The sequence below is a fragment of the Xenopus laevis genome, chromosome 4L (assembly GCF_017654675.1).
Source record: "Xenopus laevis strain J_2021 chromosome 4L, Xenopus_laevis_v10.1, whole genome shotgun sequence".
Lineage (NCBI taxonomy): Eukaryota > Metazoa > Chordata > Amphibia > Anura > Pipidae > Xenopus > Xenopus laevis.
This window is the reverse complement of record NC_054377.1, coordinates 83256956-83545313: the sequence shown is the minus strand read 5'-3', so window position 1 is coordinate 83545313 and position 288358 is coordinate 83256956. Positions and strand designations below refer to the sequence as shown.

The 288358-nt window shown below is 39.5% G+C and overlaps 5 protein-coding genes across 12 annotated transcripts; 3 read left to right on the top strand and 2 right to left on the bottom strand.

Moving 5' to 3' along the window:
• Nucleotides 1-89398: 89398 nt before the first annotated feature.
• Nucleotides 89399-103166, top strand: hyi.L (hydroxypyruvate isomerase (putative) L homeolog). Of its 2 annotated transcripts, none has more exons than XM_018256607.2 (8): nucleotides 89399-89783; nucleotides 91108-91219; nucleotides 92040-92154; nucleotides 92235-92313; nucleotides 94389-94453; nucleotides 94610-94679; nucleotides 98519-98653; nucleotides 102628-103166. In XM_018256607.2, exons 1-8 carry the CDS (start codon nucleotides 89594-89596, stop codon nucleotides 102702-102704), a joined length of 843 nt encoding a protein of 280 aa, XP_018112096.1. In that variant the 5' UTR covers nucleotides 89399-89593; the 3' UTR covers nucleotides 102705-103166.
• Nucleotides 103167-103507: 341 nt separating this feature from the next.
• Nucleotides 103508-216246, bottom strand: c1orf84.L (chromosome 1 open reading frame 84 L homeolog). Of its 6 annotated transcripts, none has more exons than XM_018258299.2 (73): nucleotides 216106-216246; nucleotides 202015-202140; nucleotides 198601-198774; nucleotides 197572-197742; nucleotides 195418-195549; nucleotides 194750-194885; nucleotides 194512-194618; nucleotides 193387-193597; nucleotides 192303-192473; nucleotides 188493-188718; nucleotides 187672-187801; nucleotides 187443-187585; nucleotides 186510-186662; nucleotides 181860-181974; nucleotides 181504-181709; nucleotides 179543-179773; nucleotides 178354-178432; nucleotides 178167-178258; nucleotides 177920-178088; nucleotides 177728-177842; nucleotides 177518-177631; nucleotides 177164-177355; nucleotides 176953-177050; nucleotides 168005-168140; nucleotides 167446-167577; nucleotides 167025-167208; nucleotides 164178-164234; nucleotides 162253-162365; nucleotides 159869-160139; nucleotides 159651-159795; nucleotides 159181-159273; nucleotides 158831-158912; nucleotides 150262-150531; nucleotides 149637-149775; nucleotides 149313-149429; nucleotides 149016-149079; nucleotides 148639-148824; nucleotides 147875-148126; nucleotides 146772-146982; nucleotides 146469-146540; nucleotides 145944-146082; nucleotides 144619-144721; nucleotides 142127-142253; nucleotides 141317-141472; nucleotides 135271-135373; nucleotides 132255-132369; nucleotides 132063-132174; nucleotides 131737-131855; nucleotides 131445-131609; nucleotides 130848-130926; nucleotides 130534-130719; nucleotides 129148-129333; nucleotides 128279-128442; nucleotides 127866-128026; nucleotides 127693-127790; nucleotides 126316-126448; nucleotides 124309-124436; nucleotides 124104-124166; nucleotides 122798-122928; nucleotides 122532-122714; nucleotides 122031-122292; nucleotides 120154-120233; nucleotides 119891-120013; nucleotides 119232-119434; nucleotides 117641-117719; nucleotides 115379-115459; nucleotides 115216-115290; nucleotides 112713-113110; nucleotides 111428-111550; nucleotides 110138-110582; nucleotides 107447-107563; nucleotides 107241-107309; nucleotides 103508-104092 (listed from the first exon to the last, which is right to left on the bottom strand). In XM_018258299.2, exons 1-73 carry the CDS (start codon nucleotides 216127-216129, stop codon nucleotides 103949-103951), a joined length of 10689 nt encoding a protein of 3562 aa, XP_018113788.1. In that variant the 5' UTR covers nucleotides 216130-216246; the 3' UTR covers nucleotides 103508-103948. The 6 variants fall into 6 exon arrangements, with proteins under 6 accessions (XP_018113788.1, XP_018113789.1, XP_018113790.1 ...); XM_018258300.2 differs by having other exon boundaries at nucleotides 141317-141469; XM_018258301.2 differs by having other exon boundaries at nucleotides 176953-177047.
• A 34-nt stretch (nucleotides 216247-216280) lies between these two features.
• On the top strand, nucleotides 216281-230641 carry med8.L (mediator complex subunit 8 L homeolog; the record flags this gene model as incomplete). Its single annotated transcript, NM_001095464.1, is given in 7 exon segments — nucleotides 216281-216323; nucleotides 220161-220279; nucleotides 222022-222166; nucleotides 222244-222384; nucleotides 222467-222548; nucleotides 229895-230143; nucleotides 230245-230641. Coding segments are annotated over 7 exon segments (807 nt in total). The 3' UTR covers nucleotides 230310-230641.
• An 8500-nt stretch (nucleotides 230642-239141) lies between these two features.
• On the top strand, nucleotides 239142-257421 carry elovl1.L (ELOVL fatty acid elongase 1 L homeolog). The gene is given in 8 exon segments (NM_001086351.2): nucleotides 239142-239337; nucleotides 248142-248218; nucleotides 249477-249667; nucleotides 253506-253586; nucleotides 254917-254973; nucleotides 255568-255673; nucleotides 255943-256079; nucleotides 256214-257421. Coding segments are annotated over 7 exon segments (873 nt in total). The 5' UTR covers nucleotides 239142-239337; nucleotides 248142-248160; the 3' UTR covers nucleotides 256457-257421.
• A 14206-nt stretch (nucleotides 257422-271627) lies between these two features.
• cdc20.L (cell division cycle 20 L homeolog) lies at nucleotides 271628-287393 on the bottom strand. Of its 2 annotated transcripts, none has more exon segments than NM_001088307.1 (11): nucleotides 271628-272392; nucleotides 272647-272764; nucleotides 272888-273013; nucleotides 274857-275088; nucleotides 280257-280351; nucleotides 280458-280654; nucleotides 280761-280889; nucleotides 281677-281773; nucleotides 281955-282100; nucleotides 283767-283986; nucleotides 287368-287393. In NM_001088307.1, coding segments are annotated over 10 exon segments (1524 nt in total). In that variant the 5' UTR covers nucleotides 283975-283986; nucleotides 287368-287393; the 3' UTR covers nucleotides 271628-272216.
• Between the last annotated feature and the right edge of the window lie 965 nt (nucleotides 287394-288358).

Here is a 288358-nt window from a genome sequence, read left to right as displayed (position 1 = left end):
ATTTTTTCCATGCAGCACTGAATTATGTGGCATACTCTCAAATGTATCCTTATAACAAGGGTTTAGCTCATGAAGGTGAGTGGAGTCACAATTTGGCACATAGAATCTTTCCCTCCTGCCCAGCTCTGAGTGCTGGCATGTCTAAACGGAAATGATTAATGTACCCTTTTCCCCGGCTCTCCCGTCAGCCTCTAGGAACAACAGCTTTGATCAAAGCATAAGAAATCTTTTAAAATATGGCTGTTTTACATTTCCAGGCCTGTATTTGAGCACAGAAGTAAAAATGTAATACAAATGACAGAGCTATACTAACTAGAAACCAAATATTTTTTTATAGTACAAGTGAGCTGCCAGGCACGACTGCATAGCAGCTTCCATGTTTCTGTATTTTTTTCCAGGGTAATGATACTTCAAAATTAGAAATAGAAATATAATCTAGGAATGTGTGTTGGTGCAAACAGATCTGCTAGATGGCATCCAGAATCTTAAAGGGATACCGTCATGGGAAAAAACATTTTTTTCAAAGTAAATCAGTTAATAGTGCTGCTCCAGCAGAATTCTGCACTGAAATCCATTTCTCAAAAGAGCAAACAGATTTTTTTATATTCGATTTTGAAATCTGACATGGGGCTAGACATTTTGTCAATTTCCCAGCTGCCCCTGGTCATGTGACTTGTGCCTGCACTTTAGGAGAGAAATGCTTTCTGGCAGGCTGCTGTTTTTCCTTCTCAATGTAACTGAATGTGTCTCAGTGAGACATGGGTTTTTACTATTGAGTGTTGTTCTTATCTGTTTGCTCTTTTGAGAAATGGATTTCAGTGCAGAATTCTGCTGGAGCAGCACTATTAACTGATTCATTTTGGAAAAAAAAAATTTCCCATGAAAGTATCCCTTTAATGCAGGAAGGTAGGTCCTCAGCTTTTTTTCCCCAAGCAAAAGCTCCAGATCAGGCCAATGTTATGCTTCGCAGCTCCAGAACAAAATACATATAAGTATGTGTTTTATCTCATATTAAACACATACACAGGAGAAGGGAGAGCTGGGCATCTCTCTTCAAATTGCTCCTGCCAGGCCTGCAGGGTACAATTAAAGGCAGTTGTATAGATGCCCTTTAGACTGCCTGCCGATACCGTGCATACTTGTGAAGGCGGCTCTCAGTGGTTAAAGTGCACAGGTCAATGAATACAGGAAATATAGCAAGCCCAAGTCAAGCTTATCCATTAAACAACCTCAACTCAATTAAGGATATTGATTAATCAATTAGAGAAAGCTTTGCTCAACTTCTCAGTAATAATAAAAAAAACCTAAGCTACTGACAGATGACTGCAGAAACTCTGCTGTTCAGAGGGTGACAACTATAGTGCTTGGCTCCATGATGATTTATGGGAAAAGAAATCTTTTATTAGTCAGGGGATGCAGAGGGATATAAAGCAGTTTACCTAGAGCAGTGTCCACAACTGCTTTTAACTCAGAGACCAAGAGGCAATTGAGGGAGACGCTTACAGAATAATATAACAATGTTGGGAGATTTTCTTTGCAATTCCCCAAACAACAGGCAGGCCTGCAGTAGATTTATATATAATACAGCATTGTCAAATGTTGCTGATGTCACTGTTGGTGAAATTGGTATATTATAGGAGAGCTCAGTATTTCTGTGCAACCTGATATAGACAACTACATGACTTTTACACTGAAATGATTTGAAAGGACATGCTGTCACATTCCATTCCATATCAATCTGGGACAAACTGGTATAATGTCAAGCAAATCCCCACATACAAGACATGGACAAACAGTTTGCAGAAGGATTTTTATGCAACAGTTTATGCAACTGGCCATTTCCAAAATGTGCAGGTTATGAAAGTTTGAACACATTTCTGTGAGTTTTAGTGCAATGTTTTATGTCATAACATTTTTTGTAATGAAAATGAATTGCCCTTTAAGCTGCTAGTTTGAGTTCTCCAAAGAGACTTGCTTAACTTAAATGGTAACAACTGTATCTTTGCTTATCTTAACTTGTTACAAAAGTATCCAAGTGCAGCTGCTGAGTGTTCTGGGCTCTTCTGAGCCAAAAAGCCTGTTATTTTTATTAAGTTTTAGAAACTTTTTCTTGTGTCAGTGCAGAAGATCAAAGAGAAAGTCAGGACATTTCACTAAGAAACCCGGCGCTGCAGCTGAGCTGTCAAAATCGGTACTGTCCCGCAGAAAACGGGACAGTTGGGAGGTATGTATTCACTTATACTAGAGTCGTTTGTGAGTTATTTCTTTTTAAAAAAGTGCAGAAGTGCCAATATTTTTGGCCACGACTGTATCTGCTGTATGTCCTAATTGGCTAATGTGTAACTTGTAACACAGCTCTGATTTTGGTTCGCATTATTTCTTGTTTCTTCGATATTTTAGGTTAAAAAAAAATTAGATAATGAAAAGAAAGTATAACGCTTTCATCATGACCATTTATTTAATTACCACCAGCAAGTTCTGCAGTCCTTCTCTCTACACAATCTCCTTTAACTGGCAAAACTGGTGTACAGGCACGTGGATACAAACTCTAATGCCATGTGTGCACTCTTCTCTGGCTATCACGGATATACAGGTTTTGTGGTATAAGACACTAATGCCCATTTTTATTTTTCACTTAGAAACACTGTGGGTGATTGAGAAAAAAATTGGTCATTTACAAAAACCCCAGACAGAAGTGCAAGATCATCATCATTTATTTATATAGTGCCAACAAGTTACGCAGTGCTTTACCTTAGTTAAAACAAACGGGGAATAAATGGTGAATAACAAACAAGGGGTTTACAGAGTACAATAGCATTAGAGGGCCCTACACATGAGAGTTTGCAAATTAAAGGTTAGGGTACGATTGAGAGATGAAGATTTTAGAAACATCAAAAGACCACCCCTTAGTGCTCATTTATGGAGCATTTATGTCTGGGATATGGTTGTGCATCTTCTGGTTCCTGATCTCTGGCCTGTTACCTGACTTTGATTGACTGCTGCCTGCCCTGAGCTTGGCCTGTTATTTGACTATGCCAGATTGCAGCCTGCAATGACATTAGCCTGTATCTGACTGTCTCAGCTTCTGTGAGAGTTCCTACATGCAGCACTCCTGCCACTCATCCACTGAGCCCAGATACCTCACATACCTCAGGAGCTGTCGCTTGTGGGATTTGTAGGGCAGGCTTACTGCATCATCTCTTCTGGCTCCACGTCCAGGTACATGACATGGTCAAACCTTGTCCTTACCATCGTAGGGTAGGTCTGCATTCACTGCCAATTTCTAACATACACTTCTGAATGACAAGCAAGTTAGCGGATGAGTAGTGATACAGGTAGTAGATGGGGGGGGTCAGACAGCACTGTATTCAAGGGGGTGCTCTGACCTGTGGCAATTCATCTAGTATGGATTGTCATAAATAATAATGCCTAAAGAAAATATTACACTGTAGAATTATTTTATTGAAATATAAAAATGCATTTCATATCTCAGTTACTCTGAAATTCACTTGAATATGCCCCCCCCCCTGAAAGGTTTCTCCCACCTATTTCTAGTTCACCACTACATCCAGTACAGTAAGCTCCAAGGGCATTGAATAACGATTCAAACTGCACAAATGTTCCTGGATGTGTGACATTAACATCAATACATGCGGTTATGACTCAACTTATTCCCCAAAGATATTATAGCACTAGCACAGGCCCCTGAAGAATGATTATATGCCCTGCATACGTCCACATTAAAACAATTTCTGTCAGTCTGCCACTGATCGCTACCATGCTTCCGGTTCTGAAAATATTCTAGATGAATGACACCAGATTAACCTAAAGGAATTACTATTCAATTTTAGATTGAGCAGTGTGTGTGTGCAGTAAGTGAAAGAGAAGCAGCTTGTTTTTATGAAGTCAACAGATTACAGTTTGAGAGAAATATATTTTAGACACATGCTTACTGTGCCCTAGGCTATAGTAGTGTGATGCGAAAGATGTATTTTTATTTCGTATTGTTCATATTTTATATTTCCACACATTTAATCACATGTTAATTTATCCAGTCTGGCACCACCAATCTGTTCATGCACAAAGCGAAACCACAGATCTCGTACCTTATGGATCTCTTGTTCCCCTTCGCTCTGTGGAATGTAAGCCATTCATACATGAACTATAATTACATAAAACATTATATATCATAAACTCTGAGTGTCAGGCCCAATCATATGTTCACTGTAGTGCATCTTCTTAAAGGGTGGTTAACCTTCAAGTTAACATTCAATATGTTATAAAATGGCCAATTCTAAGACACTTTTTAATTGGTCTTCATTGCGTATTTTTTTTACATTTTTTTTTTTATTTGCCTTTTTTCTTCTGACTCTTTCCAGCTTTTAAATGGGGTTCATTGACCCCATCTAAAAAACAAATGTTCTGTAAGGCTACAAATGTATTGTTATTGTTACTTTTTATTACTTCTATTCTATTCTTTCTATTCAGGCCCTCTCCTATTCATATTCCAGTCTGGTATTCAAATCAATGCATGGTTGCTAGTGCAATTTGAACCCTAGAAACCAGATTGCTGAAATTGCAAACTGTAGAGCTGCTGAATAAAAAGCTCAATAACAAAAACCACAAATAAAAAATGAAAACCAACGGCAAATTGTCTCAGAATATCACTCTCTACATCATACTGAGCACGTTTTCTAAAACTCTCATATTTTTATGAAAACACATCCGACCAAACTCCCTTCCATGATTTGAACTCATTTATCAATAATTTTTCTCATAAAAATCGGAGAGGCAAAACCGCAAGACAAAATCAAGCGTCAATTCATATCTTACAAATTGTTGAACGATCTTTCCAAGTTTCTGCCCGAAACCTTGACTTTTTCGGATTATCCAGTGCAGATCACAATGTCAAAAAACAGCTTCAGGGACATCTGTCATTGACTTCTACATGATCTTGGGACAGATTGAAGTATTTTCGGATTTTTAGCTGCTTTGGGGTATGATAAAACTTAGAGATTTATCATACCCCCAAAGCAGCTAAAAATCTGAAAATATAGTTTTTATTTTTCCAAAAAATACAAGTTTTCCCCTAAAAACCTTGACCAGCAAAAATCGAAGTTTAATAAATGGGCCCCTAAAATTTAACTCAAAGGTGAACAACCCCTTTAAAGTGGATCTGTCACCCAGACACAAAAATCTGTATAGTAAAAGTCCTTTTCAAATTAAACATGAAATCCAATTTCTATTTTTTGTAAACTCATATAAAAATCTCAGCTGTCAATCAAATATTGTCTGCCTCTCCTCTATGCCTTAGGTATAGAGGCAGGGCAGATAATTACTTTCACTTTTCATTCAGCACTTCCTAGATGTCACTGCTCTCGCCACATTCCCCCAGTTCTCTTCACTGTTTAATTCTGTAGCCAGGGCATGGGAATGGACATCAGCTCCCCCATTCTGGTGCACAAACAAGATTCTGAGATGATGCAAGGCTTGTCTTAATAACAGTGTCCACAAAATGGCTCCTGCCTGCCTGCTTGCTATAATTATGAATTCCCAGACTGAAGGAAACAAGATTCAAATGATTTATATAGTGTCATTAAAGTTCATTTTGCATGACTAATGTGATAAAATAGGATTTTGAATATCTTTTTGGGATGACGGGTCCCCATTAAAATCTAAAAAAAATTTAAAGATCTGCTTCCTGTTGAATATCATGTTTAATTAACACCAATATTCAAATACTGTAAAGTTTATGTCTTTCCTCTCCATTTATAACAAAAATAAAGTTGAACTTCAGTACCACAATCACAACAGTAACCTTAATTAGAGTACTCTTCTATATTTCTCTGGAATAGTAACAATTTCAATTGAAGTGATACTGATATATTTCTATGAAAATCCATAGGAGTATGGCAATATTACTAAGAAAAACTGGGCACTTTTAATAGAAGTGGTAAGACACCCCAGCCCAGTGTTAATTCTGGAAGCTTGTGTCATACTGGGTTGGATTTGGCATGATGCCTCAATCTGCTGGAGAACAAAAGAAAAGAATATCCTATAGGGAGCCTATTTATTAAACCACAAATTTTTCAGGTCAAGTTTTTAAAGGGGGAAAACTCACATTTTCAGAGGAAAAAAAACTCAAATTGCTAAAAATCCAAATCACAAAATATTCCAGCTAAAACCTAATGAAGTCACGCAGAAGTCACTGGCAGATTCCCTTTTACAATTCAAAGATGTTTATTGCCATCGTGAAAAAGGGGAGGTTATCGGGTGACAGTTAGAAAAAGTTGCATGTTTCAAATAGCCACAAAACATTATAGAGACTTTTCCCGCACTGACTTTTTCCAACCAGAATTATTGATAAATTAAGGCAATTCGTGGATGGGAGTTAGGTCGCATTTTAAAATGCAGGCAAGTTTGAACTGGAGAAAAGTAGAGCAAGGAATCCAAGGAAAATCTAAATTCAAGGTTAAGAACAATCAGAATCAACAGCAAACAAGAAAACTCTTGCTGCGCTGCATTATAATCAGCAAGTGTGGAAACCTGCTCACAGTTAGAATACCGAGAGAAACATTACACCATAGCCACATAAAAAGTGTATTTAGCAAAGTATTTATTTTATGCAGTTATATAACTCTTCCTAATTTTTGCCATAAAAAGCAGCAGCTTCTTGCAAAATGGTGTCTATTAGACTACATTCCAAACTAAATTCCCCATTTGCTTTTTTATGCGTTTTTTACACAGTGACCGACGTGATATAAAATAATGGCAGAAATATACACCTAAAATGCCACAACTTTTTTTAATGGAAGATTGGAGGGATCATCATTCACAACTTTATAAAAAAAAAAACCACCATTTATTTGATGCCCCCTTCTTATATTATTTTTGCAGTGGAAATCATTTTACACATCTTTATAAATAGGCCTCTAAGACTGGACACATAGGAATTGGTTTCTTGGGGGGATATTTATCAACGTCCGAATTTATCTCAATATTTTCTGAAAAAAACTCAGACCAAATCCGCATAGGTTTTTTCATCTTATTTTCCCAAAAATTTTGCTTGCAGGAAAGAAAATGTAAAAAACCTTGAAAAATAGGAATCTTACAATCTTTTCAGATTTTCCACCCTAAATTTTTTTTGGATTTTTCCAGAAATCTTCGGATTATTGCATAAAAACCCAGCGCAGATCAAAAAATCTTTGGGACTTCTCCCATTGATTTATATGCAACTTCAGCAGGTCAAAGATGCTGGATTTAGGATTGACTGACATTTTCCATCCTCGGGGTATAATAAATTCCGAAATTTTTTATTTATTTATTTTTTTGCTAAAAATTAGGATTTTATACTAAAAAAAAACATTTTTCAGATTTTTAGCATTTGGAGTTAAGTAAATAACCCCCTTAAAGGAGAACTAAACCCTAAAAATTAAAAAATTAATGTGGCTAAAAATGCCGTATTTTATATACTGAACTTATTGCACAAGCCTAAAGTTTCAGATTCTCAATAGCAGCAATGATAGAGGACTTCAAACTTGTCACAGGGGTTCATCGTCTTGTAAAGTGTTTGCTGAGCAGCTGTTGAGAAGCTAAGCTTAGGGGTTATCGCTAATTATCAAGCAGAGAATGAGGTTTGCCTATAATATGAGTTGATGCTACAGGACTGTTATAAAAAGTATGAAGGAAGACAAACGAAAAATGTGTACGACAATGATCTCCGAAAACCCCTAAAACCACGAAGGTAAGGCTGATCTTTGCAAGAAAAGAAAGGGAACTTCCATTGATTTCTACATGACCATGCCAGCTTTTACTATTGGTATTCATAGATTTTATGGATTAAGTAACTATATGAAATATTTGTGCATTTGAGATTTGTCGGACAAACAATTGTTCTGCGAAATTTCATAAACCGGCCGCCTACACTCATTTTTAAATGGATGTTTAAAAAAGTTTGGGAGCAGACTGGCCTGGGACCTTTATCCTGGCTGCAAAGGAGTCACCTGTACTGACCACACCCTTGTATATATGCTTTTGGAAACTTCTTAGGGCTCTTACTCATGAGCGTTTTTACCTGCGCTCCCCTGCGTTCCGTTTTTCGGCGTAGGCGCAGAACGCAGGAAAAATGCAGCATGTTGCGTCTCAACCTGCGTTCAGCGCCTACACGCGCCTGTGTGAGTACAGCCCCATTTGAAATAATGAAATGCGTCTATTCCTGCGCTCCCCTGCGGCTGAACGCCGAAAAACGGAACGCAGGGGAGCACAGGTAAAAACGCTCATGAGTAAGAGCCCTAAGTGTAACATATTTTAGATAGGATATTTGTTTTTCATCATTTTTATTTACAGATATACATATACTTTGATATAGCATCACCATATATAGACGGTATATACATATATATTCCATTGCCTTTGAGACCCTAGGGACAATTCTACATAGCTGAATCCCTTTGGCTCCCTGCTGTAATTGAATTTATGTCAACGATGATTAATAATCTTACAGATATGTCAACCGTCAGTTTTGTATGCCTGACGAAGGACATTTTAGTAACAGTTATTGTTGCTTATTTGTAATAAATCATACATTTATTTTCAGGTTTTTTTTTCATATTTCAAAATGGCATGTTTGAAATAAATAAGAGCAGTTACCTCTGCTCCAGAATATTTTGCTTATGCCATCTAATCTCTCCATATGCTTCAGTATGTTAAATTGTTCTGGTAAATTATTTAGCGATGATGGATCAAAGCTGCCATGGTGGATTGGAAACATTTTTTTTCTGTACGTTTTACAGATGTGCCTCCAAACTTCAATGGATCTAAACATCTAAGCAATATTCAGTGTCAGCATCATAAACACAAATCAAACATAGACCATGGACTACTTGATTAATATCCATACACACAGTACCTGTAAGGAATCCAATGTGTCCACTGAAACAACACAGATATAAGTACAGCTTCAGTAAACTGATAGTACAATAAAGGACATTCAGAAAATAATGAATAACTCTATCCATAATGATGTTCACACTGGGGTATGGAGGTGCTGACACATGAACCACCTGTGGAGCCCACTTTAGTGCTTTTTCTTTCTTATTTACAATGTCAGGAAAAATTATTCTTCTTTTCAAATTATAAGGGTAGTTCTTTTATATTCCTGGTTTACACCTGCTACCAATGGAGACAAAAATGAGTGGCTTTAAAACATTCTAAATTGTAAAATAAAAAAAACCCCACAAATGTTACTTTCCTTTTTTTCCATTAATGCTACTTACTACAGTACATCTTACTCTCTGTCTCCCCCACCCCACCCTAATTGCAAGTGATCAGATACACAACATTTTTAGAATTGCAATCAGGCCCGGATTTGTGGAAAGGCCACCTAGGCCCGGGCCTAGGGCAGCAGGATTTTAGGGGGGCGGCATGCTGTCCAACCACACCCACATTGGTTCAAAAACACTGGATATGCTCTGGAGATACAATCATTTTTTAAATTTCCTGTGCGCCAATTCCCCTTGATCCGGTCCAGATGATGAAAATTTGCACGAATAAAAGGGAGGGGACAGTTGCGATGAATGGCAGTGGGCCTAGGGGCGCCCACTATGTAAATCCGGCCCTGATTGCAATTATTTCACTAAGACTACTACCTTTTCATCTTCTGTCTCAGGAAAAGCATATAACATAAGACAATATATAATTGCAATTCTGAAAATGTTGTGTATCTGATCACTTGCAAAAAATGTCTTCAACAGTATGTCGGTCAAACCAGTCGACCCCCTTAAAGAAAGAATAAGGGAACTGTAATAATATCACCTGTGCGGCGGGGTCGCCCGCCGTGTGGTTCCGTGGCGCCGGATCCAGCGCCATCTTGATTTCTAGGGTGCGCGTGGCACGCCTGCGCGCCTCTTAAAGGTACAGCCATAGCATATGACTAAATGCCCACAAGCAACGAAACTGTTAAGGCCACCCCGTGAGATGTTCCTCTATGCATAATAAATTACTTTTATTTGCATCATATTTTGGAGTGAAGTCCAGTCTTTGTGCCAGCCTGCCACTGAATCGAGAATATACTTTTACCAAAACTCAGAAAACAGTGGCGTCAACACATTCGGGAGTCATCACATGAGAATTATCATTCTTATTTCAATTATACATTTCTCTATGTCAAATTGTTACTAGAAAATCTAAAAAAAAAAAAAAAAACATGAGGACAAATATTCATTAATGGGTAAGGGCTGGTACAGCTCACAGCCATGTTTGCACAATACAAAGTCCACACAGAATGCAAGAAAACAGCATTTTTCATGCATATGCCTCGATATATGTTTTTTTTATATATCCACAAAGGGCCCATTATAGAAATGAACTAAAAAGAACTAGGGGTCATTTACCATTGCTGCAGGTGCAAGTGTAAGACCACTAAGGGCAACAAAATCTCATAGGACCCATGCACTATTGCACCTGCGTGACTCTTTTGTCCAAATGCATTAAAGTCAATGGGTGACACAACAAATGACACACTGCAAATTCATGCCTGCCAAATAAATTTGCCCCTATCACTAATTGCAGCTATTAACTAAACCGACATTGGGTTATTAAATCACGGGTTATTAAATCAACAGACTCCAATGATGAAATTTAAGACTTTAAGGACTGTATGGAATTCCTAATTACAATGAAATATCTGTGATGAAATAATGATGAATTCCTCCTTGATTAATGCTTAATGGTTTTTAGTATATGAAATATAGCTATTTATTGTTTTAATTGGTATTGTTTAATTAAAAGGGGAGGCCGGAAGGCCAGTTTTTATGTGATTTTTTAATGTTAAACAGCATGAATTCTTAATAACAATAAATTTATTTAAATTAAATTGCCATCTTTAGTGATTAAAGGTGTTGGGTGGATAAGGTCCCCACGGTATTCAGAATTGTTAAGAGCCCCAATCATGCTTTGTAAATAAGGCTTACTATATTAACAAGGTTTGATAATGATGGTTTAATATTATATAATATTGTTTGCAGTTACATTCCATTTATTACAAATTGTATAGTAATCATTTCACTTGATTTCCATTCCTTAAGACCTCCAGCAGCCATTCATCCCCAGAACAAAAGACAGAACTTCACAGACTCATATACTTACTGACCTTAATTAAATAGGGATGATTTGAAAAGCATACATGGAGAGGCGGATTTATCAAAAAAATTATTTTTGTGTTTTTTTTTATAAATTAAATAAATCAAAACCAGAAAAACTCAAATGTGAGCTTATTTATTAAAAACCATGAATTTCAAAACCTTAATTGTATAAAATCATATTTCACCTATAAATTTCCATGAGTCCAAATTTCAAATTAATCTTGAAATCTCAAATTGAAAAACAGCTTGAATCTTGCTAATAAAACTCCCATAGACTTCGACATGAACTTGCCAGCTTTGAGATGGTGAATTTTTATATTCGAGTATAAATTTTGAAAATTCAAGCTTCGGAAACTTAAATTTGAATTCATGATTTTTGGCAAAAAAAAACTTGAATTGTGGTGAAAACTCAAATTCTAATGTTAATAAATGACACCCCAGCTGACATCTAATAGTTTAACTCTAAGTGAACAGCAACATTGCTACCTGTGCTCTCCTCCTGCAAGTTGTGAATTACAAATAATTTGGAATTAATTGTAAAATCCAAGCCTAATTTTATGCAAATTTTATCAGAAAGCCTTATCACCATGTTTTACATATAGTCTTGTCCTTCGTAAAATACAAGGTCATAACAGGAGCAGGGGGAATCAGCATTACAGCATTCTATGGCTTGTAGTCACAGTTCAAATATAAGGATTTGGTTGCTTATGCTGATAGACAGTGGGATGTGTGTGCTTGCTGGTGAGAAATACAGTGGCTTGTAGCCAGAAGTCCCTACTTAAGCAGAATTTTTTGTAAACATGGGCAAATCAATGTTGTTGTTGGCAAACTAATGACACTAAGGCGCCTATTTACTAACATTTGAATTTCTATTTTTAACGAATCAAATATGTTTTCCAAAAACCTAATTTTTTATATTCAAATCTTTTGATAAATTACATGGTATTTGTGGTTTTAGAGAGAGAGTTTATTTGTGGTTTCAAAAACCTCTAAAATTAGTATGTTGATAAATGGGCCACCTAGTATCTGTTGATTCTTTAAGCACAAACAAAGTGGAACATTCAACTGCATCTAAGGTAGGTCAACAATATGTTGTGAGAAGGTTGTATGAGAAAATATATCACAGTTTTGTGACATGCCTGTGCTAATGCTACTGAAGATAAGGTCAAGTGTTCTTCTCTTACCTGTTCCTTATCATTAGAAAATCTTTAGGAAGCCACAGACTTTTAGGTACAGTATTTATCTTCCTCTTTAGCCTGTGATGTAACTGTTAATGGTTTCCCCTCTGGTACATCACATTCACTACTGTATAATTAATGGGACAGTTAAAGCTACAGATCTAGGGCCCTTTGCAAAAGGAGAATGCTTAAACACTGAGCAATGAAAAGTTTGAGCATGGGAGTATTATCAGTCCATTTACTCTCAAATCTTGTCAGCATTAGAACCATTAGGCATCACCTGTGTTATAAAGTCCAGAAGCTGGGATGGAGTTGGCCAAAGCAATTAATCAATCACATTTATGTAGGCAACAATCTTAACGGCAAATATGTCTTGGTTTGAATTTAATGATCCGAAGTAGGTTTTCAGTTTTATTTTTCATTTTTGTGACCATAAAACCAGTAAAATGTGACTGATGTGACAAAAAGAGCAGCAGTTAACATGAACAAAAGTCTCTGCAGACCAAGCTGTTAAAAGCCGAGGGATGTAAATTCTGCAACTTATATGTAAGTTAATTTGAAATTGGATGGCTTGCCCTTCTTAGAACCGATGCAGAAACATTAGGGGGCACATTTACTAAGGGTTGAATTTCAAAGTTCAAGAACTTTGAAATTCCACCATCGAATTGAAAAAATTATTATTATTTTTTTAAATTTAGCTGTTTTCAATCTAATTAAAATCGTTCGATCGATCGTAGAAAAAGTTCGAATTGAACGATTCAAACTATTTAATTGATCGAACAAACGATTTTAAAAAAAAAACCTTCGACTTCTAAAAACTTAGCCAAATGTTGGCTATAGGTTCTAGGAGGTCCCCATAGGCTAAAATAGCAATTCGGCAGGTTTTAGGTGGCAAAGTGTCAACGTTTTTTAAAGAGACAGTACTTCGATTTTCGAATGGTTGAATATTTTAAGTATTTTCAATTCGAATCGAAGTCGAAGTACCCAAAAATTACTTCGAAATTCGACGTTTTTAAATTTTAAAATTCACTTCAATTCACTTTGACCCTTAGTAAATGTGTCCCTGGGTAAAGACAGATTTTTTATTTACAGGACCATTTTAGAGCTATTTTGAGCATGAAGAAAACATAGACCTAGTCAGTGCCCAGTTTGAATGTTATTATAAGAACTTTAGGGTTAAAAACTATATCTACTTAATAATCTCCTTTGTGTGTTCATCATTTAATACATCCAGGCCGTGTGAGAGAATGTCGATGTGAGAAGTTAAGGGTCAGAGTCAAAGGTGCCCATAGTAAACTGTAAAAAGAAAATAAAGTGATTGTGATATAAGTGACTAAGAAACTGAGTCTGAAAGAAAGAACCAGATTGTTAGGCTTTATATTGTAGCCTTGTGAGATCCAAGACTGAAATTGAAAAGAAGAAAAATCAGAAAAGAGAAATGTATTGTGCTCAGAGTTCAGTGTACAGAACTTTACTCATTTGCATTAAAATAAGAATATGTTGTTGTAAGTATTAGTTCTGTGTGAAAATTGAGAGAGCTTCTATTAAATGGGAGTTTGGAGATGAAGAGGTCAACAATGTCCAATGAAAGTGTATATTTTAGGTATTCCTGTAAGTGAGGCTAGAAATTCAAGGGTGAAGCTCTAGTGAAGTCAAAGTGGAACAGGGTGCGGTTCTAGTGAAGTCTAGTATGCACGTACATGAACCAATAATGAGTTCTGGAGTGTTGAATGTGTGTGATTTAATAAATACTAGTGATTTTTTTTCACCAGGCATGGATTCGCTGTGAAATTCTGCATTTTGCCATCTGCAATTTTCAGCAAAAGGTAGGCGCAAAAAAAATAATTCTTGAGACAAAAAGGGCGCCGCAAGAAAAAAACACCCATTAAATTGAATGCATTTGGACAAAAAGTTTGTTTTGCAGACTTGTAAGACTTATCAAGTGCAGGATAGAAATATAAAACACACACAATGATCAATATTAAATGAGAATAATAAATTGTAAGAAAATGAATACATAACCGATTGATTATGCAATATAAACAACAGCACAGCAAACACTCAAAGCCAGACCAATTGGGAAAAGGCACTACACAAGTGTTCTTGTAGATGACGTTCCGAAGCCCCCCTAACTGAGCTCTCTTTTTATACTAGTACAATGATAAAATGATCAATCATAGCAGAATTTGGCCTTAATCCTAACTTTGGACATATAACAAAATAATGGCTGTACGCCCAGAAATGTGACCATGAGCTTTCTCTTGTATTGTCTCTGACTTCCTTTCCTTCTCCCTTGCCTTAACATTTCCCAGACAATATTTATAAAGTTTGAAAAAACAAGCTCAACTCCAGCTAATGTCAGTACATCCATTTTGTAGCTAAGGAGGCATATTGGATACATACACATTTTGCTGGTTTGCAAATTTTTCAGCAGTTTCGCAAATTTTTCAGTGAAGCGAAACAGGAAAGATTCAATAATCATAGTAAATAACAATAAGATTAATGATATAGGGTGGGGCAAAACTAGAACTGCTGTGAACATAATGGTTGGTAATTTGATTTCACAGTTGTGGAATCCAGAGTAGGAAATGGCGCAATGCAATGGCAGAGGAAAAGCAATTATTGATCTATATGAGCCTGGCAGCTGCATTTATTATACTTTGCAGGTGTGACATTCTATGGGGGTAGGATAGTAGTCAATAAATGACACAATGAGACAGTGTATTTTGGTGGCATCTTGCAAGATAAATGGTCATTTTTTAGAAATATTTCAAAGGTGATTGCGAAAGGGATGTTCTGCGTGTTGAAAGAGGACCATTTTTGTCTTACTTACTTTAATTGAAGTTAACACTGAGATATCTACTCTAAAATGACTGCCAAACAAGAGAAGACCCAAGTTGAAAGCTCAGGGCTGTGAAGAGAGATACATTTGAGTATTGTCAACATATAGGTCATTATGGAAACCATATCAATTGATTAGTTGGGCAGGGGAGGAAGTATATAAAGAGAATTATAAGGTGTCTAGGACAGAGCCACATGGCTAAAATATTGAAAAGACTAGTAAAGAAGAAGGTGATCTACTTTATTAAAATCTGCAGAGAGATCTGCTGAGAATATAAGTAAGAAGAAGTTGTTTTTGCAGCTAACAGGTCATTGCTTGGCTGTGATAGAGCAGATTCTGTGAAATGTTGAGGCCAGAACCAAATAGTAGGGGTCAATCAAGCCATGATTAGAGGAAAAACATTTGGTCTTCTAAGCACTCAAGTAAGTTATAGATGAACTGAGCTAAAGATGGGAGGGAAATTACTAATCCTAGAGAGGGCTAGATGGTATAGAGGTAATTAGTGCATGTTTTAATTGAGAGTGGTAGTTTCCAATTGGATTAAATAGATGGGTTAGGGCTGATTAAATGGGGGGGGTGAGATTGGCAGGCAGCTTGGAAGGAATATGAAAGAGAGGGCAGTTAGTAAGGTGTCAGAAAAGGAAATCAAAAGGAAGAAGAAGGAGCATGGAAAACACTAAGAAGTGTTAAGGGAGGAAGGTGTATGAAGAGGATGATGTTACTGAGTGATGTTAGCAATATTTAAGCAGATATTGCAGTATGTGGATGAGTTGGGGAAAGGGAGAGTAAGCATTTTAAAGTCAAGAGAAATTCTCTTAGATAGAGAATGAATTAAAAGATCACATAGGTCCTTTCTTTCTTGCAAATACCAAATACCTGCAGTAATGGCCACCGACTGAAGATTTCTTTAGCGTGGTTGTCATACAGTACTACTATAAAACTCACTGACTGATGGGTTGCTCAAAATAATTAGGTCCTCTAAGCAAATACTTAACTCTTCAGATGCTGCTTTTATACATTAAGTACCACAGCTACATGAAAGATAATGAGTCTTTGGCAAAAAGTGGGTCATATTCTATAGCAATCAACACAGCCATTAAAACATACCAACCACAAACATAAAATAGACAGCTTAACTAATGCATTTTTCAATTATGATTCATTTTGTTACAACTTATAAGTATGTATCCAATCAGTGTAGAGCTAGTGTGGACATAAATTCATCTTTAATGATTCCAAAACACCTTCTGTTCCTACTTTCGTTCTTTTGGCTGACATCCCCTAAGTATAAATTGTACAACTCTGGAGAATGCCTTGGTACATTAGCGATAAGTACTAACAATAATTTATCTTGTTATAACCACTGTTTCCCCTTCTAGTGCACGATGGTACTTCACACATAAGTGTAATAAATAAGATTGTGGCAATCATTTTTAAATGATACATATTCATGTAGTATTGTACTCCAGCTTCCAACTGGAATTGAGGATATATCAGCTCTGTCTGTTCTTGGGCATGTACATTGCACTCATATATTTTCCTTCACATTCTTCATATACAGTTAAATTTCAATAGACGTATCTGTTGCAGCAAATACATTACATTACACAAGGCCAGGGAACCTGAATAAAATTATATAGAGTTGTTATATTGCCCTACACTTGTGCCCACTGTATAGTTTATGTGCCATATGTAAGGAAATGTAGGGGGAAAGCCGGGTACCCTAAAAAAATGTACGCACTTTTGCAGGCTATCACCCTGAAAAAAGGAAAAGACGCCAGTGTTTTTTGGGACAAATTTTCAACACAATTTCAAGTCCTATCTACTCCATTGCACTTCGCCAGGTCTGAGGTGACGAAGGCAAGTCTGGCGATAGAGGTAATGGTCAGTAAAATCAAAAACTTAGTGAATCTGAGTAGTAACGCTCTTTCGCCAGAGGTGTTAGAGTGCGAAGTTGCGCCAGAGTCTAGCGAAATTACGCCAGCGACTGTTAGTAAAATGATGTCATGCTGGTGGATTTTCGCCATCGTTAGCCACTTCGCCCTTTAATAAATTTGCCCCTATGTCTTTCCAGCTTTCAAATGGGGGGGGGGTAAGTGTCGCCACTCAGATGCCCATGTTCACATCTTTTAGAGGGCTTTAAGTATTGCGATCCAAATTAGGGAAAGATCACTTATCTGTCATGGCTTCAAGTCCTAATCATTCCAGTTTTGCTGGGAATTACATGTATTGAACAGAATTATTAATTAAATCACTTTATATAACTGTTAATAATGGTAGAGACACTTAAAAGAATTGTCAATTACACTAATAATTGAAAGTTGTATATGTCCTTGTTCTGTAAATGATTAATCAATATGAAATAACGTCAATGCAATGAGAAAAGCAGCTTGTTTGTGATACATATATAATTTATTGTTGAAATGGGACCCCTCCCCTTAAACCAAAAATACCTATAAGCAGTGTCACAAGGGACTGTTTTGTTTTGTGCACCTCCCACAATGAAACAGCACCTATGGGTGATAACAGGACAGGCCATGTGGTGGAGTGGCAGAAGTGCTATAACAGCAGCAATGCACTTGCACAGTGAAGTATCTGAGCATAAGGGATACCGTATATACTCGCGTATAAGCCGAGATTTTCAGCACCCAAAATGTGCTTGAAAATCCTACCTCGGCTTATACGCGGGTCAGCTGCCTTACCGGTAAATTTGTAGAGATGAATCCCACATGATCACCCTCCCAGCCGCGAAGAAAGAGCAACAGCGCAAGGAGTGTGTGCGCACGCTGACGTCATCAGCTCAGCGACGTGACAACTCCGGCGCCGGCTGCAGGAAGCAGTATCCCCGGCTCTCCCCTTCTGCCTGCCAGCATCTCCGGGCTGCCCCTTCCCCAGCGATCGCTTAAACTTTGAAGGGGCCCAGCAGCAGAGAGCAGCTTCCCCTCCCACCCACTAACAACTCTGGGCAGCCTTTTTGAAGGCGATCAGCGCCTACTACAAGGAGCAGCTTCCTGACTCTCCCCTCCCATTGGAGCAAATTTACCGGTAAGGCAGCTGTCTTCTTTATATATCTATTTCATCTACCAGAGGTTTTTTTTTATCATTGTACGATGAATTAATGTTTTAAGCATCATGGCTTGATTTTTAACATTAAACCGACTGTTTGATATTTCTGAGACTTTTCTGAGTTGTGTCTAGGCTTATACGCGAGTCAATAAGTTTTTCTGGTTTTCATAGGTAAAATTAGGTACCTCGGCTTATACGCGGGTCGGCTTATACACGAGTATATACGGTAATCGGGAACAGGGCAGAGGCTGGAAGCAGAGATACAGAATCTGAACGGATGTTTCACAAAACTGGTGTTATCCCAACATTGGTAAAATATTTGTTTACACCAGAAAATCAATACATTTAGAAATGTCTAAAATCACTAAGCTTATTTTGTTAAAGTTATCTGTCTTTATATTTTTTAATGAAATGCTAGCAGACATTGCCCTTATGTTGACAGTATTTTGTAATATATAATACGGATGTGCAAAACAGAATTGAAATGTCAGATGTGATTGTCTGCAAATTGCTTGGTTGTCAATATCTTTCACCATTAGGTTCCCTTGAAGCGTTAAGATTTCCAATAACATGCATACCAAAGCAATGCTCTAATTAGAAGAAACCAAGACGTTAATAGTTCTGCTACCAACTGTAGGTTGCATTGGATTAGGCGAAGATTTTCTCTTGGGGGCAGAGGGAGAAAAGTAATTATTTTAGTTGTTGAAATTTACGTACCATGCATTATTAATGTGTAAACACAATACTTGTGTTATTTAAGTACTGTATTTATATAGGACTAGTGATGGGTGAATTTCCGTGATTCGCCACTGGCAAATAAATTCGTGAAACTGCAGGGAAAATTCGCCGGCATCTTTTTTTTTGGACACCGGTGCATTTTCGCTGGCGAATGTGCGTCGTCGTCCAAAGACGGACACCGGCATCAAAAACGAGACGCCAGCGCTGTTTGACTAATTTTTCGGCGAATCGAAACGGGACAAATTCGCCCATCACTATATAGGACTAGTTTTACTTAAAAGATATAGGGTCAGTTTACATCAAACTGCAGAACAAAACTTGTATTTGGACTGTTTGACATGGGAATAGTCAGCAACTCTGAATAATGACACTTGGGGGCAGATTCACTAAGGGTCGAATTTCGAAGTAAAAAATACTTCGAAATTCGACCCTCGAATTGAAATCCTTCGACTTCGAATATCGAAGTCGAAGGATTTAGCGCTAAACGTTCGTTCGATCGATCGAAGGATTTTTCGTTCGATCGAACGATTAAATCCTTCGAATCGAACGATACGAAGGATTTTAATCCAACGATCGAAGGAAAATCCTTCGATCAAAAAAAGGTTAGCAAACCTATGGGGACCTTCCCCATAGGCTAACATTGACTTCGGTAGGTTTTACCTGCCGAAGTAGGGGGTCGAAGTTTTTTTTAAAGGGAAAGTACTTTGACTATCGAATGGTCGAATAGTCGATTTTTCGTTCGATTCGTTCGATTTCGTTCGTATTCGAACGAATTTAACCAATTCGATGGTCGAAGTACCCAAAAAATACTTCGAAATTCGAATTTTTTTCATTCGAATCCTTCACTCGAGCTTAGTGAATCGGCCCCTTAGTCTGACTGAAGGCTCATTTTGCTTCCCTTTTGCTAAACAGCAGCCATCAGCAGTCATTTGGGTCTGTGAATCTGAAAATGACAACATGTAATGGGAGATACAACAGCAGTATAAGCTACAGTTGGAATAGTGTTCGCTGGTGGGCTGGTTAAATTGCAGGTGCTGGATACACACTCCTTTTTTTTCAGGGTTGGTACCTGTAAAATATCCACATGGCATCTTCAAACAGTCCTCCATTTATACATGGAAGCTCCTTTTATAACTTGAACTATACAGTAAGTTAATGTTTATATGTCAACAGTGATTCTAACATTCTAACATAAACACCAACCTTTGCTCAGGAGTGATGCAATTGATGCATATATTAAAGAGGTGTATACAAATCTGATATAGTAGTACATAAATGTGAAATAGAATAGTACAAGGAACCATGACATTCTATGACCCTATGAGATTTTAAAAATTAGTGGTGAGCACAACTTTCCCTTGTTTGTTATAGTTTATACAGGAGCAGCGGCCAGCTCCATGTTGTAGCTCCCACCCTTCCCAGCTATAGTCAGGTGATCCCACTGGTGTCTAATAAAAGGGCAGCCAAGATTGGGAGTTTTACTTTGAAAGCAGCTAGTAAGTTGCAGGTAAAACTTAGTCCCTTTGTAAAATGTATAAAATGTTAAGCAATTGAATTCTTAATGAATCAGATGAAAATTAAGCATAGGACTGGCCAGATATGGGATGACTTTGACGTAGTTGGCCAGCTTAAATATATTGCAATATATGGACAAACAATCCCTTTTTTGTTTAAATGATAAGGCATTTTTCAGTAGCAGTATGCACAAAATGTCTCTGTCTTAAATATATTGATAATGGGTTGAGTGCAGAGGACTTTTGTATTTGTCAATATATATATATATATATATATATATATATATATATATATATATATATATATATATATATATATATATATATATATATATATATACTAAGATTTTTTTCACTAGTAAAAGACATGTGAGTGTGGTTTATTGGTTCATTTGATATTTATCTATGTTTTAACCAGCACCCAGGCATTTGCTTCTATTTTTGGAGTGCATCAGCCCCTTGTGCCCTGCCCCTGGGCCCCACATACTCCCACATCACAATAAAAAGGCAACACAGACATGAGTGCTAAAACAGTGGGTAAAACCCCATTAGTGGTCAGGGACTCCCTTTACAAGTTAAAAAAAAAACATTGGTGGCCAGGTCCCCTAAAAGTTCTTTTAGAATGTTGCTAATTCTTAGCAACTTTTCAACTGATCTTCATTATTTATTTTTTATAGTTTTTTTATTTATTTGCCTTCTTCCTATGACTCTTTCCAGCTTTCAAATGGAAATCACTGAACCCATCGGAAAAACAAATGCTTTGTAAAGCTACAACGTTGTTACTTTTTATTAGTCATCTTTTCCATTCAGGCCCTCTCCTATTCATACTCCAGTCTCTTATTCAAATCAATGCTTGGTTGCCAGGGTTATTTGATCCCTTGCAACCAGATTGCTACAAATTGCTGGAAAGCTGCTGAATAAAAAGCTAAATACCTCAAAAAACACAATTAATAAAAAATGAAAAAACAAGTGCAATTATCACTCGCTACATCATACTAACAGTTAATTTAAATGTGAACAACCCCTTTTAAAAAAAAAACTATTGGCTGCTAGGCTCCCCCCTACCAGTTAAAAAAACACTGGTGGTGGGCCCCCAGGTCCCTGAAACAGCTTTGATTCCCTTTAGCGGCCTTATCTCGCTTTGGCTCCCATTGTCAGCTTCCTTGGCACACATAAAGTGGAACTAAACCCTAAAAATGAATAGACCTTAAAATGCCTGATTAATTACTAATCAGCTTTAAACTGTGACATTTATATTCTATGTGTGCTGTATATTTTGAGTCGGTCCCTAAGCTCAATAACTTACAGCAGCACAGAGCATCAGCAGAAATGAAGATGGGGAGCTACTGGGGCATCTTTGGAGACACAGAACTTTACTGCTAAAGGATTGTGGTTGCCTTCGGCTGGTACATAGACCCAAAACTTAATCTACAACATTTCGAGCCTACTCCTTTAGTTTAACTTTCCTTGTCCTTTAAAAACTTGAAATACAATCGAACTCCTGTGAAAGGAAACATTTATAACATGCAGACCAACACAATGCCTATACAATAAAATACAATACAGGTTTTCATATACCCGTCTTTCCTACCATTTCTCAATAGCTCCGTCATCCTGCCACCATGTAGCCTCCCTATTTTACATTTAGAAATTCAAAAAACTGGCAGACCAACCCCACTTACTCTGTGTCCTAGGCATGTTATACAATTGTGTGTTGGGCATTTCCTTAAATGAGAAGGATTTAGGGTTTTTTCTGGATAACAAGTTGTCTAATTCTGGGCAGTGTCATTCTGTGGCTACTAAAGCAAATAAAGTTCTGTCTTGCATAAAAAAGGGCATTAACTCAAGGGATGAAAACATAATTATGCCTCTTTATAGGTCCCTGGTGAGGCCTCATCTGGAATATGTAGTGCAGTTTTGGACTCCAGTTCTTAAGAGGGATATAAATGAGCTGGAGAGAGTGCAGAGATGTGCAACTAAATTGGTTAGAGGAATGGAAGACTTAAAGTGTTACTGACACAAAACATTTCCTTTTCAAAATATTACATCAAAAGTTACCTATAAGTCATATTGCTCGTACATTAGAGGAAATTATAGACAAATAGCAGGGGACCTTTATACCCATAAAGTGGATCAGAGGCCACCCCTTTAGACTAGAAGAAAAGAACTTTCATTTGAAGCAACGTAGGGGGTTCTTCGCAGTCAGGACAGTGAGGTTGTGGAATGCACTGCCGGGTGATGTTGTGATGGCTGATTCAGTTAATGCCTTTAAGAATGGCTTGGATGATTTTTTGGACAGACATAATATCAAAGGCTATTGTGATACTAAACTCTATAGTTAATAATATATTGATATGGGTATTGTAAGCTGTGGGATCCATAACAGACACTTTTCTCCCTTTGAAGACATTTTATTTACATACAGGGGTGACCATTTCAGGATACAAAACAAATCATACAAATAAATCCTGCCCACTGGGCGCTACCTTTACACATGAAGAGTTCCCTCACTACACTGGGCCCCTTGTGGACTGCCAGTAAGCAAACACATAAGTAGGGGTCACCCCTGTACTCACAATTCTTCTGGGGGATTGCTCAGCCTCCTGGCATTTCTAGGTCAGACAGATTCTCTGTCACTTGTCTCAGCTCTCTCCGCACCTTGCAGTGGAAAGTGGCACCCCCAGCCCCTCTGGGAGTGCCTTACATAGGCAGTATCCTTCCTGCTCTGTGCCCTGCTCTGAGAGATCTTCTTAACAGCCTCACTCAAACTAAATACCTTTCCTGTGGAAGGTGAGCTCTAATCCATGAGCTGGATTTCTGGATCAGAGTACCTGGCTTGCCTGTTCTTTCCAGTATACTCCAGATTCCAGGACCTGGCCGCCAAAGTCTTTAAAAAGAGAACCTATTCTCTCTTTATGACCACCCTTCCTGGTGCCTACCTCTCCCACTAAGGAGAACTTAAAGGGAAAACACACATTTTCCCACATTTTTTTGGTCACTCTACCACAGTATATATAATTTATGTGAGGGTATAGAGGGGTCAGTGTCAGTGGGTGTATGTATAGATGCTGGGTTTCATTTGGAGGGGTTGAACTTGATGGACATTGGTCTTTTTTCAACTAGTTAACTGCTGCAGTCTGATTCTATTGGAATAACCATCCCTGATGGGAAACTCTCCAGCCTTCTGGTATCTTACTTTCCCCTGTCAGGTAGCTTTATCTTGTTCCTTATTATAAATAAGTCTCTTTCACCTTTATTTTCTTGTTGGTCTTTATCATTTGCAGCTGATTTTGTCACAATTAGTTGCAGTGTCATCAGATGGTCTATTTGGATCTTATCATTTCAATGCAATTCTATGGAAATCACGTGAGTCCATAAACATTTTACAGGGAGTTCTTGAGGTGCAGAACACTGGAAATTTGTAGCCAACCTAGACCTAGAGTAATCTCATTTCACCTAGAAGGCAGGTGTATAAGCGCGCTGTTAATTCTACATACAGGATTACTCCATACACCATTCAGTACTAACGTTATGGTACAGCATTGGTCTTATTAGTGCATCTTGCATTATCATTAATTAATATTGTTTTAGATTTGAAGTCTGAACCCCTTTACCCACCGCTGAGGTGTCCCTATCGTGATTTATTGGTGTGCACAGCCACGTGCATATGCATGTATATATACAAACATGTATATAACATCTCAGTGCAGTGCTCAGATTAGTCTGAGGGTCCACGTAATGAATGCTCCAATATGAAGCAGCCATGGCATGTTGAAACCAGAAGTTAGGGTTTTGCTATAACACCTCTTTACCATGGTGGGAATTCTTAGCTTTTGAAAAGCTTGTTATTCCTACTGTATACTCATCAATGCATGTCAGATTTATGATTACTCCTGAAAATATTTATGCTGACGGCAAGTTCAGTTACCGTATTAACTGAAAGCTATGGGACTCTTTCCTCCTGTTGCAAGCAAGTTCTGCTGTTCAGATCCCTTATGTACACTTCTTGCTCTTCAGGTCTGAGTGAGTTTTACTTGCAAATTGGGCATTCTGGTTTCCCTGGTATCCAACCGCTGGTTGACTTAGCCTTCCTGTTGATTGAAAGATGTTTGGCTCAGTTTCTCCTGTATGCAATTTTGCTCTAAGCACAGTAAACTCTGCAGGTTAGATTTCTATTGATTGCAATATCTGTAGATCAGTTTCCGAGGTTTTGTAAGTCGTGCACTTGAGTTCCCATTTGAAATGAAAATTCTTCAAGGCTTTTATCTCTGATACTACCCTTTACATTTATGATATTCTGCACTGCTCTAAGGAGAGGCAGTAGAGCATTTATGGGAAACTATGGGGACCCATTTTATTAAAAGGCAGCATATGCAGGGCAGAATCAAAAACTGTTGATCACAGTACTGAACAGTATTCAAAGTTATGGACAGGAGGAAAGACAGTTCTGAATATCAATAAGCTTGCTGAGCATGTTCTGACATAATGGAGAAAAACTAGACAATAAATCACTCTGATATTATGGCAAGCTCTATGGAAAGGATTTGCGTGGTTGGAGCAATTCCAAAATCTATTTAAATAACATGAGTTTTCTTAATGGCTAACTTTTCAGCTTATACACCGTTATGCTCCAGCACATATAGGGGCCTATTTATCAAGCTGCGTAAAATAATTTACGTTAAAAAGTTATGAAAAATAAACATATAAAGCTGTGTATTTCTGCGAATGCTTGATTTTGCACTCTCAAACACAGTCCCTGATATTGTCCATTTTAAAGTACTAGTTCTAGTATTTATTACGGTTTATATTACCTTTTATGTCATAATTTACACCATTCTTTTACAGCACCTTATAAAAACAATATGATTTACGAAGCAGGGTAAAAAAAAACAAAGTATGAAGTTGCAATGGTGATTGTCTTTTTTACAAAGCATAATTTTGCAGTGGCCTACACGATTGCCTAAAATAAGTACAGGTATGGGACCTGTTATCCAGAATGCTCAGGACCTGTGGATCTTTCCGTAATTTGGATCTTCATACCTTAAATCTACTAGAAAGTCATGTAAACATTAAGGGGCCCATTTACTTAGACCTTCAACTTCGAATCGAACGATTCGAACTAAAAATCGCTCGACTATTCGACCATTCGATAGTCGAAGTACTGTCTCTTTAAAAAAAACTTCGACCCCCTAGTTCGCCACCTAAAAGCTACCGAAGTCCATGTTAACCTATGGGGAAGGTCCCCATAGGCTTAATAATCTTTTTTTGGTCGAACAAAAATCATTCGATCGATGGATTAAAATCATTCGATTTGATCATTCGATCGAACGAATATCGCTAAATCCATCGATTTCGATATTCAAAGTATTTAACTTCGACAGTCGAATATCGAGGGTTGATTAACCCTCGATATTCGGCCTTAAGTAAATTTGCCCCAAAATGAACCCAATACCTGGTTTTGCTTCCAATAAGGATTCATTATATCTTATTTAGGATCAAGTACAAGGTACTGTTTTAGAATTAAAGAGAAGAAGGAAATAATTTTTAAAGATTTGGATTGTTTGATTATAATGGAGTCTATGGGAGACAGCCTTGCCGTAATTTGGAACTTTCTGGATAACGGGTTACAGGATAACGGATCCCATACCTGTACACTGATTTCCAACAAATTGTAGACAACAAGTAATGTGGCAAGATGGAGAGGGGAAATAGCTAATAAGGGCCTGATTTACTAAAATACAAAGGTGCTGTTAATAAAATGTGTGTTGGCAATGCACATGAATGTATACCTTTCAAACAAATAATAAGCACAATATATGGAATAGTTGAGAATTTGTAAGACTTTAAATTACTGAAATTGGTATGTTCATATTTTAGTATTAAGCCTCATTAGTTTGTTACTTTGTCTCATCCACTAATTCACAAAGAAATGAAAAGGCTTGGGCTTCATTATTCTAAATGTGGTTGTTCAGCTGAGCAATTGCACAGTCACAGTTGCACAGATCTATTTGTGAATGACTTTTATAATGTACTGCATGCGTTGTTCTTACACTGGGCAGAAGGTACTTCTCTCATTTTAATGCTAGAAGCTGCTGCTGGAATCTAGCCCTCAGTAAAAAAAATCTCCCATTGTGCTCCCTAGCTCTATAATCATCAGTCACCTTACTGCATATAACATACTCGCATAGCTGTGCCTCCCTATATACCCTGTACAGAGTAATAAACAATGAGGAGGGAGGACAATAGGGCCTGAGCTAGAAAAGCATAAATCCTATTCATTGAACGTATGTTGAACTAGAGCATTTATTGCCCCTTTAACAGAATGCTTGTTCCTTTTTGGGGACTTATATCACTTAGCCACTGAACTATTATACATCAGAGGATACAAGTGAGTTTAATTCCTTTCCACAGTCAGACACTCTTAATCAGGAAAATCTTTTATTTGAATTTTAATAAAATTGACTGATAAACATACTGGCAACCACAAACTCTCTTCCAGGTATATATAATAACCACTAACATGAATCCTGCAAAATACAGCCCCATTCTCATTATAGAAGAACTCATAGCAGACTTCTCTTTCATCCCTACTCACAACTTGCTCTTCTTGACTCTAGGGGGCAAATTTAATAAAGGGCGAAGTGACAAATGCTGGCGAAAATTCGCCAGCGTGACGTCATTTCGGAACTTTGCCGATTTCCTAACGGGCGCTGGCGTAAATTGGCTAGCAAAGGAGACTCTAGCACTACTTTGCACTCTAACACCAGGCGAATTTTCGCTCTGGCGAATGGAAGTAACTGAACGTTTACTGAACGTTACCTCTTGCGTCAGACTTTCCTTCTCAAACATCAGACCAGGCGAAGTGCATTAGAGTAGATAGGAATTCCTCCGAAAAAAAGTTGAAGTCCCAAAAAACTCTGGCGTCTTTTTCTTTTTACAGGGTGATAGGCTGAAAAAGATTGTAAATTCTTTTTTAGGTTCCCTCCTTCCCCCCTACATTTCCTAACATATGGCACCTAAACTATACTGTGAGCACATGTGTAGGGCAATATAACAACTCTATTTTATTTTATTAAGGTTCCCTGGCATTGTGTAGTGTAATGTAGTTACTGCAACATATACTGTTGCTAAAATAAAAGAGCCAGCGCCAGAGGCACGGGAGACAGACAAACAGGCAAATAGGGTAATATAGTTTTGCAATGTTGCCACCTCTTCTGTAGGGAACAGATCGTTTGTTACACCATATATGTGTGACCTTCCTTTACTGTCAACCTCCACCAAAAAAGGGTTAAAAAGACTCTCCTCAAGAGCTTGTTTAGATGGGTACTCACAAACAGGTAATATCAACTTGCACGTAAATTCTGAAGCGCTTCCCTTCGTGTAGACTGTAAATCAACATGTAGCAGCAAATAGTGTAAAAATCTTTTTAATATTTATAAAACAAAGTTTAAAATGCACTCACATGGCAATGGTTAAAATAGAGCATATCTATGCACCGTCCAACTGGAGGCCCCTCTGATTGCACCAGTCCACAGCAACAAGTCCCAAGATGATCAGGCTTGGGAAAACGAATATAAGAATGTTTGTTCCTTGTGTGTGATGGTTGTTTGCGTTCGTTCCTCGTGTGCAATACTCGGCGCCTACCAGTGACGTCACCTGCCTAAAAAAAACCACAGGCAGGTGACGTCACTGGTAGGCGCCGAGTATTGCACACGAGGAACGAACGCAAACAACCATCACACACAAGGAACGAACGCAAACATTCTTATATTCGTTTTCCCAAGCCTGGACTGGTGCAATCAGAGGGGCCTCCAGTTGGACGGTGCATAGATATGCTCTATTTTAACCATTGCCATGTGAGTGCATTTTAAACTTTGTTTTATAAATATTAAAAAGATTTTTACACTATTTGCTGCTACATGTTGATTTACAGTCTACACGAAGGGAAGCGCTTCAGAATTTACGTGCAAGTTGATATTACCTGTTTGTGAGTACCCATCTAAACAAGCTCTTGAGGAGAGTCTTTTTAACCCTTTTTTGGTGGAGGTTGACAGTAAAGGAAGGTCACACATATATGGTGTAACAAACGATCTGTTCCCTACACAAGAGGTGGCAACATTGCAAAACTATATTACCCTATTTGCCTGTTTGTCTGTCTCCCGTGCCTCTGGCGCTGGCTCTTTTATTTTAGCAACAGAATTTTCGGACTTGAAGGGATACAAGTGGGAGCCGGCTGGGATCTGTGGACACAATCAAACCTTGGGCCTATCTTTCTGTTTAAGATACTGCAACATATACGTCCATTGTACTTTAACTTCACGCCGTATGCTAATTAAGCATTGCTAGTGTAACTTCAAACTGCTTATCGTATTATCGCTAGCGCAACTTCGCAAGCATTAGGAACCCTGGACACAACTTAGAATTTTCGTGAATTAGCATTGTCCTGGCGAATTTACGCTTACCGAAGTGTTGCGATGTCAGCAAAGCCGTCGCTGGCGCAATTTCGGAGGTAAGTAAATTTGCCCCTATGCCTTCATAAGGAATATTTGTTTTCCTAACCACTGGAGCAGCTCCGTATTCATGGAAAGCAGGAACAGGATATGAAGTATGGGAAGAACTGACATCACACTAATTTTTGTTTCCATGCAATACATGTTGTTATGTTGCCACCTAATGACCAACTTTTTATTACAAGGTGCTTCTTACCTTGACTGAAACCCCTCATATTTCCCTTCCTTAATGGAACAGTAATGATAAACAGATAAGCCCTATAGAATATAACGGTGTTTGGTCTGTTTTAAAAGAAACAGAAAATGTACTTGAATTAAAAGAAAGAACCGTTTCTCCTCTCCTAGTCTCTGGTTAAACAGATGACTAACCCTCACACCTCTGGGTCTATGTGGGTTTCTCCACCCAGAACACAGTATGGTATAGTACCTTGAAGGCAGCTTTCTATTTTTTGTTGCCTTCCAAAAAGACACCCTCTCTTATACACCACTGAGCACTCACTGTCATGCACCTGCTTTCCTGCAGATTGCCTCTTCTCAGGCCCCTTTGTGGCCTCTTGGCTCTCTTTCAGGCTCTAGTAGCCTTGGCCAGAACCTTCTCCCTCCTCCAGACACACATGAGAGAGCCCATAGGTTGGCAATAGCAGCTCTAACCGCAGCTGCCACTTAATTACCTGCCGGAGGGGGAATTTAACCATTTTCCCTATAACACCTCCCTCTGCAGCCCATATAATCCTCTAACCACCCTGTTACAAGATATAATATATATATATATATATATATATATCTCATAAGAAAATGATATGCCTGCCTAACTCTTCTGCACACGGCTACATTGAAACTTCCTTTGTGCCATGTAGAAACCTGGAAAGCTCCTTATTTCTCCTTAAGTGATTAAATGCATTTGCATAAAGCACAAAGAATTCGTTGTCACAGATAGGGATGTAGCGAACGTCGGAAAAAAAGTTCGCGAACATATTCGCGAACTTGCGCAAAAATGCGAGCGGTTCGCGAACGGTTCGCGAACCCCATAGACTTCAATGGGAAGGCGAACTTTAACATCTAGAAAAGACATTTCTGGCCAGAAAAATGATTTTAAAGTTGTTTAAAGGGTGCAACGACCTGGACAGTGGCATGCCAGAGGGGGATCATGGGCAAAAATGTTTCTAAAAAATCCATTGTTGACACAGCGCTGCGTTTTGTGCTGTAAAGGGCAGAAATCACACTACATTTCTAAACCTGTGTAATAAAATGCTTTAAAACGTCCGGCGTCTACATGCCAATCAAGTCGTGTAAAAGTTACAGCCTGTTCACACGCAAAGACGAAACGCGGTGCTTACTGCAACGCAAAAAGACGCAAAGAGCTTTAATGAATGATACCGTCAAGTGAGCAAATAATAGTTTTTAATTACTAGTTGCTTGTCACCTCCAGGATGTTCGTCCTGTTGGTGGCAATATTTCTGTAGTGGTGTGTTTAGCAGTCACCGTGCTTGTGCGCACGTGCACGGTCAGGCAGAGGTAATTCAATGTACAGTGAAGTGAACCAAAAAACACAGATTCTGCAGTGTGGGCCCAGTTTTGGTCTACTTTATTGATCACCTGCGGTGACCATAAAAGATGCGATTTTGCCACTGTTGCAGAACCCTGAAAAATTAGGCATGTGTACTTTCCTGAAAAATTATGTTTTTTTTGTCGCAGCCACTGAACCAGAAGTCCAGAAACAATATGCCATATAAATGCTGAAAATATTAATTTTTTTTGTGGCAGCCACTGCAGCACAGAGGCCAGAAAAAATATGCCATATAAATGCAAACAATATTAATTTTTTTTTGTCGCAGCCACTGCAGCACAGAGGCCAGAAAAAATATGCCATATAAATGCAAACAATATTATTTTTTTTTTGTCGCAGCCACTGCAGCACAGAGGCCAGGAAAAATATGCCATATAAATGCTAACAATATACATTTTTTTTGTCGCAGACACTGAAGCACAGAGGCCATAAAAAATATGCCATATAAATGCAGAAAATATGCATTTTTTTGGTCGCAGCCACTGAAGCACAGTTGACAGAAAAATTATGCCATATAAATGCAGAAAATATAAATTTTTTTGGTTGCAGCCACTGAAGCACAGAGGCCAGAAAAATTATGTCATATAAATGCAGAAAATATGCATTTTTTTGGTCGCAGCCACTGAAGCACAGTTGACAGAAAAATTATGCCATATAAATGCAGAAAATATAAATTTTTTTGGTTGCAGCCACTGAAGCACAGTTGCCAGAAAAAATATGCCATATAAATGCAGAAAATATAAATTTTTTTGGTTGCAGCCACTGAAGCACAGTTGACAGAAAAATTATGTCATATAAATGCAGAAAATATGCATTTTTTTGGTCGCAGCCACTGAAGCACAGTTGACAGAAAAATTATGCCATATAAATGCAGAAAATATAAATTTTTTTGGTTGCAGCCACTGAAGCACAGAGGCCAGAAAAATTATGCCATATAAATGCAGAAAATATGCATTTTTTTGGTTGCAGCCACTGAAGCACAGAGGCCAGAAAAATTATGCCATATAAATGCAGAAAATATGCATTTTTTTGGACGCAGCCACTGAAGCACAGTTGCCAGAAAAAATATGCCATATAAATGCTGAAAATAGTCATTTTTCGCCATACGTTGACCTTGTAGACATTGTTTGCCCAGTTTTTTTGGTTGCAGCCACTGAAGCACAGAGGCCAGAAAAAATTAAACCAGTAGGGTTTGCACCCTAGTTTGTAACGGTGGCGGAGGGAGGAGGACGCTAAAGGACAGCTGTGTGTGGAGTCATGAGGCTTGAAGAGAAGGACAGCTGCATAGAAGTCAGAACAAGTCTTCCGGCGTGCAGTAACCCTCCGAGATCCACCCCTCATTCATTTTAATAAAGGTCAGGTAATCGACACTTTTGTGACCTAGGCGAGTTCTCTTCTCAGTTACAATCCCTCCTGCTGCACTGAAGGTCCTTTCTGAGAGCACACTTGAGGCTGGGCAAGACAAGAGGTTCATGGCAAATTGTGACAGCTCTGGCCACAGATCAAGCCTGCGCACCCAGTAGTCCAGGGGTTCATCGCTCCTCAGAGTGTCGATATCTGCAGTTAATGCCAGGTAGTCCGCTACCTGCCGGTCGAGGCGTTCTTTGAGGGTGGATCCAGAAGGGTTGTGGCGCTGCCTTGGACAGAAAAACATTTGCATGTCTGACGTTACAGACTGGCCAAAGGGCTTTGTCCTTGCAGGTGTGCTCGTGGCAGGATTACTGGCACCTCTGCCCCTGGAATGTTGATGAGTTCCTGAAGTGACATCACCCTTAAAAGCATTGTACAACATGTTTTGCAGGCTGGTTTGTAAATGCCGCATCTTTTCGGACTTGTGGTATGTTGGTAACATTTCTGACACTTTATGCTTGTACCGAGGGTCTAGTAGCGTTGCGACCCAGTACAGGTCCTTCTCCTTAAGCCTCTTGATACGGGGGTCCTTCAACAGGCATGACAGCATGAAAGACCCCATTCTCACAAGGTTGGATGCAGAGCTATCCATCTCCGCTTCCTCATTATCAAGGACTGCATCATCCACGGTCTCCTCCCCCCAGCCACGTACAAGACCAGGGGTCCCCAAAAGGTCACCACTAGCCCCCTGGGAAGCCTGCTCCTGTTGGTCCTCCTCCTCCTCCTCCACAAAGCCACCTTCCTCCTCTGACTCCACTTCTGGCACCTCTCCCTGCGTTGCAGCAGGTGCCTGGGTTCGTTCTGGTGATTCCGACCAGAAATCGTGCGCTTCCAGCTCCTCGTCACGCTGGTCTACAGCCTCATCTGTCACTCGTCGCACGGCACGCTCCAGGAATAAAGCGAAGGGTATTAGGTCGCTGATGGTGCCTTCGGTGCGACTGACCATATTTGTCACCTCTTCAAAAGGTCGCATGAGCCTGCAGGCATCGCGCATAAGCACCCAGTAACGGGGGAAAAAAATCCCCAGCTGTGCAGATCCAGTCCTACCACCCAGTTCAAAAAGGTACTCGTTGACGGCCCTTTGTTGTTGCAGCAGACGTTCCAACATAAGGAGCGTTGAATTCCAGCGAGTCTGGCTGTCAGAAATCAAACGCCTGACTGGCATGTTGTAGCGCTGCTGAATGTCAGCAAGGCGTGCCATGGCTGTGTAGGAACGCCTGAAATGGGCCGACACCTTTCTGGACTGGGTGAGAACGTCCTGGAATCCTGGGTACTTGGAGACAAAACGTTGGACTATTAAATTTAACACATGTGCCATGCAGGGCACATGTGTTAAATTGCCTAGTCTCAACGCTGCCAACAGATTGCTTCCATTGTCACACACCACTTTTCCGATCTGCAGTTGGTGTGGGGTCAGCCACCGATCGGCCTGTGACTGCAGAGATGACAGGAGTACAGATCCGGTATGGTTTTTGCTTTCCAGGCACGTCATCCCCAAGACAGCGTGACAACGGCGTACCTGGCACGTCGAATAGCCTAGGGGGAGCTGGGGGTGCACAGGTGTGGAGGAGGAGAAGGAGGACCCAGCAGCAGAGTAAGAAGAAGAAGAAGAAGACGAGGTAGAGAGCGATGGAGGAGTAGAGGTGGTGGCAGAACCGCGTGCAATCCGTGGCGGTGACACCAACTCCACTGTTGTTGTTGAGCTACCCATTCCCTGCTTCCCAGCCATTACCAAGTTCACCCAGTGGGCAGTGTAGGTGACATACCTGCCCTGACCATGCTTGGAGGACCATGCGTCAGTAGTCATATGGACCTTTGGCCCAACACTAAGTGACAGAGATGCGGTAACTTGGCTCTGCACATGTTGGTACAGGTGTGGTATTCCCTTTTTAGAAAAAAAATTGCGGCTGGGTACCTTCCACTGCGGTGTCCCAATTGCTACAAATTTGCGGAAGGCCTCAGAGTCCACCAGCTGGTATGGTAAAAGCTGGCGGGCTAAGAGTGCAGACAAGCCAGCTGTCAGACGCCGCGCAAGGGGGTGACAGTCAGACATTGGCTTCTTACGCTCAAACATGGCCTTCACAGAAACTTGGCTGGTGGCAGATGACTGGGAATGGGAACAGGTGGTCAAGGTGGAAGGCGGAGTGGAGGGTGGTTCAGACGGGTCAAGGAGAGCAGAGGTAGAGCAGTAAGATGCTGGACCAGAAGGAGTGTGGCTTTTAGTTTGCCTGTTGCCTTTGAGGTGTTGCTCCCAAAGTGCTTTGTGCTTGCCGCTCATGTGCCTTCGCATAGAAGTTGTACCTATGTGGCTGTTGGGCTTACCAAGGCTCAGTTTCTGACTGCACTCATTGCAAATTACAATGCTTTTGTCAGAGGCACACACATTAAAAAAATCCCACACTGCTGACTTTTTGGAAGTGTGCGATCTGGCGGTAACAGTAGAAGTTGGCGGAGTTGGCGGTATTGGCGGCAATGGCGGGTGCGTTGGCCGGCTGAACACAGGTGCCGATACATGTTGTTGCCCTACTGATCCCTGCGGGCTGTCCTCCCTGCTTCTTCTAGGTCTTATTCTCCTACTGCCTCTCTGACTCTCCGTCTCTCCATCTGAACTACCCTCCTCTTGCTCTCTTCTACTAGGCACCCACAAAACATCAATCTCCTCATCATCATTCTCCTCAGATGCATCAATTTCTTCTGACACATCACAGAAGGAAGCAGCAGCGGGGACCTCCTCCTCATCACTCATTATGTCCATCTCTATCGTGTTCTCTGCCAGAATTAAATCTGGTGTAAGGTCCTCATCTCCTTCATCTTCTTCTGGCAATAATGGTTGCGCATTACTCAGTTCAAGAAACTCATGGGAAAATAACTCCTCTGACCCCAGTGAAGAAGGGGCACCGGTGGTGGAGGAAGTGTTACGTGGGGTGGCCATAGCAGTGGAGGATGAGGAGGATGTTGTGGTAAAGTTAGAAACGGTAGAGGATGGGGTGTGCTGTGTAAGCCAGTCAACTACCTCTTCAGCATTTTGGGAGTTCAGGGTCATTGGCTTTTTAAAACTGGGCAATTTGCTAGGGCCACAGGATTGCATAGCAGCACGGCCCCTAGCACGGCCTCTGCGTGGCGGCCTGCCTTTGCCTGGCATTATTTTTAAAAAAACAACAACAACAAAAACTCAGTTGGTTTTTCTGGAAACGATAATACACACAGCTAGATGGCAGTTTGAAGAAAACAGTGTGCAAATAATGCCTACAAGGTCAACGTATACACAGCGGTGGATACGGATTACGTAAAATATATGAATGCTGCTTGAAAAAAAGTAACTCAAGTGGTTTTTCTAGAGACGATAATATTATCAATATTTAGACAAAATGTGAACAAGCTCACACAGCTAGATGGCGGTTTGAAGAAAACACTGTGCAAATAATGCCTACAAGGTCAACGTATACACAGCGGTGGATACGGATTACGTAAAATATAAGAATGCTGCTTGAAAAAAAGTCACTCCGGTGTTTTTTCTGGAGACGGTAATATTATGGATATTTAGACAGAATGTGAACACGGGCACACAGCTAGATAGCAGTTGGTTGAATAACACACTGGGCAAAAAATGCCTACAGGGCAAATAATGCCTAAAAGGTCAACGTATACACAGCGGTGGATACGGATTACGTAAAATATAAGAATGCTGCTTGAAAAAAAGTCACTCCGGTGTTTTTTCTGGAGACGGTAATATTATGGATATTTAGACAGAATGTGAACACGGGCACACAGCTAGATAGCAGTTGGTTGAATAACACACTGGGCAAAAAATGCCTACAGGGCAAATAATGCCTAAAAGGTCAACGTATACACAGCGGTGGATACGGATTACGTAAAATATAAGAATGCTGCTTGAAAAAAAGTCACTCCGGTGTTTTTTCTGGAGACGGTAATATTATGGATATTTAGACAGAATGTGAACACGGTCACACAGCTAGATAGCAGTTGGTTGAATAACACACTGGGCAAAAAATGCCTACAGGGCAAATAATGCCTAAAAGGTCAACGTATACACAGCGGTGGATACGGATTACGTAAAATATAAGAATGCTGCTTGAAAAAAAGTCACTCCGGTGTTTTTCTGGAGACGGTAATATTATGGATATTTAGACAGAATGTGAACACGGTCACACAGCTAGATAGCAGTTGGTTGAATAACACACTGGGCAAAAAATGCCTACAGGGCAAATAATGCCTAAAAGGTCAACGTATACACAGCGGTGGATACGGATTACGTAAAATATAAGAATGCTGCTTGAAAAAAAGTCACTCCGGTGTTTTTTCTGGAGACGGTAATATTATGGATATTTAGACAGAATGTGAACACGGGCACACAGCTAGATAGCAGTTGGTTGAATAACACACTGGGCAAAAAATGCCTACAGGGCAAATAATGCCTACAAGGTCAACGTATACACAGCGGTGGATACGGATTACGTAAAATATAAGAATGCTGCTTGAAAAAAAGTCACTCCGGTGTTTTTTCTGGAGACGGTAATATTATGGATATTTAGACAGAATGTGAACACGGGCACACAGCTAGATAGCAGTTGGTTGAATAACACACTGGGCAAAAAATGCCTACAGGGCAAATAATGCCTACAAGGTCAACGTATACACAGCGGTGGATACGGATTACGTAAAATATAAGAATGCTGCTTGAAAAAAAGTCACTCCGGTGTTTTTTCTGGAGACGGTAATATTATGGATATTTAGACAGAATGTGAACACGGGCACACAGCTAGATAGCAGTTGGTTGAATAACACACTGGGCAAAAAATGCCTACAGGGCAAATAATGCCTACAAGGTCAACGTATACACAGCGGTGGATACGGATTACGTAAAATATAAGAATGCTGCTTGAAAAAAAGTCACTCCGGTGTTTTTTCTGGAGACGGTAATATTATGGATATTTAGACAGAATGTGAACACGGTCACACAGCTAGATAACAGTTGGTTGAATAACACACTGGGCAAAAAATGCCTACAGGGCAAATAATGCCTAAAAGGTCAACTTATACACTACTACAGCGATGGATACGGATTACGTAAAATTTATTATGGCTGCTTGAAAAAAGTCACTCCGGTGTTTTTTCTGGAGACGGTAATATTATGGATATTTAGACAGAATGTGAACACGGTCACACAGCTAGATAACAGTTGGTTGAATAACACACTGGGCAAAAAATGCCTACAGGGCAAATAATGCCTAAAAGGTCAACTTATACACTACTACAGCGATGGATACGGATTACGTAAAATTTATTATGGCTGCTTGAAAAAAGTCACTCCGGTGTTTTTTCTGGAGACGGTAATATTATGGATATTTAGACAGAATGTGAACACGGGCACACAGCTAGATAGCAGTTGGTTGAATAACACACTGGGCAAAAAATGCCTACAGGGCAAATAATGCCTAAAAGGTCAACTTATACACTACTACAGCGATGGATACGGATTACGTAAAATTTATTATGGCTGCTTGAAAAAAGTCACTCCGGTGTTTTTTCTGGAGACGGTAATATTATGGATATTTAGACAGAATGTGAACACGGGCACACAGCTAGATAGCAGTTGGTTGAATAACACACTGGGCAAAAAATGCCTACAGGGCAAATAATGCCTAAAAGGTCAACTTATACACTACTACAGCGATAGTAAAATAAAAAAAGTTAAATAAAAAAAGAATGAATATTAAAAAAAAAAATTAAAGTTGGTGCTGCTGAACTACTAGGAGCAGCAGATTAGCACACCAGTCCCACTCCCCAACACTGCTAGACTAATAGCACTGGGCTCTTATAGTAGTAGTAGTAGTAGTAGTAGTAGTAGTAGTAGTAAAACAACAAAAAAATAAATAAAAGCAGTCCTTACAAGGACTATTGCTATTGCAGCAGTCAGCAGATGAGATCAGAAGCAGGACAGCTGCCCACTGCAGCTACATACAGAGCACTGCAGTAGAAGGTAGATTACTAGCCAGCAAAGCTACCTAAGCTTAAATGTCCCTCAAACCCCTGCAGACTTCTGTCCCTCCAATAACAGAGCAGTATCAAAACGATTACTAGCCAGCAAACTTTCAACTGTCCCTGAAATCACTAACAGGCAGCAGCTCTCTCCCTACACTATCTCTTCAGCACACACAGGCAGAGTGAAAAAACGCTGCAGGGCTTCGGTTTTTATAGGGAAGGGGAGTGGTCCAGGGGAGAGCTTCCTGATTGGCTGCCATGTACCTGCTGGTCTGGGGTGAGAGGGCAAAAAAAAGCGCCAACAATGGCGAACCCAAAATGGCGAACGTCGCGCGACGTTCGCGAACTTCCGGCGAGCGCGAACACCCGATGTTCGCGCGAACAAGTTCGCCGGCGAACAGTTCGCGACATCTCTAGTCACAGACTCAGCAGGAGATGAAGGAAAGCATGGTGGAGGAAAAATGACTGCCGTAGGCTGGAGAAGAAGGAGAAAGATAAACAATCACTGGCAGAAAGCTGTGTGCGCTCAGAGTAGGTGGCTGCCCTAGTGCCTTGTGGGCAGGTTTCAGACCAGCAGTGCCTCCACTCTGCACTCCTCAGGCACATTTCTTTCTCTGATATCCTTATTCTCGCTCTGGAAATATCTCTTATACACTTTGCAATAACTATCACATAACCATGTAATGCTCTTTTACGAGCATTTTACTTTGAGTGCTTTTTAATTGCAGTTCTGCAGAAGTGCAATGCATGTAATGGTATATGTGTTACTTTGGCAAGATTGTCTCTCTGGCACAGAGGTGCGGCTGTTTCTTATCCATTTAGCTGGCTTCGTTAAAGTGCGCTATTTTGCTCTAGGACCAGAGAGACTGATGGGAAGCCTCAACAGGCTTGATCCATGTAAATAGATGATTGTTTGTTGACAGCTATCACTGCTAATGGAGCACATAGCTGCAGGCCTCTCTGTAAGGGTAGGTGTTAAATTAGATCTCTTCTGGGGAGCAAAAAGATAGCTGTGTTGAAGAGGCGGTTTGAAGATGATTCACAGCTGATTAAAGCTCTTAGAATCTGATCACTCATTACTCTCTAGTGATGTGTAGGGAAAAACAGCTACATGGTCTCACGTAATCAGTTCTTCCTCTAGCTCTGAGCAATAAAAATCCCACACCATTCAGGCTTCTGAAGTGTCCAATCATGGCTCCAGCTAAGGCTTCTGCCATATAAAATAATTACTGACAGCCCACCTCTGTAGAATGTAATGCAAGCAGTGAAGCATACTGAACTCTATAAATATAAAAGGCAACTGTGTTGTATCTGAGATTTGTTGCTTTTCACCAGAGTACACTGCGTAACAAAGCCTCCCTATGTGCTGTCTTTTTATCAGCTTTGTCCAAGCACCAAACTGTTCAGTGCCTTATATTAACCCAAGATAAACATTAGCTACTAATGCACATTAATATTGTCAAACACACTTACAACATTCTGAAGGAACCTCAAGTTTAGCCTAATTCCTTCCCCCCATATAAAATGTACAGTACACCTGCTAGCTCTATTAAACTCATCTATCTAATTATGTGTCATGATTTCATGGAAGAAAAATAAAAATAGAGTACTTAATATGATCAAATCTTTCCATGCAGAAAGGCTGAGTAGGAGTATGCCAGGAATGCTTCTTAATTTATGTGAAAACACCGCAGGCATTCTGCCACTGAAAGAATAACACAAGGATGGTCAGTGGTAAATAATTTTTGTAAGTAGAAATGTCAACAATGACTTTCCTGAAGAAGGAGATTTTTGCCTATGCTTCAATGGAGCACAATATGTGTTTGTATAAAGATTTCCCTCTGATGGCCGTAATGGATTCACTTTTTCCAGGATAAAATACCTGCCTACTAGAATATTGTCTATGCATAATTCAAATATAATTAATAACAAAACACATAATGGTTTAAAATATTAAAATAATAATAATATGTTTACAGTTTAGTTAGAAGCAAGAATTTGTCTAAGTCCATCCCATGTGTTCCATCTTACTGTGTTAAATGAAGTGGCTAATCGGATAAAAGAGAGTTGCGTATCCAATAGATCATCCCAGGAAATAAACTCCAAACTACTTAGAATTGTGTTAATGTGTTTACAGTTTATATAGTAGCATGAATGAATCTAAGTCCAGTCCATTCTAATAAATCTATGACATTAGCCAGAAACCAGTTATCCAGAAAGTTCGAATGACGGGAAGGCAATCTCCCATAGACTCCATTTTACTCAAACATTTTAGAATGTTAAATATTATTTCAATAAAACAGTACCTTGTACTTGATCACAACTAAGATATATATAATCTCTATTGGCGATAAAACCATCCTTTTGGGTTTATTTAATGTTTAAATTATTTTTAGTGGATTTAAAGTATGTAGATCAAAATTATGGAAAGAACCCTTATCCAGAAAACCCCAGGTCTCGAGCATTCTGGATAACAGGTCCCATACCTGTACTGGTTTTGGATGAAGTGGCCAATCGGATGAAAGAGATTAAAGAGAATGAGATGAAAGAGTATTCTTGGAAATAGATAACCCCAGGAAAAACATGTAGCCTTGCCCAAAAAAACTTAATAAATATGCCTTGAAACCTGCATTGCTACAAATAGAAACCATCAAAATCATCACAATGATATAGGCTAGGTTTGGGCTGTCCAGATTTTTCCATGTAGTATAATGATATAAAATATAACATCTAAATTATATTGTTTGGATTAAAGGAGAAGGAAAGTTAATGATGTATTTATAATAGATTAGCCACACTAAGACAAGCTTGAACACTATATTTATTCTGCTCATATCTGAGTAAACAGCCATAGAAGTTCTCTCAGTTTGCTTAAGTTTGCAGCTGTCAAATCAGTTCTGTGTGACAAAACTCCCCTGCCTGTGTCTGGAGCTGCTGGCTTCAATCTAGGCTCAAAGGAAAGGGAGGGGGAGCAAGGACAAATGGAGGGGGAGTAACGGAAGAATAGAGGTGAAGTGAGGAACTGCACAGGCATAGCTGCCAGTGGATTACTTTTCAAAAAGCTTAAGTTATGTTTTTGTGGAGTTCCCCTTTAAGAAGTCCACCATATATTTAGTAGATCATGGTACACACAAACGCTTGTTAAACCATGGAAGGCACAAGAGGGAAAACATGAATTGGCATACGAGTATTGTACAGTGATTAAATAGAGTACAAAGAACTCACAGTGTATAAAAATGAAACAATACCAGCATACGTAGAATAGGTAGTTAACAATATATATTTCTAACATTTCTACATTAGGCATTTTTAGTGGGTATATCTGCAACCATCTTTTCCATGTGTCAAATAATTCCTCAATACAACCACTGCTGGTGCACATTATTTTATCAAGTTAAAAAAATCTCTGGCATTATAGTAAACCATTCAGCTACAGCAGGGGAGGTTGTTAGTAATTGGCCCTGCAAGTTTGATAACCCAGAGGTGATACCTAGGAGCATTAGTTTTGGGCAGTGAGGGATATTTATACCTAGAAGTGTGATCATCTTATAAATAATAGTATCCAGTATGGTTCAAGCATGTTACAGGTGTTGGAAAACAACAGACAAAGATTGTTCCAATGCATGTTACTTAATGCAGGGAGGGTCTATTGTTGCTTGGCAATGTGATGTCCCTGTGTGATTTTCTTCTTCCTCTTCCTGTGTATGTTCTCTATGAAAAGATCCTGTTGCAGACATGTTATGCTGAGTTCTATAAAGCAACCAAGTGACTGTTCACACAGAAGTTGGTGTGTCTGTCCTCACTTACAGAGAAGCGGCACATGCAGTTCAGATCAGCTCTCTGCTAACAACAGGACCATAACATATGTATGTTCCATATTACTGAAAACTGCACCAGCCTGGTGTACTATTGAAGGTAGCATTCTAATTCTAATTTCTTCAATCAACACTGCTGCGCTAATTTATAGGCATGGACAACGACATCCTTCCGTTTCTAATTTGTGGTTGAGTAAGTGGCCGTAGTTAGGATGGCAGGATCAGGAAGCAAGATGGTGATTGAACACTTCGTACCATAGTAACTCAGGCCAGTGCAGTTTTCAAAGAAGACAAGCACTTAATAAATTGGCACCCCCAGTGATTTATCCTTTCCTAGTCCTTGAATATGGGAGTGATTCAAGTCTGCTTTTGCTGCTAAAATATCTACTTCTTTTCTAAATTATTATCTGGGGGGCTGCACTAATGAGGCGAGTTGGCAGCGCTGATCAGGATACCAGGGGAGGCAGAAAACTACTCCTGGTACCTTTGAGAGCTGAATTTCTGTTTTTTAAATGAAATAATACACCCTTAAATATGAATCCTCAGATTGCTTCAAGATGACATGAAGGAACCAAAATCGAACTCGCTTCATTTAATGTCTCTTCATTTGTTATAACTCAAACCTTCATATGGTAATGTATATTAACTTGTGTGAATTGCTATTTTTTGCTTTTGGGATATAAAGATGTATACAGTATATTGTGCCCCCTCTGGTTCAGGAACTTTGAGTGCAACTCCATTACTGTCATAAGTTTAACAGTTGCCCTACAACATTTAATTTTAAAGGGTTAGAAAAAAACATAAAACAATAAGTATTCGACTGTTCTGTAGAACTGTACCAAGCACAAACTCTATGCTCTCCGTTGCATAACTATCATAGGCATTACAGCAATTTACCTATTTTACAGACAGCAGATGTACAAAATGAATGCAAGTTGGGAAGATTTTCTCCTGATTCCATTCACTGGAGAGACTTTCAGTTCAAATTCTGTGCAATTATATAAATAAGTATCATAGCACTACAGGTTTCAGACTAATGTAGGTCCTTCCTTGGGTGCATGTTACTAACAGTTGCACACAGTGACTTTTTAAAGCTTTTTCACACCATCAGCTCCAGGGGCCAGAGGATGTATTACACTTTTCAAATATTTATGGGAATACCATTATTACATGTATTCATAAAACACCATAATACAATAGTAATGTTAAGTAAATTAAATAGTATGCGTATAACAAATCCTTGAGAGAGTCAGTCCATATTAGTTATAAAGTCCATTATTCAACGGATTGGTCCTTAGTTAAATCTGTAAGAAATGTATGCATTATTTGCAGTATTCCCATATTTTACAAGAAACATTTTAGGCTCCAGGCCACATTCATCCCTAGTGGTTATACTGAATTCATGTATTTTATCAATCCACTTTGCTTCATACTTCAGTAACATTTTGGTCCTATCTTCAGTTCTTAATGGTCTCTCTATGTGTTCCAGTACCATCCATCTCAAACTTGTCTACTAAAAATGTCTACCAACCGGGGTATGTGTCTTCTTTTCTATTGGATTATAGGCACTAATAGATCTATTGCTTTGCCCTATTCATATTCGCACATTACAGGATACTTGTGTTATGTAAACCATTCTGAAGGGACTCAAGGATTTCAAGGCATACACAACCCAGTCTAAACGACGGGTGAAATATTGGTTAACAAACATTTAAAGCTAATTTAGAGCCTGAGTTATGCACTGACCTCTAATGATAATTAGCATCTATCCCTTCAAGGGTAGGTATGGAAAGCAATTGCACTGGCATTGGCAGAATTATGGATATGATGCTTACTAAACATAATACTAGATGCAAGTTTTGTTATAGGGATTAAGTAGAAAGTGCTGCCACAATACATCAACCTGGGTAAGGTGTATAAATGGGCTCTGTGGCAAAATCTGCTTTAGGATCATTGGTAAAGCAGTAAGCAGTGATCCATGCATCTGTCAGATCTGTACTCAACATGAACCTCTGCTTCCCATGGCTGTTATTTGTCCTGGCAATACTGCTGTCACAATTTATCCTTCAAGCACACACTTCAGCCTTTAATCATATGAGATACTGAATTCAAGATACGGTTAGAAATTCCCAGTTAACTTACACTGCCTTGCAGGAAAAGAAAGAGCAGCCAGTTATCAAGGTCAGCTAATATGTAAGTTGGTGAGTCTGTGGGAGAGGAGAGGTATGATCAAGTGCAAGGTTGCCTACTGAGAAGAACTTGTAGGGCTAAACTGCAGCAAATGTAGGAGCGACTTCCATTGCCATATAGTGCTGATTTGTAGAAGTATACAAATGGGGGGATGTAATATGTTTAGTGCAAAAACGTTCACAAAGACCATTGCAACCGTTAGCGACCAAGATTTTCATGTTTGTGTCCTATTTGACTGGTTTCAGTGATTTCCTCCCAAACTCTGTGAACAAATGATTTTGTGGACATGCACAGTGTATGTAATAAAATGTCTCAATAGCAAAGCGTTTTTTTTTCGCAAAAAAATGAAAGAAACTCCAGAGCAGGTGTTAATGCTAACCTTTGCTTTGAACGATGTAATATTCGCCAATGAATGTTATACAGTGCAAGCAGCGCTAAACATTCGCAAAAATGCAATTTTTTTTAATATTGCTTGCAATTTTAATTACATTTACCATGAATTAGGCTGAATGCATTCTTTGTGTATTGCCATTGGTTGCCTGGATAAATAACTATCCATTATGTTTGTGCTTGGATTGAAATTGCTTATTTCAACCCGTGCAATAGAAATATCTTGACTAGGTGGATTACAGTAGACCATTACCCATTTCTATCCTGTGGCCAATACAGAATTGTTCATCTGTGTCGGTCTGAGGATTTTTAATGTGAGGCTGCGGAAACAGATTTGTCAAATGGAAGTAATCTCATTCTTATGCAGTTATATTATTTCATAATTAACCTCACAGCCGTATATGTGAGCTATGCCCATTACAATAGTGTTCTGTATTATTACCATTATTGTTGTTATTATTAAGAAGCATTTATAGAGCACGAACATATCCTACAGCCTGGTTGCTAGGGTAAACTGGACCGTAGCAAGTAGCTAGCTGCTTACATTTTAATCTGGAAAGATGCTGAAAAACAAGCTGAATACAGGTATGGAATCTTTTATCTGGAACCCATTATCGAGAAAGCTCTGAATTACAGAAACGCCAAATAAATGATGATGATGATGATCTTCCATTTTGTCCAAATAATCCAACATTTATTCTTTCTCTGTAATAACACAACAGTACCTTGTACTTGTTCCAAACTAAGATATAATGAATCCTTATTGGAGGCAAAACCAGCTTATTGGGTTTGTTTAATGTTTACATGATTTTCTAGTAGACTTTAAGGAGAAAGAAAGGTTAAAACTAGGTAAGCTTTATCAGACAGGTCTATATAAATACATGCAGATTGAAATTTGAACAAGTGCGATTCAAATTTCAGTGTACCACTGGTATTTTTCCTGCATGTAACTTTATGACCCCTGTAGCAGGCGTGGGTCCCCCAGTGTAGCACCTGGTACCGCAAAAGGTATAAGCTCAGAGGTGGAAGCACTCTACTATTGATTTTTAGGTCTATATAAATACACCAGTAAACCCTAAAAGTAGTGCTGCTCTGAGTCCTCTATCAAAAGAAACACAGTATTTATTTCCTTCTATTGTGTACACATGGGCTTCTGTATCAGACTTCCTTCTTTCTGCTCAAACTTCCATGGCACATGCTTGGGCATGCTCAGTTTGCTCCTCTCCCCCTCCCTCTGCACCTCCCTGCTGTAATCTGAGCCCAGAGCTTAGCGAGCAGAGACAGACTCAGGCAGGAAGTGATGTCAGTAAAGCTAATATGGCAGCTGCTATCCTAAACAAACAAACAAAGAGCTTCTAGAGAAGTTTGCTTGGGTATTTTAAAGCATTCTACAGAATAAATATAGTGTTCTAGCTTGCATTATTGTGGCTAATATATTGGCAATAAACTGCCTCAGTGGCTTTCCTTCTCTTTTAAGGTATGAAGATCCAAAGATCTGTATGCATTCTGTATAACAGGTCCTATGCCCTACACTTTCCAAAGTACATGTTCCTCTACTGTATCAGAAAGTTGCATATTTATGTAATAGAGTAGCCACACAAATAATCAGTGCAGAAGCACCTGCTAACAATCTGTTGGAGATGCAAAAGTAACTGATGAGGTTGCCTTAATAAGTTAAGGCACTTAAAAAAATAGATGCTCTAAAGACACATTCCAGTTATTGCTCCCCTGCACATTAGCTACTTTTTTTCCTTCAATAAAGTGAGTGATCTCTGATTTTAACTGCACGGTTTTGATCTATTTTATTCTCTTGTATGAAATACAAACTCTTTTGGCATGCACAGGAAATTGATTTTCAGATTGTTTTGCAGTGGTTATGGTGGGCATGGGAGCAGTTAACAGAGCATCTGTTTCCACCTGGCCATAAATTTGCACATTCTGATGTGAGTTCTGTACACTTTGTATATCATTCCATCATACAATGCAGCTCTGCTGTTAAGATGTTTAAGAAATATATAAGAAAAATAAAAGTATATGGTGCACATATAGTTTATGCGTGTTGTATTTACTTAGGGGCAGATTTATTAAAGATCTAACAGGGGAATTCAAAAGCAGTTAAATCTTATTTCCTAGTTAACAATACTTACCTGGCTGTAAGGAACATTTTCTTGACACTTAGGAAAGTGTTACTGAATTGACACATTTATCAAAGCTGATAGATGAGTCAGTTTATTAGAATGTGCTTGACTTCTTTGGTTGAATTTCCCCCGCATGCCTTGCATGTTGGCTAATATTGTTATGTCTTCTCTTTGCTTCTTTTGATACAGTATATTCGCACGTGGAAACTTTCATTGTTTTGTAGCAATGTAGTTGTCTATTGGGCTGATTCACTGGCAATATGGGATTGTACAGTATGTTTCATTTTTAACATTTACCTTCATGTTTTTATTACATGCACTTCATTGTGCCAGTCTCCGCAGCAGTCGGCACACATTTAAAATAACTGACATATTCATTGGGCAGTAGGTTCTTGTGAAACCCTGTCCCACAGCAGTGGAGTCTGAAAAGGTAACTAACAATGCAGATTTCCATTATCAGGCACCCAGCACTTATACACTGAACCCTACGGTGAACCCTATCGTATTAGTCCAAATAATAACTGTAGTCCTGCACCATGGGAAGCAGCTGCACTGGGTTTTATAGTATTCTTACTCATTTAGAGTTATAAGATATCAAAATATTCCAAAGAAAAATTTCTACTGCCTCCGGCTTGTATACACAAGTATACAAGCCGGATGAGCTTTAGCTGCATATGCTTACATTAGGCAAATGCACAGCAGAGGGTCTGAAGTGGTAAATGCAATGCACTCTATTGGTTTTAAGAGGCAGGTACAGCAAAGGAGGCAGTGTAGGGGGCGCCTAGTCATGCAGTTTTGAAGTAGGTAGGGAGGTCTCTGGGAGAGGGCAATATATTTAATTCTCTTAATGTGGAATACAGAGTTTATGGTGATTTAATTTCAATAACAGTACAAGAAAATGATCTAGGAATTATAAGGGTTCATTTACTTGAACTTGCAAGTGCACTAAAGTGTTCAATAGAACATCTCGAATGCTGGTTTGCATGGAATTTATCCAGCACGCAAGGTGCAGACTACAGCATCAGGGACTTATATTCACCATCTAATTTCTTTCTAATAGGGCTTTCTGCTGCTAAAAAGTATGGGGAGAACTCAAGTCAAGTCAAGTCAAGTGGATTTTATTGTCATTTCAGCCATATACAGTAAACACAGTACATAATAGAAACAAAATGATGTTCCTCGGGAGTTGAGATACCTGATGGCTTTTGGAAATAGACTGTTTTTGGAAGTTAGCGCTTGAATACTGCGGTATCTTTTACCGGATGGCAGGAGGGTAAAGAGATCATGTGCAGGGTGGGTGATATCCCTGACAATGCTGGTAGCCTTCTCGAGACAGTGGGTGTTGTAAATATCCATAATGGAAGGAAGCGAGACCCCAATGATCTTTTCCGCTGTACTCACCACCAGCTGCAGGATCTTGCGATCTGATACAGAGCAGTTTCCATACCAGGTAGTGATGCAGTTGCATAAAATGTTTCAATAGACCCTCTGTAGAAGATAGTGAACTCAACGTGCAATCCAAAGAAGAGCTACTAAGATGTGCATTGCCTATATAACAAAGCATATAAAAAATTTCTTGAAGACCTCAACAGGGACCACTGAGAAGAATAAAATAGGATAGGTATTTATTATAGAAATATCCAAATATGTGAATTAGAAGTCACTACAGAAGCAGTGAGGTGATTTGGAAAGAGGAAAAGGAAACAATTCTTCAAAGAATAGCCATCTAGTCAATAAAGTGTGGATTCATTCAATCTAAGACGTCAAACAAGCATTTAAAGGGCAGAGTAATGGGACACTGGTTCTTTTCTATGTTTAAAAGATTTGGCAGTAAATCTATCTGCAAAATTGATTTCAGTGCCCACATTTAGAAGCATAATTCAACCTTTGTGTTTGACCACTGTGTTGACTTCCAAGTTCAACAGCAACCAGTCAATGTGCAACCTAGTGTCTTTAGTAGGGTTAGGGTTGAAATACACATTAACAGGAGATAATTATCATAGTTATAGGATTTAATGTGTTACCCTTGATTCAAATAGCTTAACATTTGTTGATTAGAAATCCAGTTCTACACTAGTGCCATTCATACTTTTACAAGCCAGTGGGTGGACACTGGTTTTATAGGGTTTGCATAAAAATGGGCACTATATATTTATGGCAACCAATCAGCAGATGACATTTAATGGTCACCTGTTTGAAAGTAAACAGCTGATTGGTTGCAATTGAATACAACACCTGGGCAAACTGTGCACCCTTTATCATATACTCCCATTGACACCTATGGTATTTACTTCTACACAGAGAACTTAGCAGAGCAGAAAAATATGGTTAACTCATTGTTTTTTATGTACATTTTAAATAAAATCATACTGTGCAATATTACTCAGACTGAACTACCTTTTGTTTCACTGAATGTAGCATATATGGCGCAATGTGTTGGCGCTCTATAAATACATGTTAATAATAATAAAATAAGATTTGCATAGGAAAAAAAAAAGCTTTCTTTATGAACTTATTCCAGACACTGTCAGCTCTCAGTTATGCCAATCAATGACACATACTAACATCTCCATCTCCTTATACTTCTGCCAGTTTTCCTTCATTCCCTGTTACACTTCCGTGGTCACTCCCCTGTGAGACTCCTACCTCTGCAGGGTACCAGGCAGTAGAAGATATCAACAGCAGCTGTCTTCCTGGCATTAATTACAGTAATTAATTATACAGATGAGAGCTGTTAGCTGGTTTGTTTGCTCACAGGGTAAATATTTTGTGGGATAACGTGATTTAATTATGGCTTAACCTGGTAGGAATTGTGCCGATGATAATGTAGGGAACATTACCCTTATATTAAACTATTTAAAGGACCTCATCAGCATAATTATGTCAAATCAACATAATGCAATAGTATGGTGAATTCTGTGTCTCTAATAGTAATTGGTTGAAGTATGTGATTGAAGTCTTAGTTGTGAAAGCAGAATAGCTAGGACAAAGAAATGTAGTTTAAATAGAACAGAAACCCTTTCAAGAAATACTTTAGCTGTCTAAGAACAGAGGGACTTCTATTCACAACCCTCTTCCTCTGATTACTGCCCTTCCCCCCCCAATGTTTCATTGTAAGAGCATATAAAATGGAAGCAATAGCAATATCATTTGGGAAGTGTTACAGAGAAAGAAATAGTGGAATTTATTTCTAATAAGCTAAGAGTAGCTTATGTACTTTAGCCATTCATTGTGACAAAGAGAACACCTGGTGATAAGAGGATAGTCTGTAGCTGCATAAGAATTCCAAAAAATGTGATGGATCATTTATTCTAAAAAAATAAATCTTGAAAAACAAGCACGCAAATCCTCTGTGTTTTGCACAATTCAGCTCAGTTGGTGTAAAAAAGTTACAAAGCTAGCATAAACCTATTTCAAATTAGCATTATATTTCCAAAATGATTAATACATAACATATAGTAAACCTAAAAACTATGGGTCTGGTAGTTTAACATCAGTGGTAGGACAGCTTTTGGAGATGGTAATACAGGATAAGGTACTGGAAGACATTTCAAATCACAATAGTACAAGTTGGTACCATTCATGGTTTTATTCATAACAGGTCTTGCCAGGCTAATTTAATTGCCTTATATGAGAAATTGAGCAGAAGCCTAGACACTGGGGTGGCAGTGGATGTGATCTAGTTCGACTTTGCTAAACAGTGGATACACTACCTTACAGAAGGTTACTAATTAAATCAAGGAAAATTTGCCTGGAACATAATATTTGTACTTGGATAAAGAAGCGTGATGGTAAATGGAAGATTTTCTAATTGGATGTTGTTAATGAGGTACCACAAGAATCTGTCCTTGGTCCTTTGATTAATAATTTGTCTAATTAATGTTTAATTAACTTTGAGTTTTGCCATGTTCCATGTAGGATAATGCCACATTACAGAAAAGTTTGTCTAAATTAGCGAACTGGGCAGCAAACTAGTGAGGTTCAATGTGCATAAATGCAAGGCTATTCATTTTGGGGTGAATAATGTAAATACAAGTTATACACTAAATGGTTGTGTGTTGGTGGTTTCTTAATTGAGAAGAACTTGGGGATTTTTGTGGATAACACACTGTATAAAGGTAGGCAGTGTCACTAATTGGCTACTAAAGCCAACAAAGTATAGTATTGCATAAAACAGGGCATTTCACATCTTTAAAGATCTAAGTAGGGACCTTGAGTATAGAGTATAGTGAACTCCAGTCCGTAGAGGATAAGTTAACCTTTAAAATAAGTGAATATCAAATTAATGAGTGTGCTATTTTAAGCTCTTTTCAGTGTACATTCATTACAGTATTTGTTTTTAATTCTAGATATGAAAGGATACATGTACTGTTAACAAAAATAAGTTTTGTTACAACAGCACCAGCTGCGGGTCAGTTCCAAACTATTCTGACCTTGAAGTAGTCAAATAAGTTTTCATGAAAAAGAAAGAGGGCTGGTCTGAAAAAATTAGAAACCTTTCTAAAATATTTTCCTAACCAAAAGAACATCAGACCAACCCTCTTTCTTTCTCCTGACAACTTATTTGACAGAATGGTTGGCAACTGTCCAACAAAGAACCAGAGGCCACCCCTTAGAGAATCTCAGCTTTTATGTGAAGCAGCCAAAATGGTTCTTCACAGAGAGGGCAGTGAGGTTGTGGAATGCCCTAATGTTGTGATAGCAGATTCTATAAATGTCTTATATGATTTCTTGTATCTTATCCAAGGCTATAGATCTTACGATGTATAGTTAGTTCAGTATAGGCATGTATATATATTTATAGGTATGTATAGATATTTATATATGTGAATTTGTTGGTAGGTCTGTATATGTATGTCATTTGGAGGGGTTGTACTTGATGGACTATTGTCTCTTTTTTACCCAAATTAACTGTGTGATTTTAAGATTGCCTAGATCTATATTTATACTGTAGTTTGAAGAATCCAAACCAATTATCTACTATTTAATCATAATATGCTTACTAGGGGGAATATTTAGCACACTAACTGCAAGGTGATTACAGTATATGTTCTCCCCATGTATGTGGGGGTTTTATTCCAGGGTCCCCAGGTTTCTTTCCACACACAAAAACATGCAGAAAGGTTATTTGGATCCTGATAAAAGTGACTATAATATGTGTGTGAATGTGATAAGGACCTAGATTGTAAACTCCACAGGGGAAGGGGCTGATGAGAATGATGTATATGAATAATTTGAGAAAATATGTTTTCGACTTTTTAAATTAAGAACTTATTGAATCAATTGCTCAGAGCAGTCAGATAAGTTTTGATGAATTGGTACACTAGCAATTACTTGACAGACAGGAAAGTGTTACAAACTCTACTATATATTATAGGATTATACTATATACAGTGGAACCCCATTAAACTTTTTTCAGTGCATCAGAAAAAATGGTGTAAAATCCAGGAAAATGAAAAATCAGGGAAATGTATTATGCATAATATATAGGTGGGACCATAAAACAACAATGTAAAATGAGGGAAAACTTCAAATCAGGGGATGTAAAGTTGAGGTTTCACTGTATTGTGCATATGTTGTTTGGTTATTATAAGTTATATACATATGGTATATGATATGGGCAATTGCCAAATTGAATGGAAACCCCATAATAAATAAAATAACAATGCAAGCCCCGACATGCCTGTAGAATAAAGATAAGCGAAGGGGTGTGCTCCCATCATGTAAAATTGTATCAGCACCTTTAAATAGATAAATTGCACTTACAATTTAAGCAGAAAATGATTGTTCATCAGTAAAGTCTGTTAAATATGTTTCCCAACGTGTTTCGTCATGTCCCGACTTTTTCAAGGGTGATGGTGTGCTGTATAGAATAGTTTGGTGCTTCTGGCCATGGTTTTATGTACACTGCCCCTAGTCTCCCTGTTGGTCAGCCTGAATGACACCTGCCAAATAGGATATCTATAGCTTAAGGTTTCTATAATTTGTAAACGCATTAATTCAGAGATGGCTCTTACCAGTAAGATGTAGTATTCCATAGCTATCATATGAGATCATACAGAAAGGCTTTATATTTATCAGCTTTTCCACTCTATCATCTGAGTGTTCTCTGTGCTAGAAAAACGACTGAAATTAGTATACAAACACTCAAGTCTTCTTTTGTACACAACACATGTTGCTTGTTGAGAACAGGGTTAAGGCTGAAAAGGACGCCGTCTACTTTATATTCAGACAGCAGTGCTGCCCCACTTAGGAGAGGCCAGACCCTCCGTCAAAAGTGTAGTTCTTTTTTTAATGTCAGTTACAGCTTGCAATGTTCACAAAAACAACTTTTCCATTCTTTTATATTTTCTTACAGGGCCACAAAATTGCTTGTAGCTATTTTAGGACTACAGTGAATAATTCAATGAAAGGGCATATTTTTTCTTATTTAAACCATCCTAATAATAAATTCATGTGCTTCACAAGAACAGCTTTCTTTTTTTTTTTACTCTTTTATTTCAACTTAGGCCTTATAAGCTTTTTCTGATAAAGAGACAGCCTTTAATTATTTACAACTACTGAAATTATAGGTTAGGTTACATATATCAGTAAATACACTGTATTAATATACATGTATGTGTTTATGCTGTCTGCCGAGACCCTGGCAACCAAAACACATCACCGTGATACTGCAGTATTTTGTTATTCTTATTTTTATTGCTAATCGCTCTATTTAGGGCCTCTACTATTAATCTTTCATTCTGACTTCAAACCTGCTGCCTGGTTACTAGGGTGATTAAGCCTAAGAAATCAGATAGCAATAATATTTCCAAACATGACAGTTGCACAACAAAACAATAAGAACTCAAAAGCTAAAATAAATAACATTTAAAATTGTTCTGGAATATCACTGTCTGCCATACTAACAGTTAAAGGGGAACCTCCACACAAACCTAACTTAAGCTTTTTGAAAAGTAAACATAATTTCAAGCAACTTTGCAATATACGTCAATTAAAAATATGCAGACTTTTTTTTTTTTTTTTTTTTTTTTTTTTTGCTCAGAAAAGGTTTTTATTGATAAGTAAAGCATTCAAACATGGTGAAAGTCAACAGTTTTACAGACACTTATGCATAGAGGGAATGACAAGAATACAGTATATATAACCTTATTGCTTAGTGATAGACACACATCCTATAGAGTTTAATAACCCTCTACATCCAAGTTACCCTCCCACAGACGCCAGATTTGCATAAATTTAAGTAGCTGACCTTTCCTTTCTAGTGCAGCTCTTTCCATTGCAGCCACCTGATCCATAGCTTTTTGCCATTCACTAACAGTTGGTGGAGCGGGGTCTTTCCAGTGCAGGGTTATCACCTTTCGGGCCTGGAATAAGGCTTTTATTATAAAAGTTTTGGTAAATTTGTCCAAATTGTCATCCAAGTCTAAATTCAAAAGACAGGTTCTCATACCTAAGCCCCCCAACCGGGGATGGCTTTCGTTAACCAACCCGCCACCTCCTGCCAATAGTGTTGAAGTGCTGCACACTCCCAAATAGTGTGAATCAGGGTAGCCTCCTCTGTCCCACAACGAACACACAAAGGAGAAGGGACCAGCTTCATCTTAAACAACCTGCTTGTGGTATAGTAGGCCCTATGAATGAAGTACAATTGAACCATCCTGTGTCTTTGGGATAAGGAGACCATCAGTGGGGTCCTCAAAGTTTCAGCCCATTGCTCATCTGATATAGCCCCGGCCTCATCCTCCCATCTCACCCTGGCCGGTACCTCTGAGTCTTGGTATATTGGTTTGTGGAGTTTCTTATATAGAATAGATATCATGCCCTTTTGCTTAATAGTAAGTAGTGCATCTATTAGAGGTGAGTTGCCCATCGTAATGAGCTTTGTTGCACATTGTTTTTTTAGGGCCATCCTAAGTGTATGGTGGGTAAACCATTGCGATGAGGGCAGTTGCCTAGTATCTTGGAGGGTTCGTACTGGGATAATTCGGCCACCCTCCCACACATCCTCCAGAGAGGCAATGGACAGGGACTCCCATATTTTCGGGGGAGTATGGGGATACAGGTACGGAAATACCGCATTGCCCCATATAGGAGTCTGGGGGAGGAGGTCGGCAAAGCTTACAATCTTGTGTGCTTGCGAAAGCAGCCCAGAATGATGTAGGACCAACTCAGAGGCAGAGACCCCAGGCTTTTTAACCAGTAGTGCACGCCATGGCGAGCCCTTGGTTCCTGCCACCGCCTCCCATAAGTGAAACAAAGGGGGGGACAACTCCTCATGAATCATTGGGGCTATGTGGGATAATTGTGCAGCTAGGTAATAGAGGAACAGGTCGGGAAGAGCCATCCCTCCATCTTCCCTGCCCCTCATCAAAGTAGACAACTTGAGCCTGGCCCTAGAAGAACCCCACACAAACCTTCCCAGCAATGAGTTGACTTCAGCAAACCATTTTTTAGGAACACGCACTGGAGAGTGCCACAGAATGTATAGCAGTTTAGGGAGAATAAACATTTTGATCAGGTGGATCCTCCCGGCCGGGCCGAGTGGCAGGGCCCCCCAATTTTTACATTTGGTTTGCATCCAAGGAACCAGTGGGTCTAAGTTCAAAGTGATATAATGGGAAAGGGGCAAGGAGATCTGGACACCCAGGTAGGTGAAGCACTTAGTCAACTGAAGGGAGGGGCGCTGTGTGGGTTGACTCTGCCCCATATCATCTAATAGAAACAGGTTAGATTTAGAGGTGTTGGTTTGTAGGCCTGATATGGCCCCAAAGGAAGTAGTCAGGATTGTCAGTGCTTCAAGGGATGCACCACTGTCTCCCAAGTATACCAAGGTGTCATTGGCATAGAGCTGAATTTTCTCACAGTGGCCCGCCAGTTGCAGCCCCTTGATGTCTGGGTTAATTCTGACAGCTTGTGCAAAGGGTTCAATCGCTAGGGCAAATAACAAGGGAGACAGTGGGCACCCCTGCCTCGTGCCCCTTCCCAGGGCAAAGACTTTTGTACTAAGAGAGTTGATTCGCAACATTGCCTTGGGGTACCTGTAAAGCAGCTTGGCCATATTTATGAACCTGGTACCAAATCCCATCTTGGCCATGACATGCCACAGGTAAGGCCACTCCACCGTGTCGAAAGCTTTAGCTATATCGAGGGCCGCAATTGCCCTATTGCCTGTGTTTACATGTGGGGCTTGCAAATTTAGGAATAAACGACGTGTGTTTAAAGCAGTGGTCTTGTTGGGAATGAACCCTACCTGGTCAGGGTTGATTAGAGAAGTGATGACCCTCCCCAATCTCCTGGCTAGAACTTTGGCATAAATTTTGACATCCGCGGTTAACAGTGAAATAGGCCTAAAGGATTCACAGAGCTGGGGGTCTTTTCCCTGTTTAGGTAGGAGAATAATTGCTGCTTCATAAAGCGAGGGGGGGAAAAAGCCAGTAGTTAGCGCCTCTTCATATAGACGTAAAAGCAGGGGAGCTAGTGTGTCAGAGTGCCTCTTATACATCTCAATCGGAATGCCGTCTGACCCCGCTGCCTTACCCAGGGGAAAAGAAGCGATGGCTTCTTGAAGTTCCTGGATAGTGATCTCAGAGTCCAAAAAGTCTCTAAAGTCGTCCTGCAGCGTAGGAAGTCCCAAAGGATTGAGAAAATTATCGATATCTTGGGTTGAGCCCTGAGTTTTAGAGGCGTATAGGTCGCTATAAAAGTTCACTAGTAGCTCTTTAATTTTGTCAGGCTCTGTTTGGAGCACTCCTGCTGGGTCTTTTAGCGCAGGAATGGAGGGGGGAGAATTATGAGCTTTTGCAATTAGGGCTAACAGGCGGCCCGGTGCCTCCCCATGTTCAAAGATGTTCACTTTTGAGAAACTCTGTTTAAAAACATGCAGACTTTTCATGATTTTTAATGGTTTGGAACAGTTCCCTAAGCCTAGCCCTCTGCTCTCCTGCTGATCTTTCTGACTACTTTGCTGAGTTGGCTGACTACTGTACAGCCAGCTGTACAGAATGCATTTTAGAACATCGTCTGGGGAAATCGTTGTCCTGTATGCGCTGTCCTAAGCCAAAAGAATGAAACATGGCATGCTTTTTTCCTCACCCATCCTCCGAGGCTGACGTCACACCTTGCTCCTCCCTTCTCAGCCGTCAGCTCTTGCTCCTCACTCCTCAGGCATCTGTCCTGGGTCCTCGCTCCTTACTCCTGAGCCATCCATCCTGGGTCCTAGCTTTTTCCTCCTCAGCCATCAGGTCTTGCTTCTCATTCCTCAGGGTGCGCATATTCAGCCCTACGCCCTGATTATAGTTACTTGTTCTGCCAACTCTTTACGCAAATAGACGTTTTAGGTTTTTAGGGAGGAAGCAGGAGCTGACAGCTGAGGAGGGAGGAGTGAGGAGCGAGGACCAAGGATGGATGGCTAATGAGGAAGGCAGAGACGGAACTATGTGGGGGCGGGCCGTGCAGCCGGGCCCCGCCCCCCACCCTCTTCCGTGCGGCGCTGCAGCCGCTGCAGTGGGCACATGACTGCCAGGGGGCCCTGCAGGGTTGCGGGCCCTGGCCCAATTGCACCCCCTGCTCCCCCGGTAGTTACGCCACTGGAGGAAGGCATGAGGAGCAGGAGCTGACAGCTGAGGAGGGAGGAGCCAGGTGTAACGTCTGCTTTAAAGAGGGGTGAGTGGAAAAGCAGGTGACGTTGCATTCCTCTAGCATAGGAGATCGCATACAGGACATGGATTTACCCTGATAATGTCCTAAAATGCGTTCCGTACAGCTGTCCTCAGCCTGCATGCTCCAAACCCCACAGATCCCTGCACACATGAGTTCAATAAGGAAAGGAACATCACAGTGCAATGCATTGTGGGTTATGTAGTTCCTGCATGCTGTCTGTAAACTGTGGAGTAGATTCAGTGTTTAGTCCCTCCTTCCCTGCCAGGATTTCAAATGATGCAGAAAGAGAAGAACTGTTAAACAGCTGGATTTAAGCATAGAAAAGGACAGTTATTCATACTTTTTGAAGAAACAGGTAACTGTGATGGGTATATTAGGGGTTTCTGTGTTGTGTGGGCCTCTTTATCAAATTTTGGTTTGGAAGCCGAAGTTCCACTTTAAGGTGAATTTCTCCTATATGCACCTTTGCCTTAGCTAGTGAGAGAGAATACAATTCTGTGTATGCAGATTCCCCCATGAACCCCCCTGACTTGGATGGATTCTGTTCACAATATAGCCTAGGTCACTAATAACCTGGTCTTGAGGTAGAACCACTTTGTTGGCTCTAAGAGCAGTTCTTTTTCTGTGCTGGGAAGAGCTCTTGTCAAATAAACTAAAGGTGGAATGTAATCAAAACTCGCAGGTGATGTTTTTTGTGAATGTTTAGCTAATCTCGCAATGTAAAATTATTCGCTGGTGAATATTATATCTCTTAGCACAGGTTAGCGTTAACACCTGCTGGAGGTTCGATAAATATTTTGTCACAAAATATTCCTTGCGATTGAGAAATTGTATTACCTACACTGAGAATGTTCGCAAAAGCCATTTGGTCGCAAATTTAGCAAGGAAGTCGTTGAGGTCTGTAATCGGTCACAAAGGACCCAACATGGTCAGTAACATTCACAATGATCTTTGCAAATGTTTTTAGCGCTAAAGAAATTTATTACATTCCCCCATTTGTATTTTACCTCAAGTGGTCTCCAGTAACTGAATTTCCATGACACTAGTTAGTCATGATTAAAAATAATAATATACATACATAATGTATGGTATTTCCGTGTACCCCTTGTCACAATTACTGTAAATGCCTTCTGAAAGCTATATAACGCTTGGACCAAGAGGTGGGTCTTTGGTAAGTCCTTGGGTGACATTCCATGTGTTACTCCAACAGCTTACCCAGACAAAAACTGTTATGTTGTACTAAATAAATTGCCTGACTATTACTAAAGGTTTTCCTTTACTGAGTTTTGTCTTACACAAGGTCAAAATGGAATTACTAAAAATACCATCACTACTCCTGACTTAGTCCCAATTGGGAGTTTTAGTATGATCGGATTTCTGAACATACTTTTCCCCTATTGTTTTTTTCTTGTATTAAATAGGGTAAACAGGGAAATTGAAGCTACTCCATGGGGCAGATTTACTAAAGGGCAAAGTGATTAACGCTGGCGAAGATTCACCACAGCTACCGTTTTCAGGGACTTCGCCAGGCACAGGCGTCACTTTGCTAGCGGTGATGCTAGCAGTGATTCACACTCTTTCGCCAGGCGAATTTTCGCTCTTGCGAATGGACGTTACTCTGCAAATTCATTAAGATGTGGATTTTACTGAATGTTACCTCTTTCGCCAGACTTGCCTTTCGCCATCTCAGACCAGGCAAAGTGCATTGGAATGCATAAATCTTCCTATTTCTTCTGTTACTTACGTCATATTTTATAGTGGAAAAAGTTTCCAAAAAACGCTGGCGTCTTTTCCTTTTTTCAGTGATAGCCTGGAAAAGTCCTTAAAATTTTTTTTGGGTAACCAAATTCCCCCTTACATTTTCTAACATATGAAACATTAACTATACAGTGGGCTCATGTGTAGGGCATTATAACAACAATATTTTCTTTATTAAGGTTCCCTGGAATTGTGTAATGTAATTTATTTGCTGCAACATATACGTCCAATCAACTCTAAATTTCCTGCCATATGCAAATTTGCCTGAGCGGAGACCTCTAATGAAGTTGCACTAGGCAGAATTAAACGGTAGCAACATCTTCGCTTTGATTTGCTCGCATTGCTGAAGTAACACTAGAGAAAATTTGCCAGCGTTCGGCAGCCCTGGACACAACTTTGCATTTTAGTAAATTAGCGTTGTCTGAGCGAATTTTCGATGGCTGTGAAGCCGTCGCTGGCGAATTTTTGCCAGATTTACCCCCATGTCTTTACCTTTGTTATAATTGTTTTATTATACGGTCGGAGGAGGTGGGGATATTCACAGTATCTTATGTATAGCTCTGCTTATTTTATCAATGATCTGCTTTTTTGTTACACTGTTTCCAGTTGCTTAATGTCTCATTTTAACCTGAAATTGTTATGTATATGTGTATTACTGTCAAGGTGGCTAGGGTTAATTATTTTGTCACTGTACATTTATTCAAATAAAAAAAAAACCTCAAACACTGAGTGATGGCATCAATGTCTACCACAATCCCTTCATTACTGGAGACACAAATTGTATTTCCCATGCATAAGAAGAGGACTTGCTTTAATTTTCAGTAGTTCAGTAGTCTCAGCACATCTAGTAGGTGGCACATAATTGTGGAAGGATGACTGCCAATAATTAAAGCATGCATAAAAAAGGGAAGTGGCTGTTAGGTGCTTAAATTAATCAAATAGCTCCCTTTATTGTAATGAACAGCTAGACATGATCATATGCAGAGGAATAGGTGATAACTTTGTCAGAGTATTTAAAGCAACAGTAAAATAAAAAAAAATTAAAGTGTTTTAAAGTAATAAAAATATAATGCGGTGTTGCCCTGCACTGGTAAAACTGCTGTGTTTGCTTCAGAAACACTGCTATTGTTTATATAAATAAGCTGCTGTGTAGCAATGGGGGCAGCCATTCAAAGGAGAAAAGCCTCAGGTTACACAGTAGATAAGCTCTGTAGAACATAATGGTGTTATCTGTTATCCACTATTTAACCTGTACCATATAGCCTTTTTTCAATTTCCTACATTGCTTGTTTATATGAACTATAGTAGTGTTTCTGAAGCAAACACATCAGTTTTACCAGCGCACTTTCATGTTTGGTGTTACTGTTCCTTTAACAAGGTTTGGCATTAAGTTGATGGGCCGCTGCAGCACAAATAGAAAACATTTGTGACAGTGTAACTGAAGCAAGGATATGTAACAAAGCCAGCAGAGAAAGAATAGGGTTAAAGCTAATCCTCACTGCAGCAGATTTAAGCTCAGCGGTAGTGAATTAGCTATGTGGCCTTTTTCTCTACTTGTCATCCTGATTTCCCAAAACTGTATGTTCCAGACTGACCCTGGAGGGCTGAGCTATGTCAATAATACAGATGGTGACAGCTGAACTTTTTATTAGTCTACATTTACTGCAGGTGAAACTGTTCCACATCCCCATCACTGGTTTTCTATATAATCCCTCAGAAGTAAGGAAGGGATGAGGCATTCAGCCATACAAAAAGCATAGGGTTTTGGTAAAGATGTTGAAATACATGTAATCTTTTTACAAAATTAACCCCCAGAGACAATATCATATATATTATGTTCAGATACACAATATACATGATATATAATATCTGTGGAAACAGTTTAGTCTGAACTGTGAAGCTTTTAATCTCCATCACTCTACCAATGAATCGTGTCCTTCCACACCTGCAAGGAACTTGAAGGTACAATTCAGAGTAAAAATAAAAACTGGGTAAATAGACAGGCTGTGCAATATAAAAAATGTTTTCAACATAGTTAATTAGCCGTAAATGTAATGTATAAAGGCTGGAGTGACTGGATGTCTAACATAATAGCCAGAACACTGCTTCCTCCTCTGTAGCTCTTTAACCTGAAAATCAGTCAACGACTTGAAGGCATCACTTCCCTAGAGAAAGAGGTGACAATTCTCTCTGGCGAATGGACATTACTTAATGAAATGCGGATTTTACTGAACGTTACCTCTTTCACCAGACTTGCCTCCGCCAGCTCAGACTAGGGGAAGTGCAATGGAGTGCATAGATCTTCCTCAATCTTCTGTTACTTACATCATATTTTTAGTGGAAAAGGTTTCTAAGTCCAAAAAACGCTGGCGTTGTTTCCTTTTTTCAGAGGGATAGCCTGCTAGAGTCCTTAAAATTTTTTTTGTGTAACCAGGTTCCCCTATACATTTTCTAACATATGGAACATAATCTATACAGTGGGCTCATGTGTAGGGCAATATAACAACTCTTTTTCTTTATAAAGGTTCCCTGGACTTGTGTAATGTAATGTATTTGCTGCAACATATACGTCCATTTAACTTTAAATTTCCTGCCGTATGCAAATTAACCTGAGTGCAAGACCTCTAGCAAATTTGCGCTAGGCAGAAATGAACGCTAAACGAAACATCGCCAGCTTACAGTAGCCACAACGAAACTCTGCATACCAAGGAATTAGCATTGTCTGAGTAAATTTTCGCCAGGTGAAGCGTAGCGATTGGTGGGAAACGGTCGCTGGTGAATTCTCTGCCCCTAAGTGTGCAACTCAATGACCTGGTCTAAACAGTACAGCAATCTGAAGAGCTACATTAATATGAAGTTCACAAAGCAGAAAGAAATATTCCTACAGGCTGCAGGAGGTCCTCTACTTACATTTTCCCTCAATATTTTTCCAAACAAATGCTGAATGTAAGTTACCAAATTTTGCCATTCTTTATAGTGTTATTTTGGTGCAGGGATCTTTTAGATTGGTATCTAGGAATATTTTAGGCATTCCCTTGGTCGGGTAAATATACACATCCAAAGATCTGGTAATTAAAGGGTGACAGGTTATCTAGTACACTATATATACGTATTCTTAGGACACTGTCCTTGTACTTACATTTCAGGATGAGCTCATAGTACAGGTATGGGATCCTCTATCAAGAAACCCGAAAGCCAGAATGCTCTGAATTACCGGAAGGCCATCCTAGTGATGGGCGAATAAATTCATCTGGCACAAATTTGCGGCGAATTTCCGCGTTTCTCTGCTGGCAAATAATTCATGAATCTCGCGCTAAATTTAGCTTCAAAAAAAAATTCTGGATGCGCGTCCGAAAAGTTGCTCACATCAAAATCACCAGGTGTCAACACTATTCGGACACCCATTGACTTTAACTAACGACTTTTTCGTCAATTTATGATTTTCATGATTTTTTCTCGAAAATGTCAGATTCTCACGATTTTTTTGTGAAACTTTCTGTTTTTCACGATTTTTTCGCTGTTTCACGAATTTCGCAGGAGATTCACAAATTTATCGGCTAAGCGAAACGGGAGAAATTCGTTCATTACTAGCCTTCTCCCATACACTCCATTTTATCCAAATAATCCAAATTTTTTAAAATAATTTCCTTTTCCTCTGTAATATTAAAGGAGAAGGAAAGTAATTTAGCACTTGGGGTGCCAAATGTTAGGCACCCCCGAATGAGTGTACTTACTTACCTGAAACCTCGGGCCGGTGCTCCTATCAGGAGAAAACTGCACCGGCTGCAGGTTATACCAGTGAGCACCATGGAGCAATCCTCTTCCAGCTTCTTCTTTCTGCATGTGCATGCGCATTAGAGTGAAAAGCGGAACTTTAACTAAAAAGTTGGCTATTTCGTTCCACTGTGCATGCGTTTCCCCCGGGACATTTGAAGAAAGAAGAACCCGGAAGAGGATGGCTGTGCGGTGCTCACTGGTATAACCCCGGTCCGGTGCAGTTTCTGCTGAAAGGAGCACTGGCCCGGGGTTTCAGGTAAGTATATACAATCACTTGGGGGTGCCTAACATTTGGTACCCCCATGTGCTAAATGACTTTTTCTCCTTTAAAACAGTACCTTGTACTTGATCCCAACTAAGATATCATTAAAGGGGTTGTTCACCTTTGAGTTAACTTTTAGTATGATGTAAAGAGTGATATTCTGAGATAATATGCAATTGTTTTTCAGTTTTTAACATTTGTGGTTTTTGAGTTATTTAGCTTTTTATTCAGCAGCTCTCCAGTTTGCAGTGTCAGCAATCTGGTTGCTAAGGCCCAAATTACCCTAGCAACCATGCATTGATTTGAATGAGAATATGGAATATTAATAGAGGAGGGTCGGAACAGAAAGATTAGTAATAAAAGTAGCAATCACAATAAGGTGCAGACTTATCAAGGGTCGAATTTCGAATTTGAAAAACTTCCAAATTTGAATTCAAAAAGACCAATCAAAATTTGGTCGAATAGGTACATTTTCGATCGCATAGGTCCGTATTCGGCCAAATTCGAATCGTATGCATCAAAGTAATAGCTCATTCGATTGAATTCAAATCAAAGTTTTAACCAAAAAAAAACTTTGATTTTTCAAAGTCCACCAATCGACTCCAAGTAAGTTCTAGGAGGTCCCCCATAGGCTAAAACAGCAATTTGGCAGGTTTTAGATGGTGATTGGTCGATGTCGAATTTTTAAAGAGACAGTACATGATACATTTCGATATTCAAATTTTTTTAAAATTCGAATCGAATTAGGACTATTCCCTAGTCGAGGTACACAAAAAATAGCTTGAAATTTGAATTTTTTGAATTCGAAAATTCACCTTGATCTTTGAAAAATCTGTCCCTAAATGTGGAGCTTTAGAGCGGATTTGGTTTTAGAGGGGGTCAGTGACCCCCTTTTGAAAGCTAGAAAGAGTCAGGAGAAGAAGGTAAATAATTTAAAAACTATAATAAATAAATACTGTAACCTTCACAGTTCGTTCATCTTTCACTATTCCATCAGTTTCTGCTTCTCTGTACCAGTCTCACTTTTAATTTGCTGTTTGCGGTTCTTAATCTAATCCGATTTGAATATGTTTTCTTTTATGAGCCTTCTGGGCCTGATGGATTGGCTGCTACTGTACATCTTGCTGCCTCTCCCTACCTTCACAAGTAATGGCATGAGCAAATTCTACTGCCCGGTGAGGCCTGAATATTATGGTTGTCTTGAAAAGTCAGAACTTGCTTTGTGTTCGAGTTTGGATGTTGTAATTCCTATAAGTATATGGAAGTCCACCCCTTTAACCTCTATAAATCTAGTTCAGGGGATTTTCCACTATGGAAAATCCACAGCTCTTTTCCAGTTTGGAACTATTTGTTGGTAGAGCTTATAAATCAGATAGGATCAGTATTTCCTTACCATCATTACCACTGGCTAAAAATACCAGTCTACAATAAATCAGCCCCTAAATCAATGATGAGAACTGACAGCAACAATACTTCAGACAGAATATTTGATCATACACATCTGGGTTAATCGGAATGAACCACTCATCATTCCACAGATTTTTCTACATGGAGAGTTATTGACTCAGAACTATTTAGTATTGCAAAAAGAGTGAAAATACATAAAAAAATTACAACAAAGAACAATTAAAAGCATGCTTACAAATATATAAATAGCTTCTATAAACAAGGCCATGTATATCTCTGTATGCACAACTAGAAAAAATGTAAAACATAAATATGTAATTGTACCTTGAAATCATTTAGGATTGTTACTGGGCCATGACCCACCAACAGTGTTTTGCACAGATACTATCTGAGTAGAGTACAGAATTGTACAGAGGCATTCTTTCAATCTGAGGCCAAGAAGAAGTAATACAGGTATGGGATCTGATATCCAGAATGCTCAGAACCTGGGGCTTTCTGGATAACAGATCTTTCTGTAATTTGGATCTTCGTACCTTAATTCTACTATGTAAACATTAAATAAACTCAATGGTCTGGTTCAGCTACCAATAAGGATTAATTATATCTTAGTTCGGATCAAGTACAAAGTACGGTTTTATTATTACAGAGAAAAAGGAAATCATTTTTAGAAATGTGTATTATTTGGATAAAATAGAGTCTATGGGAGACGGCCTTTCCGTAATTTGAAGGTTTTCGGATAACGGGTTTCCGGATAATGGGTCCAGTACCTGTCTAAAAGTATTAATTCTGTTGATAATGAAGCCTAAATATTGTAACAGGCTGCAGCCATGGCTTTCTCACATGAAGTATAGATACTGAAGTATTGGTGATGTATGAACAGAATGTACTACTTAGTTCATACTTATTTAAATCATGATACCATTTAAATGGCTCAGTATATTTCTTTCAGGAGGGTGGCACTGTCTCTACAAGAAGTCAAGGCAGGATGAGCCAGTTCCTGGAAGGTAAATCAGACTTTTATACTCTGCGAATATTAGGATCACAGTACATAGAGATGCATATTTTTTTGCATACAGGGCATATACATTGCATTTCAGTGTGATTGCTTTCCATGTTTAATTTTTAAATTGTATTGTATTTCCACAGTGGGGGGTTGATTATACGTTTTTATGCTTCCTGGATTTCATATTCTCCTGTTTGTTAGCTTTTTTTTCAGTTAACTGCATTCACAACAGTTATTTCATATACATCACTGTTATTTTCTCAGAGTGCTGCTTTAACATTTGTTTTGTTCTAATGCTTTTAACTAAATGTGTGGAAATTACAATGTCATTTTAGGTATTATTTTGGAGAGGGGGGGGCTCTTTTTAAGTCTGTTGTGTTTGTAGTATAGTGGCACTTTGTGAGCAGTGATAACCACTGTGTGGGCTGTACTGGAAATACTTCTTTACACTTCTTGTTCAGACTCAACAGTCGTTTTTCAGTCCTTGAAACAATATGTAAAAGTGCAGTTCCTGCAATCAGCCAGCATGGGTCATTCTTGAATACCCTGATTAGCATTTTGAAGTTATTACAATTAGGAAAATGAGACAGTCATTAAGTGGAATCATGTTGCTTGCTGTATTAAACAGATAACCACAACAAACGCAAATAATATTCTCATTTGTATTCCTCGCTTTCTATATTGCCATATTACTACATATATATCACTTTGCTTTACATATACAGGTATGGGACCTGTTATCCGGAAAGCTCAGGATCTGGGGTTTTCCAGATAACTGATCTCTCCATAATTTGTATCTCCATACCTTAAGTCTACTAGAAAATCATTTAAACATTAAATAAACCCAAATAGGCTTGTTTTGTCTCAATAAAGGATTGAGTTTGGATCAAGTACAAGGAAATACTTTATTATTACACGGAAAAAGGAAATCATTTTTAAAAACTTGAATTATTTGGATAAAATAGAGTCTTTGGGAGATGACCTTCCCATACATTGGAGCTTTCTGGATAAGGGTTTCCAGATAATGGATCCCCTACCTGTAATAGACTTGAGTTCTTTTAGGCCAAATAATTCAAAGATCAATTTTTTATCATATAAATAATAGTTGTAGTCAATGTTCAGTTACATTTATATCTTTAAGTATTAACCCTTTAATACTTCTCTGCAACTTTTTAATTTGGCATAATTGTAGGATGATAGAGGGTCAATGTGTCAATCAACTTCATACATATTGGACCCCATGGTACCCCTAAAGTCCCAACAACACAATGACAGCCACAAGTGTCTGAATTCTTGTTTTGCAATAGATTTTGGCAGATCAGAATGACCAGAAATAAAATGAAAATATGGAACATGCTGGGGAGTCAGGGAGAATCTTTGAAAAGTACCAGGAAAAAAGCCCATAAAACTGCCCATGCCAACCCTGTCTGATATGACCAGTCATTGCCTTTTCTTTAAATAAAAAGGGATGTTGGGAAAGTATGAGCATTTTGACCGCTTTGGTTCTCTCTAGCAGCAACATGGCAATGTATTTAATTAGAGAAATTTGTTTTAAAGTCAGTCCTTTAGGTTTACTCTCTCCTGCCTATCTTTCCACAGTCTCTCGGCCGTTTCCAAAATATCCAGAAAAAAGTATGTAGATCAGCGCCTATGGCAACGACGAAAGCAGAAACCCAAAATGGTGCAGCAAGTTTAAATATTGCAAGGGCACCCGGTGTTGAAAATGTTCACTTAAGTGTACTTCCCCCTTTAAATTCTCTGTTAATAGTAGTGATATATGCAGTCAGTTCTTTACACCAATCAGTTTCCACCACCATATGGCCAAATTTCCTACTTACTAGACGACCACTTGGTATGCCCGTAAATTTAGCAGAACCCTCTGTTCTTCTAGGTCACCTAAAACCTACCGAGCACCAATGTTAGCCTATGGGGAAGGTCCCCATAGGCTTTCGTAGCAATTTGGGATCGAAGGAAAATCGTTCGATCGATGGATTAAAATCCTTCGAAACGTTTGATCGAAGGAATTGCGGTAAATCCTTCGACTTCGATATTCGAAGTCAAAGGATTTAACTTCGAGGGTCGAATATCGAGGGTTAATTAACCCTCGATATTCGACCAATAGTAAATGTGCCCCTATATGTTATCCCTAAAATAAATGAATGAATAGGCACTAGCACTTTATAGAATATAAATTAAAAAAATGTATACAATAATTAATTGGTGAGCATTATAAATAAATCAGTTTGATATTTGTTATTATTAATTAATCGATTTATTATGGTAATCCATTTGCTTGCCGACTCCCTCTAAATTCATACTTTTAATTAACTGTATAGAAAAAACACAATTAACACTCACTGTTAACTTTTATCACATCTTTAAAGAAAATGAAAGTTAAACATTTTCACTAAGCAGTGTCAGCTGCAGCCTGCTTGTTTGTTGGGTTAAAGGGGTGGCTCAGCTTTATGTTAACTTTTTGTATGTTATATAATTGATAATTCTAAGCAACTTTTCGATTGGTCTTAATTATTTATTTTTTATAGTTTTGGAATTATTTACCTTCCTTTTCTGGCTGTTTCCTGCTTTCAAATAGGGATCACTGACCCCATCTAAAAAAACAAATTCTCTGTAAAGCTACAAATGTATTGTTATTGCTACTTTGTATTACTCAACTTTCTATTCAGGGTCTCTACTATTCATAATCCAGTCTCTTATTCAAATCAATGCATGGTTGCTAGGGTAATTTGGACCCTAACTACCAGATTGCTGAAATTGCAAAATAGAGAGCTGCTCACTAAAAAGCTAAATAACTCAAAAACCACCAACAATAAAGAATAATTGCAAAATGTCTCAGAATATCACTCTCTGCATCATACTAAAAGTTAATTTAAAGGTGAACAACCCTTCAGGTTAACTTTTAGTACATTAAAGAATGTCCTGTTCTTGGCAAGTTTTCAACATTATTAATTTTTAATTTGTTTTTTTTTTAAATATTTGCTTTTCTGACCCTTTCCAGGTTTCAAATGGGTATCACTGACCCCAGCAGCCAAAAAATCTATCGGAGGCTACTTTTATTGTTGTTTTATAACTTATCTTTCTATTTAGAGCCTCCTCTATTCATTTTCCTGTCTCTCTTTCAAACCACTGCCAGGTTGCTAAGTTAAATTGGACCCAAGCAACCAGCTGTTAAAATTCCACCTGGAGAGCTGCTGAACAAAAAGTTAAATAATTCAAAAACTGCAAACAATACAATATAAAGACCAGTTGCAAACTGTCTCAGAATAGCACTTTCAACATCATAATAAAGGTTAATTTAAAGGTGAATAAACCCTTTAACAGAAGATAAGCAGTTGTACTGAAGGATAGTCAGGTAACAAACCAACGCTAAGTACAAGCAGGGTTAATGGGTGGCAATGCAGCTAATTGACATGCAGCCTAAAGGTGGGGGTACACAGAGAAATCGGCAAACGACCGTCTCTCTCCCCGATATGCCCACCTTGAGGTCGGCGATATCGGGCTGATTCCATCGTGGGCCCTAGGGCTCAACGATCGGATCATAATGAATGGTATATGTGTGGTCAACGAACATATGTGGTCCGCAATCCGATGGAATTTTTACCCCTGCACTCGGGGAAAAAAGGTTGCATTCTGTGTAAAAAAAATATGGCGCATTGTATCCAAAGTTGCAATTTACACATTGCATTTGCGTTCGGAAATGAGCCCAATACATTGTGAATTATGAGAGCCTTAGCTGTCATTTGATCAAGTTTTAAATCTAATTATTCTTTGACTGTAAACAATATCAGAATAATGAGAACATCAGTAGAGGTTTAAATGTATCATGTTTGGAAGGCAGAAAGTTCAAATACGAAAAAAGGTATATATAAATACCACAACTGTAATGAAGGGGTGTAATAATATCCATAAATGTTATCAATTAACATGAATAAAAATATTAATGAAAATGTTCAGTGTGCATGATTAAATATTCTGGTAAACTGTTAGTGAGCAATAACGGACACACATAATTATCAGAAATATTGAATTGATTTACTTTGTAAACACTGTAGATTTTAACTTTGTATTATGTGATTACAAAAATAGCCAGTTCAGCGTGAGTTCAGCACAATTAGGGGGCTCCACAAACATTGGTACCTGACCTTTAGGTTACCAATAACCAAGCTATGATCCACATTTCCTGGCTCATATATAGTTTATATATGTGAGTATAGTTAGGTCTTAATAAGTGTTTGTATATATGTGCACCATATATATATCATATCTATGTTTACTATAGAACGCACCACAATACATGTAGATCAGGGACAACTGACTCATTCTTCTGCTTTGATAGATATGTGTCTGACAGGAATCTTTTAGGATTCTCCAGAATCTTGGGAATCTTTCAGGATTCTTCACATAGAATTTGAGTAACTCTGTCCCATGAAGCATTGATTCTTGGCCTGAGAAAAGATCAGCCCCTCCACTGGCATCAGCCTTCTCCTGTAAATGCACGGCAGAACTCTGATACCAGCGAAGGGCATGCATTTTTCCACAGGCAGAGAATCAGCTCTGTGTGGCATTAGCCTTAAACTGGCCATAGACGTTCAGATTATAGCCTATGTCGGATGAACGATTGTCCGTGGCAATCTTCTGACCTGCAACGAACCATTCAAATTAATATTAAGTAGTAAAGAGAACAAATTACACAATGTTCTGGCCATTAATTCAAAGACAGCAATCGTATGAAAGGTATGTCTTATGAAAGTGATATCGTCTGATAGGCAATACATGCAGATATTATTAATAGCTGATATTAATCTTTTAACCTGTTTGAGCAACTGAACGTCCGATCGCTATGGTATGAAAAATGTCTGGACAATCCACACACGGTCCGAAAATCATACAAACCTTTTGTTTTGTAAAATAGTATCTTTGCGTCTATGGCCAGCTTTAGTCTGAGAAGTACTTTGAAGGATAGGGACATATTAGGTGAGCTGAACACTCATTGGGGGTTATGTGATTAAAGGCACTATGTTTGCTTAGGGCAGTAACATATAGAATCATCAGGTAGCATTTCCTGGTCACATGCTTTAAAGGGGACCCGTCACCAAAAAAAAATTATTCAAAATCCTATTTTATCACATTAGTCAAGCAAAATGAACTTTAATTACACTATATAAATTATTTGAATCTTGTTTCCTTCAGTCTGGGAATTCATAATTATAGCAAGCAGGCAGGAGCCATTTTGTGGACACTGTTATTAAGACAAGCCTTGTATCATCTCAGAATCTTTTTTGTGCGTCAGAGTGGGGGACCTGATGTCCATCCCCATGCCCTGGCTGCACAATTAAATGGTGAAGAGAACAGGGGAATGTGTAGAAAGCAGTGACATCTAGGAAGTGCTGAATGGAAAGTGAAAGCAATTGTCTGCACCACCTCTATGCCTAGGCATAGAGGAGGGGCAGACAATATTTGATTGACAGCTGAGATTTTTAAATGAGCTTACAACAGCTATGAATGCTTTAATAAAAAATAGAAATTGGATTTCATGTTTAATTTGAATAAGACTTTTATTATACAGCTTTGTGTGTCTGGGTGACAGGTCCACTTTAAAGCAATCATCTTATTGGTTGCTATAGGTTACTGCTCCTGGGCAAACTTAGTGCCTTTTATTACATATGGGGGTTTGTGGTGTGCAAATGTGCTGTTTCTGATGGCTTTAATGATCTGTATCCTTAATTCTGGTAGAATGGGTAAAACTAGCTGTAGCCAAGAACGAGTTATACGCCCATCTAGCAGTGGAATAGTAATCTAACAAATAATGCAGAGAACTATCCAGAGATCTAGATCAGACTGACAGACTCTGTACATTAAGAACTAATCCCCCAACTCCACTTAACTGCAGCATTTTATTAATATTTCATCTTGGTACAAAGCACATACAGAAAGAAAGAAAAAGTGCCGAGAGAGAGAGAGAGAGAGAGAGAGAGAGAGATGAATCAGTAGGCAGAGAGTATCCTGGATGGAAGAGGATAGTGGCTGGTAAATGCATTTATCCTTCTATTTCTACTTTACCTCATCTCTTGTCACAAGTTCAGAGCATCAGGGAAAATCTTAGCGATCACTGAACAGCATCACAGACTATTGCAGCATGAGAATGGATGAATGGATGTCAGCCCTTTTTTTAATAACATTCCCGGTCTCCCTCTATCCCTTATGGATAAATGAAGTGTTAAATGAGGGAAAAGAACAGGCGACCATCAGTGCTTGTATAACATTTTCATATATCTGCATTACTTTAAAAAATGTAACATTTCCAAAATAATTATTTTATAGGCCAAGTTTTCACATATAACACACTATGCCTTTTGTATTAAAGCACAATGTTTTTTGCACTGTGGATGTTTTTTTTATTGAAATCTTTGTGCTCAAAGAATGGCATGCAAAGTGGATGATTCCCTTGATGCAATTGTGTCCGATTTACCACAATGGACATAACTGCATGTATATTTCAACACAAATAAGGAGCAGTTATGGCAAAACATTTTAAAAGACTGCCCTGTGTCATTTTCAGTGTTCACTGGCATCATTTCTAGTGTTTGCGATTCTTTAATCACAAGAGTGCTGCTCCTATTGACGCAGGGCACTGAGGGAACCCTGGAGCTAATACCTGGTTAAGAGATCACTGTAGCTCCAGGGTTGCAGTAGCACGTAATTCAGAATGGAAGGCAAGAAGGACTGAGCAGCACCAAGCATAACTATTGGGAAGTTCAAAGAGAGCCATTTGACACAAGAACCTTAAATGGAAGTGGCTCACTGTGGGGGGAAACTGCAAGTTGCCCAATGTGCTTGTGAACTTAAATGAGCCTTAATGACTAATAGAGAATATACAATAAAATATATTATAAATCATGTATTTATTTTTATACATTATATCACAGGTAGTTGCAACTAGGCACTTCATTGTGGTTGCAATTCTTGCACATTTTGTGATTTTACAGTGATTTTGCATTTATTTTGGACAAATTACAAATAGGTACATCAGAATTGCATGAATAGGCAGGGAAAGTTGTGAATCTCATTATTTTCACGCAAATTTAAAAATCATGGTTGGTTCAAAACTGTGCTGTAGATATACCTCTGACTGAGTTCTAAGGCACTTGTAAATGTTTTAGTAAATTGAATTTTCTTTTGTTAAATCATGGGAAAATTGTGGAGAAAAGATTGTGCAAAGTTGTGTACAGATGCAATTTTGCATTCACTGGCCATAAGTATTTTTTATATTCACATTCAGTTAAAGCCAGTTTGCATTTTGGTTTGGGGGGTTAATGGTAAACAAACCCTACTGCCTTTGAAGTGATAAATCAAAACATAGGGGATTATTTATTAAAGGTCGAGTTGTGTTTTCCCCCAAAAATTTTTTTAGGGTAGTTTCACTTAAAAAGAGGGATATGATGGAGCACACAATTCAGCAGATTTTACTGCAAAATATTTATTAACACGACATGTTTGGGACCTACAAGGATCCTTTTTCAAGTGTCTACTACTTGAAAAAGGATCCTTGTAGGTCCGAAACATGTTGGGGCAGATGCATCAAGGGTCGAATATCGAGGGTTAATTAACCCTCGATATTCGCCTGGGAATGAAAATCCTTCGACTTCGATTATCGAAGTCGAAGGATTTTGCGCAGGAATAATCGAACGATTCGAAGGATTTTAATCTAACGATCGAAGGATTATCCTTCGACCAAAAAACCTTCCCCTTAGGCTAACATTGGGTTCGGTAGCTTTTAGGTGGCGAACTATGGGCTCAAAGTTTTTTCTTAAAGAGACAGTACTTCGACTATCGAATGGTCGAATAGTCGAACGATTTTTAGTTCGGATCCTTCGATTCGAAGGTCGAAGTAGCCCATTCGATGGTCGAAGTAGCCCATTCGATGGTCGAAGTAGCCCAAAAAACACTTCGAAATTCGAAGTTTTTTTACTTCGAACCCTTCACTCGAAGTTAATGAATTGGCCCCGTTGTGTTAATAAATATTTTGCAGTAAAATCTGCTGAATTGCGTGCTCCATCCTATGCCTCTTTTTATATATTATATTGGTCGGACTGGTGTGGCTTAATCAGGAAAGAGAGGAGCAACAGATGGTGGATTTCGTTAGAACAAACCTGCCTTGTTCATAGTTTAACTTAAAACTAAAATTTAAAAACAAATTTTTTCTGGATAAAAAAAACCTCGAATATTTCGAGATTTATTATGCTCGAAGCTGCTAAAAGCCCAAATCTGAAAATACTCACATATGTCACAAAGAAGTCAATGGCAGAGATCCCTTCAACCATTTGAATATGTTTTTAGCCTTCATGATTGTCAGGGTATTTATGGTGGTTTGCACTCAAAAGCGCAATCAAACTTAATCAATTTGAGTATTCCAGTTTTCTTAACATTTTGTAGCTTTCTGCCTGTGAGCTGACTTATTTTGAACTGATACTTTGTTTGGGATGCCTTGTATTGTCTATTTCCAGTGTCGGACTGGCCCACCGGGATACCAGGAAAACTCCCGGTGGGCCCAGATGTCAGTGGGCCTCTTGCTTCTAACCATTTAGCCCATTTCATGGTCATTCCCTACTTCTTTATGGGAAAAATGCTTAATAATTGAATAATAGAGTATAGTAAGTAGATATTAAAGACTAGGAGAAATAAGAGGTTGAGTGAGGTGAGAATAGTTTGGAAAGTGGGCCCACGGTCTAAGGTTTTTTGTTGGGCCCCTGGCATCCCAGGCCGACACTGTCTATATCACTAAACATTATGACGCAGACAATGATACACGGATAATCTGTGTGGTCATGTAAAGGGAAGGTGTTTAGTGACCCTTTAATGCTTTCTTTTAACTATGGGATATATTTTATATATAAGTATATATATATATATATATATATATATATATATATATATATATATATATATATATATATATATATATATATATATATATATATATATATATAATCCATCCAAAAGTCGGCACTCTCGAAAAATAGAAATAACTTGCCTGGGTGCAGTATCAAAATTCAAAGTAATAGTCCATCGCATAGAAACCGCACTCACAGGTCTTAAGTATTTTTTAAAAAATGTAATTTATTATCATATTGGCGGCCAATATGATAATAAATTAAATTTTTTAAAAAATACTTAAGACCTGTGAGTGCGGTTTCTATGCGATGGACTATATATATATATATATATATATATATATATATATATATATATATATATATGCAAATTTTTTAAAAAAAACATTACCAACCTGCTAGACAATTTAGTGATGGGCGAATTTATTCGCCAGGCGCGAATTTGCAGCAAATTCCTGCGATTCGCCGCCAGCAAATAAATTTGAGAAATGGCCCTGAAAATTCGCCAGCGAAAATTTGCCGGCGTCAAAAAAGAATGGACGCCGTTTCACGAATTTCTCGGCGAAGCGAAATGCCCCAAATTCACCCATCACTACTAGACATTTGAGTCTAAATCCAGATGAGGGAGAGAGGGGGTACCCCATCCAATTCAACTGACACATTCTCTCCTAATATGAAGGCCTAACAGATAGCAGCTGGGAAAGGAGGAGATTTATTTATACAGAGACCTCTCAGTGGGCACAATGAATGCTCAGCACAAGTTCTATTAAATGAACATATGCTGAAATTGCCCTTTTAAGGGACAACATCAACTTAAGAAACATCCAGTTGAATGCATAGACACATTGGTTAAACAGCAATCTTTTCCAACGTGCTGAAGGGGAATAACAAGAGTGTTGAGTGGCAAGAAACTGTGCTCACTGTTGGATTTAACCCATTTCAGTAATTAGTTTAATGTTCAGCATGGTGGCATTAAAACCAGTGTTGTCTGCACCCTCCTGTAGTGCTCATTAGTAATTAGCCATGCTGAATATACAGTACATTTAATGATGAGCAAGATGACACTTCAATTTCAGAACGCTATCACTTCTTGCAGGCAAATTATTAAAACAGCATATATAGTAAAAATAATATACAAGGTTCTCATAGATATTCAGTTTCTGTGCTATTTGCCATAGTGGGCCACTGGAAGGTGCTGCCTGAGCCAATATGAGTTCTATTTACATTGAAAACAATATACTTCTATTTTTTCTATTAATGGTTTCAATAAGAAATGAACAACATCTTGGCTAAGAGAACAACTTCAGCCTCATATTCCAGATGCAGTTCTTTATTATGCCTCCAGGGTTGATTCATAATAGGATCTGCTTCTGAAAACAGCAGAGATAATAACGGAGGATGAGAGGAGTAATTGAGGCTCACTATGCGTGAAATACCAAAAAAAAATGTTCAATACGGTATGAATGTGCCACATATATAGAATGCCTAGGTATATTTTCACATAAGCCAGTCACTTACCCAGGGTCCTTGTGAAATACAATGTATAACAGCTTTTTTGGGGGGTAAAATGCCAGTAAATGAACCGCCCAAATATATACATATTCTGAATGTAAAAGCCTTAATATGTTAAGAATAGATATTTTTTCCTTAAAAAAAAGCCTGTTTATACTATAAATATTCCTCAAATTAAAGGAGAACTAAACCCCTAGGCCCAATCCAAAGGCCTTCCAAGCAGCACCGCTGCAGACCCCCAATATTGCTCTGTTTGCCTACCTGTTCTTAAAAACTACAGAAACACAGCTTGTTATTCTTTTTGATATCCAGCCACCAAGGAGCAGGGTTCCGTTTGGAATTTGGCCAAATACAAGCAACGCAACTATAACTGAACCAAATCCAAACACTTAGGGGTAAATTTAATAAAAAAGTGAAGTCAGAGATCGCCACAGTCCTCTAGAGTAAAATTCCGACACTCTTTCTTCATTTCTAAGGGATTTTTAAAAGAGTATTTATCAATGGGTGAAAGTGAAAGTTCATCCTTTGATAAATACGCCTTTCAATGCATCCCATGGAAATGAATGGAGAGTGGCGGAATTTCACTCTAGAGGACTGTGGCGATCCCTAACTCTTTGATAAATATACCCCTTAATGTCATGTGACTTTAAATAAGCACTAAACCCTAAAAATGGCAGTAGCAGCAATAATCCAGGACTTCAAACTTGTCACAGGGGGTCCTCATCTTGGAAAGTGTCTGCAACACTCACATATTTAGTGTCCTTTGAGCAGCTGTTGAGAAGCTAAGTTTAAAGGAAAACTATACCCCCAAAATGAATACTTAAGCAACAGATAGTTTATATCAAATTGAATGACATATTAAAGAATCTTACCAAACTGGAATATATATTTACATAAATATTGCCCTTTTACATCTCTTGCCTTGAACCACCATTTCGTGACTCTATCTGTGCTGCCTCAGAGATCACCTGACCAGAAATACTACAACACTAACTGTAACAGGAAGAAGTGAGGAAGCAAAAGGCAGAACTCTGTCTGTTAATTGGCTCATGTGACCTTACATGTGGTTTGTATGTGTGCACAGTGAATCTTACGATCTCAGGGGGCGGCCCTTATTTTTTAAAATGGCAATTTTCTATTTATGATTACCCAATGGCACATACTACTATAAAAGTATTTTATTATGATAATGGTTCATTTACATGAAGCAGGGTTTTACACATGACCTGTTTTACTCAGTATCTTTTAATAGAGACCTACATTGTTTGGGGGGTATAGTTTTCCTTTAAGGGTTGTTGCAAAATATCAAGCAGAAAATGAGGTTGGCCTATAATATAAGCTGATGCTACAGGACTGATAATTAAATTCTCATGCTAGTTGCACTGGTTTCTGTGCTGCCATGTAGTAATTATCTGTATTAATTACTAATCAGCCTTATATTGTGACATTTGTATTCTATGTGTACTGTATATTGTGAGTGGGTCCCTAAGCTCAGTAAGTGACAGCAGCACAGAGCATGTGCAGTGAATCAGCAGAAAAGAAGATTTAAAAACATGAATTTCACTATTTTTAATAGATCATCGCCTATACACATAAACATACATCTAGTTGTTGTGTAGGTGGAAGGTCTCTGTTGAAATATAAGAAACCTAGTCTGAAACTAGATTTGGTTTGGTGGTTTGGCTTTTGCTGTTTTTTCTGCTTTTCTGTCAATAACTATTGGTATAATCCTGGAGCAATGTGTCGCAGAATTTGAAACTTAATATACAAATATTAACAGTGCTGTGCTTTTCAGGGCACCGATTATCCTCCAGGATACTGTTTATGTTTTCTGTGATATCACTGCTTCTTCTACTCACAGCAGATTTTGAAAGTATGTTGAAGTTCACTGTTTTTTCAAACCACTGCAGCAATAAAATGGACACTTACTGCCATCTGTTGGTATAAGATACAACTGTTACATGGAATTTCTGTGCAGCTCACAGAAGGTACTCAGGCTAATATGCCAATGGTACTTGTGTGCATGCTTGCTTCCTTACATTTGGGTAGTGAAGGCTGGGCTCTACACCTTTACAGTAACGAATATGCAAAACACCAACGGCGGTACAAATTGCACAAGTACAGCATTATGTAGAAAGCTGGTCAGGGACTAATGCCTTTGGAAACAATAGAGAAATTCTTGAAATATGGTTGGTAGCAGACAGAGAGAGAGTGCGAGGATTTTTGCCGACCCATATTAATGTAAACAATACTGGTGATTAACTCAGAAATCTCTTGATCTTCATAAAATATTTGTTCCTGTATGGCTAACATTATTTAGAGGTAATGGTATCAACTTAGGGGTATATTTATCAACGAGTGAAGTTAGAGATCGCCACAGTCGACTAGCGTGAAATACCGCCTCTCACCATTCATTTCTATGATTTTCACTTTCAACCTTTGATAAATACACCTTTAAATATCCTATTGAAATAAATGGAGGCAGTATTTCACTGTAGCGGACTGTGGTGATCTCTAACTTCACTCTTTGATAAATATACCCCTATATCCCCTTACAAGCATGGAAAGCAGGGCAGTGCATTGACAGAAAGATGTTTGTGGGCAACAAGTGCATTCACCAAAATTACAAACAGATTTCTGTGACATGCTGATCTCCTGTAAATCAGCTAAGAGTGTTGTAGCATGCTCCAAATTTGTTCTCAGAATCATTTCAATCCTTTGAAAAGGTTAAAATGCTTCCCAGTAGAGAGCCAGTCACATTTTTATACCTGCTGTACAGCTGATCAGGTCGTATTTATAAATGTAGCAGAAGAAGAAACTAGGAACTGCAAAAAAAAACAAAAAAATAGCTTATAAATTGGAAGACAGATCCTTACTGTTCTTCCAGTCACCATAGAAACATTGTGACCTACCAGGTTGCTCAGTATGATGGATGCTAGTGCTTACCTTGACAAGCTGAGGGAATACACAGCACTAGTCCCCAGTCAGTTCTGGTTATTTCTACTAATGGTTTAATTATTAGGATAGAGTTGTTATGTCAGCACATGACTTATACAGGTATGCCTCGGATGCCACACTAGTTGAATAGGTCATCCTATACATTTGTTTATCAATCATATTTGTCCCCAAAGTCTCTCTAAAGGGTAAATTTAATTTCACCCTGATGATATACAGTATCAGTTTTATGCATCACCCATATATATGTATGTTACAAGTTGCAAATGTAATATTTTTCTTGCATATACTGAGGGCTTGTAACTATTCAAGTATTGAGAGTCAGAGGCCTAGGGGTATGCTGGGAATCACACAATGCCTATATTATATCCACTGCCTTTTTCTTAGGATGGATTCCACATGAAAATAAAGCACTCAGAGGTGCAGCTGTCAATTGTACTAAGGTTTCCCAAAAGACATTGACTAAGCTGATACTGGCATGACAGCCTCATGAAAATACAATAGGGATGCACCGCATCCACTATTTTGGATTCAGCTGAACCCCTGAATCCTTCGCGAAAGATTTGGCAGAATACTAAATCTGAATTTGCATATGCAAATTAGGGGTGGGAAGGGGGAAACTTTTTTATTTCCTTGTTTTGTGACAAAAAGACAAGCGATTTCCCTCTCCACCCCTAATTTGCATATTTACATTACATTTTATTTTCCATAATTAAGGCCTGACGCGTTTGTGTCTACCAAGGACACTTACTTACAGCTTACTGTAGTTTATACCAATGCCAATAAATACAATGCTATTCTGTTCGGTTTCCAGTGGTGACGCATTTCATTTAGATTGCAGTGGAATGTTCCAAGAAGACCAGGTCCCCAAATACAGAACACTAGGGGGCAACTAAACGGTTTGATGAAAACATGCCACTGCCATCACTGTCATCCAATCTCTATCCAATGCTACACCTCTGTTTACTAACATAACTGCTAAATTGAACCTGTTCCCATTACTAATTGAACCTTTTACACATGGTAATGCCAGATTATATTAAAAGAATATATATATAAAAGAAATATACAAATAAATCCATAGAAACCATGGGTTATCTAGCTTGTGGGCCTCCACCTGGACAGCCTTGTAGTAGACAGATTAAATTCAAGAGGCAGATTTATAAGAGATTGAACCATTAACATACTATCATATTTAAAGGCGTTATTCACCTTTGAATGATGTAGAGAGTGATATTCTGAGACAATTTGCAATTTAATGTTCTATTATTCATAGGTTTTTGAGTTATTTAGCTTTTTATTCAGCAACTCTTCAATTTGCATTTTAAGCAACCACGTATTGCTTTAAAATAAGAGACTGGAATATGAATAGGAAAAGGGCTGAATGGAAAGAAAGATGAGTAATACCAAGTAGCAATAACAATATATTTGTAGCCTTACAGAGCATTTGCTTTTTACAAGGAGTCAGCGACGCCCTTTTGAAACCTGCAAAGAGTCATAAGAAAAACGCAAATAACTATAAAAAATAAATAATGAAAATCAATTTAAAAGTAGCTTAGAATTGGGCATTCTATATTATACTATAAATTAGCTTAAAGGTGAACCACCCCTTTAAAAAAGTTCATAAATATGTCAATTTGTTCCGAATGTGTTTGACTGCTTTAAAGGCATTGAATACATTCAGTTTCAAAGGATGTTAGTGCTCAGTGATGCTCAGCAGCATTAAAATAAAAACTGGGTAAATAGATAGGCTGTGCAAAATAAAAAATGTTTCTAATATAGTTAGTTATCCAAAAATGTAATGTATAAAGGCTGGAGTGACTGGATGTGTAACTTAATAGCCAGAACACTACTTCCTGCTTTGCAGCTCTCTTGGTTTACATTGACTGGTTACCAGGCAGTTACCATTAAATGAGTTGAGGGGGACACATGTCATAATGGTTTGCTTTTGAATCTGTGCTGAATGCTGAGGATCAATTACAAACTCACTGAACAGTTATGTCCCATGTGCCCCCCCACTAAAGTCACTGACTAACTCAGAGTTAGAGATCTGAAAAGCAGGAAGTTGGGTTCTGTTCTGTTACACATCCAGTCACTCCAGCCTTTATACATTACATTTTTGGCTAACTAACTATATTAGAAAAATTGTTTTATTTTGCACTGCGTCTATTTACAAGGAACTGTTCCTTTAATTATTTAATCCTCAATGCTAATTCCAATGGGGATTAAATATCCAGTTATTTTTCACCAAAATTTTTAAAAATAAGAAGATTGTTGCTTTTTTTACAAGTTGTACATACAGTACAAGTCAAAATACAAAGTACAAAGACTTATCTTGATAAATCAGGCCCTTAATATTGATTGTTACTGCACTGGTACCAAGTAACGCTGACAATAGTAAATGATCCCCTTTTCACCCCTTTCATCACAAAAAAATAATAAATAGCTGTTTAATTTATAATACACTTAGGGCATGTACACTATGTTTCAGTAAATACATATTTTGATTCTATACTAGTACTGTAAAGCCGTCAGAAAACATATAACACTGTCAAAATATATCTCAATGAACTTGAAAGCATTTTACATATGTTCTCTATTTCTTTTAACCATCATACAGTTCACTGGGTTATAACTTGACTTTGGAGAATCACGGCATCTCTCAGTACTAGTGTCATCAGGGACTGAAACAGTCAAGGCTTATTAGAGTTTCTGCCTGTTAAAACAATGTCAGGTGAATAAGTGTGAAAGTAGCATATAATTATTAGCTGATAAAACAGTCAAACAGATGTTTGGTGTTGCTTGTCATAATAGGGAAGGAAAATGGAGTCAAAACACTCGCACATAGTGAGGAAATAAGAGATGGCAGTGTCAAGTGGAAAGGTATCAGAAGAACAAAGTGAGAGGCAGATTTAGATTTATCCCAATCTGTTCGCTGTCTTGTTTGTAATGAAACTAAATTTCACATTTCAAGAAGCCTCTAAAGTAAACTGTACATCCTCGTGTCTGGTTGAATTTGTAATGATTGTTCTGCTTGTCAGTCTACCTTCACTGTTGTCTACTGCCATCCCTACTCTCTGCTCTGTCAGCATCAGTCAGCAGCATAATAACTGTGCCTCAGCTGACATACAGCAGACACTGGTGCTGTCATGTGGGGATCAATAACCAATACTAAGGCAATCCACCCCCAATCATGCCAGTGTCTACTATAAGCAGTTTGCCATCTATTAATGTGCTTAGAAACATTCCTAAATCAGGGGAAAGAAGCTGTAACTGCTGGGTCCAAATAGTATATACACTGTAGTTGTATAACCTGTGAAATGGTATTGGTTATTAGCATTGGTACATGTGTATATCAAATGTGCATAGTACAACTAAACAACCAACATTTAGCCCAGGGTGGTTTAGTTTTAAATTTACATGTGTATTTTAAACTAAGACTACTGTTAGTAAATATGGAACCAACAGTTTCATATCAACATGCAATGGCTGCATAAGGGGCCTTATGTAATTGATGTGTTTATTGGAATAAAGGAGAAGCATAAATGGTTGATTTATCATTGGTAGGAGGGGGGTATCAATTTTTAAAGGAAAACTATGCCCCCAAAATGAATACTTAAGCAACAGTTTATACAAGTGGCATATTAAAGAATCTTACCAAACTGGAATATATATCTAAAGGGGTGGTTCACCTTTAAGTTACGTTTTAGTATGTTAAAGAATGGCCAATTGTAAGCAACTTTGCAATTGGTCTTTATTATTTATTTTCTATAGTTTTTGAGTTATTTGCCTTCATCTTCTGGCTCATTCCAAATGGAAGTCACTGACCCAATCTAAGAAAACAAATGCTTTCTAAGGCTACAAATGTATTGTTATTGCTACTTTTTATTCCTCGTCTTTCTATTCCGGCCCTCTCCTATTTATATTCCAGTCTCTTATTCAAATCAATGCATGGTTGCTAGGGTAATTTGGACCCAAGCAACCAGACTGCTGAAATTGCAAACTGGAGAGCTGCTGAATAAAAAGCCAAAAAGAGTAAAAGATTAAAACCAATTGCAAATTGTCTCAGAATATCACTCTCTACATCAGTGATTCCCAACCAGTGGCTTGCAAGCAACATGATGCTCACCAACCCCTTGGATGTTGCTCCCACAGGCCTCAAAGCAGGTGCTTATTTTTCAACTCCTGGTTTGAAGGAAACATAAAAACCAAGTGTACTGCCAGACAGAGTCTCCTGTAGGCCGCCAGTCCCCATAGAGGGCTACTAAAAGCCAATCACAGCCCTTATTTGGCACCCCAGGGATGTTTTGGATGCTTGAGTTGCTCCCCAACTTTCTTTATATTTGAATGTGGCTCACAGGTAAAAAAGGTTGGGGACCCCTGTTCTACATCATAATAAAAGCTAACGCAGGTGAACAACCCTTTTAAGTAAATATTGCTCTTTTACCTTGAGCCATCATTTTGTGATTGGCTGTGTGCTCACTTAGATCTCTTGACCAGAAGTCAAAAGTCAAAGTAAATTTTATTGTCATCTCAGCAGTATACAGTGAGACGAGACGACGTGGCTCCAGCTAGTACAGATGCCAAAAAGGCATTAGAATAGACAATAAATATGTAAACATTTGAAATGTGCAATATATTGGGAGAAATTTGTCATATACATGTGTAAACCTTTAGAATTTTGCAAATAAATTAACAGTTCACAAAGTTAAGTTCACAGTTCAGGTGTGTCTGGCATGTAGTGGGAGGGCAGGCAGTGAGTCTGATCGCTTGTGGAAAAAAAGCTTTCGCGCAGCCAGGTTGTTCGGGCTTTAATGCTGCGAAATCGTCTGCCGGATGGGAGCAGCGTGAACAGTCCTTGTAAGGGGTGTGGAGTCCAGTGCAATGCAGGAGGCTTTTCTTGCACAGCGCTTGTGGAAGATGTCCTGCAGTGATGGAAGAGCCACTCCAATGATATTGCCAGCTGCTTTGACAGTCCGCTGTAGACTTTTCCGGTCAGTAGCGCTGGCACTGTACCGTACGGAGATGCAGCTCGTCAGGACGCTTTCTATGGTGCCGCTGTAGAACACTGTGAGGGTGGGAGGCAGAAGGCTTGCCCGTTTCAGTAGTCTTAGGAAGTGAAGACGCTGCTGAGCCTTTTTGGTGATGAAGGCGGTGTTGGTGGTCCAGGTGAGGTCATCAGAGATGTGAACAAAACCAATTAGGACCTCTTCAACTCACCACCACTTGGCTGCTCCCCTGTGGTGCCGGGAGCTCAGTCCGCAGCGCCCCCACTGCCAACAATAGATACACAAACAGGAGGACGGCACTCCGGTAAAAAACAGGTTTTTATTGCCGAGCACTGCAGAAATACATAGGCCTACGTATTTCTGCAGTACCCAGCAATAAAAACCTGTTTTTTACCTGAGTGCCGTCCTCCTGTTTGTGTATCCACCAGAGATGTGGACTCCCAGGAATTTGGTGTTCTTTACGGTCTCTACTGCGGAGCCGTTGATGTTGAGTGGTGTGTGAACAGGGCGAGTTCTACTGAAGTCAATGATCATCTCTTTCATTTTATCCACATTCAGTGACAGGTTGTTCTCACTGCACCAAACCGCCAGCTGCTGAACCTCATCTCTGTACGCCGACTCGTCGTTGTGGCTGATGAGCCCCACCACAGTCATGTCATTGGCGAACTTGATGAAGTGGTTTGAGCTGTGTCTCTGCAGCTCTAATAAGAACAGGTAAAAGTACGGAAGCATATGGTTTGTTTGGTTGCTTGTGTGCACAGTGAATCGTAGGATCCCAGGGGGACGGCCCTTAGTTCTTAATATGGCAATTTTCTATTTAGGATTACCCAATGACGCATACTACTAAAAAAGTATATTATGAAAATGGTTTATTTACATGAAGCAGGGTTTTAAATATGAGCTTTTTTTATGCAATATATTTGTATAGAGATCTACATTGTTCGAGGGTATAGTTTTCCTTTGTAAAGTATCTGCTGCACACCCCACAATCATATTACTTAAATGAGTGATAATATGTCCTTTTAAATATGTTTACCGGACTTGTTTTAAATCTGAATATTTGTTTACAAAGCCAATAATTCTGGCCTCTGCAGAAGCACACATACCTCTCTAAATGCATTTCAGTAAGTGTACCTGTTTAACAGGAAAGCTACATTTTAGGAGGAACTCATTCACTGCTTCATTTGTGCTTTAACAATATTCTTCTTAGCACAGCATGCACTTTACTTTATTTTGCTAAAAGAGAAAGCCCAGAAATTGACTTTGTACACAGTTCTTTCTGCTGGGCTTAATTAGAACACATTTGTTCTGCAACACTTAAAGAACCTCAGATATGGAAATAGCTTAGTACAAAACCAACAGTGGATCAGACTAAATTTTGCCTGTAAATAACTTTATAGAAATTAACAGAACTTATTTGCAGCAGTCACAATACAACAACCAATTTGATGACAATCCCCTCCCTTCCTCGATGCAATGTACTATTCTCTTAGAAACACAATTATATAAAGCATACAGAGTTATATAAATGGCACAATTAGCTTTACACTTCAAACTAATTTCACCTGTAGAAATACACAGTTGCACCATTTCCAGGGGCTGTTTATTAGAAACATGCAGAATTACACAAAATGGTGTTAGCACAAAATATAAATCATTATGAACCACCTACTGTATATTAATAAAGATAAGAGAAATTACTCCCTAGAAAGTCAGCTTTTTTCAGGGTAAGCGATTGATACATTTCAGATGGGGACATATACACACTATTTAATACATGTGTGACGTCACATCTATAACTTTGATTGCCACAAGATGCAGGAACATAAAATTCATCAGTAGTCAGAGGCAGTGGCACATTAAGTGGCAGTTTTATTAAGGGTCGAATTGAAAATTCGAATTTTTGATTTTTTTTATGGTCAAAATTCTCAAATTAGAGTTGTGAATAATCTAAACTCGATTTGAATTTTGCGATTTATCAAACCTTGGCCTTTAAAAATTCGAATATTCGCCACCTAAAACCTGCCGAGTTCATATATAAGTCAATGGGAGGTTCAGGAACCAATTTGAACGTGTTACTAGTCTTCCTGACATTTTGAGGTTTTTTTCGGAGAAAAAAATAGATTTGAGTTTTCGGGTCGGTAATATTCATTTAAGTTTTAGATATTCAATTTTGTTATTAAATAACCCCCCCAATGGATTTTCACGTATATTGGAATTTATTAGAGTTCAACATTAATTCGACCTTTGATAAATGTGCCTCTAAAGCTGGCCGTAGACGCAAAGATTCGATCGTACGAATAATCGAACGATCGGACTTCCCCATCTCCCGACCTGCCACAAACCATTCCGATCAAATAAAGTAGTAAAAGAACAATCAGCCGATGTTCTGCCCCTGACAGCAATTGTACGAAAGTTATGTCCGACCAAAGCTAATGACAGTCTCCCTCTGAAAATCGTTAGATCGGCAATACATGCAGAGATATTATCGGCAGCCGACAGAAATCTTTTAACCTGTCCGATCGACCAAATGACGGATCTCCGCCGGACGAAAAATGTCAGGACTCTCCACACGCGGTCCGAAAATCGTACGAATGGAAATCTGCGTTTATGGCCAGTTTAAGACTAATATCCTAAGCTCCAGTAGCCGTTTGATATATAGGCCCCCACTTTAGTCAAGACTGCCGCTATTTGCTTATTACAATAGCCTTGCATACAGGGTAGTGTATTGATTTGCTAGTATTTTAGGATAAATTCAAAAGAAATGTCAGGCGGCCTATTCCCATCTTCTTGAGTCCCTAGAAGCCAATCTCACTCACATATGTAGAAAGGTTAGCATTGCTTTGCATGATTGCTGCACGTCAACGGGATGCCATCAGGTTAAAAGGGACTAACAGCCATAATGGGCACAACTGTAAATTAATACATATTCTTGTACATTGCATCCCTTAGGGCTAACATATATGGTAGATTTTGATTAGATTTTGTGATTTAGACATTATCTGACCTACAAAAGCTTGCCATCCAACAGCATAAGATTTGCATGATACCTGTACTTCAAAATCTGATCCCTGCTGCTGTGATGTAAATCCTACCAATTGGATGGTGTCTTTTGTTCATGCATCTACATCCAAAAGTCGATGTATTTCATTAAGAAAAAAAAAAAGTCTCTGAGATACCATCAGACTTTATCTTGTCGGATGTAAATGCAGCACGCTTTGCTCCCTTCTGACAGGCGTGTCGTCTCAAGTGGCAAATTATACATGACGATCAAATGAAAGCAGGTTGCCTAATATAAGAGAATGTAATTTTAAGCATTTATCAATACACAGTAATTAAACAAAACACACTGTCAATGGTTTTAAACATATTTGTAATAATGCCTGCTATTGAACACAAGTGCCACTGGGTTTGGAACGACAGATTATTGAGAAAGGGATGGAGGAGACATTTATTGAAAACCTCCAGTATTCAGCAGACATCCTTGGCCAGGTGTGTGCGTTTTGGAATACAGGTATGGGACCTATTATCCAGAATGCTCGGGACCTCAGATTTTCTGGATAATGGATCTTTCCATACCTTAGGTCTACTAGAAAATCATGTAAACATTACATGGTTTTGTTTCCAATAAGGATAAATTATATGAGCAGGATGCAGGTGATACTCTCCCCTAGTATCAGCAGGAATGTTCATAATGGAATGTGGGAAAACAGTGGCAAACAAAGGGCTCTGTCTATCTGTCACCAGCTGTAATGATATTGAATGGTAAGTGCGATGATGCATATAGAGAGGTGACACAGGGGAAAAAAATAACTTGCTGTGGGGCCCAGTAATATCTACTTACGCCACTGGCTCTCTAACATTAATTCAGTCAAGCAACTGCACATAACATCACGTGATGCAGCCAATCCTTTAAAGGAAATGTCAAGCCGTTTTTGACTTTTACCATGCCTGTGTAGCCTACCTTAGCCCCAATCAAACCGCATTATTTTCACTTGGAAAAACACTCTACCTTCCCTGCACCAACGCACTGTTTGCCTCCCTGTGCCTTCATTAACCCAGCGGCCATTTTTTCATGCGTGCACTCTTCCTATTAGCAATGCACATGCGCCAATATTCCCATCCGTCTGACTTGCTAACTTGCTAGTAACTTACATACAGTAGTTATCCTGGTTGGCAGTGTAATAATTAATGTCTCAGCTCTCTTGCTCTGCTCCCTGCAAGTCAGCACGAAGAACTATGTGCTAGAAGCGGGTAGGGGGGAATGGGGGAGCAGAGAGCAAAAGCTTGGCAGAATAGTCACTATAGCAACCGCCAATGCTATTTTTTGATTGGCGGAATGAAGACACAGAGGTCACTCATGATGCAGCTGGAAGGCTTTGCCGAGGCCGATTCAACTAAACTGCGCATGTGCTAGATTAGTTTAGACAAGTGCGCATGTGCGTCTCGCCAAACTACAGCTCGCATTCCGAAGGGAGGGGGGAGAGAGACAGATAGTGCAGGACAGCAGCAGGCAGCCAAAATCAATACTAGGGCTGCAATACTAGGTATGTAAAACATGTGACGAGGCATATCGCTTATAAAACTTTTGTTGTAGGAGTTGACATGTCCTTTAAAAGCTTCGCAGTATATTAGTGAAGGGATTGGTCACCCTTAAATTAACTTCAACTTTTAAATTAGTATGATGTAGAGAATGAAATCTTGAGACAAATTGCAATTGGTTTTAATTTTTATGATGTGGTTTTTGGGTTATTTAGCTTCTTATGCAGCAGCTGTACAGTTTGCAATTTCATATTGTTGCTAGGGTAAAATTACCCCAGCATTGATTTGAAGAAGAGACTGGAATATGAATGGGAGGCCTGAATAGAAAGTTGAGTGATAAAAAATAAAAATAACAATACGTGTGTACAGGAGACATATAGGATAAATGAAAAAAACTCTAATTTTATAGCCAATTATAAGTAATATATGGTGTTGCTTTTAAATGGTGCTAAAAATTAAATAATATCCCCTTTTATTAGAGCTCCCTATAGATGTTCATAGGGAGGGTCCTGGTCTGTGTTTCAAATGAGGGGTGGGCGTGTCCTAATGGTCCCTGCCAGAAGCACAGGAGGAGGGGGACAGCAAATCACAGCCCTGCAGTCACACAAGCACAGACAGGCTTCAGTTCCCTATCAGGTCCTGCTAGCTGCTGATTGGTTCCTGTTCTACATTGCAGTGAGCTAAGAGCCACAGGCTCCCCTGCACAGCCTGGGAATTCAGGAGCAGGAAGTGGAAGAGAGGGATTATTAGGCATTTTGGAGAAATATTCATTAAATCAGTCTGAAAAACTACTTTTTTTAAAGCACAAATCTTCTATATCTAAATGAGTAAATGGTACATACTTATTTTTTCCACAATATGGCTCCTTTACAGAGCATTTGTTTTTAGATGGGGTCAGTGACAATATTTGAAAACTGGAAAGAAGCAGAAGAAATAGGCAAACGGTTAAACTATGAAAAAAAAATGAAGGCCAATCGAAACGTTGCTTAGAATTAGTCATGCTAAAGTTAATTGAAGCAACCCTTAATTGGAATACTGTGCTGTCCCAAGATGCAGCCAATTGTCTGTCAGTATATGAAAATACTACTTCACAGGCGAGTGTGTTATTGGTCACAAGCAGACTTCTTACATTCTAGTGAAGTTACGCGGCCGTGTCCCTGCGCTCAGCCCTGTAATTGCACAATCCCGCCTGTCACCTGCTCTTGGCCTAACAGTGGGCGTATCCTCGGTCTCGCTTTCCCACCTCCCCCGGGCCGCAGTACCACAACGTTAGTGAAGTTTCCCTGGTGAACGCCATGCGTTTCTCGGCCAACATCTCGTGGCTGTTTCCGGAGGTGCCTGATTTTCCGGGCCGTATTAAAGCTGCGTCTCAAAGCGGCTTCCGAGCGGTTGAAGTGGCCTGGCCCTACGCTACGGACCGGACTCTTTTTAAGGCCGCCCTAAACACTCACCGTATGAGCCTGGTCCTACTCAATACCCCGCCAGGTACAAGCCGCTAGTTCTACTGCGCTGAGGATGTGCGAGGAGCAAAGAAAGCACATATTGTATTGTACACAGTACTGGGACTCATTTATAAACAATTTTTATGAGATCTATGACACAGAAATCAATTATCCAGACAGCTCTGAAATGCTGCAATGCTAATCTACTGGGGCTAATTTAGAAACAAAATCGTATTTTTTGATTGATTTGCTTTTAATGGTATCTGTAATAATAAGAAATGAACTGCACTTGATAGTAACTCAGCCATGTTGAGATGAGTATCTTAGTATTTAAATGTTTTTCGTGTATTGGCCAGATTATTGTTCGGGTTTCATAACGCTGAAAGCTGAACAGAAAAAGTTGACACCCGAACAGGCCTTCCAAAAACCGAACTGTTCCGGTCAAAACCGAGCAGGTGGCAACCCTACATGAGTTACTCCCAGACAGGTCCGGACTGAGAATTTAAATAGGCCCAGGCATTTCACGTACACAGAGGCCCAATCAGTCCCCACCAGCCCACTAAATACTGACTTTCTATGGTTTCTTATAGCAGCCCCTCTGGCATTTGCCAGAACCCACAGATTGCCAGCCCGGGCCTGCTCCCAGGTGCAAATTTGCCCCATTTATATAAATGAGCCCCAGTAGATTTAAACCTAGCGATTGTGTTTCCCTTCGTTGTGGGCTCATGTGCCATAAAAAACCAACATGTTCCGCAAGAACTATAAATAATAGAAGGGTGTATCTAATCAAAATTAGATACAAAAATTGATTAATACGTGAGGAAATTAATGCCCTTGCTCAATGGAGATTACAATGTAAATTCTCTAATTCTCTGTCCAAAAGTGACATTGATTTATGCTATAATGTAGCTATATTGTTTAGCACTTAGTTTTACCCTAATCATGTGTGCCTCCCATAGTCAGGTTGTGTGCTCAAGCAATGTGGGCATGTATGATAGTTGCAGGGGTTCACTTTCACAGAACATTGTGTAATTATGGGCTGTCAAACAAAGAATATGTCAAACAGTATAAATAGGCAATACGGGGTTGCTGAAGGCAGACTTGTAGTGCTTGATTCTAGATACAGTCTGGTCCAGCAGACTAAACTCAATATCATAAATTAGCCACAACAGTGGGCATGAGGCTTTAAGAAATCATTGCTGGGTTTTTACGATTCTATCATCTGATCATACCGGCATCTAGATCTTAGGTCATAAGATATAGTCATAGCAAATGTCACTCCTGTCCTTCAAATGAACATGGGTCTTGCTGCCTGTCAACTTTTTTCTTGGAACAAGTCTAGCACTGAATCGATTGTCTGTGTGCAGGTAACATAGAAGCTGGTGAACTTGGCCTTGCTGCTGTGCCTGGCAGGCAAGATGAATTCCGAACAGGCCTTAATGAAGCCGTCAGCTGGGCCAGTGACTTAGGATGTGACAGGTACATGCTAATGCTTACTAAATAACATACTGTTTATTACATATATCCAGGATAGTGAAGAATGAATATATATATATATATATATATATATATATATATATATATATATATATATATATTTTGGAATATATTTGCCCCCTCTCCCTCTATCCACAGTGGCAAATTAAAGAATATATTTAACTGATGGTTTAGTAAAGTAGATTATCTGTTCTTACTGCAACTAAACTTACAGACCTATAAATGTGTAGTATCCAGAATCTCTTTTAGAGAATGTTCTTCTCTCAATTTAGGCCTCAAACCTACAGTACATGAATCTATTTCAGGTGTCCCTTGTTACTGGACTACCAAACTGGATATTAGTTCAAAGATCAATACAAAAGACTGTTTAGCGCACTGTTTACCTGTCATTATTTTTATATTAGAGGGTACATTTTAACACTTACAGATGTCAGAATTTAAAGGAATGCTTTTAAAGGGGATCCAAACCCAAAAAATGGATTGATGCAGACTTACTCAGGGTGCTTCTCTGAGCATCTTTGCAATTGCCACCTATTTTCAGTAGTTTCTGAGATATTTGCATTTTCAGACTTGATAGGGGCCTTTTAGCTCAACTGAAAACCAGCAACCTGAGGGTTAACTGAATCCAGGAAATGTATAGACAGAGTCGCTGACACTGGGCCTTCTAAAAGCTTCTGAGCTGAAGCCTGACTAGCAGTATAAAACCATCTAAAACTATGCTAATATCTCAGAAATAGGATATATTTTATTTATACCCGAGTGGATTTTATACAAAATGAGAATGCTCTGTGTTCTATCTTAGAATTCATATCATGGCAGGACGAGTGCCACTGGGTTTGGAACATCAGTTTATTGAGAAAGAGATGGAGGAGACATTTATTGAAAACCTCCAGTATGCAGCAGACATCCTTGGCCAGGTATGTGGGTTTTGGAATACCTGTAATATGTAAAAAAAAGTAAAATGTTTGTATATGTTTATAACTTAATATTTACACAGGCTGGGATGGTGGGATTGCTGGAACCCATAAACTCCCTTATCACTGAACCTCGCTATTTCCTGAACACACCTCAACACGGTAAGTGAGTAAAGGAAAAGAATCAGTGGGAATCAAGTTTCTCTCACAATAGCAGTGTCTACTAAAAATATTAGTAAGATTTCATCACATAATATTTTTCCTAGCAGCAAGATAATAAACTCCTCATAGAACATTGCATCCTTCCCTTTCCAAGTCTGAATATCACGCTTGTGTACCGACTATTGCATTTCTGTTACAGAGAAGATCCGCTCAATCTATTCCTTCGTTTACATGTAGAGCTATGTATAACAACTGCCATATTATTTGCCTCAGTTGAAGCAAAAGCTCCAGTATAAACTGCACAATCTGTGTAAGAATATCCCATATAGGAAATAAGAATAGCACTGTCCAAGACTTCATCAATAATATTGTTACCAAAGAACCTTTATGATTTGGGTGCTTCAGCCCCAATTCCTTTGTTCGAATTGTACCTTCAGGTATGTAATCGTAAGGTCTGTGCTTATCAACAGCAACATTATACCAAAATATGGAAACCTTTAAAAATATTCAAAAACAAGTAATAGATATAGAAAAAGGGCCTAACAAGTTTTGTGCCTGATAAGGCATTTAGTCATTGTGAGTGCAATAGCTCAGATTCAGCAGAGTTAAAAGTTATAGGTATCTATAGAGCCATTGGGCTAACGAGAGGCGGTAAATAAATCCCTAAGATGTTGCTGTTAGAACTAATTAGATATTTATGCTACAGACTTGTAAACCCACAGGTCTGCATAGCGACTATGTCACTTGTTATTTCTCCTAGACATCTGTCTCTATTTACTTATTTGCCTTAATTATCATTTATACATTAAAAAGTCCTCACAAGAAATACCTTCAAGAAAACCCTAGCCTTGTTATAATGCAGAACACAGACACATTGGGGCCCACTGCACCAACATTGCAAGACATGTGCCCCCCTGCTTTTTATCACAGGTATTTTGGCATTCTAGGCAAGGGCTTCATTAAGTGCCCGACATAGTCCTGCATTACCATTTCCCAACTTATATATTGCCCCCAAATATGTACTTGTGCCAGCAGCAGCCAAAAATCCATCATATTGCCCCCAAATATGTACCTGTGCCAGCAGCAGCCAAAAATCCCTCATATTGCCCCCAAATATGTACCTGTGCCAGCAGCAGCCAAAATCCATAATATTGCCCCCAAATATGTATCTGTGCCAGCAGCAGCAGCCAAAAATCCATCATATTGCCCCCAAATATGTACCTGTGCCAGCAGCAGCCAAAAATCCACAATATTGCCTCCAAATATGTACCTGCACCAACAGCAGCCAAAAATCCACAATATTGCCCCCAAATATGTACCTGTGCCAGCAGCAGCCAAAAATCCACAATATTGCCCCCAAATATGTACCTGTGCCAGCAGCAGCCAAAAATCCACAATATTGCCTCCAAATATGTACCTGCACCAACAGCAGCCAAAAATCCACAATATTGCCCCCAAATATGTACCTGTGCCAGTTGCAGCCAAAATCCAAAATATTGCCCACAAATATGTACTTGTGCCAGCAGGAGCCAAAAATCCATCATATTGCCCCAAATTTGTACCTGTGCCAGCAGCAGCCAATTCATCATATTGCCCCATATCTTCTTTTTACCTGTGTAAGCAGCAGCCAAGATATTGCCCACAAATATGTACCTGTGCCAGCAGCTGCCAAGAGGGAGGCGGGGAGTGCTTTTGCCAGCAGTATGAATCATGGGCAAGAGGGGGTTGGAGCAGGCGGTTTATGAAATTGAAAATGTATTAAAGGTCAAGCAAACCAGGGTTTTAAAAAAAGAATAAAAATGGCCCAGCATTTCATGACACATCATGGCCTAGCCATTTAGACTTATATTTCAGGATCTTATGGAGTATCCCTCCTTGCGTGTCTGACACTGGGTTTAGCATGTGGGTACATATGTGAATCAGGAACCCTGCATACCAGGGCAAAGCAGTGCACAAGAGTGAATAACCAAAGTACCTGGTTATGACATTTGATAATGGGAGATGACAGAAGCTGTATGATGTAAGAGTTGTTTTGATATGAGGTAATATTTGTGTAATTCTGTGTTTGCTAACAGTTTGCTATTTCTTAGCTGCCTCAATACTGCAAAAAGTGAAAAGACCAAATTTAAAGCTTCAGATGGTAAGTACTGACCCATTATTGAGAATACATAGTATGTGAATGCTTATCTAGAAATATGTTTTATGAAAAGACAAACAGTTCCATTGTGTACAAGTTGTAGTTCTTTGCTTAAATTGTTTCTAACCGAGTTGCTCATCACAGTATTTCATATAACAGGACCTGTACCATTGGCAGATCATGGGCGGTAACCTAACACAGAATATTAAGACTTATTTTCCTTTGATTGGTGAGCTTTATGGAACTATATCTACACTACTATATATATGTATATTCATTTATATTTATTGAGATTAGACTTTATGAACTATTAGCCTATATGTGTTTAAAGTCAATTCTATAAAATATGTATCCTTAATAAGTATCATTACCTTAGATGCAATGCTGGATATATAGCAATGGATTGTTTTCACTCCTACTTATATAATGGCTCTGAAAAAATGTGAAACTAGCCTTTGATGATTTGGTTGTTATTTCTGTAATTAACTTATGGTAAAATGGTAGAGCCCCAACCCCTCAAAGTGAGGTTAATTTGCATAATTCTCAGACTAAGTTATTTAATTTGTGACTAAACTAAGGAATACTGTCATGATTTGTATGGTGTAGTTTTTAATAGGGATGCACCGAATCCACTACTGGCACTACTGGATTCGGCCGAACCCCTGAATCCTTCGCAAAAGTTTTGGCCCAATACCAAACCAAATCCAAATTTGAATATGCAAATTAGGCATGGGAAGGGGAAACATTACTTCCTTGTTTTGTGACAAAAAGCCGTGAGATTTCCCTTCCCGCCCCTAATTTGCATATGCAAATTAGGATTCAGATTCAGTTTGGCCGGGCAGAAGGATTCAGCTGAATCCGAATCCTGCTGAAAAAGGCTGAATCCTGGCCAAATCCCGAACCGAATCCTGGATTCGGCACATCCCCAGTTTTTAATACTATATTACACGGGGTGCCTTGCAAATAATTCATACTACCATTTAAAATGTTATTTTTTCCTATGGTTTTAAAAATGGTACCGTATGTAGAAAGCCATCTTAGTTTATTAGGCTCATCCCTGCACTTTCAAAAACAGCACAGCACAAGTTCAACCTATATTTTCTATAAGGCATTTAGCATATTCAAAATTTTAGAGGGATAACCCCACTTTTCTAATGATGATTCATCCAGATATCGTGCTCACCCTTTTAAGCCGGTAACCTGGGTGTATATACCCCAGGTCCTACGCTCCTGGATTCGCACAATCTTGACACAATTACTACAAATTTGGGAAAAAACCCGCACTCACCAAAATTGATGAGTGGCCCGGGTGCATCGCCCCGAACCTGTAGCTGAAGGTGGTGTGCAATCAAATCATATATGTTGGCAAGCACTTTGCAGTCCACTCATCGAGTAAAAACTTCAAGTTTATTTCAGTAGTTTAAAAACATATCAATCCTGACGCGTTTCGTATCACAGAAAAAAGTTTTGATATGTTTTAATATGTTTAAATTGTAACAAAGCGATCAGTTCTAACAAAATGTTGCGAGTTGTTTCAGTTGATTGGAAAGATAAGGGGTTGTAAACGGATGTTTTGGGTCTTGCTCTTAATTAATTTCTATTAGTTAAATGAGTTCATTTCCGGGTTAAGAATTCAAATAGCCGTTAGATACAATGTTTGTTATACCCATGACTACGTATCTGTGATACGAAACGCGTCAGGATTGATATGTTTTTACTCTACTGAAATAAACTTGAAGTTTTTACTCAATGAGTGGACTACAAAGTGCTTGCCAACATATATGATCCTGAGTCCTGGGTCTTATTCCTATTTCTATTGCTTGGATGCTATTTTCATGGGAGCTTTATTTATTTTGTCAAAAATTGTAAAAAATGTAGCGTTTATTTTTAGCTGTACAATATTGAAATCATCCACAGGCTTCAGGCAACTTGCTTTTTGAAAAGGGTAGTAGGTGGGGTTTGGGTTGTCAGGACACATTTCCTTTAAATGTATATAATGTATTTGAGGGGTAACATTTACACTGCTTTTCACTGTATTTAACATACAGATTTGTGACTTCATTCATGGAAGTCACTGTACCATTATTTACATTTTAGTAACCGCTGGTGTTACCCATTAGGGCTCTGGCACGCAGTATTGTGTCTGCCAGTGGTCAGGGCAGCTAAAATGCCCCATTACCAATCATAATAATATTCAATTAAAAGGAAATTGAGTGACAACCACAGAGCAGTGAATGGAGAACACCCACCCATCAGCAATAGCACGTTTCATATTATCTGATGCTGTGATAGGCAGACATAGGCAAGGTACCTGAAAATACCCATTGAATTGCTTCCTATGTGAATCTCCTTGGGTTACACTACTTGTGGGGAACGAGATGACTGAAGGGTGATTGTCGCATGCAGGTATCACAGATTTGCCAAGGGTAACAAAACACCCTGTGTGCCTTCACACTAAAGTGTATTGGAGACAGTATGGGCAGTTTTGCCTGTTTCTCCTTTTACTAAAGTACATGATAATATCTCTACCAGCAGTGCTATTAGTCCAATGCAGAGCCAGGGGCAAAAGCAGAGAAACATGGAGGTGCTATCAGTTCAGGCAGCTGAATCCTTCAGGAGACGTGTCTGGGAGCTGTTATCTTGTTCTTTTGATAGGCTGCTGGGGGAGGTGAGGAATGGGGGCTTGATAACACTTTAAAGCTGGCCATAGACATGCAGGTTTTATTATTTGTATGATGTAAGATTATTAATTAATGTAGCAATTTACAACTAACCATTTAGATTAAATAAAGTAGTAAAAAGAACAAATCAAACAATGTTCTGCTCATTAATTCAAAGACAGCAATTGTAAGAAAGTTACATCCAACAAATAGTAGTGACAGTCACCCACTGGTATCGTCAGATTGGCAATACATACCGAGATATTACCGTTAGCCGACAAAAATTCTTCTAACCTGCCCGATCGGCTAAACGACTGATCGACATGGTACGAAAAATGTCGGGACCATCCGCGAACCTTAGTTTCATACAACTTCATCTTTGCGTCTTTGGTCAGCTTATCTTGCAACAGTAAAGAGAGACTGAAGTCACATGCTGAGGCTACTTGGGAAAGTAAAAAAATTTCAAAATTAAATATTAAAAAATCTTTTTCCTCTTTTCTGCTGGATGAGTGCTATTGAAGTTACCCTGTGAAAAAATTCCAAATCCTTTTCTTTTGTGTTAGTTGAGATAAATAAACTCTAGTATACATGATATAAATTTCAAATTTTGATTTCATCAGTCTTCGCAGGGACCTGATGCCTATGCCCATGCACAGACTACACAGTTATAGATGTTTAAATAACAGTTATGAATGTTTTCATAAAAAACAAGAATTTGGGTTTCATGTTTAATCTGAAAAGCAATGTTATTTTACAGTTTTTTTTATGTCTGGGTGACAGGTCCTTTTAACTGTTGTGTTTCGGGTAAAAAACGGTTTCCTGGTAACATTCCCCATGACAGAACCTCGTCTGTTAATTGGCTCATGTGACCTAAGTCACCTAACTTGTATGGCTTGTTTGTGTGCACCGTGAATCCTAAGATCCGAGGGGTCGGCTTTTATTTTTTAAAATGGCAATTTTCTATTTATGATTGCCCAATGGCACATACTACTAATAAAGTATATTATTGTGAAAGTAGTTTATTTACATGAAGCAGGGTTTTACATATGAACTGTTTTATGTAATATATTTTCATGGAGACCTACATTGTTTAGGGGTATATTTTTATAGTGCAGAGAACCAATGTTCTTTGTAAGACTTAAACACTGAAAAAGGGTTAAAAAGCTTTAACCTAGCTGAACCAACAGTGTATGCAGGATACATAATGATACTGAGCACCCACAAGGGACCCCGTGAATCTTGAAGGATTATAAAAGAAGCAGATTATAGAGCAGAAGAAAACTTGAGTTATGAGATGTTTATTTTCAGATTTACACTGTATAAAAACAGTGTATAAATCTTCATGGGAGTTAATAGATAGTATAGTGAATTTAGAGACATTTTTATTTATACTTTCCTATATGTGCAGGTCATGTACAGATAGCACAAATTCCTCATCGAAATGAGCCAGACAGCCCTGGAGAGCTGAACTTCATGTATCTATTTGACCTACTTCAGGATCTTGGATACCAGGGATATGTAGGCTGTGAATATAAACCTCAGGGTAAGTACAACCTGACTCCCAACAGGACTGGGAAAGTATACTGTACCTATGAATGCATGCACAATTATGTTGCTTTTTTATCACATTTGTCAATGCCTGTAACTACATACTATTATAAATGTATTATATGTTGATATTATGTTACATTTATCTTTGGTTGAGGCTATGTTCATTGTGTTATGGCTAGGTAATGTTTATCTTTTGTTTATGTTGTGCTTGCCTTGTTTATAACAATAATTCATACCTCCCAACAGTCCTGTTTTCTGCAGGAGCAGGACAGTCCTGATTTTGACAGTTCAGACAGCAGTCCCGGTTTCTTACTGAAAAGTAGGGATGCACCAAATCCACTATTTGGGATTCGGCCGAATCCCCGGTAAAAGATTCGGCCGAATACCGAACCGAATCCTAATTTGCATATGCAAATTAGGGGCAGGAAAGGAAAGAGAGGAAAGAATTCTTCTTTTGTGACAAAAAGTCACGTGATTTCCCTACCCACCCCTAATTTACATATGCAAATTCGGTTTGGCCAGGCACAAGGATTCAGCCGAATCCTGCTGAAAAAGGCCGAATCCCGGACCGAATCCTGGATTCGGTGCATCCCTACTGAAAAGTCTAGTTTCTCTTTTATCTACTGCACTGATGCCAGAAAAAGATACAAAGTTTCTAAAACGTAATTAAAATAAAAGTTTTTTTTGGCAGAAAGCCCACAACACTGGTCACTGCTCTTCGATACATTTGTATCAATTTAAGATAAGCAAAGAAATTGTAACAATTTAACATAAAGCAGGTCTCTTGGGGAAGCTCACTCAGCTTAAAAGGCAAATCTAGCTTCAGTAGCAAAACATTAAGGGTGGTGGCAGACTGGGAGATTAGTCGCTCGTGAGGCAACTTTGAGCAACTTCGAAAATCCAAAGCGATCCCACTGGCGATTCGTATTCTTGCTGGCAGGAAGGCAGTGAGGGGAGATTAGTTGCCTGCAGTAGAGGAGATTTGTCGCTGGTTGACTAATCTCCATATCTGCCACCAACCTAAAAGGGCTGTTAACATTTGAGTTAAAGAAGAGTTTTCAATCCTTTAAGAAAAAAACCTGTACCACCCACCCCACGTAGATCACCCTCCCTCCAGCCTAATGGCCCTCGGGGAAATGCCCCATACTTTATACTTACCCCTCGGCGCAGATTCTGGCATTGGAGTTCCACGCAGCCATCATCCGGGTCTTCGGCAAGCTGAGTGGGAGATCTACATGTTGGCGCATGCGCAGTTGGAGCAACTTGCCGGTTTTGCAACAACTGCACATGCGCCGAAACGCAGGAAAATTGCCGAAGCGCCAGAAGAAGACATGAAGACCCGGAAGATGGCTGCGTGTAATTTGCTGCTGTAATTTGCAACCTCTCATTTAAGATAAGCTTGCCATTTGGAGTAAAAAGACATAAATACCCACTTTACATTAGAATGTGTACTTTCCAGTGGTTTCTGGGGGTTGCTTACTAGTGGAGGGCTTTTAACACTCATACATTATGCAGTAAAAGTGTTGATTTTGCAGTAGCTGAAGTGACAACTATGAATTCTATTGCACAATTCAGGTCTCTACATGCTGCGTAGATTGGTAATTCTATGCCATTGTTAGGAAGACTTTTTTTTTCATACCAAAGAAAATGTGGAAGATTAATAGCAAAACTGCTGAATTTAGCTTTGCATTTGGTAGTTTAGAGAAGAATGTACTGCTTTAGAATTTGTTAGATTGTGTACCTGCAAAAAGATATGGTTTTCTGGGATAAATGCACTTTTAGTAATGTATGCAAATTTAGTAGTGAACTGTGGTGGATTTCACCCTGTTGGAATCTCCATGGACAGAATATACACAGGGCAGAACTATAAAATATTTGCATTAAAGTGCTCAGGAGACATAGAGCTTTTTTATTTCCTTGTAAATGATAAAATATATTTTTATGTTTCTCTAAGTTATTAAAGTTTGTTTTTAAATACTGCTGAACAAAATCCCCACCCATTTCTAAGGGATTTCAAATTCTATATCTTTTTACAACAGTAAAATCACCAACAGGCAGATTTAGCATGTTTAGGTTACGGTGTATAGTTTTTCTACCTATACGAAACTTTGCCTCCAGGAAAGGCCCCTAAAGTGAAAGTGCACACAATGCTGAGAAATAGCTTGGTAGTTGTAAACTGTATTTGTTAAACAAAAAAAAGTGAAAGGGTTAATACAGGTATGGGAGCCGTTATCCAGAATGCTCAGGACCTGGGGCTTTTCTGATAACAGATCTTTCTGTAATTTGGATCTTCTTCTTGTGTCCACTAGAAAATCATGTAAACATTAAATAAACCCAATTGGATGCTTTGCTTCCGAAAAGGATTACCGTAATTATATCTTAGTTTGGATCAAGTACAAGGTACTGTTTTATTATTACAGAGAAAAAGGAAATCATTTTAAAAAAGTTGGATAAAATGGAGTCTATGAGACACAGCCTTTCCATAATTCAGAGCTTTCCAGATAATGGGTTTCTGCATAAGGGATCCCATACCTGTACTATATTTTGTTCTTCCAAGAAGCACTTATAGGCTAAAAAATTAGGCACAGATGCCAAAGTAAAACAAATCAAGATTAAAAAAAAAGTAAGTTGCCGTATGCTAATATTACGATTGCTGTGTTTATTTTGTTTTAACATTTTATGTTTATGCAAGGTTATATTTATGCAAATTTTGTGCTATGTTAATGTAAATGTTTAGTTGGGTTATGCTAATGCTGCATAAATGTTGTTAGTTATTGAGCCTAAAGCATGTATTTGCATTAATACGGATTTTATTTGTTCATATAGCTTTTATTCTTGAATAAAACAAAAGTATTCCCATAAAGCATTCAAATGTATTCCCTTTTTAGCAAACTGCCTAGGCACTTGTTGTTAGGTCTAAGTCCCCTCTTTGTTCAAGATAACCTCTTTGTTAGCTGATTCTCATAGAAGAATAGTATGGAGCAAATTGAGCCTTTGTGCTGATATGCAGAGGTTTGGGTATTGACTGTGAGGAGTGAAAGACTTTGAAGGTTAGTAGAAAGATACAGAAGGATATTGCATGCTATCCTTTGCCTAAGGGTCGGGGAGATTAGTCGCCAGTTGACAAATCTCCTCTTCTTTGTGGCGACTTATCTCCCCGATCTGCCGTCTGCCGGCTAATATGTAAATCCCCTGGGGGCAGGCACACGGATCGATTTGTTTTCCAAAGTCGCCCGAAGTTTCTTTGTGAAGCAATTATCACACAGCCTTGATAAATATTTTAACAAGGGGTTAACAGGTTTCCTTTAAGGGTCAGGGCACACACTCAGATTTGGGGAGATTAGTTGCCCCACAACAAATCTCCTCTTCTTCAAGATGACTAATCTACCCCAGACTGCCTCCCCGCCAGCTAAAATGTACATCGCGGGCAGGATGGCACTCGGCGCACTTTGTTTTCCAAAGTCGCCCCGAAATTACCTCACAAGGACACTTCGGGCAACTTTGGATAAAGAAGCTTTTCCGAGTGCCATCCCAACGGTGATTTACATTCTAGCCGGCGGGAGGCAGTTGGGGGAGATTAGTCGCCCCGAAGAAGAAGAGATTTGTCGCTGGGCGACTAATCTCCCCAAATCTGAGAGTGTGCCCTGATCCTAAAAAGAGAGCAGGGGGATTCTAGCAGCAGAGTTATCTGGAGGTTATCTGCATTCAAGTGATATTTAAGGCCAAATGGATGAGGTCTCCAAAAGAGAGTTACAGGGATGGTTGAGCTCAGAACTCTGAGGCACCCCCCACACTCTTGGAAAAGAGGATTTGTTAGTGTAAGGGATAAATATGTATCAGTTACAAACATAGGACGAGATATAAAGGCTGCCAAAACCATTCATACCAATTTATGTTGCCCAGACTCTGTCTGACATATTATACTAGTCATAATTTATATTAGTCACAAGTACTGTACTCTTTTAGGTGACACAGTGAAAGGACTTGGCTGGATGGAAAAGTATCTCAAGAATTGTGATGGTGATGAAGACAAAACAAAATAAAGTATCCAGGATTAATTCCCAGAAGACAAATGCAGCAGCAGAGCCAAACACCGTTGCATTTTCAGCTGTGCTAATGCCCAATAGACACACACATATAAACTGTTTGTAAAAATTTTGTACATTTCATTTTGTTCATTTTGCTGTCCTAAATCATGAATAATAATAATAATAATAATAAAAGTTCCACTGATAAAAAAAACACTAAATATGAGAGTATTTAGACCAGTTCTGCCCAAATTTGCCACGCTACGGGCTAATTATCCTTTATTCCACATGTTTTGGGAGCCCAATGATTCTAAAACAATGTTATACTAATAGGCCTATGTATAACCATGCTGAAGTTCATAAATATCACCTAGGGACCCATAATTGGTTTGTCAGAGTTATTATTTTCATTTTTGGTTCTATAAACTTGCTGTAAATATAGCTGTCTAAGATTCAATAAATATATGCCTTACAGCAGTGATCTCCAACCAGTAGCTTGTGAGTAACATTTTGCTCCCCAACCCATTGGATGTTGCTCTCAGTGGCCTCAAAGCAGGTGATTATTTGTTAATTCCAGGCTTGAAGCAAGTTTTGATGCACTGCCAAATGGAGGCTCCTGTAGACTAGCAGTCCATTTAGGGGTTACCAATAGCCAATCACAGCCCTTATTTGGCACATCCCAGGAACATTTTACATGCTTGTGTTGCTCCCCAACTCTTTTTACATCTGAGTGTTGCTCAAGGTTGACGAAGGTTGGGGATCCCTGCCTTACAGCGTATTGAAACAGCAGAAACAATAATACTCAGAAGCCAAGCTTGTACAAATTCAAAAGCTTTTATTCAATAATTATGATCTCACATTTACAAGTCATTTACATAAAACCTTGCATCTTAAAAGTGGCTTCTTTCTTACTTTTGCTGGCTTTAGTTTTCATTCCAACAGTAGCAAACCCAGATGCAAGATTTGGTATTTGCTCAGATGCTTGTTATTAAAGCATTACATTTTTGGAGGGAAGAGGTTGCTCCTCCAGAGCCGACATCCATGTAATAATTTGCTACACACAAGGTTCCATTATTGTGTGAAGGGCACTGATTTGCCTGATTGGTTCTCATTTATCTCATGTCTTGTTTCTGCCATGTGCTTCCATTAAATGTCAAGGAAATAATTCTGACGTTCTCGGTTACTTTTCCGATATGCAAGCTGCTATTGAGTTTTTCACATTTATTTGGGGTAAGAGTAAACCAGGCAGCACCCTGCTGTCAAAGCAAGCCACTCCATAGATTGAAGCAAGCAGTGTTAATAACAGACTCCAGGTGGTGGTAAGTTGAAACCAGCTGAGGTAATGGGCTCTCGCTGTTCTGCGGCTGCTCTGGAAATGGTTCTCTGAACACAACCTTTAAGCTCTGTCACAATAAGAAAAAAAAATGCTGACAATTTTACATTTTGTGAGGACCATAGATGTTTTCAACACATGACGCATACAGAATAAAAAATATTCACAAATGTCACCAAACAGTCGGATCAGTCTGATTTGGAGCAGCATGCAGGTGGCCACACTGGGCAATGACTAGTCATTTAGCCCCTGGCCAAAATCAACCTATCAATCAGGTCATAACAGAGCTATAACTGCATCAAGGTGCCAATGCAGTCCTCAGTGGGATTTCCAAAACTACCTGATAGATATCTGGCTAATATTTGGAAGCCATTGATAAAGGTTGTAAGAAGAAATGCAAGACTAACAGGACATTTCTGGTATCTCAGTAGTAATTGGGAGAGACTGAAAAATATACTTTAGAAATGCTTCCAACTGTGAACAACAAAAACTACCCCCTCATTGCACAAATCGGGCAGTTGGGACTGTGGGTGAAAAGTGGCATTAATACTATGGGGGATGTGTGGCAAGAGGATAAGCCGGTTACATTTGCCCAGTTGAAAGACCAATTCCACCTCCCACAAAACCGGTGGCTCAATTTTCACAGACTTCATCATGCCATTAAGGGCACATGCAGGAGTCACACTATGTCAGTCTCCACCCACCCCCAATGCGCTGTATTAAAAGGGGGCATACCAAGGGCCTGGTTTCCACACTTTATGCCAGGATACATCAGGATGTTCACAGGGACGATCTAGTTGAACTACGCAATAAATGGGAGGCAGATCTGGGTGTTATCCTAGATGAGGAATGGGAGGAGGCGCAAAAATCCCGTCAACTACAGGCTACGCCTAATCCAAGTATACTTATTATACAGGGCATACTATACACCTGTCCGACTAAACCATATCAGTGCTAATAACCCTGAAATCTGCACGAGGTGTGCGGTAGACAAAGGAACTCTGTTGCATATGTTGCGGAGCTGTAGTAAGATTACTCACTACTGGGGAAAAATTCTAGATGTCTTGGAGGCAGTGCTACAAATCACAATTCCCAGAACAGCTAAGATATATTGGCTATAATACAAGAGTTAAGATTAAACCAATGCCAGTCACATTTTCTCCTACAGGCACTGGTGTTGGCAAATAGACTAATTACCCAAAACTGGAGATGCCTTGCCCCGCATGCCTTCCCTAGTTGGATGCAGGACGCCTGTAGCACAGAGCAACTAATGTACATTAAAAGGGAAGCTCTCCCCAGGTCCCAGTGTGGACTGAAACGCTGGATATGCATCTGTGAATAAAGTTTATCACTTTTCTTCACAAAAACATTGGAGTGCGGGTCAATTTACTACTATATATATGTACACATGCAATTATTCTCTGAAAGCAAACTAACCATTGTTACTGGCAAAGCTAATTATATCATGCTTACTCTTTCTTCTTTGTATATATGTTTTTAAACTTAATTTAAAAACCGAATTTAAAAAAAAAAGAAATGCTTCCAACTGTCTTCTAATAAAAGCAAGACAAAAGTTTGCTTAATTACCTGACACAAAGGCAAAGTCCAATTAGGAAAGCAATGTCTAAAAAACCTCCTACTGTGCTTACGTTAATAGATATATATACACAAGTCTATTAGCAGCAATGAGAAGAAGATACAGCAATCAATGACAACAGTTGGTTTAACTTACCTCTGCTTAAGCGCCGCGAGTCAAATCGCGGCGCTATCGCCTAGTGTGCCCTTAGGCTTATACAAAATTAGTATGCTCTGGCTACATGCAAGATGATATACTCGAAAAAGGAAACAAAGTCATTGCTAACAAGAACATTTTATTTCAATCCGGTAACCCACAGCAACAAATCTGCAGTTAGCTCGGACTTGTCTAGTGCTGTCTCTTTAATTGGTATTTGTTTGTTGCACTAGGTCCTCCTTTGCCTTATTACTGCAACTAAATTAATGTAGATGCTAAACAGAATGTGCCATATTTGTAAAAGAAAAACAAAGGCATCTTATTTTAAAGAAATACTCCTAACAGTTAAAACTTGCATCAAGTCATGATCATGATAGCTTGCCAAAGATGTAGTGAGATTAAACTGCTTTTGTCCCTGAACTTTAAAGGAGAACTTAAGCCTAACTAAAGAAGTAGGCTAGAAACGTTGTACATTATGCGTTGGTCTTATGTACCAGCCCAAGGCAAACACAGCCCTTTAGCAGGGAAGGTCTGTGCCTCTGAAGATGCCTCAGTAGCTCCCCATCTTCTTTTCTGCTGATTCACCTCACATGCTCTGTGCGGCTGTCACTTACTGAGCTTAGGGACCCACTGACATAGAATAGAAATGTCACAATATAAGGCAGATTAGTAATTAATACAGATAATTACTACATGGCAGCACAGAAACCAGTGCAACTAGCATCAGAATTTAATAATCAGCCTTGTAACATCAGCTTATATCTCAGGCAAACCTAATTTTCTGCTTCATAATATGCGACAACCCCTAAGTTTAGCTTCTCAACAGCTGCTCAGAGCCCACTGAGAATGTGAGTGTCACAGACACTTTCCAAGATGGTGACCCCCTGTGACAAGTTTGAAGTCCTGGATCATTGCTGCTATTGACAAGCTGAAACTTTAGGCTGGTGCAATAAGTTCAGTATATAAAATGGCATTTTTAGGGTTTAGTTCTCCTTTAATGTGGGGCCCAGGTGGAAAGCATTCTACAGATCTTTGCATTAGAAACTTTGGAGCATTAGTCTTTAAATGGATATTTGAAATAAATCGATGTAGAATAAAAATGGAAAAGGTTTTGCAAGGCTGGAAAATTATTACTGGAGCAAAATATAATCAGTGGTAATAGAACATCTATATATTTTCTCAAGGCCAGACAAGAGGCCAACAGAGTTGAAAGTGGCATATTAGAAAATATACAGCTTAATCATGCATAGGTACTTATTATCACCACAGCGAATGCTTTGGACACAAAAAGTAACAAAGCACTTAATAAAAGCCACAGTAGGAATCTTCAGCGGAATGACAGTTCCTTGTATAGTATGCTGTTATTTATTGAACTTTAAATATTCTGAAGGCCACATACTTATTTCCCTAACATCTCTCTTGACTGGTCGTTGCACACTGTTATTAAAAACTGACAAAAGATCAAGGGAAATTATAAATTACTTACAGTTTTACTAGAATGGGAGTCCAGGAACACCAGCACAAAGCAGTCTGTGAACTTCTGATTAAGTACCACCTGCAAGACACAAAAAGTACTTATATAATTGAAGAAAATGACATTTTATATGCAACAAATGATTTCTCTGACACACAATGAAGTACTACGTGTACAAGCAGCTCAAGAAAAATTTCCATACAGGAGATTATACTTACCAAATACTGGGTGCCAGTGTCTGGACTATGGAAATGTCGGCAGCTCTGGGGAAATCTACTGAGAAGAACTTTAATAAGGCTCTGATACCACTGAACACTCATTGATAAAAGGAAATCCTGCAAAACAGAGATCATGACAGTTAATTGGAATCATAGTTGAAAGAGTGTGAATATTGCAGAAAAGAATCCAACTCTCTCAGGAAAAACATGCAAATAGAGGCTAAAGCTGCAGTTAATAGGATACAAATTGTTGACCCGTGCACTGGAAAATAAAATGAATAATGATAAAAATTAAAGGAACAGTAACATCAAAAAATAAAAGTGTTTTAAAGTAATGAAAATATAATGCAGTGTTGCCCTGCACTGGTAAAACTGCTGTGTTTGATTAAGAAACACTACTATTATTTATATAAATAAGCTGCTGTGTAGCAATGGGGGCAGCCATTCAAAGGAGAAAAGGCTCAGGTTACACAGCAGATAGCAGATAAGCTCTGTCTGTCTAATGGTGTTATCTGTTATCCATTTGCTAACCTGTGCCATATAGCTGTTTTTCAATTTCCGCCATTGCTCCACAGCAGATTGTTTATATGAACTATAGTAGTGTTTCTGAAGCAAACACATCAGTTTTACCAGTGCAGGGCAACAGTACATGATATTTTCATTAAAATTTACATTTTTTGGTGTTACTGTTCCTTTAATTAAAAGAAGAATTATATGAATTGCCATGATGATAAACAAGTATATCCCTTTATACAACATAAATACTTAGAACTTGTGCTAAACATGCTTTTTGTCTATTGCTTTTACTGAGAAATACCATAGCTTTGGTCACCTCTTACACTAAACAGGGCACAGACTCAAAACCACATTCACTGTACATATTTCTGCTTTTATGTTAGAAAAGGAGAAGCTAGTACAAGTATGGGGCCTGTTATATAGAATCCTCTGGATCTGGGGTTTTCCATATAAGGGATATTCTTACATTAGGGGGCCCATTTACTTAGCTCGAGTGAAGGAATAGAGTAAAAATCGTTCGAATTTCGAATGGTCGAATATGGCTACTTCGGCCATCAAATGGGCTTCTTCGACTACAACCTTCGACTTCGAATCGAACGATTCGAACTAAAAATCGTTCGACTATTCGACCATTCGATAGTCGAAGTACTGTCTCTTTAAAAAATTCTTCGACCCCCTAGTTCACCACCTAAAACCTAACAAGGCCAATGTTAGCCTATGGGGAAGTTCCCCATAGGCTTCCTAACAATTTTCCTTAAAATGGATTAAAATCCTTGGAATCGTTCGATTCGAAGGATTTAATGGTTCGTTCGAACGATTATTCCTTCGATCGTTTGATCGTAGGAATATCGGTAAATCCTTAGACTTCGATATTTGAAGTCGAAGCATTTTACTTAGACGGTCGAATATCGAGGGTCAATTAACCCTCGATATTCGACCCTAGGTAAATGTGCCCCTAAGTCTACTAGAAAATCGTGGTTCTGCCTCCAATTAGGGTTAATTATATCTTAGTTTGGATCAAATACAAGGTATAGTTTTATTATTACAGAGAAAAATTAAGTCACTTTTAAAAATTTGGATTATTTGGATAAAATTGAGTCTTTTGGAGACGGCTTTTCCATAATTAGGAGCTTTTTGGATAACGGGTTTCGGGGTAGTGGATCCCATACCTGTAAAACAAGCAACTAGCCTACAGATAAGCCCAATATAATGAGATAGCCTAACAAAAGTAAACAAAGTTGATCATCTCTGACTGAAGAAATAAAGGTGTACGTTGAGAGAAAACCAAAACAACCGTCATTAATGATTTATGATAGCTAGGGAAAATATATATATATATATATATATATATATATATATATATATATATATATATATATATATATATATATATATATATATATATATATATACACACACACACACATAGGTATGGGATCAGTTATCTGAAAACCCGTTATCCAGAAACCTCCAAACTATGGGAAGGCCATTTCCCACAGACTCCATTTTCATCAAATAATTCAAAATGTTTAAAATTATTTCCCTGTTCACTTTAATAGTTAGATTTCTCAGTCAGCACCTGTAACCTCCCAATTCTTAAGACCTGATGCACGTCCAACGGTTTCCACCATGTATCCGTCCACTCACAATTTACAGATATTGACAGCACCAGCCATGGATTCCTTTGTTTAAAATGCCTTTATTGAGACATAGGTTTCAGACCCCAATACACTTGGCAACGTTTCAGACCGCCATCGCTCTTTTATCAAGCCACCTTACTTTAATAATTAAACAATACATTGTATCTGATCCCAACTATCCTATTGGGTTTATTTAATATTTGAATTATATTTTAGTAGAGAAGTTATGGAGATCAAAATTATGGAAAGACCCCTTATTCCGAAATTATTTAGCCCCAAACGCGGAGGTATTGTTTGTATAGCCTCTCAGCTGTGCTCACATAATTTTTATATACAGATTGATAAATGCCATACCTGTAAATGAAAAGAAATCTGATTGTTACATGCATTATATAAACTGTTACTACAGAATTATATGTGAATAAATAAATAAAGTTCTTTCTAGCTTCTAGAGCTGTATGTATAAATGTTTAGTTAGCCAAACACTAAAACAACAATACTCTAATCTTACAAAGTCATGTATGACACTTCTTACCAGCTGTGGGTCAATTTCAGCCACACTCCTTCCATGCACAGCTTCCAACAGTTCTTGCAGTTCATTAGAGCTAAGTTTACCTAATTTCAGTTTATCTGAAGCAAGTGGTTCCAAAAGATAAAGTCGTTTCCACAAGTTATCCCTGCGGCAATGACATTTTGCGAGTTGCACCATGTCAACCAATTGCCTCTGAGCTGTGGCAACTTCTGAGGCTAGCAATGGAAACAGGTGGGGGTTATAAAAGCTTCCCGCAGCTATTCTGTTTTGTTCTATGGTATCTTCTATATTCTCCATCTCCATTCTTTGGCATTTTCCAAGTTCTTGGACACCATCAAGCTCCTGGGCATCCCTCTGTAGCCTAGGTGGTTTTCGGAAGCGCCTCATGTCTGCTGTAAGACGTGGGAATAGTTCCCTCTGGCTGGTCATAATGATGTAAAATTGCAATCTAATGTGACAAATGTTGAGAAAGGAAAAAGTTATATTGATAAAGAAAGAATGAAAGAATGTTCATAATGCTGAAGAGGCTGCCAATTCCCACCACTTTCTTGACACAATATATTTTCATCAAATGTACAGCTACATCATTTTAGTTTATAAAATAATATTTATCATACAGCATTAAAAACAAGAGAATGCAAACACCTTAGAATTGCATAACCGATAAACGCATGGCCTATTTATAAAAGCATGAAAATATATTTTGTGTATTTCTTATAATATTCAGATATCATCCCTTGTATTTTTTATGTGCATGTTTCATACTGTGTGTGTGTGTGTGTGTGTGTGTGTGTATATATATACAGAGTCCAATATCAAACTCCTATATTCAACTTTAATGGGAACACGGAAACAACTAAAAAAAAGTATAGAATTTTTTTCAGCCTGGCCGAACCGAATCCTAATTTGCATATGCAAATTAGGGATGGGGAGGGAAACCAAGTGATTTTTTTTGTCACAGAACAAGGAAGTAAAAAATGTTTTCCGCTTCCCACCCCTAATTTGCATATGCAAATTAGGGTTCGGATTCGGTTTAGTATTCGGCCGAATCTTTTGTGAAGGATTAGTAGTTCAGCCGAATCCAACATAGTGGATTCCATACATCCCTGCTAATAGCCAATAGCAAACAATCAGTAGGTAGCATTTACTACTCAGTTGTTGGAAACAAACCATCTGATTGGTTGCAACAAGTAACTAGATGTGGGCAGACATAGGCCTTTTTATTACATTACTCCAATTGTCTCTTATTGGTAAGATTACACTATTATTTAAAATATTGTTACTGTTCCTTACCTCAGTGTTTGTCTCTCTTGTTCAGATTGCTCCTCAAAGGGCACAGCATTGTGGCACACCAGAAGTGACACATCAAAGTCGTCGTGATGACGGAGTCCCTCTGAATCTATATATGACCCCGAGCTGCATGGAAAATAACATTGTTCATAATTACAGTTCACATATTTAAAGAGTAAACGCTGCAAAGAATTTCAGTTCTGTAATGGTGAAATGGTCTTGCATTATTAAAGTTTGTATTACATAGATGTCCTGATATGGCCATTACGAAGAATGAAAATAACAATCACAGGATATAGGGTGGTTTTTTTTTACTGAAAATGGGCCAAAATTATGACCTAAAATGTGAGAAAACCACATTTCCAAGAGTCAATCTTAGATTGGCAGCTATCTGTCAGTTATACATTGAGAATGCTTAATTTTTTTCTTTCCCCCATCATGCTTACCAACCCCAGTCTATCAATCCAAAAATGACATCATTATGTCCACTATTACAATGCACACTCCTCTGCATGCTCTGGAACTGTAACATGACACAGCTATTCTTGTCACAAGTACTCAAGTCTAAAGATGGACATACATACGGAGAGCCCCTCGTTTAGCCCCGATATGCCCACCTGGAGGTGGGCGATATTGGCCTGATTCGATTGTGGGCCCTAGGGCCCAACGATAGAATCACAACGAGGAGAATATGGGCTGTAATCAAGGACCACATCAACGAACCAATGCAGTCCTTAATCCAATGGGATTTTTAAACCACCCAATCAACATCTGGTCAATTTTTAGCCACATATCGCTTGAGGAAGCTCGTTTATGGAGGCCTTTAGATGTAAATGGGCAAAATAAGATGCACTATGTGGGGGTCAGCTTTTCTATAGATCTTTATTTATCAGCAAGAGTCTTTTCAGTGTCAACAAAAATGTGAAACTCTCAATCCTCACTTCAAAATGTTGGATCAGAATGCTTAATACCATTCATAATGTATGTATTAACTAAGATTGGAATAACCAATATTTTAGCTAATATTACACTTAATCGAACTCTTGCTTTTTCTACTTGAAAAATATTTTTGTTATATTGCACGATTAATGCTTTCTCTATATATGTCTGCACACTTTTTTGTGCTGCTATATTTTTTAGGAAAACTTGCCTGAATTAAAAAAGAAAGATATATAAAAGATATCCGATTGGCTGTTACTGACAACGTTTACCTATGTAGACATATTGCCGTGTATTGCTGCTCCATAGTCTAGTTTTATGATGCAAAACGAAAACAATATCCCATTACCTGTTCCAGATGGACACTAGTCCATACTCATTCTGATCTCCTGTAGCACATTTCTTTCCATGGTTTGCAGGAGTTGATGGTCTAATCATGCGTAGTGGTTTCATGTGATAAGTCCTTGCATGATCTGCTATGTAGTTGTACAGTTGATGAGCAGCAATCATCCCTGTAGGTACAGACAATGTTCCTTGATACACATGGTTGCGTCCATACTTTGGGATATCTGGATGCTGGGAGATGAAGAGTTGAAGAAAACTTGCAAGATCATAGCCCTGACGGAGGGACATGCTGGAGCCCAGCAAATACTGATGTACAACTCTTAGGTGGAAGTCATAGCTGAATGAATGAACATGCATCAGGTCCCGAACTTTATCACACTCTTCTGTAAACAGCATTGAAAGCTGCAGAGAGAGAAAATAAAAGGAGGTGAAACCATGATGGCATGAAGTGTCCTAGGAAACTGGTAATAGAAAAACAGTCAGAAGTAAAAAAACAAAAAGGAAGACAATATCTAGGAGCTGATTTCAACAAACAAAAATGCCAAACCAGAGGGACAACAACCAAACTGAGAAATATTCTTGATCCACCAACACCATATATGACAGTCCATTGTGTAAAATGAAGCATTATATCAGATATCAACCACTGAGCCACCAAGCAGTATACAATCCTAAATTAATTTTAGAAAATCTGCCAGGTACTTGTGAAGCCACCTCTTCTACACACCTGCAAGACTTTTACCTGCAACAGGATATATAACAACAATAGCAAATCTGCATCTAGATTCAATAACTAGAATGACAAATCTAGAAGTTAAAGCATGAATTAGCTCCCAGCTCTTTAAATGTGTCTATTACACCATCAGCCAGCACCAAAACTGCCAAACATGTGAATGTAACCCTACACCAATTACTCTGCACAGAGAGAGTACCACAGCACTAGGAGTTTGGAATCAAATCAGCACCGGAATACCTCCAAACTAAAAATGGTGGCAAGGAACTGAAGCAGCAGGTAATAATGTCACTGTGCAAACTGCTGATGAGCTATATTAGAAAGCCCAGAAGTAAGAGTGTGGTACTAAAGTCTGATATCTATAGTAAAAAGTCAACTGGATTTGCTGTATTTTCTTTTTCCTTGAAGACTTTTCATTAGTCATCCAACTGGCTTTCCCAATTCAGAATGCATTTTGGTGAGCTGTTACAGCCTTCTGTCAATTATAGATTCAGAATGCTTAATTTTTTCTCCCCCCCCCCCCCCCTGAATTGAAAAAGACACTTAGATGACTCGATAAAAGTCTTCAAAGAAAAAAAATACAGCAAGTCCAGTTGATTTGACTTATTACTATAGCATGACCTGGATGAATAAGAACCTTCACAAACGTACTAAAGATGGTGGTATAATATGGATTACAGGTACTTATAGCATGGTTAGTGGTAGCATACTATAACTGAGGATTAGTAAATGCACTTGCCAGTAAATCTGTGTTATTGACTGAGGCAAGCATATAGCACAAGTATGAAGTCAACATATACTGTGAAGTTAAAAATGCAAACGATAATGAAGGTCCTGCTAGGAAAAAATACTGGAAAGCCAAAATTGTGAACTAACAGCAACAGTTTTTGCTGGAGCACAGAGAACATACCGCAGATTCAGAGGAAGATTCAGGGGTACTCTTGCTATGAACTCGAATCGAAATGGTTCCCTGATGAAAAGAGCATATTTAAGGTGTACAAAAAAGGCACCAGGGCCTTTGTTTTAGCAGGGGACAAAACTAGCCAAATCCACACCAACACCACCAAGCAAAATCTCATCTTTCAGTCAAACCCCTTGACAGAAGAAACTGACAGTAATTCAATATAGTATATTTCAATAATGATATAAATCATCACAATATAGGGCACAAAGAGTTTCCAGGTAAGTAGCAGCACATTATGTTATTGACATTGAGTCAATTAAAATAAACCTCAGTAATTAACAGTAATTATCTGGTAATTGCAAAGGTATTATTTCAGCTAAACGGATATCTGTAGCGGAATGGTTACGTGCAATATGCTCAACAGAAATTAAAACTGAAGTGTCAAAATATAATAAACACTAATAATGGGATCCCTGGAAGATGTCTCATTCAATCCCTTCATATAATATTAGAGCAAGAGTGCAAATCCATTTGGTACAGTGACTGAACAAGATGGCACCAAGTCATTCATTCATTTATATAGTGCAGTCTTGAATAAATCCATAGCCAGGTACAGGCAGCTAAAGCAAGGTAACTACCCAATCAGCAAGTGCTGCTTGAAACTTAAATGAAAGCAAATAAGGAAAGCTACAGTAATACTGGTTGGCTATCTCTACAGAAAGACAGCTGGCAGCAATTCAAAACATTTTCCAAAATGTTTCCTATTAGAGAAAAAATCCAAAGGTATAACACATAAATCTGTAAAAGCAAGATGGCAACAAAATGGGAAACAAAGTATGAAAAACATATGTACATTCAGAGTAAAGTTACCTGAGAATTAACAGACTGGCCCATAGGTATGCGGGAGCATTCTAGGGCATATTGCTTCACACAAAAATAGCAGCCCTGTAAATAGGAGAAATGAGTATTGATTAGATCTACAATTTTTGCCAAATCTACCAGTCAACATTAAGTTCAAATATATAGTTTAAACCTGGAATGAGAGCTCCATTAGTACAATGCCACCAGGCAGCGCCCTCTGCAGGTGATAAGTGGTCACTGTAGAACTTCCACTCTAAAAATAGAGAAATAGTGTTTCGTTAGCCACATTTTATCCTAAAAATCCTTGTGTACAATGTTTCTATGAGGAGGTTGCACAAAGGGCAGATAGCGGTTATATACCTTACTTAAAGGGATCCTTAAATTAAAGTTTGGTATCTTACAGAATGGCAAATTCTAAGCAATTTTTCAATTGGTCTTCATTATTAAAGGGACCCTGTCATCGGAAAACTTGTTTTTTCCAAAACGCATCAGTTAATAGTACTACTCCAGCAGAATTCTGCACTGAAATCCATTTCTCAAAAGAGCAAACAGATTTTTTTATATTCAATTTTGAAATCTGACATGGGGCTAGACATGTCAGATTTCCCAGCTGCCCCCAGTCATGTGACTTGTGCCTGCACTTTAGGAGAGAAATGCTTTCTGACAGGCTGCTGTTTTTCCTTCTCAATGTAACTGAATGTGTCTCAGTGGGACATGGGTTTTTACTATTGATCTACCATGCATCTTGTGTTAGGGAGCTGCTATCTGGTTACCTTCCCATTGTTCTTTTGTTTGGCTGCTGGGGGGAAAAAGGGAGGGGGGTGATATCACTCCAACTTGCAGTACAGCAGTAAAGAATGATTGAAGTTTATCAGAGCACAAGTCACATGACTTGGGGCAGCTGGGAAACTGACAATATGTCTAACCCATGTCAGATTTCAAAATTGAATATAAAAAAATCTGTTTGCTCTTTTGAGAAATGGATTTCAGTGCAGAATTCTGCTGGAGCAGCACTATTAACTGATTCCTTTTGAATTTTATTTTTTCCCATGACAGTATCACTTTAACTTCTTATTTGCTGTCTTCTTCTGACTCATTCCAGCTTTCAAATGGGGGGGTCACCCCATTCAAAAAGCAATGCTCTCTAAGGCTAAAATAAAATTGTTATTGCCACTTTTTATTGCTCTTCTTTCTATTCAGGCCCTCTCCTATTCATATTCCAGTCTCTTATTCAAATCAATGCATGGCTGCTAGTGTAATTTGGACAGCAACCGGACTGCTGAAAGTGCAAACTGGTGAGCTACTGAATAACTCAAAAACTACAAATAATAAAAAATGAAAACCAACTGCAAGTTGTCTCAGAATATCACTCACTACGTCATATTAAAAGTTAATTAAAGGTGAACAACCCCTTTGACCCAGGATTCTAAATCACAGTTAACGAAATACTGATAAACAAGTTTTTTCTAAAGAAAAAAAAATTGCCTTAACGCATATTCTCTTCCAGGGGTTTTCATCCAGATGAGAAGTTCACAAATGTTAAAGCTGTGTCACATGTAACATTTTTTAAAACTGTTTATTAAATAATTACAATGTAGCATAAAAACGCTTGTGGGGAATAAGTGTGTATATCAGCCAGGCATATTTCTAAATTACTCATGAATTTTCTACTCTCCCACAAACCTTTGCGCTATTATAAACCACCCAAAAACCACTATCACATTACGTCAAGCTGGAATAATGACATCCCATTTGTAGCAATGTATAATTAAGTCACATGTGCTATCAGTCCAGGCAAATTCATTTGTTTTAAAGGAGAAGGAAAGGTTAAAACTAAGTAAGCCTTATCAGAAAGGTCCATCTAAATATACCAGTAAAACCCCAAAGTAGTGCTGCTCTGAGTCCCCTGTCAAAAGAAAAACTGCATTTCTTTCCTTCTATTGTGTACACATGGGCTTCTGTATCAGACTTCCTGCCTTCAGCTTAAACCTCATTGCCCTGGCAAGAGCATGCTCAGTTTGCTCCTCTCCCCTGCCCCCTCCCTTCTCTACTGTAATCTGAGCCCAGAGCAGGGAGAGACTCAGGCAGGAAGTGATGTCACACCATGTTAATACTGCAGCTCCTATCCTAAACAAACAGAGTTTCTAGAGCTGTTTACTCAGGTATGGTAAAACATTCTACAGAATAAATATAGCATTCTAGCTTGCACTATTGCAGCTAATCTATTGGCAATAAAATGCCTCCGTAGCTTTCCTTCTCCTTTAAGAGATTTAAAATTGTCCTGGCATATCAGTTCCTATGTGTAAAAACACACATTATAGCTATCATAAGTTATATTGGAAACTGCCCATCACCAGCATTCATAGGCAGATTTGAGCCATAAAACGCTCAGGACTGGGGGCTGCCCTGCCAACTAAAACCAGGGAGACCTTACCTTGGGACTACCCTCATTCTTTGGCTTTGCAGCTCTGCTCTCAGGGACTAGTGATGCCAGTGCTCTAATCCGAGCAGTGCTGAAAAATAAAAAGAAAAAAACAGTTGGTTGAGTTGGGGTGAATATACATAATCACCTAGCGCAGATTGGTATCACTGTAAGGTATGGATACATACAAGAAAAGACAAATATATGAGGAATTCTCCTAAATAATACCGGAAACTTGGGGATTCTGTCATGGGAAAGTTTGTATCAGTTAACAGGGCTCCTCTAGCAGAATCCTGCATTGAAATTCATTTTTTGAAAGGGCAAACAGATTTTTTTTTATAATTAATTTTGAATTCTGACATTGGGCTAGACATGTTATCAGTTTCCCAGGTGCCCCCAGTCAAGTGCCTTGTGCTCTGATAAACTTCATTCACCCACTATCACCCCCCCCAGTAGCAGTCTATCAACAGAACAATGGGAAGTTAACCAGATAATTAGATTATCAAATATTATCTGTACACTGGTAATCAAATTATCTACCTCACAAGGACTAAACATGGAGTAGATTAAATTTGACCTCAAGAAATAACCACCAAATGCATAGGAAGTATGTTAAGTACAAGCCGTCTTATTTGCACTCATGTTGAACTTTAAAGTCATTATTCAAAGATTGCTGAAGACTGAGGTGTCGGTTTGCACAGGATGGGCACTGGAGGCAAGTATTTCTACAGCACTTAACCATCCACTCTAACTGTAATGTTTTCACTTCATGTGTGTGGTAGTTGCTAAACTACCGGTACTAATTACTAATGTAATATTTTTAGTAAATTCATTACATTGTACCCCAGTGGCTGAATTAGCATGACATAACTCTAAACTTGGCAAGCTATACTATTGCCTAAAAAAAGTATTAAGTGATGAGCATAATCATACCTTAAAAGGCATATTATCTAACAGAGTACAATCACGTATCCTCTGTTAGAGAAGCAGTAGTGACTAATTTATCAGTGGAGGAGTTTCAATACGCAGCAAATTCAGCTGTCTACAAGGTGCTAATTAACAGCCAGTTCAGTAACTTTCGACTGAGATTTTTGATCCCTATGTGAAGGACCCTTGCAAAATCAGTGAGAGTAACCAAAATCTAGTCAGGCTTACAACACCAGAATGCAGAAGATCCTGTCAGCTGTCACTGACAAGGGTGCAGTCACTAGCTGGCCTGGTAGTGAAACTACACTTTACACATGGGTCAGTCTCTATCTGTCTCCATATATATCTGTGGCCAAGTAAACAACTGGACTGCATGGGAATCAGTCCACATGACTGGTTTAGGATTATAGAGTGTCTCAGTGAGGGCCGTGGACAGGGAAATGCATTAGTCCCTGTCTAAATAAATAAATGAAAGAACAGAGTTAGAATTTTTGACAGCTGTATACGTTTCATAAATAATATTAAATAAGATTGCAACAATGGCAATCAAACTTTTTTTCTAATGAAAAAGGGAGTTGTTCAATAAATATAAAGTAGAGATTTGTAATCCTTGGTCTGTGCTCATGTTTCAATTTATTCATGAATGGCTAACAGCATATAAAGGGCATGGGCTTACCTGCGGGCAGGAGATGCAGGACGTAACTGTACCAGAATGAAGCCAGTGCTTTGAAGATACTGTATGTATTGCTGCATGAATGCAGTGCACAACTCTTGGAGCCATGGATCTTCCTTTGCTTTGCTTGGTGGCATTTCCGCTGAGTCACAACTGTGACTACGATCTCTCCCCGATGTGCCAGAATCATTGGACCGATGCCGCTTCTGGATAAAAAAAAATATATATCCCCATGACTGACACTTTCGCAGTCAATAAAATGAATGGTATCCTCATACAGAGATGTCAGTTCTGATCACTCCTAGGACATATACAATCTAAAACAAGATCTACACATGTATTGATAGATTTAGTGACATAAGCCTGGGGTTTGGATACACCAGGGTTTTCAACAGGTGCAAGATTCACAAGAGGGGTGGGATGGACGAGCGGCGTCAAATACAACTATGCAGAAATGCAAGGAGCACCTTTTGACACAAGTACCATTAAATAAATGTGATTGTTTTTTGTGTATCTCACCACGACAAACTTGCACAAATTCGAATTATCTTTCATATATGAGCCCTTTCATAAAAGAGCTGAGTTCAAACTGAAAGCTGCATATTGGTGTCACATATCTGACTACCTTAAAGTCTGCTTGCACCATACAGTCCCCATCCTACCTTGCCTTCGCTCCAGCCCTGATCATTGTGTATTTGTGCTTGAAAAGAAGGATCAAATAGAAGTGGAGTGGCACAGTAATGAACTAGTCGGGCTGATTGCTTCAGAGTATCCAAATCTGTTGCCTGCATGGTAGATTTACATAGAAAATGTCTGAACAGCAGAAATAAGTCACAGAAAGTCAACAGAAGCCACAACATTTAGCAAACTGGAGGAAAAAAATCAAGCAATAGCTTAGATGTTTATTTGATTTAATTGTACTTACACTGATTGGCATGTTGGATTGTGCGGATCTCTGCTGCCATGTCACAAACAGATTTTCAATTTTGACCTGCTTTTCTACCTCTAAAGAAAGGAAAATGAAAATTATTTAAATGTTCTCATTATATTGCAATATGTTATATAAGTATAAATATGTTACCAGTGAAAAATGCAGTGAAAAACTTTCAAAATAATTGTTTATTGAAAGTTAGGTATCAGAAAAGTATGCAAAGTTTAGACTAAGACTTTAGAGTTTACTCTAATTTTGTTAATCTCAATTAAAGTGCAATAGATATGGTGTCTCTGCCTTTATTAACCTTTCTTATCTCCCCCAACCTTCCCAGGCTTTAGGGTAATGACTCACAGTGCTACTTGTCACCCGAGATTTATCATGGCTACAATTCGCCAGGAAATACCCTGCCATAGACAATACTGTCTAGGCTAAAACTGTCTCTAATATTGTCTCTGCTAAAACACTCAAATCGTGTTATCGCTCAAAAATGCTGCATGTGTTTTTGAGCAATTAAGAATGGGGCCGTTCTATCTTAATTGGGATCAAGTACAACATACTGTTTTATTATTAAAAAGAAAAAGGAAATCTTTTTTTTTTTTTTAATAAATGTGAATTATTTAAAAATGGGGAGTCTATGGAAGATGGCCTTCCCTTAATTTGTAGCTTTCTGGATAATGGGTTTCCAGATACCGGATTTTATGCCTGTATTGTAGCCCTGAAAAATCACGGACGACAAGGACCACTGTGTTTGAAACAATAGTAGTCTGAAAGCTGGAAACTCTTCCATTTCTTCCAATTGTTGGTGATATTCAATGTTTATGGCAGTTTTTTTTCTTTGTTCTGTTTATTTATCATCTAAATTAATTAACCAAGTATAGTAATAAGGGCACTTGGTTATTTTCCTAATTCAAAGGCTTTGTGGCATCTTGATTGAGTACTTTTGCTTTTGTTTTTCGCAGCAAAGGGGTTGCAGACCTTGCCTAAGCTTTCAGACAAACAAACAAGAGAAACTATACTCCTGAACATTGCAAGTCTCTATAAAAACAAATTTTTTTTTTCTAGTAGTATGTGCCATTGGATAATCCTAAATAGAAAACTGCCATTTTAAAGTATTAAGGACGGCATCCTGGCAAGTATGATGCATTGTGTTCTCATGACTCACTGACTCACTGAAACTTGTGTATTACAATGACTCACTGAAACTTGTGTCACATGACTCACTGAAACTTGTGTATTATAATAAATAAAGTACCCCCAGTTGCAAAATATGAGGATATTAGAAGCTACCTCGGAGTTCCATGACCTGTATAAAAAATATGGTCATGAAACTCCTCAGTAACTTATAATATCCTCATATTTTACAAGAGGGGGTACTTATATATATATAAAATAACGGCACTCAAAGGATTTGTGAAGAAACAAAAACGGTCCTTTCTTTGGCTCAACGTTTCGTTGATTAGGTATTCATTCTGAAGGTATAGTTTTCATTTAACCTATTAATGCATCCCTTTAACCCAGGGATCCCCAACCTTTTGAACCTGTGAGCAACATTCAGAAGTAAAAGTAGTTGGGGAGCAACACTAGCATGAAAAATGTTCTTGGGGTGCCAAAGAAGTGCTGTGATTGGCCATTTGGTAGCCCCTATGTGGATTGTCAACCTACATTGAGAATCTGTTGGGCAGTACACCTGGTTTTTATACTACCAAAACTTGCCTCCAAGCCTGGAATTCAAAAATAATCACCTGCTTTGAGGCCACTGGGAGCAACATCCAAGGGGTTGGAGAGCAACATGTTGCTCACGAGCTACTGGTTGGGGATCACTGCTTTAACCTATACTGTAGTGTTCAAACAATAATATCATGTCTGACCTTTCCTTTCAGTGCTTTTGATTTCCAGAAATTGAGCTCCATGTCTGGACACAGTGTCCACCTCAGATAAAAGATGTATAGGTTTTGTTGGCATGACATCCCTAAGAACTTCATCAAAAGGCACCATGTCTGGAGGAAAATGCAAGGATGGCAGACTACGCCCTGCTGTGCCCAGTCTTGTCTGCTCTTTGTATGGTGGCGGTGTGGAACTTCGGACAAGTGCATCCACTTCTAGTGTCGAGTTTAAGAAAGGATTTGGATCCTTAGGGAAAAAAGGAAAATCGTAAGACAACAGAGGAGGATGGTTACAATTTGCAAGTAACAAATAATTATAAACCACAAAGACATGGAAACTGTGTGCAGGACAAAAGATGTAGAACATATGCACAGGGAAAAGTGTAAACATAGGAATCAAAAGGAAGAAAAAAGATAAATATATTACTATACAACAGGTGGACAAATCAATCTGTATAGAACCTTTCACTTCCCAAGTTACAGTACCTGCTTGCTGTCTTCATGCCAAGGTGTATCTGAGAAGCAGTAGTGATGGAAAAGCCCAAGTTTCTGGTTTAGCAGACAGTGCACAACATGAGCTCGGGCATTCTGCCACTGAATCAGGCGTACTAGAGAACGACTCAGAGAAGCACCCAAATCAGGAGACCAGTTATATGTGTACAGGTTCAACTGTTGAGCCAAGATTAAAAACACATTAGTAAAATAATCAGTGCACAAATTTAAAAAAAAAAAGTTATAAAACTACTTAACACCTTTTTGTCTTGGATCTCAATTAAAAGGAACCGTTGTCTGGGGACTAAACCACTCCCTGAAGTTGAAAGTTCCACAGGTCTTTCTGAAGTGCCAAGTTCCATGGCCTCAAAACGCTGGAAACCTTTTTGTGCTAAAAGAAGCAAGTAAAAAAAAGAGGGTCATATAAGGTAAAACTGTCGCTTACAGCACCATGTACCTTTTCAAGTAGAAATAAAAATGAGTTAACTATATGGATCTGTTAACAGACCAGCTAATTTGATGCGGTCTCTTAAAGGTAAAGGTGGTTTTATCCAGTAGGCCAATAAACATGCAGTGAAAATGTATTTCCTTCCAATACAAGAAGAAGGGTGTATTGCGGTGCAGCTCAACAGGGCTAAAATTCCACAAAGATGGAGATGTACACAAAAACAAAGAAATAGATACTTCCTTTTATACTCTTTCCTGTCCAAGATGACCTGATTAAAGGGAAAAATGTTATATTTTGTACAGGAAATCTCACGTAACTTGTTTAAGAGTCCTAAAGAAACATATCCAGTGTTGTCTTAGAATAGAAATAAACTTGCCTCTATTTGATATGAAATATGAATCAAATCCAAGCTACTATTTTATGATTACAAAGAAAAAGGAAATCCATTTGGATTAATTGGATAAAATTAAGTCTATTGGAGACAGCTTTTTGGATAACGGGTTTCCAGATAACGGATCCCATACCTGTATGCCGAGTGTGTGTAATTTCTAATTTCAAAACAGTCCAACATTGTTAGTCTCAGATTAAGTGAGAGTGGGTGTGACCCCTGTCCCACACAAATTTTTACCTAATCAAATCAGTTCTATCACAAGGGATCACAACATGAACCCATTTAATTGTTGCTAAACTGCAAGAGCACCTTTAAAATGCCACTGTTTATGGCAGTAACTGCTGGAGACCTATGACTGTAGTGCATACCTATATTAACTTGTAAACAGCACTTAGAGGCTGATTTATGAAACATTCAACTAGGAAATCGGAAAGGATTCGTAGTGGTTCAGCTTGTTTTTGGATCCATAAAAGTCTGGAAAGTTGTAAAGAACTGAAAGCTGATAATAGTGTCAATTTGTCATACCTTATTACTTTGATATTGCCCATTAAAAAAATTCCTGCCAGTGGGTCCTCTATTAAAGCCCCTCCACCAGTGAAGAAGGTGCAGACACAATTGAATGTGATATCAAACAACCATCACCTTTTCCCGATATTCTGTATCTATAGTGTTTATTAAAAAGGAAATTCTCTAGCTGCTGAACTCTGTATATTGTGAGATAACTTACACTTTTTCATCTTGATTCCCTCATCATCATTATCATCACCAACATCATCATCACTTGTATACACTGAGAGCAAAGGAAAACCTCTCATCACTGCACAACTTATTTTCTAAATTGTTAATACATGGGAAAAAAATCTCTCTAAAGTTCTAAGGTTCAACTCAACAGGACAGTCTAAATTATAATATATCCTAACATACTGAATTACCTTGCTCAGTGTTGTACCTCCACTGATGGAAGTTACGCCCCAACAGAATGAGTTCTCGGGCGGATGCAGGGCGTGGTGAGCTGTGCTGAGTCGGGGAATATGGCACAAACACAGGTCCTTCAGAGCCACTTGCAAAAAAAAAAAAACATTTTGGAATATTTCATAAGAAAATGAACAAGGGCAAAGACAAAAGATCAACAATTATGTATTCAGAAGCTGAAATATAACTTTATAGCATCTCCTTTTACAAATGTATTTGTAACATTTAATTTCCATATGTAAACACGTAGTGATTCACTTTTAGTATGCTATAGAATGGCCAGTTCTGAGCAACTTTTCATTTGGTCTTCATTATTTTGGTTTTTTAATTATTTGCCTTTTGCTCCTGACTCTTTCCAGCTTTTAAATAGGGGTTACAGACCACATCTAAAAACAAATGCTCTGTAAAGTTACAAATTTATTGTTATTGACACTTTTTATTACTCATCTTTCTATTCTATTCTATCCTCTCCTATTTAAATCCCAGTCCCTTATTCAAATCAATGCATGGTAGCTAGAATTTGGACCATAGCAACTAGATTGCTGAAATTGCAAACGGGAGAGCTGCTGAATAAAAAGCTAAATAACGAAAATGAAAACCAATTGCATATTGTCAGAAAATATCACTCTTTACATGTGTGATGAGCGCCCAGTTCTTCACTTGCATCATGGTGTAGATATATCATCACACCACAGTTTGGCACCACATTCAAAATAAATTGATGCCAAAGACCAGGGTTCAATGCCCAAATATAGGTCTTATAGTTGCACTATAATTATTTTGACTGTCCTTGGTTCCTGACCCTTCTGGCTGTTTCAGACGATGCTTATTCGCTGCCGACCCTGACCATCTTGCTTAGACATCAACAGATCTGCTTAAAGGGGTTGTTCACCTTTAAATTTCCTTTTAGTAATCTGAACTCTGAACTAGCTTTTCATTTTTTATTATATTTGTTTTTTAAGTTATTTACATTTGTATTCAGCAGTTCTCTAGTTTGCAATTTCAGCAATCTGGTTAATTTGAATAACAGACTGCAATAAGAATAGGATAGGGCCTGGGTAAAATAAAAAGTAGCAATAACACCACATTTGCAGCCTTACAGAGCATTGTTTTTTAGATGAGGTCAGTGACCCCTATCTGAAAGCTGGAAAGAATCAGAAGAATAAGGCAAATAACTCAAAAACTATAAAAAAAAAAAAAGAAAAAGAGGAGGGCCAATTGAAAAGTCAGTCTGCACACCAACTTCTCCTTGGTTCCAACTCCAATCTACTAGAGCTGCTAGGCCCTGACAACATCATACCAAGAGTTAAAGAAACAGTAACACCAAACAATTTAAATGTTTTAAAGTAATGAAAATATCATATAGTGTTGCCCTGCATTGGTAAAACTGGTGTGTTTGCCTCAGAAACACTACTCTAGCTCATATGAAGCTGCTGTGTAGCCATGGTGGAAATTTAAAAAAGGCTATATGGCTCAGGTTAAATAGTGGATAACAGATAACACCATGATAACACCTGTAACACTAGGTTTTACAGAGCTCATCTGCTGTATAACCTGAGCCTTTTCACTTTTGAATGGCTGTAACACAGCAGCTTATTTATATAAACAACAGTAGTGTTTCTGAAGCAAATAAGCAATTTTACCAGTGCAAGACAACACTAAATTATATTTTTATTACTTTACTTTTTTGATGCTACTGTTCCTTTAACTCAAAGTTTAACCATCCCTTAAAATGACATATATAATTATATATTATATCATTATTTCTATTATACATGATCATTGTAAATGCTGTTTTAGGGAGTGATTGTGCATTTGCATTACTTAGATTCTAAACATGTTTAATAAATTAACCTTCTTTAAGACCATCATGAATCCCTGTAGTGACTCAACTAGACGATGCAACATTTCTGCTTGCCTTTAAAACATTATCTCCTGAACCAGAAAGATTTATTTTAAAAACTTACATAAGTTTTTCAAAGACCCTCACACTGGTGTCACTGGCCAAGGATGTGATAATACTGAAGAGTTCCAAAAGAACAGATGGAAGGAGAAAGCGTGAAACAGTCTGTGCTGAGCAAAGCTGTATGGATGGACATCCTGGAGAAGTAGAAACGCAAAGTCAACCTTTTACACACTTATATTAGAGGAATACTTCCAATTCACTGGTTTCAGTTTGAATCAGAAAAATCAAAATACTAATTACTCATTTATGCCAAAATAAGCCGTCTTTGGGTAAACAAATCTTGCTCATCTGAAAAAACTGGCCTTACACACAGCTTGGCTTAAAGAGACACTATACACCTAAAAACACTTTTGCGAAAAATGAGCACAATAAATACTACTTGTGCTGAATTTTCTTGGTAAGTACCAGAAATAACACAAACCATAGATAAACAATGAACAAAAAGTAGGTTCAGCACAAGCCCTGTTTGTTGAGTTCATACTGAAAGGGGTGAAAACTGTCCCATTAAGGCCACTTTTGTTTAATTAATTGTAGAACATGTGTGAGGTATGACATTTACCTAATTCATTGATATGTCAAAAGATGAATACAGCAGCTGGCAAATTTGGAGTTATGCTGTGTACATGTTTAGTAGACCTACTCCACTTTATAATCATAAACTGGTATTTCTTTGAATACTACTTGACTCAGTATAGTCTTATTCGCATACAAATGAAAGTAGATATCTAGTTTACTGACTTCACTCTCACCTTCTGTCTGCTTATTCTGCTTTCTGTATTTGTCTTGACTTCCTCCCCTTACCTCTTGCACTGTTTTTGTCCCACAAATCACATAATCAATATCACATAATACATTTGCCTGATTTTACACGATTTTTTTGGTCCCCTAAAAAGCTTAAAAGGTGGGTTATACTGTACTAAAGAGATACTGACACCAGAAATTAAACCTTTTGTACATCTATCATAAAATTGTCTTTGTATGCTATTTATAATTTTGCCATAAACATATTTGCTTGATGCTTTAACATTACCTATCTGACCCCCCCATGTTCCTTTGTGAGGGGGCTGCCATATTTGTACAGCAGTAGTCTGACAAGTTGAGAAGGGACAGTCAGGTTGGCAAAACAATCAGGTTTAGGAACTAAAAAAGCAACATGACCGACTGGTAACTTTTGATGTACATATTTTGAATGTCAGTATCACTTAAGTGCTGTTGTCATGGGAGCAGACAAAAGAAGAAGAAAAAGAGTGAAATGACTCTATACTCACAGGCCAATATATAGTCAAGTAAGTAACAATTGGGGTAAATTCGAGAAATATATCATTAAAGTTCCAGCAATGTACATAGAAAAAAGGATAAGGTTGTTTCTTTAACAAACCTAGCTGATTCATGAAGTTCATCCACTGTAAACAGGTATGACTGTACAAGGGATGCAGAGATCCTATTTCCCCTTCTTCTAGCTGTAACTGCCGTTTTCTATAAAATAAATTGTGTATATTAAATGATGCAGGTAATGCTACCAAGGTCACTGTGTATCATTTTGTTAGCTACCTCTGCGCATGTTCCACTCCTATGCCATGTCTGTCAGTAAAGGCTTGCACTTTAAGGCTTTCTGTCTTGTGCCTCCTTCGAGTTCGTGGCTCTTCTGTGCGTTCACTAACAATATCATCAGTTGTTTTTGGCGGCCCCAGCTCCCCAGTGTCTGATTTACTCTACAAAACATTTTAATGGTTAACATAAGGCAGATTTCACATTTCACAGGTATATGATACGTATATGTTTACTACTATCACACAACAAAATCTAGCCTCATATAGGTATTCTTTAGTGGTAACTGGTGATACTTGTGATATCATATTATATCTGCTATCATTAATATCTTGATAAAATATGCTTTTCTGTGTATAATTATTTTTTTTATTCACACTATCCTATGAATCTCATTTTCTTAGAATTCCTTTTACCAGCATATCCCAGAAACTCCTGCGCCCAGTTTTACTGGGAGGCGTGCATGGATCTGTGCTGCCAGGTGAAACAGAGGAAGGGATGCTTATAGGAGAGGGACGAGACTTGCTAGATGATTGCATCAGAACTTTCATTTCTGGCATTGACTGGGATGGACCTTTTCCTGAAACCAGACCATGAAGAAAGAAAAATATACATGTATGCCACACAAATAAGATTAAATAGGTTTTCAGCCCAAAAACTGCTTTGCATAATGAAAGAAAATCTACAGTAAAACTCAGATTTTAGGTCTTTCAGGGGACCCCAAGAAAAACAAATTGTACTAGAACTTGAAATGGGTGGATGTATAATCTATGTTTAACTGTAGAATTATTTTGAACTACTAAAAAAATTACTTACGGATTTAAAATGTTTTACGAAAGGTAACAGTCACTGGGTATAAACAGTTTTTTTTAAAGAGAATGGGACAAAATTATGGTATAAAATGCAGGAAAGTATGGAGTTAAATCCACAAAATGCACCCATTGTAATAAGTAATTTGAGGGGGCTGCAAAAAAATTTGGATTACTTTTACTTAATTTGGACTATTAATTCTAAGCAACTCTCCAATATACATTATTCACAAATTTAAATCTAATTCCCCTTAAGGTAAAGTGACCTGCTTTATGGTTTTGAGTCAGAACCAGAGAACACAAGAACAGCTTTAATTGCGACCACTGAAAATGTTCTATTAAATGTATATTATAAGATTGCTTATAATTACTATTTCTTTCATTGTGAAAAAGAAAATACAGTTTTTGGGTAGAAATCCCGTTAAACCACTGTATTCAAAACTCTAGACCATAAACCATTAATTTTAGTACTATACCATTTTTAGCAGCATCATGACCTTCTAGGCTTATTGAGTCAATGCAAAGAGGCAGCTGCAGGATGTGGAACTCGATGATGACATCACAGAGTGCATGACGCAAAGAGTTGCCTAGACGCTCTGATAACTGTAATGAGCTGATGTTTCCCTTTTCCCAAACATCAAATCGAACCAATATAAGGGTTTCTGTAATGGTACACATCAATATATTGAAAGTAAGATATATCAAGAAAAAAATGGCAAAATTATTCTTTCCTATAAATCTGGTTCTTAACTATCTGTTTCATGAAAAAGAGATTTTCTACACTTAGGGGCCGATTCACTAAGCTCGAGTGAAGGATTCGAATTAAAAAAATTCGAATTTCGAAGTATTTTTTGGGTACTTCGACCATCGAATTGGTTAAATTCGTTCGAATTCAAACGAAATCAAACGATTCGAACGAAAAATCGTTCGACTATTCGACCATTCGATAGTCGAAGTACTTTCCCTTTAAAAAAAACTTCGACCCCCTACTTCGGCAGCTAAAAGCTACCGAAGTCAATGTTAGCCTATGGAGAAGGTCCCCATAGGCTTGCTAACCTTTTTTTGATCGAAGGATTTTCCTTCGATCGTTGGATTAAAATCGTTCGAATCGTTCGATTCGAACGATTTAATCGTTCGATCGAACGAAAAATCCTTCGATCGATCGAACGTAGGATTAGCGCTAAATCGTTCGACTTCGATATTCGAAGTCGAACGATTTTAGTTCCCAGTCGAATATCGAGGGTTAATTAACCCTCGATATTCGACTGTTGATGAATCGGCCCCTTACTGTTAAACTCATTTCTCTGTAGTCGACTGGGGGATTTATGAGGGGAAAATCCACCCTCCAAGAGGCAGGACACTTGATTAATGTAAAAAAATGGGTTGTGCTAAGGCTGCTCTTGGCTATACCACTTAGCACTTCCTGTCAGTTTGTACCAAAGATTGTAGGCCACAAGCTATATAAGCCACATGAAAAGTCAAGGCAAAAACCCAGAACAAAAGGAATCTGAGACCAAGCATGTTCCATGGAGTGTTTTGGAGAAAAGGTTTTAACAGTAAATGTGTTTAAAAGTAAATGTGTCAAATTTTGTAAAAGCACAACATCCAGGAGGCCCCTTGCCTTGGCAGAATGGGCCAATACCTTGAATGGGCAGGAGGGGTTTTCTTCTTGGCCAGCAAGTGGTTTTGTAGTTATCTGGACTCTTCAATATGATATATTTGCTAATTTATATGCTACAGATCTTGCAAAACCATCTTTTAAAAATGTCTAAATAAAAAAAGTAAGGCATCCCCTGTTAACCCAGTAATTACAGTATGGCTGGAACCTTTGTAAAAATTGTAAGAAAACATGGAGAAATTACCTGAGAGGGCACTAGAGGATTCATGATAAAATCTGTTGACATCAGTAAGAGACTCGAATTTGTCTGGACTAAGTAGGTGAGGAGCTGTAGCTGAGAACATTATAGGTGGCCCTGTCCTCTCCCCATATGCTTGTGTTACCAAGGTCCCATGTTGATCCACAAAAGAAAGAGCAATGCAGGCAATGCCTATGAGAAAGCAACAAATCAGACCATTCACAGTGGCTTTAGATAACATGAAGTGTGGAGCAGTAGATCTACATCTAAGAACAGCTTTATGAATCTTCAACTGTACAATGTCTAGAGTCAAGCATTACCTTTTCCACCAGTGCCTTGTCCCCCAGGTTTATTATACAAGAAAAGGTCCAGTTCAGGGAGTGAGCTGTGATAGTAATGCTAAAAACAAAAGATTAATTGTTTTGTATAAGGTCCTGGCAGCAAATACTATACTGAAATGTACATAACCACAGCAAAAAGGATAGTACTAACAGTGTGTTCAGAACAACCTTCCTAACTATATGAATGCTCTGGTAAAGCCTAAATATTAACAAACAAGGAAAAAAGGCAAAAGAAGAGAGACAGAACTGATAGATTACTTTTTTTCACAAAAGACTTACATAACCACTTTTGGTTCTAATAGAGAAGCTACAGGAATATCATTGCCAGATTCGTTAAGGATGCAAGTACTTATGGGTTACTCGGAATTACTAGGAATGTAAGCACTTAAAGAATGAGCAACTGATTTCTCAATCTATTTAGACTGAACAATGACAACATATACACAGCAATCATACAAATATGATTTTCATATACACAGTTAGCCACTTCCTGAGTCATATACAGGAAGAAAAAGGCAGGCTTTTTCCACACAGCACATATATTTATAAGTAAAAATATTTAAAAAAAGAACTCACCTGGAAATGATGTTCCCCATTACTGTCTGTGTATTTTGGGGTATGCAGGAAAATAAGTAGGTTTTGTCGCAGATAGTATGCCATTGCTTGAAGACATGGTAAAGAAGACTTTGGAATTGTAAACTGAATAACTTCAGTAGGTGGTGTTCCCCTGGGCTGAATAAACTAGATGAGAAGAAATTTTTGAGAGAAGCAACTCTTGACAGCCTTTTCAAAACTTAAATCTGTATAGAAGAGAGCTCCTAAAATCTATCTACCTTATCTGACATGCCTTAACATTTAGTTGTCTTACCTCTACATCTGCTGGAGTAAGCTTGCAATTCCTCTGAAGCATTACTGTAATAATATCTAAGGTTGTTTCATCAAGACGCTTTCTCAAAACTTTCACAAGATCATCAGTAATCTCCGAACCTGCAACACCAAACCAAGCTTATGTGCAATGCAAAGTGAGATTTGGGAGCAGAGTATTCACAAACATAGTGGATAAGTTAGCTTTATATATCCAACAATATTCACTATATCAAGCCAAGATGTATTTGTATTTATATACTTAAAAGCTACAAGCTTAACATAAAAGACAGAATCTATGTATACTGAAATGCATCTTTAGAACTTCACCTGCTTCCCCAACTCCATGAACTAGCAGCAATATTTGTTTGTCTGTCTGTCCAACTGGACGTGAAGAGTCGGAACTTCTAGAAGATTGCATGTCCAAGGACATACGGCTACCCTATAAATCAAGTGAGAGATAAAGCCATTAGAATTAAGAGCATTTTGCCTCAGCCCTTCCACTAAATAAAATGTTTTTACCATGATATCATCAGAGATGGGTTCCTGACTACGATAAAGCCCCAATGAGCGAGACATCATTGACTGAGATAAATCTTGATCCCACAATCTTCCATTGCAGGAAGTCTCAGTAAGTCTATGGCAAAAGAACAAACTGATAAAAAAAAAGACATTCTCGCAGAAGACAGCAGAATCTACTGTATTAAATGTCTGGTTGGAAAAACACAATGATCGTACATATATTAAAGTTAGGTAGTATAAGAACTATAAAACAATAAATGTATACTTTTCATATAGCAAATGGAAAATTATTTTTAAAAGTCTGTTTTTATATAATGACCCTTTTTTATTCCCTATTTAATGTTATACAGGCAAAAACCTTTAAGTTCTAATTTGTCATATAAGTGAATTTGTTTTTAAACAGTAAACATCTAAGTTAACATATTGATGGATCTTTTTTTAGCTAAACCCAAACTGCTAACAAGATACTGAGCAGATTCAGATTTGGACTGTATATTCAGATTTGGATTGTAACATGTGACAAATTTCTGCCAATTAGTGGTAAATCATTAAGCCAAATGAATAGGGCTTCAATGAAACATACTTTTTGCCTATTTTTTAATTAGGAAATAAGTATGGTTGTTATTTCTGGTACTAAAAAAGAACGGATTCTGCTGAGTAGAGAAGAAGCTGATAAACTAATTACCAGTCATCTGAGCAGATAATGAGCAGCTCAAAGGCTGCAGTTTGTTTGTTCAAAGGTAGTTAAGGAATTCCGAACAAAGTATCCAGTTTATAAAGAGAGACAGGGAAGGTAGTTCAATGAATTTTTTTTTTTATATAAGAGCTTTATAATTTCAAACATTTAATTAAAAGAATAGCTAGAATGCATCAACGCAAGTCCTATTCATTGTGCGCTTAGGTTTAAGCCTTTGTAATTACACATAAACCAAGGCCTCAAATAGATGCTAGGTTGCATTAGTCAATAATTGGAGAGAGGCTTATCTTTTACTCACAACATAAAAGCCTATATTTTTTTCTTTTAGGTATTCATTAGGGGATGTTGTAGAACATCACAAAAGCATGGTTCAAGGTAATATATGTAAACTGGAAACATTTAATATGTATGGTAATTTGAGAAGATTCTTTGATATATAGTTGGTATAGTTCTCCCTTAACCATTGTTTATCTATGTTAAGGACCAAAGGCTTACATGTACCTACAACAAGGTATGACAAGCAAGGCTTAAATGCACATCGTGATTCTTGATTTTGAAGATTGAATAAATTTGTGCTCACACGATCAGTGTACTATCAGTGTACTATTAAAAAAATGGTTCTCTAAAGCTAAGGAGATCTGCCTGACTGCCTTCAAAATAAAGCATGTTGTTTTAGAAAGGACACAGAAAGGCAAGCACATAAAGGGGATACCTAAGCATTCAGAACAGATGAGTTCATAATTCCTAACAAGATTTAAACTCAACCAAAATGGAATCAAAATATAGAACATTATTTAGCTATAGAATACTGACTCATGCAAGTGATTACAGGCTGGCAGATCAAAACCACTAGAGAGTACAACAAAGAAAGACTACAAATCTTGATAAGACTAAACTCTAATCTGTGTCAATGAGACACTTAGTTCCTAAATCAGGAATAGAAATGGCACAAAAGCAGCATGATTGTTCCAAACCTTTTACCTGAAGGCTTCATCTGACCTTTTAGACCTGTGTTCATGATCCAATGTACACAGCACTATCTGAGAGCTGTCATTGTTTTTTATTTTCAGCAAGGAGGGGCTTCCGTAAAAGTGTTGTGCTCTGACTGGGGGATGCTGTAAGCACTATGCGCATTGAGTGATAGGGGCCTGAATATATCACCATTATACAAAAAAACACTCTATTATTGAGAATAGTGAAATGAAATAAAAGCTATTACTCTCTCTAAATTGAAAACATCTATCTATGTAGTTAAAGTGGAGGAATTTTTACTATATTTAATAGGGATGCAATGAATCCAGGATTCGGTTCGGGATTCAGCCAGGATTCGGCCTTTTTCAGCAGGATTTGGATTTGGATGGGGACGGAAATCACGTGACTTTGTCTCAAAACAAGGAAGTAAAAAATATTTTCCCCTTCCCACCCCTAGGATTCGGTTCGATATTCAGATGAATCTTTCACAAAGGATTCAGGGGTTCAGCCGAATCGAAAAAAGCAGATTCAGTGCATCCCTAATATTTAATTGTTTTCATATTGCGCAGTAACTTTTCCCCTTTAAGTTCAATGAAAAGTTACATTTGTTGTTGGTTCATGAGACATTAAGGAGCAGATTTATTAAGGCTCGAGTTGTGTTTTCCACGAAAAATTCGAGTTTTCGAGGATATTTTTGAGTCAAAAAATAGATTTTTCGGTTTAAAAAAACAACTATTTTTCGAGATTTATTATGACTGAACCCTGAAAATAGCTCCAATTCTGAAAATACACAATTTAAAACCTGTCAAGGTCATGTAGAAGTCAATGACAGAGGTCCCTTGAACCATTTGAAGATGTTTATAGTTTTCATAATGTTTAAATTTTTTCTGTGGGTTTTGAGTTTTCGGGTTGTTAACCTCGACTTCACTGATTGAAGTTTTTACATTCAAGTTTTTTCTCAAATTAGAAACCATTCAAATTCATTTGAGGTCTAAAAAAGCTCACGTAACTCTAAAATTCGACCTTAGATAAATAATCCCCTTAATAACAGGTGTACATTTTAATACTGCATTTAGCAAAATAAATGAAGGTTTATCTGTAAGAAAATGGGGAAAAAACCATAAGTAATTTTATTCTTAAATACAGTACCCGTTGGCAGATGAACAACCTGCAGCACAAATGTATATACAATGGACTGTATTCACCTTTCACAGTACATTGCCAAAATAAGACTGAAATGCTGAGCAATTTACCTTAAACTGTACAATAAATGTAGTAAGTTAAGTCTAAGAATATGATTATATGCTAGCAAAATATTCAGTGTAGAAAATGACCAAGAATGCATACCTAAGGTAAAAGACAGACTTTGTGGACCGTTCCTGGTAAACAAACATATTTTTCCTGTTCCCAACAGAGAAGGCGCTTAGCACAGAACGCAATGACTGAATAGCTGAAAAAAAATATAGGTATAAGTCACTAACAGGCAGTTATCCCTTTAGTCAAATACTGAATGCATAATATGATGGCACTCCTGCTTTAGCCACTTGTTCTAAATTTACTGTGCAGTGCCAAACTAAAATTGTTTTTGTCGGATAGTAAAACACAAATTATCACTTGAAATAACAGGAAATTGTTTTTACTCACCGTAATTTCTGTTTCCTGGTCACCTTCCATGGCAGCATTCACCAATGGGTTAACCTCCATCCAGACCAATGGACAGGACCTCCCACTAACAAGTTAAAATGATAGCCACACCCATACTTACTCGTCTTAGTTTAAAGCCTGACATGAAGGGTGGGTAATTCCCTGGTGAATGCTGCCATGGAAGGTGACCAGGAAACAGAAATTACGGTGAGTAAAAACAATTTCCTGTTTTCCTAGTCACCCCTGGCCAGCATTCACCAATGGGATTTCCAAAGCTACGAAAAAAAAGGGAGGGATACACATATTGCAGAACTGAAAATATGCTTTATTCAGCAATGTATTACTGACTGTAAGACCTTCCTCCCAAATCTAGCTTCTTGGGAGGTAAGGACATCTAGTCTATAATGTTTAATGAATGTGTTGACAGACGACCATCTCGCTGCTCTACAAATTGCTTCTGGTGATGCTTTCGCTTCCATTGCCCAGGAACTCGCCAACGCTCTGGTGGAATGGGATTTTAACCCTTGGGGAACCTTCCTGCCTGCTATATTGTAGGTTTTCGCAATTGCCGAAACAATCCAGGAGCTTAAAGTCTTCTTAGAAGGAGCTTGACCTTTCCTGAAGCCACAGGGTATCACAAACAGATGGTCTGATTTCCTGAATATCTTGGACCTTTCCAGGTATATCTTTATGGCTCTGACCAGATCTAACGTGTGCCAATATCTTTCTTTCTCTGACTTCGGAGATGGACAGAAGGAAGGAAGAACCATCTCTAACTCCATATGGAATTTTGACATAACTTTAGGCAGAAACTTAAATGCAGGTCGAAGCACAACTTTATCCTTGAAGATGACCGTATAAGGCTCTAAGGCAGATAGGGCAGCCAACTCTCCTACTCTACATGCTGACGTAACCGCCACCAGTAGTATGACCTTCAAAGTAAGGTTCCACAAGGAAGACTCTTCCAATGGTTCAAAGGGAGCTCTTGTGAGAACATCCAGAACAAATGGTAAGTCCCAAGGATGTGAAATTTTCTTTATGCAAGGTTTCACTCTTACAAAAGCATCGAAAAATCTTTGGACTAAAGAATCTGATGCCCACCTTGTTCCTGTCAATGCCGAAATGGCTGACACTTGAACTTTTAAAGCACTCAATTGGAGACCTTCTCATAGCCTGAGTACAGAAAATTCACCAGCAAAGAAGGTGTCGGGGAAACTGGGTCTTGGTTTTCGAGGATTGCAAATTGTACAAACCTATCCCAGACCTTATAGTACTGAGATGAAGTGGAATATTTCCTTGATTTCAGGAGAAAATCCACAATCTCCTCTTTTTCAACCTCCATGCCATCAAGGATAGGTGATCCTTCTCCTGGTAGAGGAACATTCCCTGGGATAACCACCCTGGGAATTTTGAAATTTTCTTGGGACCTTCTATGGCAAGTTTGTGAAGCAGAGGAAACCAAGGTCTTCTTGGCCAAAAGGGAATAAGTACTATTGCATCGACTGCCTCCCGATCCACTTTCTTCAACACTTTCCAAATAAGAGGAATTGGGGGAAAGACATATATGAGTCCCCTGGACCAATCTTGACTTAGACCGTCTATGGCCAGTGCTTCGTAGCAGGGGTATCTCGCGTAGAAATTTTTGCATTTTCTGTTTTGGACCGAAGCCATAGCATCTACTTCCGGCATGCCCCATGCGTTTGCCAATTCTTGAAAGATATTTTCGTGAAGACTCCACTCCCCGGGGTCTAAGGTGACTCGACTCAAAAAATCTCTTACATTTTCTTTTCCTGGAAGGTGTATTGCTGACAGATTTTCTAGCCACCTTTCTGCCCACTGAAATATCGGAATGGATTCTCGCAACAATGTCATACTTCTGGTGCCTCCCTGCTTCTGCACATATGCGACTGCCGTGACATTGCCTGACATTACTCTTACACTTTTTCCTTTTAGAACTTCTGAAAGAGCCAATAGAGCTTTTCTTATTGCTCTTAGTTCGAGAACATTCGAAGGCGTCTGTTTCATCTCCCATGACCCCTGGGCGAAATGTTCTCCAAAATGGGCTCCCCAGCCGGAACCTGACGCGTCTGTTGTTAGCACCGCCCATATTGGTTCTTCCAGCTGTGTTCCTTTCATCAAATTTTCTTGTACGCACCACCAATCCAGGCTGCGTATTATTTCCTGCGGCAACTTTAGCCTCTTGTGCATATTCTCCTGTGGACTTCTTACTTTTCTTAGTAGGAAATTTTGTAGGTCTCTCATGTGCCATCTTGCCCATTTTATTACTTGTATTGTTGAAGACATCAAGCCCAGAATTTTCAGACAATGATGAACTGTCACTGATGCACGGCTTCTGAAGTCTTCGACTGCCTGTGGTATCTTCTGCTGTTTTTGAATTGGAAGGCTTACCAAATTCTCCTGTGTCTGGAAATATGCTCCCAGAAAGGGCAATGATCTGGACGGAATTAGCTGACTCTTTTCTATGTTGACGATCCACCCGTGTGTTTGCAGAACTTCTAATACTCGTGCTGTATGCCGTTCTGCTTCCGCCCTTGACTTTGCGGCCACTAGGATGTCGTCGAGATAATGAAAAATTGCTATTCCTTCCTTCCTCAATTCTGCTATGATGGTAACGAGGACTTTTGTAAAAACTCTCGGGGATTGTGACAACCCGAATGGAAGGCATCTGAATTGCACCTGAACCTCTCCTACTGCGAAGCGTAGATATTTCCTGTGTTCTGGGCAGACCGGCACGTGGAAATATGCATCTCTTAAGTCTATGTTTGTTAGCCAGTCTCCGACTGAGATGGCCTGAATGATGGAAGCTAAGGACTCCATCTTGAATTTTTTCTTTACTAAGAACTTGTTTAGTTTTCTCAAATCTAACACCGGTCTTAATGCTTTCTTTACTAAGAATACCCTTGAGTAAAATCCCTTTCCCCTTTCTTGAGACGGGACTACTTCTATTACATTTGAGATGAGTAACTGATTCATATACTCCTGAACCAGACCTTGACTCTCTTCTGAATTCCGGAACAAAGAAACTAGGAAATAATCCCTTCTTGGGACTCTTTCGAACTCCAAACGAAAACCTTCTTGAATTGTCTTGAACACCCATCGATCTTGTATAGTTCTGGCCCAGACTTGAGTGAACAGATTCAGTCTGCCACCTACTTCCGCCTGAGCCAAGGTATCCTCATTGTTGCTGTGCTGTGGAAGAGGAGGAAGAGAAAAAACTCGATCTTTTCAGATTACCCCTGGAACCTGGACGTCCCGATCTCCAGGATGACTGCCTTGTGTATTCTTTTCCAGGTCTATATTGCTTGAAGATTTAAAAGGCCTGTCTTTGTCTCTGGAATATGATGTGTCATATCTGCCTCTCTTACTTCTCCTCTCCTGGGGAAGAAACACACTTTTCCCTCCTGAGACTTTCTTGATAATGGCATCTAACTTCTCACCAAAAAGCATATCCCCCTCAAAGGGAAGTTGGCATAGATTTGTTTTTGAAGCTACATCCGCTGCCCAAGGCTTCAGCCACAATGCTCTCCTTGCTGCCACTGAGAGTGCCATGGATCTGGCCATAAAATGCACCAAGTCTACTGAAGCTTCCGACATAAAGTCAATCACTGATTTGCAGTCTGACAGCATCTCTAACAATTTAGGCCTTTTAACATTAGACGAAATTGCATCTTCGATATTCAGAAGCCATACTTTCACTGCTCGAGACACAGAAGTTAATGCTACCGCTGGCCTGCAAGCCGCTCCTGCAGCTGCAAAAGATTTCTTTAAATTGAATTCCATCTTTTTTTCCATCGGTTCTCTGAATACTGCTGCATCGTCCACAGGTAACGTTGTCTTCTTAGCAAGCCTTACCACGGCTGCATCAACCTTGGGAGGAGAATCCCAAAATTTGGCCTCCTCATCATCAAAAGGATACTTCTTTAGGAATTTCCCAGCCGTCTGTGGCCTCTTCTCTGTTTTCTTCCATTCTGTAGTTATTATCTCTTTTATGGAAGCATGTACTGGAAAGCACAGTGATTTTTTCTTTAACAAAGGAAAAAGCTTGTCTGCAGAAGATAGCTTAGAAGGCTCTGTGGGAAATGCCAAAGTTTGACGGATTGCCTTAATTAATGGATCTACTATGGATAAATCAAAATTTGACTCCTCGTCCGAGTCAACTTCCCCTTCTTCTGAGCCTAATGGAGAGTGAAAGACTGAAATATCTGAAAGTTCCCCTTCAGAGACCTCCGACAGAGAGTCTGTCTGTCTTGAGTATGCATGCCTTGGCCTTATCCTGGAACTAGCCACTTCTTGAAATCCTTGCACTACTGCCTGTTTTATAACAGCTGCTATGGAATCCGTAAAAGCCTGACTCTCCTGAGAGCATGAAGGTGTTCGATCTTCCTGAGTCTGTAAAACAGTCGTCTTCTCAGGGGTTTTATCTTTATTCTCTGTGGCAGGAAGGCTGCATAATACAATAAATAGAATTAAGATCATATAAAACCTGAGGGTTTTTTTTTTTTTTTCAAAAAGCATAATCTAACCTTTTCCCCTTGGGGTGAGGTGTTTTGCCCGGTACAGCAGTATCCATGCTTGAGCTATCCACTGGACTGTATCACACAGTGACAGGATCACAGCAGCAAACGAAAGGCACAGACAGGAAGTACTGTCTCCTTATATTGGCAACAACTCCACAAGCATGCTAAAAATTTACCCAATATATATGGGTTACAACCTTATTAAATGCCTGTTCCGGGACTCCACGCCATACTATTGCAGTTTTGGCACCAAAAGAAACACTTCCGTGTTTCATTATGATGCTGCGAGTAGACGCGCTTTTTGCCCTTATCCAAAATGGCGTCTTTTGCACTTCCGGTTTCGTAGCATGTAATCTCGCCCTAACGCCAATCCCCTCAATCAGGATGACCGAGCGACCCTGCCTACCTTGCTCTGTGACTACCGATGCAGTCACTCCTTCCCAAGGTATGCACGCGACTTCTCCGTCCGTTCCATACTCACACTAACGGAAACGCTGACGTCACTTCCGGTTTATCGCTCACAGTACACAGACCTCTTGCGCACAGAGATTGCAGCATCGCCTTCCTGACCCGCATAGCGGGAGGTACAGCTTAGCCCTCAATGGATACTTTGAGGGCCCCCCCACGCTGGGAACTTACAGGGTCTTGACCCCTGCCTGCTGTTTCCATCCATCGGCCTCTGGACAGGACGAAAAAAGACGAGTAAGTATGGGTGTGGCTATCATTTTAACTTGTTAGTGGGAGGTCCTGTCCATTGGTCTGGATGGAGGTTAAACCATTGGTGAATGCTGGCCAGGGGTGACTAGGAAAATGCCTTTTCCTACTGCTTTAAAAGGCTAATGGCAGCAGTCACCACACCACTCAATCTGAAGTTGACATAATACACGGTTATGTTAGTTATGTACAAATTCTCACCTAAATATGGGCCACTTAATCATATCAGTTTTACACTGCTAATAGCAGGAATTGGAAACAGAGCAGTCAAGTATCAGAAGATGCCTCCAGAATCAGTAACATAAGCATCTGGCATGAATATCCAGAACAACCTTGTCAATTTGCAGACCATGTGCCATTCCAACACAGTGACCAGACATATATCTGTTTTCACTGTAACTGTATTATCTTAGCTTTTTTTTTTTTCTCTTACCATGTAACCAAATTGATTAAGCCTACTTACTAACAAGTTCAATAGTGCTGTTTCTTGTAATTACCTCTGGATACACCCATACTGGGTCCCATCTTGAGACGCGGATGAATTTGGATGACTGTGCTCCACACCACATCACAAGCAAAATGTCCAGGAATAAAGTGCATGGTGGCTGCAAGATAATCTCTTGGCTGGTAGCTATCTTCCCCACTGTAATCTGCTGGGGAAAATCATGTTTTTTTGTAATTTTGCAAATTTAATGTAGAAAAGAAAAATTCTAGTTTATAGGTGAAATCACATACTTAGAACATATGTTGCTACAACTTTGTGATGCTTAACACTTTATTATGGAAGTTCACCAATTGAGGGACAATTACCTTACAAATTATCTATTTTCTATGAAAGTTAATAAAAAAAAAAAAAAGTCCAGTGAACACTGCAAAGATACATAGTACACTTATCTATGTCTAATGTCTATCCTCTGCCTAAAAGCACTGCGTATCTTGACAGCGCCAGGGGCGATCCTGGCCCCTCCGCCGCCTGAGGCAGCAGCAGTTGCTGCTGCCCCCCCTCCCCCGGAAATTCGCTCTTAAAGTACCAGGAGCAGCATTTTTGCTGCCCCCAGTACCTAGTGGGGCGCTGCCACCTGAGGCGACAGCCTCAACTGGCCTCATTGGCGAAGCACCCCTGGACAGCGCTATAAAAATAAATGATGATGATGATGATGCCTACAAACACAAAAGGTCTGTACCATATACCAGTAAAGTAATACATGTCTTACAATCTTTCTCCTTATGCTTTTATTAAATTTCCCCAAATTGCTCTTACCCTTGGGACCGCTGTTTCATAATACAAAAGACAACATAATTTTCACCTTCATTAACAAGGGTACGTCGATAAGTGGCATAAGGGCTTTCACTCTTCCAAATGTCCTCTTCACTCTCGGCAACCAACAGAGTGTTGCACAAATGGGTATCATGGAGATCCTGCAGCAGCAATCGCTGGGTTGCAAAATTAAAAACATGGATATGGTTTTTGCTGATACGTTGAACAATAATTAAAGTGGTTCACCTTTAAGGTAACTTTTAATATGATATAGAATGGCCAATTCTAAGCAGATTTTAAATTGGTTTTCAATATTTGTTTTTCATAGTTTTATAGTTATTTGCCTTTTTCTTCTGACTCTTTGCAGGTTTCAAATGGGTGTCGCTGACCCCTTCTAAAAAGCAAATGTTCTGTAAGGCTATAAATGTATAGTTATTGCTACTTGGTATTCCTCATCTATCTTTCTATTCAGCTCCTCTCCTATTCATATTCCAGACTCTTATTTAAATTTAATGCATGGTTGCATGGGGAAGTTGCACCCTAGCAACCAGATTGCTTAAAATTGAAGAGTTGGTGAATAAAAAGCAAAATAACTCAAAAACCTTAAATAATAAAAACTTAAAAGCAATTGCAAATTGTCTCAGAATATCATTCTCTACATAATATTAAAAGTTACCTCAAAGGTAAACAACCTCTTTAAAAACTAAAAAAAAAAGTATCTTGATTTTTACTTTTAAAATAGAAAATCTTGAATACATATTTGCAGATTCTTGCTATGGTGTAAAGGATATGGCTCATGGGCCAATATTGGGCTTTTAGGCATCTGCAATTATTAGATGCTCAAAATCATCCATAATTATACATCATCTGCTGCTATAGCAATTGCCCAGACATATATCTGCTATAGTTTAATTAGTTCTACTGTACTGCAAAGCGTTGTTTAGCTCATTACATTAGGCATTCACCTGGAGAATGGAATTGTTTACTGCAGGTAATATTCTGTTGGTAGAGGTTACATCATAAAAAACAACAAAAAACTGCAGCTCATAACAAAATGTAGTCAACAAGGCAAGCTACACAATACTGTGAAAAAGAATCCACCTTCCAACCACTGAAACTTACATAAAGCATTGTTTCCAAGAGGCACATTTTATGTTCCCATGTGACTATAGAGAAAAGGCTGAATCCACTTTTCTATAATTTACCAGAGCTGTCACAAGAGTGCAAAATTAACAAATATATGCTACAAATCTGTAATTCTAAATAAGGTTTCCAAAGGCTAATGCAATGTGGGGGCATTAGCCTCTTCTCCTGGCAACTGGAAGCTTTGCGTCGGCTTGGGTGCAGGTACAAATGGTTGATTTTGGCGTAAAGAATGCAAACTCTTGCCTTTCTTCGGCAAAATCAGCCCCGTGTGCCTGCACCCAAGCTGACACAATGGTTCCAGATGCAGGCAGAAGAGGAAACTGATTTCCGGCATGCATATTTCAGAGGGCTGATTTTAGCCACTATCTGGCATTAGCGTAAGACACAAACAAATAAAAAGTCTATTCATACAAAGCTAGCAAACCCCACTCAAAAAATTAAAAAATAAACATATAAAATGCGCAGACTGCCAAAAAGCAGCTAAACTGCAGGGTCAATGGTTAATTCTGCACAATAGCTGGAGGTAAAAAATAAAGAAAAAAATTATTTATGTCACCAGATTTAGCCTAAACCCTGGCTGTCTGAATTGTGTAGCAGCTTCCAAGTTTCCCATGTAAGGTAGTGGTTGGGCTAGAGAGCCAGCATACAGTGTTTCTCTGTATTCAAAAACACACAGGTGATCAGATTACAGCAAGGAAAGGGCTATGGAATTTTACATGCATTTAATATTAATTATATATAAAAAATATTAATATTTAATTTTCCAGTTTCCAAACCTTTCCAGGTACTTGCAAAATTTACTTCTCCCTGCAGATGGTACAACTATACTCAGTCTTTTAGCTTTCTTTTCTGTGATTCTCTTATTGCAAGGACAGAAAAGTTTGGTGGATGACCAATACAAAGACTAGAATAATGTAATTTAAAATATAATTTTCTCATAACCTGGACTTTGCATCCACTGGGTTAACAAATTTACGCTCCTATGTTTCACTTTAGCACTAAACAATACTCAGACAATTATACCAATAAGGTACATCTGTGCACACTTTTTTGTCTGTTTGAGGCTTTTCTTGTTGCTTTGCCCCAAGCAAAATGTAACTCTGGATTGCCTATTCCAGGAAATTCATCGCTTAAACTTAATGTGTGTGTTATTATAATTTTTTAATCAATTATTAATCAATATTAATGGTTTCTTTTTTTCTTTGTTATCTGTTCTAATGGAAATAGGTTTAGCTGCATATTTTTAGCTTTTCTTTTAAAAACATAACCTGTGTTTGGTGCAGTAAACTAGTCAGTAAAAGTAGTAGAAAAAAGTAAATGTGTATTTGTACATTTAAGAGCACATGATCACCACTTTGTTACTGCTCTGAAAAGGTACATAAGATTATAAGTTACCTGGTTAACAACCCGACAGATTTCTCCTACTTTCCTCACCACAAACTGATGCAGACGTAAGCTTTCTCTTATTTCCTCCCCCCCTTCTGGAGCAGGGTCAGTACTGTAATTAGAAAACGATCCAATTGTAAAGAACAACATTATAACATATCCTCCATATATGATTTGTCCATTAGCCTCACATGGTCCTGCAGTGGGTTGGGAATTGGGGGTTCCAAGCAAAAATGTGGACATTTGCAGAGCAGAATTGCAGATGTGGGCAAGGTTGTAGTCAAGTCTCAAAGTAGGCTTCTCTGCCACACTTGCTACATACACCTAACACTGTATGATTGACCAAGTCATTTTAAGTCTCCAACAGCAGATAGCAGGAAGGGTTGCAGATACAGCAGATGTGTGTCAAGTAGTTGGTCCAATCAGGTAAAAATGAGTGCTGCTGTTCTAGCTGGTATGTGTGGGGTAGATCTTGACGATTAAGTGTGGACCTACCCTATTAACCCTGTGCATGCTCCCTATGCACCAAATATTTCAGTGGAAAGGGGAGCACATGTGTTGCTCATGGCTGCTACTTCAACAGTAGAATAAAAGTAGATTCAATGCAACAGAGAGGACTGGATGTAAAGACGCATGACTAAGTACGGTAGGACTTGAATTTGTTAGGTTTAAATGGCAGATGTGCTTAGATACTTTTGCAAAGAAGGATAAAGGTGATGTAACAAGGAAAGCAGGGATTAAATTGGGGCAAACGTAGGCAGGGACTATGCCTTGAAGTCTGGTGCCGCTTGCTGCATATGTTTTACACTGACTCCTGTAAACACTCTGAAAAGATCTCTATGGCATTTCATAAAAAACAGTAAACCATCCATTTTTCTGGACCTTAAAGGGGTGCTGCCAAAAATCATTCAGATTCAGTTACATGAGGTTGCAATCTCTCCACTGTGCATGTCTGACTGACAAATAAAATAAAAATCCTACTCACAGGTGTCTTCACTACCACGAGATTTGAAAACCATATGATTTTTTTTATGGAACTTGTGTGTGTGGGATGACACAAAATCATCTGGGTTTCTCGCCAAAATGGCTGAGGATATGAAAAATGGCAAATAGGTTGTTTTAATATTCACAGTGATCAAAATTCTCTTCCCAGTTGACAGAAGCTTCCTATTTTTCTGAATAGGAATAGTGATCTGGCAGGCACTACAGCCAGGGGTACAAGTCAGTGTATGTCATCACTGCTGTAAGTTCATTATAGTTCTCACTAAGTCCATTAAAACTCAAGTTGATAAACTAATTTATCAAAGAGTTATGCAACGTTTTAAATGAGATACCTGGCATGAGTACAGACTTCAATTCTGTCCTGGTGAATCTTCACAATGAGCCAAAAATATGGCATCAATGGGCAACGTGAATCCTGCTCACTTATTAGCGCATCCTCACATTCTGAGTCACTGCTTCCACCGTCGTATCCTGTAGGTAGAGATATTAGTTGCATACCGTATACATACTGTACTGCAACTGCAACACAGGTACCTTGCTTAATTCAGTTAGATTAGATTGGGAAAAGTAGAACTTTTCAGACCTTGTGGACCATTTGATAGGCCCTGAAATACTGCTTCAAATAAATGTTGGCAAGTCAAGCTGTATGCATGTATTAACTTTATATTTAGTATCCTGTCTATGCATGCTGGTATGAAGCCAACATCAGAACAAAAATTTTCACAATGAATGGCTTGTAGAATGTGTTATATTTACTTTTCTCTTTTGCTACATGAACACACACTTGCCAATGCTGACAATGTACAATGACTGCACCACACACATATATTTTTGTTCAGTAGATTAGTCTCTCTCACCCAGGTGATCAGATTCTATACTGCCATGACTTGAGACTAAACTCTGGACACGGCTGGGTCTTTGGCGGGATGCTAATGTTGGAAGAGGAAAACAAAATAATAAAATTTACAGAATAGCATTTGAGCATCAACTTAATTTATAGACGTGAAGGAAAACGACATTTAGATCAAAATAGATGTATGGAAGTCATATTTAATAAAAAGCAATACTGAAAAAATACAGGTATTAAAAAGGATCATGCAAGTGAATATAAAAAAAAGAAAAAAAGGGGGAGGTACAAGAAGGAAGGAAAATTTAAATACCTGTACTGTTCATGTTGCCAGACTGCACAGACTCAGGGAGACTGACACTAGATGATGTTTTGGGTGGTGTAGGCACTCTTTCACTGGGAGAAGCTTCCACTTGAATTCTGTTACCCTGTTCCAGGGTAAAAACTCCAGATACCTCTGAAGACACGTCACTTTCAGAGACATCCAAGGTTGTCATTCCCCATTCAGCAGAGGGCTCAGATATCTTTAAGAGAAATATAGAGATCAATAGTTGTGAGTTAACAAACCTGTCAGAGAAAGGAACACATTTGATGGTTGTTCATGATTAGAGAGCCAATAACATTCATAGATACATTTCCATGAGTGAAGTTTTTTTAAGCATGCCATTAATCTTCTAAACCTATGGGAGTTCTCACTAGATTCCCATATTATCCCAACACCAGGTGCCTTTTTGTTTCCAATTCTTAAGTACATAAATGTGGTCATCCATATCACAACAGAATTCTCCTCTGTTGGTCCCTGTCTGATACATTGACATATTACCATGGAGTTGTTTAACTTGCCATTAGTACAGAAGTTTCCATTAGTTTAGCCCGAGATGCTCACATTACAGATGAAGCCACTTAGGTTTGTGTGCTTGACACAGAATAACTAAACCCAGATATCCCACTTATACCATTTAACAAAGCATCCCATCTTATTAAAGCATTCACCACTGTGAACAATTGTGCTTTGATATGCTAATGAAAAGGTTAAATGTATTAAACGAGTTAAGATGACTTTAGATAACACAGTTTCTTCAGTTAATTTTGAGTCATAACGCATTTAACACACAAATCCAAGTGGCTTCATCTGTATTTTAACATTCGTGCGTGTATTCAAAAACCAAATACAAAAGTTTACATGGAAAGTCATCCCTTGGCTGAAAACAAAGTAAATGTTCATCCTGGAGCTCAAGTATTCAAAACTTACGGCAAAAAAGGCAGAGATTTAAACTAAATAAGATCTGCAGTGCCACTATTGTCATTGTTCAAATATCTGAGGTATGCAACTTCAATTCAGGGATGTAACTGCAGTGGAAAAATATTATGCAACTGCTGGTGGCCCTGGTAATAGTTTCTTTCTAATATACTTACCTTATCTTCTGCATGACATTCCTTGTATTGTATTTTTGGTCCAATGTCTTCCTCCACACTTTCAGTAGCTGTGCTGGCTTCAGGGTCCTGCCATTGCTTCCTGTCAGTAGAGGCTGTCTCAGCCTGAGTAGTAGCATTTCCAGAGGTAGTGTTTTCAACAAGATGAGCATGAAGACGACTTAATGAAACATAATAATAGTCTTCTTCTTCCTCATTAAGCTGGTATCCAGGAATAGAGATATGACGGAATTCCTTTAAAAAAAGAGGGAATAAAATACTGCTGAAATAAAATATAAACAAAGAAAAAGATTTTGAAAAATGGAATGCAGAAAAAGTAGGAAAGACACAGGCTGTGCCACAGGTAAAGGCATCCCCAACAAGACCAGGAGTATTTTAAATATCCCTTCTGACCCTGGTTTGAATCAGAGACAACCAATGACCCTTTTCTAAACGTATACCTGGTATCAGCCAATGAGATAGTGCTCAAATGGCTAATAATGCCATAAATACTGAAATATAATTACTTTTGGTTTGCACCATGGATTCACAGATTAGGAAGTAAATCTTTCTGCCAAAGTCACAAGAATTTTAATAGAAACTCTGGTATCTATAGGACCTAGTGGCTCACAATAAAGGCCTCCATTGTCCACTGGACTGTAAACATAATGGAGGGTTTTGATGGAAAAAGGTAAAGTCCTGGAGTGAAAACTATATATATACAAACTATATCTATCAAATACTAAAAAGCAAAGTCAAGGATTTACCTCTTTAAACTTCTGTAGGGAATGTTCTGGTCCAAAGACAAACTGAAGCTGCACAAGTTCTCTGTAGCAATGTGGCCTTCCCTCTGACTCACAGATATGAGAAACAACTTTCTTCAAGACAGACCTACTGATGACACGTGAATGACGAAGGGCAGACACCAGCTCGTCCTCAAGAAGCCATCGGATCTAAAACATAAAGGCAACAACAGTGAAAGAACAGAGAGGCGTGAAAGTCATTTTGTTGCAAAGCCAGAATATTTAACAACCTCAAGAAGCTACTAGAGCTATATGTATAAAGTGCAAAGTTATGCAACAGCTAAAAAGACTCAGAATAGCTAGTTGAAATTACAGCTGAAGTATAAGTATAAAGAATGTACCTCATTCATTGTAACCTCAATTGCCTGCCGGTGTTCTACAGGAAGCCTGGAGAGGGCAGAGTATCTGTGGGGCAAAGGAGCAACAAACATTTCTGGAGACAATAGTAACTAATGGTTTACATACCTCTGAATGGTTGTTATGGGTTACTGCACCGGGGCAAATTTGCCCTGTGTGCCCCACTGTCTCAACCACAGAGTTCATGCACAAGCACAAATATAATTGAAAAAGCATGACATGATGTACACCTCTGTAGTTTCAAAACATAAAAGTCTGCTAAAGGACTCTGTTCTGGCTACCTTTGATCCACATTGGAAGGAAAGCGCTCAAGTGCAGGAGGCATCTCCTCATCAGAACGATATGAAGATGGCTGCCCGGGGGAGCGTGGAAAGGACACACTGCTCTCTGAGGTGTACCTGCACATGAAAGAATGTTATAAAATAGTGAAATTAAGAATAACTTTCACCAAATGAACAGTAAATCAGAAATGACATATTTAAAGGAGTGATTGGAAAAAGACATATCACTATATGCTGATCTGTAAGATATACTGAGCATGAAAATGATAAACTGAACACTTTTAATAACATTGGGGAAAAAGGAGAGGAATAAAAAGACCTTACCGAGTGTGCTGTGATTCTTCATTAACTCCATCAAACTCAAGTGGTAATGTAAGCACATAAATATCCAGCATCACATTTAGATCTTCCAAGGCAATGCTCTTAAGTGATTCTCTGTTCTCAAGACAGCTTATAACTTCACCTGAACAACATCATTAAACATATTTTTGAGGAATAGCGAAAATGATACATTTGACACACCAATTACTTCTTTATAAGTAAAAGGTTTTGTTTCAAGGTGAATTTTGCATGCTCCCCCACCTGGCCTTGGGGCATTTTAATAATCTGGATCTAAAAATCCCTACCAAACTCACTTAGTTATTCTCCAATACAAATAATTGTCTAAAGTTCAGAATATTATGTGTAATTTGTTATTTTTATGTGTACATATAATAATAGTGTTTTGTTTAAATACTTAGAACAAAGTTTCCATCCTTCAAATAACCCTGCAAAGAATTAGTATCTGTCTCAACAGTAACAAAACAGTGCACTTGTCCTAAAATGTAACCTTTAATTACTTATTATCAATATATTAATATAGATTACAGATCAATCACCTTCATAAAGCAGCGAATTCTTGTCATGGTTTGGTCCTGGTGAGTGGAAAGATTCAAAAGCACCAACTTACCTAGACATGTGGGTAGTGTCAAAACAGGCATAGATCCATGCTGGTTTTTGTGAGACACTGAGCATATGAGGTGCAAAAAAAGAGGAGGCATCTCATGCTCAGAGACATCTTGTCCATTCAGTGACTCTCCTCCTAGAACACTAAAAGAGTCCTCGTCTTGGTTCACGGTCTCTGATTCAGACATTGAGTCTGCATTATCAGAATGCTCTCGATACTCAACTTCCAGGTCTGGGTCACTCTCTGTTGTTATACCTTCCATTGATGTATTACCTGCAAAGTAAGCAATTTCATTTAAACTGCATCTGAAACAAAAGTAGCAGGCACGTGCTTAATTTGATCTCTAGCATCTTGTACTGGAACTTATTAGCTTTATGGTAGAACAAAATGGCAATATTTATTAAGGTTGGAGAAAATTTGGGGGAGAATATAACAGGCTTTGGGGTGTTGTGGACCACTGGAGCAATTTCCTCAAAACAGTCAAAATTTTCAAGACTTGTGCAGTCCTGGATCTGCCATAGAATGTCCTGAGTTGGTCCTAGTACTAGAGATCAGTTCCAGAACTCTGGATCTTAAGAAGAGTGGGCAGAGGTTCAAACAGCAAATAGAATGTTAGTCTCATCATGAGTGAGACTAAGTTACAAGACTAACGCTGAATTGGTCCATAGATCAGGAAGAAGAAAAAAAAAGAGACACAAATAGAGAAACAGAGACAAGAAGAATTAAATTAATGCAGACAAAAACGCAGAACGCCGACATTGGTCATGACACAGTTTCAAGGGGATAGTAGCCCTTACCCAGGCACAGTACATGTGGAAGACATGTAATAGGAAAACCACCTTCCACGTCAGCCAACATAAGTCAATTGAACTCAGAGGCTCAAAAGAAGCTTCCTGCAAAGTCTTAAAGTGATACCAATACAAAACTGAGGGGGTTGTGGGTGCACACCTGAGGCCAATTTCAAAACGTTTAGAGCCCTGTCTAAATGATTCCAGTAAATATGCAAGTGTATGTAATTTTTGTACTTAGTGATACCGTGGTACCGGTAGTGAAACCGACAATAAAAGTTTTCTTTTCAAAATATTAATCTACATTAAAAGTTACATATAGGTCACATTGATCAGGCAAATACTTTTATGGCAAAATTATAAATATCATTTAAAGATAATGTTATGATGGATATAAAAAAAGGTTAATTTCTTTTGTCTCTTTAAGAACCAGGTTAAGGTCCCATGATGGTAAAGGTTGACAAAATAAGGGAGTGACATGGGCTGGAGAAATGTTCCTGGAATAACACCGATAAGGTGGAGACATGAACCTTTAGTTAAGAGAGAGCTTTAGTCCTCCGTCCAATCCCTGTTGCAGGAATTGCAACACGTTGAAAATCTTCAGTTGATAAAAAGTTGGCTGATGCTTGTCGCACCACACCTTGTACGCCTTCCAGACTCTGTAATAGGCCTTAGCCAATACGGGCTTTCTGGCCCTAATCATGGTCTCCACAACCTTATCAGAGAATTCCTTACCCTTCAGGATGGCCGTCTCAACAGCCAAGCCATCAAAGACAGCCGGGCGGGATTGTGGTACAGAATAGGACCTTGGCGCAGCAGGTTTGGCCATGTCAGAAGTCGAAAACAATCTCCCTCTGTCAGGACCAAAAGGGGGCCACCATCAACAAGGTTAGCCTCTCCTGTCCCTCAAGAGCCACGAGGTCAAATTGAGATTTTTGGGTTTGGGTGTTGAATTGGACCTTGGGTTAGATGGTCTGGAAGCAGTGGCAGGGTCCAAGGCTCTTCCACTGACAGGTTGAGAAGATCTGTGAACCAAGAGCGCCGAGGCCATCTTGGTGCTATGAGGATGAGTGTGGTCTGTTCTCGTTGCAGCTTTTTGAGTATCCTGGGTAGAAGTGGAAAGGCGTACGCCAGATAAAAGTGCCACCTGGCTGTGAGCGCTTAGGCGTCCATGGCTAGAGGGTCTCTGCAGTGAGCTAGAAATGCTGGTACCTTCCGATTGTGCAGAGTTGCCACGAGGTCCACTTCCGGAATGCCCCACATCTCTGTTATCTCTCGATAAATCTCGTCTTTCAGTGACCACTCGCTCGAATCTCGAGAAGGTTGTAACTTCTTTTCTCGAGCGTTCCATTGACCCTGCGCTGTGCGAGCCTTGAGCACTGCTCCCCAACCAGACAGACTGGCATCTGTTGTGAGGATGCTACACTGAGGGTCCCCTAGAGTCCTGCCTGCCGACAGGTGGGTGGAGTGTAGCCACCACAGAAGGGAGGTCCTCGTCTTGTGAGAGAGGCGAAGCTCCTGAAGTAGGGATTTCCTCTTCCAGCCCCTCAGGATGTTCCACTGGAGCTCTCTGAGGTGGAATTGAGGGAATGGGACTGCTTCAATGGTGGAAACCATGACTCCCAGGACTTTCATGCAGAACTTGACCGTGTGTAGTGGCTTCTGTAGAAGCAACCTCACTAGTGTTTGAAGGAGGCTGATCTTCACTTGAGGTAGATAGATCCTCTGTGTCTGGTGTCTGAGTGTTGAATTGCATGCCGTGGAAAGTCATGCACTGACTGGGCGGCAGGGACGATTTTTGCCAGGTTTAGAACCCAGCCCAGCTCCTGCAGCCAGTCCATGGTTGTCTCGAGCATTCTCTGTGCTTCCGAGACGGAGGGAGCTTTGTTCAGTATGTCGTCCAGGTACGGAGTAATGGAAATCCCTGCAGTGCGGATCACTGCTGTCGCTGCAGCCATGATCTTGGTAAAGACCAGAGGTGCCGACATTAGTCCTAATGGAAGGCTCGTGAACTGGTAGTGGAGATTCTGGAAGGCAAATCGTAAGTATTTCTGATGTGCAGGGAAAATTGGCAGATGTAGGTATGCGTCCTTTATAGCAAGTGATTAGGAACTGACCCGGAGACATGGCTGCGATGACAGATCTGAGAGATTCCATTTTGAATCTTCGTAGTCCAGAATGGGCTGGATTGACCTATCTTTTTTGGTAACTACGAAGAGGTTTGAATAGTATCCTCTGAAACATTCCCTGGCAGGTACGGGTATGATCACCTCTGCGAGGAGAAGGTTGAAATAACGTCTAGAAAAGCTGATTGTTTTTCTGGCTCCTGTGGCAGCCTGGACATGAAAAACCGATGGGGAGGAGTAGAGGCAAATTCTGTGTGATAACCTCGAGTTACCACTTTGTGAATCCAAAGGTCTTGGATTTGAGTGACCCAGGTATCTGCAAATGCCCTAACCTCCCCCTTATTGGCGACGTGGCTGCCGGCGGAAGGTCGCCGTCATGCTGAGGAGGTCTTGTACCCTGTCTTGGGGGTGTGTTTTCGGTTCTACCAAGATGGTTTTTGCTTGCTACTGAAACGTCATTGATTAGCAAATGACTGTCTTGGAGGAGATGATCTTGTATGTTTGGTTTGTGAGCCACGAAAACATTTTCCCCTGCGAAAGGAAGAGCACGCCTTTGGTTGAGGTGACAAGGTGCTTTTTCCACCAGCTGCTTGGCTGATGATCTTATCTAAGTCAGGGCCAAAAAGGAGTTTGCCCTTAAATGGAATGGAGGTCAAGGATTTTTTATAAGAAAGATGAGCTGACCACAGTTTCATGCAAAGTGATCTGCGAGCTGCCACTGAGAGAGCAGTTCTACTGATGACCTGCATCGAGGGACGCTTCACACAAAAATTAGTTTGCTTCCTTGATTTGGTAAATCCCAAATGGGAAACTTTGTGACGGGGTACTCCGGAAGAAATGCCGGAGATGAGAGAATCGGCTGACCCATGCCATGGCTAACACAGGCCGTAGAGAAGTGCCAGACGCAGAAAAAATGGAGCGTAGGAGGCTCTCTAACTCCTTGTCCATCGAGACCCTGAAGGAGGAAGCATCAGGTACAGGCAGAGCCGTATTTTTAGACAGTCAGGATACTGGAGCATCCACTGAAGGTGGAGAAGACCATCTTTCTGTAGTCTCCTTTGGGAAGGGATACAGTTTCTGGAAATGTCGGTTTGCTTGGAAATGTCTCTCAGGTAATGAATGTTGAATGATCTGATCAAGTTGAGAGTGGGAGGGGAAGACTGGTGATGTCTTGTTGCGGCGTTTAAAGATACTCTTGGAGGAATCGGAAGAGGTTTCCAGTTCCTGGAGATTAAGTGTCTCAAGGACTGAGCCGATTAGTGCATCCACTCTGAGGAGAGTCTGGGGGAGTCTTCATCCTCTTGGTCTGAATTTGAGGATAGTTCCCCCTCGGAACGATCACAGTCATTGTCCTAGTCTAGTGAAGGAGAAAAAATCCTAGGAGGAGAGTCGCTCCCTTCCTCTGAAGGAGAAGGGACACTACGTTTAGAGGCTCTTCCATTGGGATTATCAAGTCGGGAAAGGAGTTTGTCCAAGGAGTGAGCTAATTTAGGGATTCCGGTGGCCAACTGGGATCCCCACTCTGGAGTGGTATGAGCTCTGTGTGGTGGAGAATCCCTCCTAGGAGAGGATGGTTCCCCTTGAATAGCCTGGTCCACCAGAGGGGGAGCAAGTTCTTGGGATTCAGGGTCCGGTACAGGTGGTTTGCATTTACCACATAGGGGTTCTTTAAGCCCCTTTGAAAAAAATTTGCGACATTTGGCACAGGATAGAATTTTCATTGTGGCCACAGGTGCCCTGTGTGAGGAACCGCCACTGTGATCTGCAGCCGCTGACAACATGGCACTGAATGTGCCTGGGAAGCTCCGGTGTGAGTTTCCAAAATGGCCGCCACTAAAGTGTCGCGCGCGAAAACGAGTGAGAACAGGGGAGCGCGCAAGAGAGCAGATGCACACTGTAATGTGAGGCACCAAGGACTGTGGGAGCGCTCAGTGCGGCCCCAACGTCATTACAGTTTAGGCGGCTGTGGCCTTGTACCACCGCTCCTAATGTAAGCAGGTCTTAGTGCGTCCACTTCTTCCTGCAGATAGGTGAGGAGTGTTGTAGACGCATGTTTAGGCAGGGTTGACTGACCCGTCTTTTTGGCACTGCCTCTGTGGGAGCGGATGGTGGGGAATGCAGCCCTTCCGAGTGGGGGGGGGGTAAGGGGAATTCCCAGAGAGGGGAGGAAGGTGAATACTCACGTGTCCTTGAGATCCCTCTCCTCTGTCCGCCAGCCAGCTTCCTCTCCACCTTGAGTTAGACTGGGTGGTCTGTGGCAAGGCACTTAGACCCTGGAGACAGGTCCCACGTAGGGGGATGCCTATGGGGGTCCTCTACTCAGTGTAGAGGTCCTGAGCATCCCCTGGTGTCAAAGTACATGACAGATAGCAAAATAGGAACCTGGAAACCTCTGCATTGCAGTGAGAAACGATCAGGTCAATGTCTGGCTGTCCTTACCTGTCTACCAATAGGGTGAAAACCTCTGGTAGAAGTTCCCATTCTCCTGGGTCCAGGTGATTTTCGACTTAGATAATCTGCCTCCCAGTTTAGGATTTCGGGGATGAGAATCGCTGTTATCACCACCTCGTGGTACTCTGTCCAGTCCATGATCCTTTGCCCCCCATCCGGTCAGACTGTTGGTTGTTATCAGCATCCATTATGGATCTTCCGTGACCTTCCCCGAGCCAGTCTTGCTGGGTCTATCCACCAGTCTAAGGACTCGTGTGTTATTTTGTCGAGAACCATGGTTTGCTCGAGAGACCCCTACTTCCACCTGCGCAGAATGCACAATTGTAGAGGTCGCAGGTGATACTGGGTCCATGGTACAGCTTCCATTGCTGGCACCATTAACCCCAGAACCTGCATACAGAATGGTACTGTAGGCGTGCGGGTCTGGAGAAGTCACCATGCTCCTGAGCCTCAACTGTCTATCTTTCAGAAGAATTACTCTCTGTGAGCTGGTATTGAACACTAGCCCTAGGAACTGCATGACTTGGCTGGGGATTAGTGAGGACAACTGCTAGTTTATCATCCACCCAAATGCTTCCAGGGTTGCTAAAGTGATGGTTACGGTCTTCCTGGCCGTCGACAAGGAGTCTGCCTTTACCAGGATGTCGTCCAGGTAAGGGATAATCAAAATCCCCTGAAGCATTTATCTTCGTAAAAACCCTTGGTGCCGACGTGAGGCCGAAGGGTAGGGCCACAAACTGGTAATGTTGCTGGAGGAAGGCAAACCTCAGAAATCTGTGGTGTCCTGGGCAAATGGGGATGTGAAGGTATGTGTCCTTGATGTCCAGGGACACTAAAAACTCCCCTTTTCTCATGAATCACATGGGGAATCGAGAGTATCTTCAAGTCCAACGCCGGGCGGAAAGACCCGTCCTTCTTTGGTGCTATAAATAAATTGGAATAGAATCGCAGGTCAGATGGAACTGGCACCACTACGCCTGCTTGTTGTAGTCCCCGCACGGTCCCAAAAAAGGCTTTGCCGTGTTGGAGGGGCTTGAAATTCCAATCTGTAGCAGTCGCTGACCGGTCTTTGAACCCAGGTGTCGGACACGTCTCGTACCCACACCTCATGGAAACACCCGAATCGAGCTCCCACGGCTCGATCAAGGTCCCGAAACCCTGTTGGGTCCCTAAAGGCCGATGCGTCAGTAACTGGAAGTGCCATGTTTCTGGATAGTCGAGACACTGGGGCATCCATGGTGTGTGGAACTGTCCACATCTCCACCAAGTCCTTGTCGAAAGGATAGGAGCGAGAAAATCGGCGAGCGCTGAAACTTCTTCTCAGGGGTGTCCCACTCCTGTTGTATAATGTCTACCAACTGCTCGTGGAATGGGAATTCTGTTGCCTGTTTGGATTTGCGCTTGAAGGGACCCTTTTGGCGGGCCCCATTTTGCCCAATCCTCAAGATCCAACACCTCTTTCACCGCCAGGCATTCCACTTCATAAGGAAACTCAGGTTTGTGATGCCCTGCAGGTTAGCCAGGGACTGAGACAGCTGTACTTGCCATAATGGAGCTGGGTCACTTAAGGCAGGTGATGCCGACATGGAATCCCCGGAAGGCTCCCCCTGTGGGGGCAGAGTACTGCTCCCCAGCAGCTGTGCAGGTCACACAAATGGGCTCGTTCTGGCCCTTAGGCAGTTTTGCCTTGCATTAGGAACAAGTAAAGTAGTTGACCGAGGCCTTTGGTCTTGTCTTCCCCCCCTCAGTAACATGCCTCTTATGCTGCTGTGACCCCCCTTTGGGGGGTCCTACCGTGCACCCGCTACTGCCCGAATAAGTACCTGAATAGGTAACCTAACTAGGTAGCCTATTGCCCTGGTACCTGCTTCCCAGTTGGAGAACACCCCTAATGTTCGGAGTGCAGAAGGTCCATAGTGGAGAAGAGAAATGGCTCCGACGACACAAAAGCCGTCTGGAGATGTGCACAGAAAATGGTGCTCTGCCAAAGCGCGCAAATCTGGCATGGGAAGAGGAGGGCTGACGTCACAGAAGTTCTCTCAGCCTACCCTAAAGTAGGTACCTCCTGCACTGGGGCTGAACTAGGGAAGCTGTCGGGCTAGCCGACACCTAGGACTCGGCGACCGGTGCGGGTGGTGGGCTGCGGTTGCCGGGAGGGGTCGGGGGGTTGCTGCTGCTGCCTGCTCCTGCCTCTCATACTTACCGGAGTATCCACCTATGTGCGCGCTCTGAGAGACTTCATCCGTGCGTCTGGGTGTGCTCTCTGAAGTACCTCTGTATGGCTCCTCCATGTTCCGCCTTCTCCTCCTCCTCCTCCTCCTGCTGGCCCAGCTGGTCTGCTTATCATTAAGTCTTACAACCTTACAGAGGTGTCATGCGTAGGGGGCTAACAACTGGAGCTCAGGTGTGTCCCTGTCTCCTCCCTGGTGTCAGTGCCACTCACTTGACCGAAGAATTATGGGTTCTCTGGAGTGGATGGAAGAGAGCAGGGTGGGATTCCATCTCTTGCTCCATGTAAGGGTTTTGCAGCTGCCAAGCTAAAGGCAGTTAGAGGTAATTAACTACAGTATGTGGTAGTTAAAAGGAGGTGTGGAGAAACACCTCAGTGCTGCTTCCCACTAGAGACCTCCTGGAGTAAAGGAGGGTGAGGGGCCACATGTGCTTGTGAGCAGCAGGGGTCAAGAGTGATTGCCTGAGCTGGAGAGAGGACCAGAGAGGATTCTGGGATTTGTGGTACGCTGAAAGCCATTGAGGGCTAAACTCAACTGTGAGTAAAGTTAACACCAGTGAGGGTGTTAGAATTGGGACTGTTAATGCTATGATGTGAAGCATATGTGATTTCCCCATTTGAAGCCAGTGGACTGAAGATTTTGTGCTTTGTGCAAATAAAAGCCAACACAGCGGCAATTTGAACTCTTTAAGGTGGTCAGTCTCCATTTCTGTACTGAAATCTGTGCCGGGGCCTTGGGTTTCGCTACCGGAAGCTCACAATATATATATATATATATATATATTTCTTGCACTAAAGAAATCTTACCATGTATAGGTAAAGCTTGCCATACATAGTAAGATTCATTGTTACCTGATTGGACCATCAAAGCAGTGGTCTAAATCAGAATGATCCAATTGGGCCCTGGGCTTAACATACAGTACATGGTGTATCTGTGGTATTACATCTAAATACAGTTAGCGTAAAACTATTCTTACTTTCTTCAACTGCCTGCTCTGCCTCTGAAACCTCTATGTCCTCGCTGGGCTTTCTATCAGTTTTTTCAACAAGGAAATCCTCCTGTTAATACACCAATGACAAAGACACAATAAAGTTACTCATTTCACAAGGAATTCCATCTTAGTTAAAATACTTATTGTAGCAAATGCTACAATGTGTGAAAATGGCATTTAGAAATATGATTAAGGAAAAACATTTAAATAAAACCAGCACATATTATAGTGCCCCCTACAGGAAAGACAAACATTGGTGTAATTATTCAAAATTAGTTTGAAACTTTTTTTAACGAATAGCAGTGCAAGCGCATAGAATTTTCAGGAGTATATACCTCTTTCTTTGGAGATGAAGGGCAGTAGAAAAAATAATGTGGGTTGGATGGAACAGTCTTAAAATGAAGACTTTCAATTGCAAGAAACTTATCCTAAAACAGGAGAAACAAGCAAACATTTAAAATTATTCTTAATTGTAATAAGTAAATAATACAATAAAAGACATCCCTTAAAAAGTAAAGGGTGCAAAGAGGATGTTGCTACCCAAGGCAGAAGACCAGTGCCACAAAAGTTTTTTGTGCCCTAGAAGAGACAAATTTCCATTAAAAAAAAAAGAAATGTGCCTCTTACCAGAGGCGGCTTTTTGCATGCTGCACACTGCTGCCTGAGGCAGGGTTCTCAACTTTCCTTACAGCAGAAGTGGAATAAAAATGTATGGACACAATTTTACAATCAATTGTGTTTAGCATGAAGGGTCTATTAATTCAATAATACTAAAAGTGGAATAAGAAAACAGCTAGATAAATACCTGAATAGCCAGGTGAAGACCAGAAGAAACGTCACATGGATCGCCAGTCTCTAGAAGGGTCAGATGAAATTCAGCACTCATACTGTTGCTGGGTTCCACAGCACAGGCCTTTGATTCCGGTTCACTGCCTTCTTCCATATCCACACTAAGTAGAAAAAACGTGTGTTAGGTTATAGTGTGATAGAATAGCTGGGCTTATTTGTATAGTTCTTCTGTACCTGGAATCCGAGGGCTGGATGGCTGTGTTTCTGTTACCCATTTCCTCCTCCTGCTCTAAGCTACCAATACGGAAACTAGGTTTTTGCCGTTGACCATTAAGCGAGGTGCTGCTCACTGTGAGCGACTCGCGGAAATTACGGAGATGTCCACAAAGTGTCATTAGAAAGTTTGTGATATCTATTTCCTGCAGTTGCTCCTCACAATAATCCACAGCAGTTAGTAGATCTTGGTGTGACACGCAAAGTGATTGTTGCAGGGCCTTGAATAAGCCTGACAATGATCAAAGAAGAGATGTTGGAAAGTAGAAGTAAGAGATAAAAAGTCATAGAGAAATAGAAAAAAATAATACAGAAATAATACAAACCAAGTATAGAACAAAACTAAGGGGGGAAAAAAAGGAAATATATCATAATTGGAAGCAGATTTAGTCTATTTTATTTTAAGTCAGAAAACAGTGTGCTGAATTAGCTACTATACTATAATAGCATACATTCATAAATTTCTCTTTACTGGTTGTAAATAAAAGCACTCTTCTATTATTCGTAGATTAAAGAGGACACATAGGATAAGTGAAAACCTCATAATATTGTAGGCAATAATTAATAATATGTGGTGCTGTTTTTGTGTTAAAAATTATATTCAAAAATGGCCCCTTTATTGGAGCTCCCTACATATCTGCTATGGTCCCTGTCTGTGTTTCAAATGAAGGGTGAGCTTGTCCTAATGGACCCTTGCTAGAAGCAAAGTAGTAGATGGACAGCCAATCAAAGCCCAGCAGTCACACAAGCAAAGGCTTTAGTTCCCTATCAGCTCCGTGTATCTGCTGATTAGTTTCTATACTACAGTGCAGCGTGCTGAGTGCTGGCAGCTCCCCTGCACAGCCTGGGAAAGGAGGCAGCAGGAAGTGGAACAGTTGGGTGGGACTTGTAGGGTTTTTGCAGAAATTTCCAATAAATCAACCTGAACACTTTTTTCATTACTTTCCTTCTATATGTAATAGAATATTATGCACTGGTACATTCTTGTCTTTCACAAAATATGTCTCCTTTAAACAAGAAGGCACTAAGAGTCTCTTGCTAGTAGGTTTGGTTGCACACCTGTCAGATAGGCAACTAATAAGAAGTGAGTCTCTTCAGTGTCTTCTAAGATCAGCACATTCTGAATTAACAAAAATGCCCACTGATTGCTCTTTGAGAGTTTAGTTAGCAGGACTGCCCACAAACCTCCTAGTAAGATGATCAGAGTACCTCTCTGTATAACATGCACTAAAAAAAACTAAGCAGTTCTATTAAAAACACTAATCACCTTACTGCATATTTGTTGCCCGAAGTTCCTGCCTTCTCCTTTTCTCTAAGACCCATTTCCTTTTCTCATCACATACATTTACTGCTGTAAATCTTTCTTGCTTACAGCCCTTCCTTGTGAATTCCACCCTTACAAACCTCACCTGTTGAATAACATCCCTGAACTCCCACCTCAATGCCCTCATCTGTGGTTATTTCATGCTATAATTCCTCCATGGGAAACGTGCCTTTCGCTGTGTTCTCTATAGTTTGACGTGTATTCCCTGTACAGCACCCACATACAATTTGTAATAGATAAAGATATATAAACACATTACAATATGGCATGATTTGCTCTGTACTACCAAAAACCAGCACACTTTTCACTAACTATATACTGTATATACCCTTTAATAAGAGAGTAAACTGTAAAGACATACTGGGGCCGATTCACTAAAGGTCGTTATTCCTTAAAGCACTTTTTTTTTTTGTTTTGTGCGTTATTTAAGACACGTTATTTAAGGAATGATTCATCAAAGTATTTTCACATGTGCTAATAGACATATCACAAGCGTTAATTCTACATTTCTGCACAGCGGTATTCCAATCGCATTCCAATACTTATAGAATAGGATTAATCCTAAAGCATTATTCACCAACATCTTTTAAGCGATAAAAGCATTAAATAGTTCAATAATTACTGTGAAATCGAACACCTCCTAGGAGTAGGCATTACTAAACACCATCAGATGGATTTATAGAGGAAGATGTAGTGAGGAGCTGTAGGGCATCAATTAAAGACCTTTATGAGGAACTGGAGCCTTACCTACCGCCACTAACACATTTTCATGATACCTTGGGCAGGTCTAGAATGCATTGTGTTCTGTGTCATGAAATTTTATTAAGTTTCCCAGGGAAAGGAATGACTAGAATACTGTAAAAAGAGACTTCTACTCTGCCAGTGGTATCCTGAATGCCTCTATTACCACACGGGTTAAAGAATAATCTTGGATGAATCAATCCCTGAAGGTTTTCAAGTTTAACAATCTCACTCTCCAACTGTTATATTTCCTTCCCTTAGATTTCATGTCGAATCTAACCTTTTACATAGCACTGATGGTAATGTTCCTGCAGTAAATTGCAGTAGTGAACTAGTTCCTTTTGCTTGAGCTGTATAAAGGGAGCTGCTGATGGTCGCTCTTGTGACTGAGACCTGTAGATATTAATAAAGCAAACAAAGTTTAAAAAAACAATGTCATAAGCATAAAATCATAAAATACTTAATGTAAAGGATGCCACTCGACATACAGTACAGGTAATATTCGATTAGCAACAAACACAACGTACAATATTACCCAAATATACTGAAAATCCAAGTAGCAGAGTGGCAAGGGTGCATAAAGCATATGTATGTAAAACATTATAATAAAAGCAGCAGTAAAGGCAATACGTTCCACCATATGTTATCTTATCACCTCATTCTATAATTGGTTAACTTCCCCTGAAAATGCTTTTTGTATCCTTTCACATCATATTGCTGTTATAGGAATCTTAAAAAAAAAACATTTTTAGAGTACTCAACACATCACTTTTCAGTGGTATGCACAAAGGTGCCAGGTGTATGTCGGTGTCATAGAGAGCGCTCTGTCCTTTGGCACATAAAATAATAGATAACAGACAGGAGCAGGGCATGGAGGCACCTCGTGCACTCCTTCACAATGTGAACATTTTCAGAAAGACTGTATTTCCTTTTTAGGTTATATTAAATGTTAAATGACACTATTATCAAAAAATAATCCGCACAACAGTAAAGTACTGTGATGGCAAAATAAATTAATTTTTAAATGCCAAAAGACAATTGCATGGAAACATTTGTCAGTTTTGCAGACCCCTTTTTCTACCAGAATAGATCATTTGTTAAAGGATTGCACAGACTGTTTTGTTCTACAAGACAGGACAGTTGTTTGGAAAAACCAACAGAAAATCTTCCCTGCTACAGTGGAGTGGCTATGTGCTTCTGAAAAGCCAAACCATTTCTGCTTTTAAAATGTAGTCTTTAGTATACACAGAAAGTCTGATTTTTATCTTTAAAGTCTTGAAAGAGTTCATTATTACTTATGTACTAGATTTGTGGAACAAATATTGAAAATCTGAAGATTCTGATGCTTTTAGTGTGTATTCTTAAGCAACAATACTAATAATGCCTCACGCTTCGCTGATGGGAGCATACACAGGAATCCTTGCAGAGCCTTCTGGAAGCAGTTAGCCCACTGTCCATTGAGGCATGGAGCTGGGCCAATGTCCATCACACTACTACAAAGAATTGTGCTGACAGCTATAGTATATTACTATTACAATATTAGTAACTCCACAAACCAGCCATTTGGTTGGTTACAATGGTCTATATCACTCAGAGCCAAGCATATTATTAGGTTTGCTTTCACAAACTAAATTTGATTTGCTTGATCCAGCAGTGATAAAGACTGTATACAGCCTTCTATGCAGCGCTCTACATATATCACACAATCAGTTTCATAATCACACACACAAACTTCTCAGCTTCCTAATCATTTATTTAGCTGAATATAGATTAGTTTCTTTCAGTATGTGTACATGTTGTATTTTACTTATTTTAACTGCTTGTTATGTTTTGTTTTTATAGGACTGGTGCAAGTCACAATTATAAATTAAAAGCTAACCCCAGGGAGATATATTCATTATTGTGTTTTCATGGAAGGTATTTTTTATAATAAGGGCCTTCATACCAAACAGTATCATGATATCAACTATGTGACAAAAAGCACACCATGAAACAAGCCAGTCACCATACAGCAGCAGCTTTCTGACAATTACCATTTTTAGTTTGGCTGCTCACCATTCCCACAACACCAGTAACACAATGAGCACATGCAGCACAAGCAGCGACTCGGGTCAACTCTGTTTAACCCCCACCTTGACACCCAGCTTCCCATCTTTTCCCAGCACCTTTCCTGTCTAAGCAAAGCAGCATTTGTTGTTATACTACCTGGTTTTCAATTCTTGATAGATCACCCTGGATACAGAGTCCTGTAGCCTAAACTCACTAAGAAAGAGAGCAAAGAGTTAGCAGCTCCTGAGTCAATAAATATATTGGACTCCTACACGTTTCCAACCTTTCCAACAAGTACACATTAACTGTGTAGCAAAACCAAAGAATTTAAGAGAGATTGTAGCGTTAAAAATTTGTAGAATAATTGTAAAAGCACCACTTATGATTCAAATACTTAAATTCCATGGCTTTGGGAATATGTAAATTGTAATTCATTATTTCCTCTTCAGAGATGTTGAGCAGATTTGAAAATGATGATGGCATTTCTAAATGTGAGCAAATTATTTATGGGTAATTTTTAGCTATGCATATGGCCTTGAAATTAAAGCATATATGAGCATATTAAAGGAGAAGGAAAGCTACGGAGGCATTTTATTGCCAATAGATTAGCTGCAATAGTGCAAGCTAGAATGCTATATTTATTCTGTAGAATGTTTTACCATACCTGAGTAAAAAGCTCTAGAAACTATCTGTTTGTTTAGGATAGGAGCTGCAGTATTAATGTGGTGTGACATCACTTCCTGCTTGAGTCTCTCCCTGCTCTGGGCTCAGATTACAGTAGAGAAGGGAGGGATGGGGGGAGAGGAGCAAACTGAGCATGCTCTTGCCCAGGGCAATGAGGTTTAAGCTGAAGGCAGGAAGTCTGATACAGAAGCCCATGTGTACACAATAGAAGGAAAGAAATGCAGTATTTCTTTTGACAGGGGACTCAGAGCAGCACTACTTTGGGGGTTTACTGGTATATTTAGATGGACCTTTCTGATAAGGCTTACTTAGTTTTAACCTTTCCTTCTCCTTTAACCTTCACTGTTTATTCTCTTGATCCTGACTAATGGAATATATAGAGTATATATGACGATTTCACATCCAATTTGTTGCTGCTTGGCACCGACTGTAGTAGGAGTGCTAGCCACTAATCTGGCTTCTAGAGTGCACTGCGCAGCTCTGCCTTATGATGACTGTTACAGAGGGTCAAACTATTTTTGAGAGTGAGGTTCTGGCAAGTTTGGGGGGAGCAACTGTACAGAGACTCTGTTTTGGCTAAGTGGGTTTATCTTTACTTTAAAGGTAGCCATATATCTTAAAAGTCATTTTATTGAGGTGGTCAGCAAAGGCCACCTCCTGGGTCAATAATAGTCTCACATAAGGGCTGGTGCAGACCCTGTCAGAAAAGAACCACATCCAAGGACCAACAATGTACAGGATTTTATGGCATGCCCAATCAATATCTGTAAGATCTGGCAGTTACATTCCTCCCATGGCTATGCTGACTACTTTCCTTATCACTCTTCCACTGTATTTCTGTTGTGCGATAATGGTCTGTCAGTACTGAGTACTTGAACCCACACAGATGAACAATCACATAAATGGAATGTCCCATCTTTTCTCGAACCATGTACTTAATAATACAAATATGTTAATCCCCAGATCATAATTCTGTAATCCCACAGTACATAGGGTCCAGGTATGAGATCTATAATACATAATGATTGGGACCTATATTTCTTTTTTTGGATAAGGGATTTTTCTGTACCTATACATTACAAAACCCAAGCAACAAAGATATATAATAGATTTAAATTACTATTACTGAGAAAAAGCAAAGAATTCTTGTTTAAAAGAGCACTGTGGGAAATAACACTGCCGTGCTCAATAACAGAATTCCTGTACCACGTATAGTGTTGTTTTTCACAGTAAACAATATTCCCTATTAAGTATACTTTTTTTTACTTGAACAAAAAATATATGTTAATTTAGTTCAACTACAATCATCAGCTGTCAATGCTTTCTGGCAGTAAGAGATGATCATTGTGAGATGGGGTGATTACTCTACAATAGGGATAATTCACTCTACAATATAGATTTTCATTCCTGAACCAGCAAGTGTATTTTTTTTTAGTTGTAATATTGGTGTGTAGGCAGCCATTAGGATGGAACTGCTTTCTGGCAGTCTGCTGTTTCTCCTACTCAATGTAACTATATGTGTCGCAGTGGGAATTGGATTTTACTATTGATTGCTGTTCTTAGATCTACCAGGCAGCTGTTATCTTGTGTTAGGGAACTGCTATCTGGTTACCTTCTCATTGTTCTGTTGTTAGGCTGCTGGGGGAGGGGGGTGATATCACTCCAACTTGCAGAACAGCAGTAAAGAGTGACTGAAGTTTATCACAGCACAAGTCACATGCCTGGGGGCAGCTGGGAATCTGACAATATGTCTAGCCCCATGTCAGATTTCAAAATTAAATATAAAAAAAATCTGTTTTCTCTTTTGAGAAACGGATTAAAGTGCAGAATTCTGCTGCAGCAGCACTATTAACTGATATGTTTAAAAAAAAAATTCCCAGGAGAAAAGTGAAGCTGGAATTTTCGAGGATGGTATAAACCCTTCAGTGTGATTATTCGTAAGCCACTTTTTAACTTTAAAGGGAAAAAATAGCATATTTGAAAATCTCCCACATCAATTTGGCAAAGATGAATATTATATGGTGCCTGATTTTCCCCAATGCTAGAAAGGATTACTGGAGATACTCATAGATACTTCCTGGTCTCTGTTACAAGTGAGTGGTGGAAGGGTCCTAATTGTCCTTGCGCAGAAGCACTATAGGAAATGAGTAGACAAAGACATTTCTGCTTCACACTGGAAAAAATATACTGCAGCCTCCTGCCAGACCTGCCTAGCTACTGTTAAAAAATGGCAAGTGTATGTACCACCCACTCCTTAGAATCCCAAAGGAAACAAAAAGATTAAAGTTAAATTATGAAATGTTGGGGCCACCAACTCACCTGAAAAACACATCACAGGAGAGTCGTTGGTTTCGAACGTTGACTAATTGCTCACGAAGAGCCTCAAGAGGACAATTGTAAACATAAACCGGGCAGGGTAGTCTGCGACTAGAACTTGCATCTTGAGTGGAAGACTGGCGACTGAAGGAATTGTAAGGTTCTCTCCTTTTCTCTTTGTCTTGTACTTTACCATGCATACAAAAAATCAGAAAAGGTATTGCAATTTTATGACATTATTTTCATATATGCATGAATAGGTCTTCAATAATCCTCACTCGTTACTTTAGTGATTAATACACCAAACAGTATTATTAGCTTCAGTAAGGTATTGTTCCATAGCACTCAACTTATCCTACTCAGTCCCTCAGTTTGATATTACATAAATAATGTACCTTATTTTCTGTACTTTCACAAGTCTTACCCAACACACATGGGATGCTGCCTGGTTGGATTCCAGTGCTTGAAGCAGCACTTTCTTGCTGAGAGTTATTACACACTGAATTCCCCTCTGCCAATTGTGAGAGCTCATGGGCTGTTGTCAGTTTCTGTAAATCTATAATAAAATAATGATATTTTTTTTTTTTTCAGAAAGAATAAAGCAGTCAATTGCAGACATTACAAAGTCTTATGTTCACCCAGAATTGTATATTTCTCACTGCAAATATGTCTGCATGGCTGCAAATTATTTGTACAGACAAATACTGTATTATTAAGGCTGATACATATTGATTAAATAACAAATACATCATTTCAGCCAGCTGTATGCAGTAGACGGCACCCATTTTGAGAGGTCAATGATCAGATACCACGTGGAGCCTTTGTAAACCAATAAGCCTCAGGATCACACATCTGCAGCCCAAGAAGCCAATGTAGTCCTTGGCTAATGAGGTTTCTGCCCTGCCCAAGTGATACCTAACCAAGCACTAATCAGGTGTTAATCAGGGAGGGAATTATTTTATTACTGAAGATCTCCGACATACCTGAGAATGTTGCAGGAAGAAAAGTTAGCAACAAATGCTGTGGATTCACCAATCGAGCGTAACATCGCCATTTTGGAGAGGGCTCTGTGCTAGAAGAAATTCTGCTCTCCTTATTTAACTCTGTGGGGCACAGACTCTAAAAAGAATAAATACCAGTTACAGTTTTCCCACAATATTAGAAGCACAAAATATAATTCGTAATAGAGTGTATTACTTCAAACAATCATTTACTTTGCTGGGTTTAAAGGCATTTTAGAGGAGGTGGGTTGTGAGCAGTAATCTGTTAGGCAGAGCGAATTCCCTACATTTGTTCATATCAGGAAGGTGGCATAAAACAATGCCTAGCATACACCCAATCCTTTATTCAGGATTATGCAATGAAATCAAATTTTCAAAAAGTTGTCTCTACAAGACTCACAGATATTATTCAGGATTATGCAATGAAATCAAATTTTCAAAAAGTTGTCTCTACAAGACTCACAGATAGTCAAACAGATACACACAGATAACATGCACTAATTGAAATTACAAGACTCTTTTGAAACAATGAAGGCTTCCATATAGGCTTAAATTTAAAACCACAACAGAGGTTGCTTAGACTTGAATGATTAAAGAAACCAACATGGCATGGTTCTCAGGTGCTAAAGTGCTTACTTGTACTGTCTGTTGTGAGCATAAAATCATTTTACTATATTGTACTTTAAATGCTAAATATACTAAACGGTATGCTTTTGGTTCTCCATATGCGTTATTCAAATTGCTTCATTAATGTGTTAATTATCGATTGGTGCAGGAGCAACACCTCAAGAAGGTGCTTATTCTTTCTGGTCATCTTTATTCTGTTTAAATACATTCTTATAAACAAATATCTTGTAATTTTGAATATGGTAAGAGTGCAACTTTTTATTTTTGGCTTTGGGAAAAATAATTGCATTGACACAGCCCACAACCATCAATCAGAAATGAGATTTGATTGGCTCACTCCAGGTAGAATGATGGAAAAATGTGTTTTATTGGTTGTATGGGCTACCTCAATATAGCAAATTTAAATCAAATAGTTGTTGCATAAGTCTATTGGAAGACAAGATGAGATGCAAATGTGTTTTTATAAGTACATAATTAGTTGAGTTTGAGAGATTTATGAGGTTTTTTTTCTACCTCAAATAAACTCACAACTCAAATGTTTGCTTATTTACGAAAAAAAACAAATGTAAAAAACTCGATTGAATGCAATAGGGGAAAAAACTCAAATACCTCTTATTTTTCAAGTTCATAGGCTAAAAAAACGTCGAATTTATTGTGTTTTCGAGTGCAAACCACTGTTAAACCCCCAAAAATCATGAAGGAAAAAAAAATCTTCTAATGGTCCAAGGGACCTCTGCCATTGAGTTCTACATGACCAGTTTTAGCCAGAGTATTTTCAGATTCAGGCTTTTAGGAGCTTCGGGGCATAATAAATGTTGAAAAAAAATTAAACTTTTTATCCCCACCCCTACCCTAGAAAAAGGAGATTTTTAGTATAACTTACCGTTAAATCTCTTTCTCTCTAGGCATCGGGGGACACAGGAACCACGGGGTTAAGCTCCTCCCTCCAGGAGGCAGGACACTGATAGCAAAGCTGAAACTCCTCCTTCTCCCTCCTCTATATACCGCCTGCTTAACTCCCCTAAATCAGTTAGATAGCAAGCAATAACAAGGAACTATATACACGTAACCAAAAGTCAAGGCCACGGGAGAACTTTTCCCATGTCTGGCCAAAAACGACCTGTTTCAGGGTGGGCGTTCCTGTGCCCCCCGATGCCTAGAGAGAAAGAGATTTAACGGTAAGTTATACTAAAAATCTCCTTTTCTCTTACGGCTCGGGGGACACAGGAACCACGGGGACTTACCAAAGCAGTCCCATTAACTAATAATTCAGGGAGGGAAGAAAAGAAACCAACTGCCTGCTTCAGTCTGAACAAACTACTGACTGTAGGACTCTTCTGCCAAAACCCGCTTCAGCAGATGAGAAAGCATCAAAATGATAAAATTTAGTGAAAGTGTGCACTGAAGACCATGTGGCAGCCTTGCACAGCTGATCAGCGGAGGCCTCATTCCTCCATGCCCAGGAAGTGCTTAGGGCCCTAGTCGAATGAGCTCTGACCCCCTCCGGGGGGCTCTTGTGGACAGCTATGTAAGCCTGCCGAATAGTCTCTTTGATCCACCTTGAAATGGTGGCCTTGGATGCCGCTGTCCCTACGCAAAGACCTGAGGGAATTACAAACAAAGCTTTGGACTTCCTGAACGAAGCTGTTCTCTTCACATATGTAGACAACGCCCTGACAACGTCCAGGGAATGTAGCCGAACCTCCTTCTCGTTCTTTGGATTCGGACAAAAAGATGGAACCGCTATAGGCTGGTTGATGTGGAATGCCGACACCACCTTGGGTAGGAAGGATGGTACCGTTCGCAAAGCCACCTTGTCGGAATGAAAAACCATGTATTGTGGATCTATGGAGAGAGCACTCAACTCAGAGACCCGCCTGGCCGATGAGATGGCCATCAGAAAAATAACCTTCCAGGTCAATACCGGGAGTTCAATCGACCCTAGTGGTTCAAACGGAGCATCTTGGAGGGCTCTCAATACCAAGTTGAGATCCCATGTCGGAACCGGTCTTCTGAAAGGAGGCACTACATGGGCAGCCCCCTGGAGGAAGACACGTATATCGTCCTTTAGTGCCAATCTCTCTTGAAAGAGCACAGATAATGCAGAAATCTGTACCCTGAGGGAAGCCAACTTTAGACCGCCCTCGAGACCTCTCTGTAGGAATAGCAAGACTCGAGATATATCGAGCTGGTCAAAGGAACTCCCCTGGTCTCACACCAGGATGCGTAGGCATTCCACACACGGTAATATGCCTTGGCCGAAGATGGCTTTCTAGCCCTGATCATTGTATCAATCACCGTATCTGCAAAGCCTTTTCCTCTCAGGATAGCGGTCTCAACAGCCACGCCGACAAGGATAGTAGTCCTGGGTTGTGATGTAATATGGGCCCCTGTCTCCCGATGACATTGATATTAGGTCCGTAAACCAGGCTCCCCGAGGCCAGAATGGAGCCACGATGATTAGATGCAAACTTTCTTGTCGAAATCGTCTTAGAACTCGAGGAAGCATTGGAATTGGAGGGAAAATGTATGCGAGTTTGAACCGCCACGGTAGAGTCATTGCGTCGACTCCCGCTGCCTGCGGGTCTCTGCTTCTGGCGAAAAATCTTGGAGTCTTCCTGTTGTGTCGAGACGCCATGAGATCGACCTCTGGTTGTCCCCACCTGCAGACTACCATGTCGAACACCTCCGGCAGGAGCTCCCACTCTCCTTGGTCCAGCCGATGCCTGCTTAGGTAGTCCGCCTCCCAGTTCTGGATGCCTGGAATGTTCACTGCGGAAATCTCTGGTATCCAGTCCTCCGCCGAGGATAGAATCCGAGCCGTCTCTGACCAGGCTGCGGCGCTGCGCGTTCCCCCTTGGTGATTTATGTATGCGACTGCGGTCGCGTTGTCTGTCTGTACTCGTACTGAAAGACCCGTCAGGGGTACCTCCCAATGACGCAGTGCTCCAGAATGTTTATGGGTAGTCTGGACTCCGCGGGAGACCAACTTCCCTGGGCCGATCTTTGATCGAACCTTGCCCCCCAACCGGTCAGACTGGCGTCGGTGGTGAGGACCGTCCACTGAGTATCCCCCCACCTTCGGCCCTCCGCTAGGTGTACTGGGTCTATCCACCACCGTAGAGACTGCAAAGTCACTTGGTCCAATGTGATCCTCTGATTCATAGAGGTCCTCCGCCAGTTCCGCAGAATGCAAAGCTGCAGAGGTCTTAGGTGAAACTGCGCAAATGGTACTGCCTCCATGGTTGACACCATGAACCCCAGTACCTGCATGGCAAAGCGCACTGACGGTGTTCTGATCTGGATGAGCTGCCGAGCCAGCAATCGCATCTTCTCCTGCTTCTCCTGTGGCAGAACTACTCTCTGGGAACGTGTGTTCAGAATTAGTCCCAGAAACTGCATTACCTGGGAAGGAATTAGGAAGGATTTCTTCCGGTTGATCAACCACCCGAATTGTTCTAATGTCCTGATCGTGATCGCCAGATGCCTCTGAGCCTGTTCCAGGGATGCCGCCTTTACCAGAATGTCGTCCAGATATGGCGTGATGGAAATACCCTGAAGGCGTAGGACCGCTGACATCGCTGCCATGATCTTGGTGAACACCCTTGGAGCCGAAGAAAGTTTGAAGGGGAGAGCCACAAATTGGTAATGCTGTTGGAGAAAAGCAAACCGTTGGAATTTGTGATGCCCTGGCCAGATGGGAACATGTAGGTAAGCGTCCTGGATATCCAGGGACGCCAAAAACTCGTCCCTGCTCAAAGATCTTATGACTGAGCGAATAGTTTCCATGCGGAATCGACGGTATCTGATGAACTTGTTCAAACCCTTTAGATCCAGAACTGGTCGAAAGGAACCATTCTTCTTGGGAACCACGAATAAATTTGAGTAGAAACCCTGGAAGATCTGGTCCTCTGGGACTGGCACGATAACTCCGGCCTGAAGAAGTCCCGAAACCACTGTGAAAAAAGCTTCTCTCTTTGGGTCTCCTTGAGGAATCCTGGAAAGGAAGAATCGTTCTGGGGGTTGGGAAAGAAACTCTAGCTTGTACCCCTCCGCTACAAGCTCGTGAACCCAAGCATCTGACACCGAGTCGTGCCATACCTCCCGGAACCAAAGCAGGCGACCCCCCACTGCCTGATCTGGCACCGGAGGGCCTGTCCCGTCATTGTGATGAGGACTTGTCAGGGGAGGGCTTCTGTTGGCTCTTCCGAGGCTGCCAGCCCTGTCGGCTCTTGTGTTGAAACCTGTTCTTGGATCGGAAGGAAGAGGTGGGTCGAGCTTCTCTAGATGATCTGGAGGCTTGGCCACGAAAAAACCTCCCGCGCCTCTGGCCTGTATGGGTGCGGGATTTGTGTTGGGGCAGTAAAGTGCTCTTTCCACCAGTGGCCTGAGAAATTACCTTCTCTAACTCGTCACCAAACAGACGTCTGCCCTTGAAGGCCATGGATGTTAGAGCCTTCTTAGAGCTGAGATCCGCCGTCCAGTGCTTCAGCCAGAGCGCTCTGCGCGCTGCTACTGCAGTGGCAGATGTTCTAGCGGATGCCTGCAACGAGTCCAGAAGAGCGTCTCCCAGAAATGCATTGGCGTCCACCATCTGATCAGCTAGGGAAGATAATTCTGCCCTGGGCAAATTATCCCTGATGCCATCTAGGAGCGCCTGAGCCCAGCCCGCCATAGCCCTGCTGACCCACACTGCTGCAATGATAGGCCTAAAGGTGGAGCCTGCGGAAATGAAAATTGAACGCAAGAACCCTTCAAGGCGTTTGTCGGTGGGACAGGCTGCCGCATCTGGGACAGGAAGGGCTGTATTCTTGGACAGACGAGATACCGGAGCGTCTACTGCTGGAGGAACGCCCCATTTCTCTGTTAGATCCTTAGCAAAGGGATAAGAACGTGAAAACCTGCGTGAAGATTGAAACTTCTTTTCTGGGCAGTCCCATTCCTGTTGGATAACCTCACCCACTGATCGTGAAAAGGAAATTCGGCAGTCTGTTTACGCTGTCGCTTAAAGGGTCCTTTGACTCCCGACCCCGTTCCAGATGGATCCTCCAACTGAAGGGAAGTCTTGATGGCTCTGATAATTCCTTGAATATCATGCGGTACCTCCTTGTCAGGATCAGGAATACCCTCTGAAGACGCGGACGAAATCTCACCCTCGCTAAACTCAGAGTCACCAAGATCATCCGCAGAATCCCCTGATGATGCGGACAGAGGCACCCTTCTCTTGCTCGGGGCCTTCCTGTGCTTAGCCTGAGGCTGAGCGGATAGGTGAGACACAAACTTATCCAGAGATGATGATAGGTTTGCAATTCCCTGTAGGTTAGCCAGGGATTGGGACAGTTGAAGCGCCCAAGGAGGAGGATTGTCCCCCACAGAATAGGCATGGGAAGCTGAAGCCCCTGAAGAGCCCCCAGCAGGAGCATCATTCGCCAAATCTGACACCTCCAGTGCTATGGAGGGGTTAGAAGTCTCCCCTGATGCTGTGCAGGCTGCACAGGTCGGGTCCCCCTGACCTCTGGGAAATTTGGCGCCGCATGAAGCGCAGGCAAGGTAAGTTACTGAGGCAGAGGCCCTTGTCTTCCCTCCCCTGGGAAACATGGCCTCCCTGCAGCCTTAGGCCTCTGGGACGTGTACTCCCAAACTACTCCCCTCCCCCACCAACTGCACCTGATAGACGAAGGAGATGGAGAAGTAGCAGCCACCCGTACAAGGTTCGTCCCACCGTGGATAAGGCTAAAGCACGCACACTAACGGCGCAACCGAACGCTAGACCAGCGCGCCCGACGTTGCTTTGAAGAGCCGTACTAATGGCGCGAGGAGCCGGGAAGGAAGTGACGTCATTTGGCAAGACGCATCAGAATGCCGCCTGCTCTGGGTCCTAATGCCCCCCCGACGGCGCCCTGCACCGAGCCGCTCACCATTGCCTCTCCCTCCCCCCTGTGCGTTGGTGAGAGAAACTGCAGGGTAAGTGTGGTCCCTGAAAGTGCACCAGCGGGGTACTTACCAATCTTCCAGGGACCCCAGAGCTCCCCTCAGGAGCCTCTCGGTCTGGCCAGTCAGGGTCCTGCCGTGCTGGCCGGCCCTACGTGATGGATGGCCAGCTTGCCAGCAAGACTTACAGACCCCAGCCGAGGAATCCCGCGATGGGGGCTAACCATGGAGAACAGGACTGTCCCTGACTCCAGTCTCACCCCGGGTGTCAATGCTAATCATTGACCGTAGATTCACTACCAGTAGGGCCTCCTAGAGGCCTAGTCCCTACCTCCTTGGAAGCAGGACACTGAAAAAACTGATTTTGGGGAGTTAAGCAGGCGGTATATAGAGGAGGGAGAAGGAGGAGTTTCAGCTTTGCTATCAGTGTCCTGCCTCCTGGAGGGAGGAGCTTAACCCCGTGGTTCCTGTGTCCCCCGAGCCGTAAGAGAAAACTTGAATTTTATCGAGAAAACACAACTGGACCTTTAATAAATGTGGTACCATTCATTATCACGGTATATATACTTTACTATAACAGGGCATGTACATTTTCATTTTATTCTATATATCTGCCATTACATATATATTATTATTACAGGCACATGCCATATATAAATATACAGTCAGACAATATTCAAATAATTATCAGAAACTTTACTATGTTCTAAACTTGAGTGTTTAAGACTTATTAATGGTTTATTAATAAGACATTAATACATCAGTAATTTATAGGATATAATTTATGCACCAGGTATGTATTTACCAGTTTCTATTTAACAAATACCTATTCCCTTTATATTATATGACCCTAAAATAGATTTCTAAGTAGACATGCAAAAAAGCACATATCAATTCTGGACTCTGCCTACCACCTGTCCCATGTTCAAAATTAAAATATATACCAAAGTTTCCATATAGTGCAAGTGGTAAACTTTGTTCAAGAAATAAACAAATTGTGCTTTTTTTATCAGGTATTTTCTAAGCAAAAGAAGGTGGTGGTAGTTGCGTCAACGGATACCACAAACTTGCACCTAAAGATTTGGATGAACACATAATTTTGACAACAAGCACCAAAAGTGGAACCACCTGGAATCACACAATTGTGTCCAATTAATATAGAAGCTCTTGTGAAAAAGTTTTAGTTTTAACTTTTTGTGTTAATTACGTCCCCTGGTGACTAATAGTATGCTGGAATTATTGGGAAAGGCTGCTTTGTGGGTAAAAAACATGGAGCTTGTGTTCAAAAGTGCACACTCCATGGATTGCTTGTAAGTTATTCCTCTTGTGCTGAAGTTTTTGTATAATTTTCTATAAACTACCTTAAATTATTAATTGAACCTTTTATTTTTTGAGTATCTCAACATGACATATTATTTTCAACTCTTTCCAGTACTGGTTAATACAAGAGAATGAAAAACATTTCCATATTATAGCTTCCCATATTTAAATGCTTTCCAAATTCCTATTACATATAAACAGACTCCCTACCAATCTATAATCCAAAATATTTCCTTTTACAAATATTTCTGTTTTATTTTTATGTACTTATATGCTTTTTTTATAAAACACATTAAAAACTGCCATGGAGTTGAATTTGCCTTGGCATGGTTTCTTTTATAAAAACACTCTGCTTTTATACAACTCAGAATCAAGAAGTGATGTAGATTTCAGAGTACTTTCACCAAAATGCATTTTTATACATAAAACCCAAAATATAATAAAAGACAGACATTTGATTGTAAAATGAACCATAAAATTAACTTCAAGGGAAGGCTAATTTTTGAAATTTAACTTTTCACAAGTTTTTAGGCACGTGGCAATTTGGTCACTCGAGGTGTGCTCTCGCTACAAACAGCAGTGTGAAAAATTAAAGAGGTTTTGGTTAAATATTCCGAAGGAGTTTTTTTTTTTACCGATTCTCTCCCTGAATCAGTTATACTGGCTGATACATTATATAGCTTTAAGAAGGGGTTGGATGGCTTTTTAACAAATGAAGGAATACAGGGTTATGGAAGATAGCTCATAATATAGTAAAGTTGATGCAGGAAATGCTCCGATTGCCATCTTGGAGTCAAGAAGGAATTTTTCCCCCTCTGAGGCAAATTGGAGAGGCTTCAGATGGGGTTTGTTTGCCTTCCTCTGGATCAACTAGCAGTTAGGCAGGTTATATACAGACTTAGAAGGTTGAACTTGATGAGTGTGTGTCTTTTTTCAACCTAACTTACTATGTTACTATGATTGGTATAGAAGAAAAGCTCTGTAATTTACAGCAATGGTTTATCCTATGCATTATAAAGCAATCAGAATTAAAGTATATGGCACAGTGTTACCTGTAAGGAGCTTGTAGAGTTGGAAATCTCATGTTGGCTACTGGCTTGAGGTGAAAAAGATGACTCTGGTATCAATGTACTGCTCAACAGTTCCTCTGCTGAGAGGATAGTAGCATAAGCATTAAGGAGAACAAAGTCAAATCACAAAAAACATTAATACAAACCAACAAAATGTGTCCAGGCCTTAGTGAAAGAAACAAATAAGTCATACCTTGTGGGAGTAAGAATGGAGATGGATGACCCTGGCGGTCTCTCTGCAAAACCTGCTCCATGAAAGCCAAGTGGTCCTGTTCATAAAGAGGAATCTCACGATCATTGATATCATTTAGCAAACAGCTGTGGAAAAGGCTGAGCAGCATATCATTAGGAAGCGAAGCTTCCAATGTAGTCTCCTCTGTATCACCTTTAAAGCAAAGAAAGAAAAGTGACAAATCAATATTAACAAATATTCAAGCAAAGAATCAGGCAATTAGTTGAAGCCAGAAGTCTGCCCTAATAATTTTAATTTTGTTTGTGGCTTTCTGAACTACAACTGCAAGGTTTTTTATTAATATTACATCATTACCTCTGCTGAGGGTGAGATATAGCATCTCAACCTGTTGACATTTGGGAAGAAGTTTCATCAGATCAAAGTGAAAGGGCACCTCATGTATACACAGTCCACTACTCTCTGCATGATCTGAAAAAGATATCAACTTAGCAAAGACTCAATTTTAGTGTAGTCAATAAACAGCCACATCCCTTTATACAACAGCAATACTAAACAGATTTTTACCTGTACTCTCTGGTTTTCCCAAGATGGGAGATCCACCATCTTTATTCTGGCAAAGCTGAATTACATACTCAAATGTTAGCATGATACTGATGCAGCTTTGATCTCTGGGAAACAACTGAAAATAATCAATATGGTCAGCTTCCTTGTTATCTTATTAGTGTGAAGAAAAATATTGGCACATGGAGTACTTACTGCTTGGGGGATTTCAGAATATGTCAACCCTTGTAAATGTCTCCAGCATCCATTGCTACCCATTACACGTCCACTTTGTGGCTCCACCCAACACTCAGAAACTAGATGCAGTTCTGTGTCCTGTTCTATAGCTTCCACTTCAGTGTCATTATCCTCATCAGTTGAGAAACTGAGAAAACACATTTAGAGCATTAAAATGTAGTTGAATTATTAATGGAATGTTAAGGAACAAGGCAAAGGCACTTACCTGTCTTTTGTAGAGGTCACGTGTGGTGGAAACAGGATGTATTGGATGATACAACTGTGTTTTTCTATACTGCCTTCACTTACAGAATCACTCTGCATTTAGATCATAACACAATACAGCAATCAATTAAAGAACTTTCATAAATATGAATATAAACATGTTATAAAATGAAGTGAGGCGGTCTCACCTGAATTGGAACTTCTAAAACCATGTTAATAATGCCTTCTCCAGTAGAAGCAAAATGGAATCCCTCTGAGAGGCGGATCCTGTCAACAGTATAAATATGAGCTTACATGTACCATTGCAATGTAACTTGTAATATCTTTCTTTATATTAGGCCTCAATGACATAATGTCACACAAAAATACATGAAAAGAATACAGGTTAGTAGACAACTGAAACTGTATATAATAATCTGATAAACTTAAAAATAAGTAGCATTGTATAACTTGTGAAAGGGGTTGTTCACCTTTAAATAAACCTTTTATTATCGCGTATAGTGTGAAATGTGAGACAATTTGCAATTTATTTTCTATTATTTGTAGTCATTTATTTTTTTATTTAGCAGCTCCCACGTTTGCAATTCAGCAATCTGGTCACTAGGGTCCAAATTAGCATAGCAACCATGCATTGATTTGACTAAAAAAAACTAGAATATGAATCGGAGAGGGCCTGAATAGAAAGATATATAATGCCAATACATTTGTAGCCTTACAGAGCATTTGCTTTTTAGACGGGGTCCGTGAAGGCAAATAATTAAAAAAAAAATTAAGACCAATTGAAAAGTTGCTTAGAATTAGCCTTCTCGAAGATACTAACTATTAACATAAGGTGAACCACCCTTTTAAGTACATTTGTTTTTGAGGCTGGTATAAAGGTATTTATGAACAGACAGACTTTGGTTGTTGACCTGACCTCTCCTGAAAAAGTCAATAAGTCCATGCAGGGGGCCAAAACAGTTACCTACATGGTCTTATTGCAATATTCTTAGGTATCATTTGGGATGGGAAGAAAGACCTCGATAGACCTGTTTGGTGACCTGCCCAATCTTTTTTTACATAAAATTGCAACTGCATATTGTGTCTTTTGAGCTTAAAGCAACTTCAATAAAGGGATGCACCAAATCCAACATTTTTAGATGTAGTTATATGATGAAACTGTCATCTAAAAATACCAAATTGAATACCAATTCCATACAAATCTGACTGCAGCTATGCACTTGCCAAAATAGATTCTGTGGCCTAAAAAAAGTTACTCAAGGGCCCAGCATCATAAAGTCATATTAAAATAAATCTGTTTAAATACATTACGGAGAACTGCCCATAGTTATAGCGCTATATAATATCCATGCAATTAATGGCATAGGAAAAACTCACTCTGTAAGTGTTGACAGAATCTGTGCCATTGCTGGAGTAGGAACAGATGATGTGAGACCTGACTGAACACACCATATCCATCTCTGTTGATAGAAGTAACGGGAAAGTGAAGCAAGAGTAGACGAGGCTGACCGATTAGCTGTTAGGGGTCCGGGCACTGAGTTATGCTGTGCCAAACTCTCAAGATTCAGGATAAATGGGGTTCGATAATCCATAGGCAATTTATCATATCTATTTAAAAAAAAAGAAGAGGAAGCAAACTCAAAATAAGCACTTTTGCAATTTACATTCTGCACTCAACCCATTATCAATATATTTAAGACATTGAGACATTTTGTCCATATAGCTAATAAAAATACCTTACCCTTAAAACAAAACATAGATTGTTTTTCCATATATTGCAATATATTTAAGCTGGGCAAAGTCATCCGATATCTGGCCAGTCCTACACTCAAATTGCATCTGATTCATTAACCTTAATGAATCAGATGCAATTTGAGTGTAGGACTGGCCAGATATGGGATAACTTTGACGTAGTTGATCAGCTTAAATATACTGCAATATGTGGACAAACAATCCCTATTTTGTTTGAAGGCTAAGGCATTTTTAGTAGCTGTATGCACAAAATGTCTCAATGTCTTAAATATATTGATAATGGGTTGAGTGCAGAGGACCTCTTGTATTTGTCTATATGTATTTTGTGGTCACAGCCTCATTGCACTCCCGCCTAATGGTTTTAAAAATTAGTGGTGAGCGCAACTTTCCCTTGTTTCTTTCCCAAGCAGAGCAGCATCAGAAGAGCTCTGTATTCCTCCAGAAAGCCTTGAAACAATAAAAGTGCTGCAAATTATACAGGCAACCTGAGAAATTTAGCATTAATTTGTTTTATTAACCCTAACCTTAATACGCTTTAAAGGAGGACTAAAGATTAACAAAGATGTAGAAATGCTGCCCATTATGTTTTTAGGTTCTGTACCAGCCTAAGGCAGACACAGTCCTTTAGCAGTGATGGTCTGTGAATCCAGAGATGCCCCCTGAAGCTCCCCATCTTCATTTCTGTTAATTCACAGCACATGCTCTGTACTGCTGTCAGTAACCTAAGCTTAGAGACAAACTCACAATATATATATATATATATATATATATATATATATATATATATATATAGCATGTAAAAGTCGCAATACAGTGCTGATAAGTAAATATGCCAATTTGCCATACTTAGTTAGCAGCAGGCCTGGCTGAACTGTAAAGCCTTAAGGCTGAGGGCATACAGAGAATTGGATCCACTTCTTTGGCTGTTTTTTTTTTTTTTTTGCAGACTGAGAGAAGCAGATACACTCCCTTCCCCAGCTCCATTCATCTGCACTTAAAAGTACAGCATGCGCTACCATGCAGCCATATGGAGCAGAGACTATACTTTAAAGTGCAGATCAACAGAGCTGATAAAGAGGATCCACCGATATAAACAAAATGATTAATATCTTTACTTTTAATTCACTAGCTTTGCCTCTAATATAGATTTAATGTTTCGCTTGTCTGTTTTATTGAACAGGTAACAAACTCAGAAAAAGTTAATCCTTATGGATTTTGAATTTGGTGCTTTGGGCTGAATATTGATCATCATTTAGTTGATGTTAGGTGGTATTTGCTTTCATGCTGACAGCATTGGTATAGTAGCTCAGTTAGACAACATTAATATTTTTCCTGTAGTACTATAGCATTTTTTATCTTTTACAATATGACTTTCCACCAATGGTGAGAAATTTTACAGATATCGGATAAATCTGCCTGTGATAGGCACTGCTGCGTCATCAATGTATGTGATCATTGCAAGTCAGATAGGCAAATTTCTGGCACTCTCAGTTATAATACCTTCCATGAACTTCTAAAAAACCTTTAACTTTTTCACAGTGACATCACACCTGGTTGCTGACAGAATAGAGCCCAAAAGTACTTACTTAATAAGCAGCTTCTCTAGAGGCTTGTGCAAAAGTACAAGGCAGGACCGGTCAGAAAAAGCAGGGGATGGCAAAAGTGGTGGTGGGGACTTGGATGGAGAGCTGATGCCAAACATTTTCCTTTTAACTCGTGGCGTAGTTTCTTTACTCTGCACTCTGTGTGGAAAACGAAGCTGAAGGATCCAGCTCCTCAGCTCTTCCACTATCTGTAAAAGTAAATATATCGAATGCAAGGGATACTTATGATATGCCTAGTAAGCACTTACAATATTGTAAGTGCTATTTAGAGTAAAGCTACAAATAAAACTTACCATGATTGCAACCTATAGATTAATAATACATGGTTTCGTTTTTACCTGGTTTCTGCTGTTTGCTGGGGTTCCTAGAGGAAATCCCAGTCGGAGAACCATGCAGGGGGCTTTCCAAATTATCCGGACTACGCAAAATGAGGATGGTGTATGATTAACATCACTACCAAAAATAAAGAAAAGCAAAAACAAATTGGAACCCTGCATGAGATTGTGAAGTAATACACATTTGTTAAATAAGACTATATAGTAGTGCATGTTTTGTAGATATGTAGAATATGTCATTTATTTACTTTCAACTGGGCAGCATGGCAGATATTTAGACACACTGCTGGTGAGGTCTGAGACCAGGTTTCAAAAAACATAAGTAGGTTGTAGTAGTTATTTAAAATAAAAATTAAATGAATGCTGCTAAACCAGTTTAAAGAAGCAATATGTTAAAGGGGTTGTATTCCCTTTGTACAACATGAGCTAATGAATAGTGCTTGTGCTGAACATACTTTTTAAATATGGTTTTAATCATCAAAAATCTATATTTTTGTTATAACTTGCGCAAAACAGGTAGAATGAAGCTATTCCGTGTTTGACCCTTGTGAGGCAGATGATTAGGTTATCAGGGCACAGATAATCCCACCGTATTAATGGACTCCTGTTTACAAAATAGTAATAAAAGGTGAAGGGATAGGATGCATACTGGTAATCTAATTATATACATTGCAAGAACCAAATATGAATTAGCTTCAGTTTCCCTGATTCCTCTGTTTAGCTCAAGAATAAACAAAAAGCACAGATTTTTTTGTGAAAAAAGGATGATTAAGCCCTATACATTAAAGGAGACCAGCTGAGTTCATGGGCGCCATCTTCAGCTGCTTCGGTAATCTTCGTGTCTTCTGATGGCAGTTTCCGTGAGTTTCAGCGAATGCGCAGTTGTCACAAAACAGAAAATTGCTCTGCATGCGTCGATACGGCACCCAAAGATTACCGAAGAGAAGAAGATGGTGCCCATGAACTCCACTGGACAGAATCTGCACTGAGGGGTAAGTAAGATTTAGGGGCATTTGCACAGGGTATCAACTAGGCTGGGGGGAGGGGGTTTATGTAGGGTAGGGTTTCTTAACTAAAAGGGTTTGCTTCTCCTTTAAAGGAACAGTAACACCAAAATATAAAAGTGTTTTAAAGTAATCAAGATATTGTGTACTGTTGTGTTGCATTGGTAAAATTGGTGTGTTTGCTTCAGCACTCTACTATAGTTTATATAAACAAGAGGATGTGCAGGCATGGGGGCAGCCATTCAAAGTAATGGCTGTCCCCATGGCTGCACAGCAATTTGTATATATAAACTATAGTGGCGTTTTTTGAAGTTTTACCAGTGCAGGACAACATTACTTTTAAAGACGTTCATTTTTTGGTGTTACTGTTCCTTAAAGGCAAGCTTTGCATCATGCCAAAATCTTGTTTATGTGGCAGAATAGGGGACTTTATGAACATGCCCATGCACTGGCTACACAATTAGATGGTGCAAATTGAGGGGCATTACAAATTACCGGCAGCTACATTGCCAGTAAATTTGTAATACCAGCCCCGGCCCTGGCAGGTGTTTTACCGGCTAGGCTGGTAAAATACCGGCCGGGTGGCAACCCTAACTAAAACAGAGACTATAACATGCCAATTTCTGGAGCATGTTTAGATTGTAGCACTGCCTTGAGTATTCTACCCAGAATGCCTAGCTTTAGTAAACTTCTCCACTAGAAGTATCACAAGATTTTCCCATCTTGCTGGTGATGTTATTATGCAAATTAAGGGCACACACTAACTTCCAGAAGGTGGCAGCACTACTGAACAGCCTCTAACACAGAGGTTTGGTTGATTTGAAAAGAGCTTAGAAGGAATTTCAACTGAGCATGTGCGAGATTTCAAAGTTACAGTTGGCTGGTAAGATATAGGTAGGAGGAGCCAGTGAAATCCAAGATGCCTGCCTCAGCTAGCTGCTTTAAAAATCGGATTTCTTGAACTTTCACATAGCGTTTTTACTAAGTAAATGATTTTAGTTATGATTGTGCCCTTTAAGGTAAAAAAAAGCCCCTACCCTACATAGACCCCCCTCCCTCCTCCCCCCCAGTCTAGCTGCTACCCGGGGCAAATGCCCCGAAGTCTTTACTTACCCCTCGGTGCAGATTGTCCAGCTGAGTTCATGGGCGCCATCTTCAGCTGCTTCAGTAATCTTCGTGTCTTCTGATGGCAATTTCCGTGAGTTTCAGTGAATGCGCAGTTGTCACGAAACAGAAAATTGCTCTGCATGCGTCGATACGGCACCCAAAGATTACCGAAGAGAAGAAGATGGTGCCCATGAACTCCACTGGACAGAATCTGCACTGAGGGGTAAGTAAGACTTAGGGGCATTTGCACAGGGTATCAACTAGGCTGGGGGGAGGGGGTTTATGTAGGGTAGGGTTTCTTAACTAAAAGGGTTTGCTTCTCCTTTAAAGGAACAGTAACACCAAAATATAAAAGTGTTTTAAAGCAATCAAGATATTGTGTACTGTTGTGCTGCATTGGTAAAATTGGTGTGTTTGCTTCAGCACTCTACTATAGTTTATATAAACAAGAGGATGTGCAGGCATGGGGGCAGCCATTCAAAGTAATGGCTGTCCCCATGGCTGCACAGCAACTTGTATATATAAACTATAGTGGCGTTTTTGAAGTTTTACCAGTGCAGGACATTACTTTTAAAGACTTTCATTTTTTGGTGTTACTGTTCCTCAAATGCAAGCTTTGCATCATGTCAAAATCTTGTTTATGTGGCAGAATAGGGGACTTTATGAACATGCCCATGCACTGGCTACACAATTAGATGGCGCAAAGGGAGGGGGAACTGGAGAATTCAATGACATTTAGGAAGTGCAGAATGGATAGTGAAAGTAATTGCCTGTCCTACCTCTATGCCTTAGGCATAAAGGTGGGGGTAGGCAATATATGATAGCTTTTATAAAATATATGGATGTTGTAATGTAAAAAAGAATTTGGGTTTCATGTTTCGTGATTTTATTATACAGTTTTGTATGTCTGGATGACAGGTCCCCTTTAAACTCATGTTGAATACTGCCCCTTTAAAAGCAAGATCCTTGAATATGAAGTCTAAACAATGTTGAAATTATTAGTGCTCATTTAATAGAGACAAGAACTGTGTGAGCTGAGAGTTGGGAGAGTGAAATGAACAGAGCAGTGCCAAATGCAGCTGGTTTTCAAAGAACTCTAATAAAGGAAATCTTTGGGTCTAGCAAAAGGACTGTGATTCTTTGGACTTGTAGTTTAGTTTTCCAGTCATGAATTCCAGTAAGGGACCAGTTATAGCAAGGGACTCAAAACCTGTGCTTAGTTAAACCCCAGGGTGGTAAAGGTTTTGCTACAATTTGTTCACCTGAAACTCTCAAAAGCTGGATTTTCATAATAAAGTGAAGATTTTCACTTTTACGTGCTTACAAATGATTTACGCAACGCACCAAAAAAAAGTTGAGTTTATAAAGCTGCGTCATTTCTTCTACAATGCCCAAATGCAGTATTTCATAAGGTTATTTTACATAATTATGTTTATGGTGTAACCCTTTCAAGTCAATGGGAAAAATTAAGTAGCAAGCAAATTCCTGCAGTAAAAAAATATTGTAAAAATAAAACAAAGCTACTCTTCTTGGGGCAACTAATCTCCGCAAAATGCCTTCGGAATGCTTCATTTTCTGAAGTTGCCTCATGAGGAAACTCCGGGGACTTTGGAAAACCAAAGCGATCTGTATGCCAAACCCTGGCGGCGATTCACATTGTTGCTGGGGTAAGGCATTTCGGGGAGATTAGTTGCCCAAAGAAGACTAATCTCCCGCGAATCTTCAAGAGTGCCACCACCCTAACAGTATATTATATGTGAATTACTTTAAAACGCTTTAATTTTTGGTGTTACCGTTCTTTAATATACTAATGCATTTCCATGATGATTGAAAGAAAAACATGCAAGGCAATTTATCATTGCTAAAGCTCAAAACTATAATGCATATCCTTCGGTAATTCTAAACCAAAATCAAACTACATAAAACCAAAAACAATTGGAAAACCTAAAACAAGCTATATATTAATTGAACCTCGCATATATTTTTAGAATAGCTGTTAAATACAATCTAAAATTAACTAAAGCATTAAATTGCTTCAGACTCTGACACAGACTCCACAGTTCTGTTCTTACATAGCATTTTCAAGCTGCTGCAGCTTTTTACACCAGGATTTTACACAGAAAGATTTTACACCAAATTATTTATACACAGCTTGATAAATGCACAGTTTTTTTTTACATGGTGATGCCTGGTGATCATGTGTCATTGTGCAGTGTCACTACATTTTATACAGAGCATGATAAATAAGTATCTTAGAGTCTTTTATGCATACACACTCTCTGCACCACATGCCACCCTGCTCTTATGCATCATGGGTCTGTCTGTTGGCTGGATCAAGCTATGGTAGTAATATTGTGTCCACAACATTTGGCCTAGAGCATTAACATTTCTGTGCCTAAATACATATGCCTAGAATAATAATTGTAAATCTACCTACTGGCTATACAATAATAACAGGTAAACACTGCTGATCTTAAAAAATGTGTTTTTGGAGGTGCAAGAAGTACTTTCTTTGCTTATTATCTAAAGAAGACTGAGTTACCTGAGCATCAATTTGACGTACGAATATCCCTCCACAAGCACAAAGCTGCTCCAGTCTCGTAGAAGGGAAGTGAGGGCAGTGTGAGAGATACGGCATAAAACAGTGCTATATCTCCCATTATTTCCAGGGGTGTGAATGTGTTTTGGAAGAGGCCTGTAACACATAAATAAATGTTATTTGTCCTGAAAACACAAACAAGGCAGCACTTGTAAAACATTACAAAGATAAAATAAAGAGACCATTAAACAAAATATAACTGAAGCTTAGGCGGGCTCACTGTCATGCAGTATGGTGCCTGAACTGTATGTTATTTTGTATTAAAATGTAGGCAGTCTACTCTTCTATACACATAGCCAATATGTCTATGAATCACAGAGATTACATCTATCTATATATTTTCTGTGTGAGATAACAGAAGCTAAAGATATAAACAACACATCAGAATCAAATCTGAATCATGCAGTGTGAAAGTATTTTACTAGTAACAGCATCATAAAGCACACATAAAAACAGGTATTTCCATACCATATTGTTGTTAAAGTTCCTATATTTGCATGCTATCATTGCCTTCAGTGAGCTGGTTAAATGGTGACCACATCAAGATTTTACAGAGTTGAAATAAAGGTTGCATGGAACAAAAGGTTTCCAACAGTGGAAGGTTAAACGTTATACTATTTTAACGGTAATCAAAATGGCAAGTTTAGCAATCTTTTGTGTCTACTTTTAAAGCCACTGTTTTGCATAAGGAACACTTTAATCTCTATCCTGTATGTCAAAAATATGTGACATTCAGTGATTGGTCACCTAGTTTAAACTAAAGTCTATTTTATGGGAATATTAGCAGTCAATTTGAGTATCAGTCGCCTTAGGTAAGAGAACATCTTAATATTATTGTTACAGAAACATCTGCAAGTTCCAAAGTTTTTAGCTTACATGTCATGCTCGAGAAGCAACACAATGCGATGCACATGCAGCCAGCGTTGCCAGAAGTTGGCATCCATTGATAGGATTGGTTTCCAATAGGCAGCAAACTGGGAATGGCTGGAATCAGAACCATTGTGCTGCAGAGATAACACCTGCAATCAAAGTAGGAATGAGAATAAATGAATTACGCTGACCACTAAAATCACTGCATATTATGGACTGAAACCTGACTGCTTACTGGTGTTGTAGATCCTGGAGGAATGTAAAAGAGAGGAACTCCATTTTTGGTGCTCTCGGGGATCTTGAAGTGTTCAGGAACACTGTCAAATGATTTTAGGTGAACCAGCATTTGATCTGTCTGACTAATACTGTAAATTAAGCAAAAAAACAGCAGAATAAGCAGAAAACTATTTTGCAACTGACCAGGCATAGTAAAGTATGGCAAATAGTATAGCTACTTTCACTAAAATATAATCTTTATCTATGAAGGAAAGGATAAGTCTAAAAGCATGAGATCTAAAATAAATAAGAATGGCTTTATTTGGAAGAGGTAACAAAACTACAAGAAATAACAAATCATGCATAATCAAATGGCATTATTCTGGGCAAGTGAGTGAGTGACAAAATGAGATGTACAGAAACTACCCAACACATTCCGAATAATAAGCCATAAAGTAAAGACATATAGATTGTATGGAGGTAATATGCTAAATAACAGACCTATACCATTTATGGCACAAAGAGCACAAGTCACATGACTGGGGGCAGCTGGGCAACTGACAATATGTCTAGCCCCATGTCAGATTTCAAAATTAAAAAAATACGTTTGCTCCTTTGAGAAACGGCTTTCAGTGCAGAAGTCTACAGGAGCAGCCCTATTAACGGGTGTGTTTTGAAAAATGACAGTATCCCTTTAAATTAACGCAAACTGTTATGATTTTACACACTGCACTGTGACACAATTCTGTTAATTATTCATAAAATTTGACTAAAGATTTTTTGCATTTTGGAACGCTTCTCACAAAATCTGTTAACTCAGCTAATAAGTATACACTTTACCTCTGAAGAGTATTCCAAAAGCGCCTGATGACGCTAGTCCGATACATGCTGGTGATGGGCTTCTTTAGCGTACAGCTGATATCATGAAGTATGTCATAACTTCCTTCCATCACAACCTCTACCAATGTGTTGCGCTTGGATGCATCCAGGGGCCATGAAGCTGCTGCTAAGTACTCCACACGCATGTTATGTTTCCACAAAAGAACCAACTTCACCTCCAGCATACCTTTTAAAGTAAACAAAAAACATGTTTAAAAAGACTCAATTTGCCTTCAGACCAGCATAAAAGGAGATTCTGTGCTACTCACCATTAAATCCTTTTCTCTGCAGACATCTGTGGGACACAGGGACCGTAGAATATAGCATCCACCACTAAGAGGCAGGACACTGAAGAAGTACAAGACTCCTTCCCTGGGGCTATACCCCTCTACCATGTGCTACTGACTTTAGTTTTGTTAAACAAAGACAGTCATCAGAGTGACTAGAAAAACTATATACAGTAGCAGACTATTATACCTTGAATACAGGCAGCAGAGGGTCCGCTTCCAGGGAAGGGAGGTCCTGTGTCCCACAGACGTCTGAAAAGAAAAGGATTTAACGTGCTCTTACAGAGATCTGTGGGACAAATGGACCATGGGGACATACCAAAGCTGTCCCCGAATCTACGGGAGGGAGGAACCGAGGCCTATATAGAAAGTGCAGCCTGCAGTACCTTCCTGCCTAAGTGTGCATCAGATGCTGCAAAGACCTCAAAATGGTAGAATTTTGCAAAGGAATGAAGGGTAGTGATGGGCGAATTTGCGTTTTTGACGCCGGCGTCCGGTTTTCGAAAAAAAAATTTTGACGCGGAGTTTCGCGAATTTATTCGCTGGCGGCGAATCGCGCAAATTCGCCGCGAATTCGCAGCGAGGAGATCCCCCAGAATCATTGAGGCGATGACTGAACATAGAGACTACATTTTGATGTGAGTGGTTTCAGATCCAGAACGAAAAGAAGGCAGCCTGCTTTCTTGGCTCTGGCGGTATTCATGACATGAAAAATCAAGGTGAAGGAGTGTTGATGAATTCTATGCGATAGCCTGAGGGTACCAGTTCATGTACCCAGGGGTCTTGGGTGAGGTGCACCCAAGCTTCTTAAAAGTTGTAATCTCCCCACTACTGGATCAAAACAGTCAAGCACTGGAGAATTTGTCAGAAGTCTTGGTTTGGGAACGCTTCCCTTGCCAAGTAGGTCTAGTTTGGTTTTGGAAGCGATTTTTGGAGCCAAATTGATTGGTGTAGTTTCTATCGGATGAGCCAGTTGCGGAGTACTCTGTATTCTTGAAGGGGTAAAAAAAGTGCCTTTGTCGACAATTTGTGATGGGTTTGGTCTGTGGAAGCAGAGTGCTCTTGCCCCCTGTGGCTTGACTGATGATTTCTTCTAAGTCTGGTCCAAACAGGAGCTTACCCTTGAAGGGAATCGTGGTTAGAGATTTCTTGGAGCATAAGTCTGCTGTCCACAACTTAAGCCAAAGAGATCAGTGTGCTGCCACTGACAGAGTGGACGTGCAACTTGTCACTTGTGCTGCATCTAAAGAAACTTGTGAAATGTAATCATTAGCCTCCTTGATGTGTACTGCCAGATTGAGGAGGTCTTGTTTAGGTATACCAAAATTGATGCTGTCCACAAGAGTAGTGGACACTGAAAAAAACTGAAGTCAGTAGCACAAGGTAGAGGGGAGGAGTCTTCTACTTATTCAGTGTCCTGTCTCCTGGTGATGGATGCTATACCCCATGGTCCCTGTGTCCCACAGATCTCTGTAAGAGAAATTTAGCTTTTACATCATCACATGAGTATAGTATCTATTGTAACATATTTCTTTCCTGAGGAAATCCTGAGAACATGTGTGGATGAGCACAGGTTTGTCAAACAATGACTAAATGGGGTGCAATCATTCCAAACAAAAAATATTTAATTATTGCTGCAAACCTTTTGTTTAATGAGGTTAGTAATTTAGCCTTGTTTAATATTAACATGATGCATTAAATGGGTACTTCCCCTTCACAAAATAAAAGGGAATTTTTTAAGCCAAATTGATGATGATACAATTGACAGACATTAGCTTTAACTAGTGTACCAAATTCTTGTAAAGGCTTTTAAAAGAAAATATAAACATTTGCATAAGGATAGCAAGTTTTTAATTCTATACAACTTTCCTAGATATAATAATTACACATTTTCAAGTAAGAGTTATTAAAGTTATGAATGCATTTGTAGCTGAAACCACTTTACTAATCTTTAAAATCATTCCGTACATTTTTAGCAAATTTGGGCGACTATAGAAAACGCATTGCCGCGTGTGCATTAGCGCAGGCGACTTTGCGTTGTAGCCTATGGGGAAAAACGTCGAGGCAGTTCGGGGAGATAGTTGCGCAAAAGACTTGGCGATTAGTCACCAGGCGACAAAATCTCCCCGAATCTCCTTGTGTGGCCTTACCCTTAGAGTGATATCATCCCCCTCCCTTTCCTCCCCAGCAGCCAAACAAAAGAACAATGGGAAGGTAACCAGATAGCAGCTCCCTTACACAAGATAACAGCTGCCTGGTAGATCTAAGAACAGCACTCAATAGTAAAAACCCATGTCTAACTGAGACACATTCAGTTACATTGAGAAGGAAAAACAGCAGCCTGCCAGAAAGCATTTCTCTCCTAAAGTGCAGGCACAAGTCACATGACTGGGGGCAGCTGGGAAATTGACAAAATATCTAGCCCCATGTCAGATTTCAAAATTGAATATAAAAAAATCTGTTTGCTCTTTTGAGAAATGGATATCAGTCCAGAATTCTGCTGGAGCAGCACTATTAACTGATGCGTTTTGAAAAAAACATGTTTTCCCATGACAGTATCCCTTTAAGTATTAAATTGAACCATGGAAACAAAAATATTTTTTCACCAGATAAAATGTTAATTAATTGAATGTATATCTGTTGACCTAGATTGAAAATTCTAACAGGGAATGTCTGCAGTTGCAGGTTTAAGGTTCAGGCTCAATTACTTGCAGCATATAGACAGCTTTTTATTTTGATTTGAGATGAACCTCTAATATTGCCACACATTCTTATTTCAATATTGTTACATAATAACCAGTTAGTAGCTACTAATAAACAAAACCACTGTAAAGAACAGTAGAAAAAACAGAAGCTAAACTGGAGTCACATTGTTTTGTATTTATTGCAATACTTAAAATACTCAATCCATTTGTAATTTTTAGTCTTTCTTGGTTTCTTCAATTAGTTTGAATTTTTAACATGGTAATCTTTTTTTTTTTATAAATAATTTTAATTTTTATTGATTTTCCTAAACTCAGCAAAATTTTAAGAGTGAATTAACACAGAGAAGGCAACATGCCATTGAGTTAGTTCACACTGTACTTTCTATAATTTAGTTAATGTAGTCTGGCTTCTTCTGTTAAAATTGTAATCTTTTTACACATCTGTATTGAACTCTCAGATTTCTGAAAACACAGCATTCAGGAGTGTTTCAGAAACTGTATTTCATATACTTGTATTCTTATCTAAAGGACTATGCAGTAATCAGGGCTTTGCTTTAACTTGTAATAGTTATTCAAAACTAATTGCTGATTTGTTGCGAATGGCAACTGCATTTGTGCAATTTAGCACATACGTTTGTAAGTCAAACCTGTAAGCAAAAAAAATATTCTGCCATGTACCATAAGATAAATCAGCTTGTTAAGTTTTCTCATTAAATGCACTTAAACTGCACTTTTAATAGACAGTCTAAAATCAGAAACGTGGCTAAATTTGTCAAGACCTTTAGTTATGCGAATCTCACGGATGTTGTATCCTTCTCTGAGCCTCACAGACACCACACTCACAAGGTCAGCGTGCAACTCCTTCTCAACATGTTTCCGGCGCCGCAGAGCTAAAGCAGGATTACTGCTTGCTGAGACCAGATGCTCATTAAACAGTTTGTGTTGAGAACCTGCCAACACAAAAAACAATTAAATATGATACTTATGATGAACTCTGAAAAATATTTATGTTACATGCACATCTTATATCAATTTAAAGGGATATTGTCATGGGAAAACGTTTTTTTCAAAACGCATAAGGTTAATAGTGCTACTCCAGAAGAATTCTGCACTGAAATTCAGTTCTCAAAAGAGCAAACAGATTTTTTTATATTTCATTTTGAAATCTGACATGGGGCTAGACATATTGTAAGTTTCCGAGCTGCCCCAGTCATGTGACTTGTGCCTGCACTTTAGGATGGAACTACTTTCTGGCAGGCTGTTATCTCTCCTACTTAATGTAAATAAATTAGTCTCAGTGGGACTTGGCTATTGAGTGTTATTCATAGCTGTACCAGGGAGCTGTTATCTTGTGTTAGGGAGCTGCTATCTGGTTACCTTCCCATTGTTCTTTTGTTAGGCTGCTGGGTGGGGGGGTGATATCACTCCAACGTGCAGTACAGCAGTAAAGAGTGACTGAAGTTTATCAGAGCACAAGTGACATGACTGGGGGCAGCTGGGAAACTGACAATATGTCTAGCCCCATGTCAGATTTCAAAATTGAATTTAAAAAAATCTGTTTGCTCTTCTGAAAAATGGATTTCAGTGCAGAATTCAGCTAAAGTAGCACTATTAACTGATGCATTTGGGGAAAAAAAAACATGTTTTCCCATGACAGTATCCCTTTAAAATGACAGTACTACTTTAAAAAGAAGATGATTACATTTATATACATACATAACTCTTATGTACAGGGAAAAAACATAAGATTCAATATATCTTTAGGCAACTTTAACCACACCAAACTCAAATAAAGTGATGGATGGTAACTTAATTTTTTTTTTTACATGTGACTTATGCTTGTAATCATAATCACGTACTCACCACAGTAATAGTCAGGATTCAATGCATCCCCTGTTCGCAGAAAAGAGTACAGAAGGAAAGCTTTATGGTAAACATTCATGTCCAAGACTCCTGTGTCTAGTTCAGGGCAGGAAGATAAGTATGAGCCTAAAGTTGCCATAGCAATAAATTTCATCAGCTCGACATTTGGAACATAACCAAAGCTGCAATCATAGGAGTATACCCCACCAACCTGCAATAACAAAGAGCCAATTACATGGCGTCGAACTTGAACAATTTCTGGCGTAGAGAAAAAATTCAAATGCCATAAATAAACACATTTTCTGATATATATATTGTATTCATCCGTATGAATTTTGTGGTCACAGCCTTGTTGCACCCCACTTAATTGTTTAAAACTGAGTAACTGATTTTAATAAACAAACATTGCTTCGTTCGCATCATAGTCGAGCATTACTATGATGTTATCTGAGGATCACTACGATGTGATCGAAATGTTGGTGTAGAAACTTTTTTCAGCTGAGCTATTCTGCAGCCATTTTTCCTACCCATAAGACTAATGTCAGTAACCCATTCCAAAGTATCAAAGAACTACTGAGCAGTACACTTGCACAAAGGAACAAACAAATACTTAGGTGTTTACAAAGGAACCAAAGTTATCAGGTCCATTTGCCTGACAATGTTTAGTAAGACCTGCCTACCTATTTTACCAATCACTCTCCATAAAATGTGCAGTTTTAAAACGTTATGAAATGCTGCAAACACCAAACACCAAAAGATTCTGAGTGTACAGAATAACAGAGCACAGCTTCAAAATCAATAGAACGAAATAAAATTCAATTAACGCAACTTAGCATCATGAAGCTAAAATCTTGAAAGGCTGCAACAAGAGAGAATATGTATTAATACTACCATGTACCATGGCAGCCATTACTTCTACAAGAAAGAAAAAAAAAGTTTACATGGCAAAGAGCTATATTTTTAAACCAGTAACATCACATTTCCTAGGCAATGCCTGGTGTATCAGAGATTCATTTATAAATTATCAACCAGCCTAGTGTCAAAAATTACAGAAGTTTTGAATGTTCATATACCCAGTGTTGACCAGAATAAAAGAATGCTGAATGGAAAACTCATGGTCTTTACCTGCACAAAAGAACATGCGATGGTACTGCTGCGTAGTTGGTTTAACAATGTCTCACATACTGCAACATCTGGGACACTGGTTACTCCATCAGTTATAACAATAATTCCTGTGAATTAACGGCAATATTTTTAGACATCAGTAATCAGAATTTCACTAGCTTAGTGTAGCTAACATCTGGTATATTACTAGTGAATGCATAACCTTGTGAAATAACTTTTGGGAACAAACTGTATTCACCTGCACTAGAGTTTGCTGGTAATAACTGAAGTGCTAGTATTCCTTGTCTTATCATGCTAACCAGTCCAATATCGGCGGTAACCATGGAAACCCCAATTTTACGTCCAGACTGATTTCCATACGGAAGAAGGCAATCCTAAAAAAGATACAAAACATGCTATGTTCATAAATGTACTGTATACTATTTTGTAATAAATAAATTCCCAGAGAAAATTCCCTATCACAACAAAAAGCCACACAAATAGTATAAATAAAAGTGATGCAAAAACTCATTCATTTTAAACAGTTCAATCTTTTAGCAAGCCAGAAAAAGCATTTAGGAAAACTGCCTTTGCTAAAAGTTTAGTTTGGCCATAGAGTGTGGCCATATATTGTATAAAAGCAACACAGCGGGTTACGTCCATAAAACAGCAGCCACTGGTATTTTTTATCACTCAACGTGAAGGGTAATGACACAATGTACATACTAGAAGTGTGGCAAACATTGCTAATTAAGCACTTCTTGCTGCCAGGCTGCACCTAGAATAGAAGTGTCCATTGCAATAGTTCTTTAGAACTGTAACAATAGTTCTTTAGAACATCTTTAGATGTGTGCAGTCCAACATGGACCACAAATAGCTCAGTTTTAATTTAGTCCTTTATTTTCACTATACCTTTAAATGTGTTACCTGAGTGAGTGACCTATGCTGCTGCTGTAGTATCTCTGCAACTTTATTCTCAAATGCCCCCAGTTGATGGTAGACCTGCTGCAGAAATTTCTGTAACTTGTGTTCTTCTAGTTGACAGCCCTGAACCAGTACCTGAGAAAAAGGAAGTCAAAAGCATGTTTCAGTTAATTTCAGTACACTTTTCACCTCCAGGTTATGAAAGCTTGTCTTTTCAAAATTGTCTACAGTCAGCAGACTAAATAACAATTGAAACCAACAACAGTAACTGAAAATGATGCTTTGTGTCTGAGTTTTAAAATGATTTTTAATGATGTCATGGGAAATATTTTTTTCCAAAACACACCAGTTAAAGGAATTCAATATAAAAATTAGGTAAAAAGATAGACTATGCAAAATAAAACCTGTTTTCAATATACACTGTAGTTAGTTAGCCAAAAATATAATGTACAAAGGCTGAAGTGACCGGATGACTAACATAATAGCCAGAACACTACTTCCTCCTTAGCAGCTCTCTTGATTTCCACTGATTGGTTACTAGGCAGTAACCAATCAGTGACCTGAAGAGGGCCACATGTGTCAACTTGTTTGCCTTTGAATCTGAGCTGCATGCTAAGGATCAATTGCAAAAGCAATGAACAGCTATGTCCAATGTGGGCACCTTTATAGTCGCTTAAAGACTAACTGGGAGTTATAGAACTGTAGTAGTGTTCTGTTCTGTATGTTAGACATCCTCTAACTTCAGCCTTTATAGATTACATTTTTGGCTAACTATATTATAAAAATGTGTTATTTTCTATCTATTTACCCCAGTTTTTATTTTTACCCTGAACTGTTCCTTTAATAGTACAGATTTTTGTATATTAATTTCGAAATCTGATATGGAGCTAGACATGGTCTTAATTTCCCAGCCCTCAGCTATGTGACTTGGGCTCTGATAAACTTCAGTCACTCTTTACTGCTGCACTGCAAGCATCACCTTCCTCCCTTTCCCCATCAGCAGCTTATCAACAGAACAAATGATAGTGGAAAGGTCCCTAAACCTGCCCATAGATGTGCAGACATAATTGTATGAAACAAAGTTTCATATTGTTTAGTTAATCGGACAGGTTAGAACATTTCTGTCAGATAAAGATCTGATAATATCCATAAAGGAGAAGGAAAGGTTAAAACAAAGTAAGCCTTATCAGAAAGGTCCATCTAAATATACCAGTAAACCCCCAAAGTAATGTTGCTCTGAGTCCCCTGTCAAAAGAAACACAACATTTCTTTCCTTCTATTGTGTACACATGGGCTTCTGTATCAGACTTCCTGCCTTCAGCTTAAACCTCATTGCCCTGGGCAAGAGCATGCTCAGCTCCTCTCCCCCCACCCCTCCCTTCTCTACTGTAATCTGAGCCCAGAGCAGGGAGAGACTCAGGCAGGAAGTGATGTCACACCACATTAATACTGCAGCTCCTATTCTAAACAAACAGAGTTTCTAGAGCTTTTTACTCAGGTATGGTAAAACATTCTACAGAATAAATATAGCATTCTAGCTTGCACTATTGCAGCTAATCTATTGGCAATAAAATGCCTCCGTAGCTTTTCTTCTCCTATAAGTGACTGTCACTACTATTTCCCGGACATAACTTTTGTATGATTGCTGTCTGTCAATTAATGGCCAGAACATCCTATGATTTGTTATTTTTCCTACTTTAATCCTACAATTTAAATCTGAACGGTTAGTTTTAACTTTGCATCGAAAGTAACAAACGCTATCCGAACGTTTGTCGTATAAGGAATATAATATAATTGTCTATAGCCAGCTTTACACCTGCATTGCTAAAAATGCTCCCATGTACCTTTGCACCTAGTGGTAGATATGAGAATAACAATCAATAGTAAAACACCCTAGCCCAACTGTGACTCCTTCAGTAGGGGAAACAATTGCTTATCTGAAAGCAGTTCCATTGTGACATGCTGGCTCTTTCTGAAAGCACAGGATCAGGCACAATGGCCTGAATTGGCTGCCTACACATAAATATTACAACTAAACAAATACATTTGTTTGTTCAGGCATAAAGTTTTATATGGTAGAGTAAATTATTTGTAATGTAACAGTATAATTTAGAAATAAAGAGTAAAAATAAAAATGACAGAAGTGAAAAGTATTACCTGATGGCTCTGAAGTCCTATGATGGAAGAATATGCCTGTATAGTAACAAATATTTCAGGACGAAAAAGTGTGTTGGATCCAGGAATTCGAAAAGGTCTCAGAAGGCCCACAAGACAACGTGATAAGGAGTGAAAGATTTCATCAAAAATTATTTCACCAGTTGAGTCATCCTATTAAAAGAATAAAAAAATTGGGGTATATGCATAATACATGTTGCTAAACCATAGGGAAGCACAATGCATACAACATTTTGCACTGAACAATACATTTTTTCCCTGTAGGAATGATTCTATATCCATTATGGGGTGATTTTTGTACTATTTAATAGCTAGAGTGCCAAAAAACTTGGAATAATATCACAGATGACATAACTTAGGGGTTAATTTCCAAACAACCGGGACAAAAGTGCCAAAGCACTAAGGGATACAAATGTATGCCTGTTAGTGTTAAAGCAAAAAGCACCTCTGCCCAGTAAGAAGAAATCTGGTGAGAGTTTAGTATTGGAGAGGTGCAGAATGCAGCTCTGCAGCCACATAACTTGCATGTTGAAATGCCCAGGGTAGGGGACAGGTAGGGGGATGCTAAGGTGCCTTCTCCTGTCTTTTGAATACAGTGGTATCAAACACAGGCAGTACTGTCTTCATGGGAGGGAGCGGCAAGTAGAATATAGCAGAGAGACCTATGTCAATTCTTTTACAGCAGGGAGCAAACTACAAAAAACATGGTGGATTGTGCCTCTTGTTAAAATAATAATAATTGGGCAAACTGTCATTACAGTTTAAATTAAGAGCTGTGAGGGAAGATTTTGCTGCCTACCCATGTGCCAGAGACTCAATAGCCAACAGGATTACTGGTAGACAAATGTTTTACCATCCAGGAATAAACACTGCTGCTCATAATTTTATAAATAGATCCATGTGAGTGTGTGTGTAGATGCTATAAAAGTTTATTTAGGCATTTAAATCTATTAGGACAGTAATTTACTTGCTCACAGTTTGTCAGGATTAAAGACTGAAAATGCTGATTACCACAATTCCTGTTGAAGGGCTGAGGTCCAGCTCTATAACAAAACGATACTGTCTTGCCAGAAAAGTGACCGATGTGGATGGCACCAAAAGAAATGGACCAGGCTGAATAGGATCATCGGGTTGCCAACCATGAGAAACAATGCTCACTACTTCTAGCTCATTGTCATGCAAGCTCTAAAATTAGAATGGATGGAAAAAAAATCATCAAAATATACTCAAGAGGAAGATGATCAAGTCTGGCAAAAAAACAAACAAACAGATACGTGCAAAGTAAATACACATAAAATGCCTCTTTCTCTGTATTCATGAAAATATCCTTTTTTGCTTCCCATCACAGATATCTTTGATCAATAACTTCACATATAAGCAACCAGAATACTGAGCTAGTTGGTGGATTGCAAAGGACTATGGGGGCTGTAGTTAACAGCAGCTTAATAGTTGCAGGATTCGGCATTGCATATGTAAAATAGGGGCGGCTAGGGAAATCACATGACTTTCCGTCATAAAAAGAATTTTTTCCACTTTTTCCTTTCCTGCCCCTAATTTACATATGCAAATTAGGATTCGGCCGAATCTTTCACCAAGGATTCGGGGATTCAGCCGAATCCCAAATAGTGGATTCGGTGCATCCCTAGTAAAATTACACTACACCTTTACAGAGAGTGACAATGATGATATTCCTTAGTAGAACTAGGTATAATCACTGGGAAGATGCCAAAATGTTAGGCACCTCAGTGATTATAATAGCTAACCTGAAACCTGGGGATGGTGCTCCTGGTTGGTGAATACCACAACAGTGCAGGGTATTTCTGTAGAAGCTCATCATTGCCATCATCTTCGGCTTCCATCCTCTCTTCATTCCAGTCTGGACAGGTGCATGTGCAGCAGCACGAAAAGCTGAACTTTAATGCAGAACGGCAGCTTTTTCAGTCTACTGCTCATGAGCATGTCTGGGGTCCGGAGAAAAGACGACAGAAGCAAAAGAAGATTTCTAAAGAAATACCCCGGGCTGATGCAGTTTATAGTGAAAACGAGCACCGGACCGCGATATAATCCAAGTGTTTATAAACACTGGGGAGTGCCTAGCCTTCATGCACCCTCCAGTGATTATTCCTCTAATTCTCTTTTAAGTAACATTAAGATGCTTTAGGGTGACAAACTATACAGACTCCAGATTAATAACTGTAGAAAACTTCTCGCTTATCTGTGATATTTAACATCACATTAACACAGGTAGGACAGGGAATATCAGCACATCAATGAAAAATAAAAAATTTACCATTTCAACACAATTGTCAAAGCATTAGTAATTTGGGACAAATATATTGCTAGACTTGTTTCACTTGCCTTACCAGCACCACCATTTATTACTGTTCACCCCCTTTTTCTCTACTGGCTTGTCTTATTATTGCCTTTAGTTGATGGATAAGTAAAGGGTTCTGATTTAGCTACTATTTCTATTCCCAGGCTGGCTTCAAGTCAGCTGATTTGAGGTAATCACAACCCACTAGTCATAGAATCTTATTGATATTACCAACTAAGTCATTTTACTCACCATTTCACAACCGTTCCATGACCCCATCCTACTTTGAGACAGCTTGCTGAAAATATCCATATTCTATAAGTTTAATTTCCAATCTATATCAGCTACTACTTGGGACGCTGATGGAGATATCCCTGTCCTACACCAAAGCATGGGAGATGGACCTTACAGGGATTCTGCCATGGGAAAAAATTTTTTTTTCAAGATGAATCAGTTAATAGTGCTGCTCCAGCAGAATTCTACACTGAAATCCATTTCTCAAAAGAGCAAACAGATTTTTTTATATTTAATTTTGAAATCTGACATGGGGCTAGACATATTGTTAATTTCCCAGCTGCTCCAAGTCATGTGACTTGTGCTCTGATAAACTTCAATCACTCTCTACTGCTGTACGGCAAGTTAGAGTGATATCTCCCCCCTCCCTTTTTCCCCACAGCAGCCAAACAAAAGAACAATGGGAAGGTAACCAGATAACAGCCTCCTAACACAAGATAAAAAATCTGTTTGCTCTTTTGAGAAATGGATTTCAGTGCAGAATTCTGCTGGAGTAGCACTATTAACTGATTCATTTTGAAAAAATAATGTTTTCCCATGGCAGTATCCCTTTAAGGTCCATCTCCCATGCTTTGGCGTTTTGAAAAAAACATGTTTTCTGATGACAGGATCCCTTTAATGTTACCCTTACAGAGAACACCTGGGCCCAAATATGGGACACCACTTCCCATAGTTTTCTGAATGTCTCACTTTTGGAAACTTCATATAAAGTACTCTTCAGGTGGTATATTTTCCCAACCTTCCAGCATAAGATAAACTATCATGCTTTAGGCATTGTAGTCAAGAGGGTTCTGTATGATATTTATGGTGGAGTTGCCCAGAGTTCAGTACTTTTGGTCTCAAGTTTACACTACTCTATCACCCAGATAAAACTGAGGAAAGGCCCACAAACTGCTCTGCTGATTAAAAAAACTAATGAATACTAAAGCTCATAAGAACATTTTAAGAACATATTTTTGCCAAAATAACTATTATAACATTTTGCAAAGCTATAACCATTCCTATGTCTCACTTTAAAAATAAATTGCGTTGGATCCTGGTCAATGAAAAACTTTCCAGCATACTACCATATAAGCACAACAAACTTTTAAAGTTTTGGGAACTATAATTATACTGTAGAAGATAAGGAAGCAGGGCTGACCGGTACTCAAACGGATCCACAAGACCAGACTAAGCACCCTGAGGGGTGTGAAACGCGTAGGGTGGATGGAGATGAAGCTATATTTTAATTTTACTACTAATAAATTTATCTTTTAACTGAATATCTCTGGTCTTGTGGATCCGTTTGAGTGCCGGTCAGCCCTGCTTCCTTATCTTCTGCTGTACTGCTCCCTAAAGCTGGGGGTCTTGGGGCTGGTGCACCGGGACCACTTTCACTGTTTGGTGAGGTACTTTACCACTAATTCTGGAGCACCTTGTCCTCCTCTAACCATTATAATTATACTGTACCTTTTTTGAACATAGAGACCTTTCCATGTTAATTGTCATATTAATTTATTAAATTAAATTGTTTTATGTGTCCCTCTCAATTAAATCATATTTACTAGTTATGCAACCAATTTATTCTTCCTTTCCCATTTCTTGATCCCTACACTTTTCTCTCTTTTATTTCCACTCCTTTTCCTTCTGTCTTGTGGATAACCAGAAATGCTGCACATCTCTTTTTTGATAACTATTCTGAATTAGTAAAAATGTTAAAAACCATGGAAAAGAAAGTTTCAAAAATTATTTTCACAAATGTTTTGCAAGTTAAGCACATTTTTTTTTTTACACACTTCTGGCAAGCTCTGTCATTGCATACTATTCTCCATACCTACCAACTCAGATTCTGGAACAGGCAATATGGGCTGATGAAGATGTGAAAGAAACCAAGCAAGACGAACATTTCGAGAAATTCGGTAATCTTTCTTCATCAGCAGGAACACCTGGCCAGCTTCCTCCAGCTAAAAATATTAGAGATGAAAAGTATTATATTTTAAATTTTGACTTAACAATAATTTGATTTAAAGTAAGAGTAACAACAATACATGAGTTTTCTGGGGATAGCTGCTCATCTTTATCATTCCTGCTTCTGGAAATCTGGCTACTGCTGCTGCAATACAATTTGAACTACAGCAATCACACTTTGACCAACCTACTTGATCGAAAAGAATTGTGGGAAAAAAATTCAAATACCTCAAATGTGTTCGTTTACAAGCTCAAAAAATGTGAAAACTTGAATTGAATAAATACTTTACATTTTGCCTAGCCGCCTGCTATAATGACAAAACGCCAGCACCAATGCACTCGCGGCCCTTCGATTTCCGAAGTTGCCTCATGAGGAAACTTCGGCGACTTTGGAAATTGAAGCAACGCGAGTGCATTGGCGCTGGCGTTTTGTCATTATAGCAGGTGGCAGGCACGGGGAAGGCAGTTCGGGGAGATTGTCGCCCCGCAGAAGAGGCGATTAATTGCCAGGCGACTAAATCTCCCCGAATCTGCCCATGTGCTAGCTCCCTTAGTGTCTTCATGTTTTGGGGAAACATCTGGATATTGAACCCTCTCCCAAATCCTCCAGTTGCTCTTGCTTTCCAGATCCAGCTGATATATAAAGTAAAAACAATTGAGGCATTTATTTGTTCTGGAGCTGTAGATAATACTTTCGCATTACATGATGAAGCACCCCTTCTGCCTATGTCAACTCCATTAAATGTGTTTGCCCTTACTGGTAAAAGATTAACATCGGGAATCATTAAATGATTTATTAAAGAATTGCCCATGGTGTGGGGGGGGGAGACTACATAAGGAGAGACTGCCTTACCCAATTGTTAACAATGCCTCGTCTCCTGGGTTAATCATAGCTCCAACTTCAAAGATCTTCAATAGACTGGTCTTTAACTATACTATATTCCTGGAGTCTATTTTGTTGTAAGAACAATTTCTATGTTCCTATACGTCATAATGTGCCTCCGTGGATCTTTTGACACTGCCAGAAACTAACATTTGTCAGATGTCAGGTGCAAAAAGTCAGCTAAGATTAAGCTTGTCATTGTCCCATTAATCTCATTCAAGGAAGTATGCCCACATCACCATTTATACAGATAATAAAAATCTGAGTATATTCAAGCTCTTAAAGGATCATAGGCAAGCTCAATGGAATTATTTGCATTTTTTACCTGTTTAATTTCCTCATCACATATTGCCTTTCCAGTTGAAATTGTTTCCAACATGGGTACTGTATGAAAAAGATCCATATAAGCCACTGAAAATTCTCTTTAAATGAATAGTCATGAATCTTTTTAGAAACAATTGTTATCCATTGTACAGTTCCCAACTGCACAGGTTACCATTTAGAGCCAACCAAGAGCATAGAGGGCATTGCACTGCACATTAGTCACAGCAAACATTATTCCACTTACTGGCGTCACCTCACTCTGCAAACACTTAACTTTACCTCTAGTACTTTGAACCTGTCTCCTGCTATGAATCAATGTGGTAAATAAAAGTTTAACTGAAGAAGTTCCTCTGCCAACAGATCAATATTAACTAATATTAACTAATTAGTAAATGTTATTGACATAATGGTTAATTTAACCAGAAAGCACAAGGAAAGATTTCCCCTGTCTAATCCAAATAATTTTCAGTAAAACACAATGAAGCATATTTATCAATATTCAAGATTTGGGATTTGAGAAACTCACACTAAAAAAGAATATATTCAAGGTTTTAAAACGAAGAAAAATCTTGAAAATTAGACTGAAAACCTATGGTAAATAAAGTTGACTGGATTCTAGAGAAGTCATTAGGAAAGCTTTTATTCAATATTCTTTAGTTCACTGAAAACAAATCAAAACAATTTAGTTTGCATTTGTGCTTAACTTTCTTCTGTGATAAGATACAAACACAACGAATCCACTTAAATGTGTTTTAAATATGGTAGCAATTGCAAAAATAAATTACTCCAGTTTTAATCACCCCAGTTATTGTGATTTTTTCCTGCAAAAAAAACCGATAGCCTTAATGTGTGAACTAATTTAAAATATGGATTTTGTGCATTTCAAAGGCCAAGATGTACAAAGGATGGTAAAATAAAACAAGTTAACTTTTTTATTTTAGATGTTTTCAGTGCTCAGACACTGCCCATGGCAATACACATGGCATATGCTAAATTTCTAAAAAAGTAACATTGAATGGCCTTTCCTTAAGCCGAGATCTTAGATTTTCGAACTCATCTCCATCTACAATAAATACTGTCATTAGTACCAACATTTACCAAGATCTGGGCCATGGTCAGCCCAATCTAATAATCTGTCTATGTAATCAACCACATGCCAAACCCTGGCACCAGGGAGAGCACAAACTGTTTGTAACTAAACAGATTACCCTATCCATTTTCTTAATTATTGAGTCCCTTATGACCACAAACTAGACCTATCCCAGGTCTACTCCACAAGGCTAATATAGAGAGGCTGGTTTCATGGCTGTTAGTAAGATGATCCCCATCAGGAACTTCCATTCCTCCATTAAGCCAACATCCTGGCACAACCTGGTAAATTGTTGAGATGCTCAGATTAGTGTCCCTTTCTCCCTTCTTCACACTAGGCTTTCTTACGGTTATCCAACTGGCTGACTTCTCATCGTGCAGCTGCAATACTGTCCCAGCACTATTTAACCCAACTATGTCTTGCTCAGTAAGTGTAAGACTCCTCTCATATGCACATCTTCAACAGAGAAAACTTGTTGTAATCCCTTTAACCCCATAAAATGTTGCTATTTAGCAACTGAAAAAGCAAAATCTTCAACACAATTAAGTCACAACTAATAAATTACACATCTTCCCTGATTCAAGGGATGTGGTGGTCTTAGACTGGTAAAAACACCCACAACATAAGGTGTATTCTTTGTTTATTGCTTATTAAGTAAAGACTATTAAAAAACTGTGGATATTACAGTAAATTAAAGGTATCCCTGATCCATTACATGTGTTTTAAAGGAAAACTAAAGCCTACCTAAATATGCAGGCTAGAAATCATGTACATTATGTTTTGGGCTTCTATACCAGCCCACGGCGACCACAGCGACCACAGCCTTTTAGCAGGGAAGATCTGTGCCTCCAAATATACCCCAGTAGCTCCCCGACTTCTTTTCTGCTTATTCACTGCACATGCTCTGTGCTGCTGTAACTTACTGAATTTAGGGTCTGACTCGAAATACAGTACACATAGAATAAAAATGTCACAATATAAGGCTGATTAAAAAATACAGATAATAATAAAAACCAGTGCAACTAACATCAGAATTTAATAATCGGCCTTGTAGCATCAGCTTATATTACAGACAAAATTAATTTTCTGCTTGATAATTTGCGACGACCCCTAAGCTTAGCTTCTCACCAGCTGCTCAAAGCCCACTGAGCATGTGAGTCACAGACACATTCCAAGATGGTGACCCCCTGTGACAAGTTTGAAGCTCTGGATCATTGCTGCTATTGAGAAGCTGAAACTTTAGGCTAGTGCAATAAGTTCAGTATGGAAAATATGGCATTTTCAGCTATATTCATTTTTAGGGGTTAGTTCTCCTTTAGACACATAATCAAGTACTAGTAGAATACATCCAATTCACAACATAAAATGACAAATCAGAGATAAGGAAACATTAAACTACATTGGTTTTCCATCAGCTTTGCCCTGGAGGTAGCCCATGTGGTATTGTCCTCAGTCATCTTTTATTTAAATACATCTATGTTACTTGTTGTCCTACACCTGACACTCCCCAAGTGAACTGGATGAACTGAAAACGTCATTCACTTCGTAAGCATTTCAGCAGATTTCACAAGGAAGGCAATAAGATCTGGATAAGTCTGCCAAAGAGATTCAAAGGTGAAAGAAGCTTTGTTTGATTCAGGCCTTTAAAAGCAACATAAGCGCTTTCCAAGCTTAACTAATGAAAAATATTACTTTTGTACTTTTGTGGCCTTGTTTACTATAAGAAAATACAGAGCAGTTGCTGCAGTGTACACATTTCTAGACATTTGCTTAATATTTTTTCCAGAAAGCTTAGAATCATATGATTTAAAATGTATTTCCTTTTTTTTGTAATGACAAAATATTGGTGGAAAACAATCTTTTTGACTTTATTTAAATAATAACTAAACCCTCCTCCAAACCTCAGCCCTCCTACACTGGCTTCCATGTGATGATCCAAATTACAGAAAAATCTTTTATATGGAAAACCGCAAGAACTCTGGATAATAGATCCTATACCTGTATTGTAGGAAAAATAGAGCAGAACAACAAATTGGAGGAGCCTAAAACATACCAGATACAATGTTTTTTTTCTGGTGCCTATGCATGCAAACAGCCACAATTTAATGTGCATCACAGCTCACCTGTCACCTCGAATATCACATTTGTGATATGTGTGTTGGGTTGCCACCTGGTTGGTAAAAATAGGGAAGTGTAATAACAAATACGAAAAGGCTGTTTTTTTCTCCAGAAAGGTGACAGCTCTATGGGTAAGATGCACCTGGAAATAATCTGTGTGATTTGTTTGGCAATGCAAAAAAGAAGCATGCATCTCACAGAAGATTTTATTGTTCGCTCCAAACACTGACCACACAGAGAAAATGAGATTCATTAAGGTGCATATTTATGTGTGAAAATAGAGCTTGTCACAGTCTGTCATGGGGCTCTCTAGTTACTATAGTATTTTAGGCTCATATATATCACTGGTTAAAAGTGAGCATTCACCCTTAGATAAATACGCACCAAAAATCCCATACAAATGAATACAACGCTGTGAAACTGCCCTCTATTTTACCATTTGATTCATTTACCCTTAAGGAAAACTTTACCCCCAAAATTAATATTTAAGCAACATATAATTTATATCAAATTAAGTGGCATATTAAAAATCTTACCAAACTGTTATATATATTTAAGTATTTATTGCCCTTTTACATCTCTTGCCTTGAACCACCATTTCATGATGGTCTCTGTGCTGCCTCAGAGATCACCTGACCAGAAATACTACAACTCTATCCCCCATATGTAATAAAAGGCACTAAGTTTGCTCAGTAGCAGTAAACCCTAGCAACAAATAAGGAGTTTGCTTTTAAACAGGTGACCAGTAAGTTTTACCTACTTATTGGTTGCTATGGGTTACTGCACCTATTTTGCATACATAAATTAGGGGTTGGGAGGGAAATCACGTGACTTTTTGTCACAAAACAAGGAAGTAAAAATGTTTTCCCCTTCCCACCCCTAATTTGCATATGCAAATTAGGGTTCTGATTCGGTTCGGTATTCGGCCGAATCTTTCGCAAAGGATTTGGGGGTTCGGCCGAATCCAAAAAAGTGGATTCGGTGCATCCCTACTTTTATTACATAACCTAAGAAGAAGTGTAGAAGCAAAAGACAGAACTCTGTCTGTTAATTGGCTCATGTGACCTAACATGTATGGTTTGTTTGGTTGGTTTGTTTGTGTGCACTCTGAATCCTACAATCCCAGGGGGCGGCCTTTATTTTATAAAATGGCAATTTTCTATTTATGATTATTACCCAATGGCAAACACTACTAAAAAAGTATATTATTATGAAAATGGTTTATTTTCATGAAGCAGGATTTTACACATGAGCTACTTTATGCAATATCTTTTTATAGAGACCTATATTGTTCAGGGGGTATAGTTTTCCTTTAAGTATTTTAGAAAATCGGTATCCAGCTTTAACACCTAAAACAGTCTGGCTTCTCAGGTAACATTCACAAAGCAACAGTAAATGCTTATTAATAGCATCATATTAATACAGCACTTAACAGAGATTGATCATCATTCATATCTCACCATGCCCCACTAGAGCTTACAATCTAAGTCATCTACCATGCACATGTCACTTAGTTGAGCATTTGTAAGAGAAAATCCACTACAACATTTCTGAAATGTAGGAGGCAACTGGGGAACTTGGGAGAATGCTTTGCTGGGATATATAGCTTAGCTGTTTAACATTAAAGCAAAATGATTCTTTACCACAAGAGCTTTGAAAGTTTAGCCTGGCGTTGCGTGTGTGCTCAATACCATTCAACAATCTTTTCGGTACAAAAATGCAATGTGGCCAACCTGTACCCTACATTGAAAAATGGTTTGCATTTTATAAAGCTTTACTACAAGTAAATAGTATATAGCCAGTAGATTGTACCATGTAATAGTAAATGTCATTTTTTCGTTGTATTCCAATTATTTTAGCTTTGATGGCAAGTTCTACCTCCAGAAATGTGGCGCCGCTTATGCCAACCTTTTTATGGGTTGATGGGAAAGACGTCACATTTTTGGAGATTGCAATCCGTTTAGGACGCATTTTATTCGATTTTTTTGGGAAGTTTGGGAAGGAGATAAGGAGTCTTTTTGTGAGTCTTTTGTGGCCTTGTTGATTATTGCAATAGTGCAGTAAAAAGCATTCGCACAAGTATTTCCTTTTTTGATATTGTTTTTACAGCATCTGACAAATCAGTGCAAACTACTCTTTTTTGGAAGGCCATTACACGGAATACTTTATTACATGCAAAAAGTGGCCATCCAGGTTCATGCCTTAGGGGTATCCCAGTGGGGCAATTTATACGGTTACGGTGGATATGCTCTTCATGGGATACTTTTCAGATTCAACCTATGGATTTCTGGGATAGGTTTATTGAACTGTGTTATGATCCACAAGATGTAAAAATTGCTTATGTTAAAGCTGTTGCTATTGATAGACATGAACTACTTTAAGTATAAGAGTTTGGGTTTGCGTTCTTATATTGGGGGCACCCAACAAGGGCTCAAATTGAGAGATTGTACTACCTTTAGTAGAAATGCACATACTATTCGCCGTAGTGTGATGAAACACTGGGATGTGTTGTTACAGTGTTGTCTAGGGTCTTGGATCCAACAATCTTGTTTGTTTTTCGCAAAGGACGTTATATAGCCTCTTGGTTATCAAGGCGTCAATATAGTTCCAGGGGCCAAACAAATGACTAAGCATGGGTGAGATTCAAGGGCACCTATCGGTGTGGCTGAGGCAGATGTAAAGCTTGTTTGGTGATCAAGTCTCTAGCTCTTTTAGTAGAACTCATACGGGTAAGTCTTATAATATTAAGCAGTATTTTAATTGTTTATCAAAAGGAGTGGTCTATTTGGCCACTTGTGAATGTGGGGCCCAATATGTTGTGAAAACCTCCCGAATGCTGGTGTCAGATTTTTGGAAAATATGTCAGCCATAAAAAGAAATTATGTAATCAGCTATAGCAAAACATGTGTGTGATAGACATAACAGTAGGGCTAAGATAATGTTCCAGATTATAGATAAGCAAAGACATAATGTGAGAAAAAGTGATGTGGAGAAAATACTTTTGGAGAGGGAGGTATATTGGATTTATCACCTTAAGGGTAAGGCCACACGAGGAGATTCGGGGAGATTTTGTCGCCGGGCGACTAATCGCCTCGTCTTTTCAGCGACTATCTCCCCGAACTGCCTCAGCGTTTTTCCCCATAGGCTAGAATGAAAAGTCACCTGCACTAATGCACACGCGGCGATGCGTTTTCTATAGTCGCCCGAAGTTGCCTCACTGTGGAGCACTTAACCCGTCCAAGACTTAGTTCATATATATGGACAAATATATCAAAATATCTGAACTTTTTTGTTGATATATACATATATATATTCCACACTCTCAGGACTCTTAAAAGGAAAAAATGTTTATTGTAGAAGTTACAGACTGATGTTTCGGGGCCTTTCTCGAAGTAACAATTCCATGTTAAAACTGAATTTTATACACATGATCAGACGTGGTGTAATCGTCAACATTTAGTGACCAATCAAATCAACTTCCGTGACTTCACATCAGTATTACATAAATGGTTAACTTGTCGAAACCCATTACAGGGAACCAAAAGACTTCTTCTAAATAACAGATTAAAAAACGACCGGATGGAAGATCTTTATTATAACTGCTACAAGACAGGCCGGAGATCGCTATTTGTACAGATGAATTGGCGTTGCGAGAGTAGTTAATAATCCGCAGTCGTGTGTGCCAGCAGCCAGTACATCATAACTATGCGCCACCACATCGATTCTTCAAAGATATTTATCAAATACCAATTCGGCTCGCGGGTGGTGAGTAGACGCCAGTCTGTTGCTAAGAGTGCGATGGCCCCTGAGCGTGGTTTGCGTTTGGTGACCGATAGCCGCAAACCGGATGACAGTAAAAAGTGGCAGGTGGTAGTCGTACAGGTGGTAGTGGGGGCACATACTAAATATTTTATACTAAATATTTTACGCTAAAACCTTTTTTTTAAAAAACTTTGACAATTTTTCATAGACATTTAGCCTCATCACACCCCGAGTTTTTAGTGCCTTGACATATACATCATGAGGATACATCATGAACTATACACAGAAGCTTCATCGAGCTTCACTGCACGAAGTGGTGAAGCATATCTGAACTGACATGGGAACTGTGCATAATATGCTATAGATTTTTTATTTTTTGCTTTTTCACTTTTATACATTTAATATATTTCTATTTATTTATTTATTAATGATTGGTGAGACTTTTGGTGGATAACACTTACATGATTTATTATATGGGTAGCATATATTATATGATTTATTATATGGGTAGTTTACTTGGGTGTTATATGTGGGGGATTTTTTAATTTATTTATTTATATAGGTTTATTAACACTTTCCTTTTAGAACACGTAGTGACTGGGATACACATTACAATATACGGCTTTTTATTAAGCATTATTTGCATATTTATGGCACATTTTAGAGGGTACCACAACAGTAGGAGATCGTAGAGATTAGGATAATCACCCGTGTATGGTTTAAAAGTTCTGAGGTGTATAGAAGAGTGTGCTTCAATAGAATGTGAGGTAATGATCATGTGCGTACATGAAACAGGTGTTACATAGAGTCAGTGAGAGAGGCATTTACATAATTCACTATAATGATGTATGAAAAATATGCTTAGTTTTATGTAGTTAAGGTACAATATGGCCCAGAGATAGATCAAGATGTCCATGATCTATTACATCCTCATGTATCATACACAGAAGCAACATTTAAATTGTTACAATTTTTGTTACAATAATTTTAACAAGTAATGTTGCAACACTGTGGTTTGTTTTTAACTTCGTTTTTAATCTGTTATTTAGAAGTAGTCTTGGTTCCCTGTAATGGGTTTAGACAAGTTAACCATTTATGTAATACTGATGTGCAGTCACAGAAGTTGGCTTGATTGGCAGTCGCTAAATGTTGACGATTACACCACGTCAATCAGACTGTTGTTTTCCCGCCTGATCATGTGTATAAAATTCAGTTTTAACATGGAATTGTTACTTTGAGAAAGGCCTGGGACCAGGCCGAAACATCAGTCTGTAACTTCTACAATAAACATTTTTTCCTTTTAAGAAGTCCTGAGAGTGCCGACCTTATTGCATTTGGATTGGATAAATATGTGGGATACTGCACCCAGGCATGTAAACCTTTTGTCAAAAGTGCTGGCAACATGGAGGTTGTATAATATATATATATATATATATATATATATATATATATATATATATATATATATATATATATATATATATATATATATATATATATAAATATATATATATATTTTTTTTTTATGGATTTTTTATTGTATACTATGTATTGTTACCAACATTTTCAGCTCATTTCTGTTTTCTTTGTTGGAGATATCATAGGGTCTATGTCTCATCACAGTAATGTGTATAGAGGATAAGTCATCTATGGACACTGTAGCAAGAGTTAATGGTTTTTATGGGTGGGTCCTATGTGAGTTTAAATTCCTAAGGGGTGGGCTTGCACACTATACAGCTTTTGAGAAAGTGGCTGGTAGCTACAAAACTTGACAAGCATTTGGTTTTGTATATGTTCCTGAAGTCTCTTTGATTTTAATGAAATCAATAAAGGAATATTTTTAAGATATTGTGTCCCGCTGGTGCACTGTGCTAAAGACATTTTTACCATGTAATAGAACAGCATTCAAAATACTATATATGCAGCTTTTTTATGCATGAGCACAATGCACAACACGATATATGGATTTATTATAACTGTATGCATTTACCTCTTAAAGGGCAGGAAAGGAGTGGTCTAATAAAGTCTGCACTCTGTTTGGGGTAACAGTATATTTTAAAAAAAAAATAAACACTGGCCCCACCTCGGACAATCTCACCAGGAGGGAGCTCCCAATGCAAGCAGCCATGTTGTGCAGCGCGCATGTGCATAATGAGCTTCTGACATCATGCGCATAATGAGCAAGCTGCAGCATTCGCTCATTATAAGCATGCATGTGCCCCATCATGGCTGAGCTTCTGGTGCCTAGCGCTGGGGGGGCAATTACTTTTTTAAAAAAAAATACTGTTATCCCAACCAGATTGGTTTGGTAAAATATTTTTGGCCCACAGGTTCCCTTTACGCGAGGCAGTATAATCATGGTATTGCTGGATCATAACAAAATAAATGGCACTCTTAATAAGTCACTTATTAATCTACACATGCTTCAGCTATTTTCTCTATAATAACACAAAGCTGGCTTTCAAGAAGCTGCATATGCAGTGCCAGCATTCCAGATGCATTCTGTGGTTAAATGCAGAAAAATATTTATTTGTTTGGTTTTTTTTGTATTTTTTTTTAAAGTAGCTTTAAAGCATGGTGCTCCACATTACAGAAGGATCCAATTATACAGACAATCATAGTAGTGATTAGCGGGTAGACAAAAATTCAACCTGTATCCAACCATAACTGGCCTGCACCCAACCTAACCCGGCAAGCCGCTGGTATATATAGACCTGCATGCAACCCTCCCATCTCTAACGTCATGATTAGGCAAAGCAAAGCAGGAGCAAGTCCATGAATACAGGCTGCCAGAGACTGTAGTGGGGTATAGTAAGGTCACTGCTGGATAAAGTTTGGCCTGAACCGCAAATAATGCATGTATTTTGGCCCGAACCTGTGGGTTTCAGGCCAAATTGCACATCACTAAACCATGTCCCACCCAGAGACCCAGAGACATCACAAACCCACTTGCAAACAGCATTACTCATTATTTTGCTCTGCCATAAACCTTAATCTCTTTACTTTATTAAACCAGTCTGGACACTCTCACATCCTTAGTGATTTCTTCTATTCTCCTTAGGGCTCTTCTACATTTACTTTTAACCCCTCCTCTTCGCCACTCCTCTTTAAAATATGAACACATAAATGTGTGGAAGGTACCCTGGCCCAGTGAGTTTTTTTTTCCAGAAAAGGAGCGCCTGTAAGCAATTTTATTCACTTTGGGGCATTTGACAAATTGGCACCCCTGGAGCATGACTTCCTTGTTATTTGAGCTGCACATCCGCAGATCTGCACTTATCTGAACTGAAAGTCAACTAATGTCAAATTCATAACTCTTTCTTGGAACTATTTAATCTGTGATAAATGTTTGAGATACAGGCTTCACTTTTACCATGTGTTAAAGGAAATCTTATTTTCGTCAAGAAGATTACATTTAAAGCAAACATGTTGGCTGTTACACATATTGCTTTCTCAATTTACCCCTAGCCTCACTTTTCAGAAGTTGTCTGAACCATAGTCTATCATCACAGGAAAACAGTATACATACATTATACACACACACAAAGGTACTTGAAATTGCATTTCTTACTTTGTATGAGAAAGCAATGTTGAAATTGATCAATACTTTTAGAATAAGTTACAACAATTAATACAGGTATAGGATCTATTATTAAGAATGCTTGGAATCTGGGGTTTTCTGAATAAGGGATCTTTCTGTAACTTGGACCACCATACCATAATTCTGCTTTTAAAAAAATGTAAACATTAAATAAACCCATAACGATTGTTTTGCCACAAATATGGATTCATGCAGCTTAGTTACTATCAATATCAATAATATTTTGTTATTACCATGTTTAAGGAATCTGAACAAAAGGTGCAGCTAAAATTCAACAGCCAAAGATACTACTTTTAATAGCAGTTTCTGATAACAAATAATTTTAACATATTGTATAGTTGCTTAGAATGACATTATCTTTCATTATGCAAAAATAAAAAAAATATTTTTGGGTGCAGTTTCCCTTTTTTTATTTCGCATAATGTTCACATGAACCATATAAAAGGGTTGGTTCACATTTAAGTTAATTTTTAGTATGTTATAGAATGGCCAATTCTAAGCAACTTTTCAATGAGTCTTCGATGTTACTTTTTAATAGTTTTGGGTTATTTGCCTTCTTCACTCTTTCCAGCTTCCAAACGGCAGTCACTGACTCCATCTAAAAACAAATGCTCTGTAGGGCTACAAATGTATTGTTATTGCTACTTTTTATTACACGTGTCTCTATTCGGGCCCTCTCCTATTCATATTCCAGGCTCTTATTCAAATCAATAAATGGTTGCTAGGGTAATTTGGACCCTAGCAACCAGATTGCTAAAATTGCAAACTGAAGAACTGCTGAATGAAAAGCTAAATAACTCAAAAACCACACATAATAAAAAATGAAAACCAACTGCAAATTGTCTCAGAATATCAGTCCCTACATCATACTAAAAGTTAATCAAAAAGTGAGCAACCCCTTTAAGGGATATTCACTTACAAAAGCATTTTCTCAATATTCTATTTAGTAGGAAGAAGTAATAGATATGGCAATATAAATCTATGTAGACAGGTGTAAAAATGAAGCATACACTAGAGCAGGGATCCCCAACCTTTTAAACCCGTGAGCAACATCGAGAAGTTAAAGGAGTTGGGGAGCAACACTAGCATACAAAATGTTCTTGGGGTTGCCAAATAAGTGCTGTGATTGGCCATTTGGTAGCCCCTTTGTGGATGGTCAACATACATTAAGACTCTGTTTGACAGTACACCTGGTTTTTATACAACCAAAACTTGCCTCCAAGCCTGGAATTCAAAAATAAGCTCCTGCTTTGAGGCCAATGGGACATCCAAGGGGTTGGAGAGCAACATGTCACTCACGAGCTACTGGTTGGGGATCACTGCTCTAGAGCTTTGTGGACATACCATAGGGTAATTTGAAAGGTAGTATTAGAGATAAGCATAGTGGCAGATTTACTAACAGTTTTCCTTTTTTCCTAGGGACAACAACTTTTCCTGCAATCTGCTATTTTTTTTTTCTTTTACTCCTGCATATAAGAAGAAGAAGAAAATCACACAGGGCAAAAAAAAAAAGAAATAACTATTTTACATTGTAATTAAAAGCTAGAACATTTGCTACAATTTACCAGGATATGTGGCTTTAGGCCACCTCTGAGCAGGGCAAACCTGAGCCTAAATTGCTTTTAGTGAAAAAAATATTCACTCCTGAATAAAAATTATAAAAAACAAAAAAAACAAAAGAAAACCTTATAATCCAATTGACTTTTCCTACATAGGAATAACTGAACTTGTGAAAGTAATCAATACAATTTCAGCAGCAAATAAGTGATGAAACCTCAGCAAACACGTGAGTTCTATGTATAAACATCATATGGTGCTGTGTTTAGATGATCCATGCAGGTTATAGAAGCTTGTTAAAGGGTCACACAGCTGAAGTGGGGACAAGTTCTACTCTGAGGGGACAGAAAAGGATTTCCTTAGAGAATACATGAATGATTTCTACTACCTGGTATAAAAACACTGAAAAACAATTCCACAGCCTGCGGCGGTATATTCTAGTATAAAGCCGCAAAATGAAGAATCGCTAGGATGTTAGAAAGCAACAAATGGGGTAAAGGGAGGTTAGTACAGACGTGTAATGTGTCGCCGTCACTTTAAGGAAGGAGTAACTCCCACAGACTTGCTACAATTTGAAGCCTATACTTTCGCGTGTACTTTACGTGTATACAACCCCCTTTCTGTACCTCTGCGTCTCCTTTTTCTGCCATGTCCCCAGAAGTTTCCCCCCACCCCTGCCGTCGGGTCTGGGGGGGCTGATGGGTATTCGCAGCTGGAGTACACAGGTCCTACCCCCCTCTGACCCGGAACAACTTCGTTTTTTCCCCGGAGGTGGCCGAATACTCCGGAAGTGCTCCGTCTGAACGTGGAAGAGTGGGATTTGACGGGGAACGTGAAAATGCAGGTTAGAATAATACAAGTGGAATCGGTTTCGCAAATTTGATGGTGTATCAATGGCCTGTTGTTATCCAATAAAGCAAGCTCTCTCTGCCCGTAAAGTAGGCATGTCGTGCATAGGGTAGTCTCATCTGTAATGCGTTATAGAAATGGGTATTTTAGTCTCTTATTTTTTGGGGAAGGCGATATGGTCCTACAATTCCCTGAATGAAGTCAAGCTGTCAGACTATTTCTTTCTGAGTAGCTTTTGTCTTATTTATAAAACATAAACATATTACGCAGGGCTGTTCAATAGCATACCTCCCAACATTTTGGAAGTAAAAAGAGCGCAGCACGTAGCGCAGCAATTTTTTGACCACACCCCTTTCTGTGGCCACACCCCCTAATTACCGTGTTTGTTTTACAAAATTTGGCAGGTTATGAAAGTTAGAAAATATTTCTCTTTATCTAAACTGTGTTTTTGTGTCTCAAAATTGTTACAAAGTATCTTATTTGCACCTGTTAGTTGTTCTGGGCTCTCTGTTAAAAGCCAATTAAGTGAGAAACTTTGTTTCTTTTTCTGGCTGTTCAGTGCAGAGAAAAGAGGGACTTTCCCGTACCAATGAGGGACTGCGGGTTGAGCTGTCAAAAGAGGGACTGTCCCTCCGAAAAAGGGACAGTTGGGAGGTATGCAATAGAAGGATGGATACTTAAATAAAAAGGGGCACACACATGTTCCATCCGCTTCTCTCCGACTAATGAATATAAATGAGGAGATGAGAAGTGGACGCACTGATATCAGAGCTGAAAGGTGAACAGGGAGCGAGTCAGAGGGATGAGATCTGGGTCCCTGACCTTTTATTCTATGCAACACCATCAGCTGTTATGCTACCATTTGTTTTTTTGTGCTTTAGAGATATACTAGCAGCCCCATATTTGTTACATTGTTACTCCAAACATCCACTGGGACTGGTTGGAAGCAGTCATTTGGTGCCTCTGGATACACATCCCTTGTAACATTCATAAATGCTATTCATTGGCACATTGTCTTTGTCATTCACAATGAGGGGTTTGTATGACAACTCTCTAGTATGTGCCAGCTTCTGAAGGGTGCACTGTGCATGTCATGTAATGCTGTGGGCCACACTGTGCATGTCATAAAAAGATGGGGGCTGAGCTGTGTATGTCGCATCCCATGAAATGCTGGGGGGCTGAGCTGTGTATGTAATGAGATGCTGGGGGCCGAGCGTGCATGCCATAAAATGTTGGGGACCGAGCCGTGCATGCCAATGAATGTTGGGGGCCGAGTCGTGCATGCCATAAAATGTTGGGTGCAGAGCCGTGCATTCCATGAAATGTTAGACACAGAGCCGTGCATGCCATGAAATGTTGGAGTCCGAGCTGTGCATGCCATAAAATGTCGGGTGCAGAGCCGTGCATTCCATGAAATGTTGGCTGCAGAGCTATGCATGCCATGAAATGTTGGAGGCCAAGCCGTGCATGCCATAAAATGTCGGGTGCAGAGCTGTGCATTCCATGAAATGTTGGGGGCTGAGCCATGCATGCCATGAAATGTTGGGGTCGAGCCATGCATGCCATAAAATGTCGGGTGCAGAGCCGTGCATTCCATGAAATGTTGGGCGCAGAGCCGTGCATGCCATGAAATGTTGGAGGCCGAGGCATGCATGCCATAAAATGTCGGGTGCAGAGCTGTGCATTCCATGAAATGTTGGGCGCAGAGCCCTGCGTGCCATGAAATGTTGGAGGCTGAGCCATACATGCCATAAAATCCTGGGGACTGAGCTGTGTATGCTGCATGCCATGAAATGCTGGGGGCCGAGCTGTGCATCCCATGAAATGCTGGGGGCCAAGCCGTGCATGTAATGAGATGCTGGGGGCCAAGCTGTGCATGCAATGAGATGCTGGGGGCTGAGCTGTGAATACCATGAAATGTTGGGGGCCGAGCTATGCATGCCATAAAATGCTGGGGGCTGAGCTATGCATGCCATGAAATGTTGGAGGCCTAGCCGTGCATGCCATGAAATGTTGGGGGCTGAGCCATGCATTCCATGAAATGTTGGGGGCCGAGCCGTGCATGCCATAAAATGTCGGGTCCAGAGCAGTGCATTCCATGAAATGTTGGGCGCAGAGCCGTGCATGCCATGAAATGTTGGAGGCCGAGCCGTGCATGCCATAAAATGCTGGGGGCTGAGCTGTGCATTCCATGAAATGTTGGAGGTCTAGCCGTGCATGACATGAAATGTTGGAGGCCGAGCCATGCATGCTATGAAATGTTGGGTGCAGAGCCGTGCATGCCATGAAATGTTTGGCGCAGAGCCGTGCATACCATGAAATGTTGGTGGCAGAGCCGTGCATGCCATAAAATGTTGGGCACAGAGCCGTGCATGCCATGAAATGTTTGGAGGCCGAGCCGTGCATGCCATGAAATGTTGGTGGCCAAGCCGTGCATGCCATAAAATTTTGGGCGCAGAACTGTTTATGCCATGAAATGTTGGGGGCCGAGCTGTGCCTGTCATGAAATGTTGGGGACTGAGCTGTGCCTGTAATGAAATGTTGGGGGTTGAGCTGTGCCTGTCATGAAATGCTTAGGGCAGTGTTCTGTGCTGTGTCTGGAATGAAATGCTGGGGGCCACTATGTGCCTGTTATGAAATGCTGGGGGCTCATCTGTGTCTGTCATAATATGCTAGGGGCTACGCTGTGACAGTCATGAAATGCTGGGAGATCAAGGAATGTGTGTGTCCTGCCACCATGTCCAGACATGCTTTGTCCAAGGAGCTGTCTTCATGGCTGTTTGTTTGTTTGGGGACCAGCAGTGGTCCAAATTCCTGTTGTGGAATGTGCAAGGTGTCCGATCACTTAACAGAAACGTAGGATCCTTTTATATTTGTTCTTTTATTTGCAAAGGATGCACCAAATCAATAATAAAAGTTTCAGTTCAATAGCAAACTGAATCTGAACCCAAAAATGAAGGAAAAATATGATTAAATTCTATTTAAAAAATCACATCTTTGAACAATATATTGTTACATGTAGTTGTCCATGTCGCATGGCTTTAAGATTTAGCTCTGTTTTGGCAGGAGAGTTAGGTTTAATTCTAATGTGTATCCATCAACAGTTCTGGGATCTGTCCCAATCTCAAATGTTGGATTGGGTACATTCCTGTATGAATTAGAACCATAAGGAGTAAGTGGCAGTGTGGAAGTGAGAATGCTTAGCACAACAGAGAAACGGCTGTTCAATAATGGTATTTTATTTTTCTGTTTTGACCACCCACACATCTGTAGTTGATGTTTAAAAACACCTGTTATCCAGAATGCTTGGGGCCTGGGGTTTTCTGGATAATGGATTTTTCTGTCATTTGAATTGCCATAGATTGTCTACTAGAAAATCACTTAAACATTAAATAAGACCAAAAGGCTGGTTTTGCTTCCAATAAGGATTAACTGTATCTTAGCTGGGATCATGTACAAGCTATTGTTTTATTACAAAGAAAAAGGAAATCATTTTTAAAAATCTGGGTTATTTGGATAAAATGGATGGCCATTCCATAATTTGGCTCTTTCTGGACAACCGGTTTCCAGATAATGGATCTGGACTAGGATTTCTCTGATCTAACAAACTGGCCAATGCTTTGGAATTCCCTGCTATAAAGAAGCACAACTGATGCACTGTCTGCTATACTGGCTGTGTAGCTCTACCACAGTTTTATCGGTCTAAAACAGCTGTGGGTGACAGAACTTGCATATGTAATGAAAAAATAATTCCATGACAGAAGGTATGCTTTATGTTAGGCTTCTCTAAGACTTATATCAAACCTGAATTCAAATTTTGCTTTTCCTACAGAGAGAAGAGAAGCAGCTTGAGGCTTGCCTGGATGCCCTTATATCTCAAGTTTCTGACATCAAGAACTCTTTGGTTGGCTTTATACATAAACTTGAAAATGAGTTTGACCGCCTGACATGGTGCGTTAAAGCAGATATTATTATTTAACACATTTAGCTATGCTGACTATTTCTATGGATTAAAGAAACAGTTCTGTGTGAAAATAAAAACTGGATAATAACATAACCCTTGGGAGGCCACATGGGACATAACTGTTCAGTGAGTTTGCAATTGATCCTTAGCATACAGCTCAGATTCAAAAGCAAACAGTGGCCCCCCCTTAAGTCACTGATTGGTTACTGCCTGGTAACCAATCAATTGAAACCAAGAGCTGCAAAGCAAGAAGCAGTGTTCTGGTTATTATGTTACACATCCAGTCACTCCAGCTTTTATAGATTACATTTTTGGCTAACTAACTATATTAGAAACATTTTTGATTTTCGCGCAGTCAATTTATTTACTCCTTTTTTTTATGCTGAACAATTCCTTTAAAGGAGAGGTTCACCTTAATAATAACATTTGAGGTGGCACATGAGATATTTTAAATACTCCCAACTGCACAGCAGACATTTTGCAAGAGGCTGTTATTAGTGCTTTATCTGGCAATGGGAACAGGACTCTTGTGTATTAAAGGCTTTTTGCCAATTTTAATGAGACTGTGGTTGTGATGATGCTCACTCCATCTCTCCATCATGAATAATTCATGTAATCTAGATTTACAGCTTCTGTGTTGTGATTGATTGGGGTAACACACCCACAGAAGAAGGTCAAATTGTAGGTTTAATAAAATCAGACCAGAAACGCAGTTGTGAATGTCTGGAAACTATAAAAAGTAAATTTTTAGGTGAATGTGCCACATTTGAGTGTTAAACTTTTGAGTGTTTCGGGGAGGACAGTCCACTGTCTGAATTTATGATGAACACACAGTAAAATTAGCCACCATAAATCTTTGTGTATGTTTAGTAAACGGAAACATAATCTGCTGAGGTACCAATCAGGAATTTGACAGCCAGTGCTGCATATGTTTCTGAAGGGATATTCTATCTTTGGGCTTCTTTCTGCTGAAGCAATATGATTCAATGATTCAATACAAGCAGTTATAATTGTTGCCACAAATGGATCACAGGGCCATCTTGTTATATAAGCAACAGAAAAAAATTTTTTTAGTCTTATTTTTTATGTTTGTTCCTACTAAAACAGGAACTGCACATTTCCTTTGATTCAGCATGTGTGCTTATGCTGCCATTAGAAAGCTAATTTCAATTCTCTACATCTAATGCAGAAAATATAATAACTGTAAAATTCTAAACTCAGTCATTAAAGGAGAAGGAAAGTCCTTTTATACTTAGGGGTGCCAAAAGTTAGGCACCCCTAAGTGATCACATTTACTTACCTGACACTCCGGACCGGTGCTCCTATCAGGAGAAAACTGCACCGGCCCGGGATTCTTCCAGTGAGCACCACGTATCGATCGTCTTCCGGCTTCTTCTTTCTTCTCGCAGCTGTGCATGCACAGTAGAGTGAAAAGCTGAACTTAAACGAAAAAGCCTGCTATTTAGTTCTACTGCGCATGTGTCTGCCCCAGGAAATTCGAAAGAAGCAGGAAAACTATCGCTCTGTGGTGCACGCTAAAATAACTCCGGGCAGTTTTCTCCTGAAAGGTGCACTGGCCCGGGGTGTCAGGTAAGTAAATGCGATCACTAAGGGGGGTGCCTAATTTTTGGCACCCCCAAGTAAAAACTACTTTCTTTTTCCTTTAATGTAGGATTGGTATGGGCAGAATTGTTTGTTGTTTCAGCCTCTGACAAGTATATCTTTCCAGGCCCTCTGTACTAGATAGCTTTGCACTGCTGTCTGGGCAACTGAACACACTGAACAAAGTGCTTAAAAATGAGAAGACTCCTCTTCTAAGAAACCAGGTCATCATTCCACTTCTTTTGTCTCCTGACAGAGATGAGGAGATCATGGTAAGTTTAAGAAATACTGGTTTTGATGACAAATATTGTACAAACTTTGACTCTGTTATTCCCTTCTCTGCCTACAGCGTCTGACAGAGGGTAGAGTTCCAGTGTTTAGCCATGAAGTGGTACCAGATCACCTGAGGACAAAACCAGACCCTGACGTGGAAGAGCTAGAAAAACAGCTAAGTGCTGAAGCAGCCCGTATCACCACTGAGGCTGCACAGGTATACTTCCCGTCCAAACATTTTTTTTAAATTTGTTATTGCTACATTGTCAAGATGGCTGATTTGGTTTTATTTTCCCCAGAAACAAGTTCAAAGTATGAACAAGATGTGTTCCAATCTGTTGGATAAAATTAGCAAAGAAGAGAGAGAATCTGAACTTGGAAGTAAGTATTTGGTTTGGGCTAATGACTGCTATGAGAGTGCTATGAGACTGCTTACTGTGCAATACCAGACAATTATTCGTATAAAAAGTGCTTCTGCGGTAAACCTATATTCATAAGAAATGTAAATTATCTACCAGTATCTAAGGTACTCTATACTAGCTCATTTTATAAAGCCAGTGCCTGCCCTTCTGGTTAGTATCAGACATTCTGCAGTGGTGCTGATGTGCCCTGGCTCACTCATTATGTGAATGTTTTTGCCCCAACATCCATGAAATCAACGAGAGCTCCCTTCTGGTGCAGGGAGCATAACACTTGCTAAGGTATTTTTCTTGAAGAAATATTATTGTCTCCCCTAACCGGAGTGCTAGCTGTGTTAGGCCACACCTCAGGTTGGAAAATCAATTTCTCTGTCGTCTAAGAGGGACACTGGGTTAAGCTCCACCCTCCAGAAGGCAGGACACTTGAATTTGAATTAAGGGGCATGCCAGAGGGTCTGGCTTACCCCCACATCAACCAACCTATTCAGTTTTTAAGTGTCCTGCTTCGTAGGAGGATGGACAATTCTCCAGTAGAAGATAAGAAGACAAAAAAGGGGGTCCCCCAGGAACAGGGGTCCCTGTATCCAGCTGGGGGGAGCCCTCCTTCGTGGGAAGCCTTACCGGGTCATTCCTAGCCACATAGGCTATATTGACCACCCACTGACTTCTGCACCCGGTTCCGGACTGCAGATGCCTTGCACGGTAAGCAGAGAAGCAAGGGGTCATTACACTCTTCCTTCACATGCTGGTAATCCCCCCCCGACACCCCCCTCCACGGGAGAGCTGCCCTAGCTACATCCTATCCTCAGTGCCTGCCTACTCTTTTTCTCCCTTCCAGTGTCTTCTAAGCTCACCTGGGGCCTTCCCCTTCTCCTTGCCTTTCTTCTCGGCGGCGTCCAAGTACCCACGGTGTTTAGGACCCAGGGGGAACAGGCACGTCCGCATCGCGTTGGTCCTGAGCACTTCTGGCGCCTCTTCTGGTTCGAGCCATTTGCGTATGCGTTCCAGGCGCCATTTTGAAACGCGCGATTCAGCATTCAGAGCACACAGACACAGCAGCTGCACAATCGGCGGGCTCCCGCTTTCTCAGAGGGCACTGGAGGCACCTGCATTCATCCTCAGGGAGACAGGAGACTTAGGCAGGCACAGGCTAATTATTAAATAAATAAATAAGCAGCAGCGCCCAGGGCAAGGCAAAAATTCTTGTGCCCACCTCTTCAGCCGGTACCTCAGAGCACATGGCAGAAGGTAAGTCGGGGCCTATTCTCCAGGGCAGGGGGGAGAGCCCTAACACCAGCAACGGCACAAGTCACATACTTCATGTGTACCAATTGCCAGTCCAAAATTCCAGGGGGTCAGACTGAGCTGCTTTGCAGAACATGGTCTAAGAGTCATGTAGTGGCAGCCATGCCAGGGAATATCCCCGCTCCCACTGCTACCCAGGCTGCTTCTGACCAGGAGGACGCTATACCAGATGGTGTCGCAGGTACTTCTTCAGACCCACCTGCTCCCCTTTGGGACATTCAACTCTCCCAGTCTCTGGCTTCCCTACAGAGTTTGCCCTCCATAGCGGACAACCTGGGAAAAGCACTAGCCAAGCTTGGTCAGAAACCCAGCACCAAGCGCAAAAGACCTGATATCGCAAGAGGGGATGCTATAATCCATACCCCATCTGACGTCTCATCAGCCGCAGCAAACTCTTTTCAATTGGAAGGTGAGCTTCCACCACCCGAGGGGTCCTCGGAGGAAGAGGACGATAACGAGGATACTAAAGGATGATATTGATGATATCATCAGGGGAGTTTTGGATGTTCTAAAAATCTCCCATTGAGCTGACCAAGCACAAACAGCAGGTTTGTTTAAAAGACAACACAAGTCCTCGACTTTTTTTCCTTCACATGAACAACTATTCAGCATCATACAGTAGGAATGGAATTTTGCGGAAAAGAAATTCTACGCTACTTGAAAGTTTTCAAAGTCCTATCCCTTTTCCAAAGGATTGGTAGATAAGTGGTCACTGCCTCCATCAGTCATTGCCCCAGTTTCCAGGCTGACCAAGGCCACAACACTGCCATTCACTGATGCAGCAGAGTTCAAGGATCCCTCCGATAGACGGCTTGAAGGTTTTCCTAAGGGCGTTCTACTCATCGGCTGGGTCCTCCCTGCGTCCCATTGTGGCCTCCACCTGGGTAGCCAGGGCCATTCAAGCTTGGTCTGAATCCCTTATCAAGGACATACAAGAGGGAGTGCCGAGGTCTGAATTGTTAGCTTCAAGCAATAGCAGAGGCCTCGGTTTATCTGTGTGACGCCAACCTCGACACTACACAGATTACTGCTCGCATTATCGGTATCGGCCTGTAAAACACTATGGCTCAAGTACTGGACGGCCAACCTCAGCTCAAAGAAGTCACTTACTTCCCTACCCTTCAAAGGGCAGCGGCTCTTTGGTGAGGAGTTGGAGAAAATTATCTCCCAGGCAACATGGGGAAAGAGCACCTTCCGCAACATAAGAGCAGAGTGACCTCATTGAACAGACGAGGAAAAATTTTTTGGGGCCAAAGTGGTCGGTACACAAGACGCAGTAGTCCTCCCCAACGTTCTCCCTTTTGAGCCAAACCAGGTGACAAAGGACGCCCGGCATGGAAGACCAGCAAGTTTCACAACAAACCATCAACCGATAAGTCTACCTCAGGTTGACGGGGCACACCCTCCGGAGTCGCGACAGCCTACAGGGGGCAGGATGCTAAGATTCCGGGATGTGTGGAAACGACATTCGTCAGATACCTGGGTCGACGAAATCGTCTCAGAGGGCTACCACTTGGACTTTTCTTCTCAGCCCCCCAGAAAATTCCTCATGTCCAGAGTTCCCGACAGTCCCACCAAAGCTCATTCCTAGACTGCATCTCCAAGATGGAGCAAAACGGAGTGATAGTACCAGTTCCCCCGTCAGAGACATTCTCCGGTTTCTACTCCAATCTATTCCTGGTACCCAAGAGAGACGGGTCATTCCGACCAGTCCTAGACTTAAAATTCCTCAACAAGCACATACCGTCAATGCGGTTCAAGACGGTCAGTTATTCGGGGAATGGAACCCGGACAGCTTATGATGTCACTAGATATCAAGGATGCGTATCTTCACATACTGATATGGCCGCCTCATCATTGATTTCTGAGATTCACTTTCAGGAACCATCACTTCCAGTTTGTGGATCTCCCCATCAGGCTGTCGTTGGCACCCAGAGTGTTCACCAAACTGATGTCAGTGACAGCAGTGTCCTTACGTCTTCAGGGTACCTCGGTGACACCATACTTGGACGACTTTCTGCTGAAGGCCAGGACAGCAGAAAGGGGCACAGAGGATCTCCACAAAGCGATAACATTGCAGCAGAGTTTCGGTTGGACGATCAACTGGGACAAGTCCAGTCTACTGGCCAGCAACCAGATGACATTTTTGGGTCTAGACTTCAACACCCTGATGCAGCGGGTGAGTCTTCCACAAGACAAGCAGAATAAGCTAAGGAACCAAGTCAACTTGTTGGTCTCCTCCCAGCGGCCGATGATTCATCTAGCCATGAGAGTCTTAGGATCGATGGTCTCATCGATAGATGCGGTGCCTTTCACCCAGATACATCTGCGTCCTCTTCAGGCCAACATCCTTTCGACCTGGAAAGGGGGATCCCTGTCACAAAGATTCTTCCTCTCCCAGCCCACGAGGGAGTCTCTCCGATGGTGGCTGCAAATCGACACTCTGTCATGGGGACAATCTTGGGCGACCTCAGATTGGACTGTGATAACGACAGATGCCAGCCTCCTTGGCTGGGGACAACATGGAACAATCTGTCATTACAGGGACCATGGTCCTCACCCGAGACCAAGCTTCCCATAAACATCCTAGAACTCTGAGCCTTGAGATTGGCCCAAGGACTTCAGTCAAAAGCAGTTCAAGTTCAGAGCGACAACGATACCACGATAGCCTACATAAACAGACAAGGAGGTACCCACAGCAAGGCAGCACTAGCGGAGGCCCAACAGATCCTATCCTGGGCAGAGCTCAACTCAGTGAGACTATCAGCCATTCACATTCTAGGAGTGGAAAACATAAAGACGAATTTCCTCAGTCAAAATCAAATCGATCCCGGAGAATGGGAGCTTCATCCGGAGGTGTTTGCGGAACTGTCGGCACATAGGGGAGAGCCTCAGATAGATCTCATGGCGTCCAGAACCAATCGCAAGGTGACAAGATTCTTCACCCGGTCACGCTGGCTGTGGGAGTGGATGCCATGACTCAGACTTGGAGCTTCAACCTAGCTTATGTCTTTCCTCTGCTTCCCATGTTGCCACGGGTTCTGAAGAAGATCAAACAGTCACACTCCATGGTGATCGTAATTGCTCCTTATTGGCCCAGAAGAACTGGTTCTCAGATCTACAAGAGTTATCCATAGGGCAACCAGTCCGCCTGACGCCCAGGGCAGATCTTCTTCTGCAGGGGCCCATGGTTCATCACAATCCGGGCCTATTTGCTTTGACGGGATGGCTGTTGAAGCAGACATCTGGAGACGGCAAGGCATAAATGAAGAAGTCATTGTCACGATGTTGAAATCGCGCAAGCTCACGTCATCCAAATCATATCACAGGGTTTGGCATAGCTACTGGACTTGGTGTGAAGAAGCAAATCTTCCCTTCCTTGAGTGCAACGTACCAAGAATTCTGTCCTTCCTTCAACGGGGCATTCAGTTGGGTCTAAAGCTGAGTTCATTGAAGGTACAGGTCTCAGCAGTGTCTATGCTTTTTCAATCTCGACTGGCGCTCGACAATTCTGTTCGGACTCTTATTCAGGGCGTAGCACATGTTGCACCACCGTTTCACCCTCTGATCCCAGGATGGGATCTCAACATAGTACCGGATTCTCTTCTCGATCCTCTGTTTGAACCATTTGGAACAGTATCAGAAAAATGGCTTACCTGGAAGGTAGTCTTTCTTATGGCTATTTCATCGGCCAGAAGAGTTTCAGAGCTAAGTGCCTTGTCGTGCGATCCGGCCTTCTTAGTGTTCCACAAAGACAAGGCAGTGTTACGTACAGTACCATCCTCTCTGCCTAAGGTGGTTTCGGCATTCCATATAAATCAGGAAATTGTGTTTCCATCGTTGTGTCCAGAACCAAAGAATGCTAAGGAAATACGACTCCACAGTCTGGTAGCTAGAGAAGTCCAAACCCTACCGAAAATCTCAAAGGCTGTTCGTAGTTCCCTCCGGTCCACAGAGAGGCATGGCAGCATCTAAGGCTTCCATTGCATGATGGATTAAGGAGACCGTCCATCAGGCCTACATCTACAAGGGAAGATCTCCACCAGAAGGCATTCGAGCACACTCCACAAGATCCGTGGGACCTTCCTGGGCATGGCGCAACTCTGCCTCTCTAGAGCAGATCTGCAGAGTGGCTACCTGGTCGTCCGTTCATACTTTTACCAAATTCTACCATTTGGACACGTTTTCATCTTCAGAGGCCTCTTTTGGCCGCAAGGTGTTGCACTCCGTTGTGCAATAATGTGTCAAAAATCTCCTTGTGCCCACCCGTTGTTATTGGGGCTGCTTTGTTAAGTCCCCTGTGTCCCCCTTAGATGACAGAGAAAACAGGATTTTTGATACTCACCGTTAAATCCTTTTCTCTGTAGTCAATAGGGGGATACAGGGCTTCCAGCCTTTTTTTACAAAAAAATCCCCCTGAATCACCTGTTCTGCAAGTTATGTTTTGATTAATCTGATTATATGACTCTGTTCAGCAGTCTCTTTGGTACAAACTGAATAGGTTGGTTGATGTGGGGGTAAGCCAGACCCTCTGGCACGCCCCTTAATTCATATTCAAGTGTCTTGCCTCCTGGAGGGTGGAGCTTAACCCAGTGTCCCTGTGTCCCCCTATTGACTACAGAGAAAAGGATTTAACGGTGAGTATCAAAAATCCTGTTTTTGGTAGTTACCGGTACCTTTAACTTTTCTAGGCGCTCCTCCTTCCCAACCCTCTCCAATGAACTGACCTGACCAAACGCTACTGCCACATTTGATGTATATGCTTATGTGGCCTCCTTCTCCACCCCTTCCATAATACTAGCTAGAGGCAAGCAGGTTGGGTTCTGGTTTTAAGGAATCATGGCGGACTGGGTTGGGTTTGTGTTAAGAGAGGACAGGTTAGGGTCAGCACAGGTCAACAGTTTGCCAACCCAGGCATCACTAATGCATAACATATGAAAATGAGTGTGTTAAATATCCGAAACCGAGATTAGGTTCAGGATTCAGAATTTTTTAGCAGGATTCAGTGTCTGGCTGAAACAAATCCAAATCCTTAAAATCATGTGACTTTTCATCACACAAAAAAGGAAATTGTTTTTCTGGGGTTTTTTTCCACTAACTGTGCACATGGTTCTTTTTAACCCCTTCTTGCCTGAATTTGCATATGCAAATTAGGATTTGATTTGGGTTTAAACCAAATTCTCCATAAATGATTTAGGATTTAAAATAGTGGCTTTGGTGCATCCATAATGGTTGACTTTTTACACTTGACTTGTCTCAAGTTTCTAGACTGGGGCATATTTTGCACTGTTTGTTTCATCCTCTTTCCTTTTTTACACCTTCATTGACCACAAATGTGATGTAATGTAAGTCCATTGAAAAAAAGCAAAAGAAAGAAATTGAAAGGAAACACAAATTGCATTTTGTTTAGAGTTTAGGACAGCAGAACAATGCTGTACAAAGGAAAGTGCTTACAAAAATGGTGCAGATAATAAATGATTATGGGAGACAATGGTATGGGAGAAAAAGGTGGAAAAAATATATAACAATGAAGGCCATATAGTGGGACAACAAAGCGATATTAAGTGGAAAAACAACTGAGGAGAGAAGGAAAAGGTAAAAAAGGAGAAACATGACTGTTGCAGAAAAGATGCTGTAAGGGGTGATGGAATGATCGGCAGAGGCAGTCTTCTGTATGCTATTGATGTTACTTTGACAAAATGAATTATGTTAAATCAGTTGTGCTAATGAGATAGAAACCAAAAAAATATATTTTTATTACTCAAAATTATTGTTTTTTTAATTATAGTATTTTAAAGCCACAGATGCCAGACTTATGATCAAATAATCACTGTAGTAAACCTAATGCGTTGGTTTATTGTTTGTTTGTTTTTTTACGGTGCTGCAAAATGTACAGTAGAAAAACGTATTTTAGAATTATATTTTCGATAAGCTATAAAAGCCTCTGGTCTCCTATCTGTTCACATTTCCTTACACTTGTACTTGTGTAATCTCTTATTCTAGGTTTAAGACAGAACAAGCAAACATTTAACCCTACTGACACAAATGCACTTGTAGCTGCTGTGGCATTTGGAAAAGGACTTTCAAATCGTCGACCACCAGGACAAGGTGGCCCTATTGCTCCAGGACAGACGGGAGCAAGTGGCATGCTTCCAAGTGCTGCAGGCATGCAACAGGTTCCAATGTCATTGCAATCAAACCAACAGCAGCAACACATGGCTGGAGTATCAATGTCACAGGGCAACCAGCCAGGTAGGTGCTATTTACATGGTCTCCTTACTTCTTTCTGTATGCATCCTTTTTAAACTGACCACATTTCTTTATATATAAAATCTTTTCATATCATCCAACAGGTAAGATGCCTAGCAGCATTAAAACCAACATCAAATCTGCGTCAATGCACCCATATCAGCGATGAAAACTTATAATACAAAACTTGTTCTGACGGAACACTTAAAGGAGTTATGAGACTAAAAGGAAATATCGCCTACTATAGTTGTTTGTCATTGGCTACATTTTGCAATCTTTATGTTTCACTTGTCCATCCTGTGTGGACTGGACAGTATTCAGAACTGTTGGATATTATGTATTATAGCAAAAAGGGAAAAGTCACTCCTGTTTTTGTAAAATGACACTTATTTTTTTTTTTTATGTGGAATTTTTATTTAAGTACACAGGAGTAACTTTTGCATAATTTTTTCTGGTATTCTGCATGCAATGTTATTGTAAAATAAAATATTTTTATAAAGTGAGCAGATATTGGGTATTTCTATACAAATACAGTAAGGGGATCCTTGGTGGAATTGTAAACTAACAGTAAGCTCAAAATAAAAAAAAAAATACATTAATCAAAGATATGTAAAAACATTTTTTGACAGAGTTTTGAAACCTTCTGTGTGGTGCCTGCATGGAGAAATACGTTTTCTAATATTTTTGGTTTTGTCATCTCTTTGTGAATGTAAATGTAGCTATTTTTATTAAAAGACCTTTACGACACATGGGTATTTGAAGCATTTGAAGCTGAAAAATAATAGCAATAACATCTGCAAGTGCTGCAGAGTGCTTCCCAATATAGTTAGAGTGAAGATTATTTTTTTGTCCCTTTCTGAACTTATGTTTCATATTCTTCAAACAATGTAGAAAAAGCTAGCAAGCGTTTATCCAACCAAGACTTTAGTTTCAACAATGGTTTGCTTGCTTCTACACAGGAGTTAATTAGTTGCCTTCTGCTAGATTGTTTTTAGAATTGGATCCAGCAATGAACAGAATAGAAAGGGACAGATATATATACCTTTTCAATGGCAATTACATGTACAGATCACTTTAAAGCCTTTGTGATTTATTAATTCATGAATGTAGCAATTGCAGTTAGAATTACATTTTCTTTCATTAAACTAAAAGATTTTGGGTGGCATTTCTGAGCAGCTTATTTTATAGCTTGTCTACACACGACTGGTGGGTCCTCCCTTTTAGCTTTACTTTACAACACTCTTGTGTTACTCCATACAACTAGTTCTTCAGGTTTTTTTGTGTCACATAGATAGCTTTATGCGCTCAGCTTTCAGGTATTGTGCTTATTTTCTACTATTATTAAAATTGGCTGGCTAGCCATTATGCATATTTTTGTTTATATGTCTGTTAAAAGAGCAGTCATCTCTCAATGCCATGTTCAACACCCCCTTCTGTTCACAGAATGGATGTATGTCATACACAATTATCATTTGTTCAGTAGCATATGGAATCAGTCGGTCAGTTGTCAAATTAAAGGGGTAGTTCACTTTTAAGTATGATGGTATCACAGTAATTACAATAAAAATTGGTCTTTATTTATTTTTAATTGTTAGCTTTTTATTCAGCAGCTCCAGTTCGGATTTCGTCCATTCGTAGCATAAAACCACCCTCGATTCCCCCTGTGTTGGACATACAGGAAAAATGCTATGAGCTAAGTTAAGATTAGTCTTAACTGTGCAAGTGGAGATGCAGGGAACACAGTGAGGGCTCTTACAAACTGGTTTTCTTCCTGCTTTCCCCTTTGTTGGATCTTTTACTCATTGTACCATTGGGGAATGCAGGAAGAAACACAGCCAGTACGTTTCAATCAGTTTGTAGTTACTCTGCTGTGAGGAAGTTACCGATTGTAAGTGGAAGGCATCACGCTGTGTTCCAGCTGTGTTCAGCACTTCCCTGCAGCAGAGCGACTACAAACTGATTGAAAAGTACTGGCTGCGTTTCTTCCTGCATTATTCTGTGGTAGAACGTGTTTTGAAATAAAAGTATCACAGAGAATAATGTTTCAATGTAGAATTTATTTGATAGAATGAGATAATTTGTTATGGTTTTGCAAAACAATGTAAATCACTGGGCATCACCCTGAGCATTAATAAACAGCCCTGGTTACTGTATCTACAAGTGCACCTGCTACTTTGTTTGACTAACTAGGCTTCACTTGTTGGTACCACAAGAGGCTCACGCCTGTTACAAATAATGTTGCATATACAAATCACAGTAAAGGAATATTCTCTATATGAAGCTGCAGCACTTGCACACAAACAAGTCACTGTTCTGTTCAGTATGGTATTTACTACTGGTATATACAAGAGATCAGTGTTGCATATCTCAGTCTGTAAAACAATGGCACTGGCTGTGTCTCCTGTCCCCTCCCTTGGCATGTTCATGCATTCATTCTTTGAAGCATGTACACACAATTTTATAGTCAACCCACATGCACTTTAAACATAGTATTATTCTACTTAACCCACTACACACGCGCATACCTAACAATGCTCCGCTTGATACACTCACCGTAACCCCTCTTGGCTGTCCCTCACATCCCCTTGGATACCAGGAATGTGCTGCCTTAAACCTTTCACACACTTGGAGGGTGTAGGTTCTGCAACCCAGCCTTTAGCTGTAGGTGGGGGAAGAGGCAGGAGACAAAGGTATTTGTGTCAAGAAGTCAGAGGCTTGCCTATAACTCTGTGACTGAGGAATGTGCCCCTGTTATGCAGGCTAAGCTGCTGATTACCTCATTGAAAAAGAACCTTTGTTTTAAAAAGTGTTAAAGAAAATAAGTGACGTATGATTTAACATCCACACCTGCTGTGATAATTGCAATTCAGTAATATTTTGTGGCCTGCCTATTCTTCATACAAACCATGCTTTTATTTAACATCACAAAATGTTCTGCCTACTGTTAAGATAAAGAGCGAGCAAAGTTCATGCTCTGTGGTTATCTCAGTAACTTAAGCATGACACCCAGAATCACTAAGCAACTGACTGACCCCCACGCGGCCCAATTTGGATTATGGACAAAAAAGTCTTTGTATTAGCCATAGAATCATTTTGACCAACCCTTTTAATTTTAATACTACATGATAAGAGCTTAAAAGCTCCTCCCGATGACTACTTACTACTATTATTATTATTATTATTATTAACAAGTATTTATAAAACATATACTGCAGTTCTGTGCTTAAATGTGTGTATAAATTAAATATACAAATTACACACAAAAAAACAACAACCAATACAAGCGGTATTATCAAGATAGTCAAATATTCCTAGTTGTTATTTTTTTAAGATTTTTTTTTCCTGTACTTTCATTTTTGTATTCACATGTATTCGTTGATGTGGTCCTCACCCCAACAGCCTGCATTTACAATTGTGATCTGATCGTTTGGACTTGCCCCAAAGGCCTGCATTTATCATTGTTCTGATTGGCTCAGTTGATATGCCAACCTCAGTAAAGGCATATTTGGCAATCTCACCACATGAGTGGATATTTAAGTATATGGAAAGTTTGTGATTAAACACTGATGCAAATATGAGAAATCATAAAGAAAAATAAGGATTTATAAGAGGGGGGGATTATGTAATGATATAGTAGTATAGTACAGTACCTTGTACTTGATCCCAACTAAAAGATAATTAATCCATACTGGTGACAAAACAATCCTATTGAGTGTATTTAATGTTTAAATTAATTTTAGCAGACTTAAAGTATGAAGATCCAAATTACGGAAAGATCTGTTCTCCGGAAAACCCCAGGCCCGAGCATTCCGAATAATAGGTACCATAACTGTACAAGCAAAGTGCATGTGCAATGGCTGCACTACTCTTTTTCTTTGTTATGCAGAGATTGCTATTTTTGAAGCACATACAAAGATTGTTTACTTCTGTTAGCTGTCATTTCTTCGAATTATTGTAATAATAGCCAATAGAGAGATAACAGTAGAAGTGGATGGCTCTGTGAGCCATGTAAAATGCATGGAGACACAAGCGAAGAGATGCGGTTGTACCGACAAAGAGGGTTGACATGCTGACAAGGATTGTGTTCGATATTCATCCAAATCCTAGCATTTTTCAGAATTCAGATTTGTGCTCAACTTAAATGAATCCTAACTATTTGCAAGAGACTAAGGGGCACATTTACTTAGCTCAAGTCAAGGAATAGAATAAAAAATTTTTTGGCTACTTCGACCTTCGACTACGACTTCGAATCGAATGATTCAAACTAAAAATCGTTTGACTATTCGACCATTCGATAGTCTAAGTACTGTCTCTTTAAAACAACTTCGACCACATACTTCGCCACCTAAGACCTACCGAGCATCAAAGTTAGCCTACCGTTCGATCTATGGATTAAAAGCCTTCGAAATGTTCCATGCGAAGGATTTAATCGTTTGATCGGACGATTATTCCTTCGATCGTTCAATCGAACGAATATCGCTAAATCCTTCGATAGTCGAAGGATTTAACTTTGAGGGTCGAATATAGAGGGTTAATTAACCCTCGATATTCGACCATTAGTAAATGTGTCCCTTAATATGCATGGATCAACTCTATTTTATAATCTATAAAGTTAGCCAATATCTGGTATTTGCTACCCTATATTTACATGGTTGAAAGACAACTGCCAATGATCTGTTGAAACTGCCACTCAAGGGGTCTTAACATATCGGTACTGCTGAATGTATTTATGTAAAGTTGTATATTGATTCCATAATACAAATTTTTTCAGTCATGTGGACAAAATACGCTGCTTCATAGTAAAAAAAAAAGGCCTTCTTTTATTCTCTTTTTCATTCAGTTTGCAAAGAGTTAGCTAGAGCTAGCATGATTTCTGATATTTGCTTTTGATAAACAATTGGCTTGAAGGAGACATTTCAAAGAAACGGTTGGCCACAAGCCAAATTACACAGTTTGGTCTTTTGGGGACAAGAAATGATTCTGCTGTAGCCTCCAATGGATACTTCAGCTCTGAAAACAGCATTCTGAAGCAATTAATGATTTCCTTGTCTACATATGCCATTTCATTTCCCAGGAGCATTGCACTGCATGCTGTTAATATCTGTGCTTTAATATGACTCTGGAGAAGTGCTGTGGCTGCCTATTAAATGCATTGTACTCATGTCATTAAATAGAATATTTACCCCTGTATGTTTATGGCCTTTATATAGAATTAGGGAAACTTAAAACATTTTATGTGGATTTTATTCTTGAATAAAAATAAAGTAATTTATCTGTGAGATGCTACTTTGTGATGACTTAAATGATTTGCAAAACAAAAACTGTGGTACAGTGTTAGCAAAAATAAATAAAAAACAAAAATACAAAAGTGTTGTAGAAGAAAATACCTATATTGGCTAACAATAAAAATACACTGCAAGCTTTCAGAGCACCAAGGCCCTTCGTCAGGCAAAACACAAATGAAAGATGGAAAGGCACAGCATATATACTGGTAGATCAGTGAAAAGTATTCATGGCAAATAAATTAGGAAGTTAGAGAGAGATAGAGATAACTTGTAAAGATAATAAAAGTAATTAGGGTGTGTTGTAAATAATCCAGGGGTCTGGATTCAGTCAGATCATATAGTATGGCATGAAACCGGACCCTAAATTCAGGCCCTGTCTTAATGTGTTAAATAATTCCATAGACATGAATTTATACATCTTACTTTCTCAATCAGTTTTAAAGTTCCCTTTTAGAATTAAGACATTCATGTCCTGAAGACATGATTTTATTTAGGGTGTGTTGTAAATAATCCAGGGGTCTGGATTCAGTCAGATCATATAGTATGGCATGAAACCGGACCCTAAATTCAGGCCCTGTCTTAAAGGACCAGTAACATCAAAAATTTTTACAAAAAAATTCGTTACAATACAACGAAAAAAAACATCAAGACCAATTAAAATTTAAAATAGCAAATCCTTTATTAAGATATAACTTACAGAAACTCCACTTCCTGTCTTCTACAGAAACGGCGAAAGGGCGACCATCCATGCTGCTGTGCTTGATTGCTCTTCTCTGGCTCTTCACTGACAGCGTGTCGATCTCCTCCAGCTCTTCAGAAGGCCGCAGCGGTGTTATTATGCCTGTCCCCACTGTAACATAGCAGACCGCCAGCATACCAGGGTAACCCAGAACCCCTTGCCCCTGCATTATTTTTACCCTCCTGGCACCGAGAATATTCCTTCTGCCTGCTGCTGTGGGCTGTTGTGGAGACGCGCAATCAATGTATGGACCAGTAAAGGGAGCAGCGTTTCTTCAGAGTCGGAAGGTGAACCAGCTGGCCGGCATGTTTGAATGGCAGACCCCTGTCCAATGCTATCCGGCTCTCTTCGCACATCCCCAAGGCGAACTGCTGCCTTTGCGATGGCAATCACCTAGCAGCCTAGTTCCCTCTGCAGCTCCCGCCTCTCGTTTCCGGGTTCCTCCAGAGCGGTTACATCAGTAACAAAACCGGAGTGATTCCGGCACCAAAAGGAGAGCGTTGCACACAATAAGGAAGCCCGAGAGGGGCAAAAGGTTGAGGATCGTATAACCTCCACTCTGGAGGAATCAGTAAACGAGTGGCGGGAGTCTTGGCGCTGCTAGGTGATTGGAGCCATCGTGAAGGCAGCAGTTCGTCTTGGGGATGCGTTCACAAACGCGCCGGCCAGCTGGTTCACTTTCCGAAGGCAGGCTCTGCAGAGATGCAGCTCTTGCGCGTCCCCACAGCAGCAGGCAGAAGGAATCCTCCCGGTGCCAGGAGGGTTGAAATAATGCAGGGGCAGGGGGTTCTGGGTTACCCTGGTATGCTGGCGGTCTGCTATGTTACAGTGGGGACAGGCATAATAACACCGCTGCGGCCTTCTGAAGAGCTGGAGGAGAGCGACACGCTGTCAGTGAAGAGCCAGAGAAGAGCAATCAAGCACAGCAGCATGGATGGTCGCCCTTTCGCCGTTTCTGTAGAAGACAGGAAGTGGAGTTTCTGTAAGTTATATCTTAATAAAGGATTTGCTATTTTAAATTTTAATTGGTCTTGATGTTTTTTTTCGTTGTATTGTAACGAATTTTTTTGTAAAATTTTTTGATGTTACTGGTCCTTTAATGTGTTAAATAATTCCATAGAAATGACTTTATACATCTTACTTTCTCAATCAGTTTTAAAGTTCCCTTTTAGAATTAAGACATTCATGTCCTGAAGACATGATTTTGATTGCACAAGTGTTGCCCCACTGCTATATCACATGCTTTGGGCTTGATCTTATGTCAGTGATGGTTCATCCTTGTGCATTGTTTTGTCCTGTTTCTTTAATGTATATGCCTTCTGTAGAGCACTTTGTACATGTAATCATGTACACCACATTGGATGAAGCACACAAATAGTACTCCCAAATGGTGTAGACTTTTTGTGTATTAAGTATTGCAACTGATCTTTGCATAGGGTGTATTCGTATGGATAATTGGCCACTAATTGCCTTAAATCTTTGGCTGATACTGAGGTGTTTACTCTAAAGAGGAACAGCATGGCAGCTACCACTTCTAGAAGAAGAAATACAAATATGCAAATAGACAAAGCTTTTGGTGATCCCTAGAGCAAGGATAAATGCTCCAAGTATGGGAGAAGGAATTCCAGCAGTATTACTGCAAACAACTTTTTATTCCAGGTAGTGGTAAACACAAGATGTTTCGGGTTCAATATCCTTCATCAAGTGAAATCAAGGATAAATGCAGCAGTGCTTAGCACATCGGTACTTGCCAGTAGCAATGAAGCATGCCTATGGTAACTGCTGATTAGTTGCTAATGGCAACTGCACTTGCACAATTTATTAACTATGTTTGTAGCTCAAATCCTCTAGTGAAATGTACCTAAAGCAAAGTGTTACCAATCTCGGGACCCTCTAGCAAACAGTGATCAGTAAACACAGTACTACAAAGCTATCTTAATTTGTATGGATCGGTGGAGTGATGACTGTGGAAGTCACATTTAAATAAATATACCTCTAACTATGTAAGATGGAAGAACTAATCACAAGTACCACTACTTGCGGTAAACCTACACAAAGATGACTGGTTTCAAGGGGAATGTTTGAAAATATGCAACATTCCCCCTTGCAAGCTGGGTGTACAAAACTATACTTTGTAGACAGAAGCCCAAGCCATTGCTAAATTATATGTGTGCCTCAAAATAATCTTGTGTCCCACACCTGGTCCCAAGACTTTTGTGCATGAGCATGGGCACACAGCTTATGGGCAATGTTGAGGGGTTGTTATATGGAATTATTATACAATACTGTATGCTTATAACAGCTACAATACAGACAAATTAAACGTGCTCTGTGGTAGTTGTTGAACAGAAACTCTAGCAACCCACCAGATTTTCTGAACTTTAGTGTAATGCTGGGGTTGTAATTCAGAAGTGGAGATCCCACTCTGAGATGTGTAAATTAAGAGCACTTAGTCAAATGTTATGATAATAAAAAGTTATGATAATAAAAGTGATAAATGTTTTCAAGAGAGTCATTTCCCTGTAACTAGGCAAAGCTTGAGAGGTTCTCAACATATAAGAACCATAATTTCCAGAAATGATGGGCAGCCAGCAAGATTCCTCTGATCCTAATAGGTCTCTTATTTCCATGTGAATCCCCCTAGCAGGTTGGCTAAGTGTCGGGCTCTCTCCCTGTCAGGCCCAGACTGGCAATCCGTGGGTTCTGAGGGGCTGCTATAAGGTGCCATAGAAAGTCAGTATTTAGTGGGCTGTTGGGCAGGGCCTATTTTAATTCTCAGTCCAGACCTGCTGCTGCCTGTCCTGTTACACTGGAATAGTTTCCTACAGCTGCTGGAAGGGAGTGGTTGCTTTCCAGTGTGCAGGAAGGGTGTGTCCGCCGCTGTCTCAGGCCCCATTGCTGCCCTGTTCTTCAGGCCTAGCCTCTCATCTGTGTTTAATCCTGAGCACACATGAACCCTCCCTTCCCTCTCAGCACTGCCCATTCTGTTTCTGCCATCTGCAGGCTGCTCGGAGCCAGTGCTGAGTGCCTGTGAAGTAAAGTTGAGTCACCCAGGGGTGTGGTTACCCACATCTCCCTCTCTTTTTTCCCTTCCTTCCTTCTTTTTCACGCTCCTTCTGTCGGACTAAGGAGGGACACGGGAGAAGCCGGATTCCAGTTGTTCACAACATCAGGTAATAAGGTGGTGTCAGACTAGCAGGGCTGCCAGTAGTATTGGGGGCTCTTGACTCACACATTGGTGCCTTATTGCTGTGAACCCACGAGAGGCAGCTAAGAAGGCAACAGGTCGCGCCCGGCTCTCTAGGACAGACTTTTAACTGTGCGAGGGGTCACGTTGGGAAGTTGAGCGTGTGTGTGTGTGTGTGTGGGGGGGGGGGGGGGTGTCCCTGGTGTCCCTGGTGTCCCTGGTGTCCCTGGTGTCCCTGTGTCCCTAGTGTCCCTAAGCAGAGGGTCTGCACTGAGGAACAACTGGCAGCTGGGGAGGTGTGGGTTAATCGGTGTGTGGATGGAGGCGGCTGTCACTGGGTGTGAGTGTGCCAGGCACTGAGTGTAACACGGGGAGGAAGCATCTTCCCACCCATCACTCCTCGCCTCATTCCTACAACTAGGAGTCCCCTCAATCCAACTGGCCGCCTCAGGGATTTCTATTTGCTGCGTTGGAGGGATTGGACGGGGAGGGCAGACATTGAAAGAGTTGAACTTGTAATGCAACCTGTTGGCTCTGGAGATGAGGCAGGACTACACTCCCATCGTTCCCTGTAACAGTGTTTTAGATTGTGACAGTGAGAGTTGTAGTTGGTGAGAGGCTGAGCGTTCAGGTTAGAGGGGAGAGACCCGGATGTGATCCGTGTGAGAATCAGCTGAGCTAGTGTGCCGCTGGGCACAGGGACGTCACATTGCCGGTCTAAGTGGAATGACTAGTGTGAGCTTTATTACACTGCTGCTGTTATGGGGGAGGATGGAGCGGCTCCCAGGGGCACGGGGAGGACAGGGTGTCCCTTTTGGCTGGAGTTGTGGGGAGGATGTAGGTGAAGGGTGACGGCAGGTGATAGAGACCGGGTGCGTATGGTTATGGGTGTGGTGATGTTTGGGAGAGAGGGAGGGAGCCGAGGTGTGTGTGTCAGTCACATGATGTCGAGTGTTTCTTTGCTGCCTCAGCGCAGGACAACCTCTCTCTTACTATTGGCTGCCTATAAGGCACTGGCTCCCATTTTCAGGAGTTGGGTGACTGTAAAAACAATGCTGAAATGAATGCAGGGCTAGTGTGGGAAGCTGGCTGAGGTCTTACACCTCTACCAACGTTGCACTCACAGGCCAGCTCATCAACAGTGGGTCTCACCTTTCAGTGAATTTTTAGTATGTTGTGCAATGGCCGATTCTAAGCAACTTATTAACTGGTCTTTGTTTTTTTTTATAGTTTGCCTTTTACTTCTGACTCTTCCCAACTTTCAAATGGCTATAACAGACCCCATCTAGAAAAAAACAAATTCTCAATGCTACAATATTAGTTGTATTGCTGCTTTTCTTGTTCTTACTTATCTTTTTATTCAGACCCTTTCCTGTTGATATTCCAGTCTCTTATTCAAATCAATGCTTGGTTGCTAGGATCATTTTGACCCTAGCAATGTTGCAACATTTAGTTGATACATTTCTCAGCAGCATCTCTGGAGTATTAGAAAATATTGTATCAAGTCTAACAGCTGTCTGTAATGAAACCCAGAAATTCTGCTCAGCAGGGACAAAGATAAGAAATGTATCAACAAAATGTATCCATTCAGAACAGTTTACATGGTCGGCGACCCCTCCTTCTCAGAGCTGCTTCAGAAGGTGAAAAAATACACTTTACACTTCAATATTAAAAAAACTGTGACACATAGAAAGTCATTGGAAAAAGTTATTTCTGGTGATCTATCTGAAACCAATTAGTTCTTTGAAGGTGAACCACCCCTTTAAAGTTAAATCAAAGGTGATCAACCCTTTTAAAGCACAACAGTATTTAGCCAGAAGAGAGGAGAGCACTCAAATGCAGATTTACTGCTGTGAATTAGTGTTTATTGCCGACTGACAAGCAAAACAGGCCAGGAACGCCTTTTTCTTGGATTTATATAGACAAGGCGCATAAACACTATCTGATGTGTCAATAATATATATAAATACATTTTATTTTCTACTGACTTGTTTTAGTCCACAGATTAAAAGGAAACTGTGATAGTCTGTCTGTGCTTGTAGTTTCATGCAACCCCTGTTGTCATCTTGTTCCATTGTGAAGTGATGAACTGTGGGACTTGAAGTCCCTCCACTTTGCGTACGGGTGTGCACGTATTCTGTGGAAAGCTGAGACTTCTGTTCTCACAGTCCATCAAATGGAAAAAGGTGGATACATATGATAGAAATAGTATTTACGACTTGTAACTAACAGTTTTGGAAAGAGTTATCAACAGTAAACAATGTATCCCCCCAATAATGATTAAAGCCTGCATGCCTTATATTTTTACTAATATAATAAAAAAAAGGTTTAAACCAATTTCTCAGAATTCGCCGAACGTTTTTCATGAGGTAATCGGCTGTTTAGTATTTTACAACTACCTTTTCCTACCAGATAATTTTTATCAGCGTATTCGGTTTATCTACAGATACCATTTCAACTGCTTCTGCCTCATAAAGTGGCTATTGTCTCTGTAAAAATTGTACTTACAGACTTAAGCATTCTGAGCTGTAAATAAAAACATGAACTTTACAGTAAGCATCAATGTTTGGTGCAGAAGGGATTTATTTTTTTTTTAAATTGCTAAACTGTATTTCTCCCTCCCGCTATTGTCTTCTAACTAGGGATGCACCAAATCCAAGATTCCTTGTGTCTGGCCGAACCGAATCCTTATTTGCATATGTAAATTAGGGGCAGGAAACAAGGAAGTAAAAAAAAAATGTCCCCCCTTTTTCCTGCATATGCAAATTAGGATTCGGTTCGGTATTCAGCCGAATCCAAATTAGTGGATTTGGAGCATCCCCACGTCTAACAATGTCTTTGTTAGGCACTTGATTTGTTCTTTAAATCTTACCTGTACTATGTAACTTTTGTGTGTTTTTCTTATTTATTTTACATTTAAATAGAAAGCACTGTCATGCCAAACGAATATAATACATTTTCAGATGACTGTGGCCCAGTGGAAATGTATCTGTTTGTATAATTTTTGTGATTGGTCTAGGAAAACTTGGTGCGATATAACCTCACAAAATTCTAATAGTTTCAGCCATCGTGAGAAGGTTTTTTCATATATACAGTATGTGTGGATGCACCCCGATTACCATTGCTTTGTTACCATTTTTGTGTTCGATTTCTACAAGGATATCATGGGTCTAATTTTCTTAAAGGAACAGTAACATCAAAAAAAGAAAGTTTAATTAATGAATAAATAATGTACTGTTGCCCTGCATTAGTAAAACTGGTGTGTTTGCTTCAGAAACTCAACTATAGTTTATACAAACACGCTGGAGCCAGCCATTCAAGCACGGGACACAGTAGAACACAGATAAGCTATGTAGAATTCCATTGTATATCACAGAGCTTATCTGTGATCTGCTTTGTAACCTGTGCCTTTTCTCCTTTTTCGGCTTTGAATGGCTGCCCCCATAGCTACCCAGCAGCTTCTTTATATAAACTGAAGTATAGTTTCTAAAGCAAACACGCCAGTTGTACCAGTACAAGGAAACAGGGTTTTGGGATTTGGCACCGAAATGTATATGGACTGATTCAGTGGTTCCACATGCAGGCAAGGAAGGAGGCACTTGATTTTTTGGAGATATTATTTTAAAGCTATAATTGACTATGACTGTAAGTTTCCTTTATCCAGAAAGGTCCCAGCCATTTAGAATAATAGTTCTTAAACTACTGGGGTGCCATGTTTCCTATTTATGTGGCTACTGGTGGAAACTATTTATATCACACAGAGCAGACTAAACAATTTTTGGATGTAATGTACTGTGTGTGTGTCTAACAAATAGAATCACTGCATAATCAATGTCATATAGACCAATAAAAGAGATACAAGCAAAAATAAATATGTAAAAATAATGAAAAGATGAGGAATTATAAAATAATCACAAAATATTAACATATTCACAGTCTGAAAAGGTCAAGTAGTGTATATCATAAAATCACAGTATAAAGTACAGCACAGTATAAAGTACAAAAACCTGCCAGTGACAAATATATGAGATTTCAGACATAAAGTCCTTTATGTGGTATCAGATATTTTCAACATAATAGTCTTAATTGGATGCTGTCATGGGAAAACATGTTTTTCCAAAACACATTAGTGAATAGTGCTGCTCCGATAGACTTCTACACTGAAATCTGTTTTTCAAAAGAGCAAATGGATTTTTTTAATATTTAATTTTGAAATCTTGCATGGGGCTAGACATATTGTCAGTTTCCAGCCATGTGACTTGTGCTCTTATAAATTTCAGTCACTCTTTACTGCTGCACTACAAGTTGGAGTGATATCTCCCCCCTCCCTTTTCCCCCCAGCAGCCCATCAGCAGAACAATGAGAAGGTAACCAGACAACAGATCCTTGGTAGATAGCACTTAATAGTAAAAATCTAGGTCCCACTCCGACTCCTTCAGTTACATTGAGTAGGAGATACCCAAGCCTGTCAGAAAGCAGTTCCATAGTGCAGCACTGACTCTGAAGGCACATGACCAAGCAAAATGACCAGAGAAGGCTGCCTAACAACTAGGGATCAGCAAATTATTTTGTAGAGTTTCGCTGCAGAAATGACGCTCATAGACTCCAATGGGAGAAAAAAATGGCATGCGTCCAAAAAAATATTTGTCGCCCATAGACTTTAATGCATTTCGGGAAATTTTCGCGAGCGGTGAATTTTTGGCGAAGTGAAACGGGTCAAATTCGCCCATCCCTAATTACAAAAAAAAAAAATACTATTGTTGGGTTAGGAATGTAATTTTACATGGTAGAGTGAATTATTTGCAATGTAAAAACCATGTAATTTAGAAATAAAAACTACACCATAAAAATCATGACAGAATCCCTTTAAGTAATGAAATATAGAGGCCGACTTATAAAAGTTCAGTATTCTTTAGCTAGAAAAAATGATGGTTAACAAATACTGATTGCCTCAGATGTACCAGCCACCTTTCTTTTTTTGCATCAGGATTAACATTCAACAGGTTTTTTGGAGCTCAGTGCTGCATCTAGTTATATAACCCCATAGAATAAAATGGGGTTTGACTGCTCAAATAATTGAAGGTATCTTGACAAATTGATACATTCATCTGCTTTGATAAAAGTTTGTCACACACCTAGAAATCCTTTAGAATACAGATGCAGGATTATCTATCTATCTATCAAGTGAACCGGAGAGTGTTAGCGCTCCACGATAAGTGTCAGTCAGCACTGCTTCACATGACATTTCTGATACTCTGACCCCTAAAACAATTCACTACATGTGCAGCTTTTGCCCTTATCTGCTTGAGTAGCATTTTTACTGTAGTTAATTAAAGTAAGCCTTGAAAATTAACTTCAACTAACTTTGTTTTGTTGATCTGATGGAACTGGTAAAGTGTATGTATGCACAGTCAGTCCAGAAGTATTGTGCTGTATTGCATTCTTGGGTAAAAACATTGATCTTTCTGACTGTGCTCCAACAGAGATGCAAACTGTACACAGATAACATACTGACTGTACTTTGTTTTCCAGATTTCATGTTTTACGAGATCCCTGTGGCTACACATTGGTTATCCTTATTTTTTCATTCAATTGCATATATTGCTGACCACTTTAAAGGGGTGGTTCATCTTTAAGTTAACTTTTAATATGTTCTAAAATGGCTAATTCTAAGCAACTTTTCATTTGGTCTCCATTATTTATTTTATTATAGTTTTTTTTATTTTAATTATTTGCATTTTTTCAGCTTTCAAATCAGGGTCACTGACCCCATCTAAAAACAAATGCTCTGTAAGGCTACAAATGTATTGTTATTGCTACTTTTTATTAATTATCTTTATAGTCAGGCCCTCTCCTATTCATATTCCAGTCACTTATTTAAATCAATGCATGGTTGCTAGGGCAATTTGTACCCTAGCAACCAGATTGCTAAAACCGCAGAATAAAAAGCTAACTCAAAAACTACAAAGATAAAAAATGAAGATTAATAGCAAATTGTCTCAAAATATCACTCTATCTCATACTAAAAGAACTCAGAGGTGAGCAACTTTTTTAATGGCACCTATCAATGGAATATTGTTTTCCGCACCAGAGGTGTGGCCACTAGAGCCCACATTCTTGAGCTCCCGCTGCAGGTGAGCAAGCATAGCGCTGGCAAGGTGTTTTTTTGTCTTTTTTAAATATTATTTAAATATTGTATCCCCAACTCAATTAGCCCGCACCTTGTTGGGGAAAATTTTTTCATTAAAAGTTGCCCTTGAATCTTATAGTTGAATCTGATGCAGTATTCATCAGGTTGTGGAACACTTCTGGATTCATAAACATATGCACCATCACTGTCATTCAAAACACTACTGGCCATGTTCATTTATGGTAAGATCCCTGGTGGAGGCTCAATTAACAGGGTATTTAATGGATTCCTCGTGTGCCATTAGCCTAATAGTCCAAACACATCTTTTTTTCCCTGTGCTTTCATGGAATATTTAAAGTACAGTGAGCACTGTAATCAGCCTTGTTAGAGACCGTTGACATTTGTAACATTACATATATTTGGGCCTAGTTCATTTCTCCAAATTAAATCAGAATTGGGGGAACATTGAGTTGTGTGTGTGTGTGTGTGTGTGTGTGGATTCTTCAGCTGACACTTTTTGAACAAGCAGAACCAATTGGAGTCTGTGTTTTCTAGCTGACAATCCTTTGGGAGGCATTTGGCCTTTAAAATATGCTTGGGTCAGGCACTGCCCAATGCATTATCTCTGCAGGATAGCTGATAAGACCACAGATTAGCAGTTTCTATAAAACACCCTTTCTGACATTATCCCATAGTAAAATAATAAACAACACAAAAAAGCCTAGCTGCTGCAAAGAGAGATTTTTATTTTCATATACAATCTGAAAGGACATTAAAGGCTTGTCCCTACATACAGAGTGATCACTGGTTTGTGCTACTCTTTGATTTTTATAAAACATCCGCATTGTATAACTCCTTCCTACAGGACGCCTGCCCATTATTCTGTTTCAGAGCAAAGCTTTTTTTTTCTGTTACTGCTCGCTGTGAAATATGTGCTCCTCTTTGATTTTTATAAAACATCCGCATTGTGTTACCCCTTCCTACGTCCTGCCTGCCCAAGCAATGCATAGAGCAATGTGTTCTTTCTTGCTGGCATTCACTGTGCACTGCTTAATCCTCACCCAAGGGAAATCACTTACAGCTACGATAGGCCACTTCATGTAGCTTGCATTGTTTGGTTAAAATAAGAAGACTATCCCGTCTGTGTTTAGCACATGCATCTTTAGTTAGTGTTTTAACGTATACCTCTAAACTGCATATATATATATGTGTGTGTGTAATAATAAAACAGTACCTTGTACTTGATCCCAACGAAGATATAATTAGTCCTTATTGGAGGCAAAATCAGCGTATTGGGTTTATTTATGTTTACATGATTTTCTAGTAGCTTTACCCTATGATCCAAATTACAGAAAGATCCATTTTTTTTAAAAAACCCCAGGTCCCAAGCATTCTGGATAACAGGTCCCATACCTGTACAGTTATAGACATGTTTCTGATAAATTATATCTCATGACTTGATATTCACAGCGTCCAGAAGATGACAGAAGTAACTTTTTGGAACATTTCAGCAGTAATGAAACTGTGCAGATTAAAATACAAATATTTTGCATTATAGAACAATAAGGCATCTGAATAATGAAATCAAACCATCATGTTGTAAAACTGGATTAATCCTTCTTGTTTGAGTTTCTTCCTGTTAACACCCTGTTAATATAATTGTTCTCGTCAGTTGTTCTCTGTTTTTGTGCAGCAGTATGAGCAAATGTGCAACATAATATAATCTCTTAAGCGTCTTTTTGACATCGATGAATATGTGAAATGCCACAGTTTCTGATAAGTAATTTAATGGTAAACTATACCCCTGAATATTGCAGGTCACTATAATAAATACATTACAAAAAAATCCAGAATTTTAAACTATGTTCCACTGGACTCTCTCAAAAAGGACGACTTTAATTTTAATTACTAAAGTCGCTAAAGACTTAAGAGCTTCCGTATTAACAGACAAACATAGGGGAACTAATGAATAGGGCAGATCTGCCTTTTACTACCACACTTCTTCCTATTAAGGTTACATCTCAAGCACGCAGAGAATCATAACATAATCTGTCAAGGTAGAAGATGTAAAACAGAAATATTTAGGGGAAGATTTATTAAGGTTCATGTTGTGTATTTCACAAAACAATTTAGTTTTTGAGGTTATTTTCGAGTCAAAAATCTATTTTTCGAGATTTAATATACCCCGACCCTGGAAATAGCTCCAATCCTAAAATACACCATCTAATACCTGTTGAGGTCATGTAGAAGTCAATGGCAGTGGTCCCTTTCGAAGGGTTTCGCCCAAAACCCAATCAATTCGATTTTTCGGGTTGTTAACCCTGAACTTGCTGATTGGAGTTTTTTCCATTCGCGTTTTTTTCTTAAATTAGAAACCATTCGAGTTGTGAGTTCATTCGAGGTCTAAAATAACTCTAAAATTCGTCCTTTTAGAAATAACCCCTAAGTAAGTAAGTAATTAGCAGTGAGTATGGAGTTTGAATTCAGATGGGTGCAGGGCGATCTGCACTGAAGTTATTGCTTTATTAGTCCATATCAGCCATGTTTGTTCATAGTTGTGCATAGGGAAAAATGCCAGGCAATCCTGGGGAGGACATTGTTTCTGGTTTTTCATTTTTATCTGACCGCCAACTATTAATTTTACTGTTGCTTTTTTGCAGGTTGTGAGTAACTGTTAAAATGGAAGCCATACTCTCAGAATGGGTGCAGAAATACCATGACTTTATGAAAGGAGCAGGTGAGGTTCCAGCCATGCATGTTCTCAGCATTTCTCTCTCTAATTTCACATACAGTCCTGTCAGAATAAAAACCATGTCAGAATAACAGTCATTCATTTAAAGGGGGCATTCAACTTTAAACTAACTTTTAGCATGTTGTAGACTGATATTCTGACACAATTTAGTTGGTCTTCTAGTTCTGATATTTTTGTGGTTTTGATTTACCTTTCTATTCTGCATGTCTCTTATCTAGTTGCTGAGTTCAGTAACACTTGGCAACCAGATACATGGCCCAGGGCCCATTATATTAGGATTCCACTCAAGTCACTGACTGGTTGTTTTGATCAATAGTTACTAGGTAACAGTTTTAATGCTGCAAAAATGTGAAATAACCTAAGGGCAGTGACACAAATGGGCATTGTACTGCAGACTTCAAACCACCCAAAATGACGTGTCGTTGCCCACAAAGAAGATGGCTGTGGGTAAATTAATCAAATGGTGTAATTGTACAAATATACCTTCCTAGGCAATTTTATCAGATTATGCAATTTACACATTGTGATTTATATTGTGTACAGTGACATGTAATTGAATATTGAATGCAGGCAGCAAGGATGCTCCTTGTGTCATTGCACTAAATGAAAAACAAAATGGAGCAAATTGTTTAGAAGAATACCCTTGTCTGCATCTAGGGTTGCCACCTGGCCGGAATTTTACCGGCCTGGCCGGTAAAAATTATGGTTGATCCCAATGTTATTAATAGGGAAAAAAGATAAATATATAGGAAGCCCGGTATTTTTTCCAGAAAAGGTGGCAACCCTATCTGCATCACACTTTAAGTTAATTTTAGAGTAAAAGGGCGAATTTGCATCTCTCTATATGTCTCTCGTGCTTATTAAGTGCCTGTTTGTATCTTGACTCTATTCACAATGCTCTGTTATTAAATATGGCAAGGACAATTTGCAGTTACAATTTCAGTTGGAGGCTATAATTATCATTCTCTGCTCAATTTCTTCTTTCCATTTTCAGCAGTGCAATTGTAGGTTTTCTGCTCGTTTGAGTGCAATTTCCTTTACTCTCAAGCTTTTAGAGAGATAATTAGCAGAGATAAACACAGGATGGGAATTATATCATACAGCCTTTGTCTCTCCTTATCATTACTGAGAGATTTCACTCTGCTTGCCTGTTTTTTTTCTATCTTCAAGCTAGCTATTGTAGCTAGCTTGATCACCTATAACTGTAAGAGTTTTAGCATACATCTTCCTATTTCTTTTACAGATCCCAGGATATATGATTACCCATTGATGCAGTCACCATTCCTTCCTGGTGCCATTCTCCTCGGTTATGTCTACTTCGTTCTCTCTCTTGGCCCACGCATTATGGCAAATCGAAAGCCTTTTGACCTAAAGCCACTAATGGTTGTTTATAATTTTAGCCTTGTGGCACTTTCAGCTTATATTGTTTATGAGGTGAGAGCAGTACAACTTTATTACACAATGTTTTTATTGCTAACAGGCCAACTTAATATATTGATCATGCCACTCTGAGAGTACAATTAAAGAGACATAATTAAGGTACTTCTATACCATTTTAAATGCAGAAAAAATTTAAATGTATTTTTTCCACTCCCTTTGGTCTAGGGTGACGTCAGTTGGCTCTTCTCTCCTTCCCTTCCCCAGTCTCCTGTGTTTTGGAGCATGTGTAGTTGCTTCAAACCAAAGTATTTCAGCACTCCTACACTGTTTGATTAAATGAGGGTCAGATGGGAAGCCCACTTATCAGCTTTTCATGGACGCTAAAGAGGAAGTCTGTCAGAGACTTCCTAATTGTCAGGTACAAACATTAATGTGCCTATATTATTATATTATAAGCATTTATATTATTATATAAGTGCTGTACAGGCAAGAAAAAAAAATGTAGTAAGTGTATACCCTGGTTTTGGAAGGTAATCGGAGGAAGGGGGACCTGGGTGTGGGCAGAATACATTTTCAATACCTTTTTTGTTCTCCTTAAAAGGAGACCAGTAGCTAACGTATTCTTTGCTGAGTTTAACACTGTAAACTCTCTTTCAATGCAGCTTTCTTAGCAGGGCTGTCCACCTCAGAATCTCAAACCAGAAATAAAATTTAGACCCTTAAATGGAGAAATATGAACATCCTGTGAAGCTTTGCCATAGGTTAATTTGCAGAGATTGTTGTTTGTTGGTAGAAGCATGCTTGTTGGTGTGGCTACAGCTATTATACTTAAATTGAGCAATTTTTGAGTATAACATTTTGTAGACCATTTTGCCCTGGTGGCATTCTAGGAGAGAATCCCTACACATGTACTTTAAAGACCATAATTGGCTAGTATAATGCCCATTTTAGATGATACATCAAAAAGTTTCCTTACCTTTACTCAAGCAGCCATATATTAAAAGTTTCACCTGCTTAAGGGGATACTATTATGGGAAAAAATGTTTTTTTCAAAATGCATCAGTTAATATTGCTGCTCCAGCAGAATTCTTAACTGAAATCAGTTTCTCTAAAGAGCAAGTGGATCTCTCCCTGATATGTCCAAGATGAGGTGGACAATATCGGGCTGATCCGATCATGGGTCCTAGGGCCCAATGATCGGATCATAATGTATAGCATACAGGCGGTCGGATCGTGGGACTGCATCAAACGAATAGATGCGGTCCACGATCTGATGGGGTTTTAGCCCTGCCTGATCGACATCTGTCGGACGTTCAGCCACATAGCGATTAGGGAATACTTTTGGAGGCCCCCTCCTCCTGCTTTTATCGGCCCATGTATAGCCAGCTTTACACAAGAAAACAGGTCCCTGGTAGACTCAATAGTAAAATCCAGGTCCCACTGTGACTACTTCAGTTACATTGAGTAGAAGAAACAGCCTGCAAGAAAGCAGTTCCATCCTAAAGTGCTGGCTCTTTCTGAAAGCACATGACCAGGCAAAGTGACCTGAGATGGCTGCCTACACACCAATATTACAACTAAAAAAAAATACACTTGCTTGTTCAGGAATCAAATTTTACATGGTAGAGTGAATTATTTGCAGTGTTAACAGCGTAATTTAGAAATAAAAACGACATCATAAAAATCATGACAAAATCCCTGTAAGAAAGTTCTTAATAAAGGCCTTATCTCTTGGGGCTGTAATGGCCTGACTGATAATGCACTGCTTTGTTTTAGAATAGCTTTGCAGTAGGGATATGAGAGCAGTTTAGAGCTGTGTAAGAGGAAATAGGGTGTTTTTATGCATGCATATAGTTCAAAATATGTACTATGGACTAAAGTACCTTGAAAATTAGCATTAAATAAGAAATCCACAATGCCTGCCTGCACCAGAGTACAGACTATGCTTTTGGGTGCAGCAGAGCAGCAGAAGATTAGTGGGAGAGCAGATTCTCGGCCTGTATTTCTCCTCAGGCTGAGATTTGCATTTGTGTGGTTTAGTTTTAGTACGATATAAACTAGATGCTTTATGGAATAAGCCTAAGGCACATTGTACATGGAGCTAAAATGACTGTCTGGGAAGACTGTAGCAATCCATACACCTGTGTGCATAGGCAGAGGCCATGCCACAAACTTTAGACTAAAGTCTGGCCATAGACGCAAAGAATAAATTGGATGAAATTCCATTTCATACCATGTCGACCGGTCATTTAGTCGATCAAACAGGTTAGAACCAAACAGGGCTGATGATTGGCCTTTTCTCAGTCTATGTTTTTTAAGCTGCCATCCACTCCTTCTTAGTGAGCACACACACACAGATCAGATTTTGGTGTGAAAATGCATACTTTCGTATTTTTGCTCCAAAATGTGCTCGATATGTGCACTCACAGGTTGATGCTATGGCAGTCAGTACACCAAGAAAAAGGAGTGTATAGGTGGAGTAAAGCTGATTATCGGCCCTGTGTGCCAGTAGCCATTGGGATCACCCACACTGGTAAAGTGCTTTTATATGGGAAAAAACGCTGTAACTGATTATTATGGTGTAATTCACATAGGCAGTTGCAACAGTTGCTGGGAGTGTCACATCCTTGAGTTTTATGAGTTTGCTGATCTTTTGCAATCTTATCGAGACCTGTTAAAGTAATGATATTGATTCCAAGCTTATCACTAACTCAATACAATGTGACTCAACATGTTAAAGCTATGGGACGGCACCACAATCACAGTGAGACTTTGAGCACACAGGCTGTTGCTAGCGACTGTTGTTAGTCTGTGTATTTTTGCAGGCTGAGAGAAGCAGATTTGCTCATTGTTGCTTCTCCATTAATTTGAGTCTGTGTGCGCTCACACACAGAGGAGCTGAAGCTGAGGTCCGTATTTGAGTTGAACTCAGCCTGTGTGTGACTGCACACAAGCCGATCGGATTCAAATCAATGGAGATGGGCCACTGAGCAGATCCGGATTCAAATCAATGGAGTAGGGGCACTGAGTAGATCTGCTTCTTTCAGCCTGCAAAAATACACAGCCTGACAACAGCCTGTGTGCCCATAACCTAAAACTGCAGTTGAATGAAACTGGACATGTATCTGGTAAAGGTGTTGCCAACTTCCTAGACCAGAAGGAACAAGCACTTCTATAACTTCTTCTTAATAAAATCACAATTTATTTAAATCCATTAAAACCAGTTATGTGTAGAAAGACGCAGATTTCTTAAAATACCACTGTCATGGCATTACGCCACTTCCTCAGACGCCAGTATATATATATATATAGATATAGATATAGATATAGATAGATATAGATATAGATATAGATATAGATATAGATATAGATATAGATATAGAGAGAGAGAGAGAGAGAGAGAGAGAGAGAGAGAGAGAGAGAGAGAGATATAGAGAGATATATATATGTAGAGAGAGAGATATAGAGAGATATATATATGTAGAGATATGTATATATATATATATATATATATATATATATATATATATATATATATATATATATATATGTATGTATGTATGTATGTATGTATGTATGTGTGTATATATATATATATATATATATATATATATATATATATATATATATATATATATATATATATATATATATATATATATATATATATATAGAGACAAAATGCAGGGATTGACAGCACTCCAAGGAAATACATCAAGTCAATAATTCAAATGAAAGTGGAGATTTATTGGTGATCCGATATATAGAGAGAGAGAGATTTGATCACAAGACAAGCACAGAGAAACTGTTGGTTGCCGATTCAAGTTGGGTGAGCTCTCTCCTTTTTTTTGTGTTTAGCATATAAGTAACACTGTTTTATTTTCAACTTTAGTTCCTCATGTCAGGCTGGTTAACTGGCTATACATGGCGTTGTGACCCAGTCGATGTGTCGGACAAACCAATGGCTTTAAGGGTGAGTCACTTTCAATGGTATATATTTGGATTCATGTAAATCAATAGGAAGTGATAGGGAAATTGTTTCTGTTATCGGTGTTGGTTTTAATGATTGTTTCCCTAAAACAATCCGTTGCATACCCATATCTGTGTCCCTCCTTCAAAGTCATACCACCTGTCGCCTCTTTCCTCCTGACATCTGGCGGACTTTGTACAATAAACACAGTAATGATAAGCTTACTGTTATCTCCCGTTATCTTCTTTCTAATATGACTCTCCCTTTCTTCCTAATACATCTTCAGTATTTCCATTACTGATTTATTATATTAAGTAATGATTTAATGTGCTCTGAATGTAGTCAGTTATTAAGAGATTCTGTTAATTATAAAAGAAGGAAAAAAACTCTTCTCATTCTAAATGTCATTCTAAACTGAAGGTGCATTTGGAGTTCTGATGCTTTTTAGATAAGACTGAGATAATTGCATTTGTTATATTCAGTATAATCATTATGTAGTGCTGTCATCTCCTGCGGCGATATAAAGAGTAAAGTTATACAAACACATCAACACAAGACAATTTACAAACATAAAAGCAAATATGTGACACATATATGTGAAGCAGAGGTACATTGTTGCAGATGCAGTTTTATAAGGCAATAAGTGGTGGGCTCTGCTCACAATAACTTCTGATTATGGAATAAATAAACAAAAATGTGAGATGTGGCTTTTCCTTTAATGGGCTACCCAGCTTCACACAGCTTTTGCCAAGTACCAAGGTCACAATGTGCTGTTTAAGTCAATGGGAGAGGTCCAGGGATCAATTTTGAGTGGTTTGCTGCCTTCCTGACATTTTCGGAGAAAAAAACTCGAATCAAGTATTTTAAATTCAAATCGAAGGCAATTCGAGTTTTCTGGGTCGATTTCTATTTATCCGAGTTTTAAAAATGTAATTTTATTAATACGTTTCGATTGGTCGAATTTTGAGTTCATGGGAGTTTATGAATTCGAAATTTCGACCCTTGATAAATGTGCCTCTAAACGTCCGCTCTATTTTGCATTGCAATCCAGGTCTACTGACTCCAGCTCTTCATTTACTGGATCTGAAGTGTGATTCAAACTACCCCAACATCAGTGTGTGAATGTTTTTTTTGTATACAAAAAACTTCTTTAAACAGAAGGTTAAATAGAAGGGAGCCTTTTAGTGATGGGTAGCTGTTTTTAAAAGCTCTAATAGATTCATAGAACTGTAATGAGCAAAGAGAATAATTAAAAGTTGATATTAAGTAGTTTAAGTGACATTGCAACGTTTTTTTAAATTTTGTAATCCCTTGTTTTCTTATTTTTTCACAGATGGTCCAAGTAGCTTGGCTGTTCTTGTTCTCTAAATTTATTGAACTGCTTGATACTGTAAGTATAAGACCTAATGTTGTGATATTGTCTGCATGTTATGTTATTGCTATTAGTTCCTTAATAACATTGGGGGGCTATTGACATTTTATAAATACCATTTTGGATCTAAACTGCTTACAGCTGTAGTTCTGAAAACATTGTGCAAGACATTTTGGGGTGGAATGAGTGAATTAAAGGTGCAATGACTCCTCCTTTAGAGCATAAATATAAAATAAAGGTCCTTAATAAGAAGTGGTTGTTTTGTAGTGATATGTGGGTCAGATAGACCCCTTTGGTGACCCACCCAACCCACGGGTCTCCATTCAACCTGCGCCCACTATTGTTTTAGTGCTTTAGTTAATAAAGACTTTTCTGTAGTACTGATAAAAGCTGTGATGGTGCAAGGTGCTTTATGTTAACTCTCCCCAAACTACTTCAGTATATGTGAATTGTATGCAGAATACAAGAAGAGGGGAGTTTCTGGGATCTGTGAAAATGTAAAAAAGGAATCATCCTCTAAACTTGGATATATGCTAAGTGGTTCTTGTATTTCTGAGGCTCAACTTGTTGAATAATTTAACATCTTTTGCTTTTAATCTTTCCCTTTGTAAGGTTTTCTTTGTCGTGAGAAAGAAGAACAGCCAGATCACCTTCTTGCACATCATTCATCACTCTGTCTTACCTTGGAGCTGGTGGTGGGGTGTCAAGTTTGGCCCAGGTACGGAATATAGCATGTGTTATTTGTCGAATACTTCTATATTTTCAAAGATATTATCTTCTTTATTATCCATTTTTATTGCTGAATAAAACATGGGTTCATTTGGGACTGTGTATGATATTTAATTCTGTCTTGAAGAAGATAACTGAATAGCATCTCCACATCCTTGGATACATGCAGAGTCTTTTTAGATTTATGACCATACATGTTTTTCTTAATGCAGTGTTTATTTAACAGTAGGTTCCATTTTGTATTTTGTTCTTTTCTAGGTGGTATGGGATCTTTCCACGCTATGATTAACTCCTTGGTTCATGTCATTATGTACTTTTACTATGGACTGTCAGCTGCTGGCCCACGATTTCAGAAATACCTGTGGTGGAAAAAGCATATGACAGCCATACAGCTGGTAAGGGCATGCTAAAATGCATAGAAATTTAAAATTGCTACAAATATTAGTTTGGTAGAACATTTTATAAGCATATGTGTTTTGTTGTCAATATTTCTTCTCTCACTCATCCATTTTTCTGCTTTGTGTCCCAGATCCAGTTTGTGCTGGTTTCCATTCACATTTCCCAGTATTACTTCATGCCAAGCTGCGATTATCAATTTCCCATCTTCATTCACCTCATCTGGATTTATGGCACAGTTTTCTTCATCTTGTTTTCCAATTTCTGGTATCAGGCATACACTAAAGGAAGGCGCCTCCCCAAGGGCAGCACAGTTGCCAATGGAGCACTGCATAGGAATGGCAAAGCCAAGAATGGGAAATATAAGGAAAATTAGATGCAGGCACCTCAAGACCTGTGCTGGCAGTGTGCGGAAACTTGTGCACATGAGAGGAGCAGGTGCAAAGAAAGAGAGAATATACCACATTTTATAAACCGAGAACCCTAGCTGTTTGTGGGCCAGTACAAACTGCTAAACTGGTTTCACCAGCCAAATCAAGTGCCTAAAAGACATTGTTCAACCAAATGAATGAATAACCCATGTCCCTCCTGCAGCTAAAGCTACTCTTTCTACAACATGAAGCCACTCCTGAGTCCATGAAGAACCAGTTCACACCTTTGGTGCAATGGTTACTATGAATCTGTAATCTCATTAATGTACTACCCAGTCCTCCAGCATTCAACGTAAATGTGGATTTCTTTGCATCACATTCCAGTAACTCTACTACTGGGGCTATGTCTTCACTAATGTTGCTTTACACCCTTTAATTACTGTTTTTGCACTGGTATTGTTATGGTCACAGGAAGATGAATTTGTTCCAAAATTGCAGGAATTCTGAAATACTTGAATATAGGGACATGTGTGTCTTATACTGTTTGGTTATTGTGTTCCTGTCCAAAAAAGGCAGCCATATTGTGTTCATTTAAATTAATTTGCCTTATTAAAGGGGCATGGTTGCCTCCTTATGTTATTGCTTTAACCTTTATTAATCATCAAATTTGTGTCCCATCCACAAAATCTCTACTTTTAACACTGAATCATCCTTGTTATTTTTTCCACTTATAGAGGAACCATTATTTTTGTGATCTACAATGTCTCCCTGAGCCTGGAATGGGAGGATTTAAAAAGGTTCTTGATCAAAAATATTCATACTGAGCTATGTGTATGACTGGCAAGAAGGAAGGAGTGGTAGAAAAAGGCTGAGGTGCACAGATATAGGGACTTCGTGTAACTACCTGCAAGGCTGCCAAAACCTATTTATCATTTTTTGTGTAATACTAATAAACGCTTATTGCACATTGGATATGATCAGCTCTAATAGCTACGTAAAAACAAGTAAATCTTATCCAAACGTTTGGTAAGGGCATGAGTGAAGCAGTAGTCTCTATATTAAAAACAGACCAAATGCTTAATGTGGTAAAACACATAACTGTTTAACACTGTTCTTTTTTTTTTTTTTTAACTAATATTTAAGTGCTTTGTTTATTACTTGGATTGGATCCAGCTGTCTGAGAGTTTTACCATTTCATGTTTTCTATGCAGTGCGTATTTCCATACACTGCACTGTGCTTGTGCACTTTTACACGTTCAAAGGCAATACTGTACAGGCATGGGGAAAATGAATGGTACCTGCAGATTTAAATTCACAAGCAATAGTACTGTACTAGAAATGATATGGCAGTTCATAAGACCATCTGTGCATATGTATGCACCAACCTGAAAACAGCTCAGCTCACCACCTTCACTTGAACACTTTTTTTTTGTTACCATTACTGTCTGTAAATTATCATTAACTTCATGTTAAATTCTTACTTTGAATTAAAAATACTGCATTTCTGGTGTCTACAAAGGCTAGGGTGAATAGACAACAAGCCTACACTGCAGTACAGTAATATCACAAAGTAAAGAAAAAGGATGTTCCTGTAAAACATTCACCTGTCTTCTGTATAAGTGGCTGTATATGGAAGAGAAGTTGGGGGGGGGATTAATGTGCCTTATGTGCTTGTCCTTTGCTAAAATGTATCCAAAGTCGCCTTATTAAAATTATTTCACCCATATATGCTTGAACCTGTAAAGAGTTCACAGGTCGGTGGTAATTCTAATTTATTTCAGCATGCAACATCACTGGTTTTTCATTCTTCAATTGTTGTATATTAAAGGGTTAGTTCCCCTTTTATATTTATTTTTACTTTGATGTACAGTCATTGGTCTTAATCCTTTCCCTGCCAGCTGTTTTGTCCTAGATGCGAACATCTACTGCCAAGCAGTTTTTAGATATTTTGCACTCTTTCACTTTAAGGGCCCTTCCTGGGGCAGTCTTTTAGTTTACCCAGGAAAACAATATATTGTTTTTTTCAGGACAACCTGAACTTTCAAAATATGCAAGAATTTTGGTGTAATTCTACTTCTGTAAAAAAATATAGGCTTCTAAGTGTCCAATAAAATGAAAAAAATCATGTTTCACAAAGAACAATCACATATATCAGAAACATTATTTACTTTATGTATGAGAACACAGCTGATTTGGAAAGGTCTATGTCTCCTGAATGCGCAATACCAAATATATATAGTTTTATGGAGATTTCTCACTTGTATAGATCAAAATCTACAAGCAGTACACTAGCAAATGTCCAAAGCACCGCTCCCCAAACGGCATACTTCTGATTTCAAGGCCAAACATTCCACTAACAGTAGGTTTACCCTAGAAAACTACCCATTATTAGAAAGAACAGATTCTGGTGAATCAAAAATGGGTAAACATATCGTTGTACTCCAAACTACCAAGTTGCAATTGTTTCCTAAAGTTATAATGTTTTATAGAAATTGGTGAATTTTTTGAAAAATGACCTCAAAGCTTCCAATCTACAGAATCGTATCTCCCACACATCATTAGGTATCAATTTAAAACACCCCAAATATGAAAGCCTGGGGTCCACTGAACAGTTTGATGCCAAATATGTATAGGTGTACCCAAGCATGTGACATATAGGGGCCCTAAAATGTAGGCACCTCATTTGAGCTATCAGTTGTGTAATTCCAGATACTGCAAAATCAACACATTTGCATCGTTTTGGGGTGGGGTAAAAGTAAAAAAAAATAAGTTCACCCCAGAAAACCATATATTTTCGGAAAGTACACATTCCCACGAATCTAAATTGGGTATGCATGTCTTTGTACTCCAAAGTACAATGCCGCAAATCATTCCTAAATTTGGTGATTTTGGTGACATTTCCAAAAATCACCTCAAAATTTCCAACCTGCAGCATCGTATTTCCCACATACTTTTTAGGTATCAAGATAAATCACCCCAAATATGAAAGCCTAGGGTCCTCTGAACAGTTTAATGCCCAATATGTATAGGTGTACCCAAGCGCGTGGCATATAGGGGCCCCAAAAGGAAGACACCCATATGGTCTGTCATTTCAGATACTGCAAAATCAACACATTTACATCGTTTTGAGGGGGGCAAATGTAGGAAAAATTAAGTTCACTCCAGAAAACCATATATTTTCGGAAAGTACACATTCCCACGAATCTAAATTGGGTATGCATGTCTTTGTACTACAAAGTACGAAGCCGAAAACCATTCCTAAATTTGGTGATTTTGGTGACATTTCCAAAAATCACCTCAAAATTTCTACCCTGCAGCATCGTATTACCCACATACTTTTAGGTATCAAGAGAAATCACCCCAAATATGAAAGCCTAGGGTCCTCTGAACAGTTTGATGCACAATATGTATAGGTGTACCCAAGCACGTGGCATATAGAGGCCCCAAAAGGAAGACCCCCATATGGTCTTTCATTTTAGGTACTGCAAAATCAACACATTTACATCGTTTTGGGGGGGGCAAAGGCAGAAAAAAGTAATTTCACCCCAGAAAACCATATATTTTCGGAAAGTACACATTCCCACGAATCTAAATTGGGTATGGATGTCTTTGTACTCCAAAGTACAAAGCCGCAAACCATTCCTAAATTTGATGATTTTGGCGACATTTCCAAAAATCACCTCAAAATTTCTACCCTGCAGCATCGTATTACCCACATACTTTTAGGTATCAAGAGATATCACCCCAAATATGAAAGCCTAGGGTCCTCTGAACAGTTTGATGGCCAATATGTATAGGTGTACCCAAGCACGTGGCATATAGGGGCCCCAAAAGGAAGACCCCCATATAGTCTGTCATTTCAGGTACTGCAAAATCAACACATTTACATAGTTTTGGGGGGGCAAAGGTAGAAAAAAGTATGTTCGCCCCAGAAAACCATATATTTTTGGAAATTGCACATTCCCGCGAATCCAAATTGGGTATGCATGTCTTTGTACTCCAAAGTACCAAGTCGCAAGCCTTTCCTAAATTTGGCGATAAAAGCAACGGTTTTTACATTTCTGAAAATCGCCTAAAAATATTGCAATTGGCCGCATTTATCTCACCCAACTTCTTACATACAATTGTAAAACACCATAAATACTGATGCCAAGGGTCTACTGAACAGTTTTATGCCCAATATGCATTGATATACCAAGGCAGCTGGCATGTGCGGACCCCAAATGTATATAGTGAATATGAGTTTTCTCTGCTGCCGATTTGCCTTCTGTAAACATAGACCCTTGACTTCATATTATGTGCCTCAAGACCCTCCTAACAGCAAAGACCCCCCAAAACCATATGTTTTTGGAAAGTACACATTCTGACGAAAACAACCAAGATAAAGACGTCTTTCTACAGCAAAGTACCAAACTGCAAAACTTTTATAAACATAGAGATTTTTACATTTCTGAAAATCGCCTAAAAATGTTGAAGTATGCCACATTTATCTCACACAATGTTTTACGTACAAAGAAAAATCACCCCAAATATGGACATCAGAGGTCTACTGAATTGTTTGATGCCCAATATGCATAGATTTACCAAAGTATATGGTGTGTACGGCCCCAAATGAAAAATGTGCATATGAATTTTCACGCTGGCCAACTAAGCTGCTGAAGAGAACCCCAACTGTGCGTTATGTGCCGTAAGACCCCCAAACTGTAAAAAGACCCCAAAAAACCATATATTTTTGGAAAGCATATATTCTGATTGATCAATCTAAGTAAAATAATATACCAAAGCACCAAACAGCAAAACTATACTAAAGATACATAAGGAACAATAATCCAGGGATAAAATTGCAATAAAACCCCAAAAATTGTGCAAATCAATGAAATAACAAAATAACTGCACCGACAGCGTAATTAGTGGCCGAAATCGATTATCCAATAGTCACGCTGCTGAAATAAACAGTTTTTATGGGTAAAAAAAACACAAATTGGTGAAATGAAAAAGTAAAAAAAATAAAATGTGTATACATGTGTGTACACTTCCAAGAATTGTGTGACAGTGTATAAGTGTGTATAAGTGTGTATATAAGTCCATATAAGTGCATATAAGTGGAAAATGAAAAATTAAAAAAAACGTTTTTTTTGTTTTTTTGTTTTTTACTAAAATATGTGTGTATGTGTGTATAATGTAGGTAGGTGTATGTAAGTGTGTAAAATAAAGGCCACTTACCGTTTTTGGCTGATCTAAGAGCTGGAGAAGAGAGAGAAGCAGATCTGCAGATTCACAGCAAGCAGGAAGTGTGTGGGCGTCGCTGGAACACGAGGTGAGCAGGAGGAAGCAGAGCAGCAAGGCAGACATGCGATTTGCTGTGTCTGCCTCTTTTAGGTCGGCCCTGCGACAATCCTGTCGCAGGACCGACATGACAGCCCCCCAGCCTCGTTGCCCAGGGGGCTGTCAATGCTGCTAAACCTCTGCAGAGGCGGCTAAAGCCGCTGATGCAGAGTACAGCATGTAAAACTGCAAGCACGTACAATGTACGTGCTTGGCAGTTAAAGCCCTTGCCTGCCAGAACGTACGGTGTACGTGCTTGGCAGGCAAAGGGTTAAAGGGATTCTGTCAATGATTTTTTATGTTATTTTTTCCTGACCCAACGTGTATTTTTTTAGTTGTAATATTGGTGTGTAGGCAGCCATCTCAGGTCATTTTGCCTGGTCATGTGCTTTCAGAAAGAGCCAGCACTTTAGGATGGAACTGCTTTCTGGCAGACTGTTGTTTCTCCTACTCAATGTAACTGAAGGAGTCACGGATTTTTACTATTGAGTGCTGTTATCCTGTTACCTTCCTATTGTTCTGCTGCTGGGGGAGGGTGGGGGGGAGAGGAGTGTGATATCACTCCAACTTTCAGTACAGCAGTAAAGAGTGAAGTTTATCAAAGCACATCTCACATGCCTGGGGGCACCTGGGAATATGGCATTATGTCTAGTCCCATGTTAGATTTTAAAATTAAATCTAAAAAAATCTGTATGCTCTTTTAAAAAGGGGTTTCGGTGCTCGAGCAGCACTATTAACTGATGCATTGTGAAAAAAAACATTTTTTCATTTAAGTTTTTTTAAAAATGATTTAGCTTTTTCTTCAGAAGCTCTCTAGTTTGGAATTCCAAAAGCTATCTGGTTGCAAGGGTCCAGTTTACCTTAACAACCAGGCAGTGGTATGAATCAGACTGGAATATGAAAAGAAGAGAGCCAGAACTGAAAAAGAAGTAGTAAAATGTAACAATATAATTGTAGTCTTGCAGAGGAAGAGTTTTTGGCTGTCAATGGCCTCTATTTGGGAGCTGGAAAGAGTCAAAAAGAGGAATACAAAATATTCAAAAACTTTAAAAAAAAAAAAAAAGATCAGTTAAAGTTGCTAGAATAGCACATACTATAACATACCAAAAATGAACTTAAAGGTGAACTACCCCTTTAGTAATCTGAAAGGACTTTTACATTACACGCCAAAGGTATGTATTAACGGGGAAAAACGGCGAGTTTAACAGTTATATTTTGGACGACATCCGAGAGAGATTTTGTTCAGCTGGTCTGGTTTAGTGAATGTATTTTGATAATGTGATCTTTTCTCACTGATGCGAGACGGAAGCTTAGTTCATTTTGTTTCCCGCTATGTGTACAAAATGATTACAAAGCACAACAATCAATTCGATTATATTTTCATTATATATTTGTCTTTCATGGTTAAATCTCTACTACCATGGGCAACAAATCTTCTGAAAAAGACTTTCCTTTGAATAACATTCTGTTTGCTGCAAGTAAAACTTAGTACAGTGATTCGGATTTGTTTTGGGGAAATGCCAATGGGGGCAATTTCCCACAGTTTAGCTCGATCTATGTATAAATTTATACTTGCAGTGATCGTAATGTTATTCAATGGAAAGTCATTTTGGGGGATTTGTCTCCTGCAAATGTGAAGATTTAACCAGGGGCAACAAATCTTCCCATGTGCCATCACCATTATTGATGAATACATGACTGACAGCTGAGCTTGTATAAATCTCAGGAAAATTACTCGGGCTAAAAAAGAATGAAACTTGGATCAGTGCAGCACATCCACAAACAGGCAGCAATGTGAAGAAAGACATTTAAAAGGATACTGTCATGGGAAAACATGTTTTTTTCAAAATGCATCCATTAATAGTGCTACTCCAGCAGACTTCTGCACTGAAATCCATTTCTCAAAAGAGCAAACAGATTTTTTTATATTCAGTTTTGAAATCTGACATGGTGCTAGACATTTTATCAGTTTCCCAGCTGCCCCAGTCATGTGACGTGTGCCTGCACTTTAGGATGGAACTACTTGCTGGCAGGCTATTTCTCCTACTTAATGTAACTGAAGGAGTCTCAGTGGGACTTGGCTATTACTATTGAGTGTTGTTTTTAGATCTACCAGGGAGCTGTTATATTGTGTCAGGGAGCTGCTATCTGGTTACCTTCTCATTGTTCTTTTGTTAGGCTGCTGGGGGTGGAAGGGAGGGGGTGATATTACTCCAACTTGAAAGTACAGCAGTAAAGAGTGACTAAAGTTTATCAGAGCACAAGTCACATGACTGGGGGCAGCTGGGAAACAGACAATATGTCTAGCCCCGTGTCAGATTTCAAAATTGAATATTAAAAAATCTGTTTGCTCTTTTGAAAAATGGATTTCAGTGCAGAATTGTGCTGCAACAGCATTATTAACTGATTCATTTTGGGAAAAAACGTTTCCCATGACAATATCCCTTTAAGGAAACAAGAGTGTGAATTCAAAGGAAATCACCCCCCACAACAGGCTTTTATACATCTCTGGGGAAGAGCAAAAGAAAAGGTTTTTGCAATAGAATAAATAGAAAGCAGTATTTGTATCCATTCTTGTTGTATGGATTCTTGCTCTATGTAGCAAATGTCATTTCACCTTCAGGTCTTTTAATTTGCTGGCTTCTGCTACATTGTTTCAAAAATCAGAACCTGCTATTGGAGACATAAGAAATATCCAAACAGACACTGCTAAGTACATTTACAGATACATTTAAAAAGAAAAATGATTAATTTATGTATATTGTAAAATTGCTTAGAATTATTTTAATGAAAAAAAGTTTTTGGTTGGCGAGACATACATAGTAACATAGTAAGTAAGGTTGAAAAAAGACACATGTCCATCGAGTTCAACCTTTTTTTTTTTTTTTTATTAACTACCTATCTGCCAGTTGATCCAGAGGAAGGCAAAAAACCCATCTGAAGCCTCTCCAATTTGCCTTAGAGGGGGAAAAATTCCTTCCTGACTCCAAAATGGCAGTCGGACTAGTCCCTGGATCAACTTGGACTATGAGCTATCTCCCATAACCTTGTATTCCCTCACTTGCTAAAAAGCCATCCAACCCCTTCTTAAAGCTATCTAATGTATCAGCCTGTACAACTGATTCAGGGAGAGAATTCCACATCTTCACAGCTCTCACTGTATAAAACCCCTTCCGAATATTTAGGCGGAACCTCTTTTCTTCTAATCGGAATGGGTGACCTCGTGTCAGCTGGAAAGACCTACTGGTAAATAAAGCATTAGAGAGATTATTATATGATCCCCTTATATATTTATACATAGTCATCATATCACCCCTTAAGCGCCTCTTCTCCAGCGTGAACATCTCCAATTTGGCCAGTCTTTCCTCATAGCTAAGATTTTCAATACCTTTTACCAGCTTAGTTGCCCTTCTCTGTACCCTCTCTAATACAATAATGTCCTGTTTGAGTGATGGAGACCAAAACTGTACGGCATATTCTAGATGGGGCCTTACAAGTGCTCTATACAGTGGAAGAATGACCCCCTCCTCCCATGACTCTATGCCCCTTTTAATACAGCTCAAGACCTTATTTGCCCTTGATGCTGCTGACTGGCATTGCTTGCTACAGCCAAGTTTATCATCTACAAGGACTCCAAGGTCCTTTTCCATAATGGATTTGCCTAGTGCAGTCCCATTAAGGGCATAAGTGGCTTGGATATTTTTACATCCCAGGTGCATGACTTTACATTTATCAACATTGAATCTCATTTGCCACTTAGCTGCCCAGATTGCCAGTTTGTCAAGATCATGTTGCAAGGATGCCACATCCTGGATGGAATTAATTGGGCTGGATAATTTTGTGTCATCCGCAAACACTGATACATTACTTACAACACCCTCCCCTAAGTCATTAATGAACAAGTTAAATAAAAGTGGGGCCAATACTGAGCCCTGGGGGACCCCACTAAGAACCTTACTCCAAGTAGAGAATGTCCCATTAACAACCACCCTCTGTACCCGATCCTGTAGCCAGTTTCCTATCCACGTGCAAACGACTTCATTAAGCCCAACAGACCTTAGTTTAGAAAGCAGTCGTTTGTGGGGCACAGTATCAAACTCTTTGGCAAAATCCAAATAGATCACATCTACTGCCCCCCCACTATCCAGAATCTTACTTACCACATCATAAAATGCAATCAAATTCGTCTGACATGACCTATCCTTCATAAAGCCATGCTGATTGTTGCTCATAATGCCATTCATTAGGACAAAATTTTGAATGTGATCCCTTAACAAGCCTTCAAATAATTTGCCCACCACAGATGTCAAGCTTACTGGCCTATAATTGCCAGGCTGAGATCGTAATCCCTTTTTAAATATTGGAATAACATCAGCTTTTCTCCTATCCATAGGCACCATACCAGATGACAGTGAATCTGAGAAAATCAGAAATAAGGGCTGGTCTAAAACTGAACTAAGCTCTCTTAGAACCCAGGGGTGTATGCCATCAGGCCCTGGAGCCTTGTTTACATTAATTTGTATTAAAGCTTTTTGAATCATATCCTGAGTCAGCCACTGACTAGATTGAGCTGAACCATTCGTGCAGTTATTAAGTGAGCCTGTGAACCCAGACTCCTCTATTGTATACACTGAAGAAAAGAACTGATTTAACACATTTGCCTTATCTGTATCTGACACTTTAGCTCAGGTCCCCCTTTAAGCCACAACCAAAATTTTTATAATGTATTTTTTGCTTCTGAAAACGTACCTCTGAATGTACCTATTTATGAAGATCCTTGTCAACACCACTTTAATTTTATGCCTCAAAAAATCATCAGGTGAACCTTTTTCTATTTCGTGTGCAAGTTGCAATGACATTTATGCAGTTATTTCATACAACCCTGGGGTTTCCAAAATTATTGGAGAGCAATATGCAAGCTGTAATTCTAAAATTGTGCATAAAAACTGGTTTCATGGCAGTTTATGAACTATACATGGCTGTTTACATGTTTTTCAAGTTATTCAAATTCTTTTACTGTTTTATTTAACTCCCCCCCATGGTGCACTATTCCTACACAGCTTTAGAACATTTGCCAAACTATACAAGTGTAATGACATTGTGAAAGAGGAAATTGTGTTGCTGTGACACTTTGCACCTCTCCGTTAATATGACCCTTAAGCTGGTCATACTCCTACTGATAAAATAGTTTTGTACAATTTTCAGAGCGGATGTGATTGCCCCAATCCTGACCGATAATCATGGACTATACATTTCTCCTGTTTCCTCAACTGAGAAAATGTTAGTTGACAATTCAGTCCACTAGTATAAGGTTCACCAGCAGAGGAGGAAGTGCTTCTCCATGCCATGTTTGGCCCCACATACAGTATTTGTCAGTTCCGCCTGTGGGCAAATTGGTTGGATACAATAAGTCATTGGCTTGTGTATGGCTATCTTTACTTTTCAACAGAGTCCATCATTTTCTAATAAAAAGGTAGCAATGCCATGTTTGGTCTCTCGTACAGTATTGTATGGGCCCACGAGATGTGCTTTACTTTTCAAATAAAACAAACATCTGTGAGTGCTGAGAATGAAGCATTAGTCTAGAACTACACATAGATTTGGGAGAGATCTTGGAATGTTATGGGCCTCAACTCTAAATTCATACAGACAAAGATGAGGTCCTCTGCATTCAACCCATTATCAATATATTTAAAACATTGAGACATGCTTTAGACTACTAAAAAATGCTTTACCCTTAAACAGGGATTGTTTGTCCATATATTGCAATATATTTAAGATTAAGTCAACATCATCCCTGGTCTGGCCTGTCAGCGCCATCTTCTTCTCTCCGGTCTTCTTCATGAAGTAAGTGCCGTATCGGTGCATGCGCAGTTGGAGCAATCTTCCGTATCGCGACAACTGTGCATGCGCCGAAAGTCAAGGAAATTGCAGAAGTGAAGGAAGAAGCAGTGTCGGACTGGGATACCAGAGGCCCACCTGAAAACCTTAGGCTGAGGGCCCACTTTCCAAACTACTATACCTCCTCTCCTCATTCAACCCCTTTATTCTCCTAGTCTCTTTTCTCTGCATACTATACTATATTCTTCCATTATTATGCCTCTTTGTTCTCATAAAGAAATAGGGAATGACCATGAAATAGGCCAAATGGTTAGAAGCAAGAGGCCCACTGACCCCTGGGCCCACCGGGAGTTTCCCTGGTATCCCGGTGGGCCAGTCCGACACTGGGAAGAAGACCCGAAGATTACCGAAGTGCCAGAAGATGGTGCCTGTGAACTCGGATGCCCTGAATCTGCACCGAGGGGTAAGTAAAGAGTTATGGGGCATTTACCATGGGTAGTAGTTAGGCTGGAGCAGGGAGGGGGTCTTTGTAGGGTAGGGAGGTAGGGTTTTTTTTCATTAAGGGTTTAGTTCTCCTTTAAATATATTGCAATATATGGACAAACAATCCATTTTTTTCTATCACCTCACCTGGTTCTGAGTGACAAAGTGGATTTTACCAGTTTGTCAGCATGATCAGCACCCCTTATATTAGAAAATATGGACAATTCTTTAAAGTGTTTGCCTAATGCCGGGTCTCTCTGCACTAAAGGCCAGTAATGACAAATCAGTCTCTACATTTTCTTACTATTAGGATCATATGTTGAGGCAAAGGGTATTTGTTCTGCTTTCTTTTTATTCATAGTTGTATTCAACAAGGATTCTCTTTCCATTGTTATATTTAGTTAGCTTACTATAAAGGTCTGTTTCTAGTGTATTTTTTTAATGACCTTTACATCTAAATAATGTAATTGTAAATGGTTTACTGAGAAAGAGCCAATTAGCAGTGCTTGCTGCAAAAAGTGTTTATTCCCACAACATGTTTCGGGCTAAAAGCCTTTTATCAAGTGTAATATAAAAATCACATAGTGCAAGTATAAATGGTGAAGCCAGGAAGTGATGTCACCTCCTCTTTGGGTGTAACAATTAGCATATGAGTCCATACAATTCACCATAGTGTATCTTCCAGAGCAGGAGTTCCCATACTTTTCGAATGCAAGGTCTAGCGATGTTGTCCCATGAGGATCTGCATCCATAAAAGCATTGTAAGCATTCTGTTCCATGTATATATTATATGTATATATTATATTACTTAAATACTGATTCATCAGAAAATGTATATATTGCTACATTTAACAAACAACTATTCCTCATGTAACCTTAATGTAATAAATATCTGAATGAAAAGAATGAAATAGGAGAGTGATTTAGTCAAGCTGTTTGTTGACAGTGTCTTGAGATCTACTGATCACCAGCTAAAGGTCTACTGGTAGATCCCGATCTACCTTTTGGGCACCCCTGTTCCAGAGTAAGTCCATTTGGTTAAACAGGCCTTATCGGCAGGATTCCATCAAATCCAATCCTGGCTGAACCAAATCCTTAAAGGAGAACTAAAGCTTAACTGACAAAATAGGGCAGAAATGTTGTACATTATGTTTGTGATGAGAGTTTTAAATACGTCATTTCCTGATGTTCGCCCTCTTGACAAAGCCACGGTTGGTGGCGAAACGGCTGTCGAGGTACAGCGCTGCCTCTGAGGAACGGATACCCCTTTGCCACTTGGTGTATTGAAGGTGGAATGCAGATAAGAAAACCATCGGGCCGAGACATCAAAATGTTAGCAGTCCCAGCGGTGATGTAACTGAATACACGGTCTGTAAAAAACGCCAATCAGGGGCTATGGACTCTCTAATTATTTTCCAGCAGTCCTGTAGATCCGGGTGCCCATAAAATCAGTGTTCATTACGAACAGTTATCAATACCGAACGCTGAGTTTGCAGGCACAGTGTGGCCCGTTTGAACATTTGAATCTAAATCACATTGTGATTCTGCACACCAAGTACATACTGGGGTCAACATCTCTTATGTGATTACAATCTACTTCATACAACATTGCTGTTCTGGCACTTCATGTGCTTTGCATATGTACTAACATCTACTATATAGTTGGGATTGACCACGACTATCAGCATGGAGCTTGTGCTTAGTTGAAACTGCAGTTATTCAAACTATTATGCATGCACTTCCCTTATATCCGACTCCTTGACTCGGTATTGGAGTGTTAGTGCATATAGCAGAGGGATCCCTCTTCCTATATGCAGCGCTGCTTGTTTTTAATTTGTTTTTAACCAGTAGTACATGGCATGGTGGTAAATAAATATTGCCTTTTATTGACATTTTATTATGTGTTTACTTATTACAACATAGCACCATGGGGCTGAATGGCTAAGGGATTAAGTCTCAATTTTATATATATATATATATATATATATATAAACAGTTGGTTTGTTTGTGGACGCCCCGATCCATTTCAGCTCCATCTTCACCAGTGTATGTGCATCCTCCCTTGAGTTTAGTCGCTTGTCCAATTTAGCTACTACTAAGTGTTTTTTAGGATACTCGGCCCACTCAAAGGACACAATGCTTTGCAATGGTCTCTGCGAATAAAGAAGAAACTAGATTTTCTGGAAGTCACTGGCTGTTGTACCTCTAAAAACAAATTTACTAAAGGGCTAAGTGGCTAGCGCTGGCGAAAATTCGTGACATCATTTCGGCACTTCACCGATTTACGAACGGTCGCTGGCGTAATTTCGCTAGCAAAGGAGATAGACCAGGCGAAGTGCAATCGAGTAGATAGGACTTACTTGAAATTTTGTCCCAAAAAACTGGTGTCTTTTCCTTTTTACAGGGTGATAGGCTGAAAAAGATTGAATTTTTTTGGGGTACCCTCCTTCCCCCCTACATTTGATATGGCACATAAACTAAACTGTGGACAGATGTGTAGGGCTTTATAGCAACTATATCATTTTATAAAGGTTCCCTGGCCTTGTGTAGTGTAATGTAATGTATTTGCAGCAACATATACGTCCATTGTACTTTAACTGCACGCCGTTTGCAAAGTAGCCAACGCTAGCGTAACTTCGAACTGCTGATTGTATTTTCAGTAGCACAACTTCACAAGCGTTCGGTACCCCGTGCGCAACTTCGAATCTTCGTGAATTAGCATTGTCCAGGCAAATTTACGCCTGGCGAAGTGTTGCGATGTGCGCGAAGACAGCACTGGCGAAGTTTCATGGGTAAGTAATTTTGCCCTTTAGTCTTCCATCAGAAGTGGATGCCTCTTCTTCATCATCATTGTAAGAAGAACCCGCTCACACTCCTAGAATGTGCTATATAACAAGCTAGGCCTATCACTAGCTAAATTCAGTACTTCTTCCTGCGGGCGCCCTCTGTGTAAGTGACTTTCTGCAGCTCACTCTTCTCATGACGTATCTCCCTTTATTCCGCCAGAGCCTCCCCTTTTATAACCTAGTCTCCACCCTCATGGGACTTTCTCTGAACTTTTATGAAATTACTTTAACCTAACTCCATCTAGAGGCCAAACTAAATATACATTAACCGAACAACTCACATTTCTCCTCCTTACAAGCACATTTGAGAAGCTTATGATGTTAACTGAAGCTGGTACAGAAAATGAACTGCCACGTGGTAAAGGGACTTAAAATAGACAGCCCCAAGTTCCAGCATAGGAGTCCCTGCCAACACAACCATGTTCAATAATGTAAGTGCTATGGATAGAGGGGACTGGCAAGCACTGCACCTGATAATCCAAGCCTACCCTGGGGCTGTATTAAAAGGAAACATACTTTACAAGAATCTGGTCTGTGGCCAAACAAAAACAGCAGGTGAAACAAGTAGCAGAAAACGGATAAACAGTAACAGAGTGTGTGTGCGCAAGTATGCTTGTGTAAGTGAATAGCAATCCATGCTATAGAAAACAAAAGAGAGGAAATTTAAAGTACAAGCCCAAATACAATTATTTACAGTTTTATTACATTGGTTGAACCACAGCCTTATACATTGGTGAGGGTGGACATAAGACATTTTACTATACCCATAGGCCACACACACACATAATGACAGGTGAATATTGCCTGCTATTACCACTACTGCACTAAAGGTGTAGGATGTTACTACAGCAGTGTACGACACTGAATACTTTACTAGGATCAACACAACAAGTATACAGAAGCACAAATTGCAGCTATAGGTTAACCGTCATTCTATTTCCCCATTCCATTGCAGTATTAATACACCTCTTTAAAATTAAAACCCTTTTTATGAATGAAAAAACAAAGAGTCAGGAAGACTGGACATAAATGGATACATGTTAAAAACCTCTACACGGGTCAGGGTACAAATAGTTGCCTACACCAGTATATGGGCAGAAGTGGGGTTAGAAAATCTCAGACCAATACAGCAGTTCCAACAGGTGCGTCTCAATAAAGTTCCATCTTTCTACAGTATCAAACAGTAAAATTATACAACATTTAAGGCTTTATTTCACAATATATAAAATATACATTAGGCACGAGTTTAAAAACAAAAAGCAAAGTTTGTTCATCGGATGCTTTGGTGAATGATGCTCTTGCTGCTGCGCGCCTTTTCCTTTTCTTTCTTTGTGACAGGATCCACCTCAAAGCATTTCCACAATCGCAGCGTTTCATCCGCAGCAGCCGAAGCCACAGTGCAGCCGTCTGGGCTCATTGCTAGATTAAGCACTCGAGCAGTGTGACCTTAAAAAAAAATATATAAAATAAAGTTTAAGGTCTGTTTGGAAGATGCAAAAGAGAAACTGATTAAGTGCAGTTTAATTTTGAAATCTGACATGGGGCTAGACATTGTTTCCCAGCTGCCCTCAGTCATGTGACTTATGCTCTGATAAGTTTGTCACTCTTTACTGCAAGTACTTATTGGTTCAGGAATGAAGTTTTATATGGTAGAGTATAAAACTAAATCATAACAGAATCCCTTTAATATACAAGTCTACCTTTAAGTTCTGTCACTCTTGTCATAGTGGGATATTTCCACAGCACAAGCTGATTCTGTGCAAATCCATGACCGGATATCAATTCTTTGTAATTTGTAGACCATACTATGGAGCACACCTACAAAACATAAAGAGCAGCATTAGATTTAAAGTAAAAGTATTTACCGTAAGTGTGCAGTTTGTCTTGCATGTTAAGTGGAAAGGAGGTGGAGGATGAGCGACAGCAACAGTTATACTTTACCTGAGAATGAGTATCGACAGAATTTAAGCATGTTCCAGAGCAAACATTCCAGATTCGAAGGTGTCGGTCGCTAGTTCCCCCACCAGTTGCTAGCACATTGGATTGCCATGGGCACCATGCAACAGCCTGGAGGGGAAATAAAAATTAATTTAAAAATCCAAAAAGTCTGCATGCTTAATCACATACCCAAAAATCAACTTTCATTCCAAGTTACAGGTTAATAGGATATTTTCTGCTTAAAGAATTCAGATAAAAACATATCAGGCCAGTGAGGTACCTGTTCCACTAGCCACACTAATTACATTATACATAAAGTACAATCAAGTACAATGTCTACATAAGACTACACTGGTCCAGATTGAAAATAAAAAAGGCAGTGACCAGCTTTTTATGGCCATTAAAAAACACATTATATACGCATCTGTCAAGTGTCAAGAGGCATCACTTTCACTTAACTTTAATGCAAAAGTTTAAAATATCAAGCAATACCTCATCCTGGGCAGTGGTTTGGCAAAGGAAGTCTACATGATGCCATTCCAATACAGGGATCACCTAAGGGTTAATATTACCTCCTTGTGGAGATGACCGTTTGCTTTGCTTTCTAAAAAAATAAAACTTGCACTGGGTCTTACTTTGGCCAAATGAAAACTAGATCAATCTAATTTCTTTTTTGACACATTCACATCACTAGCTGCAACACATTAAATGAAACATTTCTCGCCATTTTAGAGGACTGCAACATTAAAACAACGGGAGTGGGAAGAAAAGTAGAAGCCTGGAGATAATAAAGGAAAGGATTAATAAGTCATCAGGCACACAGTGGTAGCACATTGTCTGGAGAAAGGAAGGGGGAAGGATCAAGAATCAAATTGATTTCCTAGACACAATTCAAGTTTACTAAGCTCCTCTATTAGCCACAATTATTAAAGGGGGAACTCAAGAAAATTGAAAATTACATTTTGGCTTCAGCATACTGAAATAAACTTTCTAAATAGTCAATTAAAATTCTGCACCATTTCTGAAATAATCAAGTTTATTTTCACTATCCCTCTCTCAGCATCTGTTTCTTTTCATTCTCTCTTCATGCAGCAGTTGGGTGTCAGATAATCATTGACAGTTAGATCCAATATATCTCATGGGGGGGGGGAGGCTCTTTTCCAAGCAGATGTATTAGAGCTCACTCAAATAACGGATTCCAGTACAAACAAAATCAAATTCAAAATAAGACTTTGGCACAAATTCGGCATGTAGAGAGACAAGATGTCTGCTGATTCTAATAGAGTGAGCTCTAATACATCTGCTAGGCAAAAGGAGCTCCCTATAGATATTGGATCTAATGGTAAATAATTAGCCAACACCCAACTCCTGCAATTAGACAGAATGAAGAGAAAGATGCTGAGAGAGGGATAGGGGAGATGAAACTTGATTTCAGAAACAATGCAGAACATTTAAAGGGGAACTCTGGCTTCCAAACCAATTTGATAAAGAGGCCCACATAACCACTAATATACCCATCACAGTTACAGTTTTCTTCAAAAACTATGAATAAATGCCCTTTTCTATGCTGAAATCCAGCTGTTTAACAGTTCTTTCTGCATCATTTGAAATCCTGGCAGGGAAGGAGGGACTAAACACTGATATTACAAATTGTAACAACTGCTCCACAGCTTACAGACAGCATGCAGGAACTACATAACCCACAATGCATTGCACTCTGATGTTCCTTTCCTTATTGGAATCTCGTGGGAAGGGAATTGTGGTGTTTGGAGGATGCAGGCTGAGGACAGATGGCTGTTGATACAAAGTAACTGTATTCAGCCAGCTCAAGCAAAGTAGTCAGACAGATCAGCATGAGAGCAGGGGGGCTAGGCTTCTTAATTTTCACGATAGTTCCCCTTTAACAATACATACCCAGTACAAATGAAGTCTATGTACAGTGTACCGTGATATCCATTTGCTTTGTACTTACCTTAACAGCTGCTTGATGTTGTGTGAATGTTTGCACTGGCGAAAACTCCCCTGAATCTCCTTGAACACAAGGCCATACATTCACCAAGTTGTCATTTGCGCCACTGGCAAGATAGCGGCCATCTGGAGACCATTTAAGGCCACATACCTCCTGAGTGTGACCGGCTAGGGTGGATACATGATGCTGGGCTACTCGGACATCATGATGATGAATATGTCCTGTTCGTGAACCACTTAGAAGGAAGAAAAAAAAAAAAAAAATAAGTTTACAAATCTAATAAATTTTCAGATGTTAAAAAAAAAAAAAAAAAAAAAAAACCAACAACTTGGGGGCATGGAGGAGAAAACTACCAAAACTAAAAAATTACTGCCATCGAAGTCAACAACATGCATATTATTCTAAAAGGAGATTTATGTACTTACCGTTAAATCCTTTTCTCTCCAGTCGTAAGGGGGACACAGGGACCGTGGGGTAAAGGACCCTCCCATTAGGAGGCAGGACACTGATGACATCAGAACTTTGTACCCTCCTACTGTCCTTTTATCCCCTGCTACACAGGAAGGGAACCAGTTCTTTAACAAGTAACCGAACTTATAAACCAATAATCTCTCAACATAACAGAAAAATCAGGGAGGGAAGCCCCGTGTCGCCCTTACGACTGAGAGAAAAGGATTTAACGGTAAGTATATAATCTCCTTTTCTCCCACGTCTAGGGGGACACAAGGACCTTGGTGGAAGTACCAAAGACATCCCACAGCAGGGAGGGAATACCTTTTCTTCTACACTAATGCTGCCTGCAACACCTTGCCGGCCGAAGGCTGCCTCTGCAGACAGCTAAGTATTGAATTTGCCGCCCTGCAAACTTGTTCAGCCGAAGCCAAAATGTGAGTTCCCAGAGCCCTAGTAGAATGGGCCTTATTCTGATAGGTGGCGACTTCTTCCGTGCCAAGTAAGCTCGTCTCTCTGATCCAGCGCGCAATAGTGGACTTTGAAGCTGGCAAACCCTTGAGTGACCCTGAGGGTACTACAAACAAGGTATCGGATTTTCGAATTGATTTTGTACGAGAGACATACACCTTAAGAGTTCTGACCACGTCTAAACGATGTAGTGTAGCTTCCTTTTCATTCTTGGGATTGTTGCAAAACGAGGGAAGCACAATTTCAGCATTGATATGAAAGATGGAAACCACCTTAGGCAGAAACCCAGGAACTGTGCGTAGCACCTAGTTCAGACACTCGTCTGGCCGACGAAATCGCAACCAGAAAGAAGAGTCTTCCATGCAAGTACTTCCAAGCTCACCTCATGTAAAGGTTCAAACAGACTGTCCAAAAGAGCATTGAAGACGAAATTTAGATCCCAGGGTGGAACAGGATGTCTGAATGGCGGAGTAATGTGTGAAACTCCCTGAAGGAATGTGCGCACATCCATAAGTGCCATCTTCTCCTGGAAAAGACTGATAATGCCGACACCTGGGCCATCAGAGACCCCAGGCTAAGTCCCTTCTGTAGTCCTGCTTGAAGGAACTGTAGAATCCAAGGTAGTTGAAAAATAGCAAATGGACCCTCTTCAGAAAGGCACCATCTTCTATAACAGTCACACACCCTGTGGTAACCTTGGAAGTAGTTGGCTTGCGAGCCTTGATCATGGCGAGTATAACCTCTTCGTCTTAAGACTGAAGCCTCAAGAGTCATCCCATTAATTTGAAGATCTGCGGCTTGTGATAAACAGAGGTCCCTGAGACAGAAGCTGTGGAACACAGGGTAGCTCTACTGGAGGTTCTAGTGACAGATCGAAAAGACCGGAATACCAGAACCAACGAGGTGCCACTAGAATGACCGTAACTGGTTCCCTGGCGATCTTTCGTATGACTTGAGGCAGCATGGGAAGAGGAGGAAACAGATATGCAAGCCGAAACCGCCAAGGCATCGTCATGGCGTCCACCCCTTCCGCCAACATATCCCGGTGTCTTGCAAAGAACCGGGGCACCTTTCGGTTGTGCCTGGTCCCCATTAGGTCGATCTCTGGCTAGCCCCACCTGTCAGTATTTGAAATGCATCCTGATGCAGACTCCATTCTCCTGGATCTAGTCGATGTCTGCTTCTACATTGACTACTCCAGGGATGTGAATTGCCGATAATTCGACAGTCTCCTTTTCCATCCACTCCAGAATGCGAGACACTTCTTGATTTGCTTGTCTGATTCTTGTGCCTCCTTGTCGGTTGATGTAAGCCACCGTGACATTGTCAGACTGAATCCGTACCGCCAGATTTCGCAGAAGGTGTTCCCATGATCTTAGAGCCAGTGTGATACGATAAATCTTCTAGACATTTGGGCTAAGGGCAGACTCCTCTGGAGTCCAAAGTGCCTGAGACGACAGACCTTGGAAGGTTGCTCCCCACCTGGTGAGACTGGCATCCGTTGTGACCATCAACCACAATTGTTCCAAGAAGGTCTTCCCTTGAAACCATGAGACCCAGTAACCTCATGCATGTCTGGACAGTCAGTCCTTCCAACGTCCTTAACACGTTCACTGCTCTGCAGATCTTGATCGTTTTTTCCTGAGGAAGGAAAATCTTCTGGAAATGATCCATCCTTCTTTGGCACTATGAACAGGTTTGAATAGTAACCTTGAAATCTCGGCTGTGAAGGAACAGGTATAATGACCCGTCACTTGCAAGGACCGAATTATCGCCAAAAAGGCTTCCTGTTTTTGACATGGTGAGGGAACTCTGGACATGAAGAAACATCTCGGGGTAGATTATGAAACTCTAGACGAGAACCTGCTGAAATGGTTTGCACGACCCAGGGGTCGTCTATGTGTTACGCCCAGATGTCCATGAAAAAAAACAGTCACCCCCCAATAAGATCTGGGAGTTCTCTCTCCCGATTGTAGTCAGGAGGAGGCATTCTCGTCTCCCGACGGCTTAGCCTGAGGTTTCCGTTTGTAGGAGAGAACTTAGACCCTTGGAAGGGAAAGGGACTTTTTGGAACCAAGGTCCGCCGACCAAAGTTTTAGGCACAATGCCCAGCCGGCAGCCACGGACAGTGCCGACGTCCGCGCCATTCACTTTGCATCCAGGGATGCTTCAGCTAGGAACTGATTTGCTTCCTGTATGTAGGATGCCAACTGGGTTATCTGCTCTCGTGTTCCGGCCTCCTGTACGGCCTGTAGTAATGAACTTGACCATATCTCTACTGCCCGGCTCACCCAATGGTGAAACAAAATTAGCTTTAAGAAGCCCTTCAAGCCTCTTATCCGTAGGGTCCTTGAATGCCCCACTTCACAACAGATTCCTTGGGAAAGGGATACGGTCTGGCAAAATGTTTGGTAACCTGAAACTTCCCGTCAGGGTGCTGCCATTCCTCCAATATGAATGCCTCTGAATTGCTAGTGGGCTGGAAAAAACACAGCAGACTTGCACTGTCTTTTAAACAGGGTAGATAGGGTGTTCTGTGTTGTTCCCCCCTCCTGGATGTGAAGAGTCTCCAGGACCGATCTAATGAGACTGTCAACCCCAGGGGATGCATTGACCATAGAATCCTCCTCTCCCAATTCAGAATCTGGAGGGTGAGGAAACCACTTCCCCCTCACTAACTTGGGCTAGTGCCAGCAACAACATCTGTAACCCCCAGATGTATGGTCCTGGGTAAGGCTACAAGCAAAGCAGATCAACTTGACCCTCCCTAAATTTGAAAGAGCATCTTGAGCAGGCAAAGCTGACTGTTTTGCTTGTCTGTCTGTCCCCCCCCTACTAAATAGGTCCCCCCTGCCTTCCGCCATGAGAGCGATTGCAGTCGCAATGGTCTCCCAACTACCTGTGTACCCACAGACAATGGAGGATACGCCGCTCTGATGTAACTGGTGCTGCGTGTGGATCCACAAGAGAGCGGACAAAATAACCGCCTATTCCAGCAGTCGGCGCTTCTAACCGAGTGGTGCGAAGTAAGTGCGTGAAGACGCTGACCCCTAGTCCGCGCCCACAGTGGCACTTGAGCAGTGCGCAATCAATTGGACACGAGCGTGTCACTAGTGAGTCGGCATGGGGGATTTTCGGCAGCAGCACAGACAGCAGTCAGTCAAACTAAGCCCCGCTCAGCTCTTTTTACTCACGTCGTGGTGGGTGAGCGTTTATGTGGAGCATTCGGCTCGTACCCCTTGCCACAGGCCCCTAGCCTTCTCCTGAGGAAATTGCCTGGGAAATCCTGTGTCGGGGGCTTGCCCAATGGTAGCAGACTAGGTCTGGCATGGCTTCACCCCAGGTGTTAGTGCTAGCACCGACCGAAGATTCCTTGAGTTAGCCTACCTAGAGGCTGGATCCTAACCTCCTGACTGAGGACAGTGGAAAAAAAAACAGGTCCCCTTCCGGGGTAGCAGGTGATAAAGGGCAGTAGGAGGGAAGTTGTGATGTCATAAGTGTCCTGCCTCCTGATGGGAGGGTCCTTTACCCCACGGTCCCTGTGTCCCCCCTAGACGTGGGAGAAAATTTTCCATATAGGTTTTCTAGTGATGTGCTGGCTGGCTCGATCTGTGGGTTTGGGTTGAGCTCTTCTGCCTACACTCCCTGCCCACAAACCTTAAGAATGCTGGCTTCTGGAGGTATACTCATACTTGCCCTGCCCCTTTTGCAATATCATCGGCAGGGTGGGTCGAGGTGCTTAACCCGCACATCAGATCTTTGCATTAGTGCCTTTAAATAAACCCATAACAATCACAAATATGGAGCGCTCACCTCCCAACTCGTCTCACAGTTGCTGTGCCAGGTGCTGAACCGGAAGACCCCAATCCTGTCAAAGGGTCACATCAATACTCCAAGAAATTACCAGCAGCACACTGTTAGTCTTGCATAAGTGCTCAAGTGCAGATTTATTGTGTAGCCCATAGCATATAAAGGCAACGTTTCGGACCTCCCCGGTCCTTTGTCAAGCCCCTTTTTTAAATAAACCCATGTGACTACATCCAACTTTTAGGATGCATAGTCATTTCAACACCATCCTGCAAAGTCTCCTACAGAGTCTAGCCTTAATCGTAAGGCTGTAGGATCCACTATATCACTACGGATTCCTTTTCCTCCTCTAACTCACTTGACACTCTCCTGCAGAGATTTACTTGGCTATGGTCTACTGACCATGCAGATTTCAGATTACTAATCATACCGTCCAGTCTAGCAGCCAATGAACAGATGGGATAGCTGGTTCACTCTGCCCGTGGGCTGCTCCTAATCTCCTCTCCCAAGCTCTGCTTAACCATTAAAGTGCGCAATCCAAGCGGAACTTGATCAAATACATTCTGCCTGTGTAAGATTGCATTCTTCACGGCATGAACTTTACAGTGCACACATACGTCACGGATAAGGTGTCAGAAGGCTGTAATTTTGTGTTCATTTTGGAATCTTTTTTACCTGGAAAGGATATGATTGTTCCAATTCAAAGCTCCAACACGTGATGAATGGCTGATCATATTACGAAGACGTTTTTGCTGCTGAACATCCCATAACTGATGGAGAGGAAAAAAAAAAAAAAAAAAAAAAAAAAAAAAAAAAAAGGTATTTAATCCCTACTACAAGCAAAAAACACAAAGTCTTGACAACGTCTAAGCTTACCTGCACTTCTGCATTACTAGACCCCACTGCAAGGTAATTTCCTTCCTTGATCCATGACACAGATGATATATATTCTTCAGAGTTCTCCATCTGTAGCAGGAGTATTATGTCTCCAGTTGCATAATTCCAAAGATAAACAGAGTCATTTAAAGCAACAGCAAGGGCATTCTGAGAGCTCCAGTCAATCAGATTCAGGTCTGGAGAAAAAAAAAAAAAAATAAAAAAAACAAAAAAAAACACAACTTTAAGATTTTACTTAACCCAAGCAACTGAACCAAAATAGCAGCAGGGAGTACTACTTACAGTAGTCATTCCGGATATCTGGAGCATCCAGGACTCTATCTGGCATGGAAGGTATATATCTGCCTGTTTTCTTACTGGAGCCAGGGGTGGTTTTTTGGCTGTACAGCACTTTCAAGTTATTCTGATACCCTGAAAATAGCAGACAGAGCATTAATGATTTATCCTGCAATGTAATTCATATCCTAAGAGCACAGCACTTACATGTAAACCAAGCTTGTGGACTTAAACTCTTTACAAAAACACAGTAGGGTCAGTGCAAAGTCAGCAAATGTATATAAAGTTTCATATGTATCGCTTGTGTCACGTGACCCTCCTGGCTTGTCATGGATTTACATTGGTTACTATTGGATGAACTCCCTATGGAAGCAGTGCAGAAATCAATTGTAGCATGTCCACTGTAATGCTTATTTACAGTGCATAGAAGCAAGTTCTGAAAACCTATGGGATGATTTTGCCATATCCAAAAAGGCAGGCGCAAGAGACTATACTGGGAGAACATGTGGAGCTGCATAAATTAAAGTAAAGTTTTTTTTTTTAGCAAGCAAGGGAATATTATTGAACTATTGTTGGGGAAGAATGGGGGGATTTTCCTTGTCATTTAAACTGCCCTCATAAATATTTAGGAACAAAAGTATGTGTCAAATTGTTTAAATATAGGGATAAAGAGAATCTGTGCCATCCTTGGGCTAGACTCTTTCTGCTCTCTATTTCTCCCTACTTCATACAGATTTAGGTTGGAATGCAAGCGTGAAATTGGGGGCCTGCAATCCACTCCTAAATCTGGTAAATTCCTGGCTATAAAGCACTTTGATGAGCTTGTTACTGCAACCTCTTTGGAGTGGTTCATAAACTAGAACACTGGGGCCCAAGCCTGTAAAAGTAATATCTTACTCTCATAAAGTTATATTCAACCAACCTTCAGGAGCATTTTGAGGTCTACCACCAAGTCTTAAGATTTTCGCCTCTTCCATATCAAAGCCATTGAGATTCATTGCCCAGGCTTTTTGCTGCTCCTGCAATAAAATGGACAGTAATTATACCTAGCAACAGATGTACCAAAAAATCTCAGAAGTAGAATAGAATGACTAACTTTGGAAATCTCTAATATGACTTTATTCCTTTGTGTTCAGATCATTGGCTATAGGTGAAAATAAATATTCAATAGTTTCCCATGATCTGATAAAACAGACATACCTTTTTTGTAGGTGAAGTGTCTACTGGATCATTCTCTTTGCAAAGAAGAAAGCTAGCAACATCCATCTGCATTGCACTGCGGTTGGGAATGAAACGATCCCCTCCAGCTCTGGAAGGCGTACCTTGCATTTTTGGCCCAGACTTTCCTGGTATAACAGACATTTCAAAATTTAAGTCACAAAGTAAAACACACCACCCAGATAACTGGTTTAACCTACACTCATTATATACCAACTCTAGGGAATCAAAGAAATTTTTCAGTGTAAAAATAAAAACTGGGTAAATAGATAGGCTGTGCAAAAAATAAGAAATGTTTAAAGGCTGGAGTGGCTGGATTTCTAACATAATAGCCAGAAAACTACTTTCTACTTTGCAGCACTCATAACTGTTCAGTAAGTTTGCACTTGATCCTCAGCATGCAGCTCAGATTCAAAGGCAACAGTTATGTCCCATGTGGCCCCCCGTAAAGTTGCTGACTAACTCAGTTAGAGAGCTGAAAAGCAGGAAGTAGTGTTAGGTTAGACATCCGCTCACTCCAGCCTTTATAGAGTACATGTTTGGCTAACCAACAATATTAGAAACATTTTTTATTTTGCACAGGCTATTTACCCAGTTTTTATTTTCACACTGAACTCCCCTTTAAAACACCAGGATTATGGCTACCAGGTCAGCTGATGCACCTAAATTCATTGCAGCAGTGCTTTCAATTAGGGAAATGGCACATGGGGGAAGATAGAAAGCGATTTCCAGGTTGCAAAATCCTTGCAGCTGTCCTTACTGACTTTTATGATAATGTTCTGGAATCAGTGTTGCCCATGGATCAAGGGATAAAAGCACAGAACTCTTTAGTTAACACCTTCATGCTCCAGGTGATCAACATAGTGCAATTTAAAGAGTTTTGCAAACCATCTGGCAGGACAGATATTGCAACCATGTGCCACTGCTCTTACAGAGAATGTTCATGAACACAGAGTGAAACATGAAGCACACAAGAGCTTTGTTCTAAATGCTGCAGCAGTCATGGCAAGAGCAAACGAATGGGTTGTGTTGCAGACAATTCTTTTTTAATCTTGTGCATGTATATTGTGAGAGGTATTAATGAAATAAAAGGGGACTTCCATTAATGCTTTGAATCAAGCCATGTCCCAAAATTTACACAACTTTTCTTCATTGGTTTGGACAATTTTTCATAAAAACCATGAACCCATCCCAACATCAAATCTATGCTATGAACATACTATTAACTGTTGTATCGGGGTATGCAATAAACATTAAAGTCATTCTCTAGAACAGTGTTGTCCACCTTGTTTGGTACGGAAGGCTGGTGCTCACTGCAAGGATATCACTTATGTGAAAAGTTTTAGTCATATTAAAACATACCCTTAAATTAATATGCCGCCTCCTCCTCCTCCCCTGTGGATAACAGTGACCAGCACATGGTTAAACACCTTAACGGCCCGGATAGCATAGGGCAAGCAGAGTATGGCACATAGTGTATTACAATCTGAATTTGAGGTGTAAACAATACAGAGGTAGTTAATCTCAGTACGGATAACTTAAATCTTACACAAGGCAAGCAGACACAGCAGCCAGACTTTCATGTGGGGGCACAAAAGGGCATGGGTCGGATGCTATACACCAATTGGACAGCACTGATCTAGGGATCATTTAGAGGAGTACCCACATGCATGGGGTAACTATGTAACTATGATGTCCATGTACAGAAAAGAAACCTTCAGTGCTCCAGACAAGAGGAAGCAATGGCAAGAATTAGGCAGTTTAGTACCAGTGACCTTTAGACCATTTCCATACCTGGTGTTTTTGATGGCGTTTTGCTGGAACTGTGGGATCGGTTTGATGCCTTCATTGGAGACAAAGTACTAGTATTTGCAGAAGTATTTAATGAAGAGCAGTTGCCCTCCTTCGCTTTCCGCTGCCATCTTGCTAGAGGTGCATTTGTGATGGGTGTATCCAGTTTTAAGATACTATTAATATCCGTTTCAAATGCAAACTGTGCCATGAGTATAGAAATCTGAGAAAGCAAACATTTACAAAATATTAGATAACAGAAGCTATCTTGCAACTATTTTAGAAAAAAAACAAAAAACAAAAACACTTGCTTTTAGAGATTTTTGTAGGACACATTATTTCAGGACTGCCAGGGTCCCTTTCCTACAGCCTATTAAATAGGCCTACTCACATACACACACAAAAGTTGGAGTAGTTCTCTTTGATTCAACTTTTTTATTCAGTGCTTTCCCTTAAAGCTGGCCACAGATGCAAAGATCTGATCGTTCGAATCCTCGAACGATCGGTCTTCCCCACCTCCCAACCTGCCACTAACCATTCAGATCAAATAAAGCAGTAAAAGAACAAATCAGTCGATGTTCTGCCCCTGACAGCAACCGTATGAAAGTTATGTCCGTCAAAATCTAGTGACAGTCTCCCACTGAAAACCGTCCGATCGGCAATATATGCAGAGATATTACCCACAGCCGACAAATCTTCTAACCTGTCCGATCAACCAAACAACCGATCTCCGCCAGAGTAAAATTACATTTAAATATTCACATTAAAATTGGTACATAATGAGCCCACAAGGCCCACCTTACGCGATTCGTACCCTCCGGGACTTAAGTCATAGGTGTCTGTCAGTAGCATATTGAACACAGAATTTAAACCCAGGTAATCCAACCAATTTTTTCTTAAAACCAATCAAAAAAGTCAAAGGGGATTAACCCCGTTTCCTTTGCGTCTTATCACATAGTGCCTATGTAGGGTATTCGTACCATTAATTTTACATCGTATATCTTTTGAATTAATTTTTGCATTGTGGCAGCCTTTGGAACTGGGGCATGTCCCTCTGGCTTAGCCAGAGATTTACAGGAATCAGCTATATGACTCCCGACCAGAGAATAATTTACAGCTTAATTCATTGACAAAGAAAGAGCAAAACACTAGGCACATAGGCTGTGCCTTGGAAAGTCACGTACTACAACCTCTAAATGCAATCCTGATAAACACTTCTTGCTTAAAAGAACTTCCATTACAGGCCAATAGTATGGTGAATACACACAGTATATGACCAACTGCTTTTGCTATAAATAAGAGGCACGACCAGTCATTTTACTCCAGCAAATTGTTTTATCACAAAGGAAAAAGTTCCTTTTTTGGGGGAAAACAGCAGCCCAGGAAACTTTCTTCAGGTGTCCCTTGGCACACTTACACCTGTGCATTAGGAGTAACATTGGATTTTACTGTGCAAGTCGACATTTTGAAGTCAGGTTTTCTTGTCATTTGTGCATCGTACACATCTACAAATAACAATTATCCAGAAAGCTTTGAATTACGGAAAGGCCATCTCCCATAGACTCCATTTTGTCCAAACAATTAAACGTTTAAAAAAAATTATATATATTTTCTTTTTCACTATAATAATACAACAGTACTAAGATAATACAGTATAATTAATCCTTATTGAAGAAAAAAAACATTCCTGTTGGTTTTAATTGATGTTTAAATAAACTTGACCCCAGGTCCCATACTGGTATATACATATCCCGACAGAAATTTGAGGGGCCAATAAACACATGGCATTTTAAAGTGGATCCCGTCACCCAGACATAAAAATATGTAGAATAAAGGTCCTTTTCAAATTAAACATGAAATCCAGATTCTTTTTTTTTTTTTTTTTTTATATAAAAGCGTTCATAGCATTTGTAAACTCATTTAAAAATCTCAGCTGTCAATCAAATATTGCCTGCCCCTCCTCTATGCCTAGAGGCGTGACAAGCAATTACTTTCACTTTCCATTCAGCACTTCCTAGATGTCACTGCTCTCCACACATTCCCCCAGTTCTCTTCACTGTTTAATTGTGTAGCCAGGGCATGGGAATGGACATCAGCTCCCCCATTCTGGTGCACAAACAAGATTCTGAGATGATGCAAGGCTTGTCTTAATAACAGTGTCCACAAAATGGCTCCTGCCTGCTTGCTATAATTATGAATTCCCAAACTGATGGAAACAATATTCAAATAATTTAAATAGTGTCATTAAAGTTAATTTTGCTTGACTAACATGATAAAATAGTATTTGGAATACTTTTTTTGGGGTGACTGGTCCCCTTTAATTGCCACCACTTGTCCAAGTTCAGATGTTCGCAGCAGATGGCCTGTTGCATTCACACTTATAACGGGAAGCAATTGGGGAGGGGGGCAGGGAAGAGGAGCAACCAAGCCCAAAACAGGTGCAAACGCCCAGGGGCCCCAAAGGCGCAGCAGACACGTGTGCCTGGCGCTGCTTGCAGTTCATGATGCCCCTCAACCCGGATCGCAGCGAGGTGTCCTTCCTCCAGGGCCTCCAATCCTCCTGCGTGCCTGAAGATGGATCCATTGCCTGCACACCCCTGGTTATAGTAATAAAGCTGGCCATAGATGTAAAGATTTTTAAAAGATCCAATTGTTGTTATTGTGAGACCATGATTATCTTGAAATGATAGTTTAAATGTACAATGTGTCCATCAACTAAAAAGACCATTTCAGCCGATATTGCCAGCAAAACTGAAGAGTAGCTGCCTGCTTGGCCCTGCAAACATAGATAGATTGCACTGGGACCGATAAAGATTTTTAAACCTGGACGATCAATTTTCTGACAGATGTCGGCCAAAAAAAATGTCAAAATGTGAGATTGTTCGAATCCCACGATAACTTTGAAGGATTGGTCGGACTTCGCTAAAAATCGGTCATTCGGCAAGAAAAAAAATCTTTGAGTCTATGGGGACCTTTACACAGATAAAATACACAATCACACATATATCACCGACCTCCATCTAAAACAAATGCTCTGTAAGGCTACAAAATGTATTTTACTTTTTATTCCTACTCTTTCTATTCAGGCCCTCTCCTATTAATATTCAATTCTCTTATTCAAATCAATGCATGGTTGCTAGGGGAATTTGGAGGCAGGTAGCAACAAGACATGTCATGTATAAAGATTTGCCCCAATAAAACCTGCCAGTTGAGGGACTATGAATTAAGAGCACTCAAAACTATTTCTGTGCAGTAATCTAAAGGCTGGGATCATGGCCATTGGCCTGAGCTGAAAACAAAGACGCAGCTGTGGACAAAGCCGTAAAGTAACCCGGATATTGTGAAGTGCAGGGTAACCCCAGCTGACAGAACAATTGCACGAGCTGGAGATCCCTGTTGAGGAGGGGAAATAGACACTGTATACATATATACCTATATACACGCTATAGAGCAATATACACAGTAAAACTAACGCACACACCATGTTCCGTACTCCCTCTCCAGAAACACCTTTTTTTTCGGCGAATAACACTATAAGGAGAGGAACATTGTCCCTAATAAACGCCAATCCCACTGCTCGGTTACATGAAACTTCAGCACTCACCGCAAAACCCGTCGTCTCAGTCTGTCTCTCTAATAATCTTTGCCAGGTAATAACGGTTACGCACTACTAGGGTCGCCTCTTTAAACGAAGACCGCCGCGAACGCTGATTGGACGTTAGAAGGTAAACGTAACCATAACAACAGCTTTCCGCAAGGCAGCACGCCCCGGGAGCTGGTTTCTCATTGGATAGCTTGTGGGGCGGGCAATGTTCGAACTAACCAAACGCTTTGGCGTGTAAGGATCGTCGCTTGGGGCATGTTAAGCCTACCATGTGACCCGGCTGATTGCTTGTTTTGGTCGTGGTGAGAAAAGTCGTAATGCGGCGTCTTTGTGTTTTGTGGCTTTTTTAAAATCAGTTAAAAATGTTTGGGATTATAAAGTCGTTGATTTTGACCTTAACATTCGTTGTTATTTGATATATAAACACAAGCGGGACTTCGGTGCTGGGATACTTCTCCTACCGAGAGGTGATTCGCCATTAAAGGCATTGCTTACGTTAAAGGGATACTGTCTTGGGAAAAAAAAAAAATTTCAAAATGAATCAGTTAATAGTGCTGCTCCAGCAGAATTCTGCACTGAAATCCATTTCTCAAAAGAGCAAACCGATTTTTTTATATTCAATTTTGAAATCTGACATGGGGCTAGACATTTTGTCAATTTCCCAGCTGCCCCCAGTCATGTGACTTGTGCCTGCACTTTAGGAGAGAAATGCTTTTTGGCAGGCTGCTGTTTTTCCTTCTCAATATAACTGAATGTGTCTCAGTGGGACATGGGTTTTTACTATTGGGTGCTGTTCTTAGATCTACCAGGCAGCTGTTATCTTGTGTTAGGGAGCTGTTATCTGGTTACCTTCCCATTGTTCTTTTGTTTGGCTGCTGGGGGGAAAGGGGAGGGGGTGATAATCATTCCAACTTGCAGTACAGCAGTAAAGAGTGATTGAAGTTTATCAGAGCACAAGTCACATGACTTGGGGCAGCTGGGAAATTGACAA

What these genes read in the sequence shown, in the direction of transcription:
- hyi.L (XM_018256607.2), top strand. Translation starts at nt 89,594, where the DNA reads ATGCGTTTCTCGGCCAACATCTCGTGGCTGTTTCCGGAGGTGCCTGAT. An exon ending in CCTACTCAATACCCCGCCAG is followed by an intron (nt 89,784 to 91,107) that starts GTACAAGCCGCT and finishes GTCTGTGTGCAG; the next exon opens with GTAACATAGAAGCTGGTGAA. An exon ending in CAGCAGACATCCTTGGCCAG is followed by an intron (nt 92,155 to 92,234) that starts GTATGTGGGTTT and finishes ATATTTACACAG; the next exon opens with GCTGGGATGGTGGGATTGCT.
- c1orf84.L (XM_018258299.2), bottom strand. Translation starts at nt 216,129, where the DNA reads ATGGCAGAAAAAGGAGACGCAGAG. An exon ending in CTTCATCTCCAAAGAAAGAG is followed by an intron (nt 158,913 to 159,180) that starts GTATATACTCCT and finishes GTGTATTAACAG; the next exon opens with GAGGATTTCCTTGTTGAAAA. An exon ending in TGGCAACATGAACAGTACAG is followed by an intron (nt 146,541 to 146,771) that starts GTATTTAAATTT and finishes TTCCAACATTAG; the next exon opens with CATCCCGCCAAAGACCCAGC.
- cdc20.L (XM_018256529.2), bottom strand. An exon ending in ACCTCAAAATGCTCCTGAAG is followed by an intron (nt 280,890 to 281,676) that starts GTTGGTTGAATA and finishes TGCTATTTTCAG; the next exon opens with GGTATCAGAATAACTTGAAA. An exon ending in AACAATCATATCCTTTCCAG is followed by an intron (nt 275,089 to 280,256) that starts GTAAAAAAGATT and finishes CTTCCTTCTAAG; the next exon opens with TGGTTCACGAACAGGACATA.